Source organism: Polypterus senegalus, chromosome 2 (assembly GCF_016835505.1).
Source record: "Polypterus senegalus isolate Bchr_013 chromosome 2, ASM1683550v1, whole genome shotgun sequence".
In the NCBI taxonomy this organism is placed as follows: Eukaryota; Metazoa; Chordata; class Cladistia; order Polypteriformes; family Polypteridae; genus Polypterus; species Polypterus senegalus.
In genome coordinates, this window is record NC_053155.1 from 196,893,606 (window position 1) to 197,181,963 (window position 288,358).

Here is a 288,358-nt window from a genome sequence, read left to right on the forward strand (position 1 = left end):
ATGACCAGCTCCCCTGTGCCCATTACACAATATCTGAAATTAAAGAGAGGTGATGGCCTTGTTAAGGTTGATGGTCTTGTTAAGGTTGATCTCTCAGGTCACCAAAACATTTTGACTGTGCTCTTAGAGAGAACAGAAAAACAACAGTTTTCGAAATGTGTGCTGAGGCAGAATAAGAGTATCAACAAGCCATGGAATTAAATAACGGGTTTAATTAACAGCAAGAACTGGCTTCTCATTAAGAAAGTGATTGGAGTGAAATTGGTTGAAGTTTGAAGCCCCAGTTTAGCTGGTCATCTGTTAGCTCTTTTCACATCTCATTTCTGCTTGGCTGTCATTTAATAAAGAAAAGAATCAATTCAGAGGGCTGCACTCTTCTAACAAGGCTATTAAAGTGATGGGGAAATAGTTAATTAGCAGTGAAACTGGTCACTGATTAGGAAAAGGGGGGCCTCATGCATAACGCCGTGTGTAGAAATCGCACTATAACATGATGTAAGCACAAAAGTGGAAATGTACTTAACGCACAAAAAAATACAGATGCATAAATATTTGTGTTTGCCAACTTCCACGTTCTTCCACTACATAAATCAGCAAGTGCACGCGCCTGCTGTCCCGCCCCATCTTCTCCCAGAATTACGCCTCTTTAAATATGTAAATCAATATAAATAGCCCTTAAGCTCAGTGATCTGTGAAAAGACAATGGCAAAACCACAAGGAAAAATAGAACAATTTCAGCGAATACCAATTGGAGGCAAGGAAAAACGTGGTATAAACAACAAAGGGAAGTTAATCGTGTGACATAGCGTGTCGGAGAAACTCGAAAGCTCAAGTTCACAAAGTTGCACAGTGCCCAAAATAAAAAAAAGAAGTTGTTAGATATCAAATTCGTCATGAAAAGCCGATTCATAGCCATCTGAGTTTCATATGAAAGCTTATTAGGGTGCAGAGAAAAAAAAATAGGCACACAGTGGGAAAAAGCACGAAATGTCAACTTTAATCTTGAAATTTCCACTTTAATCACATAGTTTATTTTGTCATTTAAGTAGAAAATCATAAACTTCATCTTAAAATTGTTTAATTTGCTAATTTCTCAAATCCCATCGTAACTAAAGTAGCATGTTAAAAGCTTTGTTTTGTATTTGATCTTCTATGTGCTCTATGTGTGTGAATCACTACATGCTTTCCTCAGACAGGACACAGAATCCATTCCATCCTTATATATAATTCACTAAGGCAAGACACCCATGGAAAGGCAAGAACCCATGGAAAACACGCCGGAAGGGGCGTGGATTCACTAAGCTGCTGACAAGTAAGACACCTTTGGCGCACGCAGGGAGGAGCCACGCCCACCAACTCCAAGACCATTGGATGCGACGACAACTCGCAGAACCACACCCACGAATTCGGACGTGACGACACAGAAAGAACAGTGTCATTTATATTCGTCTGTCATGGAGGCCTCATGTACTTCCGAGCCACCTTGACTGTTCATAGAGGCATGTTTCTCGCGGAGGTGAGTCGCCATATGCAGCGTGTGAAACGGTTTGCGAAGGGTATCCCATGGAATCCTTAAAACAATCCTTTACAACTGAGGTTAAAACACAACGAAGTAAGCAGTCTTTAATAACCGACTTTTCGGTTACGACGCACGACCTTGTGCACCATAGCAAACTGTTTTACACGCTACATAGAGCAATTCGCATCCGCGACAAACATGCGTCTTCTTCACTCACGTACAATTATATGTTGCTCTCTCCAGAGTTCCATTTTTTCATTCACTTTCTGTTGTATCCTCAAACCCTCCCTTTTTAGACAACTGTGTCTTTCCAGAAGTGTTCAACCATCAATAAATAATTATGCAGCATTTGTTATGCCGCGGGTTCACTATTGTGTTGTGTTTTGCTCTCTCCAGAGTTCCTTTTTTTCATTCACTTACTGTTGTATTCTCACACCAACCCGTTTTAGACAACTTTCCAGAAGTGTTTAGCATTCAATAAATAATTATGCATGAGAGTGAGTGTGTGTCTAGGCGTGGGTAAGCCGTTGAACCCCATTCGGGTTGCAAACAGTGGAATTCCCACTAAGTGCGACTCATACGCTCCCACTTTTTTTCGTCCCAACCCTTTGTACACACCCCCCTCCCACCTCGCTACTACCGTGGTCGGGTGTCTTGGTGGATTATATATAGAAAAGCAGCCAAAACCGCACAGAGCAATGAAATGTCTACGTGAGTCACAGGTGCTTCTGGACTGTGCAAAGACGACAATGACTCAAGTGACGAGTTGGAGGTGGGCACATGACTGGGCAGTGCATACTGAACGAGAAATCAGCAGACTAGCATGACGGAGGGAGCTGAATGGACGTCCTTCTCTTCTCCCGTTCCACACTCCGTGACGGAGTGCCGTGCACCCCCATCCCTCCGTCTGGCAGGAGAAGGCGTGAAGGCGGTCCGCCAGTTTTCAGTCACGGACGATTGTGTGTTGGTTCGTTCCGTGCATTGTTACAATGTTGCTTTTCTTGATGATTTATTACATTACCGATTTTTCAAATGTTAATTTTCTCCCTGTGCTTAAAAATCATTAAAAAACCGTCCTGATTATGCGCCGTATGGTACGCCGCGGGTTGGCTAGTTCCTAATATTACAGCTCTCTGAATAATTAAAATACTGAAATGTATACTTGATTTCATTTTTATGACAATAGGAGTTAAAGCATGTTATTAAACATGGGAACATGATAGCAAGTGATTGTGTGCAACCTTCAATGAAATAATTTATCACAGCAGTACTGTCTCTTTCAAACGTACAAACCCCCAATTCCTGTCCTTCCTTTTTTTTCTCCAAGAAACCATTCGCCACACAATCATATCTGTAATAGACGTTAAGCCATCTATAAGCTTGTAACGCTGATTCTTCAAAACTTTTAAGGAACATTGAAATATCTTCGTACTACATGTTTAATTATTCTATCCTTCACGCCAGTCCCAGTGAAGCATACAGTGCGAGGCAGGAACAATCTGTAAACGGAGTGCCAGATCCTTGCTAGCGTAGCTACACCGTGTCCTTTAATTATTAACAATACAGATTGTTTAAATGAAGTTAAAGTTTTATCTGTATAATATAATAAACATATTTTGCTGCATTTCACATTAAAAATGATATCGTCACCATAAGTAAATACGTGCTTCATAAAGTGTCTCAGGTTGTGCAATATTATAACTGTAGTGCAAGTTTACAGTGAGGTGATTGTGCTCATAAGTACAAACAGTTCTACAAGGAGCAGTTGATGGACTGATTGAGTGTATAATAATTATTATTATTATTACAATTACACAGTGCCATGGTTTGGTTTGATTGCTAGCCTGGTCAGTATTTGCTTGGAGTTTGCATGTTCTCCCCATGTGTATGTGGACAGAGTGTGTGTAACTTCATGTATTGTTTTAATAGATGATTATTAGAAATGGCCATTAAGCTCTCTCATTTGTCAAAATGTGCTTGTTGCTACATGTGTTGTTAAATTGCATCCTTTCATCAATTTAGACTCGCAGGGAGCCCCCCACATTTTACATTTTACTTTTTAAGTAAATGATCTGAGATACTGCTATAACAAATGTTTACTATTTAATGTAAATGATAATCTTGTTGAAATGCAGTACTGTATATACATAGAAAAACTTTAATCTCTGTTTCTGCTATTATTGTTATTAACACAATTCAAATAGTGACAAGTATTTCAAAAAATAAGCAAGCTAAGAAAATAAAGTTTTGAAATGAGCACATGACAAATTATCAGCATCAGGAGATATTAGAAAAAATAAGAGTATATGTGTGTGGTATTCTTACCGCTTGCAAAGGGAACCTCAAAAATATGCAGGTTAATGTAACAAATGACATTGGAGCACTCTTGTTATTTGATTTTTGTGTTTGTTGATTGTATTGGATGCCTTGAACTGTCAAAATATAAGAAAATTGAGTTCTGTCACAGACAGTAAAATTGCATATATTACGTTATAATAGATATAGATACAATATAAATTATATACAATTTAACACCTATAAGGAAACCTATGTTCATATGGGCATTTTTGGTGTGAGTAAAACTAAATGTGAATTATTAAAAGAACTAAAACTAAACACAAAAACTTTAATCTAGAAAGATACTGGTTCACACATAAGTAAGACACAATACGTACCAGAGAATTTCATTTTTGTTTTACATGGGCTGACAATGTCTTCTGGCTGTAATTATCAGCCTCTGTTCTTTAAACTACATGCTTTAACCTCTCTCCGTCAAAAGTACCAATTCTCTACCAAAATCTTTAAGTAGATCTCTGTGAGTAAATGGTAAAAGTCTCATAGTATTATAGAGCCAAAAATATAGCCCCAAAACTACGATTTGCCATTGCATGTTATGCAGGCTCCTTCGTTAGCTGTCTTTAAATCTTATTTAAAATCACATTTTTACTCTCTGGCTTTTAACCCAGTATGATATGTTGGCTACCTGTATACTTTTTGTTAAGAATCTCTTCAGTTCTTATGTGTTTCTGTTTCATTTACCCTTTGGTTTTGTGTGTCTGATATGTTGGGTTTTTATTGTACAGCACTTTGGTCAGCCTTGATTTAGTTTTTAAAGGGCTTTATAAATAAGTAGATAGTGGTACTGATGAATGAATGTTAACATTGTCTGGCATTTTAAGCTATGCTACCTTTTTCAATGTTTGCATACAATGTAAAAATGGTGTTTCTAATCCATGCCCTATTGACATAGATACAGAATGAAGCCTCACATTTTATACACAACACTACAGATCCAAAGGAAAAAATCTATGCACTATGGCAATAGACTGAGGTATGGTAGCAGATTTGGGAAAAAAAAATATGTTGTTCACTTTCAAAGGTTAAGAGAACCTTGTTTAAGTAAGTGTGCAAACCAGCATTATTTTGGTTGTTGTAATCTTGATTTTAGCAGCATGGAGCGCTATGATTCTACTTGCTAAATTCTTTGAAAACTGATTTTTTTTTGTTGTCTTAATGTCTTGTTAAGCAAGAGACAATGCAATGTAAAATTATTATAAAGCCTTCATTAGTCATCTGTTTGTCAACCTTTTAACTCCTTTACCTGTAGTACTAGGTTGTTGTACCGTGTTAGCCATTATGAATGTAGAGAAAAGCCAAGCAAAATGACACCTTTTATTGGCTAACTAAAAAGATTACAATATGCAAGCTTTGATTACATCTCGCCTGAAGAATGGGCCTGAGTTGCCTCAAAAGCTTGCATATTGTAATCTTTTTAGTTAGCTAATAAAAGGTGTCATTTTGCTTGGCTTTTCTCTAAACTCCTTTACCTGCAATTACTCCATCTTGGGTATGACATTAATCTTCACCCAGCCCTACAAGTAGGCCCACCAACTTGCAGGGAAAAATCTGGAGGTTGGTATCAGAATTGGCACGCCAACCACCATTAAAAAAAGCTCACACTGTTCTATTTCATATGAACTAGTGTGGTGCTGAGGTGTCATCTGTCTCATGGCTGCGCTCGGGTCCTAATCTGGCATCTTGAGGTGGTTTGTTATGTGGTGCACCCACCAACCTCCTAACCTTTCTCTCCCTGTCTTTTTCATCTAAATTGTACTTTATGTCTATAAGACCAGAAATCGTCTGAGTGGCTTTGAAAATCTTTTTCCTCCTTTTTGATTTGAATCTTGAAGATTAATATTAAAACATTGTGGTCACTAATTCCATATGGTTTGGTGACTTCTGTGCTATTTATTCTTTTCCAGGTCTTTGTAAATGTTATGACTGAGTATTTTAGAGGGTGCAATAATGAAATGAATAGCAAAACCAGTATGGACCTGCTACACCAGCTCATTTCTTTTTAGGTCTCCTTTGGTTTTGGTCAGGTTCTTGTTGCCCCTATCCCACAATTGAGGTTCATTTGTTTTCCTACTGTATATTGCATTTATTCTCTCCCTTATGAGTCTTAAAATCGTACAACATTTTAACCTAAATATATTGCCCACCATCATTTCTGGCCAGTAATGTTCTCATTGAATTTGTTTCTGTCTTTTGCTGACAGTCTTGTCTCTGTCACTGCAATTGCCTCATCATTCTCAAGTGATGTAAGTGCTGCAAGTCAGCCGTTTTCTTGTTATTAGTCCTTGCATTCAAATGCAGAGGCTTTATTAAAACACTTCATTCATTATGCAGATTGACATCTCTGTTTTGCTTGAAATCTGTTTTTGGCTCTGACTGTTTTACTGACCTCACACACTTTTTATCTAAAGACTCATGCATTTTTTTTTTTTTTTGATTTGACATAAGGGCTTCCACAGTTGCCTATTCAGGGTTGATGTACACAGTTTGTGATGAAGTGCATCATTGGTAGGTTTCCATTTCTATGTAAATATTAAAAAGACAATAAATAGGGCTTCATGTGGCAAACCCAGATGTTCTCACACTTCTACGCACATTATTTTGATCACAATGGATTTGTCACAAACCTTACTTTTGTTCAAATGTCTGTATCACTGTTTAAACCTTTGCACCTCCCAATGCAACTTTTTTTGTTTTGCACTATAAAACTCCACTGTAGCATAAGGTATAAGCAATAGTAACTGAATGAATATCTGATAGGAATCAATTGTAAACTCCACAGTATGAGCAAAAAGGACACTTCTACTAGTCTACAAAGTAGCTTACTGATATCCGGCCAGTCAAACAACAACATCCACATCTTATGCAAAACTTATGTGGATGTACAATGCAAAATATCCATCCATCCATTATCCAACCCTCTATATCCTAACTACAGGGTTACGGGGGTCTGCTGGAGCCAATCCCAGCCAACACAGGGCGCAAGGCAGGAAACAAACCCCGGGCAGGGCGCCAGCCCACCGCAGACAATGCAAAATATGTGGTCCTAATTTTAAACACTTTTTTTCTGGCTTTCTATGAGTGCTTAGTCTTTTCTGTTGCACTGTAGACCTCAATTGATTTCAATCCAAAGCTCTCCTTGACAATTGAGTACTTCCCACTGACATTAGGGAGTAATCAGAAATGAATTGGAATCAAAAATTACCACTGGACTTTTGTACTGTCAAGCACATAACAGCAATCTTTACACCCTTCTTCAGTGCGTGTAAGCAAAGCTTTCCCTATTAATTTGGAGTTTAAGTAGTTCAGTACACTGACTGATATGGAAGCACAGGCTGTATAGATGCTGCACTCTCCCCCTACATCCCTACAGATGTTTTGTTCTCTCACCACCTGTACTTTGCTGCTTTGCAGATGTCACATTTTGCTGAATCTTGACAAAAAGCAAGGATGTACAAGCATCTACCACATGGGCAAAGTTAGGATTAGGTCCGGCTCAAGTTCTGTACTGATTATTGTAATGTGAGCTCCTCTCCACATGTGTTTGAAACTAGGCTTCCTTTTAAAATGAAATATGAACCCATGAAATAATTGAGATCATTTGCTTTATTCTACCTGTGATCTCATCTTATTTAATATGGGATGTTAACACCATTTCCTAATCTTTCAACATACCATCTATCATTGTGGTTGCTGCTTACTAAATAATTTAAAATTTCTATTCATTTCAGTGATCTGATGAACTGTCTTGGTGTTTGCAAATAGTCATAGTAAGCAAGGTGCTAAGCTGACCACTTTTACATGCTCAATTATAAATTGTTCATTTTCATATACAGTTATGCCCTTTGTTGAAGTAACTTATTTTTTTCCCTTTTTTCAGACCTTCCCCTTCCCCTTTCCTTTTTTTTTATTTATCCTCAAATCTCATTTTCCTTTTCTTTGCTTTGGTTAACTGGTTAAAGTAAAGAGTGATGTTGGGTGGCTGTGGGCGAGTACAATCAAGGGATTAGACTGGTACTCTGGGGTTGTAGTATGGACCACTCACATCATGCCTCTGTCTCTGGCTCGCTTGTGTGCTCATTTCTCATTTTATCTCACAGTTTGTTGCCTGATAGAGTGGTAACAGTACTCTGGGAATAGTCCTGTTTGTCCCAATGGTCAGTCCGTCCCTACAGTTAATGTAAGGGATGTCCACAAAACTATATTCACATTGGAGAGCAATGACTGTAGTTTCCTTTTCCTCAGAAGTTGTAAAGCTATCAATACAGAAATTAACCCAATGCTTTTATTTATTTATTTTCCTAAACAGGGTGCTGTTGTTAGCAATGAAAACCCCCATTTGATAGCCATCACAAGAATAAGATGGATAGTTAAAAGCACAGAGAGGTGTCTGTATGCAGTGCTGGACCAAAACTGGCAATGACTTCCAGTCTTAGGTAGAGTTTCCCTGGAAGGGAAGCAGTAAAGTTTCTTCTTGTTTTGGGTTATACTTTGCCTGTCTGTGGGCAAAAATGGAACAGGCAGGAGACTGCACAGCTCTTTAATCCTTAAAATGCTTCTTTATGAACGAGACATGTGATCCATATTTATGTCACTTTATAATGACTGAATTTTAAATACATTTATGTCGCTTTTTTCTTCCTTCAGAGGATCTGCTACATCCTGAATATGTACCCTCTTGGAAACTCACTTGTTATAGCATAGGGAGTTCAGAACTTTTCTCACATTATTGCAGCATTCATCTTTCCATATACAGTATATGTCTTCTGTTTGGCATGCATGCTTGATTGTAAGAAATGTCCAGGGCTTTTTTTTTTCCAGGCAGTTGCGTTATTGAATTAACTTGGGTGAAGTCCAGTCCTGCTTGGCATAAGTTGCTGTTTGCCTCTGAATAAGCAAATATGTTCATCTAACAAGTTGTAAATGTTGTAAAAGAACTGTAACTATTTGTGATGATAAAACCTACTCACCCATCCAGGACGTTTTCATATTTTATAGTGTTATTAGCCAACAACAACAACAACAACATTTATTTATATAGCTCATTTCTCGTACAACTGCGGTGGGTTTGGCGCCCTGCCCGGGATTGGTTCCTGCCTTGTGCCCCGTGTTGGATGGGATTGGCTCCAGCAGACCCCCCGTGACCCTGTGTTCGGATTCAGCAGGTTGGAAAATGGATGGATGGATTTTCATACAAATAATGTAGCTCAAAGTGCTTTACATTATGAAGAAAAGAGAAATAAAAGACAAAGTAAGAATAAAAATAAGACAGCACTAATTAACATAGAATAAGAGTAAAGTCCAATGGCCAGGGAGGACAGAAAAAACAAGAAAAACTCCAGACGGCTGAAGAGAAAAAAATAAAATCTGCAGGGGTCCCAGGCCACGGGACCACCCAGTCCCCTCTGGGCATTCTACCTCACATAAATGAAAACAGTCCTCTTTGGATTTAGGGTTTTCACGGAAGGACTTAATGATGATGGTCATGTAGACTTCTGGCTTTTAATCTGTCAACGTAGGAACATCATGATGCTTTGATTAGGTGGTGGTGGTGCAGTTACCAAGTTACTTGTTGAAGAAATGTAATATAATAAATTAAAAATATCTGATATCTCTTGCCATATGTGTACCTTTCCTCAACGGCCTCGTATGTCAGAGCCTCTGTTGACTAGCACGGTCAAGTGCGTTCCCCTAAAGCTGCTTCTCAGACACTGTCATTTTGAGGTGCCTTGCTTGCCTCCTTTTATATTTCCCATCTTTGAAGGCAACGCATGGTGTGCCTCGTATGTCTTTTCTTCTCCTCTTGTGTCTCACACATGTATTTCTCTTTTGATTGCATCACCAAAGCCAAACTGACCAATCAGATTGCTCCAAGTCCCCGGATACAAACTTTAGCACTTTATTACATAATAGATGAGAAGAAACCTTAATACATTTTTTTAGCAAAATGTTGGCACTGATTATCACTTTATTATTAAATGGAAACTTAACTGAAAAATAAAAAAAAATGCTGTTTCCATAAATATTCACCCAGTTTGTCTGGGCTAATTAGGCTCCCATGTAGCCAGTTGTCTTTTGATCTCGTGAAATTATCTGATTGAAGTCCACCTACACCTACAATTCAGGTGTTTCATAAAAATTTACCATAAATACACATATCTTATGATAAAATAAAACTGATGCGGACAAGATTTCTGTGTATAATGTAATGAAATGTATGTAAAAATTTAGATTAAATTGTGGCTTCATCCAACACTGTGGAAAAAAATGAAATGTTTAGCAGTTCCTAAAAAATAAAATTCTGCAAGTGGAAAATGAAACTGGCTGAGCATAAAAAGAACAACATTTGAGACAACCTAGTGATGCCATTCCATGATATTTGATGGTATATTCAAAACATCTAAGATCTGCTCACATCATCTGTAAGGGTTTTCAAATTCATCGTAATATTTGGATATGTGTGTTTTTCATTAAGGAACTGCAACCAGTGACTAGAAAGGTACATTGTTCTGTCTCTTCAATAACTTTAAAAGCAGTTTGTTATAATAAAATATTTTAATTGAATAGCTAACAGAGTTTAATAGAATATTTCAAGTATAAGTTTACTAATCAGACACCATTGAAGTAACACATTAAAACTTATATAATGAGGCTAAACGTTAATAACTATAATATCATTTTTTGAACTTAATTAGTTTGGTATTTTAGTCAATGTGATAATATCACAGACAGCAACTAATTCAGACGATGTGACTGAAATTTGACCTGAACATAATTGTAAATTCCACTGGGTGCACAGGATTTCCAGTCACATCTCCATGCACAAACTGCTTAGTTTAACTGGTGATTGCAAAATGGCTCAATGCAAGTGTCAGGATGGCTGTGAACATGAGTGGTCCTGTGATCGACTGGCACCCTGCTTTGCCCTCCACTACCCTGAACTGGAATAATCAGGATTGAGGCAATCCTTCTTAAATCTTTGAGCTACAGCTATAAGTTAGGAGGAGTTCACTGATAAAATCTGAAATATTAGTCTTTTTTTAAATTAGAAACTATGTAATACTACTTCTGGTAAAATAAATATCAGCCTACTGCAATCGATCAATCCCTTCTTTACATAGCAACCGTCATGGAAAGAACAGTGATAAGTACAGTTTAAATTATCATCTATTTATATGTACTGAAAAAGTCACATGCTATCAATTTCAAATACATATTTACACTTGTATTCATTTTCCTAACCCACTCATCCAGGACATGATTACAGGGAAGATGGAGCCTACTCTGGAAAGAATCCCTGGATTATGTGCCAGCCATCACAGGGTGAAAACACATTGTGAGACTTGCCTGGAAGCCACCAGTCGGAAACCACATCTTTATAAAGTTCACACGTTTATTATTCATTAATAAACACAGTACCAGGGTGGCACGGTGGCGCAGTGGTAGCACTGCTGCCTCGCAGTTAGGGGACCCGGGTTCGCTTCCCGGGTACTCCCTGCATGGAGTTTGCATGTTCTCCCCGTGTCTCTATGGGTTTCCTCCAGGCGCTCCGGTTTCCTCCCACAATCCAAAGACATGCAGGTTAGGTGGATTGGCAATTCTGAATTGGCCCTAGTGTGTGATTGGTGTGTGGATGTGTTTGTGTGTGTCCTGCAGTGGGTTGGCACCCTGCCCAGGATTGGTTCCTGCCTTGTGCCCTGTGTTGGCTGGGATTGGCTCCAGCAGACCCCCGTGACCCTATTCAGATTCAGCGGGTTAGAAAATGGATGGATGGAAACACAGTACCAAAACATCATACAATGCACAAAGCAATAATCACCCCAATTCAGTCCTTTCTCAGTCCTTAGCCACCTCTACTCTCCTCCTGTAAGCTTTGTCCAATTCCCTCTCCCGACTCTGGCTCTCAGATTGCTGGAAGGCGGCGCCTTTTATTCCTGCCTGTGCTCCAGGTGTCTAATGACATCCTTCCGGCAGCACTTCCTGGTGTGGCGGAAGTGCTGCCCTTTGCCCCAGAAGCACTCCAGATGTCCCTGGCAGGTTCCTCTGCCATCTTCTCGAGTGTGGTGGAAGTAACTATTTTCGAGTCCTATGAGGTTTGAGGCGCCCCTTGGCGGTGGCCACGGCTCCCAACAGTCCTTTGCCTTCACATACATTTCTATCTCATATACTAGTACAGTACATGGACCTCACTCCACTAGCACTTTACCAACTTACATAAAATTACACTACAGTCATGTAGCTTAAACAACAAGAAAATCATAAATGAGAGAAAACTGAAAAGAAGGTATTAAACATTAAATTTTTTTCTTTCTATCATTTGCTATTCATTTGATGGTAAACACATTTGTTTTGCACTAGAAAAGATTATATGCAATCCCTGAAACTGAATTTGCCAGCATTCACTTTTTGACAGTATTTTCATAAAGTTCTAACCATTTGTTGCCATCACCAAGTCCTGCATCATGTTACTCCAATAGGAAACCTCAAAAATAAGGACCATAAAGCAATTAAGAAATTAGAAGCGATGTGTGAATACCCCCTGCATAAAGAGTCAAAGTGTAATTTTACAAATAGGTGTCAAATCTGTAGCTCATTCCAGTCATATATTTGGAAAGACAAAAAATGGCTCCAGGTACCATCAAACAAACACTGTACTGGTATCTGCAGTTGATAAGATGCTCTATATATAGCATTTTAGACTGAGTTGTTTTAATGGGAATTAACAAGTAAATATGTACATATTTTCACTCACATCATTATTTTGCTAACTGAATTAACTTGATGTGTCACGGACCGGTTCCTCTCTCTCTCTAGTGCTGCTAATATAGGCTGCCTTGCAACCTTCAAATGCATTACGCTTGAGAAAATTATGCTAATTTAGGAATATGGAATTTTAGTATAATAAATAAAAAAATCAACTACAAAAAATGATTTATCATCCATTTGGTGGCATTTGTCGTAAACTGACAGTTAACTCCAGGAGACTGTGGTCAATTCCTGGTCACCATCTGTAAACAGATGGCATACTACAGTATATTTTTCACATATCCATTAATGAGCTCTTTCTCTGTCAGGTCATTCTACAGAACCATTCCTTTTGGCGGCAAACTACTCCTGCATTGTTATCAAACCAATTACTGAATATGCCATTCTGCAAAGATTCAGAATTTAAGAGATGTACATCGTGAAGATCACCCTTCAAGTTCAAATGATACCATAATAACATGCAAGTTATTTACCGTATATACTCGTGGATAAGTTCTCCCGCAGATAAGTCAGGACTTGCTTTTACAGTATAATTTCTGCTATTTTATAATGTCGGTCATATAAGTCGAATGCGGAAAACTCTCTATTGGTACAAGGGATAATGACATGCTAACGCCCACCTTATGGAGTAGCCACAGAGCACACTGCCTTTTTTTTCTATGTGAGTGCGGCAATGCGCTTTTTCAGCTTGTGCTCCTAACCTCTCCCTCTCTCTTTCTCTCTATGCGACCACACAGTAATACCTGAACTACTCCGAAGCAACGTTTGTACTGATTTTTGTTTTTTGTATCTCACACCCTCGTACACCTTTATCGTAAGAGCATCCCTTATTTACAATGGAGCGTTCGATCAGAAGAATATATGAAGCCGGTTTTAAATTAAACATTGCTGAAGTAGTGAAAGAAATTGGTAACTGCGCTGCTGCAACAAAATTTGATGCATCTGAGAAACTGATGCGAGATTGGAGGAGGCAAGAAGATGAAAAAAAAAAATTAAGTGTCGAATTTTTGAACGGGTGTATAAGTCAGGGTCTGATTTTATGATCGATTTTTCAGGTTTCAAGACCCGACTTATACGTGAGTATATACGATAGTTCACAGGATCCTTTGCAGTCATGCTGTCCTGAAATTTACCAATCAGGTTACAGTCACTAGGCTAGATGGCCTGTTGCACAATGATGCTAAAGACTTGGCGCTGTTTGATCCAGAAGTCTTTGCCTTTCTCAACTATAAAGGTTTAAATCAGACATTGGCATGCAGAGCAAAAAGTTCCTTTTTGGTCACTGGGTGGGATAGGTGGTCTACTTTTTGACAGTAAATGGTTTGCTTCACAGTACAGTGGATCACCAAGTATTTAGACCCCTTTACTTTCTGCTCATTTTATTCAATTTTAAATTGATAAATTAGCTGTTTTGTCATCAATCTACACTCAATAACCCATAATGACAAAGGAACATGGATTTCCAGAAAAGTCTGCTGATTTCTTAAAAATCAAAAACTGAAAGCTTTCATTCAAGCCCTTACTTAAGTACTTTGCAGAATTCCCTTTGGCAGCCATTACAGCTTTGAGTTCACTTGGGTAAGTATATACAAGCTTTCCACACCTGGATTTTATCCCGTTCTTCCTTGCAGATCCTCTCAATCACCATTAGATTGAATGGGAAGTGCCTGTAAACTGTCATCTTCAGGTCTCTCCACAGATGTTCTACAGGGTTTAAGCCTGAGCTTTGGTTGGGTGACTCAAGGACACTCAGAGACTTGTACTGAAGCCACTACCAGCATTGTTTTGGCTAATATGCTTCTGAGTTCTGTACAAAGAGTTAAATTTGTGTCGCCTCATCAGACCAGAGAATCTTTTTGTTCGTGCTCTCAGAGACCAAGTATGTTGTCATATGCCTTTAACTCAAGTGTGGCTTCCGTCTAGACACTCTACCATAAATGCCTTATTGAGGGAGTGCTGCTGATATGGTTGTCCTTCTGACAGGTTCTCCCATCTCAGCAGAAGACTTTTGAAGCTCTGTTGGAGTGACTATCGGTTTCTTAGCCACCAACTGACCAAGGCGCTTCTTTCCTTGTAATTCAGTTTGACTGAATGGCAAACTCTTGAAAGTGTCCTGGTGGTCCCTAACATCTTCCATTTCACAATATTTGAAGCCATTGTGTTCCAGGGATCACTCAAAGTTGTGGAAATAGTTTTACTGTATATCCTCGCCCTAATCTATGCCTCTCCACAATTTTATTGCAGAGGTCTACAGAAAGTTCCTTGGACTTCCTGGCTTGAGTTTTGTCCTGACATGCAGTGTGCATCGTGGGACCTTGTATATACATGTGAGTACCTTTCTAAATGGTGTCCAATTAAATAAATCAAGTCGTAGACACATCTCAAACAGGATGCACCTGGCTATAATTTGGAGGTCCACAGCAAAGGGTCTGAAAACTTATTTAAATGAGAGATTTCAGTTTTCAATTTTTAATAGACTTACAAACATTTTTTAAAAACATGTTTTCACTTTGTCATTATCGGTTATTGTGCGTACATTGGTGCACTAAAATGGCACATTTATCCAGAAATAAATTCAATCTACAACACAATAAATAGTGCAAATTGTGAATGGGTCTGAATGCTTTCTGATGGCACTCTATTTGTCAGCTCATCTGTTTAAAACCAACACCCAGCTTTTTAGGATTGTTTTTTGGAAGAAATAAAAAGACATTTAATTTAGACACCCAATTAATTCAAAATCACTGAGTGGGAAAAAAAGGAAGAAAGAGAAATAAGATGTTATGTGGGAATTGAAAGCCCTGAGTTTCCTGCCCTGCAACCATACACAAATTTATATAATCTGAAAATGGATGGGTACCTTATTGATTAAGTTAGCTATGTAGATCTGTAAGGCTTGGTATTTGAAATGATATTCATATACAGACCGCATGTTTTATTTCCTGTATTTTGAAAACCTTTTTATCTCTTGAACTTTTGACACTTTGTTCTGCTGGTCTGGTCTGGTAGCAAACTAATGACAATGAAATCTTGGCCCAGCCATTTGAACATTAAACCATAAGGTGTTCCACTCTGTTTCAGTAAGCATTTCCTCTATAGTCAAGCTATAACATTTTTCACAATGTAGCCTTACACACCATTTTAATTAATTTTAAATAACTATTGGAAGCTATTTCATCTTAAAAGATAAAAAAAAATGATACTGTGACTCATAATTCTGAAAGTGTAAAATAAATTACAGGATGGTTAAAGTACAGTACATTAAGTTCTTCTAAAGCTGTAAATTTTGATTTAAGCAATTCCTATAAAAAACTAACATTATTGTAAAAATTACTTTTCAGAACTGGCAAGTGATGATGTTAAACTTTACTTTTGTTTTAACAAATAATGATGGTCACTCTAAAAAATGCAGGGTGATGGGTTCTTCCCTGAAGACTCCAGATTTCGTGCCATTTCTCCAAGATGTGGGAGTTAGGTTAATTGGACATTTTAAACTAAAACTGTGTGAGTAGGCCTTGGAGTGGACTGACAAACCATTCAGGACTGTTTCCTGCCTTGTATTCAGTGCTGCAGAGGTAGGCTTTGACACCCCTATGGCCACGAATATGATTAAAGTGTTTGAGACTGTTTTGTTAGGAAATGTTATTGAATGAAAAACCTTTTAGGTATCAAACTGTTAAATCTGACTAAAAGTCATTATAGAATACCCATGAGGTTTGAGAGCAGGGTGGTGATGGACCATGAACTTGTACTCTTCTCAATGAAATCCCAAGCAAGCACCTTCTTGACTTTATTTTCTAGCACTGAACTAAATTCTCACGCTTTACTTCATGGACAACAGTGCTGTATCACAGGAGCTGTGGTTGGTGATCATCACCAGAACCTCTGCTCTAAATATGGCAGCACGCTGCAGGTTCGGCATCCCTCAGTTGATTTTTCTGAACAATTTTAAAAGATCATATTGGTTTAGTATCCTTCAGGTAGGTCCTAGTGTTACGTGTGTTATTTTTCTATTTACAAGTTTGTGCGGCCCTTTGGTTTTGTTGTCAGGGTTCCGATGGTCTTTCTGGCTTTTACCCTGGTTCATCCTTGGCAACATCTTGTAGCACCCATGTCATCTCCTAGTTTCATTTCCAGATCACATCTAGTGTCTATAATAGTAAAGTTTGGTGCAGAAATCTTATTATGGAGGCTAGAGCCACACCTAAATAATGCCTCCACAGATCATATTCTTGTGTTCACAGCTTCTAGAGCATTAGTGCTTAGATCACTAGCCTTCCTTGAAGTTGTCCCAATACTTAATTTTAGTTTTCTCAAACTCATTGTAGTGCATTCTTTCAATATGAACTCATCCTAAGTATGAGTGTCCTCTCCATTGAAAAGGTTATGGTTTCAAGAAGTGGTCCTAGGTGCTGCCTCTCAGCTTTAATACTTTTTTCATATATACAGTAGTTCTTTCATTGCAGGTTTCATGAAAAGCCTGCAGATTTGGTCGGTAAATGATATAAGCTCATAGGGAACCCCTGACCAGAGGCCTCATGTATAACGCTGTGCGTAGAACTCGCACTATAACATGGCGTAAGCACAAAAGCCGAAATGTGTTTACGCACAGAAAAATCCAGATGCAGGAATCTGTGCGTACTCCAACTGCCACGTTCTTCTGCTACATAAATCCCGATCAGCGTGAAAGCTAACGCTCGTGTACGCGCTTTATGTAACGCCCCAACTCCTCCCAGAATTACGCCTCTTTGAATATGCAAATGAATATAAATCGTCCTTAAGCTCAGTCTTCTGTAAAAAGACAATGGGAAAAGCACGGGGGAAAATATAAGAATTTCTGCAAATACCAAGTGGAGGCAAAGGAAAAACATACTATTTGTTCAAATAAACCGTGGTATAATCAACAAAAGGAAGTTGCTCGAGTGAATTAGCGTGTTGGAGAAACTTGAAAGCTCACGTTCACAAAATCGCACAGTGCCGGAAATAAAAAAGAAGTCACATATCAAAGTCGCCGTGAAAAGGCGAGTTGTAGCCCACTGTCTGAGTGTCATATGAAAGCTTATTAGGGTACAGAGAAAAAAAGGCACACAGTGGGGAAAAAGCACAAAATGTCAACTTCAGTCTCGACATTTCCACTTTAATCACGTAGTTTATTTTGTCATTAAAATAGAACATAATAAACTTCATCTTAAAATCGTTTTACCAGTTTCTCAAATCACATCGCAATTAAAGTAGCACATTAAATGCTTTGTTTTGTATTTGATCTTCTATGTGCTCTATGTGTGTGAATTACTACGTGCTTCTTAAACCGGCTCTCTTCCTCTGACAGGACACAGAATCCATTACATTCATGATATTACAGCTCTCTGAATAACTAAAATACTGAGATGTATACGTGATATCATTTTCATGATGATAGTTAAAGCATGTTATTGATTGTGTGCGACCTTCGAAATGATTTATTGCAGCAGTACTCATGGGCGGCTCTGTCCAATAGAGAAAGTCCAATGTCAATATGGTATCTCATGCACGGTGGATGGCCACATCCGTTGCAGACACTGCATAGCCGCCTCGTGCTCATGACACAAGGGTTTAACTTTTGTCGAAATTTGCCGCTGTGTTTTTAGCTGTGTCGTTATTTTCTCTTTCTGTTTTATATTCAATATATATTGGCGTAGCCGCCCCTGCAGTCTTTGCTTTTCTTTCTCCAAGTAACCGATCCCCACACAATCAGCTCTGCAATAGACATTAAGCCATCTGTAAGCTTAGAGCGCTGATTCTTCAAAACATACAGTTTGAAGATACAGTGATATAAATACTCCGAGTGGTGCAGTGAGAGTAATATGGAAAAAGATGATCCGCTTTGGCAACTCCTAACGGGGCAAGCTGAAAGAAGAAGGTGCAGTTAGAGTAACAACGCTAAAGCAGTTATGGTATTTGAAATACTATGGCTATTCCCTGGACCATTATATTGTTACAGGTTAATTACAATCAGATGCATTACACTAATAAACAATATGCGGTTAGTTTCAGTGTATTTATAAAGCCGTGTCAGGAAAATAATGAGTAACCACACAGGAACAGTAGCACTGCTTTGACGCTGGGTGCCGCCAGTCTGCAAAACCGAGCGGAGAACTTGCGTACGACAAGGTATGAGGTACCGTGGAAAAGGTTTTATACATCGCGATTTGAACATAGAAAAGTTCTTACGCAACATTTCTGTGCGTACGCACCGTTTATACATGAGGCCCCAGTCCAGTTATAGCTGATTATTGTTATAATTACTGTTGAAGTCAAGAAAAATACAGATATAGACAGATAGTATGTTGTTTGTCACAAGGGACAAATTTAGCTTTTACAGAAGCTCAAAAAATGTAGAAATATTATAACAATCTACAACAACAACCCTCTTGAACAGAAAAGGTGACAGGATTGCTCCTTAGGATACTCCAGTGTCACTCAATCCACATCAGAAACAAAGTCCTTGAGCCTCACAAATTGCGGTCTGCTTAAAAGAGAGCCCATTATCCAAGACACAAATGGGCTCATCCACCTGCATATGTCAGAGTTCAAGGCACTAGAAAATCAGAAAACATAATCCTCACAGTGCTGTCAGCTTTGCTCTGGTGGAGGTAAGTCTTGTGGTGCAGATAGATAATTGCATCATCCACTCCAGTCTTTGCCTGACAAGCAAACTTTGCTGGGTTCAGGTGGTCTTTAACAAGAGAACTCAAGTTAGTCTACGACCAGCTTGTCAAAGGTCTTCATGATGTGTCACATACGTGCCACTGGTCTGTAGCCATTAAGTGAAGTGAAGAAACATAAATAAAGTATTATTGTCAGTGGGGAGGTTTCCTCAAACAGGTAAAAAAAAAAATCAGAAAAAGAAAAAAATGAAGAGAAAAATAATACTTGATAAAAAATTTGTTTGATCAATAGCACAAAATCTTAACAAGACTGAACTGGCATATTTTTAATAGCATTTAGTATATTCTTACTTTTTATTCCAATAATCCCTTCTTGTTTATTAATGTTTATGTCATTGCACCTGAAGATAATGTTTGAGTTCAAACCAAAAACCCATAATTTTTTAGACTAGACCAGCAGTCAAACACCATTTAAACTGAATTCAAAAGGTTATCTAGGTTATTATTATTATTATTATTATTATTATTATTATTATTATTATTATTATTATAATTGGCAGAAAGACAAGAGCACCTTTCTACACATCAATTGTTAAATTTTATAGAAAGCAAAATCAGTAAATTGAATTGTTAGTCTGAAATAAAATAACATGACTGCAGAAGCAATGTGGCTAATAAATAAAAAAATCTGCCTACAGAAAAAGATAAACATCAGGAAAAATCTCTCAAATTAATAAAATGCTTAATGTTCTCAGGTAATTCATTCAGCTCTCTTTGCACCTGTAAACGAGTCATAGGTCATAAAAAATGGCCAAGAGTTTTTATATTAAGTATGGCTTAGAATAAACTGTAAGCTTTCATAGGTGTTGTGGTCTCAAAATCAGTCCTAAAATGAATACTCCACTTTAGGGCTGGGCGATAAATTGAATTAATCTGATTAAACTGTTTTTTGTTTTAAATCGATTTGAAAAATGCTTAATTTGAAAAATTGGGTCTAATCTAATGCTTCCTTTGTCACAAGTCCTTCTACACAAGTTTTGCACCTGTAAGCCTCTTAGCTGCCATAACTGGACGATGACATTGTTTCCCAGAGACCTCCAGGTCAGACAAACTCCTAATAATTAGCATACATATATGGCTGAAGAAGACACAATAATACCAAAACAAGGGCATGTTAATTCAGTCATATGGACATAGTTTGGTTTTGCAAGGTCAGATGTGGAACAGACCATTGTGTGGTGCATTGTTTGAAAAAAAAAAGCTGTTAAAACAAAAAATAGCAGCACTACAAACCTGTTGAAGCATCTAAAACAAAGGAATCTATCTGAATGGGAGCAATGTCTTTTCTGCCAAAATTCCGATGCTAGCTGCAATCACATTCCCAGAACTAATGTTAGAACACAGCCAACTTTAGCTGCCTTGTTTACCAGTGTCACACCGTATGACAAGACAGAGCAGAGGAGGACCCATTACAGATGTGTTGGCATTTTTATATCAGTAAAGACATGGTGCCCGTTTATACAATAGAAAAGCCTGGGTTTGTTAGAATGCTAAAAGTAAAAGACCCCAAGTATAGAATACCGAGCCGCAAATATTTTGTGGAGGCATTACCCTGTTTGTACAATGAAATACGGGGGGAAATCGGTGTGCAGCTGGAAAAAAGCAGTTTTACTCCACAACAACAGATCTCTGGATGAGCGGAACCACGCAGCCTTACATGAGCCTGACAGTTCATTTTATTGACGAGGACTGGGCACTGAAAAGCATCTGCCTCCAGACGTCCTACTTCCCCAGTGACCGTACGGGGGAAACTCGCCTTTAGTGCTTTGGACACAGGCTGCACAACGCCATAGGTAAGTGGGTTATATAGCCTACTGGGCCATTGCAAATCTTAATTAACACTAGACCCACTGGTGTTCAGAACACCAGGACCACCTTTAACTGCCTGCAGTACGTATCACATGTTTCGTTTTTGTTAAAGGGCCTTTGCATTAGCATACCGCTCATTCACCCATTAAGAAAACACTGAGACAGTCCGTAATCCTCACAGCAGCAGAGTTGCTGTCAGCCCAAAAATGCTGTAAAACACATAATACAGTCGAGTTTGTCACATGTTTTAGTGCTCATTTATTTAAGTTTTGGTTTCGATAATACCACACTGGTAATGAAATAAAAGCCTCTCTTTAACGTAAATACCAAAAGAACTGATCACTTTAATCGCTATTACAGTTGGGTGTGGGCAGTCTTATTATTTCAAAAAGATATAAAACGTGTAATGTAATGTTTTCCTGATGTTCATTTTATATTTCTCGGAGTAACAATGCAAATGGAATGACAAGCTGCTTCAGTTGAAAATGGTGCATTTTACAGTTTATTTCAAATAAAACGCAGACTTGCAACTTTGGTCAGCTGTCTGGGTTGAGAAGTCTGCACACACATTTGCATGTATGTAACACAGTTTTACTACGTTGTAAATAGTTTGTAGATTTTTCAAAATAAATCAATGCTTTTGATATACAGTGTATCCAGAAGCTATTCACAGTGCATCACTTTTTCCACATTTTGTTATGTTACAGCCTTATTCCAAAATGGATTAAATTCATTTTTTTCCTCAGAATTCTACACACACACCCCATAATGACAACGTGAAAAAAGTTTACATGAGGTTTTTGCAAATTTATTAAAAATAAAAAAAACTGATAAAGCACATGTACATAAGTATTCACAGCTTTTGCCATGAAGCTCAAAATTGAGCTCAGGTGCATCCTGTTTCCCCTGATCATCCTTGAGATGTTTCTGCAGCTTAATTGGAGTCCACCTATGGTAAATTCAGTTGATTGGACATGATTTGGAAAGGCACACACCTGTCTATATAAGGTCCCAAAGTTGACAGTTCATGTCAGAGCACAAACCAAGCATGAAGTCAAAGGAATTGTCTGTAGACCTCCAAGACAGGATTGTCTCGAGGCACAAATCTGGGGAAGGTTACAGAAAAATTTCTGCTGCTTTTGAAGGTCCCAATGAGCACAGTGGCCTCCATCATCCGAAAGTGGAAGAAGTTCGAAACCACCAGGACTCTTTCCTAGAGCTTGCCGCCATCTAAACTGAGCGATCGGGGGAGAAGAGCCTTAGTCAGGGAGATGACCAAGAACCCGATTGTCACTCTGTCAGAGCTCCAGAGGTCCTCTATGGAGAAAGGAGAACCTTCCAGAAGGACAACCATCTCTGCAGCAATCCACCAATTAGGCCTGTATGGTAGAGTGGCCAGACGGAAGCCACTCCTTAGTAAAAGGCACATGGAGGCCTGGAGTTTGCCAAAAGGCACCTGAAGGACTCTTAGACCATGAGAAACAAAATTCTCTGGTCTGATGAGACAAAGATTGAACTCTTTGGTGTGAATGCCAGGCATCACATTTGGAGGAAACCAGGCACCGCTCATCACCAGGCCAATACCATCCCTACAGTGAAGCATGGTGGTGGCAGCATCATGCTGTGGGGATGTTTTTCAGCGGCAGGAACTGGGAGACTAGTCAGGATAAAGGAAAAGATGGCTGCAGCAATGTTCAGAGACATCCTGGATGAAAACCTGCTCCAGAGCGCTCTTGACCTCAGACTGGGAGGCGACGGTTCATCTTTCAGCAGGACAACGACCCTAAGCACACAGCCAAGATGTCAAAGGAGTGGCTTCAGGACAACTCTGTGAATGTCCTTGAGTGGCACAGCCAGAGCCCAGACTTGAATCCGATTGAACATCTCTGGAGAGATCTTAAAATGGCTGTGCACTGACGGTTCCCATCCAACCTAATGGAGCTTGAGAGGTGCTGCAAAGAGGAATGGGCGAAACTGGCCAAGGATAGGTGTGCCAAGCTTGTGGCATCATATTCAAAAAGACTTGAGGCTGTAATTGCTGCCAAAGGTACATCGACAAAGTATTGAGCAAAGGCTGCGAATACTTATGTACATGTGATTTCTCAGTTTTTTTATTTTTAATAAATTTGCAAAAACCTCATGTAAACTTTTTTGACGTTGTCATTATGGTGTGTTGTGTGTAGAATTCTGAGGAAAAAATGAATTTAATCCATTTTGGAATAAGGCTGCAACATAACAAAATGTGGAAAAAGTGATGCGCTGTGAATACTTTTCAGATGCACTGTAGCTAATACAGTAATCCCTCCTAGATGAAAATCTGCGAAGTAGAAACCATTTGTTTGTATGGTTATTTTTATATATTTTAAGCCCTTATAAACTCTCCCACACTGTTAACATTATTAGAGCCCTCTAGACATGAAATAACACCCTTTAGTCAAAAGTTTAAACTGTGCTCCATGACAAGACAGAGATGACAGTTCTTTCTCACAATTAAAAGAATGCAAACATATCTTCCTCTTCAAAGAATGCATGTCAGGAGCAGAGAATGTCAGCGAGAGAGTCTAAAAGCCATAGTGTCAAGTCAGATGTGTGAGAGCTGGCAACCCTGAAAACGTATGTTTGTTGTTTTACTTGAGTTGATTTGTATAAAAATACTAGCAAAATACCCATGCTTCTCAGTGGAGAAGCAGTGTGTTAAGGAAGTTATGAAAAAGAAAAGGAAACATTTTAAAAATAATGTGTAATGATTGTCAATGTAATTATTGTGGGCTTATTTTAGTAATGAGAGTGAATTTGATGATTTTAAAGAGTTTAATTTATGATTGTAAATGTGGTGTATGAGAAATGCACATTTTTAGGATGTAAGGAACTCTTTGTAAACGACATTTGCAGTAAAATGACCAAGCTGTCAGCTGAGCTTACTCTTGACCATGCAACGTACAGTTGGCCATGTGAGAAGCAATCTTGTGTCAAGTCAATGTCGACCTTTTTTAGAGTCTGGCCTTGTGACTTATTTATTGTCCTAGCGAAGCAGACTCTTACTGGAAATTGGAGGCGTTTGAATTTGAATTGGAGGTCAGAGGGTATGAGAGGGATGCGAGGAATAAATACAGTCTTCTCTGAGCCTGTTTTAGTGAAAACAGTTGCCTCAATGAGATTCTTGTGCAGAGATTTCATCTGAAGCCTGGTGCCGTTAAAAAGTTTTGGATGTTGTAAGTTTCGTAGTAACATAATTGGTGTGCCGACCTCCAAAAATAGAGTATGCGAAGGCATGCCCAGAGGAGTAAGAGTGTGAAGAAACTAAATGAAAAGACAGGAGTCACCAGCAGGAAGACGTGAAGCAAGGAGAACAATAACAGGCTTGAAGCGGTGGAGTAAAGAAGAAGGTAGCAGTGAGCATGACGAACAGCTGAGGAAAGTAAGGAAGTGAGTGAGGAGACACATGAGCGCGGGGATGTCGTTAATGTAGGCAGGAAGCCAACCACGTGGTAGGTGTGCGGACAGCATTAGTGCGGAAAAAGGAAGGGTGACCGGGGGCAGCCATTGTGCATCGCTGCCATGAAATAAATCGTCTGTTAACTGAAATAAGGAATGAAATCACCAAAAAAAGAGGTCAATTCCGAAAGTTCCTTATGGCATAATGGTGAGAACCGCCAAAAAGAAGATGTTATTTTCGAAAGTTAATTACGGGGCACAGCACGAAATAAAACATACCTAATTTCTGTAAGTACACATGTAAGGAATGTGCATGCAAAATTTTAGCTTCCCACCTACACTCACCTAAAGGATTATTAGGAACACCATACTAATACGGTGTTTGACCCCCTTTCGCCTTCAGAACTGCCTTAATTCTACGTGGCATTGATTCAACAAGGTGCTGAAAGCATTCTTTACAAATGTTGGCCCATATTGATAGGATAGCATCTTGCAGTTGATGGAGATTTGTGGGATGCACATCCAGGGCACGAAGCTCTGCTCCACCACATCCCAAAGATGCTCTATTGGGTTGAGATCTGGTGACTGTGGGGGCCATTTTAGTACAGTGAACTCATTGTCATGTTCAAGAAACCAATTTGAAATGATTCGAGCTTTGTGACATGCTGCATTATCCTGCTGGAAGTAGCCATCAGAGGATGGGTACATGGTGGTCATGAAGGGATGGACATGGTCAGAAACAATGCTCAGGTAGCCCGTGGCATTTAAACGATGCCCAATTGGCACTAAGGGGCCTAAAGTGTGCCAAGAAAACATCCCCCACACCATTACACCACCACCACCAGCCTGCACAGTGGTAACAAGGCATGATGGATCCATGTTCTCATTCTGTTTACGCCAAATTCTGACTCTACTATTTGAATGTCTCAACAGAAATCGAGACTCATCAGACCAGGCAACATTTTTCCAGTCTTCAACTGTCCAATTTTGGTGAGCTTGTGCAAATTGTAGCCTCTTTTTCCTGTTTGTAGTTGAGATGAGTGGTACCCGGTGGGGTCTTCTGCTGTTGTAGCCCATCCGCCTCAAGGTTGTGTGTGTTGTGGCTTCACAAATGCTTTGCTGCATACCTCTGTTGTAACGAGTGGTTATTTCAGTCAAAGTTGCTCTTCTATCAGCTTGAATCAGTCGGCCCATTCTCCTCTGACCTCTAGCATCAACAAGGCATTTTCACCACAGGACTGCCGCATACTGGATGTTTTTCCCTTTTCACACCATTCTTTGTAAACCCTAGAAATGGTTACGCGTGAAAATCCCAGTAATTGAGCAGATTGTGAAATACTCAGACCGGCCCGTCTGGCACCAACAACCATGCCACACTCAAAATTGCTTAAATCACCTTTCTTTCCCATTCTGACATTCAGTTTGGAGTTCAGGAGATTGTCTTGACCAGGACCACACCCCTAAATGCATTGAAGCAACTGCCATGTGATTGGTTGATTAGATAATTGCATTAATGAGAAATTGAACAGGTGTTCCTAATAATCCTTTAGGTGAGTGTATATATTATTTAATGTTTATTTTATATTTAATTTTTATAACACCCCTAAAGTGTAGCTTTTTTGTTATTGTTTCCATAAAGTTTTAAAATAAACGGAACTGTTTTTGAGGTCTGTTTTGTCTTGAGTTCAAAAATAAAAATTGATTAAAATTGAAAATTGTCCATAACACTGAAAAAAGTCAAGATTTTATTTTTTGCCCATATCGCCCAGCCCTACTCCACTGAGGAATAATATTTTTTATCTGTTATTTATGGAGAGCAGAGTAACTGAGAAATGTAACATAGTTCCTGACAGAACTGGTTTCAGCTGAATGCTGAGGAAACAGCAAATAATATCAAAACATTCATGACAAAATCTCAGTTTACTTATGTTGCATAATCCATATTTCAGATATCTAGTAGCATGAGCACAGCATCCCAAACACATGTACATTAGCGAAAATATTATTATATTAAACACTTCTGGAAAGTTTTTTTGTGGAATGGCTGGGGAACACACTCAACCATTTGAATTGAAGATCTGCCTCTTCCTTCATTCAGTGCTCAGGAGTCCTGCTCAGTACAAGCTCTTTCATTGACTACGATTGCATTTCCCATCAATTCTGCACTGGAGAAAGGTGAACAATTAGGAAAGAAAAGTGAGTGAAAGCATTAATGGATGGAAACTACACTTCATATTTGTGCATATCCAAGGCACTTCAACAAACAGAAGTTCAATGTAACAGTGCAGTTTCACAAACTACCATTGAATAATCTATGGCCAATGACCATGTAAATTTTATGTAATGAACATGATTGAAAGTACACCAATAACTCCAAAGAGTAAGAACAAAATAAGCCTTTAAGTCTGAGCACTAGTGTTCACGTTGTGCTTATAAAACAAAAGAAATTACTGAGTGTGCAGCACATGAACCATTGGTGATAGACAAGAATGCCATATACCAAAAAGAAGAGTGGCTTAAAAAAACACACACTATTGTACTCTGAATCTCTGGAACAAAATGTATAAACATTTTCACCTTAAAAAAGTTTTCTCCAATATTAATATATTGTATCATTTTATTTTGAATAGTAAATATGATGTTTAATAAAATTATATATATACTTGTATATATGAGCACATTTATAATGTGCATACTAAAGTTTGGGCATAAAACATAGGGAGGTGGTGATATTCTTAGTAGTCCAAGGATAACAGTTCTGTATGTTTAGGCTCAGCCTAAAGCGAGATTGAGCTCCCCTATTTCTACAGTAGTTTTTAAGATTGCGTGCAGCTTTCTATCTGATAAATTGCAGTTCTGTATGTATTGGCATGTCCATACAGAAAAGGTCTTTCTCATTATACAATGGTGTATTTCACAGCACAGCCAAGTTTTGTGTGTTTTTTTAGGTGTACCACAGCTTTCCACAACATGCTCAAGCCCTAGCAGACAGCGAGTACTTTGCCAATAGTTTTTTTAATATGTGTGGAATGAGCAACTTTAAACTGTGCAAATACTTTATATTTTTGAGTCCTTTATCATGATGATAAATTAAAAATAGGTAACTTTCTCCATACAAAGTTCACTTCTCTAGACTAATACCATCTGGGATTTGGCCTCTAGCTACTTTTTATATTCAGCTAAAATATTGTAAATAAACTTTTTTACTGGTATTTTGCTTTTATTCAGATACTGTAGCATGATAAAAGTCAAAACAGAACACTAGATAACCTTTCAATTTTCTAAGTTAGTTTATATAATTTAACCAACACATGAACTGAGAAATAAACAAGTTATTAGTAATTTAAGCTTGATGTACTTTGTAAGTGAAAACATTTCAAACTGGAATTTAGTAGGTGTTTCATTTATAGCGGTGGCACAGTGGTAGTGCTGCTGCCTCGCAGTTAGGAGACCTGGGTTCGCTTCCTGGGTCCTCCCTGCGTGGAGTTTGCATGTTCTCCCCGTGGGTTTCCTCCAAAGACCTGCAAGTTAGGTGCATTGCCGATCCTAAATTGTCCCTAGTGTGTGCTTGTGTTGTGTGTGTGTGTGTGCCCTGTGGTGGGATCTTGTGACCCTGTAGTTAGGATATAGCAGGTTGGATGGGTTTCATTTATAAATATGATTTGCTTAAAGTGGATGTCCATTGCCACAATGCAGCTGCATTTTGAAGAATACACTTTAACATGATTTTGTATGTATGAAGAAATTAACTCTTATTCATTACATGTCACCTTCCTCCAGCTCCACAATCACTGTGAGCAATGGCATCACAGGTCACTTTCATGTTCACACCTGCCAGTGTACTGTTAACTGCTGGTGGCACTCTCAGTGATGTGAGACAATGTGACATACAGTAGGGTACTCATCTCAGTTAACTTAACATTTTTATTATAAATATTGCTCAGTTGATTTTCTCTAACCTTGAACTTAATGTGTCAATCGGTCTTAATATTTCAGTGTTTTTCATATTGAGCATTACCATAGATCACATTAGAAACTTTAATAATTATATCCATTGTCAGTTATGGCAGGATGCAGATTGCACAATTCCATTACCCAGAGCCAAAAGCAAAGGTTCTGCAGTTGGGACTTACAAGAAAGTACACCTTGCATACATTTTAAAACTTGTTTAAAAAATAAAAAAGTGCATATTTTGCTACAATTACAATAAGTAGTGCCACGCAGTTAGGAGACCTGGGTTCGCTCGTGGAGTTTGCATGTTCTCCCCGTGTCTGCGTGGGTTTCCTCCCACAGTCCAAAGACATGCAGGTTAGGTGCATTGGCGATCCTAAATTGTCCCTAGTGTGTGCTTGGTGTGTGTGTGTGTGTGCGCCCTGTGGTGGGCTGGCACCCTGCCCGGGGTTTGTTTCCTGCCTTGCGCCCTTTGTTGGCTGGGATTAGCTCCAGCAGACCCCCGTGACCCTATAGTTGGGATATAGCGGGTTGGATAATGGATGAATGGATGGATACAATAAGTAGTGTGTCCAGTAGGGCGTGTGGCAGCATGCCAAGCCTCAGACACAGCCACCATGACACATGAATTTATTGATCCAGAGGACTAGGTTGTTGTACCGTGTTAGCCATTATGAATGTAGAGAAAAGCCAAGCAAAATGACACCTTTTATTGGCTAACTAAGAAGATTACAATATGCAAGCTTTCGAGGCAACTCAGGCCCCTTCTTCATCTTGCCTGAAGAAGGGGCCTGAGTTGCCTCGAAAGCTTGCATATTGTAATCTTCTTAGTTAGCCAATAAAAGGTGTCATTTTGCTTGGCTTTTCTCTTGATCCAGAGGGAAATTGAAGTACCAGTAGCCAAATATTACATCAAGTTAGATACAAACATTTAACTATACACTATACAAATACAGTAACATTAAGTAAGTACACTGGTGTTGTAATCTTACAGTCCAATACAGGTAATGTAGAGAGTACATACAGGAAGGTCCAGATCTAATTATGCAGATCCAGATCGTCTGGATGACTTTGATTTATCTGGGGACGATTCGAGTCCAGCGTGAAGACGATTCTTCATGTCATCAGTTTGCACCCTTCTCGATGGTCCGGGATTTTTTGGTTGATTTTCTATGTAATAAACTTAATAAGTTATAGCGTAATGGAAATTGCTTAATTAGAACTGGACCACCCTATACAAAAATGCCAATGCAATTGGAATTGCAATTGTAAATATTATTACTACCAAAGTGACAGATGCTAAAGTAATATACTGTAATATTAAAGTAAAAATGACTTTAGGAGAGCCTGGAGCATTTAAAAAGAAAATAATACCTGGGGATGAAGGCATTAAATGTATCGAGTAGGATGTTAGGAATTATTCCTTTTGTAAATTGTGCAGTGAAGAAGGGGCCTGAGTTGCCTTGAAAACTTGCATATTGTAATCTTTTTAGTTAGCCAATGAAAGGTGTCATTTTGCTTGACTTCTCACTACATTCATAAAGGCTAACACAGTACAACACCCTAGTACTACAGACATACAAGACATTGATCTGTTAGTAGATAGATAGATAGATAGATAGATAGATAGATAGATAGATAGATAGATAGATAGATAGATAGATAGATAGATAGATAGATAGATAGATAGATACTTTATTAATCCCAAGGGGAAATTCACATACTCCAGCAGCAGCATACTGATACAAAAAATCCATATTAAATTAAAGAATAATAAAAATGCATGTACAAACAAACAATAACTCTGAATAATGTTAGCGTTTACCCCCCCAGGTGGAATTGAAGAGTCGCATAGTGTGGGGGTGGAACGATCTGCTCAGTCTGTCAGTGGAGCAGGACAGTGACAAAAGTCCGTCACTGAAGCTACTCCTCTGCCTGGAGATGATCCTGTTCAGTGGATGCAGTGGATTCTCCATGATTGACAAGAGTTTGCTTAGCTCCCATCGCTCTGCCACGGATGTCAAACTGTCCAGCTTCATTCCTACAATAGAGCCTGCCTTCCTAACAAGTTTGTCCAGGCGTGAGGCGTCTTTCATCTTTATGCTGCCTCCCCAGTACACCACCGCGTAGAAGAGGGCACTCGCCACAACCGTCTGGTAGAACATCTGCAGCATCTTATTGCAGATGTTGAAGGATGCCAACCTTCTAAGGAAGTATAGTATAGAAGTTAGTATAATGTTATGTAGCCTAGTGTACATTAAAGATTTCTGTTTTGTCCACATAGTAGGAACCTTTTCTTAAAGAGCCTGAAGGAACAATTTTCTATGCACAGAACCTTTCCCAGAATGAAATGTTTCGTTGTCAAGCAAGCAATTGTTGTATGAGGAACTGTATAGCCCAGTACAGTTCTATTTTAGAACCTTTATTTTTAAGAGAGTAAGAGTAACAGAGCTTCAGATGGCATCATGGAAGTAGCATAGATCAATTACCTGTGTTGATCATGTAATACATGTAAAATAACATCTTAATAAAGAAACTAGGGCAACTGTGTGTAATTTGTTCGCAATTAACTAACACTTAATTCAGTGTTTACTGAATGTATTTATTTCAGTATTTCTTGGACTGCCTTGCACATTCTTAGCAAATGTTCACATTTGTTATCTTGTTTGGTTCTTGGGTACGTCATTAACCAGTTGTGTGTATGGTTGTCATGTAACCAGTTGTGGTTTGTAATGCGGGGTGCTGCATTATATTCAGTATATTTTAAAAACTGTACTGAAAGTAATTAGGAAATAATGAAGAATTAAATTTGTTTATTTGTACAACGTGCCTGGTGCCGGCACATGTCAACTTGTATTTGTTTCATTTTTGTGTGACTACCTATATTTCCTAAGTGAAGGATGTCGGCCAAAAGAGAGTGTATGTAACTCATTGATCTTTTGACAAGCAGGTGACCTGAAGCTGCCTTTTAATTAGTTGCTTTCAGACTTTTCCAGCGATGCAGCTGTCTGCACACCAGAAAATCCCACATTTATTGGAAACAAATTAGTATTGTTTTAGTTTTTTTTTTTTAATCTAATGTGATTGGAGAATCATTCAAGCACTATTTCATGTTCATGTCAATGGTTCACAGTTCACATCCGCCATTCGTGTAACTACAGATGAGCGAACATGACTTTAGGGATATGGCAACTTCAAGTGTAACTTCACAAATCAAGTAAAATTTGGTTATTTCTTTAATAAAACATCCCTTCATAAATCATTCTCTTGAAGAATAGAAGCAGATAAAGGAGCTTGGACTGGATTGACCTGACTCAAGAATTCAACAGCAGGCAAGTGATCGAGGACAGGCTTACACACTGACTTTTTCCAGCTCTTGCTATGACAAATGGATTTGTCTAAGTGGAAGTGGTGTAACTAGTGTCGTGTTTTGCTTTCCCTGTTTGCTATTTGAAAGTGTTGGTATCAACGCATTGTGGACAACGGCAGGGGTACAAGACCTAAAACATCTTTCTAGAAAATGCAGGCTGCATGAAAGTAGCCGCGGTCATCTGGAGCAGTTTTTCAATCAGTGTTCTGTGGCACAGGGGTGTGCAATGAAAGCTGCACCGGTGTGCCATGGAAATAATAGAGTAATGAACCAGAGAGGGACAACCTCCTTGAGTGGCCGAGCCGTGTCTGAAGAGGACAGGACTACCTTGAGAAGCTGGCATAAAAGCAGCTACATGATCCATCTGCCTGGGTGTGTGGTCACCAGCGAGTCTCTCAGGACCAGTGGTTAGTGGGCATATGAGTTGCCTCTGGGGAAGGTCAGCTGAGAGATGCTAGCAAAGTACTTGGTAAGTGCTGTGTCTGTGAACGCTGATGTCTGAGCTGCTTTTTCACTGGCTTCTCTGGTAGTCCCACCTCTTTGGACAGATGAGCACATTTATCAGATATAAAGTGTTTGTGGTTATTAAGATATTGGTGTGTCTGGATGTTTTTGGCTATAAAAAGTGTGCACCCAATGAAAAAAGGCTGGGAAACACTGATCTAGACAATAGCATGAGGCTAAATATTTTTGGCAGGCTTAGTGAAAGGACTCAGTTTAAGCAGAAAGTAACTGAGAAATGTTCAGGCCTGCAGGAAAGGAGGGCAATATTTACAGTATGTTCAAAGAAATGCAGGTATCCTGATCATAATGGCAGAACAAGATTTAGGTTGAGCTTGTCCTGTGGGTGTAGGACAAGACAGGTAAGGAACAAGTTATGTTCAAAGATATGGGGGTCCGTGGATATTACAAGGTGAATTTCTGCCCAGGTGAGGTAAGCCTGTCAGACTTGCATAGGACTGGGCAGACTGGCAGCAAGTGTAGAATAAAATTAAGGTGGGAATGGCTCTGTGGGTGTAGTAAATGATAAACTGGGATGCAAAACTTGAGAAAAATCTGAGGACTAGTGATTGTATGATGTGGATTTATGGAACACTGGAAATGGCCAAAGACTGGACACTCTTAGCAGAAGCAGAATAAGATTTGGATTGGACTTATGCTATTGATGTGTTTTATGACAGACTGAAGTACATGTTATTGGAAAATTACAGAGATGGGAGTGCGCATATCATGGTGTGGGTTTTAGCAGAATGGAGAACTGGGCAAGTTGGCAGAGGACTGAGCAATTTAGAGACAGGTGTAGTATAAGATTTGGGTGGCAGGTGCACCTATTCCCTTCCATCTCTATAAGGCAAGATGGGAAGAGTAAGGTGGCTGTGGATGTCACAGACTGAAGTTTTGGACCACAGTGGAAATCTGAACGCTGAGATCAGAATGTGCAGCAAGGTGGAAAGAGTATAATACATTTTAGTGTGGATTTGTCCTATGGGTCTGGTACTGGACGGGCCAAGATGTGCATTGACACTATGATGAGCAGGCCCGCCGCCAGAAATATTTGGGCCCCAGACAACTGGGTACGTGTGGGCCCCTCTGCCTTCCCCCGGGTCCCCACATGCCAAAACCTTCAAATACGTCTACAAAATGATCGAAATGTAGTTTATCCGACAGCGACAATGCTGCATTTATGAATACCATACTTGATGAGTTAAGCCTTCTCGCACATCAAAGTTTGACTGCGAGAAGGAAAGCCAGTGCTAACGGAAGCTCGTAGCGGAATTGAAACAATACATTAATGAGATAGGCCTATGTATTATCTAACATGTAACGGTACAATTATAGCAATGCAATGAATAGGAGTAACATCTGAACATTTTAATATACACTAACGGTTAGGGTTATCTACATGGTGTACAATCAGTATGGTAACTTGCTGTATCAAACTGCAAAGTTTTCAAAAAATCTGGGTGATCCAAAATCTTTAGTGATACACACAAAACCAATGCACACTCGTCACTGCTTTAAAAGCAACAATAAACACCCAAGTGAATGAATTATCAAACTACAGAGAAGGACTTCTGCTACCCATGCACGTCAACATCCACGATAGTGCACAACAATATCGCTGTTGTCTGAGACAGAACAGCGCCTGTGTGTGTGAAACGGAAGTATTCAGTTACAGCGGCGAAGTCAATCCATTATCCACATACCCTGTACAACAAACATACTACTCAACGTCAAGCTCAAGGACGTCGGCGTCGGCTCTCCTTTGTCTTTGAGAAGCGTGCTTTACACGACACGAGCACAATATCTACTTGGGTAGAGCGTGCGGCTATTAAAACACTCACTTGTATTATTGTAAGCTAAATGATTTAACTTTTCTATTACATGTAACTTGAATAATTGTTCAAATATATATCTACGCGCACAACATCAGCATAAAAAAAATCAAGCGTGAAGGGGCCCCGGACCAGAGTCCTGTTTGTCACCCCCTTGTGGCGGGCCTGTGATGAGGACAACAAGAGCATGTGGAATGCCTTGTTAAACAGATGTGAAAGGTACTATATAATAGATAACTGCAACTTCAGTTTGACCCCTACAAACTTGCGCCCATGCCCAAATTGTTTTCACCAGCTGCCACTGCATGTAACTATACTTGGAGACTCATCAAAAAGCAGGAGTCAAATTCCTTGTATTCTTGTATTCACTTTCCCAATAAATGTGACTTTGATTCTGATTTTCATTCTAAATAAACACCAAACAGATGGCCACCAGCTGATGGAGAGAGAGAGAGTTAAAAATTTTCATGACACAGAGTGGATGAGCACAAAGAGCATAAAAAGTGGACTTTTTATAAATGATTTTTTTTTTTAAGTGGACATCTATGGGTTTTTGTTCTGAGCCCAATTTACCCAACACTCATGGACACACTCACATTCACTCCCAGGCATTCAAAACCCATTCATGCAACTTGTACATTTTTAGGATGTGAGAGGAAGTATCAGAAGAACACACAAGAAAACAAAGAACGTGGAAACTCCAAATATAGAGTGACTAAGCCAGGAATTAAATCCATGTTTCTGGAACTGTAGACCAACATCCATCCATCCATCGATTATCCAACCTGCTATATCCTAACTACAGGGTCACGGGGGTCTGCTGGAGCCAACACAGGGCACAAGGCAGGAAACAAACTCTGGGCAGGGTGCCAGCCCACCGCATGTAAACCAACAAGTAACTCCGAAATATGTAGTGCCATTTCAAAACGTATTTAAATTTATATTTCAGAGATTTGACATGAATTACAGATGTTACAGGTGTCTCACAGCAGGAAGGAAATGACAATAAGTATCAGTTAACAGACATTTATAACTCTTTTAATCCAGTTAAGAGTCACAGGCCTGACACTACCCCAGTAGCATTGTGGTGTAGAAACTTTTTATGACAAATGAACCTGGCATTAAGAGATAAATTGTAATTAAATATGAATATCTAAATCTAGCTCAGTTTTATGATAATGGAAATATATTTCATGGTATCTTTAATTTACTTCTTTGGAAAGGTTTTATTTTTGCAACAAAAAAACAAACCGGAAGGTAGTTATCATGAAATATATAAAAATCACAAAATAGTACATCAATACTTTTTGAAAATGCAGCTCCAAAAGTGTATTTTTAATAACACAAAACTGACATTGGATTTATTTCAGTATATTTTAAAATATCTGTGTAATAAACTGTGTCAATTTAGAGACCTTGTAAAACAGAAAGAAAATTACTTTGAAAATACCAGACATTTTCACAGGGGGTTATGGAGATATTAGAAACAACTGGACAGCAGTGTGCATGTGGTGGGTGGTGCTGTTGCATCACAGTGTTAAAATTGTGAATGTGATTCCCAGGGATTTCTTCAGAGCACTTCAGTTTCCTTACACATTACAAAGACCTTTAAATGAGGCAACTGCAAATTACTGGAGCCCTGTGTGAATGAGTGTCCTGCAGTTAAATGACACCCTTTTCTTGGTTACTCCTTGTTTACACAAAATACTTTCATATTTGCCTCTTGCTCCCTACATTCCCATGTTCAAAAAAGTAGGTTTCAAGTAAGGATGGTGCTGGTAGGATACTCTGACAACCACAGTCTTAAAAATAAAGGTGCAACAATGGTTCTTCAGAATGATGTCACTTTTGGTTCCAAAAGGCCCATCCACTTAAAGAAAGAAACTTTATTTATTAAAATCCGTAACAGGCTCTTGACAGGCAATAGTCATGATTAGATGGTAACAGTTTTGTGAAATAACAGTGTATTGTGATCTTAAATACACTCTTGCTGCATACAATAACACAGGCTCAGTTCTGTTAGTGTCCTACTAGATACCCTACCACATATTTTTTTTTTTTACACTTATTAGGGAGTTAGTTCCCAGAATGAAATGGTGCTTTGTCAAGCAATAGTTCAATGAGGAACCAAACAGCCCAGTTACGTACCATTACGTGCCAGTAAAGAACAATAATTTTTAAAGTAAGTAAGGAAGTCATGCATCACACCATAGTCATTCTATATTTTAAATTAGCAAAAATGTTTCATTCGCAGAGTTCAGGTACTCAAAGACTGTCAAGTTACCAGGATATCCCAGTCCTTCTAAGTATCTCCACGTAGGCTCCAGAATATGCAATAATAGACCCTAACAGGGTGGACCTCTCTCTCTCTCTCTCTCTCTCTTTCTCTCTCTCTCTCTATCTCTCTGTCTCTCTCTCTCTCTCTCTCTCTCTCTCTCTCTCTCTCTCTCTCTCTCTCTATCTCTCTCTCTCTCTCTCTCTTTCTCTCTCTCTCTCTCTCTCTCTCTCTCTCCAAAAACAAACTGAATACTAAGCCTCTGCTCATCCTCTTTAATTTACTTTTTTTGTATCATGTGACCAGAGAAGGCTGTGCTGTTTGCCAATCTTTTTGCCCTCACTGAGTGGCACTTTGCCTTTAAATCTTGTTTCCCCTCATAGGAATGTTCTGCTGTCGTTGGGCTTCCATCATAATCTGGGATCAAAAGAAAACCTGCTCTGAGGAATCAGGAGTTCTTTGTATATTCTGTGAAGTTATCCCTGCACTCCCAGTCTGGACATCATAAGTAGGAGGAGGAAAAGGAAAAAGAGTAAAACCTGGCAATGGATAGAATGGCAAACACAAATCTGATATTACTTAGTTACGTCAAGATATCCTTATGATAATATCAATTTCAGATATCCAGAAAAGTAGAATGTACTATATGAAGTGTATTTTAAAATATCTGATAAGTTTTGAATAGTCCTTAAAATTCATTTAGGCTTCTCATACATTTTTACAGAAACACACTTTAAAGCATTCTAAAATCCATTTCAAATATGTGCATCATATGGTATTACAAAATATAAGAAATTTAGTTTAGGTGTTTCAAAACATATGTCAGCATTGGCCATGAAAATACTGCATCCATGCATAAAGTATTATGCCACCCTAATTGTCTAGTACAGGTTACCTAGACTTAAAAACTAAATATTTAAAGAACTTTGTACAAAGACCTTTACATAATGAGTTCACTGTATTGTTTCTTCAGTCATATTCTAATATTATAACTATTTATTCAGTCTTCCCAAGGAAAAGTCACGAAAAAGTTTTATTATGCTACCCAAATGTATTGCATGCCACAGCTGAAAAACTGTCAAATACTTTAACTCCTGTTAAAGAGCATTTTCATACCCCAGACATCTGCACTTTGCTGCAAAGCCTGGTGACAGGGTTGAACACCTGCAGAGCCTTAAAAGTTCTTACTTAGCATGAGAATGTCCAAAGCACACTATTAGCAAGGCACATACATAGGCTAAGCAGCCAAATACATAATACGACAAAAAAATGTAACAGTGATTAAAAGCCTTTAAAAAAATATGGCTAGGATAACACATAAATGCAGCACAAGTCCACCAGGTGAAACATGGCTTAGGTTTCATTGGTGATAATAAACAAATATGAAAGCCACAGAAATATCTCAAACATCTAATCAAAACCCCGAAAGAACACATTGTAACAGTTTAAAAGCACCTGGAAAGTAGCCGACAAAAACCACTCACAGGCACAACTCTTCACATTGCACAGAAATCAGTGTGTTCAGTGTAAAACAAAGTCAAAAAATATTATATTTTATTTCCCAGATGTACAGGGCAGAAAATGGGCACCAGTAAAGAAACTTGCCATCCAACACTCTTGGAAGAACATATGCACAGAACAGTGAAGCCCACACAAGAGCAATTTCTTTTTTAAAAGATTTATAATACTTGACTAATTTTTTCTGTAAATTGCAGTTGCCAGGTCCCTCACCCTTAAAAAAATCACAAAACCATAAAAGTGGCCAAATGAACTAAAAGTAAAAGTACCCAGCCAAATATCTGCACAGTCTCTCTTCAACAATCCATTCATTTATCCATTTGCAAAACAGCTTAGTGCAGTTTAGGGCCGCTCCACCTTTCTCTTTCGCTCTTATAAGATAGATATGTATTATTATGAACATTGCATATTTATATATATATATATATATATATATATACTGTATATATATATATATATATAATGTATGTATATATATATATATATATATAGTGAAGGACAGCCGGGTCCCATGCCCGGCATTGACGCCCCTGCTGCTTATGTTCCGGGGGAGCCACCATGGGCAGTTTAATATCTCCCCCGGGATGCTTGGTGGCAGCCTCCTTGGCCTGCGATTCCCCAACCACCCGCAGGGCTTCATGGGAGATGGAGTCCTCCACAGCTTGGTTGGGACCCGGGTTGGCTGCTAGGGGGGGCTGTCTGCTTCCAACAGCCCAGCTTGACGAGTCTTCAGCCCCACCCGGAAGTGCAATAAGGACCAGGTGGTTAATCACCTGGAACGCTTCCGGGTGGGCTATAAAAGGGCTCAGCCACCACCACTCGAGGAGCCAGGGTCGGGAGGAGGAAGACTACGCTTGTGGAGGAGTGGTGGTAGTGGAAGAAAAGTGTGTTGTTTGTGCTTTGGGACTGTGTATTGCCTGTGGGCCACGGGTGTCTTTCTGTGTCGGGTTAGGCGCCTATATAGCGCCTTTGTTACAATATAAATATTGTCAAACACGTGCTCTTGGGAGACAGTTTATGGGCTCAAATAAGGTGTAGTTACCCGCCGAACAGGGGATTGGCGCTGCCCTGTAACACTTCTTTTCCTTTCCTGGCAGAAGTGAAGAAGCCACCCAGTAACAACACTTTCTCTTCCAAGCCTACAGATCACGCCTCTTCCTACAAGTCACTTCCTTCAAACCCACCTATCTATAGCACCCTCATTTTTTGTTCTATGGTTCTTTTTTTTTTTAACTCAGTCTATAAAGACGTTGGTTTTTCATGTGTCTTATAGTTAATGGGGAAGATCCCCAACTCTTTGACAGTGTCCCTGTTTTTATTTTACAATATATACTGTATATCTATACTAATAAAAGGCAAAGCCCTCACTGACTGACTGACTGATTGACTCACTGAATCATCACCAATTCTCCAACTTCCCGTGTAGGTAGAAGGCTGAAATTTGGCAGGCTCATTCCTTACAGCTTACTTACAAAAGTTGGGCAGGTTTCATTTCGAAATTCTACGCGTAATGGTCATAACTGGAACCTATTTTTTCGTCCATATACTTATAATAGACTTCTGCTCGATGCCCGTGGGGGGCAGAGTTACGCCTCCCACGTAATTTAGTGCCTGCCCATATAAGGCCGTCCATCAGCGGCAATCCAATAGAAACACTGCCGCTAAATATTCACGGGTGAAGGACTGTGCTTATGCAGACGAAGATGAGGTGGACAGGGTGGTGTTTGGCACCAAACTGCGAGAGAAACTTTTAAGTGCCGGGTCTTAGCTAACATTAAATACAGCCGTGGACATCACACGAGATGGCACAAGCACAGCTGGGAACCTTTGATGCAAGAACACCAAGCGGCTCACGTGAACTGACGCAGTGCACAGACAAAAAGCAACAGTTCCAAAGAGTGCTGAACAAAAACCAAATTACACAACTGCGGAAACAAAGCACGGTGTGAACAGTAAGTTTAAATTAAGTTTATAGACACACTCCCGCTGCCGTTTGTCATGCCTATGACACCGGCGGGGCTGATGTTCGGGAGAGAGCTCCGCACGCCAGTGGATTTGGTGTTTGGCTCGCCCCCCGAGCCTGAGATTGTTGATGGGCCCGAACTGGACTACTTTAGGTGGTTGAAGGTGCATCTGAACACCGTCCATCAACTGGCCAGGGAGGCCTTAGAGGAAGCTGGAGCCCGCCAGAAGTGGGCATACGACACCCGGGCACACGGGTTGACCCTGGGACAAGGGGACAAAGTGTGGGTGTTTTGCCCCCAAAGGAAACGGGGATTGTCTCCCAAATTGACCCATCACTGGCAGGGATCTGGGGAGATTTTGGACCAAATTTCGGAGGTGGTTTTCAGGGTCCGAATGCCTGGACGGGGCAGACGGGTGGTGCTTCATAAGGACCGGTTAGCACCATATCACCCATTGACCTCAGAACAAGAGGAACCAGAGAACCAGAGTAGCTCTCCACCATCCACCCCCGGTGCCGAGACGGACAATGACGGACTCAGGACTGAGCCTGGCACGGGTGATAGAACATCAGGAAGGCCGAAGCGTGTTCGTCACCGGCCAGGACATTTGCTGGATTTTGTTGTGGGAGATTAGGGTTGTGGGGACACTAACCCTCTTGGGCTATGTAATGACCCGGCAGTCAGCGCTAACAGCCTGGTGCATTATGGGTATTTCTTTAGAGTTTACTTTTTATGTTAATTAAGCAAGGCAGTCGATTTCTTTTGTATTAGAGATGTTATGTGTTTATGTCAAGTTAGTTTGGGTGGGTTTGGTTCATTTGCAGCCCAGTTATATAAAAGTGTAACAGTTACCATCATGGAGAAAGATGTCTTTATGAATGACCTTGGCAATGGCCTTGAAATGTGTTAAGCTTTGTTTTTGACTCTCTGCTTTATTAAAGAGGTTATAAAGGACAGAGCTGTGTCTTGCTAGATATTCCATCTATGCAATTATTTACAGAGACACTTGGGGTCGTTCGGTGTATGGAACACGAGTGTTCGCCTGCTTAATGAGCTAGGTACAGCTGCATGTATGGCGCTGGCATTCCGCTAGCCGATAGCTTGGGGGAAGTGCGCAGCAAAGTTCAGCTCCAAGAACTTCAATACTCAACTACCAGTTGTTACATAATGAGAAGATACGAGGTATAAATGAGACTTTGGATTTCTTTGTTGCGGAGTTAAAATTGCTGTAGCAAGAAATTTTGAAGTGCCGGGTCTTAGCTAACATTAAATAAAGTCGTGGACATCGCGAGATCGCACGAGCACAGCTGAGAAGCTTCAATGCATGTACTCCGAGTGGCTCGCGTCAACTGACTTTGCAGGACTGGAAAACATTAAATTAAGTTCATACACACGCTACCGCTAAATATTCACAGGTAATTTCCACAACTTACTACCTGGAATGCCTGTTGAACATCTTACATTCACGAGTTCCGATTTGGGTGGTGAACACTTCGATGAATGAAACCTGTTATTTTTACAATGGTTGACAAACACGGAATATAACTTGAACACAATGCATCCTCCAAATACAAACCTGATTGAAAGAAATAATGCTAATCAAATCCTTGATGACAGCAACACTCATAACGGTCACAAGACTATTACATTGACAATCATGTTACGTTATTTTTAAAATGTTTCCTTTTCTTAGCACAAGCACAGCTGAGAAGCTTCGATGCATGTACTCCATAACGCGTTAAAAAAATAACGCATTTAATCACACTTTGCATTCCAAGCAAAGGTGAACTATTGTCAATGCATGATTTCCTGGTACATTGATTACACTGATGCACACATCGCAGCTACAAAAATGTTAGAGTCGTAAGAAAGTGCGTTGCTAGCATTGATCGGAGGCAAATTTCATCTCAAAAGACTACCCAACGAAAGCCTTGATAAAAGTGTGGTTTGGTGCAAACTGTGCAAAAATGAGTTTGCATACCACCAAGGCACTTCAACCTTACGGTTCCATCTAAATGTAAGGCATGTTACAGCGAGCACAGAAACTGTGTATGCTGTTAGCACTAGCAGTACGGGTTCGAGTACCAACAAAAGGTGTCGGCAGCCCAAACCTCATTAAAAGACTGGCTTCAGGACCAAAATTAGTTAGTCAACATAGGTCAAACTTACAAATTCTCTCGCAAAATACATTGCTTTGGACTGTAGACCACTAACAGTGGTGGAACATAGGGGGTTAGAAAATGTGCTACAGTTAGCGTATTTCAAGTAAAATTCAACAGCTTTATGACATTGAAAAGCAAGCAAAATTAGATGCATTACAGAAAGCGGACTTTGTGGCTCTTACTGGGGATCATTGGACTTCCGTGACCGTTAGTAATTCTAATTACATCTAATTACAAAATGTTCAATGATCACACTGTTTTAGCCTAATGTACAAAATAATGTTGGCTAAGGTTACTCAGAGTTTAAAGGTGAAGCTGGTCAAATTACCTTTTATGTTTCTGCCTTATTTTTTTAAGAAGAAAAACTGCACTTTAATGTTGACATTTTTTTATTATTATTTAAAGACAATACCATTCTGAAAATGTACTTAAAGTACTTAAAATACCAGTTTTTTTTTTTAAGTCTGCCCAATTTTAGCCAGGGATCATATTTTTTTTTCTGTTTTGAAACAAAATGCAGTTTTAATTTTTTTTTCAGAAATTAAAACAGTTTGAGTTTACAATATTCATGTCCATGTCTATTATTTGATTCTGTCGCCCAGTAAAACCCTTTTAAATTAAAAAAAACATTTGCGATTCGGGGGAAATTTTCATGTGTGCTTACATTCGATTAATGAAGATTAATTAATTACACAGCCTCTAATTAATTAGATAAATTTTTTTAATCGAGTCCCACCCCTAATATATTTATATTTATATATATATATATATATATATATATATATATATATATGTGTGTGTATATATATATATATATGTGTGTATATATATGGATATGTATATGCATATATATGTATATATATATGTGTGTGTGTCTGTGTGTATATATATATGTATTGTGAAGGATGGCCGGCCATTTATCCCGGCCAATACCCCCAAGCCGCCAGGTGGAGCCCTCCTTGCAGCATGGAGGTCCCCAGAAGACCAGCAGGGCATCATGGACAATGGAGTTTTTATGCAAAGCCCTGCTGGATGCCGTGGGGGCCACAGGAGGGAGCTGCAGGGAGGAGCGAGGGCATCTTCATGCCCTGTGACCCGGAGGTTCGTCATAGGAAGAGCAACGGACTTCCGGGTTGAAGAAAAGGACTATTTACCCTGACCCGGAAGGAATAAGGACTTGTGGACTGTTGGGCAGAAACACCTCCGGGTCAGGGAGTATAAAAGGACTATGGGAACTCCCAGACAATGAGCTGAGCTGGGCGGAAGGGTGGCAACGCGTCTGGGAGCTGGAGGATTGGTTATTTGTTATTATTGTGAATTTTATGAGTATTGTGGTGGAGAGTGTGCTTTGTGCACTGTGGAAGAAAAATAAAGTCAACATTTGGACTTTTACCTGGTGTCTGGAGTCGTGGACAGGGGTTCAAGGGAGCGAGAGCGCCCCCTATCGTTCACAGTATATATGTATGTGTGTATATATATGTGTATATATGTATATATGTATATATGTACTGTATCTATATACAGTATATGTGTATGTATGTATCTATACTAATAAAAGGCAAAGCCCTCACTCACTCACTCACTCACTGACTCATCACTAATTCTCCAACTTCCCGTGTAGGTAGAAGGCTGAAATTTGGCAGGCTCATTCCTTACAGCTTACTTACAAAAGTTGGGCAGGTTTCATTTCGAAATTATACGCCTAATGGTCATAACTGGAAGGTATTTTTCCATTAACTGTAATGGAGTTGAGCTGGAATGACATGGGGGCGGAGTTTCGTGTGACACGCCTCCCACGTAATCACGTGAACTGATTGTCAACGCAGTGCGTAGAAAACCAGGAAGACCTCCAAAAAGCGCTTAAGAAAACATGCATTATATAATTGAGAAGGCAGCGAAACAATAAGAAGTGAGCGAGTGACATATACTACCATATTCATGAGTGCTGCTCCTCGGAAAGAAAGCAAGGTGTAAACCTAAACTTTAAATTAAGTTCATAGACAGGCTACCGCTGGCGTTTCACATGCCCACAGGTAATGCAGAATACAAGTTTAATGAGAGGACACAGGATATAAACGAGAGTTTTGATCACTTTGTAACTAAGTTAAAATTGTAGGTGAAGGGGTGTGCTTATGCAAATTCAGAGAGACTGTGTTTGTGGGGGATTGACAGTTAAGGCGGGTGGGGGAGTCACGTCATCATCTCCCCTCCCATTCATCTCATTTCACTCTGAGCTGAGCTCCGCCGTCTTTCGAAGCAACTTCGTCACACTGCCACCAAATACTCACACTTTGCATTACAAGCAAAGGGGAGCTTTTGTTAATGCATGATTTCCTGGTACACCGATTACATTGATCAGCGCATCCCGATTCATTTTACCCTCGCACCACCTTAGTTTGAGAAGAAGTATGAAAAAATATGAGGTTAACACAGAAAAACAGATCACCAATTCAAGCTTTATGAATAATCGATTCGCCATCAATAATTGTTTTGGTAAAGCCATCCTCCTTCCATTTTATAATTTTTCCGCCATTAGCCATGATTAAATGAATGGTAAATAAAGTAAGAGCAAAGCGAGGGTGACTTATTTAGGCAGGCATATATATGACAGCAACACTCATGACAATGTCAATCATGTTACGTTATTATTAAAATGTTTCCTTTTCTTTTTCATTACTTCTTTAACACACTACTTCTCTGCTGCGTAGCGGGTATTTTGCTATATATATATATATATATATATATATATGAATGACCTCCAAAGAGCGCTGAGACTTTTGATATCGTGAACGTGTCTGCAAAAACTGGGGTCTCCTGGCCAGCAAAAGTCGAGCAGCCGGCGCGCGCGCATAGCTGTGCCAGGATTTGAGACGCTGACTGCGCTTCTGCCTTAATTCAAAGTAAGCACTTTTAATTTTTTTCATCCTCCCCCTGCGCTATAGCCCAGACAAGTGCAAACACGGGACCCCTTTTCTACACCACGGCAAAATAATATTAAGGCGATTCACACTTTCTTTTGCACGTATACGATTATCGGGTCCTCAGCTCGGATTATGAAGACACGCACAGTAGTGGAGGACTGACAGTGCCATCACAGCCGATTAATGGCGGGGATGTCTCACCAGTCTACACAAGACCCACCGCGACTGTCCCCAAAGGCGATCATAACGTCAGCGAACACATCTCTCTATACTATATAAAAGAAAAAGGCAACTTTCCTTTCTTTACACCTTTTTTCCTTTTATCCCAAACCAAAGCCTTTCTCTCTTAACACTGCAGAGGACACAAAACTAATTTTCTTTAAATGCCGGTAAGACACATTACCAGAGGCACACATTTGAACGTTCACATAGAAAATGTAATTTCTATACCACAGCCGTCGTGTAGCGCCTTTCAAAAGGGATCCACTACCGAGAGATGATCCATATATATTTTAGCTACTTACCTGTTGTGTTACACAGTCTTTAAAATATAGTTTACCCAACCACTCCAGTAGTGATCAGTGTCCCTGTACTTCTTGAAACGTTAATGTTTTACTGTTTAAAAACTTATAGACTATATTTTATTATTTTTCCCTTGCACTCATTAACCAAACCTATACACACACATATAGACACATACAAACACACACAAGTATATGTATGTGTATATACAGTATATGTATGTATGTGTATATATATACACACACACACACACCCCTATCTACATTATATATATATATATATACACACACACCCCTATCTACATTATATAAATATATATATATATACAGTATATATATATATATATATATACTGTAAAGGACCGAGGAGACAGTAGCAAGGGTTGGGGTTTTCCGGCCCCGTATATTGTAAATCACAACAAAAACTGGTCAAAAATTATAAACAAACAGTTCATATCGCGACGCCGACTCCTGGCGCCGCGCCATTTTATTGGGGAGGAGCCGGAAGTGGAGGGATGCGGGAAGGACCGCAAGGGAGGATGGGAAGGATGACGTCAGGGCAAGATGGCGGAGGAAGGGCGGAAGTATCGCACTGCGGTCAATCCAGGCCTATGGTGCAGGAAGGTCTTTCTTTCTATGAGGAAGCAGAGGGAGAAAGTTAATACCCCACCATTCCCTGGCGGCGAATGGTTTCCCAGGTGCTATCGAATCAATCCGCTGCCTCCTACTCGCGCGCGTGACACGATCCCCCTTAGCCCAGGACCGCCAGGTCGGGCGGACCTAACCGAGAGGTCGTGAATACGAGAGAGGGCATCGGCATTGGCCTGAAGGGTGCCCGCCGATAAGTGACAGTGAACTTATACGGCTGTAAGTCCAGGAACCACCTGGTGACCCGCGGATTCGACTCTTTGTGTAGGGACATCCACTGAAGTGCAGCGTGATCAGTCACCAGAGCGAATTCGACCCAGCAGGTAGTAACGGAGGTGGGTCACTGCCCACTTAATGGCCAAGGCCTCCCTCTCCACTGCCGCGCACGGGTCTCCCGTCCATCAGTTTCCGCTAAGGTACATCACAGGGTGCTCGACACCATCGACGCTTTGGCTCAGCACGGCACCCAGGCCTGTGTCCGGCGTCGGTCTGGAGAATAAACGGAGCCCAAAATCGGGCGTCCGTAACACAGGTGCCGACGTTAGGGCCTTCTTTAGGTCACTGAACGCTGTTCTGCTTTGTCGGTCCACACCACGTATAGGGGCGCCCTTTTGTCAGGTCAGTCAAGGGTGCTGCTCTTCGAGAAACGAGAACAAACCGGCGGTAGTAACCCGCAAGCCCCAAGAAAGCCTGCACCTGTTTCTTGGTACTGGACGGGCCATTCTAAGATGTCTTTAACTTTGGAGCTCTGTGGCCGCACCTGTCCTTGTCCCACGAGGTAGCCTAAATATTTGGCCTCCTTTAATCCAAAAACACTTCCGGGGTTTATGCGGAGGCCGGCTTTAGCCAGTGTTCGGAGGACAGCTGCGACCTGCAGTAGATGCTCCTCCCAGGTGCCGGAATAGATGACAACGCCATCCAGGTAGGCGGCGCTATAGGACTGGTGGGGCTTCAGCACTCTATCTACCAGACGCTGGAAGGTCGCCGGGCCCGTGCAGCCCAAATGGGAGGACCTTGTACTGCCAGTGCCCGCTAGGGGTGCTAAAGGCCGCTTTCTCCTTTGCGGATGCCGTTAAAGGAATTTGCCAATACCCTTTGTCATGTCAAGGGTAGTCAGATACGAGCCGCACTCCAGCCGCCAAGGAGGTCGCCAATGCGGGCATGGGGTAGGCATCGAACTTGGAGATCTGATTCAGACGCCTAAAGTCATTACAGAACCTCCAGGAGCCGCCTGGCTTGGAGACGAGGACAATAGGGCTGGACCAGGGACTATGGCTCTTCAATTATGTCCATGTCCAACATACGCTTCACCTCCAGTTCGACCTCTGCGCGCTTTGCCTCCGGAGTCGGTAGGGCCTCTCGGACGATTACCCCGGCTCCGGACTATATCGCGGCTCAATCAGCGGTCCGCCGGGTGACTCGCCACTACCTCGGGATGGCTCGGAGTGTTTGGGCTAACTCCTGCCGCTGCTTGGGGTCAGCTCTTCGCCGAGGTTAAGGGCAGTTGTGCTTGCGAAAGGGAGAGTGACCTACGGAGCTGGGAGCTCCTCTCTATCTCTCAGGGCTTTAACAGGTTGACATGATAGATCCTCACACTTTCGACGCATTGGGCTGTTTCACCAAATATAGTCGAGTCCTTTCTCTCCTTAACCTCGTAAGGCCCTTGCCAGTGAGCGAGCAGCTTCGAGTGGGAGGTCGGGGCGAGCACCATAACTCGGTCCCCGGGCGAACTCCCTGAGGACGGAGTTGCGGTTGTAACACCGGCCTGCGCTGCTTGCGCACGAGTCACGTGCTCTTTTAGGAGGGGCCTGATCTTTGTGAGTCGGTCGCGCAGTTGCGCCACGCATCTCCAAAATGTTAGAGGAGGGAAGAGCCTCGCCTCCCAGCCTTCTTTTAGGATGTCGAGGATTCCCGGGTTGTCGCCCGTATAGTAATTCAAATGGGGAGAAGCCTGTAGAGGCCTGGGGTACCTCCCGTAGGCAAAAGCACGAGCGGGAGGAGCTGGTCCCAGTTCCTGCCGTCCCGCTGACTACCTTGCGGAGCATCTGCTTAAGCGCCTGATTAAATCGCTCACCAACCCGCCAGTTTGCGGGTGATAGACTGACGCTTTCAGGTGCTTTATCTGCAGTAATTTGGCTACCTCCTTGAACGTATCCGAAGTGAAGGGCGTACCCTGGTCCGTGAGGACCTCCTTGGGTATGCCCACGCGTGAAAACAAATTAACCAGTTCCCGTATGATGCTTTTAGTATTAGCGAGCGCAGGGGAACCGCCTCTGGGTACCGGGTGGCATAGTCCACCATGACTAGGATATACTTGTGGCCACGGGTTGAGGGCTCCAGGGTCCCACCAAATCGACCCCTATCCTTTCAAAGGGGATGTCCACGAGGGGAATAGGGACTAGAGGAGCACGGTCCCTCCTAGGAATCTGGCGGGTCTGGCACTCGACAGGATTGACAGAACCGCCGGACCTCCTCATTGATCCCAGGCCAGTAAAAGCGGAGCTTAATCCTCTCCAGTGTTTTTCGCCCCAGGTGGGCCTAGGAGGTGAGCATGTGCCAACTCGCATATCTCCGCCGGAAGGTACGCTGAATTAGCAACAACTTCCGCACCTCGCCTCATGGGTAGCCACTCGGTACAACAGATCATTCTCAAGGACAAAGAAGGGTTCCCGCGTGTGGATCCGTCCGCTGTTGAGCTGTTAGGCAGAACGACGCATTCCGGCAAAGCGCAGGGAGTCATCATTCCACTGCTCCCTCTTAAAGGAGGCGGCGTGGACCGAAATTGATGGTCCAGGCCGCGAGAGGGTCTTGGGGCCTGGGCCGGGAAGAGTTCCTGGCTAGTCCCTTCTCCGCGGAATCTTCCGGTCAAGGTCCGTAGCCACGAAAGGTCCCCGAGACACCAGCCCCATAGGGCCTGCCCTTGTGCACGGCGTGGAGGCCGCGGGGGGTGCCTTTTCCCCTCATAACAAGATCCAACGAGGCCCCGAGCGCGAATGGCTTACCGCTGATTCTTTTAGACCAGTCTTGTCCCAAATCACTGGGAAGGGGGTCAGGTAACACAGCGACCGCCATTTGATTGGTTCCCCTTCCAGGTGACATAGCAGTGAGCGAACGATATGACCTAGTCCCCCATGCACACAGGTGACCAACAAATGCTGTTTTAACCACTGTTGCGGTAAGACAAAGCGGCGAGCAACAATGGTAATGTTGCTGCCGGAATCAAACAAAGCCACCACGGCGCGCCCATTTAGCAACACCACTCCCGTGTTCGACTCGCCAAGGGATGCGGCGGGTACAATACCTCTCCGATGACCCAGCTGCAGTCCATAGGCTCCGGGCGATGTGATGGGGCAGTTTGGCAGCAGGTGACCGGTCTCGCCACACTTGAAACAGCGCGGCGGACCCGCCTCTCTCTGGCTCTGGCTGGCGCTTCTGCAGCGCGCCGAGGGCTCGGGGTGGCCGCCCGTCCCTGCCGGTTCCCGCGAGCAGGCTTTTCTGACCCCCAAGTCGGAGGACCGCCAACTGACGCTCCAGGACGCCGAGGAGGCCCGACATGTTCTGATAGGCGTGTCCCCGACCTGCTGGGCGAGGGAACTGGGCATCGCATTGACCAGGCCTTCACAGGCCACCCGCCGACCACTTTCCGCCTGCCGGGCTCTCTGGCCGTAGCCAGCGCCCATCTTGCCCCAGAACTCAACGCCTGGGCGCGAAGGGCTTTTCGGGTCAAAGACCCAGTTCCGCCATTCGCCGCTTCTGCTGGCCCGGCTAATGCCGTAGCGGGCCAGTATTTCGGGCTTGAGGAGGTCGTAATTAGCGCCTCCTCCTCAGGGAGGTCATAATAGGCCCGCAGCGCTGGTCCTTCAGGTATGGCGCCAGATGGACGCCCACTGACCGCTGCCACTCGCTCCGGTGGCCGCCCTCTCAAACATGCCCAGGTAGGCATCGACGCCCTCGAAGGGCCCATCGGACCATAGGATGAGGCGGCTGCCTGGGCGGGTCTGGTCTCGCCCGTTGGGCTTCCACTAACCTGGCCTTCGTGGCCTCCAGCTCCCGGTGGTGGCGGCTTGCGCAACTGCAGCCCTGGAGCTGGTCATTCATGGCCTGCAGCACGTGTTGAGGTCCTGTCCCTCCGTCATTCCGGGATCTCTATCCTGCCGACTACGCCACTTGTAAAGGACCGAGGAGACAGTAGCAAGGGTTGGGGTTTTCCGGCCCCGTATATTGTAAATCACAACAAAAACTGGTCAAAATTATAAACAAACAGTTCATAATGCGCGACGCCGACTCCTGGCGTCGCGGCCATTTTATTGGGGAGGAGCCGGAAGTGGAGGGATGCGGGAAGGACCGCAAGGGAGGATGGGAAGGATGACGCCAGGGCAAGATGGCGGAGGAAGGGCGGAAGTATCGCACTGCGGTCAATCCAGGCCTATGGTGCAGGAAGGTCTTTCTTTCTATGAGGAAGCAGAGGGAGAAAGTTAATACCCGCCATTCCCTGGCGCTAATGGTTTCCCAGGTGCTATCGAATCAATCCATGCCTCCTACTACGTGCGTGCGTGAATACATATACATATATATATATATATATATATATATATACACACACACACACACACACACACACACACACACACACACACACACACACACACACACACACACACACATACATACATACACACATATATATAATTTGTGTGTGTGTATGTATGTATGTGTGTGTATATATGATGTAGATAGGTATGTATATATATATATATGTAGATATGAAGATATGTATGTGTATATATATGTACTGTATATATATATATGTATGTGTGTGTGTGTGTGTGTGTGTGTGTGTGTATATATGACAGCAGCAATCAAGCTGTGAGAAAACAGTAAAAAGGAGGCGTGTCAGACGCCGTGGTACATTTTCTGATGCAGCTAGACTAAAAACTTTGTGACGCTGCCGCCAAATACACAAAACAATTACTTTGACAATCATGTTACATTATTTTTAAAATGTTTCCTTTTCTTTTTCATAACTTCTTTAACACATGACATCACTGCGGCTGTATTTTGCTATATATATATATATATCACAGCTTACACTCATAACAGTGACAAAACAATTACATTGACAATCATGTTACGTTATTTTCAAAATGTTTCCTTTTCTTTCTCTTGTCTTCTTTAACACACTACTCTCTGCCAAGCGGGTATATATATATATATATATATATATATATATATATATATATATATATATATATATAGATAGATAGAGATATATATATATATAGATAGATATGAGAACAATAGATAGATAGATAGATAGATAGATAGATAGATAGATAGATAGATAGATAGATAGATAGATAGATAGAGATATACGTTATTTTTAAAATTTTTCCTTTTCTTTTTCGTACCTTCTTTAACACACTACTTCTCCGCTGCGAAGCGCGGGTATTCTGCTAGTATATATATATGTTTATATGTGTGTGTGTGTATATATATCTATACTAATAAAAGGCAAAGCCCTCACTGACTGACTTGACTGACTCATCACTAATTCTCCAACTTCCCGTGTAGGTAGAAGGCTGAAGTTTGGCAGGCTCATTCCTTACAGCTTACTTACAAAAGTTAAGCAGGTTTAATTTTGAAATTCTACACGTAACGGTCTTAATGGTCGACAACGTCAACCATGTTGAACTTTCTTATTTATGGCCCCATTTTCACAAAATGTGGTTGGTGGTTTCCCTGCACTAACTGAAACCGATGTACGTACTTATTTCGGTGGTATGATGCCACTGTCGGCCGCCATATTGAACTTTCCAATGGTCTTTGTTACTTATGGGCCCATCTTCAAGAAATTTGAAGAATTTCTGAATGCTACTTACATATATACATCCATAGCCTGCAGCTCGGTCACCGTGTGAGGTGCCTTTTGGTCCCCCATCCCAGCGCCTCCCACGTTGTTGGCTGCCTGCTTATATAAGGTTTCTCTTCATTCTCTTCCTTGCTTTGCCACAGGATTCACGTGTCCTTGTTGGTAACTGCAGCCTTTTTATTTAATCCATGGCTTCTCTGCTGTTTTATTGTTCGTTTATTACGATTATAGTTATTGTGTAGGTATTTTTGATTTACTTTACATTGTTCAGGTACCCATTTCCTTTATCGTTCCAACCGTACTGCCATTAACATGTCTATCGAGGTGATCACCATCGATCAAAGAACTGTCACAGAGTTATTTCCATGCCCGGAGATGGCACCTGCCTTTTCCATTCTCTTTGTTACATATTGCACGGCCATATCAGGCTCACTCTTGATATCTGGAGGAACATTGTGTCTTATGTATTGAATGACTGGGTCAGGTACAAGGTATGGACTGATGACGGTACAGGAGATAATTATACTACACAGGAGCACTATAAGAGTGAAATGCTTAAGCCCTTCACCTATGGTTCTGCATGTGAGTTGATGGCTGCAGATGAATTGTTCGGTTGTCGCTTTCTAGTGTACCGAAATGGCCAAATATTTTACACCTTTCGACAACCGCCAATGGCTCTTAAACATCTTAGATTTACAGGTGACAATTTGAGTAGTGGACACTTTGATGTTTACGAATGCTTAAACTCTCAAAAGCTGGATGTGATTTTATCGATGAAACCGGTTGTATGCTTACAACGCTTGACAGATGCCGAATGTCACTTCAACAAAAGTCCTGCAAATACTGTCGTAATTGAAACAAACCATGAAACTCAAACCGATTATGACAGCAGCAATCCAAGCTGTGAGATTTGAGGCAAGATTGCTTTTCACATGGCCAACTGTGCATTGCATGCTCAAGAGTAAGTTCAGCACACAGCTTGGTCATATTACAACCGGACGGCTGAACTGACAACATGGTATAAAAAAAGATCCTTAACAAATAATTATTGGTATATTTTCCCTCAGTTTAAAAAGGTTTACTTTTCTTTTTAATAAAAATTTTAAGGCAGTCTTATTTATATATATATTGTGGACTTGACCCGGACACCGACAGGCGGACATGTTGTTCTTCAACCACCACACGTTTATTATACAAATATTTACAATATTTTGGTCACTCAGACCCAGTTCAAATAAGTCCGCACACCCCAATACTCAGTCCTGGCCTCACAATGCCTTTCTTCGGGCTGCCTCCACACCTCTCTCATGCCTTGTCCTGCTTCCACCCGACTCCAGCGAACCTTGGATGAAGGGAGACGGCCCCTTTTATATACTCCCAGCAGCTCTCCAGGTGTCCTCCTAAATCTTCCCCCCAGCACTTCCTGGTGTGGCGGAAGTGCTGAGGTCACAAGTCCCCAAGGCATCTCTCTCTCTCTCTCTCTCTCTCTCTCTCTCTCTCTCTCTCTCTCTCCCTCTAGAGGGCAATCATCTCCTATTCTCCGTCTGCATGTCTGCGATATTTTTGGATACACTTATACAGCGAACTGCTACAGCGAAACAATGAAATCACAAGCACACAAACGCGTAGATCCTCACGCTAAGGAAGAAAAAGGAACACTGAGTGAGGTGACGGGCTGGCAGCGTCAGCTTGGGTGAATCCCCGAATCGAAGCGGATCTGGAAACGCGTCACGCATAACCACAGCCTGGCTCGGTGGCTCGTTACGGGAGCCAATGCTCGTATTTAGATCCAAATTTTTCGCTCATATTTTCCTCTTATCTTGAATTTCTCGTATACAGAGGTGATCGTATCTAGAGTTTCCACTGTATGTGTATATATATATATATGTGTGTGTGTCATATATAAACGTCTATGCGTGGAAGTGTGTGTGTCTGTCTGCCCCGGAACTGAGAGGAGTCGGGGTAAGGGCTCCGCCACCGAGGAAACAGAAAACCTGCTTAGCTGCTAATAACACAAGTGAGGTGAGCACATCAGCGAAACAAAACCTCAGAAGAAAGACAAAGTTGCTTAGTTGCTAACATCAGCAAAACGGTATCCCTTATACTTTTCCTCCTGCCACTGATACACAAGCGAGGCGGGCACGTCGGCAAAACAAAACCTCCTAGGAGAGAGATGCCCAGAGTAGTTCCTTTCAATTAACTGACATCTCTACATTTCAGTTTTTTTTATGATGATGATGATACTAGATGGCACTATAACAACACTTAACCCAACACACAGACACTGACAACACGAGTTAAAAGCACCAAGAACTTTAATTATTTTCTCCTTGTACAGTGTTCCTCAAGCACCACTGCCACCAATAAACAGGCAAATAGCTACAATAGTAATCACAATTCTCCTCCACACCTCCCAGAAAGATCTGTCCTCTACCTACCAACTCCAGCTCGCTTGCTGGGTTCCCATCAGTCCTTTGAATAGGACTTGACCTGGAAGTGCTTCTGTCCTTCTGACCACGTAACTGACTGGCACTTCTGGGTCTAATGAAGAACTGACATTTTCTTAAGCCCGGGCTAAATGGAAAGTATGAGTCCCCAAGTTCTTCGACAGCTCCCCCTGCCGGCACCCACGACACCCAACAGGGCTGAGAAACTGAACTCCAAGTCCCAGGATGCCCTGCCGGAATCTGGGGCACCACGACACCACAGGGGAGCTGCCATCTATCGTTTTGGAGGAAGCAGTGTCAGCAAGTAGGTCCCTTCCCCATCCTTCCATTCCAGGGGCATACTGCAAGATTGTCTCCACTTACTCCACTCCTAGTACCTATGGACCTTCAAAATCATTATTTAGATTCCTAGCATTTTTTTCTATCACTTGTAAAGAAACTTCAAAGGAATAATGACTCATTTGAAGTAGTTAAAAATAGATCATTATTTGCTTGTTTATGTAGACATTTTATAAGAAAGAGAACAGAAAGAGATTGCCAAAACAACCAGACAATAAAACTGCTTTTAAAAATTTAAATGAGCTAACCAAAAAGAAATAAACAAATGGATCCAATCAAGTGCAGAGGGGGGTATTTGAAATACCCTGATTTTTCAAGAACAAAATGCATATATTAACTAAATTTTTTATTTTTAAACATCTTTATATTATTAGATACATGGTTAGTGTCAAAAAACACAGTTTTAAAGGCAAAGCTCTGAATCATTATAGAAAATCAACAAATGACAATATATATAAGTATGCAGAAAATGCAGCTCCAGAAGGCAAAACACAACAACAAGGGTAAAAATGCACATTTTACAAAATGTAAACAAAATGAAGGTAGGTTTCAAAATGGAAATAATTTTAAGAGTAAGGCCATGTTGGAAAAGTGCTCTTAAATGTACTGGTGTACTATTCAAGGACGTTTCCTGCCTAATAACTAGGCCTGAATAAATTGGTTGCAGCCTTCCCAAAACCCTACATTAAAATGAATAGGTTTAGAAAATGGAAAGATGCATAGTTGAACTAAACAATTGCCTAGAACAGAACTTCAGCAAGGGTTAAGGTTAATGTTAATGTACGATTTGTGGCCTGGGGGCACACAGGCCCCCCAGCACCTGAAACTGACAGACACAGGCACAAGTTCAGCAACATACAGGCTTTTTATTGTTTTGTGGGAAAGTCTTCCTGAAGTGTTTTCCAACCTTCAGCCATAGTTACAAAGCACTCTTTCTCTTTGCCTTCTTTCTCTCTTTGTCATTCTCTTTGTGTCTCCACCTCCACTTCTCCTCCAGCAAGCTTTGTCACCTTCCTCCCAACTCTGACTCCTGGAGCAGTGGCAGCTGGCTCCTTTTATGCTCTACCCAGGAGTAATTCCAGTGGCCCAATAGTGTGGTCTGGAAGCACTTCTGGGTGAGGAGAGCATGATGAAGTAGGGCTCATGAATCCCTGCAGCATACCCTGGTGGCACCCACTGAACCTAATAGTGGCGAGCTACCAAACTCCAATTCCCAGTGTACCGTATGGGAATCCATGGTGCTGTAGTAACCCAGGGGACTTCCACCTAGCAATAATGCCACACACTTTAAACTATTATATAATCAATTAAGAATTTAATGATAGAGCACATCAGCCCACCAGGCTCTCTCTAACATTGCTGAATGGCTGAAGAATGTGTTAGTCCCATCTAAGTGACCAGAACTGTTTGACTGTGAATATAAAAAGAGGAGACAGTTGAAAGGGTGGGCAGTCCAAAAACACAAAGGCTTATTGTTAAAATAGCATTAAGAGTGCTCCTCACCCTGCCGTATTGCTGGCTGCAGTTTTTCAAAGCCAAAACTGATGGCATAAAAAAAAAAAAAATTGTCTCTGGTGAAATGAACATTCTGTAAAGCAGGCGTAATAAGTAGAGATTTTTTTAAGCTGTTAAAGTATGCAGTCAAATAGGCTTTGTGATGAAATCAGTTTTAGTGATGAATGTGAATGGTCATTAAATCTTCAGAAATCTTGTAGGGCTCAGGCTTATTCTGTATGTGTGTATACACTGATCAGTCACAACAGTAAAACCACTGACAGGTGAAGTGAATAACTTTGATCATCTCCTTACAGTGGTACCTGTCAAGGGGTGGGGTATATTAGGCAGCAAGTGTATTGTCAGTTCTTGAAGATGATGTTTTGGAAGCAGGAAAAATAGGCAAGTGTAAGGATCTGAGCGACTTTGACAAAGGCCAATCTTTGCACGGCTTGACAACTGGGTCAGAGCATTTCCAAAATGGCAGATCTTATGGGGGGTTTCTGGTATGCAGTGTTTAGTACCTACCAAAACTAGTTTAAGGAAGGACAACTGGTGAATTGGTAACAAGGGTCATGGGCACTCAAGGCTCTGTGATGAATGTGGGGAGTGAAGGCTAGCCCATTTGATCTGATCCAACAGAAGAGTGACCTACTGTGACATACATTGCTGAAGAAACCTAATGCTGGCCATAAGAGAAATGTGTCAGAGAACACATTGCATTGCTGCTTGATGTGTATGGAGCTGTAGACCAGTCAGATGAGAGTCATGTCCTCTAGAACCATAGGAAACAAAGTGGCTCTGGCACAAGTGTTTAGCTGCTGAACATTCTTCTTGAAGGAAGTATAACTGGCACAGAGTTTAAGCTTGGAACCTGGAATCCAGAGACAGCAATTCCTCCTCAAGTTACTAGGAGAGATTTCAGAGCCTCTAACTTCAGGAGCTCTACAAAGAGTATCTTTCAAGACAAGGGTCTTGCTGCGTGATGAATGATTTTGCTCCAAGTTCTAAGAGAGACGGATAAACTAATTTCAATGCAAGATGTAGTCTCTTCTGATTGGATGAGGGTTTCTTCTAGTCACAGACTCAGAAACTGCTTAGAAGTGCATTATTTTGTCTATCAGCATGAAAATGTTTCAGCTTACTGTTAAGTTTTAAAATGAATTTTTATTTTAGTTGTATTTTTGTCTGAAAAGACAAATGTCATTTCACCTTTAATTAACGTCTCCTATTATCTAATGAAACTCAAAAAGGAAGATGACCTGGTATGCAGGTAAGCGAAATGTTAATTCTGTTCTTTTCACAGAGGACTTGTATTCCACTGAAAGACTAACAGAATGGAGTAAGTCCAATATTCCAGTTCCCTGAAATGCAGAAACGTCCTGTGTTTAAACATTATTATTTTGAAAAAGAATTTTGAAAAACATTGCTCATTAATGTCTACTATACTTTATGTCATTTATATCTGCACACTTTAGCAAACCGGTAACACTTTATAACTTTTTTTTAGCAAATCTTTAACAAACATTACCAGATTATTAGTTCATGTACTGCATATTCAAACAGTTATACATGTGATTAAATGATATTGCATGTACTGGTTACACTTCATAATAACTTTCAACAGCAGCATTGATTTGTATAGCACGTTTTCATATATCAAAGCAGCTGTCACACACGTGCGATTAGGAGGCAGTCAAAAAGCCTAAAGGTGAGTGAAGCATCGCAAGATAAGGGGTTGTCACGTGGTACTTACCTGAATCTCTTCTCTCTACAGAAAAACCGAGGAAAAATAATTACCTCTACTTCAACGTTCCAAAATGGCCGCCATGACGTCACTTCCGACAACGAGGTGAAGTCACATCCGGCCCTCTCAACTGACATCACTTCCGGTCCCATCTGGATGACACTGTTTCCATCTCCTGCATTCAGTATCACTTTCTGCCAACCATTTCCTGTCTCATAATACAATACTGTATATAAACACCATTTTGTTCCATAAACTGTATCAACTGTAACCTTTCAGGACTCTTGATCATTTATTTTACAACTTTTGCTTTCTTTTGTCTTCAGAACAATATACGAGGATGGTCACCAAAACTTTATTTTTGTGGAGTTTCTTCTTTTACTTTGGATAATTTCCACCCAGAATAAAGTGCTTTACAATAATAGAACATAAGACATTTGACTAATGAGAGGAGACCATTCAGTCCTTCAAGCTCATTTGTTTAGGTAACAGCTAAGCTGTCCCAATATCACATCCAGGCACTTCTTTAACTACATGTCCTGGTAGTGTGTCCCAGACTCCCACAATTCTTTAAGTAAAGACGTACTTCCTGGGTTCAATAAAAAAAAAAAAAAGTGCAATAATTGTTAACAGAATGACAAAAGAAAATATAAATTAAGGAACAGATGTAGAGAGAATCAAATGTCCAGCTACGAACAATAATTATGGTCAGATACCCAGGGAGGACAGGAAAGTAAAAACTCCAGTTGACGGGGTGTTGGAGAGAATAAACCTGTGGGGTTCCATGGCCAAACGGCCACTAAGCCTCTTGGCGTTCTACAGTCCATGAATGTGTCCCAAATTACAGGATAATCTTTAGTAGCTCTTTTCAACTTATAAGCATCTCAGGTGGATGAGTATACTTAGTCCAAGGGCAGTGGCTAAAAAATACCGTAAAAAAGAAAACACACAAAAGCAGCGATCGGTTTATGAAACAACAAATAGAACTGCATTTTTATTAAAGGAACCAATTTCCTCCTCCCCTCACTATAAATGAATACTAGTGGTGCTATTAATTTCTTAAGTGATCAAGAAAACATCAGATTAAAGAAGTGTGGTTTTAGCAGATTTTTAAAGTGTTCAGTTGGACTGGCATCTCTAATGGCAAAATATTTCATATTTATGTTTGTTTAAACTGAAAGTCCTTTTATGCTTTATTCTTGGAATACTCAGCAAGCTGATTTTAGAAGATCTACGATTACAGTAAGGAATGAAAGGGGCATGACAGTGGAACTTTCTATTTCTTGCTGGCTCTTTAATAAAGCTTTATTTTCTTTGAATATTTTGTTTGGTTCTCTGCGTCTAATACACCACTGATCCATTTGGTTATGTTACAGGCACCCAGAACCCAAGTGTTTACAGAGATGCCAGGGCATGGGTTGTCACATTTTGGTGGCAGCGATGGGATGAGTCGCAGCGATGAGGAACGAAGAACGGAAGTGGATTAGGTGCCTGACTATTTTAAAAGAACCCATGGACATTTTAGAATTTTGAGCTTTTTAATGTATTATTTATTGCTGCTTTTATTGTAATTTGAAGTTCTTATTCTTACCTCCTGATTTGTAAATGGGGGCTTAAGTTTTGTTTTATGGATAGGTTGTTTTTAGTGCATTTATTATTTATTATTAAATGCCATCAGTTGCACTGGGATGAGAGAAGCGTGGAGCCTTCCTGTGCAGCTGGGGCCTTGTGGTGGGAAGTGTGAAGAGACGGTCAGGCAGTTTTAAATAAATAATGTTGTACGGTGTTTCAGTTGGGTGCAGGTGAGGGGCAGGCATGATTCGCTCCATGGCTAATTGGGGTACTGGGCCAATTGCTCCTCACCAAAATGTATCGCACAGGCGGATTGGTCGGGTGTCTCAAATGTGCCTCGGAGGAAGTGGCTTGTCACACCTGCACCCAATTAGAAGGGATAGTTGAAAAGGAGCCTGCACAGAACTAGAGGGGGTAAGAAAATAGACTGGCCAGTGAGAGAGAAAGATGAGGGGTAGATGGGGATTAAATGAAAAGTAGTAGCGAGAGACTGAGACCAGGAGAGTGAGAGCACCCGTGCAGGAAGGAGCGAGAGACAGGTGGTCAGGAGTAAGCTTCAGAGATGCTGGAGCCTAAGGCAGAGGAAAGGGCGCTGCCTCCTACTGAGTAATTACCTGGCAGTGGGAGAGGCCCCGCATGCGTTGTCTCCCACAGACGCCAAGGCCCAGGCAGCAGGAGACATATGCAGCTTGGCATGGTGCCCCAGGATAGATGGCCTAGTAAAGGGAACCCAAGCCAGGATGTGATGGTGGACTGCACTTGTTGGTGGGCATCTCCTCCTTCTACGAGGTCCAAACAGGATATGGGGTGGAGGCTCTAGGTTTAAAGGGGTTCATAGTTTTTGTGGACTGTCTCAAGATTTTAACCTTGTTGTTTTTATGGAATATGTTTATCAATGGCTTTTTGAGCTCCACATGGACACAGACAGTTTTTATGGGTTATTTACTGCCCATGTCTGAATTCTGCCCAGGTCCACTTGTAATGATTTTGCAGACTGAAGATTATTTGCCAGTCCTTATAGTTTAGTGGCATCTGTAAGTTTAACACCCTTTGCTGGTTAGTTTGATTTTTTTTTTGATATTTCATTCTATTATAAAAAAAACCATGGAAGAAGATGAGACGTGATTGTCTCAGAGACACTTTCACGTCCCGCGAGACGAGTCTTTGTGCCAAGTGATGTAACCACACCCAGGGCCAGAAGCCCCGCTAGATAAGAGTTTATGCAAAGAGATGTGGAAAAGTCCTGCGTGGTTATATCAGACTGTAGAGAAAAAGAAACGATATTGACTTATGGGCAGTTATACTGTACGCTGCGTTGTCACAATGTAATTCAGAACACGGAATCAAAATTTAAAGCGATATTGATGAAAAGGTAAAAGTGAAAAGAGATCGAATATATGGACATAGGTGATATGACAGAAGAGCGCCATGCAAGATGCAGCAAGCCAGCAGCTGATCGAGCAAAGAGGAGGTAAAAAAACTACGTGTTTCCCATTGTATTACCGTTTAAGAAGGGGTGTTGGAGGAGCGATCGCATCTCCTTGGGGTGCATTCAGCCCCGCTCTTAACAACACGAGTGCCACAAAGTGGTTGGTGCGTAGTGCAGGCAAGCGAAGCGAGCAGGGGATGAAACCCCTAGTTTTATAAATTTTAAAAAGTTTATAAGTGCCAGTAGTGATCTCTGTGGAGCCACACTTACAACAGTACCAAATTCATAACACGTTTCCAGCACTTTCTGTGTTTAAGCCAGTTTTGTACCCATGTGCCTCTGTGTCTGTGTATCCTTTCAAAATCTTTGTGAATCTTTAGCACTTCATTAATATTTCCTGTAATTTCTTGGAAATTTTCAACCTTTTTACAAGTGAAAAATGTAGAAAAAAACTCTAAGAACTGAGAGCATTTGCTATTTCATTTTATCCATATTTTATTTTTTCCCCTTTCCATCACATGCACAAAATACACTTCCTTTACTCCTTAATTGTTCTGCTGCTCCTGAAAGAATCTTACTGAACTGACATTTTGGCTATATTTAGCCTTACCTGCTTTTGACGTTTCTATTGCTCTCATGGGCTTATAAGGCCTAAGGTTAGCTGTAGAGTTCATTGACTCATATGCATTTTAAAGCCATTTTTTCCTTTTGTAATGTCTTTCTCGACCCCTTACTCATCCACTGGGGGTTTCTTTTAAAGTTAAATTGTCAAAAGAATTGTTACATTTAAATTGTCAAAACAAGTTGAAGAGTTCACAAGATGCTTTTTTATACTTACTGGTTAATAAAATATGCGCTGATCAGCAGTTTAAACATTTAATTCATTTCTTAGTGTAATGAAAATAGTAGTAAATTAATTAGACATGGGTCATCTATTTGGGAGCTGTTTAATTCTGATGACCTGATATTAGGTGGAGGCACGTTGAAAAGATATATAAGAAGGATTTTTGAGTTCATTTTAAAATGACAAATTAGGGGACTTGGGATGAGAGGTCATGTTAGGAAGTTTAAATAGTGCACCAGAGAGTAATATAAGGGATTGTTTGGCTATCACCAGGTGTTTCCATGGGCATAAATAAAACACCAAGAATGTCTTGGATGGGTGATAAACCAAGCAGGGACCATAAATAAAGATGAAAATCCATATCAGCAAGTAGAAAGTATAGGACTGGAGCTTTGCTGATGTACAGAGTATGTACTGTGTTCTGACATCTTTCTTGTTGGTGGACTGTAATGAGAGTTGAATGCTGTGTGCTGCTTGTGTATAATCCTTGATTAATATTTAGTGTTTGCTCTTAAAAGATAGCTTCGGCCTACCGCTAAGCAGTTGGGTATTATTTTATACAGCCTTTTTTCCATTTATTATTTTTGTTTTTTCGTTGTTGTTGCTTTACCTGCCCTGGAGTAAGGAAATATTGTAAGTGATGGCTATGTGAATCTCAGTAGTGCATGTGGGTAAAGTTGTAGCAGCACCTTTCTTTTGAAGTCTTTTGACCAGGCCAAACCATTTTGCAGCAGTGAATTTGTGGGAGGCTTTGGGGAGGAGATGAGTCTTGATCCAGACTTTCTCCCTAACCGAGAATTGCACAGGCTTATGTCTCTGGTTGTACAATTGAGATTATCTGGACTGGGATATCATCACCCTCCCCTTCACCCGTTGTGAAGTATGATGTAAGGTCTGGAGTTGATTATGAACAGATGTGTCCGGTTTTGGTGGATTATGACTGAGTACCCTTTCAGGCAGACCAGTTAGCTGCTTGCCTAGAGCTAACAATACAGGAGTTTCACCTGTGACCTAGTACACCACCGAATTCAACATGAACCAGAGCTTGGCCAGGCAATTAGTTAATTCCTGATGGTGGTAACTGAAGAAGGATGCGATCATTGTCTTCAGGTTCCGGTTCACCCACTCTGTGCGATTTGATTTGGGGTGGTATGCCGTTCCATCTCTAACACTCTCTCTTTCATCCTGTTCCTAGGGCATGAAGTGGAAGCAAGCAATGACCAATGGGGAGATCAACCGCGTTGTCAAAGAACTCTAGGCTCTCAACATCCAGATCCAGAAACTCCTGTCCAGACGGAGGCACCTGAGGGATTTGAAGGCTCGTCTACTGGAAAAATCCTCCCCGACATCAGAAATCATCACAGCAAATTGCGGTTCGGTAACATCGACTCCACGCTGTGCCGCTCACTTTCAAGGCCAAGTGAGCTTCACCCCCACACCTCATCGTCAGAGCGATGACGCCAACGATGAAGAATTTGGCCTGTTTCAGCTATGCAGGCAGGGGTTTAAGGCTAGAACACCTCCATCGGCACAGGCAAGCATCTCCACCCAGAACCGCTTCGACTCTCTCTGCACCCCCAGTTTGCCTTCAACCCCGGGAGATGTATTTGTAATTGGTGACTCACTCGTACGAAACCTAAACATCGCATGCCCTAATCAGAAATCTTTTGTCTCTTGTTTTCCCGGTGCTCGTGTCCGAGGTGTTATGAGACGTGCGCCGACAGTCTTTGACAGGAACAAGAACAGGGCAATGGGATCCATTGTGATACACGCCAGGGTTAACGACGTGAGACACCGACAGCCGGAGATTCTCAAGGCGGACTTCGCAGCACTAATTAAAGCCACGAAGGAGAGGACCCCGGCTGCAAAATTTTATCTCGGGTCCCTTACCTCTTGTTAGAAGATCGAACGAGTATTACAGTCTTCTGCTGGCGTTAAACATCTGGCTGAAAGGCTTCTGCAAGAGTCGACACATCGGGTTCATAGACAATTGGGACCTCTTCTGGGAGAGGCCGCGTTTCTTTAAGCTGGCTGGTCTGCATCCAAATAGATTCGGCGCCCAGGTCCTCTCCAAAAACATCACTATTTTAATTTATCTCTCTCTTAACTCTTTAGCACTTTTCCACGGTACCTCATACCTTGTTGTACGCAAGTTCTCCGCTCGGTTTTGAAGACTGGTGGCACCCAGCGTCAAAGCAGTGCTACTGTTCCTGTGTGGTTACATCTTATTTTCCTGACGCAGCTTTATAAATACACTGAAACTAACCGCATATTTTTTATTAGTGTAACGCATCTGATTGTAATTAACTTGTAACAATATAATGGTCCAGGGAATAGCCATAGTATTCCAAATACCATAACTGCTTTAACGTTGTTACTCTCACTGCACCTTCTTCTTCTTCTTCTTTCAGCTGCTCCCGTTAGGAGTTGCCACAGCGGATCATCTTTTTCCATATTACTCTCACTGCACCACTCGGAGTATTTATATCACTGTATCTGAGTGTAAATCACAGCAGCAGCTGATCGGAAAGAGAATTATCGGTATACAGCTTCAATGACACGCTGTCTCAGCCACAGCAAAACGTTGCAAGGCCTTTCCTGTACTAACCTCGCGGTTCAGAAACAATTTCATCCCAAGAACTTTAAATGCACTCAATCAAGTGCTCCTAGTAGAACTGTTTGTACTTATAAGTACAATCACCCCACTGTAAACTTGCACTACAGTTATAATATCGCACAACCTGAGCCACTTTATAAAGCGCGTATTTACATATGATGACAATATCATTTTTAAGGTGAAATGCAGCAAAATATGTTTATTATATTATACAGATAAAACTTTAACTTCATTTAAATAATCTATATTCTTCACTGTGAGTGTCGTGAAGGATTGAATAATTAAACTTGTACTACGAAGATATTTCAATGTTCCTTAAATGTTTTGAAGAATCGGCGCTCTAAGCTTACAGATGGCTTACCTTCTATTACAGAGCTGATTGTGTGGTGATTGGGTATTTGGGGAAAGAAAAGTAAGAACTGCAGTGGGGGCTACGTCAATATATATTGAATATAAAACAGAAAGAGAAAATAACAACACAGCTAAAAACGCAGCGACAAATTTCGGCAAAAGTTAAATGCTTGTGTCATGAGCACAAGGCGGCTATGCAGTGTCCGTAACGGGCGTGGCTATCCACCATGCATAAGATACCATATTGACATTGGCGGGCGAAAGAGCCACTGATTCTTCCTCTGCCCAGTGCCACCACAAGCCTAGAGCCGCCCATGAGTACTGCTGCAATAAATTATTTCATTGAAGGTCGCACACAATCACTGCGCCGTGAAACTCATGTTTAATAACGTGCTTTAACTCCTATCATCATGAAAATGATATCACGTATATATCTCAGTGTTTGAGTTATTCAGAGAGCTGTAATATCACGAATGTAATGGATTCTGTGTCCAGTTGGAGGAAGAGAGCCGGTTTAAAAAGCAAGTAGTGATTCACACACAGAGCACATAGAAGATCAAATACAAAACAAAGCATTTAACGTGCTACTTTAATTACAATGTGATTTGAGAAAGTGGTTAATTAAACGATTCTAAGATGAAGTTTATGATGTTCTACTTTAATGACAAAATAAACTACATGATTAAAGTGGAAATGTCGAGATTGAAGTTGACATTTCGTGCTTTTTCTCCACCGTGTGCCTTTTTTCTCTGTACCCTAATAAGCTTTCATATGACACTCAGACAGTGGGCTACAACTCGCCTTTTGACGGTGACTTTGATATGTGACTTCTTTTTTATTTCCGGCACTGTGCGATTTTGTGAACGTGAGCTTTCAAGTTTCTCCAACACGCTATGTCACTCGATCAACTTCCCTTTGTTGATTATACCACGGTTTATTTGAACAAATAGTATGTTTTTCCTTTGCCTCCTCTTGGTATTCGCAGAAATTCTTATATTTTCCCCCGTGCTTTTCCCAGAAGGCTGAGCTTAAGGGCAATTTATATTCATTTGCATATTTAAAGAGGCGTAATTCTGGGAGGAGTTGGGGCGTTACATAAAGCGCGTGCACGAGCGTTACTTTTCACGCCGATCAGGATTTATGTAGCGGAAGAACGTGGAAGATGGAGTACGCACAGATTCCTGCATCTGGATTTTTCTGTGCATAAGTGCTTACGCCTTGTTATAGTGCGAGTTCTACGCACACCGTAATACATGAGGCCCCTGGACTCTTCTGATTTGAGCCAGCACATTAGTCAGCCTGCACACAAAGCAGGGCATACATTATATTTAGTAATTACTAAAGGACTGAAAGTTGATGTGAAGCAGATAATTGATACGGGTCTATCAGACCATTTTCTGTTACTATTTAATGCAGAAATAATGATAGAAAATATTCACGAGAAGCATATTGTTAAAAAAAGCTTCTTTGATTTATCAGCAGCTTCAAAATTTACAAACATTCTAAGTAACCAGTCCCTTTGTAGTGCTTACTACAATAGTGAGAAGGTGGAAAATTTTAATATTAAGGTGAGAGCTGCTGCTGACATAGTTGCACCTGAAAAGATAATTAAAAAAATCTTCTAGTACTGGTATACTGTCTAAGACCCAAAGAGTGTCTGATCTTAAGAGAACATGCAAGAGAGCTGAGCCTAAATGGGGAAAAACTAAACTGACTGTCCATTTTGAAATATTGAAGGTTAAAATAACAGAAGACAACAACATAGTCGATCTTGAGAGGTGCTGTTATTTCTCTAGAATTATAAATAACAATGCTAGTAATTCCAGTCTTATTCTATACGATTGATTGTCTGCTAAATCCAGGTGACTCAATGGAATGCCTCCAGAATACTTCCAGTGAAACTTGTGAGGCTTTTGCTGTATTTTTTAATAAAAAAATAATTATATTAGAAATAGTACATCTCCCCAATACTGAACCACTTAAACCCCAGTACTCCATTTTAAACAAATTAAATTCTTTCACCAGGATAAATTTACCTGATTTATATAAAATAATTTCTCAACTGAGACCCTCCACCTGCATCCTCGACCCAATACCAACAAGTTTTTTCAAAGAAGTATCTGGCGTGCTAATTGATAATATTCTTGACATAGTAAAGTCGTCATTAGATATGGGGGTCTTCCCAGACTATCTTAAGAATGCTGTAGTTAAACCCCTGCTCAAGAAAAATAATCTTGACTCCTCTGTTTTTGAAAATTTTAGACCCATCTCTAACCTGCCTTTCTTAAGTAAAATTCTAGAGAAGGCAGTCATTATGCAGCTTAATGACCACCTCAATAAACATGCTATTCTTGAAGTTTCAGTCGGGTTTCTGAACAAATCACAGTACAGAAACTGCACTCGTTAAAGTAGTAAATGACTTGGGGGTAAATGCAGATAGAGGCCATTTATCTGTTCTCATCCTCTTAGATTTTAGTGCTGCATTTGATACCATTGATCACAATATTCTTAGAAATCACCTTAGTCAATGAGCAGGCCTCTCTGGCAATGTCTTAAATTGGTTTGAATCCTACCTGGCAGGTAGAAAATTCTTTGTAAGTTGTGGTAATTATACTTCAAAGACCCATGATATTATATATGGTGTTCCACAAGGCACTATCCGGGGTCCGCTGCTCTTTTCGATTTACATGCTTCCATTAGGTCAGATTATCTCGGGGCAGAACGTGAGTTACCATAGCTATGCTGATACAATACAATACAATACAATACAATTTATTTTTGTATAGCCTAAAATCACACAGGAAGTGCCGCAATGGGCTTTAACAGGCCCTGCCTCTTGACAGCCCCCCAGCCTTGACTCTCTGAGAAGACAAGGAAAAACTCCCTAAAAAACCTTGTAGGGAAAAATGGAAGAAACCTTGGTAAAGGCAGTTCAAAGAGAGACCCCTTTCCAGGTAGGTTGGGCATGCAGTGGGTGTCAAAAAGAACGGGGTCAATACAATACAAATGTTTTTTTACAACATTTTTCCACTTAAGAAATATAGAAAAAGTTAGACCTCTTATATCATTGAAAGATGCTGAGAAATTAATCCACGCTTTTGTTTTCAGTCGACTAGATTACTGTAACGCTCTCCTCTCAGGACTACCCAAAAAAGACATAAATCGATTGCAATCGTGCAGAATGCAGCTGCTAGAATCTTAACTAGGAAAAGAAACTCCAAGCACATCTCTCCAGTTTTGATGTCACTACACTACCATTAGTGTATGACATTACCTGTGTCATTCAGAATTGACTTTAAAATCCTGCTTATGGTTTACAAAGCCTTAAATAATCTCGTTCCATCTTATATTTCAGACTGTCTTACACCTTACACTCCAAATCGTAACCTCAGATCTTCAAATGAGTGTCTGCTTAGAATTCCAAGAGATAAACTTAAAAGAAGTGGTGAGGCGGCCTTCTGCTGTAATGCACCTAAAATCTGGAATAGCCTGCCAATAGAAATTCACCAGGCTGATACAGTAGAGCATTTAAAAACACTGCTGAAAACACATTACTTTAACATGGCTTTCTCATAGCATCATCTTAGTTTAATCCTGATGCTCTGTATATTCAATTAATTATCATTGTTATTCATGGTATTCATATTCAAAATCTGTACTAACCCCTACTTTCTCTTCTGTTCTTTTACCGGTTTTCTGGGGTGGCGACCTGCACCACCATCACCTGATCAAAGCACCGTGATGTCCCTACATTGATGGATTTAAGGCCAGAAGTCCACATGACCGTCATCAGCAAGTTCTTCCATGAGAACCCTGAATACAATGAGGACTGATTGAGGTCATGTATGTTAGGCAGAATGCCTAGAGGGGCTAGGCTGTCTCGTGGCCTGAAACCCCTGCAGATTTTATTTTTTTCTCCAGCCCTATGGAGTTTTTTTTGTTTTTTCTGACCTCCCTGGTCATTGGACCGTACTTTTATTCTATGTTAATTAGTGTTCTCTGATTTTAATTCTTACTTTGTCTTTCTTCTCTTTGTTCATCATGTAAAGCACTTTGAGCTACATTGTTTGTATGAAAATGTGTTATAGAAATAAATGTTGCTGTTGTTGTTGTTGTCTTCAGGTGGACCACCTATTGCTTCCACAATTCCGTAGCCTCTTAGCCAGTAAACTGTGGACCCCTATCAGTCATGATGTTCCTAGACACACCCATTCATGTGAATATCTTGTCTTTCAGGCTGGAGCATATCTTCTTCACTGTTGCTTTGGCCATGAGGAACTGCTCCACCCACCACGTGAAATAATCCACAACCACCATCAGGTGTGTCTTTTGATCTTTGCTGGTTGGAAAGGGTCACATTAAATCCACACCTAGGCACTCCCCGTGTGCAGTGACGTTCACAGGTTGCATCAGTCCGGAGGGGGGAGTCAAGGTGGGGTCTTGTATTGCTGATAGATATCACATGTCTGAACATGGGACCTGATGTCTTTGCGAGCCGTCAGGCCAACATGCTACCTCCAAGATCTTAAACAATGTCTTTCTGCGTCTAAGGTGTCCACCAACCGGGCTGTCATGATAGTACTGTAGGAACTGTTCCTAGTTAGCCGTCTTTTTCTATGTTTCTTCTAAGATTTTTGGTGTGTTGTGTTTTTACTTTGGCATCTCGATTTCTCTTTTTGTGTTTTTGACTAATCTTTCATCTTCTGATCACTATTAAACATGACTTCTTCCTCTTTTCTGAGTAGCTTAACACTTATACCAGCTCTCCTTTTATTTTTATGCTTGTACTTTTTCCCCAGCCATTTGCCTTCAGTTATGTCTTTTTTGTCTGCCCTATTGAATGAGGGCTTTCTGGTACAGTAATCAGTTGGGCTACTGTTATATGAAGAGTCCTAATACATATAAAACACCCGTTGTCTTAGCCACAGTGCAGTGGCATTCATTTTACTCTTTGGCTCCCTTTTGTGAGTTGCCAGCCTGTTTAGTTTTTACAATTTGACAATAAGCTGCTTTAAAATTAAATAAGTTAATTTTATTGCAATATATGTACAAACACTTTAGATTTATCTTTTTAGTGGCATTGTGTGAATTTCAAATGTTGTTTGATAGGTAACATGGTACCTTTACAATAGTCTTAGCTACACTTCCATGCGGGGAATGAGCGGTGAAGTGGTAGGAGGAAGGATAGAAAACAGGAAAAATGTTAGTGAACAAGAACGTGTTTAAGAGAGAGACAGAGTGTGGGTATCAAGTGCAGTGGCTTTAATGACAGGTATGTTTCACCAAGGAGTGATACAGGCTTATGAGAGAGATAGCCCCAAATGAGACAGAGAGAACTAGCGGAGTAAGCGGCATATTCTATTTTGAAGTAAAGCTGGGAAATTTATCTTAGACCAGTACAATGGTGTTGTAGTCAGCTAAAACACCAGCACAGCAAGCTGCAGTATCCCCCATTGCCAGCACGGTGAGGCAGTTTGTTCACGTTCATATCATTATTTCTCCTAACCTATTCTTCATTGCACCACTCCTCTTTTTCTCTGGCTTTGAAATTTTCATCTTAATAAACTGTTCTTTTTGTTGACTATATTTGTAGACTTCGGTGTCCTCCTTTCTTCTACCCACAAAGAGTTCACTACAACAGTGTATCTTATTTATATTACAAATAAAATAACAGAAGCAATTTTAACAATCAAAATATAGCAGCTGTACACTACTGGTAGGTTAAGGGATGGTCTGCATTGTTTTAGATGTTGAGTACTGAGCTGTTTTATTAATTAGCTAAATAAAAGCTGTAATAGATAGTACATCTATTAGGTTATCCAAACCTAATTATGTCATATCATCTACTGTTAAACCGTACTTCTAAAATTTTTATTATTATGCTGTCTTAAGGAATTGTTCTGTTCTGTATATTGTATTGTATTGACCCCCTACTTTTGACACCCACTGCACGCCCAACCTACCTAGAAAGGGGTCTCTCTTTGAACTGCCTTTCCCGAGGTTTCTTCCATTTTTCCCTACAAGGTTTTTATTGGGAGTTTTTCCTTGTCTTCTCAGAGAGTCAAGGCTGGGGGGCTGTCAAAAGGCAGGGCCTGTGTGATTTTGGGCTATACAAAAATAAACTGTATTGTATTGTATTGTACATTGTCAAAGTTGATTTTAGAAAAAACATTGTATTGTATTGATTGTAGTCTGTGTCTATACATGTTCTTACTGTGACTGAGTCTAAATTCCGGCTGTCATGTCAGTCAGCAAAGCTTGAGTATGAATAAGGGTGAGCCTAGAATAACGCATGCATAATTATTTCATGAAATAACACTTCAAATAGTAGACAATTTATCAAGCAGTGATTGGTAACAGATGTTCCTATGAAGTCGCACCTCTGCCTCTCACAAAACTCTTTAAGTCTGTCTTACTTTTAACAAGGCCGCTTTCGAAAGTGAACTTTCTTTGAAAAAGCCTCAATAAATGTTTTTAGGGCTGCTGGTGCAATTCATGAGGACGATTACGATCTTCATGTAAATATCATTACATAACCCATGTGTCAAAAGTGTTAGGCATTTAATACAATTTCAAGGTATAATTATATTTATGTGATTCTCTCCAACATGTCTGTGTTAAAAACAACTTAAGGAAGGAAATAAACAGATCATCTTCAAGCTGCTGCTGCTGCTCCTACCCCAGGAACAATTCCCTTAACTATGTACTATGATTTTAAAAATTTTAATTTCCATCTGTTTGATCTTCACAATGCAGTTACAGATGGTGGCTGTTAAAGTACAAGGGATGCCTAGAAGGAGAAATGTTTGTTTTCGTCTCTTAATTTCACAAAAAAAACATTGAGCTTGTGATTCTGGTCCAATACACTGCAAAAACAAATCCAGCTTACCTTCCCTGCATTTACATTTCAGGCGCCATCTCAGTCTTTCAAGCAGCTGTACATGGGTCGTTGTTGATGCCAAATGGTGGCAATTCATCATGATCTAGCTATCTTCGTTTGTCTTACGAAGAGGTTCACCACTGGCCAATGTGTCCCATGAGCCTTTTCCAGATGCTCACTAGTGGTTATCAGGTTGATTTGTGATTTGGCACTTAATCTGGCCTTTTGTTTCCACAGTTAAACATCACAAATATGTTCACAGGCCTTAAAGTGCATAAACATAGGGGGAGGGCAAGGAATAAACCTGTCAGCCTTCTAGATTCTGTCCTCAGCACAAAAATAATTTTCAGATCAGCACAAATAGATGAGGGTGGTAAGCAGTAATTGAAAAGTTTAGAAGGGATTTCTGGAGTTTCGGGTAAATATAATTAGCACACCCTGTAAGTGACTGGCACCCTAATTACCTTGGCCTACCGCTGCTGTTATCATGAGCATCTGCTCCTCTTTTGTTTTTGAAGGTCCCTAAAATAGTCTCAGCCACTAATTGTGATAACTTATTCCATGTTTATCTAAAGTTTCCTGTGTGAAGAAAAAAATTCTAGCAGTTTTGCAAAACTTACCATTAACAACTTTCGTACTGTCTCCATGTTCTTATAGAACGCATTTTACGACAACAGGTTGTATCCACTGTATTAATTTTCCTTCAAAATTTTAAACATGTCAATTGTGTCGCCTCTTAATCTCCATTTGTTTAAACTGAAGAGTTCAGCTTCTTTCATTTTTCCACATAGCTAATACCTCTCGGTCCTGGAACTGGCCTTTTCACTCTCTTCCGGACTTTCTCTAGTGCTGCTATGTCTTTTTTTATAATCTGGAGTCCAAAACTATGCGTTTTAACTACTTAAAACCGTATGACTACTGCATTATATAACTTAAGCATAACTTTGCATGACGTGTATTCCACACACCCTGATGTATAACTTAGCATCCCAATAGCTTTTTAAATGTCTTTAATACACTGTCTGGATGCGGGCAGTGATGAGCCCATTACAACTTTTAGGTCCTTCCCATTAGGAATACTTTTCAAGTTTCAAATTTCCCATTGTATATTCAGGAAGGCTTTTAGCTGTACCTGACTTTATTACCCTTCTTTCAGTTTAACTCTCTGTCAAGAATCTCATGTAACCCGTAAGTATGTGTGCTGGACCATCAATTATGTTGCCTGTTAGGCTTTTTCTCTGAATTAACAGTCTTACTCTTCTTTATTTAGTTATCTGGTTTGTACAATTCTATATACTATACTATATAAAAAAAGTTTACTTGAGGTTTTTTGCTAATTTATTAAAAATAAAAAAATAAAAAACTGAGAAATCATATGTACATAAGTATTCACAGCCTTTGCCATGAAGCTCAAAATTGAGCTCAGGTGCATCCTGTTTCCCCTGATCATCCTCGAGATGTTTCTGCAGCTTAATTGGAGTCCACCTGTGGTAAATTCAGTTGATTGGACATGATTTGGAAAGGCAAACACCTGTCTATGTAAGGTCCCAAAGTTGACAGTTCATGTTAGAGCACAAACCAAGCATGAAGTCAAAGGAATTGTCTGCAGACCTCTGAGACAGGATTGTCTCGAGGCACAACTCTGGGGAAGGTTACAGAAAAATTTCTGCTGCTTTGAAGGTCCCAATGAGCACAGTGGCCTCCATCATCCGTAAGTGGAAGAAGTTTGAAACCACCAGGACTCTTCCTAGAGCTGGCCGGCCATCTAAACTGAGCGATTGGGGGAGAAGGGCCTTAGTCAGGGAGGTGACCAAGAACCCGATGGTCCTCTGTGGAGAGAGGAGAACCTTCCAGAAGGACAACCATCTCTGCAGCAATCCACCAGTCAGGCCTGTATGGTAGAGTGGCCAGACGGAAGCCACTCCTTAGTAAAAGGCACATGGCAGCCCACCTGGAGTTTGCCAAAAGGCACCTGAAGGACTCTCAGACCATGAGAAACAAAATTCTCTGGTCTGATGAGACAAAGATTGAACTCTTTGGTGTGAATGCCAGGCGTCACGTTTGGAGGAAACCAGGCACCGCTCATCACTAGGCCAATACCATCCCTACAGTGAAGCATGGTGGTGGGAGCATCATACTGTGGGGATATTTTTCAGTGGCAGGAACTGGGAGACTAGTTAGGATAAAGGGAAAGATGACTGCAGCAATGTACAGAGACATCCTGGATGAAAACCTGCTCTAAAGTGCTCTTGACCACAGACTGGGGCTACGGTTCATCTTTCAGCAGGACAACAACCCTAAGCACACAGCCAAGATATCAAAGGAGTGGCTTCAGGACAACTCTGTGAATGTCCTTGAGTGGCCCAGCCAGAGCCCAGACTTGAATCCGATTGAACATCTCTGGAGAGATCTTAAAATGGCTGTGCACTGACGCTTCCCATCCAACCTGATGGAGCTTGAGAGGTGCTGCAAAGAGGAATGGGCGAAGCTGGCCAAGGATAGGTGTGCCAAGCTTGTGGCATCATATTCAAAAAGGCTTGAGGCTGTAATTGCTGCCAAAGGTGCATCGACAAAGTATTGAGCAAAGGCTGTGAATACTTATGTACATGTGCTTTCTCAGTTTTTTTATTTTTAATAAATTTGCAAAAACCTCAAGTAAACTTCTTTCACATTGTCATTATGGGGTGTTGTATGTAGAATTCTGAGGAAAAAATGAATTTAATCCATTTTGGGATAAGGCTGTAACATAACAAAATGTGGAAGAAGTGATGCGCTCTGAATACTTTTCGGATGCACTGTACATTCAATAATGATCATGTTATGAACCTGGTGTTCAAAGCACTGAGGATTTCCAGAAATACTTCCAAAAATCAAAGTCTACTGTGGGGATTTATCATCAAACCCCAGCTCTATACAAGGGCAAACACAGGATCTTTATAAAATAGAAGATATATTTCACAGAAATGTTCTGTTACATTGTGAAGCTCCGAAGTACACAACAGGCAAATGCAATACAAAAAAGCAACCAAGTCTCATTAAAGAAATCAATTGGCAAAGTCATAAAAAAAAGAGTAAAATGGTCAAAAATCTAGAAAATGCAATAAGCACAAGGCACAGCAAAATTTCAATAAACACTCACCACTCCCTAGCTGCTTTACGGGGCAGAAGGCAGTCCCTGGCAGTCCCGTGCCTCTTGGGGAACCACCCAGAAAATACATGGTAAATAACAAAGGCTTAGGGAAAAAACAAGCAACAATGAAAATAATGAATAAAATTAACATTAACAGAAATAAATAACTTAAAAATAAACTAAAAAGAGATGAAGAAATGATTTGAACCCCAGCCAGGGAAGAAACCCTGGCTGAAGCTTAGCAGTTCAGTTATGATAATACATTATATATAATGTTTTTTATACCATAATAAGCTGTACCACCCACCTAGTTTAGTATCATCTATGGACTTCACCTTATATTCTTGTCAAGATCAATGTTATATATACTAGGGGGCTGTGCACCCTACTCGCATAGCTTGCCCACCCCACAACCACCACTTCTGGGGGCACACATCACGCTAGCCACTTCGCGTCTCTGCCACTCGTGTTGTGAAGGGGGGGCTGAACGCACACTAAGGAGAGGAGGACGGATCAGCTGCCGGCTGTCTGATGGCTGCTACCGAGCTGCATGATCTGCATGTCGTGCTACGCATCGATCATTTAAAAGCCTGTACAGCAGTGCTCCTTTTGTCTCATGGGATGTTAAAGTGTCTCCCTGAGATGACCACGTTTCAACCCAAAATTCTTTTATATGATATATATATCTATACTAATAAAAGGCAAAGCCCTCACTCACTCATTCACTCACTCACTCACTCACTCACTCATCACTAATTCTCCAACTTCCCGTGTGGGTGGAAGGCTGAAATTTGGCAGGTTCATTCCTTACAGCTTCCTTACAAAAGTTGGGCAGGTTTTATATCGAAATTCTACGCGTAATGGTCATAACTGGAAGCAGTTTTTCTCCATTTACTGTAATGGAGATGAGCTTCAACGCCGTGGGGGCGGAGTTTCGTGTGACATCATCACGCCTCCCACGTAATCACGCAGTACATAGAAAACCAGGAAGACCTCAAAAAGCGCTGAAGAAAACATGCATTATATAATTGAGAAGGCAGCAAAACAATAAGAAGCGGCGAAAGTGACATATACAACCATATTCATGAGTTCTGCTACTTGAAACAAAGCACGATGTAAACCTACACTTTAAATTAAGTTCATAGACAGGCTGCAGCTGGCGTTTGTAATTTAGTGCCTGCCCATATAAGGCCGTCCGTCAGCGGCAATCCAATAGCAAACTCCACTAAATATTCACGGGTGAAGGACTGTGCTTATGGAGAGGAAGATGAGATGGTCAGGGTGGTGTTTGACACAAACTCAGCGAAACTGCAAGAGAAAGTTTTAAGTGCCAGGACTAAGGTAACATTAAATACAGCCATGGACATAGCACGAGATGGCACCAGCACAGCTGGGAACCTTGATGCATGTACACCAAGTGGCTCACGTGAACTGGCGCAGTGCACAGATAAAAGCAACAGTTCCAAAGAGCTGAACAAAACCGAATTACACAATTGAAAAGGCAGCAAAAATATGAAGCGTCTGATACAGCATATTCATAAATCCAGCTACTGCGGAAACAAAGCACACGTTGGAAAAAGTCAATGTCCCGCTAAAGGAAGACAGTGTAAAAAACCCGTGCATGCAGTGTGTCAGGTCTCAGATAAAGAAGAAGACGAGCTGTTTATTGATGCAGTAAGAAACGAATCGATGAATGAAACCTGTCATCTTTACAGCGATTGACAAACACGGAATGTAACTTGAACACAACACATCCTACAAATACGAACCTGATTGAAAGAAATAATGATAATCAAATCCTTGATGACAGCAACACTCAGTAACACTCACAAAACAAATACTGTATATTGACAGTCATGTTACGTTATTTTTAAAATGTTCCCTTTTCTTTTCTAGCTTTTTAACACACTACTTCTCCTGCGATGACACGCGGGTATATATATATGTATATATATATAACCCGATCTACATACTCGAATAATGGATACTTTATTAGCCATCAATGATTGTTTTGGTAAAGCCATACTCAGTGTATTCATTAGATGAGCGGTAAAAAGTAAGAGCGAGGGAGGATGACTTATTGAGGCATGCAGGCTGTAGTGTGCGTCAACTCTATCTGAATTGCGATCACATTTGAAAAATATATCTTTTCAAGTTCTATTTAGTCCATATGTGTCAAACTCAAGGGCGCGGGCCACATCCGCCCAGCGTAATTATATCCGCCCCGAGATCATTTTATATACTGTATTATTGTTATTAAAGCCCGGGTATATGAAGCGCTGGTAACACAATAAACTACAGATCCCATAATGCAGCGCTTCAGCTGCCTTGCCGAACACTTACCGCGTTAATCAAGTCTAGCTTATGATGCTGCAAGTTATTCGAAGCTAGCTCACACGATGCTGAAGAGAAAAGTTGATTCTGAAAATAGAGCCTTTAAAACCGATGGGAGGCTGAGTATATGTTTACTGAACCCGTGTGTCTCATTTGTGGAGCTAATGTGGCTGTAATTACAGAATTTAATCTAAGACGGCACTATGAAACAAAACATCAGGGTAACCTGAAAGACCTGAATGCAATGCAGAAGATACAGAAAGCAGAAGAATTAAATAAGAATCTGACACTTCAGCGGACGTTTTTACCCGTGCACAATCACAAAGTGATTTCAAGTGAAGCTGCTTTTATGGGAGACACAAATGCACCAGTGCAACCCTGTTGCCAAGTAATGTTAAACCAAGTCGTCACTACGGTGTTCCCAAATCGCACTTTGCTGATAAACTGAGCGCACTGAGTTTGCACGGCGCTTTGGTGACTTTGAAGAACAAAAAGTCCGTCTACATGCGGCTCGAACCTTGTGCATGTTTGGTAGCACATATCTGTGTGAGAAGCTCTTCTCAGTGATAAAGACTAACAAAACAGCACACAGGAGTCGCCTCACTGATGAGCACCTGCAATCCATCCTGAGAATCTCCACAACACAGAACCTCACACCAAACAGAAACGAACCTGTGGCCAAAAAGATGCCAGGCGTCCAGCTCTAAAATGACATATGAGCAAAGACAACTGAATGATTTGATTTGTTATTGCTGAAAGGAACACATTTTATTTATATTTCTAGGTTTTGTTATGCAGCATGTTCATATTTGAATTTGTATAATTTTGACAGGATATATTTTTATGGAGAGCAAAATCTTTTGGGATATTTAAAATCTAAGTTTATTTTTTATATAAAATTACATAAGAGTAAAAAATTTGAATGTTTGTTCTTTTAACGTTTACTTTATTTCTAACTTGTATAATTTAGACAGGATATATTTTTATGGAGAGCAAAATATTATAAGTTGTTTAAGGTTTGAGTTGATTTATTCAGGAATAATATTCCTGTCTGTTTTACCATTCCTACCAAAGATATTTCTGTCGACTAAATAAAAATTCCTTCTATTTAAAATTTAAATAGAACTTGAACAAATACGATAGTTCATAATATCCACGCAGACTTGCGTAAGAGCGGAGTTATCCGTTTTAACAAGCAGCGTATTGCACTGATACTGAAATAGCTGTGTGTGTATATATGTAGATATGTATGTATATGTATATATATGTTTATATATGTGTGTGTGTATGTATGTATGTGTGTATGTATATGTATGTGTATATGTATAGATATGTATATATATATGTTTGTGTGTGTGTGTATATATATATATATATATTTATATTTATATATATATATATATATATTTATATATATATATATATATATATATATATATATATATATATATATATATATATATATATATATATATATATATATGACAACAACACTCATCACTCACAACAGTGACAAAACAATTACATTGACAATCATGTTACGTTATTTTCAAAATGTTTCCTTTTCTTTTTCATTGCTTCTTTAACACACTACTTCTCCGCTGCGAAGCGCGGGTATTTTGCTAGTTATATATATTTTAAAACAGAAGAGGGAAAACACACACACAGACAAATGGCATTGCTTCACTTTTATTGGGGTCAGTCTTTGGCTGAGATAAGCATTAAGCTTTGTTAACTATAAGTAGCTTAGTCAGTCAGACAGGACATATTGTAAGTGGTTTATCATGATAGAGGAGCAGTGCCTGGTTGAATGTTAGTTATCACCGTAAAGAATTAAGCACCTCTCTAGTATAGTTAGTGAAATGTTAAAGGAATAAAACTGTCTGCTGCAAACAACACACATGTCCACTTTGGGTGACTGCAGGAAATTGCGTGTGCAAACTGTGCCATAACCATTTCAGTCTGAAATGACAACCATTCCATGTGTGACTAATGTTGTAGGCATGTATACTTCATGTATGCTGAAATATGTGAGCCACAGGCCTGATTCTATATGTTTCTAAAACATCAAGCATCTACTCATGACAAGCTTATGTATTTAGAGAAACAAAACATTAGGTGATTGTTTGATTTGAATGAAGTGAATATGCTTAAATAACGTTGTGCAGGATGCACTTGAAAGGTACATATCAATCATTTTTTAATTTTATAATAACTGTATTAGTTATAATTTAAAAAATTATGTAGGAGGAGCCAAAGTCACACATCAATCAATCAATGGTTCAATGGCTATTAGAAGGGGTGAGGGATTTCATCCTGAGCAAGTTTAAAGTACTGCATCCAGCTTCTCACCTAACTGTGTCAACTGTAGATATTGTGAACGAGTTCACATATTTAAAAAATATGTGCTTTTTCAGTTTTTTATTTTTAATAAATTTGCAAAAACCTCAAGTAAACTTGTTTCATGTTGTCATTATGGGGTATTGTGTGTAGAATTCTGAGGAAAAAAATTAATTTAATCCATTTTGGAATAAGGCTGTAACATAACAAAATGTGGACAAAGTGATGCGCTGTGAATACTTTCCAGATGCACTGTATATAACAACAAAGAGGCACAGCTGGATGTTCATTGCCAGGTGCTGAACAATACATGCTGCTGTTCTGGTACAGCCAGGGTTGTTGCCCTTGCTCAGTTTATTTCTTGTTTAATTAGTATTTTTGTTTGTTTTTTAAATATAAGTTTTTATGTGGAATTATTGATTTTGTTTGTGTATTTGTTCTTTCCATGTTTTTTTTTTTTTATTCATTATTAAGCCATCCATCCATTATCCAACCCGCTATATCCTAACACAGGGTCACAGGGGTCTGCTGGAGCCAATCCCACCCAACAAAGGGCACAAGGCATGAACAAATCCTGGGCAGGGCGCCAGCCCACCGCAGTCATTATTAATTATTCTGCCATTTAGTATTGTTTTATCATTTATTAGTTTGTACTGTTTTTACCAATGGTTTTGTGTCCTATGTAGAGCCCAAGGGAGTGGGGTCACCCGATAATACAGCATTATAAATTGTTCTCACAGGCAGCGTCACCATTGCCAGTTTTGATTCTTGATTTTTTTGTTTTGGTTCTTTTGATATTTGGAATTTTTTCAGTTTTGTTATTGCCTTGTTATTATATTGTTCTGTTTTTGAATATTTTTGAATAAATCTTTAAATATAAGAAAGCTTAATTTAGCCCTGGGCCACAGGTTTACTGGTTTTCACCTGCTAATTGTTTTGGGACAATTCATTGCTTTAATTATCTAAGAGGTTTAGCCCCATTTTGAACATGTGCAGGACCAGAAAGCCTGTGTTTGGAGTTTGGAACCAGTCAACATGAGAGTATGAGAGTGAGGCCTAATTTGTGTTTTTTAATGGTGCTAAAGGTTTTTAGGATCTTTACAATGTTTTTTTAGTAACCATATAGAAATGCAGCTTATTATTAAAGAGGTAACTCCCATCTCTGGGTTACTTGCATCACATCATTTTGTGTGTTGAAGCCTATGCTTTTTTCTGGTTGCATTGCACTGTATATGAAGCAATGCAGCACACACTTAATATGTTTTGTTGCTTTGTATTTTCATAATAAAACAGCTTTTCTATAATTCATTTATTTCATATGAACTGAGCAACAAATCAACAGTGACTGCAACATGTCAACCATATGTTCTTAGGGTACAGAATGATTTAAGAAGGTGAGAAGTCACGAGTGGCAAACAAAATGACAGAGTGCTAGTAGGTCAGTGCTAGCTCTCTGCCTCCATCTGCTGCCAGAAAGATATTTTGCAATTTTATTTATTTATTTAAGTTAACAAAACAAGAAGCTAAAGAAGGTGTGGGACAATCTGATGGCTGTTGTCTTTGTAGCCTTGTTTTAGTACTAGGGTGTTGTACTGTGTTAGCCATTATGAATGTAGAGAAAAGTTAAGCAAAATGACACCGTTTATTGGCTAACTAAAAAGATTACAATATGCAAGCTTTCGAGGCAACTCAGGCCCCTTCTTCAGATTACATCTTGCCTGAAGAAGGGGCTCGAGCTGCCTTCAAAGCTTGCATATTGTAATCTTTTTAGTTAGCCAATAAACGGTGTCATTTTGCTTGGCTTTTCTCTAACCTTTTTTTGAGCATTAAGTTATTATTATTTTTTTCCAGTTCCGTGATTTGGTCCTATCCTGATTCATGCAAGGTATAATGCAATAGACATGCCCAAATATAGCAAGTTCTGATATCCAGGCAAGTAGCCTCAACAGACAGCATCTCATAAGTGTTACAGATAAAGACTTCATGTAAACAATTGCTACTTCAACTCAAATAAAAGGAAAGTGGACATCTTGAGATCAGGCAACCCTGTGCTGTCATAACAAGTCTTTCATGGCACAATAAAGGCCCAGTAAAAAGTAAAACCCATTCAGCAAACACAAGGGGACTCATGTATAACACTGTGCGTTGAATTCACACTAAAACATAGCGTATGGACAAAACTAGAAAACTGGAAATGTGCGTACACACAAAAAAATCCAGATGCATAAAATTGTGCGGACACCAAGTTCCACTCACTTCTCTTTTATAAATCCCAATGAATGTGAAATTTAACACACGTGCACGTGCCTAGAGCCCCACCCTGACTCCTCTCCCAAATATTTGAATATTTGAATGCGCAAATCAATATACAGTTGTGCTTGACAGTTTGTGAACCCTTTAGAATTTTCTATATTTCTGCATAAATATGACCTAAAACATCATCAGATTTTCACTCAAGTCCTAAAAGTAGATAAAGAGAAACCAGTTAAACAAATGAGACAAAAATATTATACTTGGTCACTTTTTATTAAGTAAAATGATCGAATATTACATATTTGTGAGTGGCAAAAGTATGTGAACCTCTAGGATTAGCAGTTAGTTTGAAGGTGAAATTCGAGTCAGGTGTTTTCAATCAATGAGATGATAATCAGATGTGAGTGGGCACCCTGTGTTATTTAAAGAACAGAGATCTATCAAAGTCTGCTCTTCACAACACATGTTTGTGGAAGTGTATCATGGCACTAACAAAGGAGATTTCGGAGGCTTATATGTCAAAGCTGAACTGATTTTTTTGAAGCTTTACCTTCTCCATCGTACAGTCTTCCATTTTTAAAATCCCGCCTGTTAAAAGCAATAATTGATTTGCCTGCTTTTTAAAAGGGTTGTAATTGCAGAATAAATAAGCCCAGAGTAAGAAATCGCCAAAATTCTGCAGGGTTTGTATCCTAACAGAGTGGACTGTAAACAGGTTTCTCAGTATGTATTATGAGTGACATAGAAGGATGAAAATAATTTTTATCATTAAGCAAACTCAAACATTCAAGCAAAAAAATAAGATTCAGCCAAATGACAAAAAACTAAAACACATTTGAATTCTACACAGTGATTGCTTTTATTTATATTGTTAATTCCTTGTGACACCATGCAAATATGTGCTCAACAACAGCTAGACTAGAGGAAGGTTGCCACATGTAAATTATGACAATGCATGGAGCACAAACCATAAAAAAATACAAATGACATAAGTAAACATCCAACACCCCAAAGTATAAAAAAAGACCCAATGATAAAAAGTATATTTGAAATATCATTAGAACCTGACATCTTTGAATTATTCAGAATAAATGATTTCTGTTACTATTTGCTGGCTGATAATTCTACTGAGTTCCACATTCTGACTGCTAATATTCAGAAACTAACTGTCCTAACAAGCTTTCCGAGAAAGTAAAAAATAACCTGTTCTGTTACAGTTCCTTTGTATTCGCTAATCAGTTCAAGTTGAGCAGTCAGATGTAAGAGACACAAAAAGAGAGGCTCAGGCAGGAGCTTTTCCCATTAACCTCTCTACCAGATCCCCTTTAGCACAGCATGCAGAAGACTGATACAATGGTTGCATGATTGTCAAAATTCTCAGGATCATTTGCACAGGTTCTGCCTGGAGGATCTGCATTTATTGCAGTGCAAACTGTCAAACCTGTGAGGTACCCTGAGCTGCAAAAAAAACGTCAAGAGGTGTATATATTGAGTGTAAGTCAAATTTTAGTCCAGCGATACTGTCAATGGAACAAGCCGCTCTTCAGAGATAAGCTTAGTTTTTGAATTATTTTGATAGTGACAATTTTATTTTTGTAAGGATCTTATCAATTGTTGTGCGACAGAAGAGTCTGTCACTGCAAGCTGAAATATCATTTTTGGGTATCATTTTTGGTTATTTTTTCTGTAGTGCTCATAATGATCATAAGATCCTCATTGTTGGGGACCCAAGTGGCTGGACCAGGCCAAAGGGGTCACCCACGTAACACCTGGCTGCAGCAGATGGTGGGCCATTTCCGGAGGGTAGGACTGGACTGCGTGTCTGCCTGGGGGGTTCCCAACTGGGATTCCAAGTTGTTTTGCCGTGTAGTGGGTGCGGCAACGCACTGTACCAGTGCATGCTCCCCAACCTGACTTGACTTGAATGCTCATTAGGTGAAAACATGGGGTTTTCTATTTTAATGATTATTTATAGAAATGATTTATCTTGTGTTTTGTCATGAATCACACTACAATCCAGGGGCCTCATGTATAACGCCGAGCGTAGAACTTGCACTATAACATGGCGTAAGCACAAAAGCCGAAATGTGTTTACGCACAGAAAAATCCAGATGCAGGAGTCTGTGCATACTCCAACTTCCACGTTCTTCCGCTACATAAATCCTGATCAGCGTGAAAAGTAACGCTCGTGCACGCGCTTTATGTAACGCCCCAACTCCTCCCAGAATTACGCCTCTTTAAATATGCAAATCAATATAAATCGCCCTTAAGCGCAGCCTTCTGTGAAAAGACAATGGGAAAAGCACGGGGGAAAATATGAGAATTTCAGCGAATACCAAGTGGAGGCAAAGGAAAAACATACTATTTGTTCAAATAAACCGTGGTATAATCAACAAAAGGAAGAGTGACATAGCGTGTTGGAGAAACTTGAAAGCTCACGTTCACAAAATCGCATAGTGCCGGAAATAAAAAAGAAGTCACATATCAAAGTCGCTGTGAAAAGGCGAGTTGTAGCCCACTGTCTGAGTGTCATATGAAAGTTTATTAGGGTACAGAGAAAAAAGGCACACAGTGGGGAAAAAGCACGAAATGTCAACTTCAATCTCGACATTTCCACTTTAATCACATACTTTATTTTGTCATTAAAGTAGAACATCATAAACGTCATCTTAAAATCATTTAAGTTTCTCAAATCACATCGTAATTAAAGTAGCACATTAAATGCTTTGTTTTGTATTTGATTTTCTATGTGCTCTATGTGTGTGCATCACTACTTGCTTCTTAAACCGGCTCTCTGCCTCCAACTGGACACAGAGTCCATTACATTCGTGATATTACAGCTCTCTGAATAACTAAAATACTGAGATGTATACGTGATATCATTTTCATGATGATAGGAGTTAAAGCACGTTATTAAACATGTGTTTCACTTCGATGAAATAATTTATTGCAGCAGTACTCGGGGGCGGCTCTAGGCTTGTGGTGGCACTGGGTAGAGGAAGAATCGGTGGCTCCTTCGCCCACCAATGTCAGTAAGGTAGCTTATGCACGGTGGATGGCCACGTGCGTTGCAGACACTGCATAGCCGACTCGTGCTCATGACACAAGCATTTAACTTTTGTCGACATTTGTCGCTGCGTTTTTAGCTGTGTTGTTATTTTCTCTTTCTGTTTTATATTCAATATATATTGGCGTAGCCGTCACTGCAGTCAGTGCTTTTCTTTCCCCAAGTAACCGATCGCCACACAATCAGCTCTGTAATAGACGTTAAGCCATCTGTAAGCTTAGCGCCGATTCTTCAAAACGTTTAAAGAACATTGAAATATCTTTGTAGTACATGTTTAATTATTCTATCCTTAACGACACTCCCAGTGAAGAATATAGATTATTTAAATGAAGTTAAAGTTTTATCTGTATAATTTAATAAACATATTTTGCTGCATTTCACCTTAAAAATGATATCATCATCATATGTAAATACGCGCTTTATAAAGTGGCTCAGGTTGTGAGATATTATAACTGTAGTGCAAGTTTACAGTGGGGTGATTGTACTTATAAGTACAAACAGTTCTACAAGGAGCACTTGATTGAGTGCATTTAAAGTTCTTGGGATGAAACTGGTTCTGAACCGCGAGGTCTGTACAGGAAAGGCTTTAAAACATTTTGCAGTGGCTGAGATAGCGTGTCCTTAAAGCTGTCTACCGATAATTCTCTTTCTGATCAGCTGCTGCTGTGACTCATACTCAGATACAGTGATATAAATACTCTGAGTGGTGCAGTGAGAGTGATATGGAAACAGATGATCCGCTGTGGCAACTCCTAACGGGAGGAACTGAAAGAAGAAGAAGAAGAAGAAGTGAGAGTAACAACACTAAAACAGTTATGGTATTTGGAATGCTATGGCTGTTCCCTGGACCATTATATTGTTACAAGTTAATTACAATCAGATGCATTACACTAATAAACAATATGCGGTTAGTTTCTGTGTATTTATAAAGCCGCGTCATGAAAATAATGAGTAATCACACAGGAACAGTAGCACTGCTTTGATGCTGGGTGCCGCCAGTCTGCAAAACCGAGCGGAGAACTTGCGTACGACAAGGTATGAGGTACCGTGGAAAAGTGCGTGGCTTTACGCCAAGTGTAGGTTTTATACATTGTGATTTGAACGTGGAAAAGTTCTTACGCATTTCTGTGCGTACGCCCCGTTTATACATGAGGCCCCAGGTATTTGCATTGCGGTAACTGCCAGTGACCAGCTGCTGGTTGTCAGCTACAAATACGTAGCGTCCTTCAGAATCAGCTCCTTCGATCCGTAAGCAATAGGAGTTCTCCCACACTTGTGCAGTCAGGGACTGCATCCAATGCCGGATTAAGGTGGGTGCTATTGATGCTGCAGCATTAGGCCCATTCCTGAAATAGGCCCAGATGAAAACAGACGAGAATTTTACGGAAGCTGAACAGTTTACCTTTGCTATATTAACCTCAAAATAATTCTTAGAATGAAATTTGGAGTCCGACTTTCGGACGCCTAGACACAGCATTACTTATTATACAGTTACTATTGTTCTTTGCGCTGTGATGTAACTATAACGTCGTGTTTATTGTTAACCAAAGATTTCAAGTTAATGCTATCAATTTTATGTTAAACAGTTTACTTAGTAATTTAGCTGCGTTTTTTGCAATATCTTGGGGATTCTTGCCACTTTATTATTGTTCGGTAAGTGCCACATAGTAAATTTTTCACCTTGAAAGTTAGTTGTACAGTAAAAATCGATGGCTACTTAAATGGTTATCTGTAAAGGTAAAACTAAAAGCTGGCCAGTGGACCTCGCATAGATGTTTAGAATTTTTTAAATCCTCAACAGGATTCTGGTCTATTATGAAATTTAAATCATGGACAATTTTTTACCCTCAAGAGCCTGAACTGAGTCACTTTGACCCAATGTCTCTGCAAATTAATTTTTTCTTACTCTGTTTCGTAAGAGAATTGTGAAATTTTGTTTATTTCATTGTTAGGTTTTCTGCATTAAGTGCACTTTTCAGACAATTGCTATAGAATGTTGATGTTACATAGTTTGATGTTAATCTCGAGTTGTTACGATACTACGTCATTATTATTATTCATGTTCAATAAAGGCTGGCTGGTTGCATCGCAAGCAATTAAGGCTCCTTGGTCAGTCTGAGTGTGCATGTACGGTGAGTGTCGATTGTACATGCACCAATACCGAGAAAAAATAGGCCTTTTTTTGCACTGCAGCATCAGGCCCAATTTCATCTTAATCCAGCCCTGACTGCATCTAAGTATTGCAATAAGTTGGCTTGCTAGTAATGTCAGCTGAGCGGTCTTTCTCTCAGGCCCCACTTGTTCTTCACATTACCACCACTACTCTTCGCCTGTCCACAGTGCAAATCCTGCTAACTATGCCAAGTGTTTTTTGATGAAATCACATCACAATCAGTCCGAATCCAGACATTTGCACTGTGCTAACTTCTGGTTGCCATCTGCAAGCCCAAAATGTTTTGACTCCAAAGGTCCTCAGAAGCAGCCATGAGCAATAAGAGTTCTCAAATGATCTCGCATGCAGGGACTGCCTCTCTAAGCACTGCAAGTGGAGAGCTTCCTTGTAACATCAGATAAGCTTTCTCTCACTCAGCCCTCACCTTTTTAGTGGCGCCCTATCACTTCAACTTGCACACTTCTTATGCTTCATTGATTCGCCATTGTAAGCGTACATCTTTGTATTTTGTGAAATTATTTTGTTTGTGTCGGGAGTTGTTTTCATGGTGTGGTTCTAGGAATGTTGTCACTCACTAACTACCATACTTCTTTTTTTCTTTTTCTTTGTAATTATGGCAGCCCGCATCTAAATGAAAGATGCCTTACCACCACCAAATAAATGTACTGGAGTCTGAGTTAGACATGGCAAATTCAGATACTCCCACCCAAACTTGTTTGGACTAAACCTTCAATTAACTTAACTTACTTTTAAGTTAACCTACTTTTTACTCCTGAAATATCACTCATTCCAAATCCTTTTGTACTTCCCATTGTTTTCATAAACACTCTTTCTCATTCCAAATTGTATTTGGGACAAACCATTCCAGAGTAATATCATGAAGAGCTGTGAGATGAGATGAATGTGCAGCAGATTCTGGTCTTGTTTAAAGTAAATGTTGACTTGTGGGGACTTTATGTGGAGTAGGGTGAATGTGTAATATTAATTCAAATGTATGGTTTATTGGGGAGTAACTATTACAGAATAGTGTTATTTTTTTATTTCATAAGTGTTATAAGTGTGATAAATTAAGATATATGTGATTTATTTATTTTAATGTTCTTCCCTTTTTAATATTCAGTCATTTTCTAAACCACTTTGTCTTGAACATGGCTTGCAGGGGGTGCTGGAGCCTATCCCAGCGTGCATAGGGCACAAGGCAGGAACAAACCCTGGACTGGGTCCACAGGGCAAACATACACACATACACACACCCCAACCACACACTAGGGCCAATTTAGCATTGTCAATCCACCTGCCTTGCATGACTTTGGATTGTGAGCGGAAACCGATCCACCTGCAGGAAACCCACGCAGAGGCAGGAAGAACATGCAAACTCCATGCAGGGAGGACCCAGGTATCCTAACTACGAGGCAGCAGTGTTACCACTGTGTCATTGTGCTGCCCCCTTTTTTGAATATCAATTGTAAATTCTTGGATGAAGTTGGAGTTTATGGGTTCAATGTCAGAGTCAGAAGAGAGCAGTTGAACAGTAGTGAGTAGTATTGAGGAGAATATAACACTCTAAATAGATGGTTAATGAACTTTGGATATTGGGTAGACCACGGAAATTGAACCTGTGACAAATGTTTGTCTTATACGGTGCCACGAGCAGCATTTACCATCACAATTCACTTTTAAGGGATATCAAGGTTATGATACGTTATCAAATATAAACTTTCAGCAGTACATCATCAAAGATGTGGGTATGGGTCATTGATACGCATACTTTAACTGCCACTACGGAGCATCAAAAACCGATCTTCAAGTCTTGGCGGACACACACTGGGTCAATGTAAGGAAAGGTGGTGCAAGCCAAATGCATAATTAGCCACGTAGAGCAGCACCGATCAAAACAAACCCACCAAGGGCCCACCCAGAGTCAGAACACATGGGACCCCGTGAAATAATAATAATGATGAAAGATGAATAACTATTTCAAAAAATGGAAGGAACACTGGTGTGGAAATATGGCCTGGCTGAGCGGACTCCCAATTGGTATCAGGGAGAAGGAATAGAATAACCAATGGAAGTAGTGTTTTATGGGCAAATTATTCCCTGGCATGAGAGGTGGCAGTGGTCCTCTGGCTGGCTCCCAGTTCGGATACATGTAGGGGTCCTTGGGTGTTGCCAGAGTTTACCAAGGAAAAGGAACTTGTGTGTGTGATGCAGCTTCCGTCTGACCCGGGAGCACTTCTGATTTCAGAGTAGGGAGGAAGTTAGATGACACTTGAGAAGGAGGATGAAAAGGGGTCAGACAATATCTGTGTGCTGTTTGATGTTTGTTTGGTAGACTAAAGAATGAAAATGGTACTATTGTTAATTACTGTTTAAGATGGAACAGTCTGTGGTCGAGCTGTGTCTGGTACAAGGGCACTATGGTGCCCCCTGGTGGTCAAAAGTTATTCATAGTTTTTTTGCTGCTAGGAAGAAGTTGGGCATATTCCTTTTTATTTTAAGATGTTCATGTTTTATTTTTAGTGTTTTTGGTGACAACATTACAATGCTATGTGCCATCTGTTGGGATGACATTTGCATTACAAAATACATTCCAGTAGATGGTACATCACAAAAGTTAATGGTGAGGACTATGTTGATTACTTAGATTTCAGTCAGTATTAGACAGGTAGCACAGCTAGCATTAAAATAATACCCTGGCTTATCAAAGGAGTCATGAACAAATTTAACTGTTGTCACTGTAGCAGTTAATGTGTTAGAAATATCTTTATTATACCCAATATTTGCAAAGTAACATTTACTCACAAAACAAGAAGACAATCAGTTTCAAGGTTAGCTCAGAAATGATGATTCCAGAAAGCTATTTCAAATTAACCCACTACATCTCTTGCCAACGTTTCTCATAGTTTTGTGGGAAATGGCACAGGTTCTAATGGTGCAGCAGATGGATTGGCTTGCCTGTTATTATTTCATCCATACCTGGGCACAAATATAGCTCACGAAGACACAAAATGCCTTGGTCACCTTCATGAGCAAGTACAACCAAGGTATGACATGGGTTAGACAGGAACAATGAGACAAGCACCATGGGACACATGCTCTTCTTGTACACTGAATTCATCGCACAGTCAGAAATACGGATGTATAACTGTGTCAACAGCAGTAAAAAAAGACGGTCAGCCATGAGAACTCTTAAGGGAAGACAATTCACTGCAACATGCAGAGGCAGAAGCAAACCCACCTGGCAACGGGGTAGTTAAAGCAGGAGACAATATGACCAAAAACTCAGTTTCAGTGTCAGAACTGTCTTTAGCAGCAGCAGGCTAGCAGGACAGGCAGTCAGTAGTGTGATTTTGTGACTTAGAATGATAAGTAGCAAAATATGTAAAGTCTAGCAATCACATTGCTCAGCATACAAGCCACATACCTGACCGATCAGACCCTTTGGAAGACAGCAGAGTAGTCAACGCCTGACGAACTGTGTATAATGTAAACTGACGACCCGATATGCAAGTCCTCTTTCTGTCAGCAGCCCACACACACTTCCATGCGCCACTTTTTCAACTGTACAACACTTCATTCAGTTCAGTAGCAGTAAGAGTCCCAAATGCCAAGGCAACCATATGACCACAATCAGCAAGGGCAGCTCCCAGACAATAAAAATAAGCATCTGTTCAAACCACAATCAGGTAGTCAGAATCAAGCAAAACCAGTGCTGGATTGTCAACAGCAAATGTTTCGTAGTTATAAACGTGTACTGAGACATTTTTTATGTGTTAAAAAATGCTTAGAGTAAGAGATTATTGTCAGCTTGTGTTTGGCTCCAAGAAATGTGATCATCCAAATAATCTGCGACATTTGGCAACCCCTGTTGAACTGTTGCAAGCATCTTTTGAAAGGCAAACAGAGCTGCTGCTTGGGGCCTGGCGGAGCCTAAATAGCCTTAAAGGCAATCAGATTATGGCTGTCTTCATATGGCTGAACGTATGTAGTTTCTAAATCTATTGTGGAGATTACAGTTACTCCTATCAGCAATGCCAGCATTTCATGAAATTGAGGAAGACAATAGCTCTCTGTAATGATAAGTTTATTAGGTTCTCACAGACCAATGCACAAGTGAATACCACCAGGCTTCTTTTGGACCTCAACAGTAATGGAAACGCATCAACCCTTGCAATACTCCCTGCTTGAAGAACTTGAGTTACAGCAGCTCTGCACTGACATCATGTCGAAAAGACAGAGATAAATGAAGCAGTTTTTTCATATTCAAATGGCGGATTCTAATATTTCAACTTTGTATATTAAACCATTCATACATCTCAAGATAACAGGAAGTGTTGGAGTTGTGGAGAGACACATCACTGTAATGGAATTTATGGTAACAGCCAGTAAGACAGTACTGCCATTAAAGCACAAACATTGATGCTTTATTAAATCCGTGCCCAGCAAAGCAATACCATATTCCAGTATGAAGACTGATGAAGAGCAAGTGAATGAAATACCTGGACATACCTTGATTTGGAAGCATGCGTGTGGTCCTCTGTTCCCAGACAATAAGGAGAAGTGCATTTTTACACATTTCCAGCCATTCATCTCCCGATGCAGCAGCAACCAGCATGTAATTGTGAGACATGATCCAGACACATTAAAAATAGAGGACTAGTCACATCATTTATTGTAATCAGGTATCAAAGGCAAGTAACTTGTCACCAGTTTGTTAAATCCTCAGTTTGTAGATTAAATAGACTTTATGTAACTAGTTGTTAACACAAACAACTTTGCATTTCTTCCCAGTCCCCACTAAGTATGAATCACAGCACTCTTCCACCCACACTTTGAACGTTTGTAACTACCTGACCTAACAATTGATGAGCAGTGATTCTAGTTGGTGAACGAAGACGCTCGGCTGTGTGTGTTTCGAGTCTTTTGTGTGTGTGAGCTTGAATTTGAATGAATACAGCAAAAATCATGCATTTTTCTGCCTGTGTATATTTGGAAAAGAAAGCTTCACAGTTTTAGAACTACATCAGTTTACCTCTTTCCAAATAGCAAATAACTTGAAACATTAAAAGGACTTCCACCCTGAACTTAAATTTTTTTGTTTAGTGCTTTCCACAATGCCACATTCACCCTGTAGCGGCATCCTGTTGGCCACAGGTAGACCAAAACTTGTATTCTGTTCACAACAGAGGTATGCACTGCTTAATGTCCACGATACATACATGATATATTCTTAGAAACAGAATGTTCTGCAAACACCATATTATATATAGTACTTAGCAAAGTTATATGGAATACTGTAGCAAACCTATTTTGACTAAATACAGAGGCATAATGCTACAACTCTCCAGAGGATGCGATACCCAAGACTGGGTGCTGGCACCCTAGAGAGTCAAAGCATACACTGTTATTGGGTAATAATTTTATTCATAAGTAAGGAAAGTTTACATTAAAATAACAACAGAAAATACAGTACAGTACTGGCAGCACAATTGTATGAAAGAGACATGAGATACACATATTGCGCATGCGAAGCTGTTGCCGTTTAAAATTTGTTACGTCGGCTACGTTCTGTTCTCCAATCAGGATTTCTGAACTCTATTATAATCGTATTGGACTTTGGATGTATATACACTCAGACATTGCCCAAACAGATATTATGCGGTGCGTAGCTGTACATTAAACCATACTGGAGGGAAACAGATCATACATGCAGTCATTGAAGGTTACTTATCTGTCTGTCTGTCTATCTATAATAAACACCCCTTTAATTCACATGTCCATATTTAACTGTGTTCTTTCTGCAGTTGCATAACAAAGGTAATCACCTGCCTACCAGTAAAATCAATTCCATTTATGTCTCTTGTTCCTATTACCATAAAGGAGTGTGGTCTGATTTTTAAAAATGTAACATGCTACCCGTTCTCCACAGCAAAATTAAGAATGCAGAAAGCTGCTTGTCCCCGACCAGGCTGACTGTGACCTAACAAATGCCCTTTTTCTGGATTCCTGCAGATGCGCTTGATGATATGCAAGTATGCAAACTCCATGCACAATGGAGATTCAAATTTGTTTTCTTTCTTCAATGCATCTTGAGCACTGTGATTAGCAAGATTTTACCATTCGAGCAACCACAACACACGGCTGAAGGCTCAACAAAATGTCTACACGTGATAGAAAACTGATTCAACGATTTAGCTTTTTCATTAGAGATCTTTTAGTTACTAAATGACAGACAGGCACATACGTAATTAATGTAAATAGACAGAACTAAACAACTTTCTTCTTATGTCATGAATTTCTCTGGAAGCGAAACGTAGTTTGTTTTGCAAATGTATTTTTTTTTTTTCAAATTGTAATATTGAATCACTATTAGTCTGGTATACATTCGGGGTTTTTTTTCTTTTCAATTTTTATGCACCAACTGAATTAACAACAAAAACTTTTTATACACAGATTGTACTACAATGACAAATAAATAGAAAAAAATATAATTAGAACATTTATATTGGCATGGATATCTTTAGATTATGTATTTTATATTATTCAATCTACTATTCTTTTGTAATTCTTTGAAAAGACAACACATACACCATACAATTGTGTTCTGAATTTACATGAAGAATTTGGAGGCCAGAGGAGGCCAGTGTATTCGTAGAACAGGGGGAGTCAATCTGGCAGGGTTACATGCTCCCCCGACACGCTAGGTGGCAGCATCCCTAGGCAAGGTTACCTCTACGGACACCCGCAAGGCATACTGGGAACTGTAGTTCTATAGGGTAGCTTTGCCAGGTTCTGTGAGTGCCAACAGAGGGTGTTGCAGGGATCTATGATCCCTAGTTTGTGGGTCTTCCATTTGATTCCCATGTCTAAGATTTAAAAAAAACAAACACTCAACCTCATCCAGGTGCATTGGAATCAGGTGGAAGATGGACAAAGTTCACCAGCAGAAGAGGAAGGAGAAGGAAAAGAGAGTTGTGCTTATGTTTACTAGCTGTGTCTGGAGTTTAGGGAACTGCAATGCCCCGTACAGGTCACTATATATATATATATATATATATATATATATATATTGTGGAGGACTGCCGGCTTCCCATGCCGGTCCTCACCCCCAGGCCGCCAGGAGGAGCTCTCCCGAAAGCAGGGTCGTGCCCCAAGGTCCAGCAGGGCCTTATGGACTTTGTAGTGTTTATGCACAGCCCTGCTGGATACCTTGGGGACCACCAGGAGTCGCTGTAGGGGGGCTTATGGGCTCTGTGATGCCGTATGACCCGGGAGTACACCACGGTCACGTGACGGAAAGAAATGTCGTGCTCCCGGGTTGAAATAAAGAACTGATTGCCCTGACCCGGAAGGAATAAGGAACTGTGGACTGTTGGGACAGGAACACCTCCGGGTCAGGGGCTATAAAAGGACGATGCCTCAGTCCAGACGCTGAGCTGTGTTGGGTGGGAAAGGAGCAAAGTGTCTGGGCAAGGAGGAGTGGTTAGTGTTTGATTATTGTTTATGAGTAGTGTGGAAGGTGCTTGGTGCACTCTAAAGAATAATAATAATAAAAAGTCTTGGACTTTTACCTGGTGTTTGGAGTCATCCCTGAGGGTTCAAGGGGGCACTAGCGCCCCTACTGCCACAATATATATATATATATATATATATATGTGTGTGTGTGTGTGTTTTAAAAAAAGCATTTTACATAACACATGTAGTATTCTCTCTTTTCAGTATGGATATATTAGCTGTTTCCACTAAAAAACGTGAGATTTCAAAAACAGTGAAAGCCCTGAGAAAAGCCTGACCTTGCTTATAAATCCCCCAAGGGAAACTAACCATTTAAAAATGTCAGTCACAGCATCCTTTGTACTTTTAGAAGTCATATAAGGCTGCTTATACTCCTGGGCACATAGGCGCCAGTGTTGGGACAAAGTTACTGTGACATGGGTGACCAACATTTTAGTAAGTGTGAAAGCTAAGAATGAAAACTTGATAATGCCCAAGTGATGTAACGTGCTGTTTCGGTCCCAGTAAGGGATTCAGGGTTGATTACAGGAGTCTAGTTACACCATTCTGAACCTGCAGATGATGCCTGCTTTTTTTAAACTACATTACAAACTCTTGACGTCCATGTATGTACTCTTGGTATTGGTCACAATTGCTGTTTTCTCATTGGACTATGGCTTGAAACCTTAGGGTTAAAGACAGCTTTTCAGATATGTTGACTTGCAGCACGGCTCTTCTGGCTGGAAACATGGAGCTGTGAGATTGGTGTCTAAATGCAGGACACTAGCATTCCAGCTTATTAAAAGCTTCTGTCCTCAATTTGAACCCTATTCTCAGAAGCTTTTTTTTTGTTATTTACAGTAATGGCACCAATGCTAATAGCATTAATTCAATCACTGTCTCGTTTCTAAAAAGACACTGGTAAAAAGAAAAGTGACAGAGATCTCCTACAGGCACTTTTTTTTATTAAAAAAGAGTCCTAAAAGAATTTGCTTTACAGTTTGGTTCTCAATTAATTTCCTTGCTCCATTGGTGTGCTGCACCCAGTAACCAAATAATACAGATGATCAAACATTTACAGGTCAGGGGGGCCACCCACTTGACATGGAATGTTATTTAATCTTTACAATGTAATGCAAGAAAGAAGGAAGGTAATTTCTTTAGAAGGGTTGTGCCTATCAAGGTGGAGTGTTCTCAATAAGAGAAATTAAAGTTTAATCAAAGTGTCAAAGAGTCAAGTTTATTTAAATAAATAAATATATTCCTCATAGGGCAGAGTGGTTACAAAGTGCATAGGTTTAATGACCTGGAAACTGCATGTGTGCAGAGACAACACATTTTACTTGTGCCTGCGTGGGTTTTTATCCAGAGAGTCCAGATTTCTTTTACCTAAAGACATGGTGACTCTAAACTGGCCCTGGGTCGGCTGGTCAGCATGTGTGTCTTGTGACAGATAATCTGTATCTCCATCCAAGGTTGCTTCCTGCCCTGAGCCCTGAACCTCCATTGAACATGAATCAGGTATCATGAAAGAATAAATTAACGGATCAGCCACTGATAACAAAACACGGTACTAATCCCGACCTTTATTCTTTATTTAGTTTAGCATAATAAATCTTTTCAAAAATGTTGTTCAGTGGGAAAGTCATACCAAACAACTTAAAAAATAACAAATTAATAAAACAGAAAAATATCACAAAGAAAGCACTAAATTAATTTACTCTGCTTGCTTTCTTGAAGATTTCTACTAATGGAACATGGTCTTTACCCAACAGGTCTAGATTGCCGTGTCCACAACAAGTCAATAAGCTAATAACCTTGTTTGCATTCAGACTGTAAACAATACATCTTGATAAGTGTAGATGTAAAAACTGTACGGAAGGTGTTCTTGAAACGACACAAAGATTGAGGATATTTGCCCTCATTGCTCTGAGACCAAATGGCTCAATCTGAACAGATAGCTGAAATAGTCCACTTTAACTACAGGCTATAAAAACCCAGGGCAACACTGTAGTGAGACTGGAGGTGGGCAACATGTCTGCTGGAACAGCAGGGGATATTCACGTCTGAGTGGTAAGAAGCTTAACCTGACCATTTTAATTTTGGCAAGCTATCTGAAACGCTGCAGGTGCCACCTGGATACATATTATATATTGTATAATAAAAAGAGAGAGAGAAAAAGATATAGAGATATATACACACAGCAGTAAACCATTTCAGGTCAAAATATAGTTTTATTAAATGGAAAATAGCCTAGTAAAAGCAGCCAGGTAATAATCACACCGTTAAAGGTTTTGTGATGCCATTACACAGAAAAACTCTGCAAAAAGATTATTAACAGCTCAGTCTTGTTTCCCAAAGACATCCTCTATTAGAATCTTGTAGCTGATACTTATCACTGCATGAGGGCTGGATTCTCCATTCCAGTCGGGAACAAACTGAAAAGATTAAAACAGCAGGAAGTACGTTAGTGCATTAATGCATCAGAAAAAGTGCTATGTGGTATTTTCTTCTTATAAGAAAAATTCTAATTATGCAAATGCATGAACCAGAAGACCCCTGTGGATTTACATTTACCATTCATTTGTATAAAATGTCTTAATGTCTTTTGTTTATTTTGTTTTTAAGAGATGCTCCTATTGTTCTGGACTTCATATTAAAATATAAAAAATAACATCACTTAAGTATTATCTACCTGTGCGTGTAATTGGACCAAAACTGAAATATCTCTGTCTTTCTTGGTATTCTCCATAAAAACATTTTGTTGAGATATTATTAGACATGATTTGAACATAAAAGAGATGATTCAGTCCATATAATTTAACTGCTTAGCAAATAGCAACTTTTTCAAAGTAAAGAAACAAATGATGAGAGGTCTGGGGTCCACTGGGAAGTCTTGAAGTGAGAAATGGCTTTACTGATGTTTAGAAATGTTGGGACACACACACAAAGACAATACTGTATTTTGGTTGGTGGTAAGGCAGGTAGCAGTGTGGCATAATGGGTAAGGCTTTGGACTTCAAACCCTGAGGTTGCGGGTTCAAATCCTCCTACTCACACTGTGTGGCAGTCACACAGTCACATCACCTACTTGTGCTCCGAATCATAAAACAAAAAAAATATAACTAATTTTATCTCAAATATTGTAAGCCACCTTGGTTAATAGAGGTGTACAAGTGTTCTCGTCTATGGTGTTATAATTAGAAATTAAAAGGCAGTCAATCTCTGCCTCACAATAAGGTCATCTTGCTTTTGATTTTATTTCACCATAGATTTCTGAAGATAGAGTGAAAGCGGCAAGAAGTAAATTACAAAAAAAAAACTACCTATTTGCAATAAACAACATAAATTTATGATATATTTATAAATTATCCATGTAATTTTATCAATATAGGCTTGCTTCAATTGGACTGACAAAGAAACGCTCTATTTGTGAAGCACGCAGTCTACCCACTAAGTTTCTGTAATTCTACTTCCACTTCTTTCCAACTATTTGCATAAACATTAAAGTGGCAGTGCTAACTATTCAAAATAACAAAGCTATCATGCAAGGTGGAACAATAGTCATGTCTCTTCAATCTACATTCCGCAAATTGAGAGGCATTACCGGAGGCTTTGCTTAATCTGCTTGAGGTTACCTATGCCTATCACTACTTCTGAAAAGATTTTACTTTGGCTTTTTTACATAAAAAGGGAAAACACAATTGAAAAATATCTGGGTATCCTGCTATATTTTTTATTTAAAATAAGGAGACTATATATATACTTGAATATCAAGGCTGTGTTACAATAGAAAGTGACCAGAAGGAACGCCGCAAAGTGTAATGTAAAGAGGTAAATGTAAAGATAATCTAAAAAGATAGTAATTGGTTATATCATTAATTAAACTTTAACAAAATACTTCTTAGTTTCAGAGTCACCTAAACTACTTGTTATCATTAAAATCAAAACTACAACATGCAAGATATTTATGAGCAGATGTAGAAAAGGGTAAAATGAAAATTATCAAAAATATATGTATAAAATACCTGGAGTGGAGAAGAACATTACAAGGGTTTTTAAGCCAGAATCTCATACCAGAAACCGTAAAAAAGTGAGTTCATAGTCCATTTAAGCCACAAAATTTGTACATATCTTCACAGTTGTTATTTTCAGATGTTTTCCTCTCCAAACTCTGTGCCTACACAGAAACAGCAGTAGCATCTCCACCTCCTTCAGTATCTACCATTCAACATTTCTCGCCACATTCTACAGGGGCACTATCAAGAGTGTTCTGACCAGAACTGCAGTTTCTCTAATCTTATACAGACAGTGTACACAACAGAAACGATCATTGGCACCTCTCTGCCCTTCATTACAGACATCTTTATAAAGTGTTGCATTCAAAAACTCCCCCAAACCCCCACCCTGGTCTCTTTGTTCCACATCCTTCTGGCAGAAGAAACTGTAGCAACTAAACCAGTTCTGACAAGTTATGTAACAGCTTTTACCCCTTCACTGGCTGACCTCTGGGCTGCTGTCACATCTGCTTCTAGCAGCTTATTGATAGGTAGTATATATATTATACTTGTTGCAACTGTTGTTTTTTTATTAGTTGTTATTTATTTATTATTACAGTCAGGTCCATAAGTATTTGGACAATGACACAATTTCATTATTTTGGCTCTGTACGCCACTACAATGGATTTGAAACAAAGCAATCAATATGTGATTGAAGTTTAGATTTTTAGCTTTAATTCAAGGGGTTTAACAAAAATATTGTATGAGCTGCTTCGAAAAGACAGACATGGCCCTCCTATTTTCACGGGGTCAAGAGTATTTGGACAAACTACCATAATCATATATATAATGATCAATACTTTCAATATTTGTTTCAAAATTCTTTACAGTCAATGACTGCCTGAAGTTTGGAACCCATGACCATCTCCAAGTGCTGAATATGTATTGCACTGCGGTCCTGGGGAACATCAGTTTGTGTTAGTATATGCAGCAATACTGTGTGTGAGTGGTTTGACAATAAAGCTACCTGACTTGACCTGATCAACTTCACCTTATCCACAATTCCACTTGAAGAATCATCAAGTAGAGAAATCTTCATCACTAAAGCGCTAGTTAAATGTCCTCTAACAGTCATTTCTCTCTGAATGTCACCTAAGTCTACTCTTTGTGTTAACATATTGATTAACTGGATATGCCCTGCATTTTAGTACATAAACTTAAGAATGATGGGACACTACTTGTATAATTATTCTAATGATCACACTTTTGCAGAAGGACTTGCTTTCAGTTAAATTTGAATTCTTCAAGTTATGAAATCTTCCCTTAATTTGTCAGTTACTCTGCACCTTTATAGGTTATTTTTAACAAACATGTTCAGTTCAATTTAATTTATTTGTAAAAGGTTGCATTCCAATTAGACACTCCTGGCACACTTGAAATATTGCAGGTATAATAGCTGTAGAAAACACAAAACACCAAGTAATAAACACTGTACATTCAAATACCCAAATAATAATAAATAATTTGGTTAAAATCTCAAGGACATTTGTTCTTACTGAACATTCTACAGATAAAAAAACTACTTATATATACAGGTCAACATCTTTAACAGGTTGGTTTAAAGTTCGCAAGATGGCCAAAGTATTTAAAACATTAATTGTTCGGCATTGTCCAAGCACAGCAGTAAGACACTGAGAAGGGTGTATGTGTTATGACAAACCCCAAATAGAGAAGGTCAGAGCCATCAAAACACTTCACTCAACACCAAACTTTTAATGTATGATAAATAAGTTAAATAAACAGACTGAAAATGTGAAATGTGTGAAAAAAAAAATCAAAATGTATAAAAATAAATTATATTAATATATAATATTATTAATATTAATATTAAATATAAATAACCCAGTAAAGGGTAAATAACCTCTGTACAATAATTAAATTAACATATCAGATTTTGCTAATCAATGAGATATCGGGGTTAAATTTACTGGTGAAAAATACAGTGTACATTCATTTGACATATTCTTTCTTTCATTCTTTTTTCACCCAGCAGATGATCATGTGGAGGCTGAGCATATCTCTGTAGCTTGGGGAATTAGACAGGACTGACAAAACATTGGTCCTGGTTTGTCTGTATTCATCCAGATACCTATGTTTCTTATACAAGATGATTCTGGAGTCACAGATTAACATTCTTTGAGATGAGAGCAAAAACAGAGTAATCACCAAAAAAAAAAGGTTTAGAATGATTTATTAATCCAGACATTGATTGCGCAAGAAGTTCACCCAGGTTTGCGAACATATAAGGTGAGCTTTAACATATGCATCCATGTTTTGCACTTATATATTTATCTAATTCATTAGGAATGATAGCTGCTGTGAAAACACAATGTTGCTGAAAAGAATAAATAGCATAAAAAACACAGTTAAGAATACTGACTGATGATCCACAAAGAATGCCACAACTGTCTTACCTTAACTGGTGTTTCCGATTGATAGAAAGGTAAAGGATTGTCCCTCCAATTTATTTCTGACAAAAACACATTGTAATCTAGTTGATTGTCTTCACTTTCAAATCTAATTTTAAAAATAAAATAAAAACAAGAACCAATTAAATAATATAATTTTTGTTGTATTAATAATTTAGTCATGTTCTGTGTTATGCTGCAAACATTTGTTTACAAATACCACTACTAATGTTGTCGGTTTGCCATATTCTTACATGTAAAAACTAGATGTGTAACAGATGAGCCAAGAGCCAAGTAAAAATATTAAAACAGTATTTTTATTTTTAACATAAACACACAATTAGATTTTCACAAGGAGAAAGAACAAATGTAAAATAAATAAATAAAGGACATGACAAAGAAAGAAGATCTGCTGTCCACTTGGGTCTTCCAATGTAGGTCATTGCTGTGAACATCTGGTGAGGTGGCTTCCTTACACTGCCACCTTCCTAATACCAAAAAGTACCTAACCCTCTCAACTCTCATCTTCTCCTTTCTTAATATTTCTGGCTACCAGATACATAGGTTTCTTTAATTTTTCAGAGACTCCAAACTGTTGATTGTTCTGTGCACAATTTCTAATTGTATTCATTTTGCTTGTTCTTATTTTATTGGTGTTTCTCTAATCTGTTTGTTAACTTTCATCTACTTCTAAAACATAAAATGTAAGAGTAATGGCTGAATCTAATGCTAACCTTTCAGAACCACGTTGTCCCTAAAGGGAAATTTGGCAATTTATGCTATGTGTATAAATGGAAATCGAAACCAATGACAGGCATCTGGCACACAACTGCCCCAGTGCTTGTGGTCCAGAAAGGAGGACTGGCTTGGGGCACAAAACTGTTATTATTGTACAAAATTATCTTGTTGTAGCTTAAAACCCAATTTGTTTGAGAATACAGCAAAAGTAACAATTTTGACTTAACTCTCCCAGTCCATTTAGGTGGTATTGGATAGTTGCTTTGTGTAACGGCATCTGCTAAGTAGAAATTTAAATAATACATTGTATATTGTATACTTATTAATGAATTTTCTTTTGAAAACAAATACTGGTCTTATTTGTTTCTGTAGTAAAATGCTTCTGAATTAGCTGATCCATATCTATAACAAATTAATTCATAATAATGAAACAATTGAAATGACTTCTTTATACTGTCACAGAAATAAATATTTTCAAATATTTCTTGCAAACACAAGTTTTAATTTTATACTAACTATAAAGGACAGTTGCCTCTTAATTACCCAAATTAACTAAAATTAAATCAAACTCATAAGCCATGGGCAAACACCAGGACAGAGCAAAACACCAAATATATTATTATATATTTAAAAAAGACAATTTGTAATATACGAGTTTTGTGAGATGTTGTTCAATGAATCCATGCATAACCAGTTGAAATCAGCATCCAGGATGCAGTTTACTTAGTCAATTTTTAATAAGTAATATATCTTGTTAACTCAAAAAGATGGGTTCTTACTCAAAAAAACTATAGAGATCCATCCATCCATCCAATAGCTAACCCGCTATATCCTAACTACAGGGTCATGGGGGTCTGCTGGAGCCAATCCCTGCCAATACAGGGCGCAAGGCAGAAAACAAACACCGGGCAGGGAGCCAGCCCACCACAGAAAACTATAGAGATACAACCTTGAAATTACATTTCCATAAAAGATAAGAAGTGGGAAGAAGTCATGAGGCTTTGACTTACTTTGCCAGAATGGCTCTCAGAAGATCATCAGCTACAGGTAGCTTGAAGGCTTTGCAAATTGTCCTGCATTCCTCAGTTGGAAGCATGCCTTTCCTGTGAAAACATTTGACATAGTCAGCATCAAGAAAATGTTTACATTCATAATAGACATTATTCTAAGTTTGGTATCTGGTGGGATTACAGAATTACAGGCATCAGTGTACTTTTTACCTATTATTTATGATAGATTTTGGCAGAAAATCTCTGAAATGCAGACTAAAAACTAAGAAATTCAATACCAGCTTTGGAAGACAAACATGGAAAGCTTTATGGCACCAATGTCACAGACTAATTGCAAAGTAGTGTGGAAGGCAGCAATTACAGCTCAGGCATGTACATTGGACTCATTAGAGCAAGCAAGTGTCAGCAGCTCTGCATGCTCCATTAACTGGTCCTCTTGTCCCTCCTCTAAGGGGATGTTGAATTATTATCTCAAGATTCTAAACAAGATAATGCCATGTTGTCTGCTAAATCAACAAGCATATCTGGCTTTCATGTTTGTTTACATAACCTTGTGTACAATGCACAGCTTAGGTTTGTCAAATGTTTTCCTAACAGGCATCCAGTAAGGTCTGATTTTAAGGAATTTTGAGCTAAGGCACTCTGAGGTACATCTAGGCAAGGACAGAATCATCAAACTTAGGTTCTGGAAGGCTCTAGTAAGGAATTCCTTATAAATCAATTTTAATAAGACTGAAAACAAATTAAAGTGCATTCATTTCAGTAATTTCATGCATTAATTCAGGCCATCAATGGTAAGAATTCTCTTCAAACAGCTCACTGCTGACTTTATTATTGAATATATTTAAGATGGTTCAGGTCTTTAAGTGCTGAAGATGCAAGTGTGACCTATAACATTTTCTGGATAGGGGATTCCTCTTTATTTTATATCTAATAAAGAGCTGAACATTGGTTTCAGAAATGATAGAATAGGAGTTATATATATATATATACTATCAAAATACCCACGCTTCGCAGCGGAAAAGTAGTGTGTTAAAAAAGTAATGAAAAAGAAAAGGAAACATTTTAAAAATAATGTAACATGATTGTCAATGTAATTGTTTTGTCACTGTTATGAGTGTTGCTGTCATATATATATATATACACATATATATATACACACACACACACACAATTAAACATATATACATATACACATATACATATATACATACATATCTACATATATACATATACACACATACAGTATATATATATACACATACATCCACATATATAAACATATCTACATATATACACACATACATATACATACATATACACACATATACACATGTGTGTATGTGTGTGTGTATATATATATATATATATATATAGAGAGAGAGAGAGAGAGAGAGAGAGATAGCAAAATACCAAGGCCGCAGCAGAGAAGTCGTGTGTTAAAGAAGTTATGAAAAGAAAAGGAAACATTTTAAAAATAATGTAACATGATTGTCAATGTAATTGTTTTGTCACTGTTATGAGTGTTGCTGTCATATATATATATATATATATATACACATATATATATATACACACACACACACAATTAAACATATATACATATACACATATACATATATACATACATATCTACATATTGTAATTGTTTTGTCACTGTTATGAGTGTTGCTGCTATTTCACAATCTGCTCAGTTACTGGGATTTTCACACACAACCATTTCTAGGGTTTACAAAGAATGGTGTGAAAAGGGAAAAACATCCAGTATGCGGCAGTCCTGTGGGCGAAAATGCCTTGTTGATGCTAGAGGTCAGAGGAGAATGGGCCGACTAATTCAAGCTGATAGAAGAGCAACTTTGACTGAAATAACCACTCGTTACAACCGAGGTATGCAGCAAAGCATTTGTGAAGCCACAACACGCACAACCTTGAGGCGGATGGGCTACAACAGCAGAAGACCTCACCGGGTACCACTCATCTCCACTACAAATAGGAAAAAGAGGCTACAATTTGCACGAGCTCACCAAAATTGGACAGTTGAAGACTGGAAAAATGTTGCCTGGTCTGATGAGTCTCGATTTCTGTTGAGACATTCAAATGGTAGAGTCAGAATTTGGCGTAAACAGAATGTGAACATGGATCCATCATGCCTTGTTACCACTGTGCAGGCTGGTGGTGGTGGTGTAATGGTGTGGGGGATGTTTTCTTGGCACACTTTAGGCCCCTTAGTGCCAATTGGGCATCGTTTAAATGCCACGGGCTACCTGAGCATTGTTTCTGACCATGTCCATCCCTTCATGACCACCATGTACCCATCCTCTGATGGCTACGTCCAGCAGGATAATGCACCATGTCACAAAGCTCGAATCATTTCAAATTGGTTTCTTGAACATGACAATGAGTTCACTGTACTAAAATGGCCCCCACAGTCACCAGATCTCAGCCCAATAGAGCATCTTTGGGATGTGGTGGAACGGGAGCTTCGTGTCCTGTATGTGCATCCCACAAATCTCCATCAACTGCAAGATGCTATCCTATCAATATGGGCCAACATTTCTAAAGAATGCTTTCAGCACCTTGTTGAATCAATGCCACGTAAAATTAAGGCAGTTCTGGGCGAAAGGGGGTCAAACACCATATTAGTATGGTGTTCCTAATAATCCTTTAGGTGAGTGTATATACATAGGTATATATGTGTATATATATGTATGTGCCTAAATGTGTGTGTGTGTATACCTGTATGACAGGTAAGTAGTACTAACAGCAGCTAAAATGTATATGGATCATCTCTCGGTAGTAGATCCCTTCTGAAAGGTGCTACATGACGGTTGTGGTATAGAAATTACATTTTCTATGTGAACGTCCAAATTTCTGCCTGTGGTAATAAAAAGGTGTATCGCTGACGATATGAGCGCATTTTGGGGACCGTCGCGGTGGGTCTCGTGTAGAATGGTAAGACGTCCCTGCCATTAACCGGCCGGGATGGCACTGTCGGTCCTCCACTCCTGTGCGTGTCTTCCGCGACCTCATAATCATATACGTGCAAAAGAAAGTGAGAAGCGCCTTAATATTAGTTTGCCACGGTCTAGAAAAGGGGTCCCGTGTTTGCAGTTGTCTGGGCTATAGCTCAGGGGAAGGAGGAAAAAAAATTAAAAGTGCTCACTTTGACTTAAGGCAGAAGCGCAGTCAGCGTCTCAAAGGCCGCCACAGCTATGAGCGCGCGCCGGTTGCTTGACTTTTGCAGGGCAGGAGATGCCACTTTTTGCAGACACGTTCACGTGATCAAAAGTCTCTGCGCTCTTTGGAGGTCATTCATATATATATAACTGATCACCCATTGGCCTCGCTCAATGAGTGCAAGGGAAAAAATAAAATGTAGTCTATAAGTTATTAAACAGTAAAACATTAACGTTTTAAGAAGTAAAGATACATTGAGCACTACTGGAGTGGTTTCGCGTAAGCTACATTTTAAAGATGGTATAACACAACAGGTAAGTAGTACTAACAGCAGCTAAAATGTATATAGATCATCTCTCGGTAGTAGATCCCTTTTGAAAGGCGCTACACGACGGCTGTGGTATAGAAATTACATTTTGTATGTGAACGTCCAAATTTATGCCTGTGGTAATGTGCTCGTGTAGACTGGAGAGACGGCCCTGCTATTAACTGGCCGGGATGGCACTGTCAGTCCTCCACTCCTGTGCGTGTCTTCATAATCGGACCTGACAACCTCATAATCGTATACGTGCAAAAGAAAGTGCGAAGCGCCTTAATATTAGTTTGCCGCAGTCTAGAAATGGGATCCCGTGTTTGCAGTTGTTTAGGCTATAGCACAGGGAAAGGAGAAAAAAAATTAAGTGTTTACTTTACCTTATATGGGCAGGCACTCAATTACGTGGGAGGCGTGATGACATGAGACGCAACTCCGCCTCCCACAGCCATCGAGCTGCAGTCTATTACAGTATAAGGAGAAAAAATAGGTTCCAGTTATGACTGTTACGCATAGAATTTCAAAATGAAACCTGCCTAACTTTTGTAAGTAAGCTGTAAGGAATGAGCCCGCCAAATTTCAGCCTTCCACCTACACGGGAAGTTGGAGAATTAGTGATGAGTGAGTGAGTGAGTGAGTCAGTCAGTCAGTGAGGGCTTTGCCTTTTATTAGTATAGATATATATACGTGTGTGTATGTATACATGTGTGTGTATGTATATATAAAAACCATCTTTAGCAAATGCTGATGAGCTATGTACAGTTACTTTGACAGTAAATAATAAATGTTAAAAGAAATATTCTGCTTCAAGGCAGTGAAAGACAATGACAGTGTCGTTTTTTCCAAGAAAGTGAAATCAAGACACGTAGAGAGAAATACATTGAGGGGAGAAGACTCATTAATATATAATACAAACACACATAGCTAAAAGATTTTGTGTAGGTGTTTATTTAAATGTATTGATATTAGTAGTTACAATACCAGCTTATAGTACTCAGACATTTATTAAAAATTTGTTCTATAATCATTTTGGTATAAATTTTGTTCCACCATTTACTATTTTTTGGTTAGATGTGTGATAGATGGCCAGCCGTTCATCCTGGCCAAAACCCCCACGCCGCCAGGTAGAGCCCTCCCTGCAGCATGGAGGGGCCCCGATTGCCAGCAGGGAATTATGGACGTTGGAATTTTCCTTTACAGCCATGCTGGATACCATGGGGGCCGATACAAGGCACTGCAGGGAGGAGCAGTGACTATTTTCCTTACGCCCCGGAAGTACGTCCGAGTCACATGGACAAGGGGAATGATGTGCTTCCGGGATGAAGAAAAGGACTTTTTATCTGACCCGGAAGTGATAGGAGATCACATGGACTGGGGATTGGAACACTTCCCGGTCAGGGAATATAAAAGGACTGTGGGAGCTCCCAGACCGCGAGCTGAGCTGGGTGGAAGGGTGGCAACGCGTCTGGGAGTGGAGGATTGTTTATTGTTATTGTGATTGATTATTTAATGAGTATTGTGGAGAGGAGGGTGCTTTTTGCACTGTGCTGTATGAATAAAGTCTACTTTTGGACTTTTATCTGGTGTCTGGCATCTTGGACAAGGGTTCAAGGGACCGATAGCACCCTATCTGTCACAAGGTGGTTTAATTATTTTCATCAACTAAAATTTACCACATAAAAATATATGGTTGTCAAGGTGAACATATTCAAATGTTTATCTACAAGGCTTAATCATAGTGACTGCAAAGGTAAGAATGACTGAAAATGCTATTTATTTCAATATGGTATACAGTAATCCCTCGCTATATCGCGCTTCGACTTTCGCGGCTTCACTCTATCGGATTTTAAATGTAAGCACATCTAAATATATATCACGGATTTTTCGCTGGTTCGCCGCTTTCTGCGGACAATGTGTCTTTTAATTTATGCTACATGCTTCCTCAGTTTGTTAGCCCAGTTGATTTCATACAAGAGACGCTATTGGCGGATGGCTTAGAAGCTACCCAATCAGAGCATGTATTACATATTAACTAAAACTCCTCAATGCTATAAGATATGCTTCCCGCGTGGCGCTTGTTTTGTTTGCTTCTCTCTGTCTCTCTCACTCTCTCTGCCTGACGGAGGGGGTGTGAGCAGAGGGGGCTGTTTACACAGTGGCTGTTTGCCTAGAAGATAGGACGCTCCTCTACAAAATGCCGCTTTATCCCGGTGCTTCTGTATACTTAAAAGTACGTATTGATTTTTTGATTGTGCTCCTTTGAAGATAAGATATGTTTGCATTCTTTTAATTGTGAGAAAGAACTGCCATCTCTGTCTTGTAATGAAGCACAGTTTAAACGTTTGACTAAAGGGTGTTATTTCATGTCTAGAGGGCTCTAATAATGTTAACAGTGTGGGAGAGTTTATAAGGGCTTAAAATATATAAAAATAAACATACAAACATATGGTTTCTACTTCGCGGAAATTCATTTATCGCGGCAGAGTCTGGAACGGATTAACCACGATAAACGAGGGTTGACTGTAGCAACACAAAAATGAAAGCAAAAATGAGTGCAGGTGGCAATGTGTGATGGTGTTGCATACAAACAAACCGAGATGAGCTTTTAAATACTATACTAAACTATACTATTAATACTGTAATAACATTTCATTTGGGTTGGACGCAACAGATAATTTGATAGTTTAACAAAATCAAAAAACTGCCTAAATACAAATCAATGACTAATTGAAAAAAACTACAGTAAAGGCAAAGTGAAAATAACATTAACTTAGCTAGGAATAGTCACTTATTATAACATCAACAGAAAGAGAGACAGACTTTTCAACAATCCAGAATTAACCCTGGACAGAACAGCAGTCCACTGCAGAAGGCAGGAATAACTGATGCTTGTTAAATGAGACATTGTCAAACATTCAATGTCTAGCCTGGATAGGAATGTGGAGAGGGAAAAAATAACGGATAACTTGAAAACTGGGGTAATGCACCTTGAGGAAACTTCAATGACTTACTGTAAATGCAGTACAGATGATAAAATTAGGTGTGTAATGTGTAAATTTGTAATTGTAAAACAACGCTTTCAAACTCACAAAATTGACTGTTGTTGGGGGATGAAGCAACATTGAGCACAAGGCAGGAATCAACTCTACAGTGGTTCTAGAACATTGCATGGCCAACTCTCTTTAACAAGGGGGCAGGTAGGATCACCAAATAATAAAACGCATGTTTTAGGGATGTGAAAGGAAAACCTGAGTATCTAGAGAAAAGGCCATGGAAGTCTTGAGAAAAATGTGTAAACTCTACACAAACAGTGACAGGACATCAGGAAACAAAATAGGGACACTAGGTTCATGAGGCCTTGCAATATCAGCACTGGTTATTTTAAATATATTGGTACTGATAGTATAGTACATGCAAATACATCATTCATACGTTTTCCACCCACTGTATTCCTGTTGGACATTTCATTAATCATTCACAAAGCACTTTTCGTTACCTGGCTTTATCTTTGTGTATGAAGTAGTTCAACAGTCGGGGGAAGTCCTCAAAACCTTTTCTCCTCAGCTGCTCCTGAGCCATAGCAAGCAGGAATTTAATATCTATTTCACGCTGCTCCCGACTACTATAGTGGCGCCCAACAGTCATGATCTCATGTTCACTAAGTTGACCCTCTGCCACCTCTGCAAGGAGATTCCTGTTGACCAATTATTCCATTTAGATAGGAAAATAAATGTTAGCAATATTTTACAAGACGTAATAAGTGAACTGACTGCAAGCCTTCTTGTCACAATATCTATAAAAGCTGTGTTTTCTTGGCTGATAGATGCACATGTAAAACTTAAGGTTAACAAACACTGGCAGATACAGTATAGCAAAAATGTGAAAACCCTGCATTCACATATAGCCAGTTATGCATCCATAAAATAGCATTTTCATACAGCATCAAATTTCAATAATAAAATGGCTTGCACAAGCAAAACTGAACTATAAAGCAGTAGTTTAAAAATATTAAAATATGAAAAAGAACATAAAGAAGGCAGGGAACCAGCACTGGACAAAGTGCTAGTCTATCACAAAACTAGTGATGATGATAAATTAAAATAACATTTTCATCAATTATCCTTAATTGTGGTTCAAATATTGCTAGATAGCTCAGACTCATCATACCTGAAAGGACCATATAAAATAGTTCCTGTGTTGGATGGATCGTTCTTTACAAATGACATTCGGATATCCTTCAGTTTTGGTTCAGCAATGTTTTTTAGCTTGCTTAATATGGTAGCTATATCAGCTTTGGGAAACTGTAAAAGGAAAAAAAGTAATACATATAAATAAGTAATTCAGAAATGATTAATTTATTGCTTGCGTTTATTGCTTAGACAGTGTACAGACACAGTAGGTACAACTGCTGCCTCCAAGCTCCAGAATTGTAGATTAGAATCGTGGCCTGGTCTCTGTTTGCACACATTTACAGATCCTGTCTGTGTTTTCATCTGGGTACTCTGGTTTTCCTCAAATACTCTAAAATCTTCCATGTTAATTGAAGGTTAATTGAAAACTTTAAGCTGGTCCAGTCATATTTAGCATGTAAATGTGTATCAGCCTCTTCAGCTGAAGTTCTAAGCAGTCTAGAAAATACTCATGATTTTTCAGTTCTACATGACAAAAGTAAATTGACAGTTTTTTCAGTTCAGTAAATCAGTCATTATTGGAGAGAAAAATATGCATAATGCTCATCTTTCTGAAAATGTAAAAAAATCACATTTTGTTTTAAACAGCATCTTCCAAGATGCTTAATACTGCGTTGTCAACTACTTACTATAAAATGAAATGCTTTGATATATTGTGTAGTTTACTTATGAAACTGTTAGTTTGCCTTATTTATTAATTGAGAAGGCAATTTGATAAGCATGGGTTATAGAAAAGCTTTTCTTTCATTTTGCTAAGTCTTTTCTTTCACTTTGCTATTTGCCCTTTGAATCAGATAACTGATGACAGGCTATTAGGATTTTCCCCTATATCTAGTAACTGGAGATGCTAAGTCTTAACCAGGATTAAAATCAAATCTAATAACATGTCATCACTTATCCTGTTTATAACAGTCCTAATTTATCTCCACCATTTATTGTTTTATATTACATTGAAAATATGTTGGGCTAGCAACCATGTTTAACAAAACAAGTGAGTCATCTCAGTTTGTTTTTTTTTTCGCATTTGCTCCAGGCAGCATGTTAGAAAGGTTTGAGGGAAAGGAATACTGAATGGGAAGGCATTACAAAATAGATCAGTAGGAAGTCTTCATGATGATCCAATCTCAGGTATAACTTCACATAATGTACATTTACATCAGAACAACTGAAGTTTGGGCATTGCTTGGTTACTAAAATAAAAGAGAACTGCGGGTCACCATAATTCACTTAGGTTATCTATTACATGTGAGGGTCAAGAAAAGGAATCAAAAATATTGATAAAACATATAGTGCTGTATTGAAATATATTTTTAAAAAGTATTATCTCATTTATTTTAAATATTGGTACTCTATTTTGTTTATGTACATTGTATGAAATGGTCTCAAAGTAGCTTATGCTGCTGCCTAACATCTTTCAGCGATGAAGTGCAGAACCTGTGTTTGGTAACTGGGTATGTGGAGTTTTTATGTTCTCCCTATGTTTGCATGGGTTTTATTCTGGGTATTAAATTTTTACTGCTAAATGCCATTGAAATGGGAAAGTTAGACTAACTGCTGAATTTACACTGACTCTAAAAGTGAGAGTGTTTGTACATGAATGTGCCCCCTGACTAACTGATGTCTTGTTCTATGTCTTTCCCTGCCAGAACAGATGCCAGATTCTGCAACTCTATACTGAAATCAGGGTGTTGGAAACAATAAATAAATTAATGGCTGTTACTTCTCCCTATAACCACCTACCGTTTACCATTTTTATTGCAGGAGGCAATATTTCATTTTTTCCCTATAATTATATGCATACATTTTAAAAGAGATATGGCTAAAAATTTCCATGTGTCATTCAAAGCATCTATGAAAATGCAGTAATACTGCACATTGATTTTCATTTTAGCAGAATAACTTTATAGTATTAACTAAACGCTCTTGCTCAAACTAGAACTTCTGAAATTTTACAAATGTTCTCAGAACATTTAGTTCATCCATTAAGCTTGGTTAGTTAAAGACTTATTGTCCTATTATCTCTTCCGGAACATTTGTTTAAGAGTCCCCATGGTATCTGCACAGCTTGGTATTTGACTCAGGAAATCAGTTACACTTTATGCAAAGAAGTGCTTCCTGGTTGCAATTGCGAATGACCTTGCATTTCCTAAATTCTTAAGCAATGTATATAATTAACAATTTAATAGACAAAATTATTCATCTCTTAGTCTTGTCTTCAAGAAACTGCAACTTTCATCTGTTTAAGACTAAACTAGGATGTGTTCTTTAATCTTAAAATGTATCTGGTTGCTCTTCTCGTCATAGCTTCTAGAGTTGTCATGTCTGCTTTGTATGACAGTGAAAATAATTGAACATTGTAATACTGTGGAATATGTTTTTCTTTTCACACTGACCCTAGCTTTAGGCTTTTTGCTACGTGAGAACATATACTCCAAACTGTATTAATATATACTGTAGCAGCTTCACCTGGAATCTAGAATTGTCAGTTATACAGTAGTATACCCATGAGGCAGCTGGGGCTACAGCCAGTAAGGTAATCCCTTGCTCATATAATGTTGTTTCATTCAAGACTACACTATACACAGATCCCATTGAGAATGTCTTCCCTTACATTTGCTGACCTGGAATTAATAAACAGTTCCAAATTCCTAGGAGAAGAACCACGGGAAAAATAGCAGTGAAGGCAGAGTGTTTTTCTATTCAATATAATTGAAGTCTTATACCATAAGCACTACATAAAGAATATAACCTGGACTCTTCCAACTGTAGGAGTTTTAAGATGACCTTCATTCTCTGTCCTGGTGACACATTTATTAGTTACAAAACCTTATGACATTCTCAGGTGGAAAAGAAGATCCTCTCTATGGATTATTATCTCCTATCTATTACACATGCCCATCCTGTGAATGCTGAATTATGTCTTCTAGTTATCCCTATTCTAAATAAAACTTTGAAAATCACTCAATAAATAAAAACAAGCACACCCCTGGTCGTCCCTTACCACCTCCCCCGTACCCAGGACCACCCCTCCCTTCTTATTTTAATGAACCACCATTTTCTCTTCCCCCAATTATTGACCTCGAGTATTAGGAATATGTTGCTTTGAGCCCAGCTATTAATGTGTTGTATGGCCAATCTCTTTCAATATAGGTTTTGGCTCAAAGCCAAAAAAGAATGGAATGTGGAGTCTAGTCAAAAGATTCTGGGACTGCTTGGGAATTTCTGGAACACCCTGAGGGCCTGCTTGTAAATCTTTCTGTGTTTCTGTAAATCTTAATCCAAGATGTAATATGAGGACATTCATTAGGTAGCTTATTCAGCTTGATTTTCTTTGGGGACAGTGCACCTCACATTTAATTTGGTAATGCTTAATATAATTAGACTTTAACTTATGTCTGCTTATGAGTGACTATGGTCCTTACAGGTATACTCTGAGATAGTGTTTTGTGGTTTGTTGAGGACATGTTTTCTTCATTCCGAGAACAAAGTTTATTTTTGTCACCATTAATAAGACACATATTAACTAAAGTATAAATTGTTAAAGGTCATGCAAAATGTACATAAAAGCTTCCTTGTTCTTATGCCACACACACACACACATGAACATTGCAGCTACGGTCACTGTGTGTGTGTATGTGTGTGTGAAATAAAATCCTTGCTCTGGACAACTGACAATTATAGAGTCTATGATTTATTCTTATTTAGGTGAATTCTTACTGAGCACCTTCAGGTATTAATGAAAAAGCTCATTTGCCAATGGGCACAAGGCTATTAATGTATGTATCTGATCTATAATGACTCTTTTGTTGTCTGAGCATATAACACTGTCACTTTGACTATATATATTACCATTCAATTACCTAACTTTCTAATCCTACCTTTTTCAGTTTCATAACATTAAGTAGAAAATTGCAGCCTGTCCTGCCAGCATCGCATTTAAGGAATATGCCACCAGCATCGCATTTAAGGAATATGCCACATCTGGTCACGACAACATTCCATGACAGAGCACACTTACTTACTTAAGCATGCCAACACACACTCTCTCTCCACAAGGACATAGGGTAAACTGGTGCAATCCATACAAACAGGGACCAGGACCAGGAATTGAAGTAACGGCTCTAACCACTCCACCACCAGAAAACCCATGGTTTACAGGCCAATTCATCCATGTAAACAATGTTCCTAAATGTTTTTACTTCTATGCCGTTTTATACTATATATATATATCTATACTAATAAAAGGCAAAGCCCTCACTGACACTTACAAAAGTTAAGCAGGTTTCATTTCGAAATTCTACACGTAACGGTCATAACGGTCGATAACGGTCAACAACATCCGCCATGTTGAACTTTCTTATTTATGGCCCCATCTTCACGAAATTTGGTAGGTGGCTTCCATGCGCTAACCAAAACCGATGTACGTACTTATTTCGGTGGTATGATACCACTGTCAGCCGCCATATTGAATTTTCAAAACGTCACTAATTCTCCAACTTCCCGTGTAGGTAGAAGGCTAAAATTTGCGAGGCCCATTCATTACAGCTTACTTACAAAAGTTAAGCAGGTTTCATTTCGAAATTCTACGCATAACGGTCAACAACGTCCGCCATATTAAACTTTCTTATTCATGGCCCCATCTTCACGAAATTTGGTAGGCGGCTACCATGCGCTAACCGTAACCAATGTACATACTTATTTCGGTGGTATGACGCCACTGTCAGCTGCCATATTGAACTTTCCAACATCACTAATTCTCCAACTTCCCGTGTAGGTAGAAGGCTGAAATTTGGTACTTATTTCGGTGGTATGATGCCACTGTCGGCCGCCATATTGAACTTTTAATGGAAACCGATGTACGTACTTATTTCGTTGGTATCACACCTCTGTCGGCCGCCATATTGAACTTTCCAACATCACTAATTCTCCAACTTCCCGTGTAGGTAGAAGGCTGAAATTTGGCAGGCTCATTACTTACTTACAAAAGTTTAGCAGGTTTCATTTCGAAATTCTACGCGTAACGGTCATAACAGTCAACAACGTCTGCCATGTTGAACTTTCTTATTTAAGGCCCCATCTTCACGAAATTTGGTAGGTGGCTTCCCTGAGCTAACCGAAACCAATGTACGTACTTATTTCGGTGGTATGACGCCACTGTCAGCCACCATATTGAACTTTCCAACGTCACTAATTCTCCAACTTCCCATGTAGGTAGAAGGCTGAAATTTGGCAGGCTCATTCCTTACAGCTTACTTACAAAAGTTAAGCAGGTTTCATTTTGAAATTCTACGCGTAATGGTCATAACGGTCAACAACGTCCACCATGTTGAACTTTCTTATTTATGGCCCCATCTTCTCGAAATTTGGTAGGCTTCCCTGCACTAACGAAACTAATGTACATACTTTTTTGGTGGTATGATGCCACTGTCAGCCGCCATATTGAACTTTTCAACAGTCTTTGTTACTTATGGGCCCATCTTCAAGAAATTTGGTACACGGGTTCCCAACGCTAACTGAATCCTACTTACGTACATATATACGTCCATAGCCTGCAGCTCAGTCACCGTGTGAGGTGGTGTTGGGTCCCCCATCCCAATGCCTCCCACGTTGTTGGCTACCTGCCTATATAAGACCATCCGTCGCTCCGGTCTCTACATTCCCTTCCTTGCTTCGCCACAAGATTTACGTCTCCCTACTGATAACTACAGCCTTTTTGTTTAATCCACGGCTTCTCCACTGTTTTATTGTTTGTTTATTACAATTATAGTTATTGTATAGGTATTTTAGACTTACTTTACATTGTTCTGGTACACATTTCCTTTATCATTCCAACCCCCATTACCATGTCTATTGAGGTGATCACTATTGATCAAAGAACTGTCACTTACCGAGTGGTTTCCATGCCCGGAGATGGCACCTACCTTTTCCATTCTCTTTGTTACATATTGCACGGCCATATCAGGCTCACTCTTGATATCCGGAGGAACATTGTGTCTTATGTGTTGAATGACTGGGACAGGTTCAAGGTGTGGACTGATGACGGTACAGGAGATAATTATACTACACAGGAGCACTATAAGAGTGAAATGCTTAAGCCCTTCACCTATGGTTCTGCATGTGAGTTGATGGCTGCCGCTGAATTGTTCGGTTGTCGCTTTCAAGTGTACCGAAATAGCCAAACACTTTACAACTTTCGACAACTGCCAATGCCTCTTAAACATTTTAGATTCACAGGTGACGATTTCAGTATTGGACACTTTGATATTTATGAATGTTTAAACTCTCAAAAGCTGGATGTGATTTTATCGATGAAACCGGTTGTGTGCTTACAACGCTTGACAGATGCCGAATGTCACTTCAACACAACAAGTCCTGCAAATACTGTCGTAATTGAAACAAACCATAAAACTCAAACCGATTATGACAGCAGCAATCCAAGCTGTCAGATTTGAGACAAGATTACTGTTCACATGGCCAACTGTAAGTTGCATGCTCAAGAGTAACCTCAGCGCACAGCCGTCATATTATATATATATATATATATATATATATAAGGTGCATGAGGATGTGAAATCTATACTAATAAAAGGCAAAGCCCTCACTCACTCACTCACTCACTGACTCACTGACTCATCACTAATTCTCCAATTTCCCGTGTAGGTAGAAGGCTGAAATTTGGCAGGCTTATTCCTTACAGCTTACTTACAAAAGTTGGGCAGGTTTCATTTCGAAATTCTACGCATAAGGGTCATAACTGGAAGCTATTTTTCCCCATATAATGTAATGGAGTCTTGAGTTGGAGATGGCGTGGGGGAGTTTAGTGTGACATCATCACGCCTCCTACGTAAGTGCGTAGAGAACAAGGAAGAACTCCAAACAGCGATGAGCACAAAGCGCCATTTCACAATTGAGAAGGCAGAAAAACATTATGAAGCAAATGATGCATACAAGCATATTCATAAGTACAGCTACTGCGGAAACAAAGCACGGCGTGAACCGTAAGTTTATATTAAATTAAGTTCATAGACAGGCTGCCACTAGCGTTTGTAATTTAGTGCCTGCCCATATAAGGCCGTCCATCAGCGGCAATCCAATACAAACACTGCGGTAAATGTTCACGGGTGAAGGACTGTGCTTATGCAGAGGAAGATGAGATGGTCAGGGTGGTGTTTGGCACAAACTCATTGAAACTGCGAGAGAAACTTTTAAGTGCGGGTCTTAGCTGACATTACGAGATGGCACCAGTACAGCTGGGAACCTTGATGCAAGAACACCAAGCGGCTCCGTGAACTGGCGCAATGCACAGACAAAAGCAACAGTTCCAAAGAGTGCTGAACAAAACCGAATTACACAATTGAGAAGGCAGCAAAAAATATGAAGCGTCTTATACATACAATCATATTCATAAGTGCAGCTACTGCGGAAACAAAGCACCGCGGTGGAAAAAGTGAATGTCCTGCTAAAGGAAGACAGTGTAAAAAAACCCGTGCATGCAGTTTGTCACATCACAGATAAAAGGAAGGCGAGCTGTTTATTGATGCAGTAAGGAACTAATCGATGAATGAAACCTCTTATCTTTACAGCGATTGACAAACACGGAATGTAACTTGAACACATCCTACAAATACGAGCCTGATTGAAAGAAATAATGATAATCAAATCCTTGATGACAGCAACATTCAATAACACTCACAAAACAATTACTGTATATTGACAATCATGTTACGTTATTTTTAAAATGTTCCCTTTTCTTTTCATAACTTCTACTTCTCCACTGCGATACGGGTATATATATATAAATGTATATATATACCCGATCTACAATACATACTTTAGCATAGACAAGCCACGCTGTGGCTAATTGTAGAGTCTTAAGCCTCTAACGCCGACATTGAGGTTGATTCGAGAGGGTGTACTGACTATGTCGCGCTACCGATTCATTTTACCTTAGCATCTCCTTGGTTTGGGGCGTATGAAAAATATTAGGTTAGCAGAATCATGTTACGTTATTTTTAAAATTTTCCCTTTCTTAGCACAAGCACAGCTGAGAAGCTTCGATGCATGTACTCCATAGCAGCGTTAAAAATAGCGCATTTAATCACACTTTCAATTCCAAGCAAGCGGGAACTTTTGTCAATGCATGATTTCCTGGTACATCCATTACACTGATGCACACATCACAGCTACAAAAATGTTAGAGTCGGAATAAAGCGCGTTCCTCGACTGATCATTTCGACTACCGGCGAAGCCTTGATAAAAGCATGGTTTTGTGCACACTGAAAAGCAAGCAAAATTAGATGCATTACAGAAGCGGACTTTGTGGCTCTTACTGGGGATCATTGGACTTCCGTGACCGTTAGTAATTCTAAATACATCTAATTACAAAATGTTCAATGATCACACTGTTTTAGCCTAATGTACAAAATAATTTTGGCTAATGTTACTCAGAGTTTAAAGAGTAAGCTGGTCAAATTACCTTTTATGTTTCTGACTTATTTTTTAAGAAGAAAAACTGCACTTTATGTTGAAATTTTGGTTATTATTATTTAAAGACAATACTATTCTGAAAATGTACTTAAAGTACTTAAACTACCACTTTATTTTTAAGTCTGCCCAATTTTAACCAGGGATGATATTTTTGTTTCTGTTTTGAATTCAAATGCAGTTTAAAGCTTTTTTCAGAAATTAAAACAGCTTCAGTTTACAATATTCATGTCCATGTCTATTATTTGATTCTGTAAGCCCACTAAAACCGTTTTAAATTAAAAAAAAACATTTGCGATTTGGGGCAAATTCGTGTCGATTACATACGATTAATCAAGATTAATTCTTACACAGCCTCTAATTAATTGGATTAATTTTTTAATCGAGTCCCACCTAATATATATATATGTAGATATATATATGTAGATTTGTATATATATGTGTATATACAGTATATATGTAGATATGTATATGTTGTATATACAGTATGTATATATGTGTGTGTATATATACAGTATATATATATATATATATATATATATATATATATACCAGCAACACTCATGACAATGACAAAACAATTACATTGTCAATCATGTTACGTTATTATTAAAATGTTTCCTTTTCTTTTTACTTCTCAGCTGCCAATCGCAGGGTATTTTGCTATATATATATATATATATATATAATATATATAGATATATATATATATATATAATATAAATAGATAGATATGACAACAACACTCATATCAATGACAAAACAATTACATTAACCATCATCTTACGTTATTTTTAAAATGTTTGCTTTTCTTTTTCATAACTTCTTTAACACACTACTTCTCCGCTGCGAAGCGCGGGTATTCTGCTAGTGTTAAATAAAATCAACACAGATTTTGCAGAACAGAAATTAATTCACGTAAAAATAGCCCAAGATTAGAGTTTTGTTTTTTTATTTCGATAAGTTTAGTCTAAATAGAATTAAAAAAAAAGGTTAAATGTTAATCTAATAAAATGTAAAAGGCTTCCACTAACATAACTAACAACTACTATGATTTGCATTTACTCCCATTAATTTACTCTAGCTATAAACCCTTACCTTAATTACCACTTTCCCAACTATAAAAAATAGTTATTTTAAGTTATTTCCATAATCTATACTAATAAAAGGCAAAGCCCTCACTCACTCACTCATTGACTCACTCACTCATCACTAATTCTCCAACTTCCCGTGTAGGTAGAAGGCTGAAATTTGGCAGGCTCATTCCTTACAGCTTACTTACAAAAGTTGGGCAGGTTTCATTTCGAAATTCTACACGTAATGGTCATAACTGGAACCTATTTTTTCGTCCATCTACTATAATAGACTTCTGCTCGATGCCTGTGGGAGGCGGAGTTACGCCTCCCACGTAATTTAGTGCCTGCCCATATAAGGCCGTCTGTCAGCGGCAATACAATAGAAACACTGCCGCTAAATATTCACGGGTGAAGGACTGTGCTTATGCAGACGAAGATGAGATGGTCAGGGTGGTGTTTGGCAGAAACTCGGCGAAACTGTGAGAAAAACTTTTAAGTGCCGGGTCTTAGCTAACATTACATACTGCCGTGGACATCGCACGAGATGGCACCAGCACAGCTGGAAACCTTCGATGCATGTACACCGAGCGGCTTACGTGAAATGACGCAGTGCACAGACAAAAAGCAACAGTTCCAAAGAGTGCTGAACAAAAACCGAATTACACAATTGAGAAGGCAGCAAAAAAATATAAAGCGTGTGATACATACAAGCATATTCATAAGTGCAGCTACTGCGGAAACAAAGCACACGGTGGAAAAAGTCAATGTCCCGCTAAAGGAACACAGTGTAAAAAAAAACCTGTGCATACAATGTGTCACATCTCAGATAAAGAGGAAGACGAGCTGTTTATTGATGCAGTAAGAAACAAATTGATGAATGAAACCTGTTATCTTTACAACGATTGACAAACACGGAATGTTACTTGTACACATCCTACAAATACGAACCTGATTGAAAGAAATAATGATAATCAAATCCTTGATGACAGCAACAGTCCTAACACTCACAAAACAATTAATGTATATTGACACTCATGTTACGTTATTTTTAAAATGTTCCCTTTTCTTTTTCATAACTTCTTTAACACACTACTTCTCCGCTGCGAAGCCCAGGTATATATATATATACCCCGATCTACATCCGCTCAAATATATAAACCACACACCGACGACAAGGTTCGATTCCCGAGAGGGGGTGCACTGAGTATGTACGCGCGCTTCCCGATTCATTTTACCTTCGTATAAAAAAATATGCGGTTAACGGATTGCCAATTGAAGCTTTATGAATAATGCATACTTTATTCGCCATCAATGACTGTTTTGGTAAAGCCATAATCAGTGTATTCATTAGATGAACGGTAAAAAAGTAAGAGCGAGGGGAGGGTGACTTATTGAGGCACTCAGGCAAAACCACAATGGCACGCGGGCTCGATGTACTGTACTGTAGTGCGCGTCAACTCGATCTGAATTGCGCGATCACATTCGAAAAAATATATCTTTTCAAGTTCTATTTACTCCATATGTGCCAAACATATGTGTAATTATATCCGGCCTGCGAGATCATTTTATATACTGTATTATTGTTATTAATGGCCCAGGGATATGAAGCGCTGGTAACATAATAAACTACAGATCCCATAATGCAGCGCTTCAGCTGCCTTGCCGAACACTTACCGTGTTAATCAAGTCTAGCTTATGATGCTGCAAGTTATTGCGAAGCTAGCCCACGCGATGCCGAAGAGAAAAGTTGATTCTGAAAATAGAGCCTTTAAAAACCGATGGGAGGCTGAGTATATGTTTATTGACATTGCCGGTAAACCCGTGTGTCTCATTTGTGGAGCTAATGTGGCTGTAATTACTGAATTTAATCTAAGACGGCACTATGAGACAAAACATCAGGATAACCTGAAAGACCTGAATGCAATTCAGAAGATACAGAAAACAGAAGAATTAAATAAGAATCTGACACTTCAGCGGACGTTTTTACCCGTGCACAATCACAAAGTGGTTTCAAGTGAAGCTGCTTTTATGGGAGACACAAATGCACCAGTGCAACTTGCCCCACTTTCTCTGTTGCCAAGTAATGTTGAACCAAGTCGGCACAACGGTGTTCCCAAATACGCACTTTGCTGATAAACTGAGTGCACTGCACACCGAGTTCGCACGCCGCTTTGGTGACTTTAAAGAACAAAAAAAATATTCTGAGTTCTTTCGCAACCCATTTGCCGTCGATGTGGAAACTGCACCTGTGCAGATTCAGATGGAGGTGATTGAGCTGCAGTGTAATGGCACACTGAAGGCAAAGTACGATACTGCAGGGCCCGCAGTTTATTCACTCCATTCCCGCAGAAATGCTCCAGCTCCGTCTACATGCGGCTCGAACCTTGTGCATGTTTGGTAGCACATATCTGTGTGAGAAGCTCTTCTCAGTGATGAAGACTAACAAAACAGCACACAGGAGTCGCCTCACTGATGAGCACCTGCAGTCCATCCTGAGAATCTCCACAACACAGAACCTCACACCAAACAGAAACGAACTTGTTGCCAAAAAAAGATGCCAGGCGTCCAGCTCTGATAAAATGACATATGAGCAAAGACAACTTAATGATTTGATTTGTTATTGCTGAAAAGAACACATTTTATTTATATTTCCAGGTTTTGTTATGCACCATGTTCATATTTGAATTTATATAATTTTGACAGGATATATTTTTATGGAGAGCAAAATCTTTTAGGATATTTAAAATTTAAGTTTATTTTTTATATAAAATTACATAAGAGTAAAGAAATTTGAATGTTTGTTCTTTTAACGTTTACTTTATTTCTAACTTGTATAATTTAGACAGGATATATTTTTATGGAGAGCAAAATATTAAGTTAAGTTATTTAAGGTTTGAGTTGATTTATTCCGGAATAATATTCCTGTCTGTTTTTATTCATATTTATGTTCAAAAAAGTTAAGTTTTAAAAGTTTAGTTTTATTGTGTTCAATAAATGTTTATCCTGTTCGGCCCTCGACCTAAAGTGTGTTTTGGATTTTGGCCCCCTGTGCAATTGAGTTTGACACCCCTGATTTAGTCGACACAAATATCTTTGGTTGGAATGTAAGGCGAATTTACTCTTTACATTTGTATGGTGAAGAAAAATGTATGCAATGATGCCTACATTTAACTTACATTCCTACCAAAGATATTTCTGTCGACTAAATAAAAATTCCTTCTATTTAAAATTTAAATAGAACTTGAACAGATACTGATAGTTCATAATATCCACGCAGACTTGCACGTAAGAGCGGAGTCATCGTTTTAACAAACAGCGTATTGCACTGATACGAAATAGCCTGCCCATTTAATTATTTAGGAATGGATAAATAAATTAAGATTTTGTACAAATGATGTTTTTCATTTTTCTTCCTTGATGGATTCTGCCACCCCCAGCAACAGTTGCTTGCACCCCAAAGAGTGTATGTATGTGTGTGTGTATATATATATATATACATATATATACAGTATGTTTGTGTGTATATGTATATATGTAGATATGTATATATGTAGATATATATATATGTATATATATGTGAGTGTGTATATGTCTATATGTATATATGTATGGATATGTATATATATGTTTATATGTGTGTGTGTGTGTGTACAGTATATATATATATATATATATATATATATATATATATATATATATATATATATATATATATATATATATGACAGCAACACTCATCACTCACAACAGTGACAAAACAATTACATTGAAAATCATGTTACGTCATTTTCAAAATGTTTCCTTTTCTTTTTCATTACTTCTTTAACACACTATTTCTCCGCTGCGAAGTGCGGGTATTTTGCTAGTAAAACATAAAAGAGAATCAGTGGCACCCACTTTTCACAGTTGTTTAACCTATAACTTATTAAACATAACATTGCCATGTAGAGCTCATCATAAAAAATAGGATCACTTAAGTGTAAGCCATTTAGAAATATCTGATTACACAGAAATAACAAAGCACCAACATAATCATTCTACGCATGTATTCACCCCAATGGCATTAGAGGCAATCGTCTACTGTACCTATCATTTTACTTTTGGTCTTAAATTAAACATACTATACTAAAAATGGATGATTTTGTTTTAAAGAGCTATACTAAATTAGTGTAAATGAATACAGTAGGTGACAATTATAACATAACCATACAGCTAAATTCTTAATCCTGATACCAAATTCCAAACTGTAATGAAGTACCAAATAATTTGCGGAAATATCAGCTTTGTGAAGTGATGAAAAATTAACAGTATAAAAATTAGTCTAGCTATAAGTGTGATCTAAGTATCATATTATGAACATTATATTGACAAGAAATAAGATGAAAAGGGATGTGATTATTTCACTTGCCTCATCTGGGTGTCTTTCCATGTAGTTAAAGGTATACTCATCAGCATTCATCAGCTGGAAGTTTTGTCCATAAAAGCATACTCTAGCCCCCACATATAGATCCTCTGCCTTAAAGTATTCTGAGAGCTCACTCTTGAAAAGTTCTTGATCTGGCTTCTTGATCCGATTTCTTTCCAAAAACTTTCCTCCAATTACACCTGATAATAAAACCAAAGAAAAAAATGAAGGTAGCTGGTAAATGTGTTATTTTGAGACATGACTTATGAGTCTACCTGTTGATAAAAAAGTATAGCTATAATATGGTTGAGTCCATTGTGGGGGGCATTGAAACTGCAATGTTCCTAACTTACCAGCTGGTTTACGTCCATTCAATTAAACTCAAACAACTGATCATATCAAATAATATAGCGGGATGTTGCACCTTAATGAATCAATCTGTTAGTCTTTAGTCTGGAAATAACTTTTACTTTACCTCCAGCCAGGCTCTAAATAGTTTTAAATAAAGACTCAGATCTACCAAAGTGCTGGTTAGTGATTAAGGGCCTAAACTTGACAAGAGACGTGACAAAGAAGGAAAATATTTCCCAAGGATAGGGAGATATGAGAGAGTGTGGTCAAAAAGCCAGAAAGGCAAAAATCCCAATTGCCAAAGCCCAATATGTACACCATAAACCAAAGTCCAAAATAAACATATCAAAAATTCTGACTCCCTAAAATGATTTGAAACAACTAAAGCACAATGTTTCTTTTTTAGAATATTCAGAAAGTTGGACACTGAAAGCAGTGCACTGCCATTTTATATATGGTGGAAAGTAATGGCTTAATACATCACATGACACCCCACATCATGTGACCAGTAGTGTTTCAAGTGATATTCGCTGAAGTGTTTTTTGCAGCAAATAGGCTGTATTCACCAAATATTTTCCTGAAAATTTGCCATACGGACAGCTTAGACAAGCTTTTTTTCCCTGAGCCCCATGATGCTTTATGAGGCCATCTTGGCATCAAGAGCTATAGCAGCCATGCACAGAACTTTGAAGCACATGTGTACTGTAAAGTCACTGCCCATTCTACTTTGTGCACCCCACATGCAATTAAAACAAAAAAAAAAGTACAGTAATCCCTCGCTATATCGCACTTCGACTTTCGCGGCTTCACTCTATCGCGGATTTTATATGTAAGCATAACTAAATATATAACGCAGATTTTTCGCTGCTTCGCAGGTTCTGCGGACAATGTATTTTAACTTCCTGTACATGCTTCCTCAGTTGGTTTGCCCAGTTGATTTCATACAAGGGACGCTATTGACGGATGACTGAGAAGCTAACCAATTAGAGCACACAGTTAAGTTCTCCTGACTGAGAAGCTAACCAATCAGAGCACGCAGTTAAGTTCCTGTGTGCTGAATGCAGTGTTAACCAGGAAGTCTCGTCTCGCTCATTCAGCATCAACGTGTTTCGCAGTGTAAAGAGTTAACTTTTGTGCTCTTTTGTGCTTATCTTTGTGCATAGTCAAGCCCTTCATTATGGCTCCAAAACAATCTGCTACTGCTTCAGGGGCCGTGCCCAAGCGCCAACGGAAGATGTTAATGATTGCAGAAAAGGTAAACGTTTTGCATTTGTTGAAGGAAGGGAAAAGCTACACTGCTGTAGGACGCCATTACAGCATCAATGAGGCTACGAATCTTTTTATTTAAAAAGTAGGAAATGAATATAAGATCTATGGCCGCAGTGTCCTTTTAACCAGGGTGCAAAACGAGTTGTAAGTGGATGTAATAAGGTAGTAGTCTGGATGGAATCTGCTTTAGGGATTTGGATTGAAGACTGCCAGAAGAAGAACAACAGCGGTGCTACACAATCGCCTGAAGTGGCTCCTTTAAAAGAGCTGTAACGCTCTCCTTTGTTGTGCAGTAAAATTAAACTAATTGTTATCGGACAAGTCATCGTGTTATTGTTGGTGAGTAACCATAATTAATTTTCTACTTACAGTACTTAGTACATGTACGTACATTTAGTGTCATTGTACACACATTTACTGTATGCTATTTTTCTTGCATTATACGTATTTATTGCTGGTGGCCTGTCTATCGTAATGGCTGAAACATATGTGATATCGGAGACACTCGATCTTTAAAATAATATTTAGGTTTTACTGTATATAAACAGTGTGTATATGCATACTTTCAATGAATCTTACCTAATATCTAAGAGAATACAAAGGGATTATGCTGTATAACTCTGCAGGGAATATTTATAAACAGTGTGGGAGAGTCTATAAGGGCTTAAAATATATAAAAATAACCATACAAACATATGGTTTCTACTTCGCAGATTTTCACCTATCGCGGGGGGGTCTGGAACGCAACCCCCGCGATCGAGGAGGGATTACTGTATTTTCATTTGAGAGGTACATTAGCTGACCATAATGAGAATATTATGAGTACTGCCATTGGATATATTACATGGATCCTTGGGCATACTCTCACTTCCTTGCTCACTCTCCGATGCACAGCGCCACATGGCTAATTTTATATGCTGGCTGAATGCATGCATAATTAGCCACAGGCTGCAAATACAAGTCAAAATAAGCCTAAAAGGAACCCTCCATTGCCACCTCCTTAATCAGAAAACACATGAGACCCTGCAAAATAATGAAAGATTTATCATCATTTGCAAGGAGTTTCTGTCTTCTTGTTGGAAGAAGATAGATCAGAAGCAGAAAATGAGACATTCCAGCTGCTCCCAGAATCAGTCATATGCTGCTGCTTTGTGGCACTGCCAATGTGTGCCTGATAACTAGATCTGTGGATAGGTGATGGTAGGCAGTGCGGCGGCAGCTTGCAGTGTCCTCTCTGGACCAAAATAATGTTTTAGTGTAGCATTTGTTACTTTGTTTTTTTTCCCGCTTTTCAGTAGTACATAGACATCAGAACAACTAGTGTCCATGTATATGAGACGCTTGTCTGCTACTGATATTCATATAAAAACATAAAGAGTGATCTGCGGGACAATCTGTGCGACCTCGGTCTGCTCCAAGAACCGGACCTTCAGCCCCCAGCATGGCTGAGGGAGAGGCACAAGGAAGCGGTGCACGAGTAAGCTGAGACGTGGGAAGCAAGCGGGAGTCCGTGCTAGGCTAAAAGCTAACCCTAGCTGGCCGGCGCTTCCATCCATATTACTTTCTAATGTCTGCTCCCTGGGCAAAAAAATTGGACTGCATCCGACTCCAGCAAACTACCCAGTGAGAGTTTAGAGACTGTTGTGTCTTTGTTTTTACGGTTCAGCGACAGAGTTCCGGATGCTGCCATTCAGCTAAATGGGCTAGCTGCGTTTCGAGCCAACAGAAATGCTACTCTGTGCGGTAAGACTTGCGACGGTGGTCTGTGTGTTTATATCAACATGGAATGGTGCAGTAACTCTGTGCTTGTTTCTAGCTACTGCTCACCGCTAGTGGAGCTCGCGATTGTTAAATGTAGAACCTTTTATTTGCCTCTGGAATTCACCACCATCCATATAATCGGAGTTTACATACCCCCCAGTGCTAATGCTAAGGAAGCGCTCTAGGAACTGTACTGCGCCATCCCAAACATACATACAGGACACACACCCGGATGGACTGGTTATTGTTACTGGAGATTTCAATCATGCAAATCTCAAGTCAGTGCTCCCTAAATTCCATCAGTTTGTGGACTTTGCAACGAGAAGGACGAACATGCTGGATCTTATTTATACAAACATCCCTGCCGCGTACCGGGCGGAGCCCCTCACCCACTTCGGAAACTCAGATCACATCTCTGTCTTGTTAATTCCAGCATACAGACCGCTCATCAGACACACCAAACCGGTTCTGAAGCAGGTGAGAACCTGGCCAGCAGAAGCCATTTCTGCTCTTCAAGACTGTTTTAAGTGCACTGACTGGGACATGTTTAAAGAGGCTGCAACCAACAGCGACTGTATCACCTTGGAGGAGTACACGTCATCAGTGACCAGCTACATCAAGAAGTGCATTGATGATGTCACTGCATGCCCCAACCAGAAACCGTGGATTACAGAGGAACTGTGTGTGCTACTGAGGACCCAGTACTCTGCCTTCAGGGAAGGTGATGAAATCGCCCTGAGAACAGCGAGGGCCAAACTATCCCGCACCATCAGAGCAGCAAAGCACACACACACCCAGAGAATCCATGGACTCTTCCTACATGACATAGACGCACAGAGCATGTGGAAAGGCATCCAGGCTATCACTAATTACAGGACAACACCATCCTCCTGTGACAGTGACGCCTCCCTTCCAGATGTGCTGAATAACTTCTATGCACAGTTTGAAGCAAAGAACAACGTGGTGATGAGGAAGCCCACATCTCCTCCTAGCGACCAGGCATTAAATCTGACTGTGGCCAATGTGAGAAATACTTTACGAAGAGTCAACCCACGGAAGGCTGCAGGACAAGACAATATTCCTGGCAGGGTACTAAGGGAATGTGCAGACCAGCTGGCAGACATTTTTACTGACATCTTCAACATCTCCCTGAGCACCGCCATCGTCCCAACCTGCTTCAAAACCACCACCTTAGTTCCCTTGCCAAAAAAGTCACAAGTGTCCAACCTCAATGACTACCGTCCCATTGCACTCGCACCCATCATTATGGAGTGCTTCGAGAAGCTTGTCAAGAGGCACATCAAAACCCTGCAGTCCCCCTGACTGGACCCCCTGAAGTTTGCTTACCGCCGGAACCATTCAACAGATGATGCAATAGCCACCACTCTCCATCTGGCTCTCGCTCATCTGGATAATAAAGACACATACGTTCGAATGCTGTTTATCGACTTCAGCTCAGCATTCAACACAATCATTCCTCAGCAGCTAACGGAAAAGCTGAGCCTTCTGGAACTGAACACCTACCTCCGTAACTGGATTCTGGACTTCCTGACTGAGAGACCACAGTCAGCCAGGATTGGAAAAAACATCTCCAGAACCATCACACTGAGCACTGGAGCCCCTCAAGGCTGTGTGCTCAGTCCATTACTGTTCACATGGCTGACTCATGACTGTGCAGCAACGCACAGCTCTAATCACATCATAAAATTCGCCAATGTAACGACTGTGGTGGGTCTCATCAGCAACAACGAGTCAGCATACAGAGAGGAGGTGCAACGGTTAATGGACTGGTGTAAAGCCAATAACCTGTCTCTGAATGTAGACAAAACAAAGGAGATGATTGTTGACTTTAGGAAGACTAAGAGTGACCATCTGCCACTGAACATTGACTGCTCCACTGTGGAGGTCATCAATAGCATCAAATACCTGGATGTCCACCTCGAAAGAACCTCACCTTGTCCCACAACACCCGCTATTTAGCCAAGAAAGCCCAGCAGTGGCTCCACTTCCTGCGAAGGCTGAGGAAAGCCCATCTTCCACCAGCTATTCTAATAACATTGTACAGAAGAACCATAGAGCGCATCCTGAGCAACTGCATCACTGCAAAGCCCTACAACAGATAGTGAAGACAGCTGAGAAGATCATCGGTGTCTCTCTTCCCTCCATTATGGACATTTACACTATATGCTGCACCTGCAAAGCCACCAGCATTTTGAATGATCCAATACACCCTTTGCATTCACTGTTTACACTCCTGCCATTGAGAAAAAGGTACTGAAGCATTCTGGCCCTCACCATCAGAATGTATAACAGTTTCTTCCCCCAAGCACTCAGACTCCTGAACACTCATGGACCAGACTGATATCTGATACATGTGTTCTGTTCTGCAGTGTTGCACATGTTTGCATATTTGACTCACATGCACCTTGTTATATATTATGTTTCTTTATGTTATGTGTCATGGATTCTTCGTTATCCTGTGTTTTATGTAGCACCATAGTCCTGGAGGAACATTGTTTCGTTTCACTGTATGCTGTACTAATGTATATGGATGAAATGACAATAAATACTCTTGAATATTGAATCTCTGTGAGCGTAAAATATATACTACAGTATATATATATATATATATATATATATATATATATATATATATATAAATATATATATATATATATATATATATATATATATATATATATATATATTTACTTATTGGGAGGGTTGGCATCAGGAAAGGCATTTAGCTGTAAAAACAAATCACACCAAAACCTTTATTGGAGAATTGTAGGCAAAAAATAGCTACCTCATGTAAAAATGAGAATAATTACAGAAGAAGAAGATTGCTAGCTAGTAGGCATTTGTTGTATTGTGTTTGTTGTTATTACTCCATCTGCATCTCACAGCCCAAGTCGCAATAATCGGTCCAGCATAGTTGCCAGACACTCTCTTAGCCCTCAGTTACACTTAAAAAATCACAACACAATTATAATCCACTCATCAATTAGTTCAGTTCTTCCTTCCCTATTCCAGTGTGAGTTGTGAAGCAGTAAGCAACACCCTGCTTCCAGAAAGAGGGAAGAATTGTATAATTAGGAGTATTCATTGCATATTGTGGCTAATTGTTGGATCATTGGAAGGTGCTTCGGAAGAATATTTATTTTTTATTCCAAAAACATCTGGGGCCTAATGTATAACAACATGCGTAGAATTCACACTAAAACATGCGTACAGACAAAACTGGAAATGTGTGTACGCAAAAAAAAAAAAGACAGTTGCATAAAACTGTGCATAAGCAAAGTTCCACGTGCTTCCCCTTTAAAAATCCCAATGAACATGAAATTTAATGTACATGCACGTGCCTACAGCTCCACCCTGACTCCTCTCAGAATTTTGCATATTTGAATATGCAAATCAATATAAATAGCCTCTTCCATTCAGTGTTTTGTTAAAAGACAATGGCAAAGCACATGAAAAAAAGAATTTCCGCAAATGCTAAGTGAAGGCAAGGAAAAATATTGTTGGTTTAAGCAGTGGTATAAGCAATAAATGGAAACTGATGGAGTGATACAGAGTGGAGGAGTCACTCAAAAGTTCCAGTTCAGAAAATCATTCACTGCTCAAAATAAAAAAGAAGTGGTTAGATGTCAAAGTTGACGTGAAAAGGTGAGTCGCAGCCCAATGTCTGTTTATTCTGTTTTAGATAATATAAAAAAACACTGACTACCGTGCCGAGGATGTGACTCCAGGTGGTGAAGGTGCTGCTGTGCCCTGCACATCAGTGTAAGGAAATCTTATATATCTGGATGACAAGTAGATAATACCATCCTATACAGCTGGCATGGCGCGACTCAGTGATATTTGTGAAATACCAATCAGTCAGCAATAATAATAAATAATTACTCAAAGTCTACCTTTGTAAAACTGGTGCCAGTTTAGCACACAGCTCCAAGAAGATAGCTCTTGGAAATCGAAATTTACTTAGAAGCCACTCATCATCATCTATAAATATGCGCGCTCTTCTAATTTTTGCATTTGTGATGTCTTCTAACAACGCTAAAGCAGCTATGGTAGTTGGAACAGTTTGGCCATTCCATGCACTATTATGTTGTTACAGAATGATTACAATAAAGTGTGGCGGAAGTACCTGCTGCGCACCCAGAAGCACTCCGGGTGTCCCTGGTCTTCTTCCCCCCAGCACTTCCGGGTGTGGCGGAAGTGCTGAGGGCTAGGGCTCCTCAGGCAGTGGGTGCCTCCTGACGGTGATCACGGGCCCCTATAGGGTTGAGCTTCCAAGCTCAGCTCCCGTGGTCCCCAACCCCACCAGGGCGGTCGCCCCCATGTGGTCTGGGGGAGGTGTAAACCCTCCTCCGGTCCTCCTGGGAATCCCGGCTGGGTACCAGCCACCTGTGACAATATATATATATATATATTTTTGTGTCTTAAGTTCCAGGGTTTGTGGTCACAACAGATAATACTTAATTACATTACAGGTAAAATTCCATTACAACGAACTCCCAGGGACCTAAAAAATATTTTGTTACAATGAAAATTTCGTTGTAATGAGATTTTGTATTTGTTACTATAGTGCCCTATTTAACTTGTGCCCAAGCATTTCCAATCATTTCAATAGCTTCTTTTGTGTTAATTTTTATCTCCTCCTGCCTACAAGGTATGCTGACGAGAATTTTTCTCAGCATTTCCTTGCGATAATACACTTTCCTGAAGCGCGATTGCAGCGTCTTCGGAAGATTGGTTGTCTGTTGCCGGGACAGGGCAAAAACAGGCTCATAGTACTGCAGTGACACAGAAGCAAATCATAAAAGATCGGGGTCGCGCTGTAAGTCCCTGTCTTGCACCCCAAAACACGAGGCTGAGCCTCAGTACTTTAGGAAAACCAACTTTATTCAGCTTGAAACAGGAACGGCAGACTTATTTATTGTAGCATGATCTGCCACTCTGCTATACACAGACACAGCAGTCAGGCTGCATCACCCATCGATATCTTTTCTGTTTGCTCTGGCGGAGAGACACAGCATAGCTGAGAGACACAGAATATCTTTGAGCTGGCTGTTGCCCCGGCAGCAGATAAACAGTCTTCCATAGACGCGGAGATCGGACTTCGTGACGCTCTTCAAAGTGTCGTCCAGTTAGGGGAGGTCCCAAGAGAGTTTACAAACCTCACATTTTCTTGAATGAGTGCCGCATTAATAGGAATGTTTCTTGAACGAGCATCTCTGAACCACATAAAAACTGCTTTTTCGACGTCTTCAAATACAGCAGTTCACATACGTTTGCAACCTGAGATTTTCTTTCCTTTTTTTGCTTGGTCTTTCAAGAAAGCAGACAACAATTCGTGTCTGCCGTTTCTATAGAAGGGTGACAATGAGTTAAATTCCAATGGATGCTTTTTAAATGTTGATGAGAAATAATCAAAAGGTATCACTGAAAACCAAACGATACAAAAAGGACAAAAAAAAAAAACAGTACAAGGAAAGTTCGAAGAAAGAAAAAAAATGACAATGTTTCTGTTTGGGGACCATTGTGCACAACTGAGCTGCTCTGCAGATGATTCATTCAGGCATTTCAAGGTCTTTGGGGCACTTCGTTATAATGAAAGTATCTGCTGAATGTACTTCGTAGTAACCAGATTTCTATAGACTCACGTCATAATGGGAAACTGTCGGGACCATAAAAATACTTTGTTGTAATGAAAATTTCGTTGTAAAGATATTCGTTATAAGGAATTTTACCTGTATTACATTTATGTTTCTTCCATTCTTTTTGTATATTTTATTGCAAAGCAAAATCTTTTGGCCTTGAAAGCCCTTAAGGTATTTCTTATCCAGCATCTTTGTTGGGTGGGGGATGGATGTTGTTTTCCTATCCACTCTGGCCAATTGACCATAGATTTATGATCAAATTGAACACTAATTTTAACCATTAGTGACCTACATGTATACTACACATACAGTATGTGTAAAAGTGTGCTATATCAATAACTATTGTTATATAACCATTCTGTGTGTAATGCTAAATTGTATCAAACTCCAGGTGAGGGACCCATGATGGCCCAGTGGTTAATTTAGTGCCACTCACTCACAACACCAGTTGCCTGAGTTTAAATACCCCCTGTCAATATCTGCTTGGAGTTTACACTTTTGTCTATAAGGCAGGACTTTACTTCTGTTTTCAGAGGGAACTGTAGATGTATGCCATGCTTTCTAGGAGTTCTGTGGGTTAAACTTGAAGAGTAGAATGGGTACTCAGCACAGCAAGCAGGCTTTATACTGAAAGTTGCTTTGAACAGAAAAAAATAAACCTATATGCTGTGTGGAAGGAACACATACCTTTTTAACACTAGAATCCCTGAAGCCTACGAAAAAACTCATAATCCCTGCCCACCTTAAATCCCTTCTCACTTCTCCATTCAGCGTCTTTTGTTTTGTAAATGTGTTGATCAGCACAAGCAGTCTGCTATCCCATCCCCACCGCCGCCGCAGAAAGGGCAAAAAGCTCTTCAACCTCAATCCTTGTTTATCTGGGAGTGAGGCACCTGGAGCTGTGTAGGGTAAATAATATATCATTATTTGGAACACATGCATTTCATGAGTGTTCTGTGTCTACAAAGATCTATGTATGTGTAGGATCATAGAAAATGCAAGAAATGTTGAACACATACCTAAAAGACAAACTTCTTTCATGTTTTAGTACTAACAACAAAATTTTCACATGAATTATAAAATGTGTGAAGACTGAAGTCCAAATATCAAATAAACACTTTCACAAAAGGTACAAGTATAACAAAACAAGTGCGCTTTTATTCCCGAATATAACCGAAGAAAAATAAATCAAGTTAATTCGTTAGCATGACTGCTTTGGTAGTACAGCGTTAAGAACTGCTGACTCATAATCAACAGGTCGTGGGTTCAATCCTGGCCGCTTCCCAGAATTAACATTTGAAGAGTGAGCTGCTCATATTGTCACTATTATACAATAAAAACATACATTTGATTTGAGTCTGTAATGTAACCGGTGCAAATGTATGGTACTTGTAAAGGTTAGCATTTTTTTTATTCAGTTTTATTCTCTCAGTCGCATTCACGCTCCCCCCCGATCCAACACTACTGTTTTCAAATAAAGACGTGCTATAACAGAGGTGAACTCAGATAAGGATGAGGGTTCTACGTCGGAGAAAGAGAACCGAAGTCCTCCCCGCAAGAAAAGTCCACTCATACTGTATATAAGAACAATGCAGCTGCACCAGGCATAAAGGCGAAAGATGGCACCATCTTCCTCTGTTTGATCCACACTGGCATGCTCACAAATTACATGTGTACTGAAGTGACTTTAGCTGCAGGTGGAAGCTCCTGTCGCACCCTGCACAACTGTGTTTGATCTTATTCAGGGAAACATCCCAGTCACCCCACGGGAGAAAGACTTTTCAAGACTAAGGTCATAAAGCTTATGAAACCGTTTCTGGACAAAAGCAGAACCGTAACAACAGTTACGTGGACCATACACCTGCAGCTACCAAAGCAGTCGTATCAATGATGTACACTAACCCGATTTCTTTTTCTTCGGTTATATTTGTGACTAAAAGCGTACTTTTTGTTATATGTGTACCTTTTGTGAAAGTGTTTATTTGATATTTGGACTTCACACATTATACACTCCATGTCAAAATTTTGTTGTTAGTATTATAACATGAAAAAAGTTTCTACTTTAGGTATGTTCAACATTTCTTGCGTTTCTTGCATTTCCTACACTTTCCCAGATCGTTGTAAACACGGAATACACATAAAATGCATGTGTTCCAAGTAACGATATATTATTTACCCTATGCAACACAAGGACATCACACGTTGATAAAGAAGCCTTGAGCTGGGAGAACTTTTTGCCCAAGATGAGCTCTGGCGATGGGGGGATGGGATAGCAGGCTGCTCTCTGCTTGTGCTGATTGACACATTTATAAAACAAAAGACGCTGAATGGAGAGGTACGAAGGAATTTAAGGTGGGCCAGGATTATGAGTTTTTTCATAGGTTTCAGGAATTCTAGTGTTAATATGAATTTAAATTTGTTGTCTAAAATTAAAGAAAATGCTCAAAGTAGTTCTCCCTATTATTTTTGTGTGGATTTGTATATTGTAATGAGTACAGAGATGTAAAATGATGACACCCCCAAAATCGATATTTTCGCCACTCAGTTATTCAGGAATATTTTTTGTTTAAAATTAGACTGTTCCTCAAACAGAGCGAAAAGCCTCAAAAACAAAAATGTGAGCATTCCATCCCTGATATTGTTCTAACTCTGTCACTGTCTCTCTGTTTCTCACACTCTCTCTCTATGAATTTTATTTTATACTATTTAAATGCATTAAAATGAAAGGATTTGTAAACCAAGACAAAATTCTCAAACCTGTTTAATATAATTCAGAGTTACAGGAAGCCAGAACCTGTTCATGCAACATCAGGTTCAAAAGAAGATACCATGCTTAGACAGTGCGAATGTTATTCAAAGGTCTGTCACACACATAGCAACACACTTGTACAGCGCCAATTTATTATTTCTAATTCACCCAACAGTGCATAGACAATGGATGCTGGAGTCAAACCCAGGATAATGGATCTAAGACACAGCAGTAGTGCCTTACAGATAAAGGAAAAAATGCATATATTTCTCTAGATTTACTCTTACCTGTCACCTATATTGTACTCCACCATTAGAACTTTGTATACTATTGATGTTCATCAATAGTATACCACAGATCATAAATTAGTCCTATGCTCTGGTTTTGGTATTTTTTTTTTATAATAATAGGTCACCTATTGTGTTTGCTGATTTACACAGATACTGGGTCACTACTTCTGGACAGTGCATTTTTGTCAAAAGTAAATGTTTTTTGCATGCTTACTGCTTAATATGCCATTGAATAAATATGTACACATTTATGTATATAAAAAATCAAACACAATTTTGTAGTTGAACTTAACCACACAAATCTTCAGATGCCATGAAAAACTGGTAATATTTCTACAGTTACAGAAAACATAATATATATGGCAAATGACACAAATATAAAAATATGTACAAATAAAATGTTTTACCTGAGTTTGTCTGTGGAGGTTCAAACACAGAAATGGTATCATCAGCAAGAAAATAAGATATAATAAATATTCGCTCTACATCAATTGGAGAATCAGTCACAAGTCTGCCAACATATCGTAAGACATTGCTCTCCAGTCCTTGTCTGCAATGAGAGAGTAATAAGACAACCTAGAGTAGGATGATAATAATCTCTAAAATATATTAATATTATCCAATCTAAAATGCTAATCTGTAAATTTGTTACAAGGTATCAAGTGGGTACGCAGTGGGTAGCGCTGCTGCCTCGCAGTTAGGAGACCCGGGTTCGCTTCCCGGGACCTCCCTGCGTGGAGTTTGCATGTTCTCCCTGTCTCTGCATGGGTTTCCTCCCACAGTCCAAAAACATGCAGGTTAGGTGTATTGACGATTCTAAATTGTGCTTGGTGTGTGTGTGCGCACCCTGCCCATGGTTTGTTTCCTGCCTTGCGCCCTGTGTTGGCTGGGATTGGCTCCAACAGACCCCCGTGACCGTGTAGTTAGGATATAGCGGGTTGGATAATGTATGGATGGATGGTTTAAATTAACGCAATATGAATAACTGTAGGTATTTTTCCAAGTATAATTTACAGTGGACTGGCATACTAGTTCAGGAATGATTTCTGTCTCGATCCTAATGCTGTTGGACTACACTTCACCTCCACAAGACCTTAAATTGAATAAAATCACTTTAGTTAATAAATGAATGGGTGGACCAATTAATTTATCTTTTATAATGCAGTATCATGAGAAAGTACAATATGTGCCATTTTAAGCATACTTCCCATAACCTGCTTTGTTTGTAATGCATCATTTTGAATTTTGTGTGCAGTCTCCTGTGTTTAATCACCACGCACTGGACCTTATCACAGATAATTGTACACATTCTGAACTGCCATTCAATGTTTCCTTTCATTGTGAGTAAATATTAAATTGAGATAAGCTTGAGTGTTTTGTGTTATTTTTACTTTTATAGCTGGTTCAGATAAAAGCCCTACATTTGTTTCTTTGCACTGAGTTCAGTTAAACAGAGAACAAGGCTATTGCTAATGTCTATTAATAGTCGTCTCACCTTGCAGGCTGAAAAATATTGCATCTCTTTGTCATGAGAATTAACAAGAGCTGAGTGTTATCTGGTGTATTTTATGTCTCAGCAAGAAGTATGTTGATACTGGCACAGTAATCAATGAGCACATAAAACAATCAGCTTTGTTTCTTCCATTCTACTTGTATATTATATACAGTATTCTTGTTTTATTCATAATTGTCCCATTTCTTTATTCCTATGCAAAGCATGTAATGAACACATTGATTAATCTGTGGAACAACAAACAGCATTATACACACACACACATATATATATATATGAGTATAAAATGTAAAGTTGACTCACTTACTGACTCACTCACTCATCAACAAAAACACTATTTCCTGTTTAATTAAAATGCTGAAGTTTGCCAGGGTGGTATATATAAGCCAGTAGGTAGCTGCTAACAATGGAAATTTCAATGTATCAGTACTATATATCAATATTTAGGGTTGAAAACCCCCATCCAATAGAAAAACTAAATACTCCAAAATATCAAAAATATCTTGACAGATATGATTGAAATTTGGTGATGATATTGAAAAATGAAAATTAGCAGGCAAGTGGTTAGAAATGCAATTGTATTTTGCAATGACCATTAACAAAAGCCAAGTCACTAGGAGAAGCAAGAATTGATCTACAGGAGCATTTTATTTGTAGGCAATAGTATGCAGCTCTCACAATAAGGAGAGTAAGTATTTGTGTCCTGAGTCCTGCAAGAAGGGAATTTGCATGTTCTCCCAATGTCTGCATGGTTTCCTGCCTGTTGCTCCAGTTTCCTCCCACAATCAAAAGACGTGCACGTTGGGTGGATTGGTGATGCTAAATTGGCCATGATGTGCGCATGTGTGTAGTCACTCTGCGATGGACTGGTGCCCTGTCCTGTGATTGCTCCTGCCTTGCTCCTTGTGCTGGCTGGTTAGGGCCAAGCTCCCCAGTGACCCTGATCAGGATTAAATGAGTTTACAGAATGGTATGGCATGTTCAGGAGTATGGAGCTCCAATGAACTAATAATATTATCCCCAGGGTGGGAAAAAAACAAAACATACAGTTACTTACTTACTTACTTACAGAATAGTACTCAGTTACTTATGTAGTACATCTAATATATCTAATTAACTCTTGGCACTATAACCAAGGTCCATTGTCTTTGGAAACACAGCTAGTTTATTTAAATAGTTCATTTTTATACAAGTGTTGCTCATTACACTGTACCTGGTTAGATTAAATTGCTTCTTGTCTCCAACACTTTGATGAAAAGGCTAGGGGTAGCCTGTATTTGCCTGGATGCTCCTATGACTAGCAACATTTACCTCCTTAGCATTATGTTTACACCCATTAAAACAAGCGAAAAAAGGCTGATTTTTTTTCAACAAGGTAAAATGTTAATAAGTGTAATAAAAACATGTAAATACTAAAACATCAACAAAAATACAATAGGAAAGGTATGTTTAGTGTCTACTGCTATACTAATGCAAATTTAGTACATATCCAATGTTTGATAACCAGTTCATATTGTTATCACTTGATTCAGCTAATGGTCTAGTTTCAGTTTGTTCTAAAACTGGCTTTACAGCTTCTTATTTACATGGCATTGTGTGTTTTGGTTGAAGGTTTTGCCCTATTTAGGAATATTGATGAGTTAACACAGAGTGGCAAAACATGTAGAAATAATCGTGATTTTTTGCAGTATGATGTGATTTAAGCCACTACGTGGTAGCAGAATATTGTCCCACGAGCCCGAGGTTAAGCTAAAGGACTTAAAAATGTTATTAAGCAGTAGTTAATGTATAATGACATAAAAACAGTCAAGTCAAACAATTAGAAATATTCAGTCAGTCAGTCATTCTCCAACCCCCTATATCCTAACACAGGGTCACTGGGGTCTGCTGGAGCCAATCCCAGACAACACAGGGCGTAAGACAGGAACAAATCCCTGGGCAGGGTGCCAGTCCACTGCAGATTAGAAATATTGATAAAATGAATTAGGTTTAGCACTTTTTCAGCGGTCCTGTCAGATGTACATTTAGGTCTATAATGCAAGAAAAATTGCAGTAATAATCCATATTTAACATGGAGTACACATGTGAGCAGAGTCTACAAAAATTCTGTTTTAAAGTATTTCAGAATCACGATAATAAAATTGAACTGCAACTTAAAACACTAGGCACTGGGTGACACATTTCAGCAAGGCTACCTTACAGATTCTGTGTTTAAAGGTTACCATATCCAGCCACTTTCTGGGTGAATTTTGCATACTCTTCCCCTGTCTGGGTAGTTCTTCCTCTGGGTTGTCTGTTTTTTCCCCACATCCACAAAGGGTTGTTTGTTGGGTTGAATGGTGATTTAAACTGCCTATATGGCTGTGTGTATGAGTAGACCCAGCAATGGACTGGCATACTGCGCTGCGTTGTTTACTGCCTTGCTCCTGATGCTGCCAGGATAGACTCTTCAAGTGGATTAAATTGATGGGAGAATGTTATGTTATGAACAATAACAGTATTTATATACTACATTTTCATACATTAAAGCAGCTCAAAATACTTTACAATAACATTAGCTAAAGACAGTTACAAAAAAAGTGAAAAACTAATTGTAAGAGCCAATCTTAGTAATGTTGATGCTAAATTCACATCTATTTCAATACAATATCAGTTTCTCAAAGTTACTTAGAATATTCTGTAGTCTTTTAACCCCTGTTAACATGAAATAGAAATTTCTTTGCATTATCTATAAAACTGAGGGCTAATTAAGCCAGTAAGGAGATAGTCTTACTGCTAGCATGGACAGTTAGATAAGTTTGCAAATAGCAGATTGGCATACAGTTTTTGGACCATTTTGAAAAGCATATTTGAAAATACAACTTTATGTCCAAACATAGGGTAACATAAAATGAGATACAGTAAGCTTTAAACAGAACTTTTTTTAAACAACTACAGTAAAACCTTATCTGTCAGGGGTCAGGACGGAGGCCGCAAGAAATAAGAGAAAAGATGGATAACAGAACAGCTACTTTAAAAACAATAATGTCCTGCCAGTTTTAACACTAGAATTATCAGAGCCTACGAAAAAACTCGTAATTCCGTCCCACCTTACACTGCTTCTTAAATCCCTTCACACCTCTCTGCCAGCGCCCTTTGTCTTCTAAATGTGCTGATAAAGAGAAGCTCGGAGCAGTCGGCTATTCCATCCCCCCACCAATTTAGAACGTGCACGAACTTCTCTCAGCTCACGCCTTGATTGAGTATCTGGGAGTGAAGTGGAGTTTTAGAGTGGAAATAATAGATCGCTGTTTGGAACACACGCATTTCATGTCTGTTCCGTTTCTACAGTAATCTGTGTCAACACATTGTTAAAACAGAAACGTTTTTTATATTCTAGTAGTAGATGACAAAATGTAGGCATAAACTATATAATGTATGAAGCCTGAAGTCCAAATAGCAAAGAAACATTTTCACAAGAATAACACAATTGCGCTTTTATTCAAAAATATAACTGCAGAAACAAAAGCCGCCTTAACATGTGACATTGACACCACTTTATTGTAACTGCCTCCGTGGTTCAATAGACTCAGCCCCCGCTTGGGAATCAAAAGGTCACGAGTTCGATCCTGCGCCCCTCCGTTTTGAGAAGTAAACTGCTCTTAGTCTTACTGTTTTAGAATAAAAGCATACATTTGATTTCAGTCTGTAACAGCCGGTGCAATTTATGATCCTTGTAAAGGTTAGCTTTTTTTTTTTTTTTTAATTCACTTTTCATTCTCTCAGTCGCGTTCAGAATCAATCCATACAACCCCATCTGACACGGCTGTTTTCACTAAAGACGCGCTATAGCTCTGCAGTGTACCACGATGCATACTAACGCCAAACCCCGTCAACCTAAAGTCCCGGTTCTGACACACAAACGCTGGCGAAGCTGCCTTCTTCGTATCTCACCGTCACTTGCTTTTCTTTTTATTCAGTTTTATTGAGTGTTCCTGCCAGTCCCCGCATGTTGCTGTATGCTGTTTCTTTTGTACTCCAGGACATGCAGAGGAAAGAATGGTAAAGACCAGTAACTTCGGCGCTATATGCAATCATCAGACACTCCCCATCTGCCCGTGTCGTTCAAACACAGGAACATATATTGGTGTAAAAGTATAACAAAAGTGCACTTTTATTCAAGTGCACTTTTTCCATCGCCTTTTCCTGTAAGAAGCAATGTACACACTTCTCTCTATGCTGTGGTTTCTATTACACACCTGAAAGAAAGAGACAATATATGTGAAAATATAATCGCACTAATGCAATATTATTTGAAAACGAACAGCGTCAGATCGGGTGTGAATTTATGCAGGAACTGGAAATTCTCTGTAATGGGGGACCTTCCCCCAGGGAAGAAAGTACAGTGTCAGGTGCTCATTCAGTGTAATAGAAACCATAGCACAGAGAGGTGTGTACACGGCAACAAGTACACGTGTCGTAAATGTAGGAAGGACGGTCCTTGGGTGTGTGGGAACTGTTAATATTTGAATGTGATGATTTTATATAGCACGGAATGAAAATCTGCACTTCTTAGCATTGCACCATGCAAGCTGTCGATCAATCGCCTACTGTAACTTGCTTTCTTTTTCTTCGGTTATACAGGTAGTTTTGAATAAAAGTGCACTTGTTTTGTTTGCGAAATGAAGTGTCTGCGTGCACTTTTCGTGGCATTACACGTGTATTTTTGAGCATGCCCGCTTGAGCAGTATAAAAGTATTGAAAAGTATAACAAAACAACGGGCAGATGGGGAGTGTCTGATGATTGCATATAGCGCCGAACTTACTGCTCTTTACTATTCTCTCCTCTGCGTGCCCTGGAGTACAAAAGAAACAGAATACAGACGCTATAGCTCTGCGTTGTACCACGATGCATACTAACGCCCCCAACCGGTTCTGACACACAGACGCTGGCGAAGCTGCCTTCTTCTTCTTATCTCACCGTCACTTGATTTTCTTTTTATTCAGTTTTATTGAGTGTTCCTGCCAGTCCCGCATGTTGCTGTATGCTGGATATTTTCACATGTATTGTCTCTTTCTTTCAGGTGTGTAATAGAAACCACAGCATAGAGAGAAGTGTGTACATTGCTTCTTACAGGAAAAGGCGATGGAAAAAGTGCACTTGAATAAAAGTGCACTTTTGTTATACTTTTACACCAATATATGTTCCTGTGTTTGAACGACACGGGCAGATGGGGAGTGTCTGATGATTGCATATAGCGCCGGTTACTGGTCTTTACCATTCTTTCCTCTGCATGTCCTGGAGTACAAAAGAAACAGCATACAGCAACATGCGGGACTGGCAGGAACACTCAATAAAACTGAATAAAAAGAAAAGCAAGTGACGGTGAGATACGAAAGAAGGCAGCTTCGCCAGCGTTTGTGTGTCAGAACCCGGGGACTTTAGGTTGAGGCTGTTTGGCGTTAGTATGCATCGTGGTACACTGCAGAGCTATAGCGCGTCTTTAGTGAAAACAGCCGTGTCAGATGGGGTTGTATGGATTGATTCTGAACGCGACTGAGAGAATGAAAAGTGAATTAAAAAAAAAAAAAGCTAACCTTTACAAGGATCATAAATTGCACCGGCTGTTACAGACTGAAATCAAATGTATGCTTTTATTTTAAAACAGTAAGACTAAGAGCAGTTTACTTCTCAAAACGGATGGGCGCAGGATCGAACTCGTGACCTTTTGATTCCCAAGCGGGGGCTGAGTCTATTGAGCCACGGAGGCAGTTATAATAAAGTGGTGTCAATGTCACATGTTTAGGCGGCTTTTTGTTTCTGCAGTTATATTTTTGAATAAAAGCGCAATTGTGTTATTCTTGTGAAAATGTTTCTTTGCTATTTGGACTTCAGGCTTCATACATTATATAGTTTATGCCTACATTTTGTCATCTACTACTAGAATATAAAAACGTTTCTGTTTTAACAATGTGTTGACACAGATTACTGTAGAAACGGAACAGACATGAAATGCGTGTGTTCCAAACAACGATCTATTATTTCCACTCTAAAACTCCACTTCACTCCCAGATACTCAATCAAGGCATGAGCTGAGAGAAGTTCGTGCACGTTCTAAATTGGTGGGGGGATGGAATAGCCGACTGCTCCGAGCTTCTCTTTATCAGCACATTTAGAAGACAAAGGGCGCTGGCGGAGAGGTGTGAAGGGATTTAAGAAGCAGTTTAAGGTGGGACGGAATTACGAGTTTTTTCGTAGGCTCTGGTAATTCTAGTGTTAACTAATCCAGAATGAGAAACCAGTCCTTCACAGGGTACATTCAAAAACACAAACTCAAACCAATCCAGTTTAGGGATGCCAGTGGCCCAGGATTACTAGTTTTTTGTAGGCTTTAGGGATTCTAGTGTTAAAGAAAATTATTTGTCTGACATTTTTTAGATACAACAAATGAAGCTCAGGTCCATATTGGTGTAATGATAATTCATATTGTCTCTGACTATACCTGTCTTTCTCCATCATCTTCTTGAAATCTTTCTGTGGAGGTTTAGGTAGAAGACCTTGACATGAACAAAGAGAATCTTCTTCTGATCCAAAGCCATTGTAAGGTGGTATCTCTCTCTCTACTTTACGAGTAACAGATTGCTTGAAGGTGAATGGAGTAAAGTTATCTACAAAAAAAGTCACAAATGACAATTCACATTTTATTACTCCAATTTGCTTTATCATTAATAATCCATGTTACAACTATTTAAAAAAAAACTTAATAAAATGAATGTAAATAAGGCCTATTATACAATTAGTCAAGTAATTAAGTTTTGAACAAATTAAATTATATTGAACACCACTCTAAAGCATATTAATAGCTCAACATGATTCTAAGTTGAGAGAGCACTGCTTTCCTTTTTAATATCCAAGGATGATTAAACAGTTTATTTGAGATCACGCTACCAGAACATTAACAGAATCTACGAAACAACCAAGATACCAAATTATTAGGTCATCTGCCTTTATGAAAATCACTTAAATGGTAAATATTGACTTACAATTTCAACAAGACAATATATCAGTCTACTTTTTAAAACCACTTTTGCAGTCCAGGGTCATAATTTGCCAGTGTATACCACAGTAGCATTGGTCACAAGGCAGAAACTCAAAGGGGAACACTGGTCAATCACATGCCGGATTCATGTGCACTAACCAGTTACTCAAATGGATTATTTAGAACCACATATTGATCTGACATGCATATCTTTGAAGTGCCCATTACGTTTCTATGATCAAAGCATCAGTAAGTAATGACATTATAATCTCCTAGCCAAATTACCTGTCAAAGACCACTTTCACTAACCAGTGAGAGGTAAACTTTGCTGATTTAAAAAAAAAATATTTACTGTTGGGACCACAGACTCAAAAATAGCATTAAGTGGCTTGAAAGTGAAATTTATTCTGAGGCTCTTCCAAGTGGTCCTCAGCTGTAAAAGGGTTATCCACGCCTTAGAATTTACAGATCAGAGGATATGAGCAAATTTGTCTTTGCCTCGCTCTTCTCAAATTTCATGGCCACCTCAAGAGCTCGACAAACTATGAGAAGATATGTAATTCTCACTAATCCTCCTAATCCTCTCAGCTTCTCCTCTGACATTTTCATTTGTTTATCTAGATTTGCCTGTAATTGTCTGGCTCATCTTAAGCCATTCGTCTTATGTGGTAAGGGCTTCCCTTGTTCTCACAAATTTGCCTCCTGACTCTTGATGCTTTTAAGAGTCATTTCTATATCTACTCTATTCCTAGTGCAAATCTCACATGGCTACCTATTTCCTGGTCACAATTCAATCAAATAGCATCACCTATTGTGAAAAGCACTGGACGACAAAGTTGCAGGAATTTTTTTAAATAATGGGACCTAGTGATTTATAAGATGCTTTGTATAAAAGCAACACTTAAAAAATAAAATATATAAAAAATAAGTGATAGATGTCATATTGACATATCAAGCAAGATGCCATATTGACATATCAAGCAGTTTCTTTTATAGATAAGCTTTCGCATGTGATCATATTCTGAACTTATTTCATTCAAAAGAGTTTTCATATTAGAAGCTTTTACTTTTGAATATGTTGTGATTCATGTTAATTAAGGTAATTTCTACCTGTAAAGACACCTACTGGCCACACCCTAAGACCTACCAGTTGATATCATTATTATTGCAGTATGTACCGCTGCAATCAGTTAATTCTGAGGTAAGTTGTATTATGTTTAACAGTAATATATGTCAATAATCTACTCATTTCCATTTAAGAAATGAAAATGGTTTGGTGAATATAATTGGTTTTGGGTGTATATTAGCAAGGTTGTTAATTTTAAAAGTAAATGTTATTTGAAAATACTGCTGCTTTGCTGCCCTCATGTGATCCAAATAAGGGTTCTCAGCTCCTGTAGTACATCACTGTACTACTGTACAATTAATTTGGATGAGTAGATATCTACCAATATTTCAAGAATATTTATACCAATACTTTTGTATTAGTTATTAGTGCATTTATTTAATAAATGACACAAGTATTAAATATTTCCTAAGGACTAAAAGAATTTTAAAAATGCAGTTTACAAATAATTTAAATTCATATGGTTGGGGATATTCTCTATAAAGTAGTATAAAGACTGAAAGTAATATTATTACACAGGTTTATTCTAAAAATAAAACAACTAGAGGAAAGGCTTCTCCCTTTGTAATTATCTGTTTTTTCAATGCTGCAATGTAATGGTTACATTAGTTCTCTCATGCTAATTGGAATAACATACACTACCATTCAAAAGTTTTAGAACACCTCGGTTTTTCAGTTTATTGAAATGCATGCAGTTTAATGTTTAATGAAATCAAGGCATAGAACAAATAAACAATGGCAAATAAAAATAAGTCAAGGAATCAATAAGAGTACAAAATTATTCTCAAATTTTGATTAATAGTCACCTTTTACTAATATAACAACCAAACTGTGGTAATTTCATTCAGAATGCCAGTCATTCAGTGCAAGTGACCAACTCTGCCTCCAGCAAAAGAACCCCAGACCATCACACTTCCTCCTCCATGTTTGACAGTTGGTGGCACACACTGATAAACTATCCTTTCACAAAGTTGACAGTGTATAAACGCCCTGCGTGATGAACCGAAGATTTCAAATTTTGATTCATCAGTCCATTAAGACTTTCTTCCAGTATGCAGTAATCCACACACAGTATTTCAAGGCCTTCTTTTATCCTTTAATAAATGGCTTTCTTACTGCCACTCGCCTTGTCAAACCTGCAGCTTAAAGTCTCCTATTCACAGTAGAAATTGAGACTTGCTTTTTATTCGATCACTGTTAAGCTATGCTTAAAGCTGTTGTGCAGTGAGGTGCCTTTCACACACGCTGGTGGCCATCAGAAACCTGCTTTCTGATTGGATTGGGACTTTAGGTATGCCAGATTTCCTAGTTTCTTCGAGTTTCTAATTGCGTTTGGATTGTGTGGAACATCGTACTCACTGACACTTTGATTTTTTTTTTGTTGCAATTTCTCTAAATGAAAGGCATATACTTCTAAGGGTAATAATTCTCTGTCTCATTTGTTAATTGCCTTTTTCTTGCCATTATCACTGGAATTTACAACTTTCTACAGTGTAAATTTGTCCAAGCAGTACTGTACTTCAGAGGGTGTAGTAACACAGTGTGTTCCAACTCTGCTTTATGATAGACAGAGGATTTTAAGTAATCAGCATAATTTGGCACACTTATGCAAATTGCTTGCTTCAATGTGTAAGGCTTAATTTACTCTAATTGCTGCAGAACATAGGTTGTAACCTATTACTTGTTCCATGAAGAAGGTCCATTTGTAATATTCAGATTTTTTTTTCTTTTCAGTTTTTGCTAACCTAAACTTTAAATTTTAACCTCTGGCCATTTACCACTTAGCTTTTTGCCATTTTAGGTCATTCATTGTATTTCAAGTGGTTAAATTTGAAGAAAAACTGAAAAAAACTGAGGCGTTCTAAATCTTTTGACCTAAAACTTTTTATATTAATGAAAGAAAAAGTATTTTCCGACCCTCAACTTACTATTGTATGAACACATTTATGTCAACTTATGATTTGCAGTGCACCTATCTAAGAGGCATTGGGTGCAGGGAAGGAAGTGGTTTAAGATTAGATGAGCTTTTCAGTGTGACCATGGAGAAAACATAATAACAAAGACATGCACACACACACACACACTGTATTAATATGTGGTGGACATAGTAAGCATATCTAGGGGTCTAGCGTTGCAAATTAAAAACATTGCTTCTTGCTTCTAGGGTGTGGCCAAGATGGAATACCATCAATATATGGTGACATGTTAAGACCAAAACACTAAAGAACTGGGCCAGGATGTCTAACCAATCCACTGGTTTTGTGCCAATATAAAAGTTGTAGGAGAGACAAGCCACCCACTATTGGGTTGACACAAGTCTTTCTGCAGGTTTCAGCAGAGCCAACATTTCGATAAGCACATAAATGAAAGAGCAGGCACATATAAACACATAACATATTAATTTAACACTGGTGACTTTACTGTGTAGGCGACACTATGACACTATCATGCAAAAAATTATACTATATAGAAAGGTTTATTAATGATGTGTTAATATAATAATTACCAAGGCTATGAGTAATCCCTTACATTCAAAAAAGTTAATGTGTGTAAGTAGGTCAACCCCATAGTTATTGTAAATATGTAAATATACTGCAGTAAAACGAGAAGTATTCTAAATAATGCTGATATAAACCAGTGCTGGAACAGCAAAGTGCCTTCATTTTAAATATATGCCATGCCACTAAACACTTAAATCTAAAATCAAATGCACTGGGGCAATGGAGATTGAATTGTTTAAGCAACATAATAATTTATCAGAAAAGTCCAACTATTTATCTGTTATCAAGTAAGTTGTGAAGGACAGCCGGGTCCCATGCCCAGCAGGGACGCCTCTGCTGCTTATGTTCCGGGGAGCCGCCATGGGAAGTCCAATACCTCCCCCGGGACGCTTGGTGGCAGCCTCCCTGGCCGACAGTGACTCCCCAACCGCCCGCAGGGCTCCATGGGAGATGGAGTCCTCCACAGCTTGGTTGGGGCCCGGGGTGGCTGCTAGGGGGAGCTGCCTGCTTCCCACAGCCCGGCTGGACGAGCTTTCAGCCCCACCCGGAAGTGTAATTAGGACCAGGTGGTTAATCACCTGGAACGCTTCCGGGTGGGCTATAAAAGGGCCCAGCCACCACCACTCGAGGAGCCAGAGTTGGGAGGAAGGAGACAAAGCTTGCCTGGGAGGAGTGGTGGAGAATTGTGGTTTGTGTTGTGTTTTGTTTGGTGCTTTGGGACTGTGTTTGGGCTGTGTGGCACGGGGAAGACGTGTCACACAGCTGAAGAAAAATAAAAGCCTGTGTGTTTTGTACACGTTGCCTCTGCGTGGTCTGTGCCGGGTCGGGTGCTATATAGCGCCTTTTACAAAGTGTAAATACTCAGAAACAAGCACCTGGTTCTGACAAGTAAATTTGCAAATTAAACTAAAACTGGATAAAGCAGGTTGAGATTGTTAAGTAATGTGTGGCATTAAAAAAAAACTGCATGATGCAGACAATATGATGTAGTGGTAAAGTCTGTTGTCTTTCAACCAGGATATTCTTGCTTCACTGTTTCTGCTTTAAGAGTGTGACTCTGAGCTTATCCAATATGTGCTCCGATCACAAAACAATTGCTGTAACGTATCCTATTTTTCTATGCTGTCTTGGACAAAGGTGTCACCTTTGTCAGCTTCTTTTAAGCAGTTGATATGTTTGAGAGGCCTGTCTACTGTAATTTGGTCACCTAATTTTGTGCTGCAGGCTTCTGTCACAAAAGAAGAGTGTTTGTGTTTGGGGATAGGGGAACAGGAGCGGACTCGTTTTTATTAGGGAAAGGTAAGGAAAGTTAGGTTTGGATATGGTATTCTCTTGTTAAAATGTGATTGTTTTTTGTTTTTTAAGACTGCTGTTTTGGTGGTAATTACAACTTAAATTGTATAAACTGTTGTGGGTGTATATCTTTGTATTTATGTTTACCTGCATAGCTAAGTTAGTGTTGCCCTCCTACCTTGCATCTGTTTTTTGTGATTGTCTTCATTTTCTACTGAGTAATTCTGAAAAATTAAAATGAAGTTTCTCCTTTAAAATACAGTTTAGTTTGTGTTTCTATGGTTCCCTCTCTTTCTCTGTCAATTGCATGCCGCCTACTTATGTACTCCAGACCTTTAGTAAATTAGACTGGTATACAACATACCCTGAGGCTGGTAACTTTTTCTACAAGTTGGCTTTGTTTTTTATGTAAATAATATAAACAAGATTTGCATATCCACCTTAATTTTTCAATTGCCAGTTTAGCAATTGTAGCTCTGCTTATATAACAGTTTATACAATTAATGACTGCACCACTTTCACATACGCTCAATGAAGCCTAAATCTAAAAGTAATTGATGAAAAATTCTGGGGAAAAAGAGAAAACCAGAAAGCAGGGAAATGGAGGAAAATTATTACAATCAAACGCTTAATAACCACATGGTGTCAGCATTGCTCCATAGTAGAATTTCAAAACTTCGAAGTGTTAAATAGACTAGAAAGAAAATATTGAAAACAGAAACATGAGTGTTTCTGTCTCACCTTGAGTTTAGAATTAAATATTTTCCACATTTGAGCAGTGGATCTGGTCCAGAAATAGTACGGTTTCAATGCTTTCATTCAATTGTAATTATTACTGAAAAAAGTGAGAGGAAGTAACCAACCTGGTGCCACCTGGAAGCCCCAAGTGAGATGTTAACAGCTGAAAAAGGACGTAGTGCTCAACCATACTCCATGGGCTACAGTCTTTAATGGATACGGTCAGACAGGTAACTAGTTTTTCAGTTTGAGTTTATTTTATATGGCCTTTTTCACAGCATGCACTCTCACAATGTACTTCAGAAAGCACATTTTAGTTAGCTGTTTGATAGGCCACATGGAAAATGAAAAAAGTTAAAGGTTCATAAAGCTCCCCTCCTTTTGGTTACTTGTATATGCTGCTTTGTTTTAGTAGGCAACATTATCCTAATCACTGTCTGTGGGTAAACTGTATATTCTCTTCACATGTGTGTTTTTTTCCAGGTATTCTAGTTTTCCTTCTGAATCCCAAACACATACAAGTTAGGTTAATTAGCAACTGTAGATTGGAATAAGCAGGTCAGAAAATGGATGGATTGTGCTACTATAATTTGTATTTTCTAAAACATTTTGAAGAACTGGTAAATATATTATTTGTAATTGATCAAATAAAGCAGAAAAGAATATTAATTATATGTGTTTCATATCTTTATCTTTTGGTATACAAAAAGAAACAAAACAAAGTTTTTAAATCAGGCTAATAATAACATATGTTAAAATTCACAAGTACTCCATCATTAAAACTCACCAATTCCAAACTTTGTCCGGTAGTGTTCCTGAGTGAATGCATCACAGTCATAGATGATAATGTTCCTTCCCCACACATTTATCGTAGCACCAATTATAAAATCAGAGTCCTTGTAAAATTCCTCATGAACAGCTCCAGTCTTTGACAAGAATACAAGAAAATGTTATTACTGACTGAGCACAAAGTATTACATAAAGTTCCAGCAGGAGCAGAATGGGAGCAGACATATAAAATACATTATATGGCATGATTTGTTAGCTGCAGGGTCAAAGTCTGTCTTTTTCATTTTCAACATCCATTAGATTTTCAGCCTTTTCTTGCTACCGTTTAATATTTTAAGTAAGGGAATAAGCTCCGAACACTACTGGCATACCTTCAGACTATCCAGAATGTGGCGTCCCCCTTGTCCCATAGGGCCAAACACATTCAGGACTGTGCGAGCTGTCTTTTCACCAGGCTTTAGCATCCTCATTGATGAAGGCTTAAAATGTCACAAAAAAGAAAGAATAGGGAAAAATACAGGTTAATGGTAACTTAAGGGATTTGGAACATTCCATGATGTACAGGTGTTTGAAACCATTTTAGAAAAATAAGAATGTATGAATTCCTTGACACTGTAATTTCTGTTGCATTTTTGACTAAATTGTCTTTCATGCTAGCAGTTGTTTTCCTTTCTGAAGCAACAGAAGTGCTAGATTGCCCAGTGGGGGCTGGGTGGTCTTGTGGCCTTGGAATCCCTGCAGATTTTGTTTTTTTTTTCTTCAGCCCTCTAGATTTTTTTTTTTTGTTTTGATTTTTCTGTCCTCCCAGCCATCAGACTTTACTTTATTCTTTATTACTTAGTATTGCCTAATCTTATTTTTTTATTTTTATTTTTTTCTTTCTTCACCTTGTAAAGTACTTTGAGCTACATCATTTGTATGAAAATGTGATATATAAATAAATGTTGTTATTGTTGTTGTAATAGATGTAATGGCTGCATATGTCAGGATCTGCCTATACAAACACACACAGGGCCAATTAAGAGTCCTCGATTAGCCTACAGTTCATGTCTTTATGATAAAAGGGATCAAACTATAAAAACTTGGGTTTTTTTTTTTTTAAGTAAATTGAATTCATTAAAGAAGTGCTTTAATTTTAATAATTTTGCTTGTAGTGATGCAAAATTTCAATTTTTTTTTCATTTTAGCAAACAAAAATTACACTGTAAAGATAATGAATGGGTGGTTAAGTACTTGGTTTAAAATGTATGGTTTACAGTACAGCTAATAACGCTGATTTTTTTTTATCTAATGTGTGGCTAAAGTACCTGGCCAATGATTTGAACCTGTTTGTTCACTCAAGTAACTGATAGCACAGTAAATCAAAACATTAAACAATATCTTGTGCTAAACTTCTTAGAATACATACCTTGGGTAACTTACTCCTAAGCAGGAATACAGGTCCGGAGTCTCTTCCAGAATTGGGTTTGATCACCTCTCGAACCTCAACAGTATCATCCGCAAGAAAGTAATGAAGAATAAGCTCCCGAGAGTCCCCAAACATCTCATCTGTGTCATCCCAGTGGCAGAAGAACCGAAGGACTTCCCGGTCATGTTCCAAAAACTGCTTTAGGGTATCAATGCGCTCAAGAGGCCTTAAAGGCTTCATACTGTCCTTCATCTGTATTAAAACAAAAAGTAAGGTTTCTCTACAAGACTTCATGAATCAAATAATACTGTTTTCGTGTAGCAGATGTTTAACATAAAAAGCTAAAATCTTTATAATTTGAGCAGAAAAATAATTTATATAATTCTTTTACTACTGTATATTTAAGGGTCCTTCAATCAAAAGGATTAAGTTGGTTTGAAAAGTGATGTACAGACAAAAGATCTATAACTTAGGATTGCTACCTCTTTCTTATAAAACAAACTGATAGTTTAATAGTTGTTATTTTATATCCCACACTGTTTCACCTGATACTAAAATCAACTCATTTTCTGAATCATCTAAAGCATAACAAAATCACTGAAAGCTTGAGTCTATCCAAGTAATACTTAATGCCAGGGCAAAAACACTCAGATGGTACACAGTTCTAAAGCAACCAGGAGAAAATTGGACAGAGAAGAAAAAGAAAGCTCAACGCCTGATAGGAAAAGAAACATCAGAATAGTTCATCATTGTCTTCTCATTCTCTTAGTTTAAATTATCCATTCCTCTTTATTAACAATGGATTTATTTTCTGACAGATTCATTTAAATAGTTTTAAGAACAGTTTTATGAGAGCAGAGTTATAGATGAAGCCGGTTGTGTTTCTTATGCCCCCTTTATTAGAGAGATGATGGTGATGTGAGACACAGCTGTTGTTAATCAAATGCCGTTGAAGGATAATCAAAACTTGCATTAAATATTAAGTTTTTAACACAATGGCTAGTCAGTAACACAGCATTTTTTATGTTCTGGGGTACAGGTAAACAAGTATTACAGATAAAGAGATGCAATTTAATATCTCCTTGGTGAATTTCAAACCATTTCAGTTACTTTTCATAATTGTTTTTTTTTTTTCTTGTGGGCCACGGTTATTTTCTATTTTTTGTAATTGCTTTAGCACTCAAGTGCCATCTTTCAGTGTCATTTTCAGGACCAACACTGATATGCAAAAATGTGTTGCTGATTTGTCAAGATTTAGCTTCAGAGACAGACAAAAATGAAACAAATCATGGTTTTCCTGACAGATCCTACCACTGGCCTAAAATACTGTAAAATTAATTGTGAAAGTCTTACAGGTGAACCTGCAAGGGTTTAACTCACTTACATCAACTGAGATTAGTGCCAAACTAACATTAACTAGAACAAAAAGTCCCAAACACAATGTGTTCCCAAAAGATATAATATAAAAATAAGTGCTTTAAATTCTGGACTACAGAAGGCCAAAAAAGATCAAATGAGTTGGTGTCCTTATTGTACTATTTTGTATTGTGCTTTTACAGGGAAATTCACTTGAAAGAGGCCTCTGTAATAACTCTCTCTAGGACAAAGCAATCTGGATGGAACAACGTGCAATATGCTCTTCAGTATATGAAACTTGGAACAAGCTGGGATACCCCTGCGTCGGAGCAATAAGGTAGGCACCGGACACCCGTTGTGATGTTTAACCTCCATCTGCAACTTCTGGGTGCATAACGCCCGCACCCCTTTACTCAGTCACTCGACCTCTCATCAGGATGCTGGTGTACAGTATTGGGCAGCGCATCTTCATGGTGCAAACCTATTGGATCACCACTTCGTTTAAGCGATGTCAGAATCAACTGGATGATCGTGAGTTAGCAGAAGGTTATTCCAGCAAGATGGAGCAATGTGTCACACATTAGCAAGGAGCATGGCTGAAACTGAGTTCTTCTTCGGCATCAGGGTAATTTCAAAGAGGCTTTGGCCACTACGATCACCGGATCTGACACCACCTGACTTCTTCCTTTGGGGTATGCTCAAAGGAAAAGTCTATCTGGACAAGCTTTGCATGCAATGCAGTAGATTACACATACAGTACATCAAGGTATATAGTGTATTTTTTTGGTTCAGATTGCTTCATCCTAACAGGAGTTACAACAGAATATTTAGGGCCTCTTTCAAGTGAATCTCCCTGTATGAGGGGAGAAAATGTCTACCATGAAACCACCCATTGACTCACATTACTATTTTTTTGATTAAAAATGCGGATATTAATCTCTTTTTTGGCCTTTCTCATATACTACCCCTGGCATTTTTAACCCCAACAACAGAGACTTCTGAAAACACTCTCCAGAGCTGTACACTTATGAAAATGCTGGATTGGCCTTGTAATGTGGACAGGTGATAACGCAGACTTTTTCAACACAGACTCTAATCATACTTTGATTTTCCCATAAATGTTTGTAATGTTTTGCTATAGCTTTAAATGTTTCCTTTGCCATTTTCACTTTTCTGTTAACTAAGAAATGTTAATTATGAGCTGACAAATGAATATGACACTGAACTAATTGTTTCCCTGTAACATTCAATGTTGTCAGAATTTGAATATAATTAAGGGAGTAAACTATGGAAAATGGAAAAGTATGAAGATGACAGAGGAAACATTAAAGATTTCTTAAAAATACAACTATTTTAGAATATCAAAGAATAAGAAAATAGAAAGGCACAGTGCACTAAACAATGAGATTAATTAAAAATAAGAATGATGAACTGAAATTGGTTTAAATAAATGTTTGTACCAATGAAATAGAATAGTGAAATGGTTAGCTAGAATTACCTGGTTTTACTAATTATTTTTTAAAAACAAGTTAATAAAATGGAGGATTCTATAGCCAGACTATTATGCTGAGGTGCAATACATAGCTAATCTTTAAGAACTTATTCATTTTTGATGTAGAAATGGGCCAGGAAATGACAACCTATCTTTATGGGCAAATGAAAGAGTATTCATTACTCAAGAAGCGCTTAAAGTGGCAAATTTCAAAAGCAATAGTCAAAAATTGATGTTGAATTAATAACAAATTAAAGATCCTCTTTCTTCTTCTTCTTCTTCATCTTTCAGCTGCTCCCGTCCTCTGCATTTTGCTCTGTTACACCTAATACCTTCATGTCCTCTCTCACCACATCCATAAACTTTCTATTAGGCCTTCCTCTTTTCCAATTACTTGGCAGCTCCATCCTTAACATCTTTCCCACAATATTCCCAGCCTCTCTCCTCCACACAATCACGCTTCTCTGGCTTTGTCTCCCAACCATCCAACCTGAGCTTACCGTCTAACACAGTCATTACTAATTTTGTCCATCCCGTCACACCCAAAGCAAATGTTAACATCTTTATCTGCCACCTCCAGCTCTATGTCCTGCATTTTGGTCAGTGCCACCTTCTCTAACCCATATAAGTCTTACTACTGTCTTGTAGACATTCCCTTTCACTCTTGCTGGTGCACATCTATCTAAAATCCTATCTCCTGACACTCTTCTCCACCCATTCCACCCTGACTGCACTATCTTGTTTACCTCTCTTCCATACCCCCCTGTTAGTCTGTACTGTTAATCCCAACTCTGCTCCCTGCATCCTCACCATTCCCCTGACCTCCCGCTCATTCACATACATGTATTCTGTCTTGTTCCTTCTGACCTCCATTCCACTCCTTTCTAGAGCATGTCTCCACCTCACCAGGTTCTACTCGACCTGCTCCCTACTCTCGCTACAGATCACAATGTGATCTGCAAACATCATAGTCCAAGGAGATTCCTGTCTAATCTCATCTTTCAACTTGTCCATCACCATTACAAATAAGAAAGGACTCAGAGATGATCCTTGATGTAATCGCACCTATACCTTGAATGCATCCGTCACTCCTACTGCAGACCTCACCACTATCACACTTCTCTCGTACATATCCTGTACCACTCTTAAAATACTTCTCTGCCACTCCTGACTTCCTTATACAGTATCTCCACTACTCTCTAGGCACCCTGTTATATGCTTTCTCTATGACCTCACAGACACAATGCAACTCATTCTGGCCTTCTCTAAACTTCTTCAACATTCTCAGAGCAAACATTGCATCTGTAGTGCTCTTTCCCAGCATGAAACCATACTGCTGCTCACTAATCATCACCTCCCTTTTTAACTTAGCTTCCACTACTATTTCCCATAACTTCATGCTGTGGTTCATCAATTTTATCTCTCTGCAATTACTACAGTTATGCACATCTCCCTTATTCTTACAAAAATCTGTACCAGTGCACATCTTCTCCACTTCTCAGGCATCCTTAAACTTTTCAAGATTGCATTAAGCAACCTGGTTAAAATTCCACTGTCATCTCTCCTAAACACCTCCATGCTTCCATAGGTATGTCATCTTGACCAACTGCCTTTCCATTCTTCATCCTCTTCATAGTTATCCTTACTTCCTCCTTGCTAATCCATTGCATTTCCTGATTCACTATCTCCCCATCATCCACTTTTCTCTTTCATTCTATTCATTCATCAGCCTCACAAAGTACTCTTCCCATCTGCTCAACAAACTCTCCACGCTTGTATGTTTCAATCTTCTTCCTTTATCACCCTAACCTGCAGCAAATCTTTCCCAGTTCAGCCCCTCTGTCTAGCCTTTTCTCCTTCCTTAGTGTCCAACCTCTCATACAACTCATCATACATCTTTTCTTTAGCCTTCGCCTCCTCTCTCTTCACCTTATGCTTTATCTACTTTTATTCCAATCTGCTTTCTGTATCCTTCTGAGATACCACTTCTTCTTCGACAAACTCTTCCTCTGTATACTCTGCTGTACTTCCCCATTCCACCACCAGGTTTCCTTATCGTCCTTCCTCTGTCCAGATGCCATACCAAGCACCCTTCTTGCTGTCACCCTTACTACTTCTGCTGTAGTTGCCCAGCTATCTGGTAACTCTTCACTGCCACCCAGTACCTGCCTTACTACCTCCATTAACTCAACCTTACAATCTTCCTTTTTCAGCTTCCATCATCTGGTCCTTGGCTCTATCCTCACTCTCTTCCACTTTTTGATATCTAACATCATCCTACAGACCACCATCCTATACTGCCTAGCTACACTTTCCCCTGCCACCACTTTGCAGTCTCCAATCTCCTTCAGACTGACCCTCTGGCATAAGATATAATCTACCTCTGTGCATCTTCCTCCAGTCTTGTATGTCATCCTGTGTTCCTCTCTCTATTTAAAATACATATTCACCACAAAAATGTCCATCTTTTTCATAAAATATACTACCATCTGACCTTTTGCATTCTTCTCCTTGACACACCATGCCTCCTCATCTCCTCTGTTCCCTTCACCAATATGTCCACTCCAATCAACACTCTCACTCCCTTGAGTAGACTCTCCACCACTTCAATCAACTCACTCCATAAATCTTCCTTTTCATCCATCGCATACACAACTTGCGGGATATTTGCACTAGCAACTTTCATCGTCACACCTTCAATTTACAATTTTATAATCATCACTCCTTCTGACTCTGTTCACCTCCAAAACACTCTTAGCATACTGTTCCATCAGGAAAACCCCTCCCCATTTATCCTCCCATCCACACCATGGTAGAACAACTTGAACCCGACTCCAATATGCCTGGCTTTACTCCCCTTCCATCTGGTCTTGTGAACGCACAATATATCAACCTTCCTTCTCTCCATCATGTCAGTGAACTTTCTTCCCTTGTCAGTCATACTGCCAACATTCAAAGTTCCTATTCTCACTTCCACTTTCTTTACCTTCCTCTTCTCCCTCTGCCTTCAGACACACCTTCCTTCTCTTCTTCTCCTTCTTCGGCCAATAGCAGCCCAATTTCCACCAGCACCCTGTTGGTGGCCTTTGTTAACCTGGACCTCAACTGATCGGGTATGGAAATCTGTATTGTTGTCCACACATTGATCTTGCAAAATTTTACACCAGGTGGCCTTGACGTAAGCCCCATTTATCTGGGCTTGGGACTGGCATTAAGAAACACACTGATTTGTGCATCCCCTGTGGCTGGGTTAAATTAAAGATCCTAATTCTGACTAATACTCATTTCCCCAATCAGTGACAATGACATTTTTTTCCTTCACCTATGTGACTGGAAATGGATGTTGAAAAACACCAACAGCATGATGCTAAAAATAAATAAAAATTAAATTAATAAATATAATAAAGCAATAATAAATTCACACTAATTAGGAGGTCCTTTAATAGATATCATAGTTAAACATCTCTGATCCTAGTATGATATAAATCTAAACTGTTAACACTGAAAGATTGTATATAAATTTAAGCAGCTGTCCTTGTTAATTGACTGAAATGTGCACGTGTACTGCTTTAAACTCACTTGTTGCCGTATGGAATTGTAAGAATCCCCAGGAGGTAAAACTGGAGAATTCAAGCGCACCCCAAGCTTTCGCAAAAAGTTACTGGTAAATTGGTCACAGTTGATTATGTTGAAGGTTCTGGAGTAAAATACAACTTTAATGTTTAGGTTGAAACACTCCACTGTATAAAACTGGTCATCGTTGGGTGGTGGAAGAGGGATACGATGCCGCCGAATTAACGTCCCTGAAATACAAATGAACAGATTAATGTGATATAAATATTCAGAGAAACTGCTTTTTTTATTTATAGCCAGTTTCAAATAAGAACATTTGTCTATGATCCCCAGAATATGTAATCAATTAATTAATTAATTATAAAAATAATGATACCTTCATCTTTTTCTTCATAATCTGAAACCTCAATAAAGACAACTCAGTGGTTCATTCTACCTACATAAATTTATAATTGCTCAAAAACCCTGTCAATTTACTCATGTGTATTTCCACTGAAACCCATAATACAAATACACACATTTAGGCAGTTTGCTAAGAAACACATGCATTTGGTAATTAACATTGTAACCCTGTAATAGAAAAATACAAAAGAATGGCAACATTTTGGATCACTGAGATTCTCTGTGTTTATTTTTTTTTTCCTGTGGTTTTCAAGTTCAGTCCTGGGGAGTCTCATGCCTGTAGGTTTTTATTCCAACCAATTTCACAGTCACTCCATTACTCTTACATTTTTATCCTTTTTCTCCAGAATTTGCTTCCCGAATTTTGTTCACATTTTGCTGAAGTGCAAACAAAGGTTCAAAAAGCACTGAATGGTAAAGGAGAGCAGTCACTTCATTGCCATTTTCAATTGTCAAGTCATTAAAAAAACATCTGTTACAAATGAGCAGACAAATGAATGTGGTACTATAATTTCTCTCTTTTAACATTAAATATTGTCAACATTTGTTACAAATGAGGGTGCAAAAAATCTAAAAATGTGTAAACTAAAAGAAAAATTAGTAAGAAAACTTTAGCATTTCAGGTTTTGAGAAAAATTCAAATATTTCACAATTTTTCTAATTTGTTAGAAAAAGAGTAAAAAAATGTTAGAATAAAATCAACAGTCATATGGGTCCCCCAGAACTGATATTCGAAACCGTAGTTCTATAAAGACTACACATATTATATACATTGTCCGCATCATTACTAGAACCCCCTCTATTCATCACATCACTCCTGTCTTGCAGCAGTTTCACTGGCTTCTAGTTAAGTTCCGCATTTAATTCAAAATTCTTCTGTTAAATTTTAAGGCTATCCACGACCCTGCACCTCCATATTGCCATTCCCTCCCGCACCCTTAGATCCTCTTCCTCCATTCACTTGACTGTTCACTTCGTCCGTCTTACCGCCATGGGGAGTAGAGCATTCCGTTGCTCTGCTCCCCAGCCCTGGAACTCACTACTATCTGAGTGTAGAAATATTGAATCATTCTCACTTTTCAAATCCAAACTTAAAACTCATCTGTTTAAGACTGCCTTTTCTCTTTGACTACAACTACTCTGTCTGATTTTAAATTTTGTATTTTAGTTTTGTTTATAATGTGTGTTTCATCTATTGTTCGGTGTCCTTGAGTGTTTAGAAAGGCGCCTAGGAATAAATAAAATGTATTGTTATTATTATTAATGATATACATATACTAGCTGCTCTACCTGGCGTCACTCAGAAGAGTGATAAAATGCATGTTACATGGGTAAAATACATATGACACTTACGACCTCCTCTTTGCAGTAGAAAGACTTGTATTATTTGTGTTTTTAGCATCTGAGTGCTTTTGAGCTCATTAAGCCCTTACAAATTTTACTGTGAAGTTAGGTATAAGATTTAGAGAAACAGGAGTCATTTTGCAGCAAAGAACAATCCATAGAACAGTATTAATTCTCTCAAGAGTGTGTAGAATGCACCAGAATCGTAATATACAACTTAATCACAGAAAGATAAATGAGGCTTGACAAGTGCTCCTTACAAATCCCCATGAATTATCCACTCCTTCTCACTCTCGCCGTCACAACAGACTTTTGTTATTTCAGCTCAAGCACAGATCTTATGACAAATGGTTTGCTTATTTGTTCGCCCAGGCAAAAATGAAATGGGATAATTTTTGTTCATCATAAAATGAGCATTCCAGAAAGAAAGAATGGATTTTTGATACTATCAACCATTAAAGAGTTATTGATTGGAAAACATAAAATTTATATTTACCGTACTTATTTGGCTAACACTTTTGTCTGATGCAACTCACATCATTTATGATACAACTGGATACATTTCTTTAGATTTTCCAGTTGAAGCACAGGAGGGTCAAGTGACTTGCTCATGGTCACACAGCATCAGTAGCAGGGTTTGAACCCACAACTTTCAAGTCCAAAACCTTAACCATTACGCTACACTGCCTGTTCTATATAAATACACCTAAATTTATAAAAATTCTCAATAGTTATTGTCGTCATCATAAACAACAAAAATTCACGTTGTTTTGCTATGCAATCATTTCTAATTCTTTTGAAGTAAAAATGACACTAATATAATACTGTGTTCTGGAGATGTTGAGGTTAAAATGTACAAAATATTTAGCAAATATGGCAAATTCTAAGATTTTTTTAGACTACATTCAAAGTTAGACTATACCAGTAGTCTTGGAAAACCCAGTGAAATAAGAATTTCTATATATATATATAGTTTTAATATTTTTCTAGAAGAACTAAATTTTTATTAGCCTTTATTTTAAGATAGATATGGTATATGACTGCAAAGCTTTCAAGAAACAGGCGGTTTTTGAATAATGTTCTAACAAATAGACAGGCTGAAATGTAACTTTAAATACAAAATGATACAGTATATTCATACTTGTATATACTTTGTGTTGCATTCTGTTTGTGTGGGTCTTTTGTTGGTATTGTATTATTATCACTATCTTAAGGAGAGATGCAAATAAGAATTTAATAGTACTATATACACATAAAAATAAACTTTTATAAATTAATCAATCAATTTTGATGAACATTGATTTAAATAGAAAATATACTGCATAAGTGATCCACTCGCTTTCCTGTACCACTGCCTTTTCATTGTAAATATTAGCAAATAAGGAACATATTTTGCAGTAAATGTCATAATGGCATTGAATGTGTCTTGAACTATCACAATGTAAAACTTATGAACATCTTTGAGCTTAGATCAGAACTATTAAAACAAGTAAACAAGTAATATCCTACTGAAGTAGCTCGCGTTTACACATAAAAAGCATACCATTCAACAATCTGTCTCCTTCGAATAACTAGTATCTCAATGAACCACTTTGCTATAAAAATATAATAGAGTAACCACTTCAACAACATAACTGTATGTTTTGTTCTAGCTTTCTAGTTCCGATTTAATGAAATACTTATTTTTTTAACTCTTTAAATGCATTACTTATACTATTCACCTGTGTATTTAAACATTTGTTTCATTCTTTAGATAGACAAAAACAACTTTAAAAATTCAGAGAATTCAGAAGGGGCAGTGGAAGAGATGAAATAAGAATTTCTGCTCAATATAAGACATCTGCACAGAATGGACCCAAACTAATTAGCTTTCCAAAGGAGAACACAGAGCATCTTGCAGTTAAGGTTTGCATGAGATCCAGACCATTACTGTTAACAAAACACACTGCCTAATGAGGGCATCCTCACACATCCTAGTCATTAATAAGTTAAAAGGCCTGAAGATGTATATATTAAGCAACACTAAATATGCAACCAACGAATATACAGTACATTGCATAATCTAACAATAAACTTTCTTGCAACCGTTATTCTACTGATTACATCCATATTTTCTCCCTCAGTCCATTTGTGTTTATTTATATTCAGCAGTAAGGACGTGAACATCCCATCTAATGATGGGATTTGATGCCAGGAGATGAGAGTTATAATATCCTGACTGAGTGTTGGGCAGGGTCGTGGGCTCAGCGGCTGTTGGTGAAGAAAGATTCACTGATCCTGACTTTGCTGACAATGCTGTGATCTTTGTTGAGTCAATGGAGGCTCTGATTGGGGCTCTCGAGAGACTGACTGAGAAGTGTAAGTGTCTGGGTTTGCAAGTGTCCTGGATAAAAACCAAGATCCAAGCCTTTAGTGACCTCTTGCACACAGCCATCAACTGTGTGGCTGTCTGCAGAGAGAGTGCCGACCTTGTGGAGAGGTCTACTTAACTAGTCGGCGACATTCATGTCTCTGGTGACACTTCCTATTAAGTCAGTACATGGATTAAGAGAGCATGGGAGAGTCGTGAGGTCACTGAAAAGGAGTGTGTGGTGCTCCCAATATCTATGCAAAAGGACGAATGTCCTAGTCTTTAGAGTCCTGGTGTTTCCTGTTTTGATATATGGCTGTAAGACATGGATGCTACCCAGTGACCTGAGACAAAGACTGGACTCCTTCGGTACTGTGTATCTTCGGAGGATCCTTGGGTACCATTGGTTTGGCTTTGTGTTGAATGAGTGGCTGCTCACGGAGCTGTACAAGTCCATGTTTCCCAAGCTGACCTCACCTGACTGGCAAAACACTGATCTCAGTTTAAAGAGAAGAGGAGCAGACTGAGGGTAGCTATCAGCGGTGTTGTGAAAGAGGGACTTCATAGGCCTAAGCCCTTGATATATTGTGTCATGCTCATATTTTATTTATTCACCAACCCCCTGCTTTTCACAACAGTACATGTTTATCAGTGAGCTGTAAAAACCCAAGGGGGAAAAACTTTCTAACCAAAATCCCCACCCTCTCTTTCTGATATTATATATGTACAGTATATCAACACACTCTACACTCAGAGGGGCTAAATTAAAAATGCATCGCAAGGAGGACCAAGCCACTGATAAAACAGAGTATTGGCAGAAGTGTAGCTCCAATTTAAGCATGGATTACAATATAAGCTCGGAGAAGGACTCCCTCAGACATCCATAATGGGGGCTAAGACACCATTACCATCAAATCCTAGAAACACACCTGGTAGGTAAATTGCAACAAACATGATGAAAACATATCGAATATACTGTATTGTAAAAAATAATATGCTCATTAGAGCCTGCAAATTGATTAAGTTTGAGGCCTGGTCATTTTGAGTTTTTTTATAGTATTTGAGTCTTGTGCCCCCTCTACACTGTTATGTGTTTCTTTAAAAGCGCAGATATTAGCCTCAGTTTTCGTCTTTCATCTACACTACCCTGACATTTTCAACCACCAAAAACTGTAACTACTGAAAAAACACTGCAGAGCTGTATACTTCTGAAAATGTCAGATCGATATTTCCTTGTGGACAGGTGAAAATGCAGCAAACTAGGAAGAATTCAATATAATGCTATACTAAGCACAATTTAATACAAATATGGATTGTAATGTGAACCTGAAAATACTGTGATTTCACAGACCAAGGCCAACAACCATAATTCACTGGCAGGCAATACCTGCCACCAAGATGAAAGAAGAAATACGTTAATCAACAACTGCATCTTGACAAAAAGGAAAAACCCTAATTGCCTTTACTACATTATTGACACGTACACTTATCTTGCTCAATTGGAAGAATCCTAACCCACCTATTCAGTGGCCAACTGATAATATATACTATTTGAATTCTGGAAAAAATCAGATTCTCACTTAGAGAATCTGTACAAAACTTTTTCAAAACCTGGCAGGATCTAATCAATAACATTTTAGAATAAGCATTTAAATTGAGGAAGCAGGTTCTCTCCCCTCTTTTACTCCATTTATCTCTATTCATTTATTATTTTATCTATTCATTTGTCTTTACTAGTGTAAGTTTTACACTGCTGGCCTAGCTCTCTTTCTCAGGGCTGGGGTATGATTTGTTTCAAACCATTTTCTTTTTTCTTTTTGTAAAACTCAAGTTATGTGTATGGAGATGTTATTTGATTTAAAAAAATTCAATAAAATTAAAATAAAAAAAAGAAAAAATGTTTTTGTTACAAAGAGAACCAGGAATGCTTAACACTTATTGTTAATAACTCATAACTAATGACATTCTTTGTTTCTCACTCAAAATACTAACATGATCATATACAGTACGTACACTACAGCAGTGTTTGCATATTTTTTCCCCTTGTGTTACCTTGTGGTATCCCGCTGTTTTGAATCTCTGGCTCAACAACTTGAATACTGTCATCCTCCAAGTAAAAATATATTCTGCAGTACCTGACTCTGGAGAGCTCTTCTCTACTTTCAGGCACAGGCTCTGTAAAGTAGGCATCAAAGCAGAGTACCTGTTGAAATGGCAAAAGGTGTGGATTACTATTTTGATCCTTTTTTCCATGGGCAAGAAAGACAATGTTATATTATATAAAATAGGCTATAATATACTTGCATGTATACTGTATGGCCTCAGAATGACAGATAAATGTCTAAATAATGACACTGAAATTAAAACACAATTTTAAAACAGTTATTCTGTGCAGTGCATAGCAAAAAATATCGTATATAGTGTATAATCCATACATTTGTGGATTAATGGGGGCACAGTGGCATACTGATTAGTGCTGGATTTGAGGATCCTGGTCTGCACACTGTCTTTGTATAGTGTGCACATTCTCCCTGTGTTAATGTGTCTTTCTCCTGAATATTCCACTTTTCCTCACACATTCGAAAGATTAGCATTGGGTTAAGTGGTAACTCTAAATTTGTCATGTATGAGCGTTCATAATTGCTGGGTGTTCTCTGCAATTGACTAGTACCCCGTCCTGGACACTTTCTTGCCTTGTACTTGTTGCAATGGAAATATTTCTTGCACCATTGACCAAGAATTAAAGTAAGTGGATTTGATGATAGATGGGAGACATAGACAAAATGTACTCTTCCAAGGATATACTATTCCATATCTTTCTAGTAATCTCACATAGCTAATTTTTAAGCACTCTCTGATGTTCTGATGTTTTAAGCAATCTTTTTCTGAGACTTAAATAGCAGTCTGGCTGATATTTATAAAATTCCTAAAATTGTTCAGGATCTTGTCTTTATCATTACTTTAACTGTGTAAATAAACAGCAGACCTACAGATTTTGTCCAATCCAAGTGTGTCACATGTATTTTTCTGAACCTACAATCAGTGTAACTCATGTGCAGTATTAGGTTTAGGGCAAAATGGTGGCTCTGAGGCTAAGGATCTGCGCCGGTATCTGGGAAGGTTGCCAGTTCAAATCCCCATTACTGCCAAAAGGGACCCTACTTTGCTTGGCCCTTCCGCAAGGTTTTTAACCTGCAATTGCTCCAGGGATGCTGTACAATGGCTGACCCTGCGCTCTGACCCCAAGGACTATGCAAAAACTAACAAATTCCCAATGTAAGAAATTGTATAAGGTGACATAAATAAAAACAAAAAAAAAAAGTTTGTTTAAGGAAAAGCACACATAAGCAGTTTGTTTCAGATGACAGTTTGGAGTTTCTTTGGATAGTCAGGTTAGTATTCAACATGAACTTAGAAGTACAAAAGATGCCCAAAAATGAGTGCATCTACAAACAGGGAAAATAAATAAATAACACTGTTTTCGATCAGGATGTGGCAAGTAGGAAGCCAAATGTATAGTGAGTAGAGATGCCTTGTGCAACTTAAAGCTTCTCTTCATTCTGAAAAGCACAAACCTGCTGTTAAGGTAGAGAGCACATCAACAGGAGTGACAGACTATTTGTTGAGGCAAGTCTCATTATATTCCAAAGTGTACCATTAAAGAACCAATGAGGACTTCTCCTAGGCTGTAATGCATGTAGCTGTCTAGATGTCTGCTGTGCCAAAAAGAACACTGAATATTAAAAGACACTGTGTGGTAAAGTGAGGTCCACGGTTGATCAGCAATCACCACACTCGTGACTTTAAGGAAGGGGGCGTGATAGCATGGCAGGAGCAGTTCCCATTGTCGCCGGAGAACCGGTGAAGGGCTTATGCCTCCCCCAGACCATGTGGGGGTGACCGCCCTGTTGCCTATGGGGACCACGGGTACAGAGCTTTGAAGCTCAACCCTGTAGGGGCCCATGGTCACTGCCAGGGGGCGCCCCAATGCCTTTGGACCCTTGAACCTCAGCACTTCCAGCACACCTGGAAGTGCTGGGGGGAAGAGGAGCAGGGACACCTGGAGTGCTCCCGGGGATGCAGCCGGCAATTACACCACACTGGGGAGTGCCGGTGGAAGATTGCCGGGAAGCACCTGGAGCACATCCAGGTGTGTATATGTTGTTGGACTGTTTTAATAAAAGCACTTAACTCTCTTCCACCAACCGATTGGCTAAAGTGTTTTGTTCCCATTTGCCATGCACATCCGGTTATGTCATCGACGGTGTTGGGTTCAAGAGGCTCCCAAAACTGGAAGAGGGAGCATGGAGCAGGACCCGCACCGTCACAGTATGTTTCAGATTTCTTCCTTTTTTTGCTGTTATGGAAAAGAAACAGCAACCCTAAAAGTCCTTAAAATGTAACATAATAAGTAGTTAAAGGGTAGAGTGGTGGCTCGGAGGCTAGGCATCTGCCCTGGCAATCAGAAGGTTGCCAGTTCAAATTCTGTAAATGCCAGAAGTGACTCACTCCATTGTGCCCTTGAACAAGGCCATTAACCAGCAATTGCTTTGTCCTGGGTATGACGTTAAGCTGCTTCCAACCCTACAAACAAGTCCTCCAACTTGCAGGAAATACTCAGGGGTTGCTGGCAAGATTGAAACCCCAGCCACCGTAAAAAACCTCATGCTGTTCCACTGTGGTGCTGAGGTGTCACCCACTGCGCTCAGGTCCCAATCGAGGTGCTTCGTCGTGTGGTAGGTGCGGCAACATGCTATCAGCACATGCTCCAAATCTCTCTCTCTCTCTTTCTCTAAGTAGTTGAATATAAACCAAGTCTTGGATTAAATGGTTTGTTATTATTAAAGAACCAGTGTATATGAAGGTAGGTGGTATGGTTGGTAGTTAGGCTGCCTATGAAGCAAAACGTCGTGTTAAGTTTAAAAAACATGAGGCATGCATTGTATATTACTGTATGCACAAATTACAATTCCTAGCAATATATGGAACAAAAAATAACACAAACTGTTCATGTAGGAATAACATTTACATCTCTTTTCTGTGAAAACATATACTGACTTTTTGATTCCTAATAAATGATGAAACCTACTTCAGTCTACAGCAAAAGAAACAGCCAAAGCATTGAAAGAATCAGTTGTCACCCATTTCACACACATAAAATTCAAGCCTCCAGCTTTTTTCTGGAAACTGTTACAAACTATGGGTCAAGTATGTTATACCACAGGACGACTATGCCTAGAAGATCTGTGATGTATCTATCATTTGCTTCAGATGTAAACTCTCTATTTGAAATTCTGCCCTCAGGTATCGCTCTGTTGTATTCATTTCAAATGCAACATTCCTGAGTTTTCTCTATTCTGCATCATAATTTCATTTTCAGCCTGGAAGAATACAAATGATTTTGCTGAAAACAAATTACAATGCAAAACTTTGATACTCTGAGAAAAAAAAAATCATACACAAAGGCAGTAATCTAATATGCATTATACCGTAGAAGAAATATCAAAATGGGTCAGATATGCACATGATTAGGTTTGCATGCCTGATATGTTCCTGGCTGCTATTAGGGTGTTGAACTTTAAGCTAATCATAAAAAGGCAACTACCAGAAAAAGTTTTGTTGATCTGTATCAGTAGACTATTCAAACAAAACTCTACTAAGCTATTTACAGCAATGACACACACACACACACTGAGGAAAGGTGGTAACTTTTGAAATTTAACATTCAGACATTTGTGCTATGATTACATGACTTATGCTAAAGGAAGCCTAAATGACCTGCTTATTAGGCGTATAAACAAACTACACTAGTCTTACAATATTCCTGGATTATCAAATGAGAACTGCCTTGAACCATTATTGACAAAGTTTGGACTCTTTTGAACTTGTCTTGGAATGTCATACATTCATAATCAATAAATCTGAAAAGATGCTAGAAAAAGAGCAGCACATTTTAGCTGACATATTATGACAGGTATTGGGCCCATCTTATGTATTACCCAGACAGATGTCTCCAATAACTTGAGTTATATATCAGATATTAGGGATTAGATGATAAGTCTGATATCATGTAAGACTGAGCAGTCTATTAAGTGCTTGAGTAACTTTTTCAAATTTAATAGAAGTCACTGTGTTGTTTTAGAGAGTATACATCCTACAGATATAACAGTGTAAATCTATTTTAAAAAATAATTTCCCCTGCTTTGTATTGATCTTAGCAGGGTAGCTATTAAGAACACATTTCTACATCCAAAGATAGCAAGAGCACAGGGAGCTATGTGTTTGTAGTTCTTGGGTCACAGATTTGCACAAACACAGGAGGTCGTAGAAACAAGAAGGATTTTTATTCGAACACTGCAAACACATGAGCTTAAACGTGCTCCATGACAAGTCAGAGATGACAGTTCCGCTAGGAGCAGAGAGAGAGAGATAAAAGCAAACAATCAATTCCAAAACCGACAGGCGCTGCACAAGGCTTTTAAGTTAGCGAAGTATCGCGTGAGGCTTGTATTATGCGTTATAGCGCAAGTGAGAAGGTAAGGAGCAATGTGAGGGTAGTCTGTGTTTTAGGGGTATTCCTAGGGGCGTCTTTGTCCTCTTGTGGTGCGATCACTCCTCCAGCTTACAATATATAATACAAAGAGTATATGACACGTGTTTCACTCTATTTGAGGCTCATCAGGTGTACACACTTTTGCTTCCCCTTGCAGGGATCGAACCTCAGATTTCAGGACCTGAGATGAAGTCTCTGACATTGTGCCATGATGGCTGGTTCACTTTTTTGACATGGTCTAGATCGGAGTATTACATACATAGGTTTGATCACAATCTAATATTTGGGTGGTTAACTACCAGGTAACGCGTGTTGTTTATATATACAGGTTACGTACGAGATAGGGACTGTAGGTTTGTACTTAAGTTGAATTTGTATGAAAGTCGGAACAGGTACATTATTTTAATAAATGCTATTATGGACCGACTGTAACCAAGTGCTCTGCCATTGAATGATGGAGTTTTACCTCTTTCTGACCTTTTTATTATTTCTACTTTATTTTCAATGGTGATGGTTTTTCTCTTTTTAACTGTATCACCAGCACTTGCATCAGATTTGTGTTTCAGAGACATTCTTGAAGGGTGAAGACAAAAGGTTAATATGAGCTCTTCTGCACAGCACTGTACGGCAATCACAGCAGGAAGGCAACAGTTATTAACATGTCTGATGTATAGGGTGGTCCAAATCTAATTATGCAATTTTCATCACACTATAACTTATTAAGTTTATTACATTGAAAATCACCCGAAAAATCCCGGACCATCGAGAAGTGTGCGAACTGACAACATGAAGAATCGTCTTCGTGCCGAACTGGAATCATTTCTGCATAAATCAAAGTCATCCAGACGATCGAGATCTGCATAATTAGACCCGGACCACCCTGTACTGACAAGAGACAACTACCTGCTATGTACATAATAGTACAAGCAGGTTGGCAATTGAGAATGAATGGGGGCATCGAGGGGCAGTTCACCAGCCCACCTCACAGTCACCTCCACTACAGTATGCTGCCTGCAGCGTCTGCCTTAGCACCACTCCCATTCAACAAGCAGCCATCCAAGGCACACTACAATGCTACCCCCCGCCGCCCCGTTCACCCTCAATGGCCTCCATTCAGCCACAACTGGGTTACCGCTTGCATCATTACCAGCCGCCCACCGAGAATGAACGGGCAGCTGTGTGTGTTGGGTGGGCAGTGAAACCGCTTGCTGTCGGGAGCCGCCTGAGGGACAATACACTGCGCGAGCAGCGAAATCGCCCCCCTCCAGCGACCACTTGCAGTGTCCCCAGGCAGGAGATGACGGAGCGGCAGTTACTGAGGTGCATGCGTCGCAGCTGCGGCCTCGTTCATATGTCGCAGGTCGGATGTCCATAACCTGGGGACTACCTGTATATGTATGTATGTATATATATATATATATATTGTCACGCACACGCGAGTGGGAGACCGCGGAAGGATCTTAACACACCTGGGAAGACATTCGCCAGCAAGGAATGGCAGGGTACTAACTTTCTCCCTCTGCTTTCTCCATCTTTTCCTGACGTCATCGATCCCATCCTCCCTTACGGTTCCTTCCCAGCATTCCTCCACTTACGGCTCCTCCTTCATAAAATGGCCGCCGACGCCATGATTCAGCGTCGCGCTTATGAACTGTTTTGTCTACTGTATAATTTTGACCAGTTTTTTTCATTTATTATTGTGGATCGTCTACAATATACGGGGCCGGAAAACCCCTAACCCCAAACCTTTTTACAGTGGCGTAGTCGGCAGGATAGAAGATCCTTAGAGATGACCGAGGGACAGGACCTGAATACCGTGCTGCAGGGGATGAATGCCCAACTCCAAGCCCTGCAGCAAGCGCAAGCCGCTACCACTCGGGAGTTGGAGGCTATGAAGGCCAGGCTGGCAGAGGCCCAAAGAGCAAGACCAGACCCGACCAGACCCGCCCAGACCGACGCCTCCGCTACTGGTACCTATGACCGACGCGGATGATGTTGAGTCTTATTTGGGCATATTTGAACGGACGGCCACCCGGAACGAGTGGCAGCGGTCCGAGTGGGCGTCCATTCTGGCACCTTACCTGAAGGGACCGCGCAGCGGGCCTATTATGACCTCCCCGAGGAGGAGGGCGCGAACTCGACCTCCTCAAACCGGAGATCCTGGCCCGCTACGGCATCACGCCGGGCCAGCAGGCGGCAGAGTGGCGGAACTGGCAGTTCGACCCAGAAAAACCTGCCCGTGCCCAGGCCTTCGAGTTCTGGGGCAAGATGGGGCTGGCTACGGCCAGAGGGACCCCAGGCCCGGAGAGTAGTAGAGCAGGTGGCCTGTGAGGGCCTCGTGAACGCCATGCCCAGTTCCCTCGCCCAGCAGGTCCGGCGGCATCCATATAAGGACATGCTGGGTCTGAGCTGAGCCCTCTCGACGCACTGCGGTAGCGCCGCCAAGGCCTAAAGAAAAACCGGCCTCTCCGCGCTGTTACAAGTGTGGCGAGACCGGCCATCTGCTGCCAACCTTCCCCCTGAACATCACCTCGGAACCAATGGACTGCACCTGGGCATCAACGAAGAGGTACTGTACCCCGTCGCATCCCTTGGCGAGTCCAAACAAGGGAGTGGTGTTATTAAATGGGCACGCGGTGGTGGCTTTGTTTGATTTCGGCAGCAACATAACCATGCCCTCTCTCGTATCCACGACCTCTCGGTTAGGTCCGCCCGACCTGACGGTCTTGGGCTAAGGGGGGGATCGTGTCACGCACGCGCGAGTGGGAGACTGCGGAAGGATCTTAACACACCTGGGAAGACATTCGCCGGCAGGGAATGGCGGGGTACTAACTTTCTCCCTCTGCTTTCTCACAGGAAAAAAGACGCTCCGCCACCATAAGCCGGGTTTGCCCGCACTGCGTTACTTCCGCCCTTCCTCCTCCATCTTTTCCTGACGTCATCGATCCCATCCTCCCTTACGGTTCCTTCCCGGCAATCCTCCGCCATGATTCGGCGTCGCGCTTATGAACTGTTTTGTTTATAATTTTGACCAGTTTTTTTCATTTATTAATGTGGATCGTCTACAATATACGGGTCCGGAAAACCCCAAACCTTTTTGCTGTCTCCTCCTCAGTCTTTTACAGTATATATATATATATATATATATATATATATATATATATATATATATATATATATATATATATATATACATACTAGCAAAATCCCTGTGCTTCGCCACGGAGAATTAGTGTGTTAAAGAAGTTATGAAAAAGAAAAGGAAACATTTTAAAAATAACATAACATGATTGTCAATGTAATTGTTTTGTGACTGTTTTGAGTGTTGCTGTCATCAAGGATTTGATTATCATTATTTTTTTCAATCAGGTTCGTATTTGGAGGACGTGTTGTGTTCAAGTCACATTCCGTTAAATGTAAAGATAACAGGTTTCATTCATCGAAGTGTTCACTACCCAAATCGCTACAGGCAAGGAGGCACGTATTTTAAACGAAAAGGGAGAAGACAGCGAAGGAGCTGAAAAGTTAGAAGGTAAACTGTTTAAATAAAGAGCTGGGAAGGTGAATGGAAAGAAGCAGCCAGCGATAAAGCAAGGAAGACTCTGTAATAAGGACGGTTGGGTGTATGTAGAAGGTGTAACAATAGGATTGTTAAGCCTTATGATCATGTTCCCGCACGGAGGGTTTAGAGAGACACACCGGGAGAAGTAAAGAATAGGGAACCCTGTGTGACTGTTCTGCTGTTGTCCTTCGACAGTTCTGTGGCTATGCATATTTGTATGCACCTCTCTAAACTTGCACCACTGGTTCCGCAAACAATTCGGTCACGTATAAGGGAACTTTTAATCTCCCCGAAATTGCATGTGCTTGCTAACACTCTCAGATCTGTGACGTAGTTGTCTATATTTTCTCCCCTTGCCTGATTTCTTGAAAAAAATCTGTACCTTTCTACAGTTTCGTTTATTTTCGGGTTGTAATGTTCATCAAATTTACGTATCATTAAGTTCATGGTTAACTCATCAGGTCTTACATCACCGGTCAGCGCCTAACACAATTCTCTGCCGCTCTCTCCAATAAGATAACGGAATAATCTGACCTTAGTGTTTTCCTCTGCTTCCGGCATTGCAAATTCTGTGAATAATCTGAACTCGTCCTTCCATGTTTTCCATGACTTCACCAGGTCTTTAGCATCGAGGCTTAATGTCAGTGGTGGCCTCAGACCCTCCATTTTCCTTTCATGTTAAATCTCCGCGTCCTGAACTTTTAACAGAAAACTGGCGTGACTTTCGACACAGTTCTATCACCTACGGTGCCACCATGTTTCTCCCTCGAGATTATTAAAAGGCACTGACTCACGCTTCCAGTTTATGTCTGTTTATTTCACAGTAGTTAAAGCCAGAACAAAATCAGTTCACAGTTCAGCTTTACAGCCTGATTTCCTATTCGTTTGCATAAGCACAGTCCTTCACCAGCAATTTTAACTCAGTTACAGCAATTTTAACTCTGCCTAAAAGTGATCAAAAGTCTCGTTTATAGGCTGCATCTTCTCATTAAACTTGTACATCGCGAATATCGTATTCGTTGTGGGAATGTCAAACGCCAGCGGCAAACTGTCTGTGAACTTAATTTAAACTTAAGGTTTACACTGTGCTTTGTTTCCACAGTAGCTGCACTTTTGAATATGCTTGTATGCGTCACTCGCTTCATATTCTTTTGCTGCCTTCTTAATTGTGTTATGCGTTTTTTGAACAGGTTGCATTCATCGAAGTGTTCACTACCCAAATTGGTACTCGTGAAGCTTTACACCTTGCTTTCCTATTGATATGTGTGCAAAAGGCTTGTTCAGCGTCAGAGGGTTGTTACATCACACACTGCATGCATGGGTTTATCTTTCCCAGTCCTGCAAAGTCAGTTCACATGAGCCACTCGGAGTACATGCATCGAAGGTTCTCAGCTGTGCTTGTGCTATGTCGTGCGATCTTGCGATGTCTGCGGCTTTATTTAACGTTAGCTAAGACCCGGCACTTAAACGTTTCTCTCGCACTTTCGCTGAGTTTGTGCTTGACCATCTCATCTTCATTTGCATTAGCACAGTCCTTCACCCGCGAATATTTCACGGCAGCGTGTCTATTGGATAGCTGCTGACAGACGGCCTTATATGGGCAGGCACTCAATTCCGTGGGAGGCGTGATGATGCGGGACGCAACTTCGCCTCACACGGCGACCAAGCTGTAGGCTACAGCCGTATATATGGACAAAAGTAGGTTCCAGTTATGACCGTTATGCGTAGAATTTCGAAATGAAACCTGCCTAACTTTTGTAAGTAAGCTGTAAGGAATGAGCCTGCCAAATTTCAGCCTTCTACCTACACGGGAAGTTGGAGAATTAGTGATGAGTCAGTCAATCAGTGAGTCAGTCAGTGAGGGCTTTGCCTTTTATTAGTATAGATATATATATACAGTCATATGAAAAAGTTTGGGAATAGATTTTTAGTAAAGCAATATTTAGTTGTAAGAAATTAAATCAAATGTGAAAAACTGGCTGTGTAAAAATTTGGGTACCCTTGTAATTTTGCTGATTTGAATGCCTGTAACTGCTCAATACTGATTACTTGTAACTTGCAACACCAAATTGGTTGGATTAGCTCATTAAGCCTTGAACTTCATAGATAGGTGTGTCCAATCATGAGAAAAGGTATTTAAGGTGGTCAATTGCAAGTTGTGCTTCCCTTAGACTCTCCTCTGAAGAGTGACAGGATGGGATCCTCAAAGCAACTCTCAAAAGATCTGAAAACAGATTGCTTAGTATCATGGTTTAGGGGAAGGCTACAAAAAGCTATCTCAGAGGTTTAAACTGTCAGTTTCAACTGTAAGGAATGTAATCAGGAAATGGAAGGCCACAGGCACAGTTGCTGTTAAACCCAGGTCTTGGAGGCCAAGAAAAATACAAAAGCGGCATATGCGCAGGGTTGTGAGAATGGTTACAGACAACCCACAGATCACCTCCAAAGAACTGCAAGAACATCTTGCTGCAGATGGTGTATCTGTACATTGTTCTACAATTCAGTGCAATTTGCACAAAGAGCATCTGTATGGCAGGGTGATGAGAAAGAAGCCCTTTCTGCACTCACGCCACAAACAGAGTCGCTTGTTGTATGCAAATGCTCATTTAGACAAGCCAGATTAATTTTGGAACAAAGTGCTTTGGACTGATGAGACTGATAAGACAAATTCAGTTATTTGGTCATAATAAAATACGCTTTGCATGGCGGAAGAAGAACACCGCATTCCAAGAAAAACACCTGATACCTACTGTCAAATTTGGTGGAGGTTCCATCATGTTGTGGGGCTGTGTAGGTAGTTAAGGGATTGGGGCCCTTGTTAAAGTCAAGGGTCAGGTGAAATCAACCCAATAGCAACAAATTCTTCAGGATAATGTTCAAGCATCTGTCACAAAGTTGAAGTTACGTAGGGGATGGATATTCCAACAAGACAATAACCCAAAACGCAGTTCGAAATCTACAGGCATTCATGCAGAGGGAGACGTACAATGTTCTGGAATGGCGTCACAGTCCCCTGACTTGAATATCATTGAAAATCTATGGGATGATTTGAAGCAGGCTGTCCTTGCTCGGCAGCCATCAAATTTAACTGAACTGGAGAGATTTTGTATGGAAGAATGGTCAAAAATTCCTCCATCCAAAATCCAGACACTCATCAAAGGCTATAGGAGGCATCTAGAAGCTGTTATATTTGCAAAAGGAGGCTCAGCTAAGTATTGATGTAATATTTCTGTTGGGCTGCCCAAATTTATGCACCTGTCTAATTTTGTTATGATGCATATTGCATATTTTCTGTTAATCCAATAAACTCAATGTCACTGCTGAAATACTATTGTTTCTAAAAGGCATGTCATATATTAAAAGGAAGTTGCTACTTTGACAGCTCAGCCAATGATAAACAAAAATCCAAAGAATTAAGAGGGGTTCCCAAACTTTTTCATATGACTGCATATAAACATTTTGATTTTTAAAGGACTTTGGTCTGTAGGAAGTGCATTCTAAAAGGTTTTTGTTTTTAGTGGAAAAAACAAATTGAAACTTGGTGTATTTTAGGAAAGTGGTTGTCTTCTCTAGCTTCCATCAAATCAGCTCTCTTTCACTGACCTAATTTAACTGATAGTTTTTAATAAAATTCTGCTGGATAATCACCTAGGCCTGCAGATTCCCCTTTTGTAGAAATTTAACCGCACCCAAGATTTCACTGAGCAATGAGTCTATCCAGTTCATCTATACAAGATGCCTGGATCTGTGGCAATTGTATTAAATTTAAAAAGTAAGTAGTTAAAGCTTTATTTTAATTACATGTAGATAAGTAAAACTTTTACAGTATTCCTTATTTCTCTGTATTCAGTAATGTTGGTTTAAATAGCTTTCTTTTGTTTCTGCATTGGCATTTTGAACTTTGGTCTTATTTATTTGATAGGCCAGTGTTATATTAGCCTTTTCTCTGAGTTCATAATAAGAATAACATAATTACAATTGTAGTTTCTCCGTTTCTTTTGTAATATTTAAATTAAATTCATTTTCCAAGGTCAGTTCTTTTATATAGAGCTCAGTGTTGGGTGATTGCATATTCATAATTGATTTTTGACTTGTAACTAATTACATCTATTACTTTTCTAGTTTGCAAATGTAAGAAATAATTTGTTACACAGCAGCATAGTGGAAAGCACTGCTATGGATCCAGCATCCTAGGTTTGAAACTCACACCCTGTTGCTGAATATGTGGAGTCTGCATGTTCTCCCCATGTCTGTATGGCTTTCTTCTCTGTATATTCTTGGTTTTATCCCACAAAACAAAACATATGCATGTTAGAGTTATTGATGACTTTCAACTGGCAACAGTGCCGGGTATAAGTGGGTGCAGAAGTGGGTCCTGTGATGGACTTGTGTCCTGTCTAAGGCTATTTCTTTCCTTGTACCCAGTACTGCTGGGTTAGGCTCTGGCATCTCAACCACCTGAGGCCATGAATTGGATTTTCATATTACATATTGTTTCTTTTCCCAACTCAATCTCTCTTCAACTTTTGTTAACTTTTAATATTCAATTAATTATCCTGTATGAATGCTAAAATAGTGGCCTGGATGTTATGAATTAAGAGCTGATCTTTTTTTTTTTCTTTTTAGTTCTTGATGGAGACTGTTGACATTCCCATTTACAAAGTCTAACACCTGATTAAAAGTTATCCATGTTTTGTGTTTACCAGTGATATCTGAAAGTAAATTTATGAGTGATCATAACAAATTGATAATTGATTAGCCTTTATAAATTTAACAGTTCATGTTCTGAAGTCATGTATAGAAGAAACCAAGACATACAAACATTTCTTACTGTTAAACTGTGATTTCAGTTTGCTGAAACAGTTTCTGATCAGCTTAAATCATACACAGATTTACATTGGTAGTACTTAAAATTTCCACTTCTGTAAGAAGATGTCAATATCTAACATTAACTGGTTTAATTCATCACAAAATTCAAATATAATTTTCTACATTAGGTCTCTTTTATATATGTAATGTCCAAAATGCTATTCCTTCATTGTTTTCCATTAATTAACAACATTGTCAAGGCAATTTACATAATCTCCCCCACAGATTTCTTTTCTCAGTTGTTCAGTTAAAACACAGAGAGCCCAAAAAGAAATTATTTAAACAATGAAGTTACAGTATACCAATATGAAGTCATACTCTACCTGTTTATCAAAAGCAACCCAGGATGGAAGAGCACTGCCATCCCCCTTGGGGTAGACTGAGAATTTGGGTCGAATCGTTTGCCCAGGCAGCAACTCGCCACCGATGCCCGGCTTCTCCTCACCTACCATCATCGGAGTTCCATTAGAAATATCAAAGTGCTGTGACTTGTGGAACTTCTCTTTCCCCAGCTATAACAAAGAGATACATTATACATTTATTTTACTGAATAATAAAATAAAATACCTGCATTTAATATAGTTTGCACTTATTATAACTATCTGTAGTGGTAGCTACTGATTAAATTGCTATTAATAGTAGCATTATTACAAATATTAATTATGGTATTATTATTTCTGTATATTTGGCAGAGTCCTTAATCAAAATTGACTGAGATCAGTATAGATTGTAGCTGTTTACATATATTTATTTACTTAATACCTGTCCTACAGTGCATCCGGAAAGTACTCACAGCGCATCACTTTTTCCACATTTTGTTATGTTACAGCCTTATTCCAAAATGGATTAAATTCATTTTTTCCTCAGAATTCTACACACAACACCCCATAATGACAATGTGAAAAAAGTTTACTTGAGGTTTTTGCAAATTTATTAAAAATAAAAAAATATAAAGAAATCACATGTACATAAGTATTCATAGCCTTTGCTCAATACTTTGTTGATGCACCTTTGGCAGCAATTACAGCCTCAAGTCTTTTTGAATATGATGCCACAAGCTTGGCACACCTATCCTTGGCCATTTTCGCCCATTCCTCTTTGCAGCACCTCTCAAGCTCCATCAGGTTGGATGGGAAGCGTCGGTGCACAGCCATTTTAAGATCTCTCCAGAGATGTTTAATCGGATTCAAGTCTGAGCTCTGGCTGGGCCACTCAAGGACATTCACAGAGTTGTCCTGAAGTCACTCCTTTCATATCTTGGCTGTGTGCTTAGGGTCGTTGTCCTGCTGAAAGATGAACTGTCACCCCAGTCTGTGGTCAAGAACGCTCTGGAGCAGGTTTTCATTCAGGATGTCTCTGTACATTGCTGCAGTCATCTTTCCCTTTATCCTGACTAATCTCCCAGTTCCTGCCGCTGAAAAACATCCCCACAGAATGATGCTGCCACCACCATGCTTCACTGTAGGGATGGTATTGGCCTGGTGATGAGCGTTGCCTGGTTTCCTCCAAACGTGACGCCTGGCATTCACACTAAAGAGTTCAATCTTTGTCTCATCAGACCAGAGAATTTTGTTTCTCATGGTCTGAGAGTCCTTCAGGTGCCTTTTGGCAAACTACATGCAGGCTGCGATGTGCCTTTTACTAAGGAGTGGCTTCAATCAGGCGTAGAATTCTGTATGGATGTGTAGAATTCTGAGGAAAAAATGAATTTAATCCAACAAAATATGGAAAAAGAGATGCGCTGTGAATAATTTACAGATGCACTGTACCTATCTAAGATGGGTTAAAATCTAAGTAATCAATGTAGACCTCATTGCTAATGTTTGCAGTGCAGCATCTATTAGGATGTATTTTGTAATGCATATAGTAATAAAATGCATTGCATTTGTCATTCCAACAGATGTCGCATTATAAACATCTGTAGTAATAAAATGCATTATTACCAATGTTTGAGATGCACAGTATGTTGGAATGACAAGTGGAACCCATTATATTATTACAAATCTGTTGGAAAGACAGAGACATATGGATGGATACACAGACACATACTCATTTTCAAGGTGGATTTTACCATCTTGTGCACGGGCAGGTTAAGCAACATGCAGAGACCATGCAGAGAGTAACCATCATCAGGTCTTTTATAGTGCAATGTCTTATCCACTACATGTACACTTACATACAAATACAGAGATATATATCATTCTAGCCTCCTCTGGTGCTCACAGGTAATTCTGTACTTCTAAGCCCCAGCTAAAACAACAAGCTACTTACAGAATACCTCAGATGCTACCCTCTAATGGCCAAACGATATCTAACATGTTTCTCCATGGACTGGAACCCAATTCTACTGACCAGAAGTAATGAAATCCAAGGCTCATGTGACCCTTCCTTCTGGCAGCCTTCTAAATGACACAATAGTGAACTTGTTGTTTTACTATTAGTACCCTGTAATGTCACGTAAGTGTCTGGTAGTTGTCATAAGGGTCAGTACTTGTCCTATGTTCACACTACATATTGTTTCCTGCCTAGCACCTGATTAGTAGCAGCAGCAAGATTGGGCCTAAATTTGTCACAAGAGGGCCTAATGTTACTGTTAATGTATTACTGTTTAAATATACATCCAATAAAGAAAACATTTTAGAAGTTCAGTCATTGCATTGAAAACTTCATCATCTGCTTTTTTATTTCTAGTTGAATGTGTAGTCTGAATGATTTTTGATAATATGAAGATAAATCCACTTACAAATGGTGAAGATTAACTGACTGCCTATTTTTTGTCAATATGTAACACATACCAGCCTATAGCAAGACACACACGTCCAAATAATACCTGTTCAAATTTTGACCTCTGACCAATAGCATTATATAAAAGCAAACAGTCTGATTACTGTTTTGCCATTTCTTATAATTTCTGTATACATGCCTGATGTGTGCGCTTCAACTCTCTGAACACACACGTGAATCAGCCCTAAATTATATTATTACAAAAATGCCAGAGTTGAATCTTTTGATATCCTGTTTTCCAGGCACTTTCTGTTACCTGTTGTACCAAAGAGCAGCAAAGCTGCGCACATTTGAGTCTGTGGCCCTTTAATGTCAGATAATTCAGTGACCTGGGGGATCCCTCAACATTTGCCCGCTGGGTTGGTGTAGATAATCAAGCACGTGCAATAGTAATGCTAATGGCAAAATCTCCACTGAAGTGAATAAGGCTAGTGGTAATGTCTTTACATGCCACTGGGGTATCACCAAAATTCACGGTCGTCTTAACTTATGGGCACTGGCCAGAGGCTTCAGGACCATAGGGGCCCACAATGTCTCTATGATGCTGTTAAGAGGGCCCTGCCAAAGTTCAGACTGTCATGTTATGCTCTTATGTTTATTTCCTTTAGCTAATTAAACCCTAAAAGAGTTGTTTAACATTGTTCGTGTATCCTCCACTAAGACCTACCCCAACTAGTAACTTCAGTATATAATCTCACACAAGAGCATTGAAAACATATCCTTACCACAAGAAAAATAGTACCTGGAATATGTAATAAAATGGTTATTTCCAGAACCCATTTGTTGCCACAAACATGCATTGGAAATATAGAAGGTGAAACAACTGAACAACTGTCTTAGCTTGAAAAAATTGACATATTAAGCTTTTCCTCCATGCCTCCATACCATTTTTTTATTTATAAAAAGTGCTTAACTATAGGACACAGTCTCACATGGCAAATGCATGTACACTATGTTTGTGAAGAAATGACTTTGACTTGAAAAATAAACTTATCCTTTAAATATAAATGTAGAAACAATGTGAACAGACTTCATCACTATTAAAAACAACAGTACTGCTCACAAAAATAATCATTGGGTTATGTAGCCATTACTGTACCTAACTTACCTTAGGAGGATTTAATTTATAAAGTACTGTATATGTATTTAAACATGCCTTTAGAACATCTGTGATTAAACAGTGACTTTAAGTTGATTCAAATGAAAATATTCATGCTCCTATTATGCTTTACATATGTTTGTAATCCAATTGATATAATTTTGCTGAATTTCATAATAACTCAGTTCATTTAAGTTAGGCAAACACATCTGAGGAGCACAGAATCATATTAGAACGTCACACAACAATTTCACTCTTTAATTAATACTGTTTTTATCAGTATGCTGCTGCTGGAGTATGTGAATTTCCCCTTGGGGATTAATAAAGTATCTATCCATCTATTTATCTATCAATGCAGTTCCCCCTTCCCAGCTCCTCTCTTATGACCTCACTGTCCGGCAATTACAGAGCCGCATTTATCCACACATGGCTAGCTGGCGGTTTGTAACAGCGGTTCGGTTTCACAAATAAAAAAATATATATTTATATATATATATATATTCACGCAGAGGTAAAGCTTTATCATTCGCACGTTGTTAGGTTTGTTAAGGGCATCAAATTATCCCAAGACACCGCCAGAGCTTGAGCGCTCAAAAAACAACAGAGCATGGAGCGAAAGACATCTAATTAAAAAATCCTCTCTGGCCTGCACGAAAATATAGAGTACGACAGCACTTACATTCGTGTTAAAAGAATAACCGGGTAGAAGCGGTAAAGCCATGTCGACAAACTGCGCTTTTTCCAAGGAGACTCCAGAGCCCGCTGAACTGGTGCACTCTGCCTCCAAGTTAACTTTCTCGTTGTCATGGGAATGCGTCGTTTGTGTAAATGCTGCTTGGCTACAGCGGCGAAGACGCATAGAGAAGCGCATGCTCAGTGCGACCTGTCTGCTTTCTGCGCAGCTGCTGACTGCTGATCTGCGTGGAGAAAAGCGAGAAGTGGGCGGAATGGGTTGTTATTCAGGTCTGGTCGTGTTATGTATGAGTTATAATCACACTAAGACAGGGCGACAAACGATGCACATGTGTTAAATTACCTTCGTAAAGTTACTAGACCTTTTACCATTATATCCTGCGTGGGGAATGTTCTGAGCTACACATTAATGAAAAAATAATACTGCAAACTGAAATCGAAATTCAAGCTGCAAGAGGCTCACACGGCAAAATGTAACATTACATTTTCAGGTACATCCAATTCAGTGAGCCAGGGAGTCTATTCCGGCAATGGGGTTCGTCCTCAGCCGTCGTGTCACTCTTAAACAAGTCTGAAAATGTGGTTCGGCAGCAAGCTAATCGTGGTCATGTGGATCAGACATCAAAACAAAAGAGTGCAACGCTTTTGGAAGCTTCAGACTACTGGGAAAAGGGACCCGTTAAACTATTTTCACAATTTATATCTGATGATGTGATCGACAGAAACTGAAAAGTTGAATCTACAATAGCCCTACAGTGATTGAGAATGGAAATCCCGATTCTATATCTTGTTATATTGTACTTCATAACGGTTTGCGTTTGGTGCCACTTTTATAAACTCAGTAATAACTCAGGTAGAAGTGTACTAAGATGTGGCAATTAAAACAAGCCAAATGTGTAATAGTGATAGATTCTGTGCACAGTACTTTGAAACCCTTGTGCGTGCAGTATTAGTTTTCCAATTATTTCGGATTGGAATACTTTGTTTAGTGGATAGAGTTTCTGTCATTAATAAGTAATCAAATTGTTACCCTTTGTTTTGTTACTAAGGGCATCGCCATACACATAATAGGGTCTTTGTGATTTAAAATATAAAATTGTGTACCATAAAAAAACTCCATAACTGTGCACAAGTCTATCTAGTGCATCTTTGGATTTCTGTTTACTTTAAAACTGAACTATGCATGTTCTTATCAGCAGAATCACTAACTTCTGTACCAATTAAGTTGCATTTTTTGTTGATTGTTTTTGGGATAAATTTTTGCAATACCAGTTCCCTCTCAAGAACTTACTTCATTCACTCATAAAAACAAAGGTGCCAAAGTGGCCCTACAGGATGATGCCATAGGGCAGGGATGTTGAACTCCTGGCCTGGAGAGCCGGTGGCTGCAGATTTTCATTCCAACCCTTTTCCTAATCAGTAACCAGTTTTCACTGATATTTAAATAATTTTTCCTTCATGTTTTTAAGGATTCAATCCTCTGAATTCACCCTTTTCTTCATCAAATGACAACCAAACAGAATTGAGACGCGAAACGAGCCAACAGCTGAACAGTGTGTACGCCAAGTTCCATGCATTTCCACTTTATAACTCCCAACGAATGTGAACTTTAACACACATGCATGCACCTACAGCCCCAACACAATTCCTTCCAGAATTTTGCATTTGGTTAAAAAACAATGGAAAAGGCGTGTGAAAAAAGAGGATTTCAGTGAATGTAAAGTGCTGGCAAGGAAAAACATACTATTTGTCGGCTTAAGCACTTTGTTAGCTTACTATTTGTTGGTACAAGCAGCAAAAGCGTGGTAGAGAAACTTGAAAGTTCAAGTTCAGAAAGTCGCACAGTGCCCGAAAGAAAAAAGAAGTGGTCAGATGTCACAGTTGACATGAAAAGGTGCGTCGCAGCCCACTGTCTGTTTATTCAGTTTCAAACAATATTACAAAAGCTGACTCCCGTGCAATGGTCAGGCAGTGATGATGCTGTTGTGATGAACGTCTTCGAATGCTGGCTCCACACGAACCTCTGCCTCGGAAATGCTGGGAGACCATCTGACTGCTGATTGACTGTTCAGGAGGTAAAAAAATGCAATAATGGATGTTGTAAGAGATGTGGCCAGTGAACTAAGGAATATAAGGGCTGTACTATTTGATATTGATCACAAATTAAATGAAGTGGTTACAAAATAAATGCTGCATCTGTTTACCTATTTTTACATTCTGCTAATTACATTCAAACAAAATTGTAATGCTGTCCGATCTAGTTGATCATTTGGTGGGTCAGTTTCATCATACCACATCTCTTCAGGTATGGGCAAGCCACAATTGTGTGTCACATTATGCGGCACACTACATGCTTGCAAACTGTGACACACTTTCTGTGCACTATAGAGTAGCACATTAATAAAGTGGAAATGCTTTCTATTTACATAAGCAAATCTATTCTCCGCAGGAGCCTTAATAGCATAGCGTTGGCACCGAGCACCACAAAAGACCACTTCTCTGCTCTTTACTTTGAGGTGACTCACTGTTGTTAAAGGGCTTCTTTCCTTTTGGCACACTAGTTGGAAAAAGCACCTGTGACTGTGCTGAGTTGCTGTTTTTATAGGTTCTCCAGCTATATATGATGTAATGCCAGCTCATTCTGTTGGTGATTCATTCCTGGCTGATGTAACTTGTCCAGTGCCATTGCAATGGCAATGTGCGTACAGCTGACTGCTCTGATTACATTTGAAAACCGGACGTTGCTGCGAATTGTGCTTTTATATTTGCCAGTTCAACCAGGTTGTAAGGAAATCTTATATATCTGAATGACAAGCAGATAATACCATCCTATACAGCTGGCATGGAGTGACTCAGTGATGATTGTGAAACACTTGATCGGTCAGCAAGTCCTGTGACTAAAAACCTGAGACTGGACAGAACTTGCAAAGGAGCAGGTAGAGCACAATTTCTCAAAGTCTGCCTTTGTAAAGCAGGAGCCAATTCAGCACACAGCAACAAGAGGATATCTCTTGGAAATCGTAATCAATTTAGAAGCCAGTCATCATCATCTATAAATACGTGCTCTCTTCTAATTCTTCTATTTGCGATGTCTTCTAACAACGTTAAAGCAGCTATGGTAGTTGAAATAGCTTGGTCATTCTGTGCACCATTATATTGTTACAGAATGATTACATTCAAGTGAATTAAATTTGTATACAATATGCAATTAATTTTGGTGTATTTGATAACTTCCACATCATTGATGCAATTATGAAAAAGAAAGGTAAATGAGACAGAAACAGTAGCACTGCTTTGATGCTGGGTGCCGCCAGTTTGCAAAACTGTGCAGAAACGTTTGTAAACAAAGTAGGGGACTACCGCAAAAATGTGCGTGGCTTTACGCCAAGTTTAGTTTTTATACATCTCACAGTGTGCGAGGAAATGGTATACACAACGTTTTTGTGTGTATGCACCGTTTATATATGAGGCCCCAGTCCTGTCCTGCTCCATTCCACTTCCTTAAACAGAGTGGCTGGCCACAAACTTGGGACCACTGAATCTGTAAGCTGTTTCTTATATACTGTAAGTGAGTGAAAGATGAACTCCTTTAGTAAAGTGGCAATAAAGGATTCTTTGTAATCCCAAGGCCCTGAAGTCAAGTCCTGTTTCTGTATTAGGGAAGCTGAGTAACGAAAATTGAGGGGAAATTGTTTTTGCCCCGTGCAGATTCCTCAGTTGGGATGCTACCGCATACTTTAAACTTTTTGTTTCTTTTTACACTTAATAGGACTTTCCTCATAATACACAGAGGTGAGCATAGGCCTTGCAAAAAGAATGAATGCTTATAGAGTGATAGCATCTGATATGTTCCCATTATTGAAGACAGAAATAAAATGTTAAAAGTGATTTTTAGCCTAACTAGTGACCCTAAGATGGCCCACCATAAAAGAGCTTGACTGTGCAGTTTGATGAACTGACACCACATCATGCAGATTAAAAGGCTTTAGTGGATGGATGGATGAAACCTTTAAAAGTTAATAAACAGTTTTAAAAGTGAACATTTTGGTATTGCCAAATATTTTAATATTTATTATTACTATCATAGTAAATAATTTAACTTTTTACTTAAAACAGTATTATGTACTGTATATTCTGTGATGAAAGTATGAGGGTATTTCGAACATACACTCAAAAGTTTATTCAAAGGCTTGTACATTTACAAGCACAACATGAAGTCTTAAAGTACTTTTCACATAATCTCCAAACCTTTCTAGACATTTCTTCTGCTTACACTAAGGCATCCATTCCCACCCAGGAGGTATCGATGTCAAGGAGCTGCAGCCACATAGTCAGTGTTTCAAAAATACCTATGAGTTGTACATTACTTACCAGCCCTTTGCTTTCTCTAAGAACCACGGAGACAGATGGAAGACATTTAGTGTGTGGTCCAGGCTCTGAGGTGGTTGGTCTAGCATCTCCTGTATAAAGCACCAAAACAGCTTAAGAGTGGGCCTACACGGTGCAGTCTGCCATCACCATATGGCACACGTTTCTAGCTGTTGACGGTGTATTTCAGCTGGGTTTGTGATCCTTGGAAAGCCAAGATCCAATCCCATTACACACACTTCTGTTAGGCCTTGTTTTGAGGCATCCTGCCATCTTCAATGTGACGTTCGCAGCAGTAGTTCAGTTGCATTCCCTGATGGCCTGAAATAATCCCACAGTTTGTTAACAAGTAGTTAATCATGTCACTCAGTGTTTAAAGTCAGAGGATCAGTTATTTTCATTTCTGGAGTACCTACATAATTTTTCATTTGCTTTTGCATATTTTGGTAATTAGAAAAAATGTATTTATTTTTATTTAACTGAACAATTCTCTTTATTTTGTGTCATTCCTTTAGTCACCTTTTTAATTATTATAAAATATATTTGTTTGAGCTCTTCATTTTTTGTTTTTTCTGGATATTGACATTTGAGATTCTCAGTTATCATATGTGTACGTGGCAATTGTAATCACATCAATACTAGCAACATTTGTTTTGTTGACTTTTTTGAGAGTTTTGTTACACTGTGACCAAGGAGGGTGTGTCAGAAAAGCTGGGACAGATACTCAAACATACATGTGTCCATCCCAAAGCACAGGGGTGTCTTTATCTGGGTTCAGTAGGGTATTTTAAGTCTAGTTAGCAAAGTGGATCTCCTTTGTGTAACACCAAACCTCCATCAAAGTTACTTTACATCTCGGGCTCGTTTCTGTAATTCACTCAATAGGGTACTTTGGCCTATTTTTCAGGGGTATTAACCATCTTGTTCTGCTTGGATCCTTGTTTATCTTGGATGGCAAAATTCACTCAGGAGTTCTGGCTGGAAATTAACTTCCCAATTTAACCAGTCCCAGGACCATCTAAGCAGATTTTACAGGCCATCTGTTGTATAGTTTGTGGATCGTGGACCTTCTTGGGCAGAGTCTCTCTTCTCTTACTTCTATTCTGCCTCTGAAAAAAAGAGAACATGCTGAGATATAAACAGTTCTTGATTGTCACCTCAGGTTTGAACCTCACAAACAGGCAAAGTGAGCCATGACAACACATTGTTTAAAACCCATATTTTCTACCATCTGTTCTCATGGTGTTGACTCAAAGATAATTTAATGAGCATCTCCCATAATTGTTATGCCTCGATGATTAGTCCTAGTGATAAATGTTATTTTGATGTTTGGAAACTATTATGGTTACAGTATATAATTTAGCTCTCTAGATGATAACAACCATGCTATTTTCTTTTAAAATATTGAATAAAACAAAATCTACATCTGTAATCTTTCAGTTTTAAATTTGCATTATCCGCTTATAATACAATCATTCTTTGCCATGATATGTATGTTTTAGTTCTGATCAGATCTTTTCAGTGTTGTCATAAATTCATATTGGCTACTGTGATCATTTAAATAGCTCTTTATCTACACATCCTGTGTGTTATTATCTGCAGCTAACCGTGTTTCAGTTAAGCAAATAATGTCCACATATTGAAATCTGTTATCAGCTTCACAGGGTGAATAACTGTTGAAAACTTTGTTTTTAAGAGCTTTTCAGAGCAAGATATGGTTGTGTTTTGGTAAACAGTATAATTTAATGATCTTTTCTACTTTTAAACATTCAACGTAATGAGTAGAGAAACCATATAATGATTTCTAAGGAAAATATGATCACCCTATTTCATTATTTGTTTCTTATACCTCTTTGTGACCATGACTACTTAGTTATCATTTCCTGTCTAGGGTTGGTGCCTTCTTAGCAGCCAGTGCTACTGGGTTGTCACCAGCTCCCAAAACTCTGAACTGGGTGTGACGGCTAAAGAAAATCCATAGATGGACCTCTTGTTATTTAATTTTGTTTGTTCTATGTTTCTTTTTTCTTTCTACATTTCAGTGATCAAATAAAATGTACGTGATAAATGGGAAGATTTGATCTAATTCTTTTTGTTTCGCTTTATGTCATTGTTTTATTTTTTAATATACTTACGTCTAAACAGACCTGCAAAGGACTGGATCCCCATGTTGGAGTTGGTTCCTGCCTTTCATATGCTGCCAGGAATAGCTTCAGAGCCACCTGCCCTTGAATTGAATTAAGATGATTTGAGAATCTTTTGTTTTTTTTTCATACCTCTCTACCTCTCCTTGTGTTAAATGCTGCATCTGGGGACACCACAATAAAGGGAGATGAGTGGTTCAGATACTTCAGGGCCTGTCCTTATCTCTTAAGCAGCCAAGGCAACTGAATTTGCCTAACAATGCTGAACTAATGCTGACATATTATACTTTGATTGGTTAAAAGACATAAGTATTTTAGCATAGAGCAGAACCAGCCTAAAATAAGTCTTTCTCTCCATTGTATAATTGTTTTTCAATATCTTTTGATTTCAGCTCTTATTCTGTTATGAAAATTGTATATATGCCAAATAGCCAGTTTCTTGAACCATCCTGCTGGAACATTGTGCTTTTTAACTTGACCATTTCAGCAGTGTCTTCACGACATTAGAAATACAAATGCTTATAGATTTCACTTTCCACTGCAAACCAAAATATTTGAATACTTTTACCTTAATATGGCAAGTATCCTAAATGACTATGTGACCTCTATATAGTCTAATATTTCTTCCACATTGACCCCTTTGGGACTTCTAGAAATCTTACTAAAACTGAAAGGTTTAGTTTCCTAATTTAATTCTATTTCTCAAATATGCTCCCCACCTTTGGGGCTAAAAAGTAAAAGAACCCTGGCCTGTCAAATTTGGGGAAGAATAGAACTCAGTGTAAATCATTAATACCTAAGATGATCAAATAAATCAATAAAATCAAAGTCAAACAATAACATGTATCAAAGTCCTTTTTTCATATTGGCATTACATACCTCCTCTATAAATCTCAGATATGTGTCCCAAAACCTTGTAACTTTTAAGTATGATCAAAAAACATTGTAATCAACCACTTAAATAAATGGCACAGTTTCCCTTTTCCTAAAGTAACTATTTGATTTCGCCATTATCCATTAAACATAAGCTGTGTCAGTTCACAATAATGTATCTAGCCCTATATACTTGTATGTGATCAGACTGTCCAATAGTACCATTGGTAGCGACACAGACAACACAAGTACTTACTTTAAAACTTCAAAAGTTACCAGTTTATGTTTCCAATGATGTGTACATCAATGATCAAAGATAGAATCCTTCTACAAACAACCAAGCTCGCATCATCATGCTCACATCCACAGAGTCACTCCATTCTACATCCAGCTGTGTTCTATATTAGGCCGTTCCATTAAAAGTAACCAGTCATCTAATTGAAAGTAGGTGTCATGTCCTCTCTGTGGAAGGTCTCAGCACTACTCTCATTAATGCAAGCCACTGGCTCATGTAATTAAAATGCAATGGTTTTACCCATGCTTCTTATTGACATTAACATCTTCTGCCACAAGCTGGGTCCTTCTGTTTTATCTAGATTTTCAAATTTCACAAACTGCACACTCACCACTCCATGCATAAGACACTCCATCTCTGTTGTGCCCAATTATTACTTTGTTCAGCTATTTTTCTATTACTTAGGCCAAAGAAGTCATAATATTATTTCTCCTGCATTGCCACCAACTATTTTTCGTCTATATGACCCTAAATACCTCAGTTCCTAAAAGCAAAACTATATTAAGTGCTATCCCTCAAGCTTTATTACCCTTATACTTTGTTCCACTAATTTTAAAAGGTGTGTATTCTATGCTGCAAAAAATTGTATCAAATTTAGCTTGTTCAATTTTAACACCCAATATCAAACAATTTGTGTCCTAATGTTGCGTCTAACCCTGATGCAAAGTTCCCAATACATTAATATTGAAATTTGTTCCATCCTTCTGTATCAGTTACTGCTACAAAAATACAATTTACATCCATCATGGAAAATAACAGTTATCAAACAAATGGTACATTTTGTTTGTGTCAAGAGTCTTTAGTTTAAACATATTTTCAACTTATACTAATGGATGTTAGACATTTTTGTCCTGAGTGCCCCTTTTCCCAAAATACCTGTCATTTATTTATATATATCATCCCATAAGTTTACTTTTGTTCCTCTCAATTAACAGATTTTCCCTTAATTTTAAGCTTTAAACTATTCATTCTATTATTACAATCAATAACTAATAATGCTTAAATTGGACTGACTTTAACTGGCAATGTTTGTTTATGCTAATGTGATGATAATCACTAATGTAATACTAAATATAATAATCATATGTTAGATTCTGCACGGTGGCACAGTGGGTAGCGAGCGCTGCTGCCTCGCAGTTAGGAGACCTGGGTTCGCTCCCTGCATGGAGTTTGCATATTCTCCCCGTGTCTGCGGGGGTTTCCTCCTACAGTCCAAAGACATGCAGGTTAGGTGCATTGGCGATCCTAAATTGTCCCTAGTGTGTGCTTGATGTGTGGGTGTGTGTGTCCTGCAGTGGGCTGGTGCCCTGCCAGGGATCTGTTCCTGCCTTGTGCCCTGTGTTGGCTGGGATTGACTCCAGCAGACCCCGGTGACCCTGTGTTAGGATATAGCGGGCTGGATAATGGATAGATGGATGTTAGATTCTGGTTAACAGTCTAAATTACATAAAAAAATGAATCCCTAAAGGTAACTTGCCTTTCCTCATCAAGTATTAATACACTTATTAAAAACATCTGTCCAAAAATAATTACTCTTACACATTACCTTTACACTAAGCGCTGACAATATTATGCTAATCACATTTTCTAAACTATTCAGTTATATTATCCCAATTGCTGTACAGGTTAAACCCTAAACAATTTAAATTAATAATAATCGTGCAGTAGTTCTGTTAATAAAACAATAGTTACAAATATTCAATAAATTTTACTCATGAAAAGAGTTCACTTGCTTTGTTGTGTCTGCAGGTAACTAGCTTTTCCTCCCATATCTTCCATAACTCAATGGTTCAAATTTTCCTTGAAAGATGTCGCTGGAGAAAAGACAAGGGAGGATTCAACTACATGGTCAAGAATTGTCAAACAAGTGGATGAACTGTAAGGTAAATCGGGGATAATTAAAGTGGAAAAGAGCATAGAACTTGCGGTGGGCTGGCGCCCAGCCCGGGGTTTGTTTCCTGCCTTGCGCCCTGTGTTGGCTGGGATTGACTCCAGCAGACCCCCGTGACCCTGTAGTTAGGATATAGCGGGTTGGATAATGGATGGATGGAAGAACATAGAACCCTCCAGCGTGTGCAAAAAATTGTGACAAAATTTGTCCTCTGGTGAAGATTGAAGGCCTTGGGGTCCAGTACTACAAAGCAAAAGAGACAGTATATAGAACTCTTGATGAGAGGCACACCGATATCTACAATTCGGAACCCACAATTATCTTTTGCACCTTAAGCTCTAGAAACCCATGATCCCTTTAACTTGAAGTTGAGAATGTTATCCATTAGTCAATAGTCTGTTCCACGGCTTGATCCCCTCCCTGGTATGGCTTGGCATGGCATTTTTACTTTTGAAAGAAACTGTCTCCCTTGTATTTTATTATTATTAAAAGAGCATTTATCCTTAAAACATGATCAGAGTTTGAAGGAAAGATGGTTTGCATATTTACAAACCTTTTACGCAAAACTGGAAATGTTTTTAATTCCAAATTTGTTTATTTGACCAAATATTACACATACCCAAAAACCCTGAAAATTTATATCAGACATTTTGAAAATTGTGTTCACAATATATTTTCAGTCATTGCTAGAATATTCAGTTCAATACAGGTACATTTCAGACGACTCCACATTGGGAGGACCGGGGCAGCAAACATGACCAGAGCGCGCTAGATGGCAGCCCCCCTGAGTTGAAGCAGTGCCTAGGACTCCCACAGGGCTCCATGGGAGCTGGAGTTTGGTACAGCCCTGTTGGGGTCCGTGGGCACCACCAGGGGGTGCTGCAGCAACTGCTGAGCCCTCATGGGCAGTTCTACCGCCACCAGGAAGTGCTGCCGGAAGTACAGTAGGTCATCAAACACCTGGAGTACTTCTGGGTGCCTTGTATAAGGGGCCAGCAGACACTACTTGGTGTGCCAGAGTCGGGAGGAGTGGAGGAGAAAAAGAAAAAGTAGAAGAAAGGAAAAGAATTGAGTTGTTTATTGTGCTTGTGATTTGGACTGTGTTGTTGTGCTTGTCGGAGACGGGAAGACATTTCCCGCAAGGGAAAAGAAAAATGAAAATCCCTGTGTGCTTTGGAGTTGTGCCTCTACGTCTGTCTGTGCTGGGTTGGGGCGACAGTGCTCACCATAGAGGTCCCCAATATATATATATACATATATATATATATATATATATATATATATATATATATATATATACAGTGGTGTGAAAAACTATTTGCCCCCTTCCTGATTTCTTATTCTTTTGCATGTTTGTCACACAAAATGTTTCTGATCATCAAACACATTTAACCATTAGTCATATATGACACAAGTAAACACAAAATGCAGTTTTTAAATGATGGTTTTTATTATTTAGGGAGAAAAAATCCAAACCTACATGGCCCTGTGTGAAAAAGTAATTGCCCCTTGTTAAAAATAACCTAATTGTGGTGTATCACACCTGAGTTCAATTTCCGTAGCCACCCCAGGCCTGATTACTGCCACACCTGTTTCAATCAAGAAATCACTTAAATAGGATCTGCCTGACACAGAGAAGTAGACCAAAAGCACCTCAAAAGCTAGACATCATGCCAAGATCCAAAGAAATTCAGGAACAAATGAGAACAGAAGTAATTGAGATCTATCAGTCTGGTAAAGATTATAAAGCCATTTCTAAAGCTTGGCAAAAACATGGAACAGTGGTGAACCTTCCCAGGAGTGGCCGGCCGACCAAAATTACCCCAAGAGCGCAGAGACGACTCATCCGAGAGGTCACAAAAGACCCCAGGACAACGTCTAAAGAACTGCAGGCCTCACTTGCCTCAATTAAGGTCAGTGTTCACGACTCCACCATAAGAAAGAGACTGGGCAAAACGGCCTGCATGGCAGATTTCCAAGACGCAAACCACTGTTAAACAAAAAGAACATTAGGGCTCGTCTCAATTTTGCTAAGAAACATCTCAATGATTGCCAAGACTTTTGGGAAAATACCTTGTGGACTGATGAGACAAAAGTTGAACTTTTTGGAAGGCAAATGTCCTGTTACATCTGGTGTAAAAGGAACACAGCATTTCAGAAAAAGAACATCATACCAACAGTAAAATATGGTGGTGGTAGTGTGATGGTCTGGGGTTGTTTTGCTGCTTCAGGACCTGGAAGGCTTGCTGTGATAGATGGAACCATGAATTCTACTGTCTACCAAAAATCCTGAAGGAGAATGTCCGCCATCTGTTCGTCAACTCAAGCTCAAGCGATCTTGGGTGCTGCAACAGGACAATGACCCAAAACACACCAGCAAATCCACCTCTGAATGGCTGAAGAAAAACAAAATGAAGACTTTGGAGTGGCTTAGTCAAAGTCCTGACCTGAATCCAATTGAGATGCTATGACATGACCTTAAAAAAGCAGTTCATACTAGAAAACCCTCAAATAAAACTGAATTACAACAATTCTGCAAAGATGAGTGGGCCAAAATTCCTCCAGGGCGCTGTAAAAGACTCATTGCAAGTTATCGCAAACACTTGATTGCAGTTATTGCTGCTAAGGGTGGCCCAACCAGTTATTAGGTTCAGGGGGCAATTACTTTTTCACACAGGGCCATGTAGGTTTGGATTTTTTTCTCCCTAAATAATAAAAACCATCATTTAAAACTGCATTTTGTGTTTACTTGTGTTATATTTGACTAATGGTTAAATGTGTTTGATGATCAGAAACATTTTGTGTGACAAACATGCAAAAGAATAAGAAATCAGGAAGGGGCAAATAGTTTTTCACACCACTGTATATACAGTATATATATATATATATATATACAGTATGTATACAGTACTGTATAACTGTGTGGAGAATATTTATAAACAGTGTGGAAGAGTTTCTAAGGGCTTAAAATATATAAAAATAACCATACAAATATATGGTTTCTACTTCGCGGATTTTCACTTATCGCGGGGGGTTCTGGAACGCAACCCTCGCGATCAAGAAGGATTACTGTATATATATATATATATATATATTTATATATATATATATATATATATACAGTATATCTATACTAATAAAAGGCAAAGCCCTCACCGACTCATCACTAATTCTCCAGCTTCCAGTGTAGGTAGTAGGCTGAAATTTGGCAGGCTCATTCCTTACAGCTTACAGTCAACCCTCGTTTATCGCGGTTAATCCGTTCCAGACACTGCCGCGATAAATGAATTACCGCGAAGTAGAAACCATATGTTTGTATGGTTATTTTTATATATTTTAAGCCCTTATAAACTCTCCCACACTGTTACCATTATTAGAGCCCTCTAGACATGAAATAACACCCTTTAGTCAAACGTTTAAACTGTGCTTCATTACAAGACGGCAACAGATGGCAGTTCTTTCACACAATTTAAAAGAATGCAAACATATCTTATCTTCAAAGGAGCACAATCAAAAAATCAATACGTACTTTTAAGTATACAGAAGCACCGCGATAAAGCGGCATTTTGTAGAGGAGCGTCCTATCTTCTAGGCAAACAGCCACTGTGTAAACAGCCCCCTCTGCTCACACCCCCTCCGTCAGGCAGAGAGAGTGAGAGAGACAGAGAGAAGCAAACAAAACAAGCGCCACGCGGGAAGCATATCTTTTAGCATTGAGGAGTTTTATTTAATATGTAATACATGCTCTGATTGGGTAGCTTCTAAGCCATCCGCCAATAGCGTCCCTTGTATGAAATCAACAGGGCAAACAAACCGAGGAAGCGTGTAGCATAAATTAAAAGACCCATTGTCCAGAAAGCGCTAACCAGCTTAAAAATCCGTGATATATATTTAGATGTGCTTACATTTAAAATCCGCGATAGAGTGAAGCCGCGAAAGTCGAAGCGATATAGCGAGGGATTACTGTACTTACAAAAGTTGGGCAGGTTTCATTTCGAAATTCTACGCGTAATGATCATAACTGGAACCTATTTTTTCGTCCATATACTATAATAGACTTCTGCTCGATGCCCGTGGGAGGCGGAGTTATGCCTCCCATGTAATTTACTGCCTGCCCATATAAGGCCGTCCGTCAGCGGCAATCCAATAGAAACACTGCCGCTAAATATTCACGGGTGAAGGACTGTGCTTATGCAGACGAAGATGAGATGGTCAGGGTGGTGTTTGGCACAAACTCAGCGAAACTGTGAGAGAAACTTTTAAGTGCCGAGTCTTAGCTAACATTAAATACAGCCATGGACATCGCACAAGATGGCACCAGCACAGCTGGGAAACTTCGATGCATGTACACCGAGCGGCTCACGTGAACTGACGCAGTGCACAGACAAAAGCAACAGTTCCAAAGAGCGCTGAACAAAAACCGAATTACAAAATTGAGAAGGCAGCAAAAAATATGAAGGCCTGATACATACAAGCATATTCATAAGTGCAGCTACTGCGAAACAAAGCACACGGTGGAAAAGTCAATGTCCCGCTAAAGGAAGACAGTGTAAAAAAAACCCATGCATGCAGTGTGTCACGTCTCAGATAAAGAGGAAGACGAGCTGTTTATTGATGCAGTAAGAAACGAATCGATGAATGAAACCTGTTATCTTTACAACGATTGACAAACACGGAATGTAACTTGAACACAACACATCCTACAAATACGAACCTGATTGAAAGAAATAATGATAATCAAATCCTTGATGACAGCAACACTCACAAAACAATCACTGTATATTGACAATCATGTTACGTTATTTTTAAAATGTTCCCTTTTCTTTTTCATAACTTCTTTAACACACTACTTCTCCGCTGCGAAACTCGGGTATATATATATATATATATATGTATATATATACCACAATCTACATACTCTCAAATAGACAAGCCACACGCCGTGGCGCAATGCCTCTAGTGCCAACATCCGAGGTTCAATTCCCGAGAGGAGATGCACTAAGTATGTACACTCGCTTCCCGATTCATTTTACCTTCACATCCCTTTGGTTTGAGACGTATGAAAAAATATGCGGTTAACGCAGAATCATGTTACGTTATTTTTAAAATGTTTCCTTTTCTTAGCACAAGCACAGATGAGAAGCTTCGATGCATGTACTCCATAATGCGTTAAAAAAATAACGCATTTAATCACACTTTCAATTCCAAGCAAAGGGGAACTTTTGTCAATGCATGATTTCCTGGTACATCGATGACATTGATGCACACATCAGAGCCACAAAAATGTTAGAGTCGGAATAAAGCACGTTCCTAAGACTGATCGGAGGCAAATTTCATTTCAAAAGACTACCCGACGGAGGCCTTGATAAAAGCATGGTTTTGTGCACACTGAAAAGCAAGCAAAATTAGATGCATTACAGAAAGCGGACATTGTGGCTCTTACTGGGGATCATTGGACTTCCGTTACTGTTAGTAATTCTAATTACATCTAGTTACAAAATGTTCAATGATCACACTGTTTTAGCCTAATGTACAAAATAATTTTGGCTAAGGTTACTCAGAGTTTAAAGATGAAGCTGATCAAATTACCTTTTATGTTTCTGACTTATTTTTTTAAGAAGAAAAACCCGTGCATGCAGTGTGTCACGTCTCAGATAAAGAGGAAGACGAGCTGTTTATTGATGCAGTAAGAAACGAATCGATGAATGAAACTGGTTATCTTCACAACGATTGACAAACACGGAATGTAACTTGAACACAATACATCCTACAAATACGAACCTGATTGAAAGAAATAATGATAATCAAATCCTTGATGACAGCAACACTCACAAAACAATCACTGTATATTGACAATCATGTTACGTTACTATTAAAATGTTTCCTTTTCTTTTTTACTTCTTTAACACACTACTTCTCCACTGCGAAGCGCAGGTATTTTGCTAGTATATATATAAAAGAAAGAAATCTTGTCTTTAAATTAGATCCCCTTACTATAAGGAACCAGGCGGGAGGAAATTGTTCTATGCATCTTTAATATCACTACACTCACTTTTTTCTCAATTGCAGCAGTCACAATGCTCAAACTCAATCTAAACAACAGAAATCCTGATGCCTCTGATGATGCAACCCTAGATTGCAGCTGCAAGCTCAGTGAAGGCCACAGCCACAGATTCTACTCTGCCACAGAAAGAACACACAGTTTCTAACTTTATTTTTCCATGGGATTCGCCCTTCCACTGGTTGCAAACTTTGAGCACTTAGATAGTCTGACCACATTGGTATTTTAAGCACTTAGCTATTTTACCAGACAGGGATTTCATCCACCAAGGTATTTTACCACACAGGTATTTTAAGCCACACAGGCTATTTGAGATCCCTTTAATCTTTGCAGTGTCACAAAGAACACCTCCTATTTTCCCTAAGAAAACCTACACGGCCACCTTTACCAACGTTACTTTCAACAAGACCTTTTGCCAGATCCAGAGTTTGATCTGGGTGACTCCCCCAGATAATAGTGGGTAACTTCATATGGATGGCAACCCAAAATAATCTGCCACCGGTGAGAACTCCAAATCGGGACAATTTCATACCCACCGGCAGTTTCCGATGCTCTCTCTGGCAGGCAAGAGGTCTCACAGAAATTTCTCTCCCCTCTCTTTCTTTGGCCTTACCTATTGTAACACTGCTGGCAAACTAATTGTGCCACGGTCTGCAATCCCTAACCTAGCTACACTAAAACTAACACTAACTCTAGACACAAAATGTAGGCAAGTGTATCCTGCAATAGGCTGCCATCCCATCTGTGGTCAATTTGTTGTATTAGTGGTGGTATTTATATGTGTACATAGTACAGTAAATTCTTATTCATATATTGAATCAACATGTATCACATTGTCACTCACAGACACCATGGTATACAAGAATGTATTAAATACACTACTTAATATTATTCAGCACCTATGAAATCAAAGCAAAAGCTAATGGAGCTACTTTACGTTGGTTGCTTTGTGCACACACTCAATTTGGTATCGCTTGCTGGCATGAAAATTCCAACAACTGCCCGCTTGCTAAGCTAGGTGAGCCACATTGCAAACTTTTCACTATGGCAGTACAGCTAGGTTGTTTAGTGACATCTACTGGATCGGACACCAAAAACAAAGATAAGCAAAAATCTTCATATAGTAATAAAGGAGGAAAGAGATTTACATGATCGATGTTGAGATTTTAAGAATCAACATCAAATTGGTTAAACAAAAAATAACGGTTAGTGAGAAAATCAATATTTTTACATTCTATAGGTAAAGTGTGTACATTCCCCCTGAGCCTGCATGAGCTTTCTCTGGTTACTACATTCTCTTCATAAGTGGTCATGTTAAGTTAATCATGGACTTTATATTGTGTCCATGTAACTGATTGTGCTTGTGTGTATGTGATGAAATGGAGGCCCTGTAGGACACGCTGGCGTTATCCATTTTGTTATGCCTGGAACACATGTCCTAGCTTAACAAAAGCTGCTGCCAGACACTTAACTTCAGGTTCTTCTTGACTGGGCCTCTCTTTGGAATGCAGCCTCTACACCTTATCTGATAAAATGATCAGATGACAGGTGACAACCCAGAGAAGTTTTCTTAAGGTACAAATTAAGCATTCAGCTCAAACCAAGAGCGATAACTCAACAACTTGCAACCCTGATTGACAAAACTTTGCTCCAGTAGTTAACCAATAAGGATGGGCTTATGTGCACTCAAGAAACCAATGGCAAGACACATACTCCTTCCTTTAAAAACCCTTGCACATCCCAAATCTTTGCTCTCTTCATCAACCTCACTGCTCTCAACCTGGCTATAAGCTCTGTTGTCTAAAGCAAATACCCCATAGCCTCTAGTCATGGCTATGACAAAGGTTGGAGCAATTATTTTTACTCACAATCTAGTGAAGGACTTAAAGGGTGAGAATTTGTCTGTGCTGGATTTGGACACTTAAAAGCCACATGTTCATCTTGCTAACAACGGAAGCTGACTGATCACCAGCTGACCCAGCAGGTGTGACTTTGCTAGCAACCAAGGCTGATGTGTGTAAAACCTCAAAGAGAAAACTGCTGTACCACCTGTAACCTGAAGGTGCCATAAAGGTGACGAAAGAAAAGAGGTCCTGAACAAAGAAAGAAAAGCACACAGAAAGCTTTCCATTTACCAGAGAAAGCCAACCAGGAAAGTAACAAAGCATCACTTACACTGATCCATAAGTACATCTACTTTGTTTCCGGGAACAGATTATTGTTTAGGATAATGCCAGCTAATACATTATAGTATTGGTAGAACTGCAACTGAAAAGTAACATCATCTGTGATGGATTTGTCTTTAGCTGTTATAAACTACTTCCTAAATCCAGTAGGAGAGTTCAGGGCAGCAGCTCACACACACAGAGAAACTGTGTGTAACGTGGGAGGGGGATTCAGCTAGTGCAGACTAGCTGCCAGTAAATCAACATCACCTTCACAGTGCAGGCACTAGAAATTTTGTGACTAGTTATAGAACTTATCCATCTTGACCACATGAATTGAAGATCAGGATTCATACGTTATGTGCCTTTTTCCTCACAAGAGGAAAAGATTGATTTAAGCCAAGAGATACAATTCATAAGTTATGTGCCTTTTTCTAAAGGAGAGAAAAGGTTCAGTGAAGCTGTCATAATTTAATGTTTTGTGTTGTTTGTTATGGTCCTTTGTCTATATATAAGACAATATATATAGTATATACAATATATACTTGCTTATATACAACTTCTGTTATCCTCATGTTATTATTTTTTTTTATTGCAGCAAGCGTGATAGGATTATTTAAAAAAAAAAAGTATTGTCACATTTGAACTACAGTAAAAAAAGGGAAATTATTTAATGGAGACTTTAGTCTGTTTATGAATTTTGTTCATAAAATATATAGATATCTTCATAAGTCTGAGTCCTAGCTAGAAGGTGACACAGAGATCCTTGGGTGGACAGAAGTTAAAATCCTCATATCTCCTACATTAATTTGGTGCCCCAGGGTGGGCATTTTACTAATTTTTAAAAATTAATTACTGGTATTGCCAAAGTCAACAATGAAATTAACTGATCAAGTAACATCAATCAATCGGTTCTCACACCTTACAACCCCCCAGGGTCGTTTCTTGCCTTCTTCCCGATGCTGCCAAAGAGGGTTCAGGCTTTTGAAAATTTTAGACCCATCTCTAACCTGCCCTTCTTAAGTAAAATTCTAGAGAAGGCAGTCATTTTGCAATTAAATGACCACCTCAATAAACATGCTATTCTTGATAAATTTCAGTCAGGTTTCAGAACAAATCACAGCACAGAAACTGCACTCGTTAAAGTAGTAAATGACTTGCGGGTAAATGCAGACAGAGGCCATTTATCTGTTCTCATCCTCTTAGATCTGAGTGCCGCATTTGACACCATTGATCACAATATTCTTAGAAATCGCCTTAGTCAATGGGTGGGCCTCTCTGGCACAGTCTTAAATTGGTTTGAATCCTACCTGGCAGGGAGAAAATTCTTTGTTAGTTGTGGTAATCACAACTCAAAGACACATGATATTCGATATGGTGTTCCACAAGGCTCTATCCTGGGTCCGCTGCTCTTCTCAATCTACATGCTTCCGTTAGGTCAGATTATCTCAGGGCACAACGTGAGCTACCACAGCTATGCTGATGACACACAGCTATACTTATCAATAGCTCCTGATGACACTGACTCTCTCGATTCACTAACACAATGTCTTACTGGTATTTCTGAATGGATGAATAGTAATTTTCTCAAACTAAATAAAGAGAAAACTGAAATTTTAGTTATTGGCAATAATGGATTCAATTAGGTTATCAGAAATAAACTTGATGCACTAGGATTAAAAGTTAAGACAGAAGTCAAAAAGTTAGGGGTAATTGTTGACTGTAACCTGAATTTTAAATCGCATATTCATCAGACCACTAGGATAGCATTTTTTCACTTAAGAAACATAGCAAAAGTTAGACCTCTTATATCATTGAAAGATGCTGAGAGATTAATTCATGCTTTTGTTTTCAGTCGACTAGATTACTGTAACGCACTCCTCTCAGGACTACCCAAAAGACACATAAATCATTTGCAATCAGTGCAGAATGCAGCTGCTAGAATCCTAACTAGGAAAAGAAAATCCGAACAGTTTTGATGTCACTACACTGGTTGCCTGTGTCATTCAGGATTGACTTTAAAATTCTGCTTATGGTTTATAAAGCCTTAAATAATCTCGCTCCATCTTATATTTCGGAATGTCTTACACCTTACACTCCAAATCGTAACCTTAGATCCTCAAATGAGTGTCTCCTTACAATTCCAAAAGCTAAACTTAAAAGAAGTGGTGAGACAGCCTTCTGCTGTTATGCACCTAAAATCTGGAATAGCCTGCCAATAGGAATTCGCCAGGCAAATACAGTAGAGCACTTTAAAACACTGCTGAAAACACATTACTTTAACATGGCCTTTTTATAACTTCAATTTAACTTAATCCAGACACTCTGTATGATCAATTCATCATAATAACTATTCATAGTGGCTCTAAAATCCATACTGACCCCTGCTCTCTCTTCTATTTCTTTTTCCGGTTTCTTTGTGGTGGCAGCCTGCGCCACCACCACCTACTCAAAGCATCATGATGCTCCAACATTGATTGACTGAAAGCCAGAAGTCTATGTGACCATCATTATCAAATCCTTCCGTGAGAACCCTAAATACAAAGAGGACTGTTTCACTTATGTTAGGTAGATTGCCCAGAGGGGACTGGGCGGTCTCGTGGTCTGGAACCCCTACAGATTTTATTTTTTTTCTCCAGCAGTCTGGAGTTTTTTTTTTGTTTTTTCTGTCCACCCTGGCCATCGGACCTTACTTATATTCTGTGTTAATTAATGTTGACTTATTTTCTTTTCTTACTGTGTCTTTTATTTTTCTATTCTTCATTTTGTAAAGCACTTTGAGCTACATTTTTTTGTATGAAAATGTGCTATATAAATAAATGTTGTTGTTGTTGTTGTATCCCTGTAGCTGCTCACAACATTTGTATGGGAGGGATAAAAATGCATTTGTGTACATTTTGATAAAATAACAGCAAAGACCTGCTTTTTACTCTTAATATATCTTCTGATGGGTGCATTCATTCAGAAGTGAGAGAAAGGGGGTAAGTTTGCACTTCATACAATTTTTACTGTTTGGCAACATCTGAAAAACACACAACTGTACTTGACATTAAATATCAGTTTAAAAATACTTTCTTTATGAAACTACACTTAGAAAAAACAGCTAATGTCTGAATGTGACTTGTAAGTGATACTTGAAAAACACTGGCCCTAATCTAATCATCAAAAATGTGCTAATTAACATCTTTGTTCAGTCGTCTTAGTTTTTTTCCTGCTTCACAAAACATACTTATGATTTTTATGAACTGTCATATCAGAGTCAAGCAGTTCCTTTGACTTCAAGATATCTTAAAAGAACTGTTAATAACAAGCCACTTCATTGATTCATTCACTCAATACTTAATTCCCTACTTCTGCCTCCCTAATTATCCAATTCAATTAATTTTCTTTTGTTCCTCGTCTTTCCTTTACAACTTACAAGTGCAGGCAGTTCAGTGACATCTGCTATCTGTTGGAATGAAATGCTGTTTTTTTAATAAACTTTTTTTATATACTTTGTTAATCCCCAAGGGGAAACTGTCTTTTTGTATGACCACTGGGGGTCACAGAGCAGTGTCAGCCATTGAACAGCACCCATTTTGCCAGCTAAACTAATGTTCAGTTTATGAAAGTGTGTTTAATTCCTTGACAACAGTTACATCATGAACACTGACTTTGATACCTTTAGATTCTTTGATTTTAATGCTTTTGTATTGCCTGACCATCTTCTGGTAATTATGCAGGCTGAATCTCTAGAGCCAGTTTGGATAAATTCAGCTTTGCTGTAGAATAATCAACTTTAAATTCCTGCCTTGTAATCCTCTACTATACATAAAGGCATTGATGGTGTTACTGCCAAAAGCTCCCAGAATCTCTCTTGGTCTATTGATGTGATAACCCATTAAGAGCAGATTGGACTGTGTTTCTCATATGTACGTAAAGTAGGGACCCTCAGTCTACTCTAATGACTTGAGTAAGCACCATCACACTACATGACTTTTTCAGTCATAGGCTTCATTTTCTTAATCTTAGTGAGTTATAGACAGTTGTGGCATGCAGACTTGAACATCCCCAAGGACCCAGTCACAGAGCTCCGAGTAAAGGAGTTACAGCCTTATGAAATGAAGGAAAATGAGCGTTCTGGACTGTACAAACAGTGGAGTGTCTAGTTAATGTCTCCACATTAACTAGACACATTCTCCACATTGATCGGCTTCCAAAATTTGTCAACCTTGCAAACTTCCTATCGTTTTTCTAAAGTGTTACATCTGTGCTGAGAAGGTTGTGTAAAGGGATGTCCCAAAGCCAACAAGATCCAGTTAAGTGCATATATTTTTTTTAATATATTCACATGTATGTATGTATGTATGTATATATATTAGGGGTGTTCAATAAGTTTTCTACCAGAGTATGAAAGAAAGTAGCAAGCATGTTGAAACATGTCTCAATGTTACTCATGCACAGTTGGTGCTCAGTGCAAGTCTAACATTCCAAATGAGAGGATGTCAGGAGACTTGTTGTGTGAATCAAGTAAAAAAAATGCTAGATTTGGAGCAACGTTCAGTGATAAAATTTCCCACAAAAGATGGGAAAAAGCCAAATGAGATCCATGAATGCATGACTGCAGTTTATGGTGAGTCTGCCCCATCATCCTGCAAAGTAAAATATTGGAACAAGCAGTTTAAGTGGGGTAGAGAGTCCACTGAAGATAACCCTCACACTGGTCAGAAATGTGCAAGAAAGTCTGACAGACAAATTAAGGCTTCCTGAATAGCTGAAGAAATGGGTATCTCAGCAGGTACAGTTTGGAAAATAATTCATGAAAAGTTGGGCATGTCAAAGGTCAGTGCAAGATGGGATCCAAGAATGCTAATGCCATGTCAGATGGTCCCAAAGCTCCAGTACTGTCAGGAGAACCTGGAGATGCTCCATTAAGACAAAATTAATTTTTTTCATTGTTTGGTAACTGGAGACGAGACTTGGGTCTATCCCAGAAATCCTGAGTCCAAAATGGAGTCAATGCAGTGGAAGCACAAATCATCCCTCACGCCAAAACAGATCAAGACAGAAAAATCTGCAAGCAAAGTCATGGCAATGGTCTTCTGGGATACTGAAGAACGTTTGCTTCTGGAATTCATACCATACAAGATAACCATAACCGGGTAGAGTTATGCCAACATAATGATCAGTTTGTGGAAGTCAATCAAGAAGAAAAGGCAAGGAAAACTCACAGCAGGCGAACTTCATCTTCACGACAATGCGCCAGTTCACCTGTCACGTCAATCACAAGCTGCCATCTGAGAATGTGGGTTCTAGCTGCTGAAACATCCACCCTACAGACCTGACCTGGCTCCCTCGGATTATTTCCTGTTCTGAGTGTTGTATTATTATGCTATTCTTTTTCTAGTGCATGAATCAATTCTCCTAAAAATAAAGAGATTTATGGCTTATTAATCCTTTCTTTAAAAAAAAAAAAAAGAAAAACAGGATTTTATAATGAAACATAGCATTTAAAGCAAAGCAAATCCTGCATACATAGCCTGGATAGAATACTGTACATTAATATTTATAGTACATCTCTGCAAGGGTATATTCTTGCATTGCAGCCAGTTCTGACAGAAAAGCACTGAACTAAGACAGATCATAAAATAGAAGAATTATATTAAAATGTTGTTGAATAAGTATCAAAAAAGCTATTAAGATATAATAACAGTGAAAATTTGTTACGGTCTCTATGACACACTGTATGGAGAAAAACAGTATGTAGAAAGCCACCAGAAGCTGGCTAGTAGATAAATCGGAAATAGGCCAGCAAAAAAATTGGAAAAATGCTGCATTCACACACAAGGAAAATTTTTGGAGTTACCATTTGTGACACCACACCTTCCCACTCTTTTGCATTTTGGGAAAAACACAAGTTTGTTGTTGATTTTGCTATTGGCTAAGCACAAAGAGCCAATTAAATTTTAGCAGTTTTTTTTCCCAAAATAAATGTAATTTCTGGATGACCTGGTATTTGCTGTTTTAATTTATATAACGAAATGAGGTAAGAGGTCAGCATCACATTACAACAAAGTTGGCAGGTTGCTGAAATATGAAAACAAGAAGTTTATATTTTCAGTATTTCTCACAAACAGCAAAATTATTGAAAAAATGCTGTAATGTGAAAACAAACTGTAGTAGGACACTGGAGTTCCAAAAAATTCCTGATATTGATTGACAACAATCATTAAAGTTGAATTAGATACCTTATAGGATGATGTGGAAGGTTTAAGAAAAATTAAGTATGAACAGAAGCCATAGTCTATCCCAGATACTCCTACTTGGTGAATCTGCTGCCCATGTAGAATTTTCTGTTTAGAACTCCAAACGATGGCTTGCTTTAGAATATCTGGCAATCAATTAAAATCTAAGATTATGTAATGTGTGGCAAGTAAACACGTATTGTCCACCCAGAGGTTTACAAAAAAGTGTCAAGATGGTTCAGTGCGATGATGGGTGATAGCTAATTTTAACCAAGAATCCAAAGCAAACAGGGGAAAGCACAATGTATACAACATATAACGTAATATTTTGTAACCTGCTCTGTCAAGACTGGGCGCGAGAGCTTATAATGCCTTACACTTAGTACTGCTGCAAAACAGCCCTGAGCAGGGCACACACACACACGGGCAATCCGGAAATAATGATCACACTAGTAAGCTCGCCTTTAGGAATGTACAAGGAAAACTCCACTTGGACAACAACCAGGAGCAGGATTCAAACCCTGGGTGCTGGATACATGAGGTGGCAGCACTACCCACTGTGCCTATAAAAAGAATTCATCCCTTAGAGGTTTTCACCTTTTATTGGGATACATCATCAAGTCACAGTGGATTTATTTGTTAACACTTTAGTTTAGGTACTGCAAAAATCCATCTATTACACATTTACTCTTATGGAACAAGACCTTACTTAACAAACCCTTCTTTTGGTGCCAATACATTTACAAAGCAGCAGCAAAGTGACTATTCATCTATGCAATGTGGCCTACTAAAATAACTTCACTTTGGAACAGTCAGAAGTGTCTTATGAGGGACTTGTGTCTCTTAATATTACATACTTCATTATAAGACTTGTGAATCCTTAATATTCATAAATAATTTTACCAGCATATAAAATACCAGACTGCACACAGATGTATAGCCACTTTACTGATGCTTTGTACGTTTTATGAATACCAAAAGATGCCTTTGTTGAGGTCTTGTTACTTAAGAGTAAATGAGTAATATATGCATTTGAGCTGTACCACAAGTGTTACCATTTGTTTTAATTCTTTTTGACCTTGTTCAACAGAAAAAAAGTCTTTTTTTAATGTCAAAGCAGTCTAATTTAATAGAAAAAAAAATCAATAAGTAATTGATCACAAGTATTCATCCCCTTTAATTTGACACATATAAATCCTCATTGGTGGAGCAAATTATTTATAAAAGTCATACATTAGATAGAGATCACTTGTCTGATGTCAAACAGGTTAATTGACAGTAATATTCTGTAATCCCTCGCTATATTGCGCTTCGACTTTCACGGCTTCACTCTATCGCAGATTTTAAATGTAAGCATATCTAAATATATATCACAGATTTTTTGCTGGTTCACGGATTTCTGCGGACAATTTAAAGTAAATGCTTCCTCAGTTTGTTTTCCCAGTAGTTGATTTCATACAAGGGACGCTATTGGCGGATGGCTTAGGAGCTACCCAATCAGAGCATGTATTACATATTAACTAAAACTCCTCAATGATATAAGATAAGCTTCCCACGCGGTGCTTGATTGTTTGCTTTTCTCTCTCTCTCACCCTCTCTGACATTCTCTGCGCCTGACGGAGGGGGTGTGAGCAGAGGGGCTGTTTGCATGGAGGCTGTTTGCTTAGAAGATACGGACGCTCCTCTAAAAAATGCTGCTTCATCGAGGTGCTTCGGCATACTTAAAAGCCCAAAAGCACGTATTGATTTTTTGATTGTTTGCTTTTCTCTCGCGCTCTCTCTCTCTGAAATTCTCTGCTCCTGAAGAGAAGAAGATATATTTGCATTCTTTTAATTGTGAGAAAGAACTGTCATCTCTGTCTTGTCATGGAGCACAGTTTAAACTTTTGACTAAAGGGTGTTATTTCACAGTGTGGGAGAGTGTATAAGGGCCTAAAATATATAAAAAATAACCATACAAACATATGGATTCTACTTCACGGATTTTCATCTATCGCAGGGGGTTCTGGAACGCAACCCCGCGATTGTGGAGGGATTTCTGTAGATGCACCTTATCTGGAAGGTTTGAGTTGTTGTAAGTCAGTATCATAACCTAACAAACACAATGAAGACAAAAGAACACCCTAAGCAAATCAGTGAAAATGTAACTGAAAAGTGAAAGTCAGGGGATGGAGGCAAGAAAATATCCTAATCACTGAATATCCCTTGAAATCCAGTTAAATCAATTATTAAGGAATGGAAAGAGTAAATTTGCCAAGAGCAGGTCGTCCACATAAAACCAAGTGATTGTGCAAGAAGAAGATTAGTGAAGGAGGCCACAGAGACAGATGAAAACTCTGAAGGAGGCACAAGCTACAGTGGATAACACTTGAGAGACTGTGCAAGCAACAAACAATGCACATCCTATCTCAACTAAAGCTTTTCAGAAGGCACACAGGAGAATCTGAAGTCAGCTGGAAGAAGGTTCTATGGTCTGATGAGACTAAAACTGAGCATCTCGCCAAACTGATAAGTGCAATGTTCGTCATAAGAAATACTGCACAAAATCATGAATGTAGCATAATACAGGGGAATCCTGGTGGATATTTCTAATGCAGTCTGAAAGAACTTGCACCTTAGAAGATGCTTTGTTTTTCAGCAAGACAACAACCCCAAGCATAAATAACATAGAAATAGCTTATAACAACAATGTTAAAGTCCCTGGGTGGCCAAGTCATAGTCCAGATCTCAGTCCAATCAAGAATTTGTAGCTACACTTGATAAAGGCTGCTCACTCCCAATTCCTCTATCCTACACCAGTTTTGCCAAGGACAGTGGGGAAAAACTGCAGTATCCAGATGTGTAAAGTTGATAAGAGGGATACCTGAGTATGCAGACTCAAGGCTAGAACTGCTGTTAAAGGCGCACCTACTAAATATAGATTTGTACGGATGCATACTTACAACATCAGGTACTTTGTGTTTTATATTTGTAATAAATTTAGACCTCTTTGGAGATGCATGTTTTAACATTGAAATGAGAGAGACTTTTTTCAGCCTTATCAACATAAAAAATGCCAAATCAAATCCACCGAGATTCAATGTTGCATAACAATAATATCTGAAAACTATCAAGGGGTAAATACTTTTTTTTAAGCACTGTATACATTGTGACTGCATTGACATTCAACTAACAAGTGCACAAATTTTTAATAAAGTTTCCATTCAAAAGCAAAGGAAATGCATTTAATAGTAAAAGTAAAGGAAATTCTCAATCATACACACCACAACATTCTCAAACCCACTTAAAACCATTTTAGGGTGGTGGGATGCTGAAGCTTTTACGGACAGCCCCAGAGCAGGTGGTGCTACAGCATAAGGACCAATCGCACAGATACCTGAAACTCACACCCAAACAGGGCCAGTCTAGAAGAGACATTGACAATGAACATAACCTGCAGATATTTGGGGATGTGAGAGGAAAACAGGAGTACATGCATAAAAGCCAAAAAGACTTACAGAGAAAGTGCAGATTCAACATGGACAACAGCTGGATGCAAGGTTTTTAATCCAAGATGCTAGATTTGTGAGGCTGAAGCTCCACCACTGTACCATCATGCCACACAACTAGCAAACAGGTTAGTCAAAACTGGCAAAGGTACAGGGGGTACAGAAGCTTATCTAGTCACAGAATTGTTTTTTTTTTGGTGTTTTCAAGTTTTGCTTTATTACACTAATTACTGCTATAACTTACACTCGCTATGCTTGATGCTTAAATTATAACATAAGGTAATCGTGCCCACTAATTTTATAGCTCAAGGTATTTGTTATTGACAAATTATTGTGTCTGACCCATATTTCAAGGGGTAATGGTAGGCATTAACACTTGAGAATATTTCAACTTTTACACTTGCACCTTTTAATTATTATCCTGGAGCTAGAAAATATATAATTTGTTTTCATTCTTTAAACGCTTGCTGGTTATTGTTCTCTTAATGCCAAGGACAAGATTTGCTGTCTGTGTGACCATGAGGAACATCTGTTGTTATGAAATATACTTCTTATCCCAATACATAGTTTGGTCCTCTTTGTTAGCACATTTTGTTTTCTGAAAACATAAAAATATCCTTTTTTTGAGGATTTTAAAACAGGTGTTTGAGAGTTGAAATTAATCTCTGCCTTTAAGCAAGTGAGGTCACCAAAACACTGTCTCAATATTAATCATTAAAAATGGATGCTCTCCCTTTTTACCATCACCACCAGTTAGACAAGTAGTTATTAGCTGTAATTAGCAGCTTGCTTCTCACTGATCTGCTTTAGTATATGGTACTTCAAAAATACATCTTTAAATTAAGGACAATACTTTTAATGCTTTTAAAATGTGACACAGAGCTTCTGATACAGGAAGGAGAAGAGGTAAGAAGAAAAACAAACAAAAAGAAAATCGGTGGTACAATATTGAAAGTTTACATCAATTGTTAATATACTTCCTAAAATCTCGAAAATTAAAAAATATTTTCTAGGGCTTTTTTTCCAGTTTAAACAAATTAAGAACCAACAGTTGTTTCCTTTTCCTTCGCCAAAAAATACACAATAAATATAAACATATTTAAAAGTTGGTTGACCTCAATTCCTATGTGTTTGCAAGGTTACAATTTCCCTAAACTTAAAAGTAAAGAGTGGCATTATCGACTAGAAATGCCAAGGAGTATGAACAGTTTTCCCACCACAGATTACCTGTAAAATGCTAGTAATAAAATGATGGCTAGAGAGAGAGAAATGAAAATGAAGGGCACTGAACCACAGCTGCCTGAGGAAGGCTATGAAAGGAAAGCCACTCTGTCTGCTATGGCTCATCTTTTAGATGAAAAGCATGGCTGTTTTGTACTACAAGAAGAAGAAGAAAAAAAAAAAAAAAAAAAGACAGTACATTTCTGGATTATGAAAATATTTACTCTGCTCTGATCAAATGAACCATACTGTATTTGACTGACCAGCCAAGATCAAAGTGTTAACTATCCTGATGCCTACAGGGTGAAAATAGCATGAGATCCAGTCTGGATAAGCTTATGGATATGAAGTGCATTTGTCTTTCAAAACAATATACTTTCACTGTTCTCTCTCACGTTTTATAGAGGTTTATTCTGGATGGATAAAAACACATAACACTGACTAGAGAATTGCCGAGATGCTGTAATACATATATTATGCCAACTGAAAAAAATACTTTTAAAATTTAATATACTTGAATTTTCGAAAACTTGTGAACAATTCTGAGCCCTGTTGACAACCATAAAAAAACACAATTATTTTGACTACATTGGTTATTATACCAATATAGACTTTCCAATTGGTTTCCCCAAGCAATGCAGTAAACAAACCCAAACCAAAAAAAATAAAGTGCACATAATATATCTTAAACAACAGATAGAACAATTACAATACAGAAAGCAAAGTCTAAACATAAGATGAAATTCACACCATGCATCTCCCAACAAATAACAATACACTAAAATCTGTTAGCTCATGGTTGATTAAAAAAAAAAAAAAAATTAATTTTATAGAACTTTATAGGAACTAACGTTTACTTAATGTGATATCTTATAATATTAAAGTTTCAAAACTGAACTACTGTATATACAGCGGGCATATGGTATAGTAATATCTTTACAAAATGTATTAAGGAAATAATCTTTGCAACATTAACCATGCATATCAGTTCTAAACAGATATGTATTATGTTGGGAAAAACCTTCAAATAAAAAATACACTACATGAAACCAACCTCAGTATTATCTACATACAAAATTAAATTTATAAGGCAAAACAGCATATAACTCAAAGAAAATAATACATAAATAAAATCTCTGTACAGCACAGTTTTATTTTGAATTTGGAATTCCAGGTCCTCTGGCTTGTTCAACAGGCACAAGTAAAGTAGCAGTTGGGCACTTGTTTCTGTCCCATTTCCAGTAGTAATGTTCTTCTGTTTTGCTGCTCAGTTTGAACAGGAAAGTAAGGAAGGAAAAAAAAAAAAAACTCACAGATGTCAAGTATAATTTCTTCAACTTCAGTAGGCACAAATATAAGGAGAAAAGTTTTATGATGCAAGTCCCAGCAGGAAGCCTCCCACAAATCCACCAGACAGCACAATATTCTTCTTTACAAACTCTGTTGACTGAAAGAAAACATTTTATTAAAGCACTGTCCAAAATAAACACATTAACAATGATTAGACATTACTTGTCTAATGAAAATTACAGATGGAAAACATGTATATAAACTAACTTCAGGAAGTAAGTGTTTTAGCGCTACTGGCAGCATTCATTGCTATAGTAAGACATGGCTGTCTGTTGTGTATGTATCTTGACAGCACAAGGGAAGAAGGGAGTAATTTTTTGAAGTTCTTCAGAACAGTTTCTATAATAAATTTTCAATAGACATCATGCTAACTTGTAACTGCCTGCTACTAAATCAGCAAAAATGCTATAGAGAAGCAGGAAACAGAGTTTTGAACAGTGCGTCTTATTCATGAAGAATTAATTTGATTAAAAATGAAAGCTCTGCTTGCAGGATTTCAACCAATATGCAATTCATGCGCATAGAAGGTACAACCATATCCATATAAGACAGTTACTTAATACAGTTCCTATTAAAATCAGTTTATGAGGATAAAAGATATACTCAAAGCACTTTCTGGACACATTTATTGAAAAAAAATTAAATAGTACCCCTGCGATGGTGCCCTGTCCGGGGGATTGTTCCTGTCTTGTGCACAGTGTTTCCAGGAATAGGGTCCAGTTCCCCACAGCCCTTTTCAGGTTTAAGTCTTATTAGAAAATATTAGGCATTAAAATATCTCTAATGCGCATTTTAAAAAATGCATGATATGTTATATGTGCTATATTCTAAGGTATAATTAGCCAATATGAGGTAAATTGGATGATTTAATTGTGTGATGAGGGCAAACAGACTAATTTGGACCTCAACAGAAAGTCACATGTGTACTGTGGGAATTCCAGTGATTACCACAAAACAAAATAACTAATTGGGTAGGTTTTTGAAAATAATTACAGTAATTAGTAAATAAAAATATTTAAAATAATTTGTGTAATGTGGTTTCTGCACATTTTTTTACCTTAAAAATATTACAGAATATTACACCTTTTTAATAAAGTCCAAGTGGCAAGACATGCATACTGTTTATATATTATAAACTATTATCACTAGGTATTAAACATGCATGATTTACAGTATCCATCATTAGAAATATTAATGACAATAAAGAGAAACATGCACCCTTTCTCAGAGCTATATAGATAAATAGATTTTCTTTGTTGATATTAATTTATGCGTTTGTCTTAAAGGTGCCTAATACTTTACATACAGTCCTTACCTCTTCAATAAAGCTGTTGATCTCTGGAGCTGCTTTGTTCGCCTTCTTTTTAAGGTGTTTTTTTGCCTTATTGACATCTTTTTCTACTTTCTTCCAATCAACCTGCACATACCCACTGTGATTTGCAATCTGCAATGATAGCACAAAATTACTGGAGGGTGAAAATGAAACATGACATACTGTATCAATTAACCAAATAACACACATTTAGTAAAAAGATGCAACTATTAACTATCCATCCATCCATTTTCTAACCCGCTGAATCCGAATAGGGTCACGGGGGTCTGCTGGAGCCAATCCCAGCCAACACAGGGCACAAGGCAGGAACCAATCCTGGGCAGGGTGCCAACCCACCACAGGACACACACAAACACACCCACACACCAAGCACACACTAGGGCCAATTCAGAATCGCCAATCCACCTAACCTGCATGTCTTTGGATTGTGGGAGGAAACCGGAGCGCCCGGCGGAAACCCACGCAGACACGGGGAGAACATGCAAACTCCACGCAGGGAGGACCCGGGAAGTGAACCCGGGTCTCCTAACTGCGAGGCAGCAGCGCTACCACTGCGCCACCGTGCCGCCCAACTATTAACTAAGTTTAATAAATTTAGCAAAGTATTGCTGATATAGCCACAGTGCACATAGTACTGTACAAACGGATTAACTATAGAACTTGTTTGCTTGATGCATTACAGACTGCATGCTTCCAGTCAGTTTATTTACCACTGTCTTGCTTCAGTGTTTTTATATACTAAAATGGTATGACCAGTATAATTTTGGTGTATAAATACAGAGAATACTGTGCTTCATCCTTCCAACTTTGATGATTATTGGTAGAAAACTATATATTACAGGTAGTGGCCAATCCTGGCCTTGCAGAGCTAGAGTAGACTTTTGCTTCTGCTATTTTTTTTATGTGAAACAAATTATTGCCATAATTTCTGTGTAGGCCTGGGTAAAAATATTTGTTATTTTTCATTTTAACAATTCAGTACTGATTCTTAAAGTCTCAAGATCGATTTTGTGAATCTCTATCCTGCTCAGTTACTAAATGTATATTTTTGCTTACCTTCGTTTTTGGTGTCTGATCCAGTAGATGGCGTTAATGCGCCTGTTAAGGCTTTCAATGTAAAAAGCACTTTACTGCTTGGCATAACATGATGTGTACTCCTCTTACACACTTAATTCAGATGTGTGGATTCCAACAGTGCATTGGTAAAGAACAATTGGATAAAAGCAAAGCCATATGTAAGCTGTGCAACTCAGACGTTAATCATTGTTGTAACGCAAGAAATTTGAGAAATAATTTATCCCAATTGCCACCATAAATGTAATCTCAGTCGACATCCAAACAAGTAAGAGTTTAAATAATCTGCACTACAGACGATGGGTAGCTCCACACTTCCATTTATTTCGCTCTGTGCCCAAATAAATAACAAATTACATTATCTGTAAAGGCAAGATACCCTACAACGTGCCTCACCCAGCCAAGCAAATGGGCAGTTGTTGGAATTTTCAGCATAGCCTTCGATGCAAAGGTGAGCATGTGCTCAAAGCAGCCAACTTGAAGTAGCTCCATAATAACAGCGTTATCAGTCACGATGGTCGGTTCTATTTCTATTATGTTCCATTCATTTAATGTATCTGTCAACAAGTATCAGCTCTAGATCCTCGTTTTAAAATGCTTCCTTTTTGTCTGAAGACTGACAGGACACTTTCGAGACTGATTAACATGACTGCTACACATGAGCAACTTAAGATATGTGTAACTTGTACAATTATAGAAAGACAAGAGTCTTCCCACTTTAATTTTGATTAATTCAAGGTTATTTTAAATGTCCAATAAGGAAATCAATTTAGCAGCTGATTTTTGTCTACATGAAGAATAGGTTATTGAATAACATTTATTATTTAAGGAGTAATATTTGATTATTTTATAATAATGTTATTCACAGGATGATACAGATGTTCTATAAAGTAGATGCCATTGCATTATATTAAAATAAGAAGCCCCCATAATATGTGTGGACTCTCATGTGGGAGATTAAGGGTGATACGGATTTAATGATAGTATTGGTCATTTTGTATCAATAGATATTTTTTAATTGCTAATATTTATCTAGTCCTGGGTATGATATTAAACTGCATCCAGCTCCAGCAAGGGTCTACATAAGTGTCCAGTTTGTGAATTCTGACCACAGAGTTCTTTCTCCTACTAGGAGAAAGAGGCTGGACCTGGCCAGACTTCAAGATCAGGATGTTTCTAATAAATCTGCATGAAGTTTGTGTGAGGAACTTGCAGACTCTGAAGGTTGCTGAGGGTTATGTTGGTGTTGCCGGTGCTCCCAGAAGGAGGTGTTGCACCTCACAAGAGCATCCTGGATATTACTGAGAGGAGTCGCAGCGCATGGTTTGATGGCAATTCTGTGCTGTACCGGGAACTGAGAATGATGGCCGTAGGGCCTTTGAAGTCAGATAAGGAGGCATTTGTTAGGAGAATCTGTGAGCAAATAACACACCATCTATGGTCTAGTGACCTACACTCTGCTTACAGAGAAATCTAAGCATTACACACATCCAGATCTGATCCCCTGAGAGTCTCAGTCAGAGCAGGTGATGGAATTGTTCTTATGGATGTTGCTGCAGTTGTGACCCACTGGGCTGGCTACTTTGAACAGCTGTTTAAGGATGATCCTCCGGCTAGGACGTTGGACTTCTCTAGATCTATGGTTCTTCAGGTTAATCTCACTGAGATTATGCAGGTGGTGAACCAGCTGAGGGTGGAGAAGGCTGTGGTATCCGGGGTGAACTTCTCCAGGCTGGTGGGAAGGCTGCCCTCCTGGCATTGCAAGCGATCTTTGTTTCCATTTGGGAGACAGGCATCATCCCAACTGACTGGAAAATGGGACTTGTCGCCCCTATCTGGAAAGGAAAGAGTGATCACTTCGATTTCAACAACTAAAGGGGGATAACGCTGCTCTCATTACCAGATAAGGTCCTCCCTAGGTTCGCCCTCAATACGATCTGTGATCACTTGCTTACCTACCAGTGACCATAGCAGTCTGATTTAAGGCCTAAGAAGTCTACCATTGACTGCATCCTAGCACTGAGGGCTCTCATCAAGTACAAATCCAAATATTGGTAAGGTTTCCTTGCAGACTTAGTTGATTCTCATAAATCATTTAACTCAGTTGATCGAGCTGTCCTGAGGGACATCCTCTGTGGGATCCCGACTAAGTTGCAGGATATCATGGCCAATCTGTACACTGATACTGCGAGTGGTATGCAAAGTGGGGTCAGAACCTCTGCATTTTTCCCAGTTCATTCTGGGTTTCGTCTGGAGTTTGTTCTTGCTTGTACCTTCTTCAATGCTTGCATGGACTGGGTGAGCCATCTGTTGGTGAAGAAAGATCATCATTGACCTTGACTTTGCTAACAATGCTGTGGTCTTTGCGGAATGAATGGGAGGCTCCGATTGGGGCTCATGAGAGACTGAGTGAGGAGTCCGAGCGTCTGGGATTGCGAGTATCCTGGATAAAAACCAAGATCAATGCATGACATCTTCGACACAGCCATCAGCAGTGTGTTTGTCTGCAGAAACATAGACAACCTCTTCCAAAGTTTTACTTACCTCAGCAGTGACATTCATGTCTCTGGTGACACTTCCTATGAAGTCAGTAGACAAATTGGGAGAGTATAGAGGGGTCATGAGGTCGCTGGAAAGGGGTGTGTGGCATTCCCAATATCTGTGCAAAAGGGCAAAGGTCCAAGTCTTTAGTCCTGGTGCTTCCTATTTTTGGTATATGGTTGTGAGACATGGACACTAGCCAGTGACCTGAGATGAAGACTGGACTCCTTCCGTACTGTGTCTCTTTGGAGAATCCTTGGGTACTGATGGTTTGACCAAGTGTTGAACGAATGGCTGCTAAGGGAGTTCTGAATGAGGCACATTACCTGCATTGTGAGGGAGCATCAGTTACAACACTATGGACATGTGCACCATTCCCTTAGGGTGATCCGGCTCACAGGGTCCTCATTGTTGAGGACCCAAACAACTGGACCAGGCAAAAGGGACGCCCATGTAACACCTGGCTGTGGCAGATAGATGGTCATTTCATTGATGGGTGTGGCAACGTCCTGTAATAGCGCATGCTCCCCAACCTGACCTGACCTAATATCTGGATACTACTACTCTTATCATTTTATTAGAAAAGCACAGATGCTGCATTCCAGACAAAGCCCAGTCATGACGAAGCTGATATTAAGAGTGTCTAGCAGCGTCTTTTTAAGCCAAGGAGTTGTGTTCCATGCCTGACAAAATGGGTAATGTCAGTCTGTCTTACACTTTCCTAAATAGCTATACATGTTCAATTGCCACTGTGGTGCATTATCTACCATGTATGGGGTTACTGGAAATTAATTTGCATCAAACCCTTATGTCTTATGTTTCTAGAACATCTACTTAATATTCCAGATTACTGTTAATATAATGTACATATGCAGTTCTAAAAATAATTATTCAACATAAACTGAATTAGGGCTGGGCGATATATCAAAAATTTATCGTTACCGAAATTTATGACTCTCATCGACGTCATTTTGCCCATGTCGGTAAATTCGGTATTTTAAAAAAAAAAGAAAAGGCATGTGCAGGTTGGCGATGTTCATGTCCCTTTAAGACGCTGTGCTACGTTACAGACTTGACGGGGTGGAGTCACATGACTCTACTACCTGTAACAAGACGAGACAGGGGTGAACAAATGGAGGACGATTTAAATGTTGAAGCAGCAGCGACGAAGGTAGAGCTGGTGGAGGAGGAAGAGGAGACGCTTGTTAACAAAAAAAATGCATCATCAATCGTTTGGCAACATTTTGGATTCAACAAGGATGATATTGATCAAAAAATTGTTAAATGTAAACTCTGCAAAAAGACTGTTGCGTCAAGTCAAGGTAACACAACCAACCTCTTCCACCACCTGCAGCACAACCATGTGATTCAATTCGAAGACATAAAAAAAGCTCAAAGCGAGAAGAGATTAGGAGGACCAGCAAAACGTCTTCCTCCACCAGGCAGCGGTCAATAACCGAAGCATTTGCTAGTACTCAACTATATGAGCGAACTTCAAAAAGATGGCAAGAAATCACAAATGCTATAGGCTACCACATAGCAAAAGACATGGCTCCTATTGCTACAGTGGAACGCAACGGGTTCAGACACTTCATGAAAATAATTGACAAGAGATACGAACTCCCATCACGAAAATATTTTTCAAAACTATCATTCCCAGCATGTACAGCACAGAGAGGAAAAAGGTTGCTGCTGAATTGAGATATGTTAAGCACGTTGCAGCCACATCCGATCTCTGGTCCAGCCGCACAATGGAGCCGTATATTAGTCTCACAGTTCATTACATCGACAACAAATGGGAGCTGCGTACCAGAGTGCTCGAGACGGCCTATTTTCCATCTGATCACACGGGGGAGATGGTTGGACAGGGGTTGAGAGCGATGCTGTCTGCATGGGACATCAGTGAAGAGGACCTTGTTGCTATAACAACTGACAACGGCCCAAATATTGTGAAAGCTGTCAAGCTCAATAAATGGACACGGATGCAATGTTTTGGGCACAGGCTGCACCTGGCAGTCGGTAAGTGTGTACATCTTAATATATTTGGGTGGTGACATCTGGTGTGTTTTAAAGTGACTTTAATTCTGTGTGTCATATTCAAAATTGAAAGTATTAATGTTTGAATAATGTTTATATAGGCATAAAATACTTAAGACTGCTGAGCAGCAGTGTATCCAGAAAGTTTTACAGAAGACTTATTGTGAGCCAGTGTTGATCATGTTGTGCTGTGAAATGTAGCAAAATACATGATTTTTAAAATGTTTTATTACTGTGCCAACCCTTTTTAATTTTGTAAATATGGTCTGAGAGGTCTTATTTAATTCTTACTTTATTTTGCTTGCTTTATTTGAGAATTAGACCATGAATTGGGGTGATGTTGGGTGTGAAGATTTGGATAGATATGCTACCTCAAGGCCTTAGCAGAGATAGGCCTTTGTCCATGATGGCATTACATTTGCACAATCATTGTTTACTTTGTGAATAGCCAATGTGAAACATATTTATTATTAAACTATTTTGTTTACAAGGGATACACATTTTTTAGAGAGCATGGTTACATATTGTATCCTACACTTTTTATTTTGTTCAGTTAATAAATCTTAACCACTAAAAGTACTTACTACTATTGTCTTCATTTATTTTCAGTGACATTTTACAGTCCTTTAAAGTGGTAATAATATAATTGCAATGAATAGGTCTAGGGGGAATAATATTATCAAAATAACTGGAGGAACTATGCTGCCTGCCACAGCCCCATCAAATGAAAAAAAAAAAAGTTTGTTTTTTTGGCACTTGGGGTGGTTATCGTCCATTTATCGTTATCGAGGTTAACTGCTCAATTTATCGTGATATTGATTTTAGGCCATATCGCCCATGTTTAAACTGAATCAAACAAAAAGTATAGAAACTGTGAAAAATGTTTAGTTTTTAACTATGAGTTCTTCCTAAAAATTGACATAAATGTGTTTTACTTAAATCTGTCTAATAGCTTAAAATCTTCCGATATTAATCCAGTATCTGCAGCATATGCTTAAATGAAATGTTTGGGTCAGATACCTCGTGAAGCATATCATTTGAATACAAGGCATTCAAATTTTAATACCCAAAACCCACAATCTATTACATAAACAGCAGCAAAAAAATGACAGCCTTGCCTTGTGTTATCACTCAGAAGAAAAAAAAAAGCAAGTGTATATCATTTGTATCAGCCAAGATTTCACAAATGGAGTTTAGCAGTTTTTTTTTCCAGGATATGGTTTCCTAAATAAATGCTTTGTCATAAATAAACAAACAATCTAACAATGCTATCAAATGTTTTTTTTTTTTTGCAACCAGTTGTTTTAATACAGTTTGACTCAAAAACATGAAAAACATGTAGGCACTGACATATACTGTAGATGTCTGCACCTCTTCACCCAACATCACACATCCCATGATAAAGGAAGCACAGAGCTAGCTTTGACTTATTTTGCATTCTGCGCATGGAAATGACAATAATCTTTGCAGAGTTTACTGAACGTCAATAGGTAATGAAACCTCATGCCCTTTCTGAATTAAATCTAGGGGTATTTTATAAATAATTTGGGTAATTAACCTTTTACCACATCAGACTAGTGAACAGTGACTTACTCTCATCAGCAGCAGAAGAAAAATACAAATTATGTACTGTATACATTCAATTTCCATTCTTTAAAAAAAAAAAAAAAAAATTGTTCATTTATGTTTGGATGAAACAAGTACACATATGCATATTAGATGGTTTTATTAAATTTTACATAGAAAAAAGAAAATGACCATACTTTTACCTATTACCTATTCATAAACCAGTACTAAAGTTACTAACCATCATTTGCTACTATTATTGTCAGCACTGTTGATTAATACCATAATGCAATGCACTTTGCTCTTTTAGGTTTTCAGTGCCCTTAATACAATCACCAGTGACACTCTTGCCTATTTCTGGCTTTCTGCTGCCACTGTAAGGGAAATCTCTGTTATCTTTGCTATACAGTTGAGGTCAGTCAATCATTATCCAACCCGCTATATCCTAACACAGGGTCACGGGGATCTGCTGGAGCCAATCCCAGCCCACCGAAGGGCACACACACTAGGGACAATTTAGGATCGCCAATGCACCTAACCCACATGTCTTTGGACTGTGGGAGGAAACTGGAGCACCTGGAGGAAACCCACACAGACATGGGGAGAACATGCAAACTCCACGCAGGGAGGACCCGGGAAGCAAACCTCTTTACTGCAAGGCAGCAGCGCTATCAATGCACCATTGTGCCGCCCCTACAGTTGAGATATGTATTTCTATTTAGAGCCAACCTAACTTTCTTTTTTTCTTGGTTGGTAGACTGATCCATTTAATTGTTATGGGCTATTATGTTGTTGGTGGTGTGTCATCTTTGTTGTTTGCAGAAGGTTTCATAGTAGCTGATCATTCAACAAAGCAGTTCATTTTATAATTGAAAATATTTACAGTACACTGTCAGTAAGAGCAGGCACACAATGAGAAAAACTAGTAAAACAAACGCGACAAGATAAATTTAAAGCATTAAAGCTGTGTATTAGTAAGAATTTGATGGTCATCCATATTAAATTGTTACTATTATCATGTAATTTTAATGTACACTTAGCAAAAAATTACAGCAATTCAAAATTGACAGAATTAATTTTTAATTAATCCTCTTATTTTTGGCAAATTTTGCGGAGCTGGAAGATTACATGGACCACAATGTGCCCTTTAGAATGTCTACTAGCATGACAGAAAGGGTTAACGATTTATTCCAAGTTTTATGCTGATGTACTTGATGGCTGGTACTGAGACAATGGAATGTCAGGTTTCAGATGTGTGGCATGTTTGCACTGTGATGCATTTCTTTTTTCCCCCCTATTTCTTGCCCGCTTGCTGTGTGCTCTCACATGCTCTCTCTTGCGATGCCACCCTATGGTACAGCAGACACAAAATGGGTTATAACATAGCTGGCTCTTGCTCATTTCTGTTTCTTTCTTTAACCATTTCAATTCAACATGTGAAAAAGGGAATAAAGTAAATGTGGACTTTAAATTGTGCACAAGGTGAACTTTATTGAACATGACAAAATCAATTTACATAATGCAGACTACAATAGTTATTAGTTAACTCACATGTGCACTCAACTCCCATACAATAAATGCCAAGAAGTAACTGAACTGTAAAAGGAAGGACTACACTTACAAATATTGATCATTACTTTGTTGAGGAATTCTGCATACTCTGAAATCAAAGGACACTTCTGCATACCACTACAACACATTTAAAACTGCCGTAACTGTGTCAAGTTAAGTTATGAGATGAGGAAGTGTGCATTCAAATTACTTAACAGAAGAAAGAAAGAAAAAAAAACTAAAGTACTATAACAACATGAAAAGCACTCATGGGCTCCAAGGACACTTACAGTACATTCAGAAAGCTGCTCTCCAGTAGTAACTAAGTTAAAGAAAACATTAAGAGCACAAACCCTTTGGCTTTAAACTCAATGTTTTAAAAATGAAAAGGTTTTGCTTTATGAAAACTAAAATATTGATCAATAAACCACTCAACATACTTATAAGCATAAAAAGCAGCCCAACTGCAACTAACACCATTAGTGCTTATAATGATTAAAGAAGAAAGTGCTTACTGACATCAATAACTCTTAGAAATGACGATAAACAAGCTTATTGTGCTCACCATATTATGTCCCGAGTCTGAGAAAGTTCTGACACTTCTTTCCTTACTTTGCCCATTCTACACACTAAAGTATACTTTATTTCTACTTAATTTTCTCACTTCCTGATTATAATCAAACTGTCTCTTCCATATATATGTTATAAAAGGTGCAACAGCCAGTGTGTAAGAACACTCACTTTATTTATAAGTTCTGATCATGTGTATCACTAAAGTGCTCAAAATTATAAGGACCAGTTTCAGAAGGGTTCCAAAACCCATTTTAACTGAAAAGGTGGGTGGTTGCTTACTTGCTTTTTTATACTTTATTTGATTCAGTTGTGCAAATATGATTTATAGTGAGACTATTTTTTTGTCAGTTGTCTGGGCATTCCAGGTGACACATCATTTTCAGACTTGAATAGAGTGTCTCATCTTTAGACAGAACATGCCCCTGTTTGGTGGGCCAAGAACATAAATTATTAAGTATTCATATCATTTGGGAAATACAATCACCTAATGTTCTAAACTGCTAGGTTTAAGGTCCACTGCAAAATTTATAGGATTTTACATTTCTGAATAGATTGCCAATGCTAAGATTCAGAAATGTGACACATTTGCTTTATTTCAGCTATCTAAAAACAGTCAGAATCCTTTATGAATATAAACAATATCTACCACTCACTTTATATTGAAGTAGTTCCAGTTCTACCTTGTCCAGCTTCAGTTCACTTGTAGCACTCATCACCTCTAATTGGGCGATGGCTGCCTACCAACACGGTATTTAAAATATCCTACTTATTTAAAAACAAGTTAAACCAATCTACTGATGAATAAAGTATCAATTATGAAAACAAGAAAATAATACACAGTGCCTCACTAACAATTCCCAATTACAAACAAAAAACAAACATATTTAAATTACAAATCCTACATACATGCACAGCATAGGGAAAATTAATGGACAGGTTAATGTTAGATAAATTGTTGGATTGTTTCTGGCAAAGCCAGTAATTTATTTTGGTTGTGTCCCTGTTATACTTTCCTCATCATTCTCTGTATAAAAGGGAATCATAACCAATAGATATAGAAAGTAAATGAACTGGGTCGCCCTGCGGTGGGCTGGCACCCTGCCCGGGGATTTGTTCCTGCCTTGCGCCCTGTGTTGACTGGGATTGGCTCCAGCAGATCCCCGTGACCCTGTGTTAGGATATAGCGGGTTGGATAATGACTGACTGACTAAACTGGGTCCATTTTAAGAAACAGAATATTACGATTTATTGACAGCATTAAGGATTACAGAAATATGCTAATGATTTATATATAGACATAAAAGAAACACAGGATGTTCTTTGTTTGGAGATATTCTGGATTTTCTAGATTTTATAAGCTTTTTTTTTTATTCAATGTTGCGTTTGTGGCATTTTAGCATGAATTTAGAGTCAGCTTACCTTTGTTCCAGGTGAGCAAGAACTAAATTGTTGGGATGCTGCAACTTCAGGCTCACTGTCTACAGTTAGTTAAAGCATGTAAAATTTACTAGTTTACTTGATATAGTTAATTATGGGTTTGTTAAATAGTAGCAATTAAAAATGAGAAAAAATGTCTTTAGATGGCTCTTTACTAGTTATTGGGAAGAGTTCAAATTTATTGTCACAATTAAAAGCAGTTTTCCAATACTAAGCTTTTAATGATGACAATCAATGTTGTGTGGAATTGCATGTTGTGACTCTAGGTTCAAGTAATAGTGTCTTTGGAACATTACAGCTGAAACGAAATCCATAATGCTACTTCCGTTACAAGTCACCTCTATATAAACCAAGTCTTGTCTTCACAATGGTTAAATCTTTAATTGGCCAATAATGCAGTTTGAGTGCAGTTAGAAATACACCACTAGTTATGCAACCTAAGACCTACTTGCAGTTGAATTAATTCTCCCAATAACACTTCACCTTGGCATTTGGGGGGGAAGGTTCCCTTATCTGTTTGATTTAATATTAATTATAATTGATCATTTCTTGTGTTTTTTTGGATTTAATACAGTTTTACACCAATAATATATATAATTTACAGGTAGCCAGCACATAGATTTCGCTTATTATAAAGCAAAATTAAATTAATCTTGGTTACGTTTATATTTTATACCTTCAGCAATACTATTTTTTCCTCAATAGAGTACTGTGTATCTAGAGAATTTCTAAATGTTCTTGCCTGGGGTTTTCAATGACCATTAGTATCTAATCAACGGAAATTCTATTACATTCTTAGGTCCTTTTCACACCTTGGAAATGCACCAAATGTTGGTGCTTTCTGTTCTTCCCCATACTTCAGTGTTTTAAGGAGATTATGTAATAAAATTTAATTGCCAATATTACCCTACTTTACCAAGTGGTTTTGGCATAATTGTTATCTTTATTTTTCTAACCCAAAATTCTGCATTGTGGCACTACAGGAATCTACAAGACCATCTGTGACACATTCTATTTTTAAAACAGGCACCAATTACTGCTGCATCCATGCCAGATGTCTTACTCATACATGGCACTGTACCTCAGCTTATAGTGAATACAATACTCCTTTCCTTATTTCTTGGTTCACTGCTCTATTTAGGTTTACAGCTAAGGAAAAAAAAAAATCACCCATCCATTTAATAAAGAGTGTTACATTTTTAACTACCAATATTCAATGCGACTTTCAGTTTAAAATTATTTCACAATTTTTAATAAAATTTCTATCTTGTACACTGAGACACTTCAGAACAGATTTTTTAAAATAATGTTTTGCTCACAATAATGTGTAACCACTTGTAATACAAACACACACACACACACACAAAAACACACAAGTCTGCACAAATCTAATTTTGACTTGATGCAATCTGTCTTAGCATAGCTAATTTTGCACTATTTAGAATATCTAATGTGATTTGTAATGTATTCCAGTGTTGCACTGTAAAAAGACACTTAACAGACCTATAAATTGATGATCGCATTTATTCTTAGCAAGACTCAAAATGCGGGTTATGTTCCTTAGTTTATTACTAGTGTGAAAATTGTATGTCTTTGCTACTTTGAATTTGTGCTATTGAGAACGTTTTCTGAAGTCTGTCAAGTTTACTTTACAATACATTAAAAAGAGTCTTCTACTCTGTAGTGCTCATTTTTAAAGACAAGTTTAGTTACTCTCAACAACACTGTACAGTAATGTGATGTTTCCACTAATAAGGGTAAACACTATCACACAATGTCAAAACAGGAAAAAGTAATATACTATCATCTTCAGTAAAAAGAACCAATGTGTGTGTTTAAATCATACAAGTATTTTTAATATTTGTGTTATGCAGGTAATTGCTTCTTTGTAAGAAAGCAATACACACTTAGTTTTTTTTTTTACAATGAAAGTCAATTGGTTTGTAAAAAATAATTTTTCTTGCTCAAACGCAAACAGAAACTAAATGTATGCTTTGTGTTGGCAGTATTTAAAACAAGACTGAATTGTACAGTAGTGACTCCACAATAGAGTCACTGCAGGTAAGGGGAGACAGGGTAAGGTTTTTTTGATTGACTTTCTTTGATAGGTTAGGTATTTACTGGACTGGACTGCAAATTTAGCTTTTGAATGAATGTACAGTTATCAATGTATACTGTAATGGCTGACTGATAGAGGGCATGCATTGTAAGTGTGAGCAAATATGTTTAAGTTTGTCACTTATTCAAATGACTGTTTTCACATCTTAATGAAAGGCAGATTGTTATTCAGTCAGATTTCTGAAATACCCAGCCTTTTAAAAAACTCTCACATGTTATTCTAGCCTGAGTAAGTCACGTGTTATAACAGTAAGTTACAGACTCATTTGAGCGACAGTAAAAATGTCTCAATTGGCAGTGGAGGTTTGTTTTGCGTTGCTCTTGATAACTTCGTTTTATGATTGCTTTAAGCTTTGTAATGCATTTATCCTTACTTCCATAAGTTGAAGCAGTTGCTTGATAGGTCATTTTCTTCTGTCAAAAAATGCATGTCAAGCCGTGCAATTTGGAATACTTCCTTAGCTGCCTGCCTGCCTGTTTCTTTGTGAATGTTAAATGACATTTAACATACACACTGTAGTTCCAAAACAAAATTTCTGTTCTTTTACACACAGTTGTAATGAAAAAATATTTTACAGGGTCTTTACTTTTGCTACATATCCAAAATCATCTTATGTATTTTATGGCTATTTCAGACACTCTGTACAACTCTGTGAGAAAAGCTGGCAAACCGGTTGGATGACTCATCTGCCAGTACATCTTAGGGTTAGTAAAGGTTAAACAGGCACACAACTGTAAAAACAGCTGACTGCTGATTTACAGGTATGTGCTCAGGCCTATTTTTAGTCAGAAAATTCAGAAAATAATACTTTTGTTCAAAACTCTTTTTATACTTTCATCAAGCGGATTTGACATAAACATCTACACAAAACATGTACTTAGAAGGACTAATTCACACTGGAGATGTTCGGCAAAGTACATCTTCTCATTGTTTTCCAGTCAATTGTATCAGGCTATTCAGGATAGCTCCTTGCATTCTGCTCCAGTATAACTGGATCACCCAGACCACAGACTCTCACAAGCAAGTTAACTCACAGGTCACAACAGTATTTATAAATGTTAACGCACAATAAATACATAGAATATCCACAACTATTGTGAAAGAAGGTTTAAGTCACAAAAAAAAATGCAATATGCAGTAAGTATTGAAGCATGAAAGTTGAAAAAGTACCACAAAAAACAGGTTTCAGAATTATATATCCTGCCATTTTTATTCTTTCCAGTAGAGTTAAAATACAAAAGGAATTGGTACATAATGGACAGATGTGACTGTATACTGCACTGAATTCACACAGTGGAAGTGTTCCAAGTAAATGAAAGTTCTCCTGTGGCACCAGAGAAAACTTGTATATGGGCTGTTAATTGATGATCCTGAAACTAGAATAAATTAAGGCTGAACACTCTTTGCTCTATAGATCCAAAGGCAAGATCAGTATGTTGCACACAAACTCTTTCCTCCAGTGCACCAAACTGAATGCAAATTATGCCACACGAAAATGAAGTTGTTAAATGACACTTTGCATGGAGTGTAGAATCTAAAAGATCAAGATATAGTGTAGGGTAAGCACCTTCTTTTTCTTCAGTGCCAAAGTGATAACAAGATGTAGTACTGATGATGCAAATGTAAGCAGGGTACCTCTATTCAGCCATCAGTAATAATACTATTACATGACAGGCACTGAACTACTTGTTCCTACAAGTGGCATTACTGCAGAAGGACTGTTTAGCACATATCATTGGGAGATCCATGAAGAAATCGTTCACTATCATACAAAACACAAAATGTGAAATGAATATACAAGCACACTACTGCCAATTTTGTGTCACAGTCAAATTTACTTGGCAGTTTCACAAACAAATTGACCTTGACATTGATTTTTACCATATATAGAATAATAATCAAGATAACAGGAGACAGACTAACCTGTATTTTGTTGTAATTGACTTCCTGCCAATGTAAGTTTTTTCTTAGTTTTTTTTGTTTAACTTCTCTACAATTTTAACACTACAAGTAAATTTCAGATTTTTGGTAGATCTGTCTTGTCACTTTTCAAGAATTGCTTAAGCCTGCTCGTAGAAAGTTACATAAATCTGCTTTAGAATATGAGACATGTCCTACCTGAAGCAAAAGAAATCCACCTCCTATTGCCGTTGCAGCAATCTTTCCAACTCTCTGAAACAGGTATCCTGCACACCTTTAAAACAAAAAGTCGTACTGAGATATTGTTTAATAATTACATGTCCCCACTATCTCTGACATTTGACCATGAGGTACTTTACAGGACAAGCTTAGCTACAATACTGCAGCTAAAAAGTTAATGCAAAGCTTTCTTTATGCTGTGATGCATGTAATTGTGGCTATTCAAACAGACAACATATCTAGCTGTGCTGCACAATCAGGCTGCTTGTGGTTGTGTTTGTGTGTCCATGTAGACAGTGCTTGTGCTCTTAGTTTTGAAGACAAATGTTTTTTCAACATGGGCTGTTGTAACATGGCATTCATGCCACTGGGAGTTACTCAATAATCACAATTACTTCAACCTTTTGGTCTTTATTAAAAAAATAAATTAACTGCTTTTACGTGTAACAATCTTCATCCAGCCCAGTTTTTATTTTTTATTATAGTTCAAATGCATATGTCACTCTGTTCCTTAAAATACTACAACACACTTTGGACTGTCAAGGAAAAACAATGACAGTACAAATAATACAGGGTATCCGAAGAACTCCAAACAACAGACTCACATACTGTAAACGGACAAATATACAAGAGGTTCACAGAAAAGGAATGGATACCTCTTTGGCTTGTAAATAACACATTAATCTGTCAGGCATTTGCTGTAATTAGAATTTATTCTTGATTGAAAAATTGACAATCAGTCCCCACATTTCAAACATTTAATTCAATTTCGTTTAAAAACAGTCTTAAGAAGTACAATGTTTTTGTAAAAATTTACAACTGCAAAATCACGAATGGCTTTGAGAATTCTCATCAGTCTCCAAATACACCATCAGCTGTCTGAATACGCCACAACATATACATTGTCATCAGTTTCTAGAAGGCTATGTTTTATCCCACTAAGTTCATTAACTGTTTAGAATTAAACTGTATGCCAACAGACCACTATATATTAAACATTTGGGCTCTGAATATATTACTGCATAACCTAGACCTGCTTAAACTGCGTAATGGGACAAGACAACAGCATGTGTGAAAAACCCCAAGCCAAATGTTATACTACTGATAATATTAACACGCTGTGCCAGATGAGAAGATGTGCTTATTCCACATATTGCATTTGGATTTTCAATCCAATATATGCTGTGTGAGTTGCACTTGCTTTGACTTTAAATAAAGTTTATGGATCAGACACTTAAAGTACACTTAAAGTAAACAGGCACTAACTTACAAAATAAATGTTTTCCACAAACACAACTAAATGTTGCTTGTAACAGAGCTCCAAGAGATGTGTCAATATTCACAACTGACACAAACTTAAAAACACTTTATCAAAAAGCATTGTTAAAACAACCAGTTTGCAATAATATAAGAAAAAAGTAAATCAATGTCATTTTAATTCACATAAGTTAAAAATTCACTGTTTCCCTTTGAAACGGTGACTTCTTTAAAACATTATTTAATACTTTTTAATAATAAAAATATTATTAATATTAATCTCATTCACATCCAACATTGAAAAATGCAATTATTAATACATAATTCATGAAGTAAACATAGACTGAATCACATAATAATATAGAATCAACACAAAGAATTTTTTTTTTTTTAAATAAAAATTTAATGGCATAGTTGACCTGAAACTTGACCTTTTTACAAAATACTACTTAAGCAAGTACAACTTGAGTTTGAATGCCTTCCTAAAAGGCAGATTGAAAAGAAGGCAATAAGAGAATGAGGCCAACGTATTAATTCTCAAAATGGTATGGCATATGAGAAACGGACGTGTCAAAGTAAAATTAAATGATCGAAACAACTATAGACTTTGAATGCACGGATAAAGACTAACTTAAATGAAATAAGCAGCTTTTAAATGAGCATACACTTATGAGCAAATGCCAACCTCAACTGTTCATCACCATCAACAACTTGATAATTACACTCTACGCAAGTGATTTACAACTTGTGCTCAATGAGCGCTACCCAGGTGTGCCGTACAGGACTGCCTGTATGAGCAGACAAAGGGAGGAAGCAGCTGGGAAAATATGTCCAAAGTGCTCATCAAGTGCTGTGTCTACGAACGACAACATTCACGCTACTTTTTTTTTGCCAGTGTCTCTGATAGTTCCACCCCTTCGGACAGTTTAGCACATGTATAGATTTAATGCTTTTGTGGCTGGTAGAATCGTGGTGTGCCTTGAGATTTTTTGGGTTTCAAAAAGTACCACCACACAAAAATGGATGGAAAGCCGAGCTCTACCTACACCTTTGCTCCTGGCACGGTAAAAAGTTCCCTGTAGCAGCAATCTCGCTTAAAAACTGACACTGTGCATTACTTGGGTGGTTATGTTGCGTACTTTGTGTAAATTAGCAAAGGTACTGCAAACTGGAATAATGGGAAATTTTATTTCTCTAAATTTTTAAAGGCAGTATATAAATATGTTACAAAATATGTATGTAATTCTTTAGGTTCACAATTAACTTTTTTGTATTATGGTTGTGTAATGTTAAAAAAAAATAATAATAATAATAACATAAAAATGCTGCCCTGACCCAAGCACTGCCTGAGGTGTTTGCCTTGTTGCCGGCCCTGGTTGCGACAATATTTTTCAATGCATTAGACAGGCCACATTAATTGCAAATATTAACGCATTAACTTTCCCAGGCTTAAAAAATATAAAATGTAATTTTAAATGAAGTAGATGCTATCATGTGTACAGAACACAAAAGGTATGCTTCCCTAAGATTCTGGGACAAACATCAGTCAAATATAAACCTGTAATGAAAAAAGTAAAACAAAAAAATGGACGAATGGTTTATAATATGATATGCATTTACAGATGTATTGTAATAGGTACTGCAATGTGTTGTCAAGGTGTACTGTCTCTATCAAGATATGTAATTATGTTTACAAGTATGTTCTTTAAGTACAATCTTTCCAATCACTTAATATGCCTATAAAAGCAAGGAAGACAATCACAGCTGGAAGGAATGATTACAAAGACCTTGGCTTGGATTTCTGCATGGGGTTGTGGGAATGACAGCTGTTAGTAAAAAAAGAATGCACAGTTTAACAATTAAGAGGGAAAATCCCCCTTCTCTTTCAATTTAGTTAAAAAGGCTGTCATTGTTGACAACTGTATCCAATTTTGGTGCAATTTAATAAATAAACACACACTATTTGTGCATGCTTTGACAGTGTGATGTTATGGCCAGTCACCTTTGATATCCAACTGTTTTAACTTGTGGTGTTTTGTAGACAAATTAGGACATTAGACATGATAGTGAGATGACTTGCTTTATAAATAATTGTATGTGTATGTATTAGAAATGGCTAGAGTTGTCCATTAATAAGTTTTTTTACTTGTGTGGTGTATGGCCGGCCGTTTATCCCGGCCAATACCCCCAAACCGCCAGGTGGAGCCCTCCCTGCAGTATGGAGGTCCCCCAAAGACCAGCAGGGCATCGTGGACATTGCACTTTTTATACGCAGCCCTGCTGGATGCCATGGGGGCCACTAGGGAATGCTGCAGGGAGGCACAACGGTTATTTACCCTATGCCCCGGAAGTACGTCCAAGTCACATGGACAAGGGGAATGATATGCTCTCGGGGTGAAGAAAAGGACTTTTTACCTGACCCGGAAGTGATACAAGATCACATGGACTGGGGATTGGGAACACTTCCAGGTCAGGGAATATAAAAGGACTATGAGAGCTCCCAGACGGAGAGCTGAGCTGGGTGGTAGGAGGGCAATGCGTCTGGGAATGGAGGATTGTATTATTGTACTTATTATTGTGCTTGTTTAGGAGTATAGTGGAGGAGAGGGTGCTTTGTGCACTTAGCAATTTAATAAAGTCAACGTTTGGACTTTTACCTGGTGTCTGTAGTCGTAGACAGGGGTTCAAGGGAGCGATAGTGCCCCTTATCTGTCACACTTGGTATGTCCAGTTCAGGGTAACAAGGAGATGTTACCTTTGCAATCATTGAGTGCGAGAAAAGTACAATCTCGGACACATGTACTTGTAAAGGACTAGTTTAACAGTACTCAGATAACCAAACCCGAATCTCTTTGGAATGTGGAAGAACAACAGGTGAATATGGATAAAAAGAAGAAGTTTTGTGATTGGGCACAGATCAGATTTAGCTTTCTACTATTTGTTGTTTTAAATATCAAAGCAACAGGCATTACTCTCCAATCAAATAACTCATATCCAACCACAGCCCAGATGAATGCAGTATGAAAGTATGGAGCCTTATGTGTAATTGGTAGACTGAGATGCCACCTATATTTCCAAGGACTTCACACATTTTGATTCTGCCAACGTGTTCAAGTAGGAACTACACACAATTCTGAAACAGCATAATCTGTTTTTTTTTATGCTACAAATAAATTGCCTGTGTAGCTTGAGGACCTAAAATCATTCAAAGAAAATCACAAAAACATGTGCTGTTATGATGCATTGCTAATCTAATGCTAAATTGAAATGAATAATGATGTATTTATGCTTAAATTAATATGTCACTTCAAATATACTTGATAAAAGCTTTAGCTTTCCATTATTCTGTATGTACTGTATATTTAGCAAAAAGTGTTAATATAACCTATTTATTAAAATTTAAATCTCAGTAGATTACTAATAATTATCTTCACTTTTGTGGTTAGGGTCTGTGTCTATGTGTATATCTATGTGTGTGTATTAATCTTAACATGAGAGTGTAGACCAATCTGGTAATGAACTTGAGTAAATTGAGGGAAATACCACAATAATATAAGTGTATAGCAAAAAAGTATCCGGAGTCAGCAGATATGCACAGCCATAGCTCACCCTGTGGCATCAGTTGAGTCTTGGGACAAACTATGAGGTTGTCTGCATAGCAGTTGTTCTGTAATGATACGCTAATTTAGTTTAACAGTGTAAGCAAGGTATAGCCTTTTGTTTTAAGGTAAAATGCCCCCAAACCATTAACACCTTTGACTCTTTCGCTGGGACTATCATCCATACATTGTTTGCATTACACTATTTCCCAATTTTAAATCTAGTTACTTGAGTAAATGGTTTAACCATTTCAACTCATCAATCTTCTCAAAAACTTTTCCTAGTGAGAGCTGCAACGTTGATTATTCAGGACACCCCTAATCCTGACTTAAAGTAGGAAGTACTTACGTTTATGCTACTAAACTGAAATTGCTGATGAATAAATTTGAGCATGTCTGAGCGTGTTTCATACAGCAATTCACGGAAGTGGTTTATTTATCAATATTTTATAAAAATACATGTGTTTGGGAGATGGTGAGTGTACAATTAAATGACTTAACATATGAAATGTTCTCTTGCATTGGTGTCTATAGAACCCCCTTACACCAGAAACTTTATTTGAATTTTGCATGAATACATGAGATTCAATTTTTTGCTCGACCAGCACAGCACACTACATAGAATAACTAACATATTAAAAAAAATATATAACTTTTTAGTGGAGTATTCCTTTAGGTCCCAAGGGATTCCTTAACTGCAAGCAAAGCAAACTGCTTTTGCTCTAGTCCACTAATGCTTTTTAATTAAACTTCTACCTTAATTAACCATGATTTTTGTTCACAGATTTTACCTTTTTTGATTTAATCAAGAAATTACAGACTGCATTTTTTAAATATAGAAATGGAGTAAGTATTTGTTTGTTAAGAAATTATAAATTAGTATCTGTTTATCTTGATTTATGATTTCTGTTTTCACATGCTGCACTTTTTTTAAAATGTTCTGATTACGTAAGTCATTGCTAATTAATGAACATAAATTGACATTGAAATAGCTTTTCCACTTTAGTCTTTAATTACATATTCAGTTATACCTATGCCAATATTTGCCTATATGCCTATAACTGTCACCATCTGAACAAAATTTAAGTGATAAAACTCCGGAGACAAAGTGAGTTAAAAAGGACAAAAAAAAATGTAAGCTCGTAATACTATGGCAAATTAACTTTATCTTTCTCTTATAAATGAAAATCTCACATAGATGCTCATTTTTAAAAACACAGAATAAGAACAGAAAAAGATCAGCTAACTAAAAGCCACATTAAACAACATTTCCAGTTATCTTCAGTCATACTCTCATTTACATAATCTAGCAAGTCAGAGGCAGTCCCGTAATGTAAAATGCCCAGCTACTCAGTCCAACTAGTACCAGCTCACTCCAACAAAATCAAATAATTTTGACTTGTCTTAATTTGTAGGTGCAAGCGCTGGGTACCTAAGCGCTAACAACCAATGAATGGTCATATGAAAGTGCAACTCAAATAATGCAGTAATTAGGAATAAGGAATACAGGTATTTTGGAACGCAAACTGAATTAAAGCTCATCTGTCTGATGTCTTGTGTTTTATGTACCACAACAGAATAGAAAAGAGAAAAGGAAAAGGGCAAAGATTATGACTTAACATTCAGTACCTGTTAACACTTCGTACAGCACAAACTCTAACAGGCAGCAAGTTATTGTTGGTCACATAAAGGAGCAAGCATTACTGTGCTAGAAGGTTGCCACATAGTTGCTAAATATGACCGGACCAGCAATTTACAGTATAAACTGACATGGTCCAACAACAGGATCAGCAATAGCAGGTGGTAAGTCTTATATACTAACAACCACAAGTAATGTGACATCAGCTTAAACAATGATACTGTATTGTTTAAAACTAAGAAGGACTAATTGTCAAACTAGTTGGAGCAAAGCCCCAGGACTTAACTTGAGAATTTCAGGTTTGAATAATCAATCATCAATAAAGTGATCTGTGCTGTCTATCCTCTAGAAATCTGCATATCACTCTTAGCATGGTTTGTAGAGAACATCATGTAAAAATTGATTCAGACTTCATTATTTTGAGCAGCTTAAGTGATATACATACCAGCCAGTTACTCCACCCATCATTATCTGTGTTGTAACCGAGTACTTCTCTGCTATAGGTCCAGAGTTGTTCCCAAAAACACGGCTCCACCACTGATGCCTTCTTGCATAATCAGTGATATCTACAACTTCATAAGAGTCTTCATCACTATCCTGTTCTTTATGTTGGGGGAAAAAAAGACAATTTTTAACTTATTAGAAAACTACTAGAAGAAAAACATATTGAAAATTCAGTAATTGAATCATTATAAATAAACAAAATTTAAAAAAAGAGAATCTTTTGTTGATTAGCAATTTTAAACTAGCCCTGTATCAGTGAACATGGGTGTGCTTGTGGGAAACATCCCTGCAGTAGTGCTGAATCCTCTGACACCCAATGACCTGAAAACTTACTTTATGTTGTTTCTAGAAAATGCATGGATGCTAGTTTAGAAATATTCATAATAAGAGTACACTTAAAAAAAAAGTTGATTCATAACTACTAAACAAGGAAATAGAAAATACAAAAAAGGGCTATATCAATATAACATCTCAAAAAAAATGTGCTTACTTACTCATCCTTTCATGTTTTACTTAACATTGGCTTTAATCATTGCTAAAATAAAGCTCCTTTATTTAATATGTATGTAGCTAACTGAAAGTTAAACAGTGTGGGGTACAGCCCAGACACAGACATGAAGACATGATGGTTTCACCACACACACGTTTATTTACAATAATATTATTTACATATAAGTGCATCAACCCAGGGCCACAGCACCAATCACCCCTTAAGTCCAGGCCTTCTCACTATGCCTGCCTGCCTGCCTGCCTGCCTGCCTGCCTGCTGCCTCTCCTCTCCTCTCCTCTCCTCTCCTCTCCTCCCCGACTCCAGCCATCAAATGAAGTGAGGCGGCCCCTTTTATATCCACCTGGATGTGCTCCAGGTGTCTTCCAGTGACCTTCCGCCGACACGCCCTTGTGTGGCGGAAGCACCAGCTGTGTACCCGGAAGCAGTCCGGGTGTCCCTATTCCTCTTCCCCCCAGCACTTCCGGGTGTGGTGGAAGTACTGAGGTCCAGGGTTTCGAAGGCAGCGGAGTGCCCCCTGGCACCTGCAGGGTTGAGCTTCCAAGCTCCCTACCCGTGGTCCCCAAAGCAACCAGGGCGGTTGCCCCCACATGGTCTGGGGAAGGCACAAGCCCTCCTCCGGTCCTCCTGGGCGTCCCAGCCGAGTCGCCTCCCCAGCCGTCTCTGACAATAGCTAATTCTTGTTTCACACTACATAAAGCTTAAGCAAGGATAGAGGGTTGATCAGAGTTTTTTAGCAGGGAGAATCAAATCTAAAGATATCTCGGTGACTTGAGAAGTATAGAATGAACAAAAACACTTCTACCAAATATGTTATAGAGAAGCTCAATAAATAAATGACATTTTTATACTGTGACAAACAACTAACCCCTCTCAAATATACATAAGAATGAGTAATAAGAAAGAAAAATAACAGAGAAAGAAACTGAACAGGAAAGAAAAACTTCTAATTGGGCAGTCATATTCGTATTGTAGTTGGTATAATGGAGCCCCAATAGAATCTCTTCATAGATTTCTGCTGAACAAGTTGTTGGCTGAAAGTTCTCAGTGTTAGTGTGTCAGGGTAAAGATGTGCAGAATTGTGCATAATGGCACTCAGTTTTGCATTCATTCTATCTCTTGCCACTAGCTTCAGGGTGTCCAGCGTGCATCCCATAACTGAGCCTGCCCATTTAATTACCTTGCTGATTCGGTGGGCCCCTCTTGATGTGATGTTGCCAGCTCAGCATATTACAGCATTGAAAAATCACACTGGCCATCATGGAGATGTAGAATATGTGAAGGATGTCACTACCCACATTGAAGGAGTGCAGTTTCACAAGAAAATTCAAGCCTGCTCTACCCTTTCATATATTGTTCCTTTCTTTTAAAAAGTCAATCAAGCCTTTCATTGATGTGGTGGACCCCCAAGTACTTTCACTCCCTAAATAGTAAGTAGTAGCCAGGCAAAGAGGCTGTTTGGTGCAGTGAAAGTCAACAACCAGGTCCTTGGTTTTCTTGATGTTATGTTCCTGGCAATTCTTTCTGCACCAACAGGCAAAGTTCTGTAGTCATTCGGGGAAGTTGCACCGGTCTTCTTCGGAATTGGCACAATGCAGGTTGTCTTCCACAGCTCGGCACTTTTTGCACCCTTATATTGCTACCCTGATTATAGACTGCACAAGTTAAAGCGCTCATATTTTATTACATGTGAACTCCCAGGCAAGAATAAAAAGCGTCAATACTTGTATCAATTCGCAACTTGACAATGCAAATTTGGAAATGGATTCAGCACTGTCCATTACTAGTGCAGCGTGTTTATTTCTGTCAAGTATGCAGCTTTTATTGACAGCATAAATGCTTGATGTCATCTGATCGATCAAAACGCTTTCGTAGCTGTCTTTAACGATGACAGGGCAAACAGAGGACAAATCATATATTTGTTTGTAATCTATTACCTTCTCTACGTTCACAGTCTGGGATACTGTGCATTTGCTATTAGACTGCACGTTTAATATACTGGTTTACATAGCTGCAAGTCCCTCTGCGGTCATGAAACAAGACAAAAATCAATGTTGACACAAATACATATTGTAGCTATAATGTACGCGATGGTAATTTGCTAACAACAGTTAATAATTGTTTATTGTGCAACGTTATTAAAAAAAGTAATCCAAGTGACGTAGAAATTGTTTTCATGTAATATGTACTTGGGCCGGAAGGAAAAAATAAAAAAATGTAACCAGTAAAAAAGTAAACACTTTTATGTTAACTAACCAGTCAGCGAATTTGCTTTTGCAGGATGCATAGTATTAACCGCCGGACGACTGTCATTCCACACGTAAATAAAACAGAAATCACATCCTACCTCCTCTGTGCGCCGCCATTTTCCCATCAATTGAGTGCCGGTGACAATAAGCGACGGTTTTAAAGCTTGTATCCCTGCAGGTGACAGGCGAGTAGCGCGGGCATACACGGATGTGACGTCACAACAAACACATAGGGGCGGTCCGCGTTGGCTGATGAATTTCATAACGCGCAGAATACGAGAGTGGCTGTCAGAAGGAGGTGTTATCAGAATGGCGCATGGTAGATCGACCGCTATTGTAGGTTACGAAGAGCCATCGTCATACATTTACATGTGATAGAAACCAATTGGAAAAATGATAGCGTCACGAGAGAGGAGAAAAACACGAGTGAGGGCGCTGGACGGTCCCCTGTAATTAAATCGTCCGAAGCCTTGCAGGAACGACAACACAGAGGCAATGAAAAACAGATTACATACAAATCACTACATTCTCAGGCATTTTTGACAGATAGAACTTTGCTGAGTTGTATTTTAATCATCTCTATTTCACACACACATTCATACGGTGAAAAAAATAAAGAAGATTCATAGACTGCATATACAGTATGTATGTAGAACCGAAAGAGAGTGCCATCGAGATATCGGGACAATGAAGTCACAATTGCTATTCCAACTGTATAAGATTTATAAGAGAATAAAGCATTATATATATATATATATATATATATATATATATATATATATATATATGTGTGTGTGTGTGTGTGTGTGTGTGTGTGTGTGTGTGTGTGTGTGTTTGTATGCTTTACATTGTAGGCTTGCATCTGTTTTTGATAGTTGCTTTTCAGTTCATTCGTGATTGTTCACTTGTTTCCTATTGTACTGATTCTGTACATAGATAAAGGAGCTTGGAACTTCAGTTTTTTTGTTTGGCCTTTGCCAAAAGCAGTAGACTAGAGTGAAGACTAGAGTACTGTCAGTAGTAAAAAAGCAAACATGGAGAATTCAGAACCATCATCGCAATAAAATCAATAAGTTCTCTTGCCATGATAAAGATGAGAACTGCTTAGACAAAAATCAGGTAGTTATCAGTTTATGATGGAAAAAATATAACAAAGTAACCAAAAAAAATAAAATTCTGAAATAACAGTTGCTGCAGTCACAGATGTTTTAGTAATATGTACTGTATCATGAAGAAATCATAATGCACATTTCACAAAAGAAATTCACAGCATAGTTATAAAAGTACAAACATTAAAAGCAAAAACAAATGGGACACAGTAGTGTTCTGGAAATAAGTGTGATAAACAGGTGAAATAAACTGCTACCCAAGTAATGCCGTTCTCAATGCACACCACTTCATCCGAAAAGCATGGTGGCAGTGATATCATGGCATCCTGTGGACCTAGCTCATTCATCCTTTTTAATAATAATTCTTTGCATTTATATAGCTCTTTTCTCACAGTTCTCAGCAATTGCAGGTTAACGGCCTTGCTCAAGGGCCCAACAGAGCAGAGTCCTTATTGGCATTCACGGGATTTGAACCGGCAACCTTCCGATTAAAAGTGCAGATCCCTAGCCTCAGAGCCACCACTCCACCTTTGGTGATTTAACTACAGTTATGAAGGCAGCAGCAGAATGATTTATGAAGAGTACAAAAACATGTGGTCAGCCTTTGATGAAGAATACACCTCCAGACGTATTGGGCAGCACTTCATTATACAACAAGAAAATAAGGCAAAACACACTGCATCTCACACAGGGAGTACATTGGAGAAAAAGTGCCAAGTACCACATTAGTCTAGTCAATACCTTGATTGTAATCCTATTAAACATGAAATGAAGACGGAAGTGATAAAGCACAACGACATGTACCAAAATAAAATAGCTAAAAAAAATGGTATTCCAAACCATCTTAGAAGAACAAACTCTAAGGTTTAGTGATATCATTCAGTCACATGTTTGAGTTTGTCCAATTATTGCATGCCCAAGATTTCTGTCCAAATGCTAACTTTTACTTAATATTAATTGAATTAATTTTATTTGTCTCATTTTAAATGAGTGATGGAACGCAAAATGTGTTGTTGTAATATGTTAAAGCGTACATCTTTTTCTCAAATTCCAATTGATTGTACTTAAAACAGAAACAACAGTGATTTAATTGTTCCCTAACTAAACTAAAAAGTGAAGGTGTGGCAAATGTGACAAATTAATCTTCAGATCATCAAATTCTACATCATGGCAAGAGCGAGAACAGAAGCATAGCAACAAGGTACAATGTGGTCACCCTGTGTTCTCCCAAGCAGACTGGAGAAGCACAAGGAAACAGGCAAGGTTGAGGGATTGAAACACAATAACTGTCATGTCTAAGCCAGAGTTCCTTCCCTGTCTGGGGTTCAAATTCATATTTTATGTCTCTTCATTCATTTTTGATTCTTGATTTATGTTGATTATGTTACTATTACGTTTTGTGATTATGTGAATTATTCTTTGTTTATAATGTTGTTTATGTATGCAAGTTGCCTGTGTTATATTCCATGTGTTTTGTGGGTGGTCCAAGAGGCACGGCAACCTGTTAGTCACCACCAGGAATTGCTCTCTTACCAAACAATTAGGAGGGTCTTCCACAATTCTCGTGATTCATTTTGAACGTGCTTTGGAGTGCTATGTTTTTTTGTGAATTCTGTTAATTATTGGATTCTAACATTTCTACTTTCTGAATTTTTTTATCTTGATTTTGGAATCTGTTTCAATACTTGTTTGATTTTTATGTCCTTCACCTTTCAGACAATTCCGTTTTGCCTTTGTGCTCCATGGAGCTCCAAGAAGAATGAAGCTTTTCTTTTAATGAAGATTCAGTGCTTACCATTATTATGCCATTAGCCGGGGTTTTATGGTGATAATCCCCCTCTAGTGGACATCACTGGAAGTGCTTTATAACACTTTAATGTCTCTTAGTCCATGATAGACTGGCAATGAAATCTGATCACAGCAGATGAGAAATATATCAAACTGAAGTCCCTTTGAAGTCAGAAGACTTCCAGTTACTGCTATTAGCTCCAACTCACGGAACCCACTGGTGTACTGCTTTAACACTGGGAGTACTTTAATGAGTAAAGACCAGAAGATAAAATGAGCAGTCAGAAGTCGAGCCAAGGTTCGTTAACAAAAAGGCAATCTAATCTTTCACCAAGGCAAACAAAACAAAACCCAAAAATATGAGTTGAAAATTGTGTAGCCTTAAGTCTTTTTTTGGCAGAGAACACTAAACAAATATGCTCACAAACTTTTTAGATTCTGTTTGTAATATTGGATGACCTGCAAGTGTTCTATACCTTTAAACCACTGACCTTTATGATAACACTCACCTCGAACCATCAGAACATAGCAACAATGTGGTGCCAAGACAACATTGTGGTACCCATATAAATAAAAACATAACATAAAACAAAATAAAAATGGTGTTGTGGGAAGATGTAAAAACATTTTAACTTCTTTACATACAGTGCATTTTTTGCAAAAATGATTGTCATAATTAAACACTACACAGTTCAGAATACTACAATGCTAAAGAAAATGCCCAGAAAACACAAGAGAGACTGAGAAAAGATTCAAAAACAAAAAAGCATCATAACAACTGGGCCCCAAGTATGTAGTCTTGTATAGTCCAGAGAAGTCTTGTTAGAAATGGTCTTCACAAAAGAGTTGCTGTCCACAATGAATTTCTCCAAAGTGGAAACAATGCCTAGAGACTCACTTCCACAAAAAATGCAAAGACAGGGGTACAGACTTGTGGCTAGAGATGGGCTGATGAGTCAAAAAGGAAGCAGTTTGTCAGCAGAAAAGCTTGGGAGCACTAAATGGATGCATTTTTGCAGCCAATAGTGAAGCACAGCAAAGGTTGTCTGCAGGTTTGGGGCTCATCAAAGCAAAAATGTACAAGGAGATTCAAATGTATCATGCAATACCATCAAGGAGGTGTCTGATTGCTCCCTGTTTCTGTCTTCAGCTGAACAATGACCCCAAACTCAAGGCCAAGGACATAAATAACTATGTTGAGCAAAAAGAACAACAATTAGTTCTGCAGTTGATGGCCTCCACAGAGCCCTGGTTTCAATATCATCAAAGCTGTCAGGTTATTATTGTTGCTTTGACAAAGTTTAATGAAAGTCTTTCTTGCATGTGTGCTAGTCAACATACAACATGTCACTTCTCTGTAGCTCAACTATTAGTGAGTAAGATTACCTTACTGGCAATCCTCTGTCTTTCTTAACTTAAATAGCTAACTTACTACCAAACATCTGTCTTCCATACAAATTTGACTAAGGTGGGTTGAGACAGATTTCAGGAAAGAGGAACCAAAAGTTGAGACAGGCAAAATACAGGGCTGAGTTTGTCACCACATGACAATAAGTCTAAGCTAATTCATAATTAAAACATTTAAAGAATGGAAAAGAAACCAGGAATGCCAAACTAAACAGCGCACTACAAAAGTTTTTTTTTTTTTCAGAATTTATCCACAATCTCACAGAACCAGGAAATTCACTGTGCCAATTTTTGTACCGTTTTGGTAATGATCTCACACTGTGCACTCCCAGGTGTCATAGCATGGCAACACTGAAGCAAGAAAGCAACAAACATGGCACCAGGAAAAAACACAAAAATAATTCAACAACTTTAGTTTTGTGAGTCAAAACTAAATTTAAATTAACAGCATTCAAAATCCTAAATCAGTGGAAACAAAAATGCAAAAAAATACAAAAACGAGTCAGGAAATATTACAAATCCATATCACTTAGCTGAACATCTCGGAACACATTTGTCATATAATTGTCATTGTTATTTGTTAAATTACTTGTAGTGTGGTAGGTAGGAGTCTGATGATTAATTAGGGATACTGAAACCAGCAAAACAGTTTAAGTTTGCAGAGGAACTTTGGCACGTTCTCCAAGATGTTTGGAGACAATGGTGGATCTAAGAGGACTGATGCAGTTTTAAAGGCAAATTGTGGTGTTAGGCATGTGAGATTAGTATGTGTCTAACGGGAACAAATTGCTCAAATATTACATTGAATAATTTCCGTTTGCCCTAGTGTAGAGAAGGTCTATCCAAAGGACCACTGATGCCATTTTTGCCAGGTGCCACAATCAACCCACCTCTTCCACTTCTGCTCTGCTATTTACATACGCCACTTATTTTCTTTGCAAAATCATATCTTCAACGGGACATTAAACGGTGATGCCAGTGGCTCCCCAAACCTTTATCTTGTCTTGTTGTTTCCTTTTACAGTGGTTGCACCGGATATTGAGTTGATTTAGTTTTGAACTGAAATTTTTCATTTAAAAAAAAAACAAAAAACATCTTCACAGATTTTTTACATGTTGCCTAGGACTTTTGCTCAGTACTATATATGTTCTTTTTTCTTTTTCCCCAGTCAGATGAATGCAAAAGCGTATTTCTACACATATGTAGCCTCTGCTACCTGTTTCGTAAAAGTTATTTGAATTTGTTTGCATTTGCTTCTCTGTCATAAAGAAGATGCTTTGAGTTTTGTCTGAATGGTCTCTTTTATTTGTTTTGTAAACCAGAGTTTATCATTAGAATAAGATTTAATTATCTTCGTCTCTACTGACATTTCTTCACAAAAACGAATATAGTCTGTAACAGCTGTTTTAGATTCATCCATTGAGTGGTTGTTATTAAATAACTGCCTATCAGTTGAAGATAACCCATATCTCAACCATTCTATAACCTCATCTGACCAAACCCATACTTGTTTTTCTTGTACTTTTTCTCGTTTCTGTTTCAATTTGTAAGTAGGAAGCAAATTCACGGGCTGGTGGTCAGATGTATAAACAGGGGCCTTCAGTTTCGATTGAGAAGCTCCTTTAACATTTCCACAGCACAAATCCAGCATTCTGTCTCCTCTTGTCTTATACATTACATATTGTTCATATATAGATAACACAGATGAATTCTGGGAGCATCAGGGGAGTCATTTTCTAGTTCCTCTAGTTTGTAATTTTTTTTTGCATTTTTTGAGAATTGACTAATGGCTAATGACTGATTTAAATTTCCAAATATGATTTTTTTGGAATTTATTTATTCACCTCCATATCTGTCAGAAGAAATTAATTGAACAGGTCAGTCATTGTAATTTATATGTCCTCCAACTGTAAAAAGATACCTTTTATTTTTTTAACATTTCTTGATCTTGTAAGGTAAGATAAAGTATCAGCCAAATGTACAATAATAAATGATTATTATATTAGATGATTATCCCATATTATGCAGTATGCTTATAAGCCTTCTTTACTCTTACATTCTGTGCATTTTACATGCATGTTATAAGTGAGCAAAGCAGATACATTTGAAGAGTCTGAATAGACAGTACAACAAAAAAAGGGCAAAGCCTGCACTTGAATGTTGGAGTGAGAACTGCCTTAGTCAGAAGCCTTGTTTCTGTTACACTATACACAAAAATAAAGTAGATTATAAAACAGATTAGATTCATACCTAGTGGCATGGATTGTGGACTATCTTACAGACAGACCTCAATATGTGCATCTTGGGAACTGCAGGTCTGACATTGTGGTCAGCAACATAAGATCACTGCAGGCGACTGTACTTTCTCTGGTCCTGTTCAGCCTATATACATTGGACTTCTAATACAACTCGGAGTCCAACCACGTACAAAAGTTCGCTGACGACACTGCTATCATGGACTACATCAGGATTGGGCAGGAGGAGGAGTATAGGAACCTAATCAAGGAATTTGTTAAATGGTGCAACTCAAATCACCTACACTTGAACACCAGCAAAACCAAGGAGCTGGTGGTGGATTTTAGGAGGCCCAGGCCCCTCATGGACCCCGTGATTATCAAAGGTGACTGTGTGCAGAGGATGCAGACCTATAAATACCTGGGAGTGCAGCTGGATGATTAACTGGACTGGACTGCCAATACTGATGCTCTGTGCAAGAAAGGACAGAGCCGACTATACTTCCTTAGAAGGCTGGCATCCTTCAACATCTGCAATAAGATGCTGCAGATGTTCTACCAGACGGTTGTGGCAAGCACCATCTTCTACGCGGTGGTGTGCGGGGGAGGCAGCATAAAGAATAAGGACGCCTCACGTCTGGAAAAACTGGTGAGGATGGCAGGCTCTATTGTAGACACGGAGCTGGACAGGTTGACATCCGTGGCAGAGCGATGGGCGCTGAGCAGGCTCCTGTCAATCATGAAGAATCCACTGCATCCACTGAACAGTGTCATTTCCAGGCAGAGGAGGAGCTTCAGTGACAGACTGAGGAGATTGTTCCTCCCCCACACTATGCGACTCTTCAATTCCACCCGAGAGGAGGGGGGTTAATCGTTAACATTATTGTTATTGTCTGCTATACCTGCATTGTTATCACTCTTTAATTTATTGTTTTTTATCAGTATGCTGCTGCTGGAGTATGTGAATTTCCCCTTGGGATTAATAAAGTATCTATCTATCTATCTATCTATCTATCTATCTATCTATCTATCTATCTATCTTTCTAAATGTTTCAGTGATGCTACAGAGACTATCAACAATTATTACTTTTTTATTTAGTAAAGGTAAACTGCAATGGGTAAGGTATTCACAGAGAAGAAAATCAAGATTCAAACAGGTGGTTTTTCTGAAGTTTTGATTTTTTTTTATGCATGCATAAATAAAATCTTTTGAAAGCAATTTGGGCTTGCATGTTTCCCCAGGTACGTCTGTATGGAACTGAGATTGTGACTACTGCTTTAGTAAATGATTCATAAGCTATTAACGTTCCTACAAGATGACATTGTAGTATTCAGTACATTCCCAAGGAGTCTTAAGTTCTAATTCATGTTTCCGCCATGCTTCATTTTAGTTACAGTACCAGTGTGATTCTTCATTATAGTAGTACAGTGATCCATTGCTATATCGCGCTTCGACTTTCGCGGCTTCACTCCATCGCGGATTTTAAATGTAAGCATATCTAAATATACTGCTCAAAAGAATTAAAGGAACACTTTTTAATCAGAGTATAGCATAAAGTCAATGAAACTTATGGGATATTAATCTGGTCAGTTAAGTAGCAGAGGGGGTTGTTAATCAGTTTCAGCTGCTGTGGTGTTAATGAAATTAACAACAGATGCACTAGAGGGGCAACAATGAGATGACTCCCAAAACAGGAATGGTTTAACAGGTGGAGGCCACTGACATTTTTCCCTCCTCATCTTTTCTGACTGTTTCTTCACTAGTTTTGCATTTGGCTACAGTCAGTGTCACTACTGGTAGGATGAGGCGATACCTGGACCCTACAGAGGTTGCACAGGTAGTCCAACTTCTCCAGGATGGCACATCAATACGTGTCATTGCCAGAAGGTTTGCTGTGTCTCCCTGCACAGTCTCAAGGGCATGAAGGAGATTCTAGGAGACAAGCAGTTACTCTAGGAGAGCTGGAGAGGGCCATAGAAGGTCCATAACCCATCAGCAGGATCAGTATCTGCTCCTTTGGGCAAGGAGGAACAGGATGAGCACTGCCAGAGCCCTACAAAATGACCTCCAGCAGGCCACTGGTGTGAATGTCTCTGACCAAACAACCAGAAAGACTTCATGAGGGTGACCCAAGGGCCCCATGTCCTCTAATGGGCCCTGAGCTCACTGCCCAGCAGCATGCAGCTCGATTGGCATTCGCCATAGAATACCAGAATTGGCAGATGCACCACTGGTGCCCTGTGCTTTACAGATGAGAGCAGGTTCACCCTGAGCACGTGACAGAAGTGAAAGGGTCTGGAGAAGCCATGGAGAACATTATGCTGCCTGTAACCTCATTCAGCATGAGCAGTTTGGTGGTGGGTTAATGATTGTCTGGGGAGGCATATCCATGGAGGATCACACAGACCGCTACAGGCTTGACAAAGGCACCTTGGCTGCCATTAGGTATCAGGGTATCAGGATGAAATCCTTGAACCCATTGTCAGACCCTATGCTGGTACAGTGGCTCCTGGTGCACGACAATTCCTGGCCTCATGTGGTGAGAGTATGCAGGCAGTTCCTGGAGGATGAAGGAATTGATACCATTGACTGGCCACCTCACTTTCCTGACCTAAATCCAATAGAACACCTCTGGGACATTATGTTTTGGTCCATCCAATGCCACCAGGTTGCACCTCAGACTGTCCAGGAGCTCAGTGATGCCCTGGTCCAGATTTGGAAGGAGATCCCCCACAACACCATCTGTCATCTCATTAGAAGCATGCACCGATGTTGTCAGGCATGTATACAAGAACACAGGGCCATACAAAGTGCTGCGTACAATTTTGAGTTGCTGCAATAAAATTTTGGCAAAATGGACTAGCCTGCCACATAATTTTTTCACTCTGATTTTTGGGCCGTCTTTGAATTCAGGGCTCTGTAGGTTGATCATTTTCATTTCCATCAAACGATGTGGCATCCTTTCGTTCCTAACACATTACCCAGTCTATATCAGTATAGATATCCAGGAGGATTTCTTTTTCCCATTGAGATCTGATGTGTTTTCAAAGTGTTCCTTTAATTTTTTTGAGCAGTTTATATATCACGGATTTTTCGCTGGTTCGTGGATTTCTGCGGACAATGTGCCTTTTAATTTATGGTACATGCTTCCTCAGTTTGTTTGCCCAGTTGATTTCATACAAGGGACGCTATTGGCGGATGGCTTAGAAGCTACCCAATCAGAGCATGTATTACATATTAACTAAAACTCCTCAATGATATACGATGTGCTTCCCGCGCGGTGCTTGATTGTTTGCTTTTCTCTGTCTCTCTCACTCTCTCTGCCTGACGGAGGGGGTGTGAGCAGAGAGGCTGTTTGCACAGAGGCTGTTTGCCTAGACTGGATACGGACGCTCCTCTACAAAATGCCGCTTTATCGCGGTGCTTCGGCATACTTAAAAGCCCAAAAGCACGTATTGATTTTTTGATTATTTGCTTTTCTCTCGTGCTCTCTCTCTCTAACATTCTCTGCCCCTGACGTTTATTTCACTGAAGAGGAAGATATGTTTGCATTCTTTTAATTGTGAGAAAGAGCTGTCATCTCTGTCTTGTAATGGAGCACAGTTTAAACGTTTGACTAAAGGGTGTTATTTCATGTCTAGAGGGCTCTAATAATGTTAACAGTGTTGCACAACAGAGTTTATAAGGGCTTAAAATATATAAAAATAACCATACAAACAAATGGTTTCTACTTCGCGGATTTTAATATATTGCGGGGGGTTCTGGAACGCAACCCCCGTGATCGAGGAGGGATTACTGTATTAGTAAAACGGCCATTTTCAAAGTTTAGTAAGGTTAGTCAGTTGGGTCCAAATGTTTTTCCTTCACATCCTTCAGTCCTTTGAATCCTTTGGGGTAAGACACATTTATTTCATTTTCTCCACTGTGTATGGACATAAAATAAAGGGTTATTTCCTAAAGTTTTTAATTTTGTGAGCAATCACTTCATTTAAACTGTCTTCCATTCCAGGGATGTTTTTCTGCCTTGTTTCCTGGAGAGTCCCCTAAGACCCCGAATCAATACTTGTGGTTGTGGATAGTAGTTCTTCAGAGTCTATCAGGGCTTCCTCACAAGTACTGAGTGCTTTTCACAGTACCTTGTAGTCACGACCTGTATCACCTCACTAATATTTTCTCTAAGTATATTACACCAATTAGCTATTTGAGATCATTTGAGCTCACTATAGAAAGTATTATATTCACTGAACATTGATTGACTAATACAATGTGTGTCACTAAATACAGCAATCTATTTCTGTTGTTATTCTCCTCACTTTTTGATCACTGCTGCTTGTTCTTCAAACTTGCCGCAATAAGATGGCATACATTCTGAAAATTAAATCTGTCTGCCAACCTGACTCTAGGACTCACTGATTCAACAAGGCATCTCTTCAGTTTTGCATGTGCTGGTCTCTTAAGTAGCAATCAATCTGATACATCAGGATATATTTTCTCATTTATCAGAGGAAATTGTTAAAAGTGTAAATGTAAATTAGGGGTGAAAATAAGTAATGATGAGTTAAATCTGTCAGGCATGCATCTCTCTGAGCTGTACAGTTTAATGTGCAACTTTCAAATGATTTGTTATTAAAGATATACAGTACAGAATTATTTAAGGGAGAAACAAATAGTTGGGAAGCGCACAGCCAGTTTAAGTTTGGAAAGACTTAAAAAGGAAAAAACAATGTCCAGGAATGGCCCCTTCAGAGGCCAGACCTAATCCTTGCACAAAGAGAGCTCTGCCCATGAGAGCACTTCATAATTTGACTGAGCTTGAACCCTTCTGAAAAGAAAAAATGGGATAAGGTTGAAAACTCCATTCACCAGAGGTCTGCTGCAATTAAAACTTTGCTTAGTTAAAGGGTGTGCACACTTAACAACAACAAGGCATTGGAAGTTTTTTGTTATTTTTTAATGATTATTCCTGAAAATGAGCCATGTGTTTTTTTAGTTAGATATTGTTGGTTAGAAGGTCTTTTTAAAGGTGAAAAAGGTCAGACGTGATTTGTCGTGATTTTAAATACAAGCTGAAATTTCAATAAGAGTGTGCAGACGTTTGATATTCACAGTATAAAGTACTGAACATGGGCTGTCCATTTGAACAACTGAAATGCTGTATTTTTGTGTGCTGCTTTTGTAATCTGTTGTATGCTCATTTTTTATGATTCTGATATTATTTTATATTTGACCTATATTTGAATGCTTGATTGGCAGCACAATGGTCCAGTGGTTGGCACAGCTCTCAAAGACTGCATTCAAACCCTAACCCTGATTTTGTAGAGTTTACACATTTACCAAAAGTCTCTGTATTTTTTGTTTTTTTTTTCCCCAGTTTTCCACCTACATTTCGAAAACAGTAGGTTAGGTTAAGTAGCAACTGAGTCCAAACTAGAAGGAGTGTGGTTGTGTGCACGAGTGTGCTCTGTGATTAACTGGAGTCTTGCTTCTTTTTGTCTTTCTGGTGTATACTTTGGCTTACTGCAATGCAAAAACTGGGTTAAGCAGGCCAAGAAAATGAGCATATAGATGATGTGTGGCTTAGTGGCAAATGCATTAAAGGAATACTCCTCAGAAAAACATGACATTTTTTTTTACTCTGTTACTTTTGCAGTTTTTCTTATAGAAAATGCGAGAACAAATTTTAATTGTTTGTTTTTATGGAGAATGGACATAACAAGGTTCCTGACATAACAGATTTCTATAGGGAAGAGCATCCATCCATTACCCAACCCGATATATCCTAACTACAGGGTCACGGGGAGTCAATCCCAGCCAACACAGGGCGCAAGGCAGGAAACAAACCCCAGGTGGGGCACCAGCCCACCGCAGGGCATGCACACACACACACCAAGCACACACTAGGGACAATTTAGGATCGCCAATGCACCTAACCTGCATGTCGCTGGGAGGAAACTGGAGCACCCGGAGGAAACCCACGCAGAGAACATGGAAACTCCACGCAGGGTGGACCCGGGAAGTGAACTTGGGTCTCCTAACTGTGAGGCAGCAGAGCTACCCACTGCACCACCGTGTCACCTTAGGGAAGAACACTAAACAAATTTTCTCATGAAAAAAATGACAGTTTAATCAGGGTGTTTGATTCATATGCCAAATATCTAGTCACAAACACATGTATTTTGGCTAAGTATTGTTATATAATCCATTTCTAAAGACCTGATTCCACCCTTTTTCATTGGTCAGGTAATGCACAGTAATGGCTCATTCACTGGCTATAATGCTGGTTCGCCACATCAGCATTGCAGAGAGGTGAATAACTAGCAAAGAAAGAGAGGGAAAACATTGTAATGTGGAAAGTATGCCTTATATGTGTGCATATCTGAGATGTTTCAACAAGGAGAAGGCCAATTCAACTGAGCAATTTTACAAAATGCTGGGAAAAAAATCCAGAAATATTGCATTGCAGCATAATGAGCAACAAATGAGGGTACAGGCAGGCAGGTCTTCAATTTAAAAGTGCAATCCTGGTTGAACGTGCTCCCCAGCCATTCATGACAGGACTTTCATTAAGTGGTTTATTTTAACAAACATTTGTGCTTTTGTGTCTAGCTTTTGGATTGTGTGAAACAAGGGCACTGAGATTTCTTTTTAAAGGACAATTTGCTTTTGTGTATTGTTTGTGCAGTGCTGGTCTCCATTGAAGCCTGTTGTGTCAAAAACTTTGTTATTCCCATTCTTCATAAATGCATGATATTAAGAAAAACATAAAAACACATGATTACAATTTTATTCTCAGCCATTACTAGAAACAACACAAGTCAAGTAACAGATTAAAAAAATTATAATTTTTGGGTGGAGTAATCCTTTAAGCGTTAAAGTACATAATTATTCAAAAAAAATTGAACACTTTCAAAAAAATACTGTTTATTAACTTTTTATTACATAAATATTTAGTATGCACAAATTTTTTTTCCAAATTTTGGAGCTTGAGGAAATGAAGAAACACATCATGGCTGCTATATCAACCATCAACAGTGATAGGCTACAAAGGGTCTGGGATGAATTAAACTACGGGATTGACAGTAGTTAAGTAGTTAAACCCCTTCTTAAGAAACATAATCTTGACCCCTCGGCTCTTGAAAATTTAGACCCATCTCTAACCTGCCTTTCTTAAGTAAAGTTCTGGAGAAGGCAGCCATTATGCAGTTAAATGACCACCTCAATAAACATGCTATTCTTGATAAATTTCAGTCGGGTTTTAGAGCAAATCACAGCACAGAAACTGCACTCGTTAAAGTAGTAAATGACTTGCGAGTGAATGCAGACAGAGGCCATTTATCTGTTCTCATCCTCTTAGATCTGAGTGCTGCATTTGACACCATTGATCATAATATTCTTAGAAATCGCCTTAGTCAATGGGTGGGCCTCTCTGGCAGTGTCTTAAATTGGTTTGAATCCTACCTGACAGGGAGAAAATTCTTTGTTAGTTGTGGGAATTTCAACTCGAAGACACATGTTATCCAATATGGTGTTCCACTAGGCTCTATCCTGGGTCCGCTGTTATTCTCAATCTACATGCTTCCGTTAGGTCAGATTATCTCAGGGCACAACGTGAGCTACCACAGCTATGCTGATGACACACAGCTGTACTTATCAATAGCACCTGATGACCTCGATTCTCTTGATTCATTAACAGAATGTCTGACTTGTATCTCAGAATGGATGAATAGTAACTTTCTCAAGTTAAATAAAGAGAAAACTGAAATCTTAGTGATTAGCAATAATGGATACAATGAGGCTATTAGAAATAAACTGGATACATTAGGATTAAAAGTCAAGACGGAGGTAAAAAGCTTAGGGGTAATTGTTGACTGTAATCTGAATTTTAAATCGCATATTAATCAGATCACTAGGACAGCATTTTTTCACTTAAGAAACATAGCTAAAGTTAGACCTCTTATATCACTGAAAGATGCTGAGAAATTAGTTCATGTGTTTGTTTTCAGTCGACTAGATTACTGTAATGCACTCCTCTCAGGACTACCCAAAAAAGATATAAATCGTGCAGAATGCAGCTGCTAGAATCCTAACTAGGAAAAGAAAATCCGAACACATTTCTCCAGTTTTAATGTCACTACACTGGTTGCCTGTGTCATTCAGGATTGACTTTAAAATTCTGCTTATGGTTTATAAAGCCTTAAATAATCTCGCCCCATCTTATATATCGGAATGTCTGACACCTTATATTCCAAATCGTAACCTCAGATCCTCAAATGAGTGTCTCCTTAGAATTCCAAGAACAAAACTTAAAAGAAGTGGTGAAGCGGCCTTCTGCTGCTATGCACCTAAAATCTGGAATAGCCTGCCAATAGGAATTCGCCAGGCTGATACAGTAGAGCACTTTAAAACACTGCTGAAAACACATTACTTTAACATGGCCTTTTTATAACTTCAATTTAACTTAATCCTGATACTCTGTATGTTCATTTCTTCATAATAACTATTCATGGTGGCTCTAAAATTCGTACTGACCCCTACTCTTTTTTTCTGTTTCTTTTTCCGGTTTCTTTGTGGTGGCGGCCTGCGCCTCCTCCACCTACTCAAAGCTTCATGATGCTCCAACAATGATGGATGGATTAAAAGGCAGAAGTCTACATGACCATCATCATCAAGCCCTTCCGTGAAAACCATAAATACAAAGAGGACTGTTTCATTTATGTTAGGTAGAATGCCCAGAGGGGACTGGGCGGTCTCATGGTCTGGAATCCCTACAGATTTTTCTCCAGCCGTCTGGAGTTTTTTTTTTTTTGTTTTTTCTGTCCCCCCTGGCCATTGGACCTTACTTTTATTCTGTGTTAATTAATGTTGACTTATTTTGTTTTCTTATTGTGTCTTTTATTTTTCTATTCTTTATTATGTAAAGCACTTTGAGTTACTGTTTGTATGAAAGTGTGCTATATAAATAAATGTTGTTGTTGTTGTTGACATGTGACAGGAGAGGCACAAATTTATGAAGGAAAGTTTTTGACAAAATTAAATAAACAAATATGCAAATAAATAGATGCATTGTGAAATATGAAAATAAATAAAATTGATCCACTAATCTAGCCAACACTAACCAGAGCCCACCGTCTTTAAGAGGTAAAAATAATAATTTTTATTTCAGGCATATTTCAAGTTGCACACAATGTCAATCAAATGAAAAAATAAATAAAACATTGATGGTAAATCAGTACAGCAAAAAGACAACACAAAAAGAATTGTTGCTCGATTTGGACATGCTATTTAAAGTTCTGAATTAAAAGTAAAAGAAAGAAGTTAAATATGGAAATCTTAGTCATCAATGTTCACTTAAGTTATTAACTAGCAAAAAGTTATGCTTTAGAGTCAGAGCTGCCGAAGTAGATCTTGGAAAGAACAGCAGCTTCCAGTTGAGGAGTGATTAAGTATTCGAGTGACTGGAAGTGGTGGGGTTTGTGGTAATTATACCAGAAGTGAGGTCATTCATCTTCTGACTGCTTGTTTTCCAATCTAGCAGAAATAGAAATCATGTCAGTGATGAAGCTTCACTCTCTGCCTCTTCACCCCATGATTGCCCGTACCTGTCGTAACTCAGGAGTCCCAAAAGGAAAGAAGTCCCAAAATAATTTCAAAAATTGTTCTCTTAATTACTGTCTAAACCCTAACTGGATAAAAAGCAGCCTAGAAGAATCTTTATAAAACAAAGATTATTTTAACACAAGGCTCTATAGCCCAAGAAGCTCCTAAGCGCACAAAAAGAATTGCCAGAGAAGGCAAGGCAACAAACAGGAAACACAGTCCCAATACAGAATCCCAAGGCAAAATCAAAATAATAGAACATAGGTTAAAAAATGCAGGAAATCACAAAAGCAATATGACACAGCAAAATACTCCACTCGCTAATACATTCGAAATAAGCTGCCAGGAACTATGGAAGGTCCACCAATATATAGGGTGGAAAGCACTTCCTGACAGTGTCTGGCAGGTGGCCCTGCCTCTTGGGGAACTACCCACAAAACACATAAGGCATTTGGTTTTGAGCAGTTTGCTCTTTGTCTCTCGAACACTGTCTTGTCTCTTTGGTTTTAGTTGTTTGAATGCTGGAATATACAAAGTGGAATTATTTTCCTGCAGGGCTCATAGAAAAGAAACAAACCCTGAGTTTATATGTTTGTTTTATTTTTTCTGTTATAATTTTGGTGGCATTTATGGTTTCATCTTCAGCCTTCAGCAATGGAACATGAGGAAATAGCTTGGTCTCAGTAAAGCAAGGGATTCAGGCAGTGACTCGACTGCACCCTGCTCCTGGGGACTCAGGCAACAACTGCTGGGCATCTCGTAGAAGGGGATAACATAGCTAAAACATATAAACTAAAAGGTGACTTTTTAACATTTATACCCGCCTCTATTGTCTGTAAAGTTCTTGACCATAACCTAAGTGTGGTGCCCCCTCTTCAGGCCACTGCAGAAAGGTGTTACACTGCCTCTTAGGTTCCACTTCAGGCAGCAACATGAGTGCTACCCCTCCTCTGTCCACTGCAGACAACTGGACATCTCCCAGCATTGAATGCACAACTGGAACACAAATGCTGCGAGAAGAGTGTTTATGAGTTCTACTCACCTCTAATGCTTCTGACGTTTTAGACTGTAATGAAGTGGCAGTCTCATCCTTACCATACTCTGGAAGCAACACCAAACCTTCAACATCACTTTTGTGTGGCTTGCATGAAACAGCATCCTCTTTTTCACTCACAGCCACTCATTCCATGTTTCCATTTTCTCTCAGAGGAGTCCACTCTATATTTTCATTTCCTCTTGGAGCAGTTCACAACATGTCTCCATCACTTCACTCTGCTTGGTGCTCTTCAAAAATTAAACTTCTTCAAAAACTTTTGGAGGGGACTCATCTGTTTTTGGATGCCCATGTGCACTCTGGACTGATTTCGATGTCATGCTAAAACCTTCCACTAATTTAGGTGTGCTTGCAGGATCATTGGGAAGGGTATTCTTGACATCGTTCAGAGGTCCTTTTACATTTTCAACAGCATTTTCCGGCCCTGTCATAATCATAACTTTGGGGAGCTTTGGTTCTTTACTCCTAACCCCATGAAACATAACAAAAGACTGGATCAAAGTTTCTGCATAACTTGGGGTGGATGGCTGGAAGCAAAAACTGCTAGAGGGGATAAGGATGATAGAGTTGCAAGCACTGAAGCTTATACTAAAGTGAGAGGTTCACCTGACATAGCCATAGACAGATGAGGCTCAGTCGTAGCTGTAGCGTGCCTTGACTTTAGCGATTCAAAAAACTCTGCAGCAAAAACAGGAATGGCAGACTCAAAACATTCTACAGCAAAGACAGGGGATGTAACTAGAGGGGCAGGATTACTTGACTTTGCCCTAGACAAAACCTCAGGTGGTTTGATTGTAAAAATGATATGTTGTGACTTAGGTGATTCAATATACACTCACCTAAAGGATTATTAGGAACACCTGTTCAATTTCTCATTAATGCAATTATCTAATCAACCAATCATATGGCAGTTGCTTCACTGCATTTAGGGGTGTGGTCCTGGTCAAGACAATCTCCTGAACTCCAAACTGAATGTCAGAATGGGAAAGAAAGGTGATTTAAGCAATTTTGAGCGTGGCATGGTTGTTGGTGCCAGACGGGCCGGTCTGAGTATTTCACAATCTGCTCAATTACTGGGATTTTCACGCACAACCATTTCTAGGGTTTACAAAGAATGGTGTGAAAAGGGAAAAACATCCAGTATGTGGCAGTCCTGTGGGCGAAAATGCCTTGTTGATGCTAGAGGTCAGAGGAGAATGGGCCGACTGATTCAAGCTGATAGAAGAGCAACTTTGACTGAAATAACCACTCGTTACAACCGAGGTATGCAGCAAAGCATTTGTGAAGCCACAACACGCACAACCTTGAGGCGGATGGGCTACAACAGCAGAAGACCCCACCGGGTACCACTCATCTCCACTACAAATAGAAAAAAGAGGCTACAATTTGCACGAGCTCACCAAAATTGGACAGTTGAAGACTGGAAAAATGTTGCCTGGTCTGATGAGTCTCGATTTCTGTTGAGACATTCAAATGGTAGAGTCAGAATTTGGCGTAAACAGAATTAGAACATGGATCCATCATGCCTTGTTACCACTGTGCAGGCTGGTGGTGGTGGTGTAATGGTGTGGGGGATGTTTTCTTGGCACACTATAGGCCCCTTAGTGCCAATTGGGCATTGTTTAAATGTCATGGGCTACCTGAGCATTGTTTCTGACCATGTCCATCCCTTCATGACCAACAAGTACCCATCCTCTGATGGCTACTTCCAGCAGGATAATGCACCATGTCACAAAGCTCGAATCATTTCAAATTGGTTTCTTGAACATGACAATGAGTTCACTGTACTAAAATGGCCCCCACAGTCACCAGATCTCAACCCAATAGAGCATCTTTGGGATGTGGTGGAACGGGAGCTTTGTGCCCTGGATGTGCATCCCACAAATCTCCATCAACTGCAAGATGCTATCCTATCAATATGGGCCAACATTTCTAAAGAATGCTTTCAGCACCTTGTTGAATCAATGCCACGTAGAATTAAGGCAGTTCTGAAGGCGAAAAGGGGTGAAACACCATATTAGTATGGTGTTCCCAATAATCCTTTAGGTGAGTGTAATTCTACAAAAATACCATGAATAGACGATTGAAACCATTCAGGAGCAAAAACGGGGCCTTGTCTTTTGCTTTTAACTGTGGCATTTGTACTTCATTGACCATAGGCTTGACTGGAGCTGCCGATTTACACACCATTGCAGTTTTAATGCCAGCTGGCTTATCTCTTGCGATGGCTGCATTTCTATGGCAATTCACAGCATGGATAGCATACCACTCCCAAAAGTCTATAACTTTAGCCTCAGACTCAAGTACTTGATTGTCAGTCCCTAGGTACAGTAGATGTAGTCATCATCCAGATCATGTATATGGGAAAGGAAAGTGGAAGCTTCATAGAGTTTATCCTGGATTTTCTTTAAATGATTAAACATGCAAAGCCGCACATGTGGAGCCATACCAGTGCACAAGATTTTACTGTATTTGCAAATACAGCTGAAGACCATTGTCAAAGATTATTTCAAAAATCATAATTCTGGCTGTACTTTACTACAAAAAAGTTTTATTTGTTTAAGGCTGTTCATTCTGTTGTGACTTGGGAGTCCCAAAATACTTTCAATAATTGCTCTCTGGGGATGGAGATTACTGTCCAAACTCTGATTAGATACAAAGGGGTTTAGAAGAAGGCAAAACAACACACAGCAAAAACAGTCCCAATACAAAATCCCAATGCAAAGTCAACAAACAGAGCTCAGGATCAAAAATCTAGGAAAACACAATAAGCAAACAGGCACAGCATAACACAAGTAAACACTCTACTCTAGTGCGTTCAAAATTAAACATGAGGAAGGCCAGGGTGGAGGGCAGTTATTAGCAGTGATTGGCAGGTGGCTCAGCCAATTTGGGGACCTACCACAAAACACATGGGACATAATCAGCATTTTCCAGTTACAAACAAACACAAAGAATAATGCAAATAATAAATAAAAGAATCATTAATTAAAATAAAAGGCACAAAATTGGACAAGACAGACAAGAAACACAACTTTAAAAATGAGCCAGGGGAGAAAATCTGGCTGAAAGATACCAGTGCCTGTGAGACACTCCCTAGGCTTACATTTATTATTAGATTTCACGTTTTTTTTTTTTGCATATTTATTTATCTGTTTATTAAATTTTATTCACAATTTCCATCCATACATTTTGAGCCTTTGTAAGACTTGTACAACTGTGAGAGGTCCTTTACAATGTGATGAAGACTACATGTGCATATAATACTTAGTTTTTGTGTTCAAAGTATTCAGTTGTTTTTTAATATCCCTATACAATACTGCTGCTTCATTTATTTTTTATAACTAATGTATAATGTACCTCTGATGTAGTTATCATGCAACTGGAGATTTGATAAACATTAAAAGAAGCACTTGTGACCGGATGAAATTAGGCCAAGAGCACCAACTAAAGGTTGGAGTGCCAACCGGGCAACCTCATATGAAAAAGAAAAACAAAGGCTAGTGTCCTAGGCACTCAGAGTGAACTGGCTGCTACAGCGCAGAGTATACTGTCACTGTCTCTGGGTGAGGTCGAGATCCATAAAGACACCTCTTTCTGCAGACCACCTGTTTTTATGGTGTTGCAAATGGAAGGGGTGGATCCTTCTCGGGTACTGTGGGTGGAGCTAGTCAATGATCTCTGACCCCTTCCTGTAACTGCGGTGGAAAGTAAAGAAGTAGTTAGCATCAGTGCCCCCTCTTGTCCTACGGTGGTAATGCTTACCTTATCTCAGAGCCAGTAAGCTGTTCCCTAGGTGTGCATGATTGACACACTGTTTAAAATGAACATTTACTAGTTACATATGACACTTTTTAGGCATTTTAATTTTTTCATCCTCTCCTAGAATAATCTGCCATTCTAGACCATTCACTAACGGTACTTTGAATAAACTATTATTCAATGCTGATATCCGTCCCAAGGTCTTGATGCTTTCAATGCAATATTAAAGAAAAAAATAAGGGATACGTTTTTAAGCTTAGGTATCCATAAGAAGCTGCTATTAAATGATAAGTTTGGTATTTTTCAAGTGGAAGTTAGTTCTTCACAGTCATGGTGTACAGTATATTGTAGCGACCCGTGGTGGAGTCTTTAAAGATTTTAGAGCCGAACTCTGCCGTGCACCTCTCCCAAGCTGTCGGCTAGCGGATTGCCAGCGTTATGCACGCAGCTGCACCCAGCTCTTTAGATAACGAGCACTCGTGTCCCATACACCGCACAACTCCGAGTGTCTCGGCAATAATTGCTTAGATAGAATCTTAGCAATGATACAGCTCTGTCCTGTTGTATCTTTTTATTAACAGATAGCCAGTAAAACAAAGCTTAAAACTCATTGTATAGCCATTGTCAAGGTCATTTACAGAGCCATCTTTCTCATTGATGGTGACTATTTACAATAACAACAACCCCGGACGGCGATAACCCAACCCACCCCACTGATTGAGCACAAACACATACAACACTTACAACAAGAAAGACAATTAGGTTACTAAGTTAATTTCGACACAACAATAAGCTTTACATAAATTACGCATAAATTCCCCACAAACTATTTACATAAATTACCCATACAGCGTCACTCCGCCAGCGCTTGCTGCCGGGTCGTTACAATATTAATTTCCCATATAAAATTGTACTCTGAAGTGAAGTGTTTTTTATACATTTTAAAGTTTGTGCAGCTTACAATGGGATTAGTGGACTAATGGATACACAGGTCAATAGGTGAAAGAAAAAGCTTTAAAACTTACCAAATACGTCCATTTCTCAAGCCAAAAATGTTATCGAGTATTGATCTGCGTCTTGAGATTGCACACATATTGCAAAACAGCTTCTCTATGTTGTTTTAATTAAGTAAAGAAGCAAAAAGCAAAACCATTGTTGTGAGATTCAACCATTTTATAAGATGACTGTGTACTTTGCTCCACTGCTTGTTTTTTTTTTTTCAGTGCCTTTTTTCAGGACCAAGGAAATGGATTTAACTCAGAAAGTCATACCCAAATGCTCTTATTAACACTGAATGTTCATGCCCTGATATGAGCTGCTCTCTGTGTTCTGTACATAACTAGTCAATAATAACTGAAAAAGACACACAATCGCTTCTATTCTTTCTCTATACGTAAGCTTTTTTCATTAATTCAGTGGCTACTTCTACCATGCGGCGACCAGCGTTCCCACCTCACTTCATTAACCCAGGCTTATTCCTTTCTTTCTTTCACCCAGCTTCTGATTGGCTGCTATGCATCAAGAGCCCAATCTCAGTCTGCATTTTTTTTTTATCAAATTGTAGTAGTAATCTGTCGTGTGAGGGACAGCTAATAAAGCGCCCAAAACAAAGTGACAGCTTTCATGCTCAGCTAGTGATGTGTCTGCAATCTATGCCTATGCCCCCCAACCCTTAGCAATGCCACTGCTGCTGCCACCGCCTCCACCGCTTACAGAGCTCCTCTTTAATGCCTGGTTCTGCAGGTGGCACAGAGCTTACATTCCTGCCTCACAGCACCAAGGACTGAAGGAGTTTTGGATAGTCTCTGCATGTACTAATGATTTATTGTTAATTGTATGATGAAACTCTTAGGTGCTCTTTCTACTATGCTGCCACTCAGTGTGAATCTCGTTCTGTAGGCTTTGTAAAATAACACAATGTAATGGGGGAAAAGTGAACGCCATTTAGGAAAAAATAATCAAAGTCTGTTAGCATGTATGTGTCTGTTATTGCATGTCATGGCAGACTATACATGTTGAAGAAATAGAATTGCAGAAGCAAAAGTAGGATAATAAGCAGAATGCAGCTTGGCGCTTTGGGCTTGTCAGGTCATCATAGCTCTACCCAAGACAGCGGTTACCTCAAGAATAAAAGTTCCAAAAATCTGTGATAAAATAATTATGTTTCGTTTCCTTTCATTATCATAAGGATGCCTGATAAACATGAAAAGCATAATGTCTTAAATAGAAACCTTTGCTGCATTCAAGTGGACATATCTGGTAAGTTTTAAGGATTTCATTTTCCTGTTTGAACTCCTTCTCAATGGCTTCCATTTTAATGTGCAAGAACAGGCTGCAATTTTTTTTTTAATTTATATAAAATGCTTCACTTTTGAACACAGTTTCATGGGGCATATAATATATACAATTATTTTAAAGAAGGGACTTTAACTTGGGCAAAAACTTATCCTTTCACAATCTGCATGTAATAATACATATTATAAATCTGATGTAAAACAGTGAAAAATGACTGCGAGATATTTCAACAGGCTTATTATTTAAATGTTAACTTAGAATTCTTAATAGTTTTATTAAGAAAATGTTTATAGACTTAACAACTACTTTATAATGGATGCCTAAACTATAGTGTGACCAAATTTGGACTGTTGAACTTCATTTGAACCCCTATGTGGTCTTGGTTTAAGCTCAGAGTACGGCCTACTTTTGAATTATATTACACAGTTCAAACTTACATGCTTTCCTGCTGTTTGCCATCTAAAAATAAGCCACGTTCCAGAGAAACAAGAGGTACATGTGCATTCGATACACCTTTATCACACAGGAGTGTATCGAGTGCCATACTCGCCAGCAAGGCCACTGCAGGCAGTGCTTGTTTTTTTTACCTAACAGATCAAACTCAAGGTTCTTCTACATACAATACCTCAGAGAAAGCTGTCACTGACATTTCATTTTTTAATAACTTCACTTATATATGAAATAATTTGTCCATTCTCAATAAAAAGCATTATTTCATCATTTCAAGGACACATTTTAAACCACTGGGTCCGTACCAAAGTAATTAAATACAATGAGAGGAGCTGGCATTGTGAGTGTCTGCCTTTCACTGTCATTAGTTCTGCCGACTATCATTCTCTGGTAAACTCTCTTTAATTTTATTTAATGTGTTTATTTGTACAGTCACATTTGCAATAAAGTATTAATCATAGGTTGAAGGCATTTAATATATTAGGAAAAATTTGAATTATATAGCAATTCTTCATATGTTACTTTGTTGGGATTTGTCCTTCGGGAAATTTTTAATTTATCTTAAAGCAGTTTAGACTATCAGGGATATTTTTTTTAAAAATGCATCAGATGTAGAGTTCCTTTTGGTGAAGATCTGTATAAATGTGTCCCCTATCAGGCTCAAACATTTGTAAAAGTATACCAGGAGTACAAGTAGAGTACCAAAAGGACAAGAGACATATTTTGCTATATTTTTCAAGACTGTAACATTTTCATTTCTCTTACATTTTGAGGCTAAGTTGGTCATTTCTTTTATATCTCTACTCTACCTACAGTAACTGTTCAAACAAGCTTTATTTTATACTATTAATAAATTTTATTTTGTTTTTGTGAAATAACATAGTTATCATCATAGTATTTATTGGAACAGATAAAATTATACAGTAGGATACTAATAGCATATTTATGAACAAGAGTGAGAATTCAAAATTCCCAGCTATATAATTGTGCAGGGGCACAAGTGAACTAATAAAGAATAATGTAGGATAGACAGAGACAATGCAGAATACAGAAGCAGGAATGGAAAATTAAAAGAAAATCAAAAGATGTTCTTATGCTTCCATACAAACTATATCTATATATTGTGGAAAATACTCAAACAAAAAAAGAGAATCCACAAAGATAAAATTTTGGGGACTGTCCCTGTATATTGTCCTGTGGACAAAAGGATGCAAAAATGGATCAAAAGCAATGGAAATACAGTAACAGATGACAAATTGGTTGTGACAAGATAGCGTTTATATAGAGGATGTATTATGGGAACAGAAACTGGTTGGCAGGAGGTGACGTTGAGATCGGAAGTCAGAAACAGCGTCATTGTGGAGGAAGCGGAAGTGATGTCCATGATGACAGGCGGAAGTGATGAAGAATGGAGTCGCCGGAAGTGATGTCATGGCGGCCATTTTGAAACCCGGAAATAGCGGCTAATATTTTTCTTCGGTTTTCCTGTTTGGAGAAAAGGTTCACGTAAGTACCACGTGACAATCTTTCATCTCGTGCTATTTCACTCACCTTTGGGCTTTCTGACTGCCTCCTAATCGCACGTGTGTGACAATATATTAAATAGCATGGCTGCTTGTCTGCATGTTCTTTATACAATCCTACAAAAAAGTTGATCTCTAGGGCTTTACGGACAAAATAGACTACTTTAGAATGCAAACGTTTACTATTTGTTGGGTGAGGCTTGCTTGACAGTGGAAGTGCAATGCAATAAAAAAAGAGAATCAAAGAGTCGTTGTTTAATTCCTGTTTTGCCATCTTTTCTTCATAATTTAAGCACTACGATGTCTCCACCTTGAACTAAACAAATGAGTCAGATATGACAGTGCTCTTGGTTACAACCAAGCAAAGAATTCCCACAATTTTAGAATCCAATCAGACCCAAAAAGAACAAATGCAGAGACATTGATAGAGATGCAGTGTGGATGACGGATGGGACAGCTAGCAATAACAATTTGGTAACCAGTCAACAAAGACTTTTAAACCTTTGGTTTCTTTCATTAACCAACAGTCAAATTCACACAGACTGTGTGTTGTGAATACCTTAAATTTTAGAACAATGTCTGACACTAAACTGGCATCAAATTGGACCCTCACCCATACTGGAGGGGTCTTACATTTCTCAGCTAGCTTGGGAACACTTGGTAATTACCCAAGAAGAGCTAGAATTGGTAGCTGAAGTTAGGGAGGCCTGGAATGGCTTGCCAGCCTACTGCCAACATGACTCTCACCAGGAAAAGCAGTTTGAGAAGATGAGATGAAATAATTAGTTTTTGATTTTTGATATCTCTTATGTTGTACTAAAAGGGCAGATAGACAAAAATAATTTAGAGGAATGATCAGGAGAAAAAATGTAGTCAAAGGAAAAGAAAAGGACAAGACAGGAAGAAAAAATGAGATAGACATCAAAGCCAAATTGCAAACCAATAATCAAAGTCAAAAAGCAGAGCTTGCTTCCAGAACTAGCAATCAAAGAAATCAAAAGAATTTCAAGTCACCATTTTTTTTCTAATCTCAAATACAAAATGGCCACCTACTGTAGATGACTTTTTGAACTGTTCAGCAATTGACTCCAGAGTGTTCTGACCCGACAAGCCACACCCCCAGCAACCAGGAACAGCATCACGATGACAAAATGCCCATCATCAGAATGAAATGGTTTTCAAAAACACATTAACTAAAAGTCAGCTTCTAAATGACGGGTCCAATGAAGAAAATAACCACAGAAATGAATGCCCTGTGTATTAAAACCCCATAACCAGCAAGATGATTTTTATAGCTTAAAAAGCCCAGAAAAAATTTAAAAGAAACGTCATTCATAACTTATATACAGGTCCAGATCTAATTATGCAATTTTCATTTACGCTATAACTTATTAAGTTTATTACTCCGAGCCTGTATCCAACTGAATGGAGGACGAGTGGGACATTACATGGAAAATCAGTGAATTAATTAAATGTAAGTCCATTTTAATTTATTACAAGATATTTCAAACAATTCTTTTGTCTTGTATTGTTTTCCTGCATTGCATTAAAAGTTGCATAATTAGATCTGGACCACCCTATAGTATTGATAATCAGTTTTCTGGATTTATTTTGCAAATGAAACAATACTAAAAACAATTCACTCCTCCGTAATTTCCGCTGTATTTTCCATGTACTGTACATTCAGAAATGGCTGTTGCTTACGGTATGTCTCTTTAGAGTTGCTGTATGCAGCGTATGATGTTAGTGGAAAGGTACTTTTAGTTTAATAACAAATCTTTGGGTAACAGCCAGGCACGGTCCCATTACTGGGACCCAGTAAGCCTATGCCCACCCACTTTGTTCATTGGCCCTCCCTGCTTTGTATCTCAGCTTTTTAATTTTTTTTCCAAATAAAATTGACCTGTATTACATATGTGCATTTTAATACACACTTTCTCTTAGTAAAATATCAGTTAGTTATAAACCTATACAATGAAAATGTCTGTTAAATGAACTCTTATAGTGATAAGGCAGCTATAAATGTGGAAAACATGTATTGCATATATGAATTATCTTCTTCCTCTTTTGGCTGTTCCCGTTGGGGGTCGTCACAGCAGACCATCTGTTTCCATATCTTCCTGTCCTCTACATCTTGTTCTGTCATACACATCACCTGCATGTCCTCTGTCACCACATCCATAAACATTCTCTTAGACCTTCCTCTTTTCTTCTTGCCTAGCAGCCCCATCCCTAGCATCCTTCTCCCAATATACTCAGCATCTCTCCTCTGCACATATCCAAACCAGCATAATCCTGCCTCTCTTGCTTTGACTTCAGACTGTCCAACCTAAGTTGATCCTCTAATGTACTAATTTCTAACCCTGTCCATCCTCGTCACACCCAATGCAAATCTTAACATCCTTAACTCTGCCACCTCAAGCTCTGTCTCCTGTCTTTTTATTGGTGCCACAGTCTCCAACCCAAATAACATAGCTGGTCTCACTAATGTCTTGTAGACAACCTTCCCTTTCACTCTTGCTAGTACCCATCTGTCTTCAAATCCACCCACTCCAACCTGCCTGCTCTTCTTCAACTCTCTTCCACTCTCCTCGTTGCTGTGTACTTCCCAAGTATTTAAATTCATCCACCTTCACCAGTTTTACTCCCTGCATCCTCACCATTCCTCTGACCTCCCTCTCATTAGCACACATATTCTGTCTTGGTCCTACTGACCTTCATTCCTCTCCTCTTTAGAGCATATCTCCACCTCTACAGGGTCTACTCAACCTGCTCCATACTCTTGCTACAGATCACACACCACTCTGACATTCTTCACTGCCACTTCCAACTTATTCATACAACACCACAATTCTACTCTCGACACCCTGCCGTATGCTTTCTCCAGGTCCACAAAAACATAACGCAACTCCTTTTGGACTTCTCTATACTTCTCCATCAACACCCTCAAAGCAAACATTACATCTGTATTACTCTTTCCTGGCATGAAACAATATGGCTGATTATTAATCATTACCTCCCTTCTTAACCTAGCTTCCACTACTCTCTCCCATAACTTCATACTGTGGCTTATCAATTTTATCCCTTTGTAGTTACCAGAGTTCTGCACATCACCCTTATTCTTAGAAATCAATATCAGTACACTCCTCTCCTCAGGCATCCTCTCACTTTCCAAGATTGTATTAAACTGGTTAGAAACTCCATTGCCATCTCTCCTAAACACCTCCATGCTTCCACAAGTATGCCATCTGGAGCAACAGCCTTCCCATTCTTCACCTGTTCATAGCTGTCATTACTTCCTCCTTGCTAATCCGTTGCACTTCCTGATAGACTATCTCCACATCATCTAAAAGTCTCTCTCTATGTCTCTCATTCTCTTCATTAATCAACCTCTCAAAGTACTCTTTCCATCTGCTCAACACACTCTCCTTGCTTGTGAGTATGATTCCATCATTATCCTTTATTATACCTTTATTTAACCTGGTGTACAGCTGTCTCTCTCTCTAGCCAATTGTCACAGGTCCTGTTCTCCCTCCTTCCTTAGTGTCCAGCCTCTTATGCAACATATTATATGCCTTACCTTTAGCCTTCTCCACCTGTCTCTTCACCTTATACTTTATCTCCTTGTACTCCTGTCTACTTTTCTCTTCTCTCTGATTATCCCACTTCTTCTTTGCCAACTTCCTCCTCAATACACTCTCCTGTACTTCCCCATTCCACCACCAGGTTTCCTTTTCCTCCTTCCTCTGTCCGGATGTCAGACCAAGCACCCTTCTAGATGTCTCCCATGCCACTTCTGCTGTAGTTGCTCAGCTATCTGGTAACCCTTCACTGCCACCTAGTGCCATTCTCACCTCCTCCCTGAACTCCACCTTATAGTCTTACTAATTCAATTTACACCATTTGATCCTTGGCTCTGCCCTCTTCCTCCTCCTCTTCTTGATCTCCAATGTCATCCTACAGACCACCATACTATGCTGCCTAACAACACTTTCCCCTGCCACCACTTTGAAGTCTTTAATCTCCTTCAGATTGACTCTTCTTCATTGGATATAATCTACCTGTGTGCATATTCCTCCATTCTTGTACGTCACCTTATGTTACTCCCTCTTCTTAAAAAACATATTCACCACAGCATGTCCATCTTTTGGCAAAATCCACTACCACCTGACTTTCTTTATTCCTCTCCTTGACACCATACCTACCCATCACCTACTCATTCTTTCTGTTCATTTCACCAACATGTCCACTGAATTCCTCTCCAGTCACTAATCTCACCACCACTTCATCCTACTCACTCCAGAAATCTTCTTTCTCATCCATCGCACACCCAACTTGCAGGGCATATGGACTAATAACATTCATCATCACACCTTCAATTTCCAGCTTCATAATCAACACTTTGTCCGACACTCTTTTCACCTCCTAAACACTCCTGGCAAACTCTTCCTTTAGGATAACTGCTACCTCATTTCTCTTTCCATCCACACCATGGTAGACCAATTTGATTCTGCCTCCGAAAAACATGACCTTACTTCACTTCCATCTGGTCTCTTGCATGCACAATATTATCAACCTTCCTTCTCACCATCATATCAGCCAACTCTCACCCTTTACCAGTCATGCTGCCAACATTCAAAGTTCCTACTATCACTTCAACTGTCCTTGTCTTCATCTTCTTTTCCTGCCTCCTGAAACACCTTCCCCCTCCTCCTCTCCATCAGCCAACACCAGCCCAATTTCCCCCAGTGCCGTGTTGGCTAACAGTACTGGTGGTAGCCGTTGTTATCCCGGGCCTCAACCAACCCGGAAGGGAAATCTGTACTGGTGTCCGCATATTGTTCTGGCACAGTTTTACACCAGATGCCCTACCTGACGTAACCCTCCCCATTTGCCCAGGCTTGGAACAGGCACAAAGAAATACACCGATTTGTGTGTCCACCATGACTGGGTTATAAATGAATGGTGATTTTAAATCTACATAACAAGTTTTTGAAACTAAGATAGACATTGTAGTTTATAATATAAAATCACAGAAAACATTAAGAGGAGATCATCAACTTGTGACGGTTGCATAAACTATGTCTCCACAAACACTTTAGGTTTTATTAGCAATAAAGAAACTAACGGAAGTGCAAAACTCCCTAGAGTGTGATGTCAGCTCATAGGGTTTCAGGGATGCATTGATGACAAATGTCGCTAACACTGTTAACTTTAATGATAAGCTCACCACCTACACTACTACAACAACAGCAACAACAACATTTATTTATATAGCACATTTTCATACAAAAAATGTAGCTCAAAGTGCTTTACAAAATGAAGAATACAAAAATAAAAGACATAGTAATAAATAAAATAAGTCAACATTAATTAACATAGAATAAGTAAGGTGCGATGGCCAGGGTGGACAGAAAAAAAAAACTCCAGACAGCTGGAGAAAAAAAAAAATCTGCAGGGATTCCAGACCATGAGACTGCCCAGTACCCTCTGGGCATACTACCGTGAGATTGTGCTGGAAAAACTAAACCCACTTCACCACCAAATGTCGAAAGATCAGCCAAGTTCACAGATTTAGCCGATATTCACAAACCACCTATTTAATTTGTTTCCAACTTCTGTTATACCTTTGTGACTCAATATTAACACACACAGGGTCAAAACATGTTTGGAATACAACATATGAAAAGGTGTCATTTGTTTTCAGAAATGTGAAGGCATTTTAGTGATAATCTAATTGAGGACAAATTCATAGATTGGAATCACACATTAGGTATGATCAGAACAGGAAGTAAGTAAAATTCACAGGGAAGCATTATACACATTAGCAGGAATGACATTACTGTTCCTTAAGCAATCTGTCTGTTTGCTGTTACATAATGTTACTGGTCAAAACTATAACACGTCATTGGGCTGTTTTTAAAAATAATATATCTATACTAATAAAAGGCAAAGCCCTCACTCACTCACTGACTCATCACTAATTCTCCAACTTCCCGTGTAGGTAGAAGGCTGAAATTTGGCAGGCTCATTCCTTACAGCTTACTTACAAAAGTTAAGCAGGTTTCATTTCGAAATTCTACGCCTAATGGTCATAACTGGAACCTGTTTTTCTACATATACTGTAATGGAGTTGAGCTCAAAAGCCGTGGGGGGCGGAGTTTCATGTGATATCATCACGCCTCCCACGTAATCACGTGAACTGACTGTCAACGCAGTACGTAGAAAACCAGGGAGAGCTCCAAAAAGCGCTGAAGAAAACATGCATTATATAATTGAGAAGGCAGCGAAACAATAAGAAGCGACCGAGTCACACATACAACCATATTCATGAGTGCTGCTACTTCGGAAACAAAGCAAGGTGTAAACCTAAACTTTAAATTAAGTTCATAGACAGGCTGCCGCTGGCGTTTGTCATGCCCACGGCTAATGCGGGATACAAGTTTAATGAGAGGACGCAGGATATAACAGCGAGTTTTGATCACTTTGTAACTAAGTTAAAATTGCAGGTGAAGGGGTGTGCTTATGCAAATTCTGAGAGACTATGTTTGTGGGGGATTGACAGTTAAGGCGGGTGGGGGAGTCACGTCATCATATCCCCTCCCATTCATCTCATTTCGCTCTGAGCTGAGCTCCGCAGCTAATGTAGTCTTACAGAAGTGACTTTGTGACGCTGCTACCAAATACTCACAGAAAAATCCACAAGTTAATACACACGCTGTCTCTAGAGTTTCTCCACACTGAATCCTCCAGGCACTACTTACAAAAGGTTACATTGACAATCATGTTATTTTTAAAATGTTTCCTTTTCTTACCATTTAATCACAAGCAAAGGGGAACTTCTCTCAATGTATGATTTCCTGGTACACGGATTACATTGATCAGCGCTTCCCGATTCATTTTACCCTCGCACCACCTTAGTTTGAGAAGAAGTATGAAAAAATATGAGGTTAACACAGAAAAACAGATCACCAATTCAAGCTTTATGAATAATCGATTCGCCATCAATAATTGTTTTGGTAAAGCCATACTCAGTGTAATCCTCCTTTCATTTTATAATTTTTCCGCCACTAGCCATGATTAAATGAACGGTAAAAAAGTAAGAGCAAAGCGAGGGTGACTTATTCAGGCAGGCAGGCAACAGCTCAATAGCTCAAATTTGGGTATAAGTAGCTTCTATTTAGTCCCCAGAAATATCTTTGGTAGGAATGGAAGTTGAATTTAGTCTTTAAATTTCTATGGTAAAGAAAAAGTTATGCAATGATGACTACATTTAACTCTATAAAGTCAAAACTTGTAATATATAAAGTCATTCGAATAAATAAAGTCAAAACTTTAATATATAAAGTCACTGTCGGAATAAATAAAGTCAAAACTTTAATATATAAAGTCAATGCTTGTTTCTGAATATATAAAGTCAAAACTTGAATATATAGCCTAAAGTCATTCCCAAATATATAAAGTCAAAACCTGAGTATATAAAGACAGTGTTGGAATATTTCGGAATCTATAAAGTAAGCGCTGGAATATATAAAGTCAAATCTTGAATATATAAAGTCAGCGTCGGAATACAGGCTATAAAGTAAGTGCTGCAATATATAAAGTCAAAACTTGAATATACAAAGTCAGCGCTGGAATATACAAAGTCAGCGCTGGAATATCCATCCGTTTCCCAACCCGTTGAATCCGACCACAGGGTCACGGGGGTCTGCTGGAGCCAATCCCAGCCAACATTGGGCGCAAGGCAGGAACCAATCCTGGGCAGGGCACATGCATCATTTTTAAAACATTAACCAAACAGTGTTTTTTAAATTTATTTTTCTGAATACGTTTTTGTTAACTCATATCAAAGACAAAACAATTACATTGACAATCATGTTACGTTATTTTTAAAATTTTTGCTTTTCTTTTTCATAACTTCTTTAACACACTACTTCTCCGCTGCGAAGCGCGGGTATTCTGCTAGTTTAATAATAAATAAGAAAAAGACACAATCATGTGACAAATGTAGGTCCATCCTTTAATGAAATTGTGCCACCTCTACTGGTGACAGTGCTCAGATTCTTTATTTAACAACTACTTTTAGAGTCCGCTTGCATCCTGCAGTAGCTGTCTGCCAGGACCCTGCTGTTGAATTCCCTTAAAATTTTGTCCAGATGGCATGAAGATAACTAAAACTGCCTTCACAAATGCAGACTACACAGGGTTGAATGCATATGGGAGCAAAGCCAAGTCAAGTATACCAAACAAAGAAAGTCAAGAATTCCTAGGAATGTACAAAGCCAGACAAATTTCTGGGTGAAGAGCACAGGGTAAATTAGGCTATGGGGAGATAGGGAGTTTAGGACAGGTCAGGTTTAGAACTGTACGTGGAGGAATAAACTATAGTGTAAAACTAAAAATGCACAGCAATATAAATTGTAACCCAATTTTTAAAGGAAAAAGTAATATTTTAAAAAACAGCTTGTCTTAATGCTAGAATTATCAACAATAAAACAAGTGAGCGGGAGTTCTATGTAGTGAAACATAATTATGATATTATAGAAAAGTGAAACCTGGCTAAATAGCAAAGATGGGGATGAGTGTAACATGGAGGGATACACATTTTTTAGGAAGGATAGACAGAACAGAAAAGGAGGCGAGGTTGCTGTTTAACAGAACAGAATTTAAATGTAAGTCCTCTTAAATTGGATGATGAGCCCCATCTTAGTGAGGACATGTGGCTTCTCCTAGAAAGCATTAGGGAAAGAAATCATATTTTAGAAGTGTGTTATGAAGACAGTAATTTCAATGTACATCTTTTTGGTAGGATTAATTAGGCAAGTTTACAAGGGGCTATTATAGTCGTGCGGGACTTTAGCTACCCGCATATTAACTGGGACAACCTTGCAAATAGTGGAGCACAACAGCAGGAGTTTTTAGAAGTGAACATTGAATGTTTTTTTAACACAGTATGTTAAAACACCAACATGGAGTGAAGGTCTGGATTTAGTACTTAGTAATAATCAGGATAGAATTGAGAGTGTAGAGGTGATTGAATCATTAGGCTTAAGCGACCATAGTAAAATATAGTTCTCAGTGTTTTGAATACAAAGACTGAAACTATTAAGTTTAACTTTAGTAGGGCCTGTTTTGAGCAGATTCAGCAAAGTCTGAGGAAGATAGACTGGGATAAGCACTTAAGTATGGAGACAGTCGAGGAGCAGTGGTAGGATTCTGGCCTTCTCCCAAGCTGTTTTAGGAAGCCTCACATCTATTTTGTCATAGAGGAAACAACAAATCATAACAATGTGTATATATGTTGTGGCAGAAGGGGGCGCTAGTGCTCCCTTGAACCCTAAGGTAGAATTCCCGACACCAGATAAAAGTCCAATCCTTTTTTATTTCTTCACACAATGTGCACAAAGCTCCCACCACACTACTCATATAAAACTACTAAACTCTAAATACACACAATACTATAATTAACACTCCTCCTCGCCCAGACACTTTGCTCCTCTCCCACCCTGCACAGCTCAGTGTCTGGACTGAGGCACCGTCCTTTTATAGCCCCTGACCCGGAGGTGTTCCTGTCCCAGCAATCCACAGTTCCTTATTCCTTCCGGGTCAGGGCAATCAGTCTTTTATTTCACCCCGGGAGCACGCCATTCCTTCCCGTCATGTGACCGTGACGTACTCCCGGGTCATAAGGCACAACAGAGCCCATAAGTCCCCCCACAGCGACTCCTGGTGGTCCCCAAGGTATCCAGCAGGGCTGTGTATAAACACTACAGAGTCCATAAGGCCCTGCTGGACCTCGGGGCACGATCCTGCTGTCGGGAGAGCTCCTCCTGGCGGCCTGGGGGTACAGATCGGCCTGGGAAGCCGGCAGTCCTCCACAGTGTGTAAAGTGTTTTAATATGTTTAATAAGAACTTTGGCAGGGTGTCCTCAACACCTGAACATATTTTCAACTATGTAATGTATTTTGGAGTATCTTTTGGTGTTAATGTGGCTTGTCATACTGCAGAGGTGAACATCACCAAGGGGACTTGATTTGAGGCCGACACCTGATTATTGCCTGTGCCCTCCATGTTTGTGTGTTTTTTCTCTTGGTACTCCAGTTTTCTTCACGGATTACAAACACATGTGTCTTACATTAACTCTGATTTCCTCTAACCATAAACTAACTGGGCATGAGTGAGTGCAGGCATGTTATTGGCTATGTTTTTGAGTGTGTTCTGCGACTGTTCCTGCATTGCACCTGATGCTGACAGGGCAAGGTAGCAATTTGTTTTGCCAAATATTTAACTTGGCAGGCCACAAGTGCAAAAGTAGATAAATGACTGGCAGATGAAATTGTTATCTTAAAACAAGCAGGGCTAAAAGCCAGGAATGAAACTATTGTGAAAGAAAGCCACAATACACAAACCAAAATCAGAGTCGTAGAGAAACTAATCAAGAATTTGTCACACCAGAAAGGAGCAAAGAACACGTGCTCGCAATATGTTTTAGGAATTAACTGCAGACTTTGAAACTGATTCATACGCAGTTCTGTCTTAATTTGCTTTGTGCTGATGACATCATGTCATGTGACCTCTGAGGAAAAGTCCTTAGCAATGGACACTGATGCCATAGCAAAAGGAACACAAAGCAGTGGCTACTATTGAAAAAACAAGATGGTGTTGCGCTAAAATACAAATTAAAAATAAAGGAAAAAATTAAAGTGAAACTAAGTTCTATAGGTTTGAAAACCCCAGAAAAAAAAACATAAGTTCCATAAGTTTATGTTATTATTATTATGATTTTCAGTTATGAATAAAAATGTTTTTGTCTTTTTTTTGCCATTTTGTTTTTTATAGCTGCCATTACAACGTGTCAGTTGGTATGGCGCACATCTCCAGAATTAACATACCGGTAATTAAACATTATAAAAACCGGTGCATCAGATACATCGATATCTGATTCCTCAATGAAAACAACCTTTCATGTAGGTGTTTGTGTATTCCAAGTGCATTAGTGCTCCCAGTTCCTGAGTGTTCATTTTTCTTTCCTTACAACAAATCTGATTATTGTTATGGTAGTCATAATCAATGAGACAGAGCTCTGATTTCAATGTGTGGATACTGGACAGGATTTTGTTTGTTTTTAGGTTTTTCTTGCAAATACATTTTCTGTGCATTGTTTGTTAGAGGGCCAGATTTTGTATGGCTTTTCAGTCTTTCTCTTTACTCATTTTTTGTTGAGGTAAAGGAGGGTGTCATGGTGGTGCAGTGGTTAGCGCTGCTGCCTTGCAGTAAGGAGACCTGTGTTCGCTTCCTGGGTCCTCCCTGCGTGGAGTTTGCATGTTCTCCCTGTGTTCTCCCTCCAGGTGCCCAAAGACATGCGGGTTAGGCGGATTGGTGATCCTAAATTGTCCCTGGTGCGTGGGCTGGCACCCTGCCCGGGGTTTGTTTCCTGTGTTGGCTCGTGACCCTGTAGTTAGGATATAGTGGGTTGGATTATGGATAAAGAAATATGATACTTGACTTTCCCCTTTTTATGTCTACACAGGCCACTGCCTACTTAAAATTTGGAGTAAAACCCATTTTGAACACTAGGCCTCAGAAAGCCTGGGTGTAGATTTTTGGGGGGCTAGCCCTCATTTTGGTACTGGTTGGTGGGAAGTCCCAACAATTTTATTGTAGATATTTTTTTTGACCATGTTACTATTTTGAATGACAAACACAATATATAAAAATGAGGTTCATTGAGTGCAGTCAATAAATTGTAAAAATCTGAAATATTACTTTAAGAGGATGGAAGTGAGCAGAGAATATCCACTGTAAAGTATGAATAATTGTTACTTCTTGTTCACAGTTCTCCTCATACTCTACACAAGTCCCACTACCCATACAATCCATTCCAAAAGAACCATCACATCCTAAACTTTGCAGATATACAATTATGTCTGACTCTTTAATTTTTGCAGATGATGTGCATTAAGCCATTTACAAAGATGAGATCACATATTTCATTTTTTTCTTTTGACCAAGGAAAAGAAGACCATTGTTCTGATACCTTTTTTTTATTCTAAATTTTAGATTGTTATACCTTAAATTAAAATTGCTATAAGGTAAGATATAGTCTAATTTTCTAGTGATAGGGTTTTCAATTTTATTTAATTACTAGCTGATTATCCAGTGGCTTCGCTCACTGAGTGCAAGGGAAAAAAAATAAAATGCAGTATTTATAAAATATTTTATTTTTAACAAATAAAGAGCATTTACAATAACATAGAAATCAATATAAACAACATTAACATCATTATCATATGAGAATATGAAGTAATATATAAGAAGCACATTGCATATAAATATAAATTATTAAACAGTAAAATATTTTGATTAAAGAATTTGAACAACATATAAGAAGCATATAAATTATTAAACAGTAAAACATTAACATTTAAGAAGTAAAGATACATTGAGTACTACTGTAGTTTTGGGTAAATTACATTTTTTGTTTGCCGATTAAGTGCATGTATAAATGTATAAATTTTTTCGTGTACCCACCCGAGAACACGCTACGTATGTTGCAAATTGGGTTTTCATCGTGAGCGAAGTTTAATGGTAATTGCAATGCCGAATGTGCTGTACGGCCTCCATCTAATAGTGTAGAAGCGATTCCTGACGACGCTACAGCCAGAGCTATGTCACTATTCACTCGTATCTCGGCAAGAATCAGGTTTATTAAGAACGTTTTTCCTGTTCCTCCAGGAGCATCAAGGAAACAAACACCATCGTTTCCTTTTTTAATCATACCCATTACTTAATGTATTATAATATGTTCTGTGCTCATACATAATTTCCGTTTCAAACGCGAAAAGAATTTTATATATTTAAGATTTTAATAATTGGTCATCCATGTGTAGAATAAATGCAACACCTAAAATGATTTGATTATTGTTTATACATTGAATGGCTTTTTTCTTTCAGATACATCTTAATCCTAAAATTAGTGCGTTTCACTTTATCAGGCTTTCTCTACAATATTACCAAAAAAAAGCTTCTGCTGCATCTGTATGTGTTGCAGAAATTCACAACGACCTAAAGTCCTGGACAAAGTTCATATTTGGTAAAAGAGTTACCAGTCGAATGATGAAGACAATATGGCTTCCCTATCCAACCATTCAAGTACAACCCCAATTTCCTATCTGCCTTGTTTTTATCATAAGGATGCAGAAATCACATTTTTTTCTGAGAAATGCAGACTTGACATAACAAGGCTGCATCATCAAGCCCTATTATTCAGTTCTAACACAATTCAACAAGTCACCCTGCACAGCCATTGTGGGAACTTCTGCCCATATAGGATTTGGTCGAATTTCCTTATTTTTAACACAATTTCCAAAGTCTCACACTCAGTCTGTGCATAATTTTGTTCTGCCTTGCTGAGTGTCCATGAAGAAAATATTACTGGCTTTTCTTCCTCATTAGGTAGCATATGGGAACTGACTGCATGGATGCCATATGGCGCTGCAACCCATGCCAGTCAGGCACTGAGCTAAGGATCATAGTGAGTCAGTGCTGTGTGACACAAGCTGCTCTTTTGACTTTTTCAATGCACACTCACATTTCTCCTTTTTTAAGAGAACAAACACAAATAGTAAAGCGCAGATCAGACAATACAATCAAACTTGAAAACAATTTAGACTTTGTGCTTCGTAAAATGTCATCACACAGAACCTTGTTCCCCTATCTATATTTGAGAGCTACAGTATACGACAAGGCCTCATAGTCTAACATACCACCTTATATTTATTAAGGCAGCAGAAGAGGTTTAGCAGAGACCCAGCATACTTATTGTAGAATGCAAATAGGATTTTGGCTAAATTAAAAAAAAATGTTCCTCACAAAGACAATTATTTTGGGTTCTTCAAGTTAAGCAAAGTGAGTCTACTGTATATAACAAGCAATGAAGTGTAGGATAACACAATACATTTTTGATTGCAGAATGTTATCATATTTGGTGTTACTCCAAATATTCATATTTTAGATCTAAGGGTATCTGAGAGATGTGTGACTCTTTTAACTCAAAATGTCCAAAGTGTAGAGCATATTGCTTAGCAAGGCAGGCCATTTATAACACCATTCATAACCAGGGATCTTGTCCTGGATGAGTTTTAAACAATTTGAAATGGGATGTATGTGAATAATGTCCAAATTGTAGATGGATAATGGCATGGTTTGCACTTACACTTGTGGAATTCCATTACCCATATGACATTCTAACTAAGAGATTTCTAGTAAGTTGTTCTCTAAGGTTATTTTGTAAATTCTTTAAAATGTGTTGGTAGAGTCTGCAAATGTTAATTTTACCTTTAACAAAAAGGGCTAATATCACTTTAATGGTAGATATTGATGGATGAGGAAGGACTTTCAGCAGGTTGTTTTTGATAATGTTTCTATTTGAAAATAGAAAAAAAATAGTGAACTACATTTAAGGCATGGTAGTTCAAAGGACACCCACATATTATCTGATGTAAGAAGAAGGCGCTATATAAGTGCCTGACCTGACACAGATGGACACGGAGGCACGTATAAAATGAAAGACTTTTTATTTTTCTTCAGCTGGAGGGCATGTCTTCCCCGTAATCCCTCCAGCCACAACACAGTCCCAAGCACTGAAACCACACCACAAAACACTCTCTTCTTCCACCACCACCACTCCTCCACAGCTTTGTCCTCCTTCTACTTGGCCACTGAGTGGTAGTTGCTGGCCCCCTTTTATCAGGCACCCAAAGTGCTCCAGCTGGTGGATTGCTGACATCCGGCTGCACTTCCGTGTAAGGCGAAAACCAATGCCCAAAAGGGGCCAACTGCTCCTGTTGCAACACCCCCTGGCGGCGCCTGCAGAACACCACAAAGCTGCACAGAACTCCAACCCCCATGAAGCCCTGGGGGAGTCCGAGGCACCACTGCAACTCAGGGATACTGCCATCTAGCGCCCAGGGGGAGATACTGGGCTTCCCACCATTGTCCCCCTGGCAGATGTGGTAAAGGGGCATCCTGGCCAGGCATGGACCCCAGCCATCTGTCACACTGAACAGAGATCCAGGTGTCATCTCTGAGTGTTTTCAGAGATAGCCAGCTAGGGATTCAATGGCGATAATGGACAACAATGTCTTGTTCAATTTTCTAATTTGAAACTAAGACTTCTGGACCTGAGCAAAGTATATTAATACATACAATTGTATTGGGACCAGACACTAATACGCACAATGAAGTAAGCAGTTATCTCCATTTACATATATCAAGTGCTTGTTCTACATCCAAAAATAACAGAACCTCAGAATACTCAGATACTGTACAGGAATATATTACATTAAACAATTGTTGAACATTAGATACTAGATTTGTCTTGGCCTTGGGATATTATAGAAGGGAGTACTTTCTCAGTTTTTTTATTCCAAACTTTTGCCAGGATCTTAAAATCATTATACAGAAAAAATGGGCCTGTAAGATGCACAGTCATGCATATTCTTATTTTTCTTTGCAACTCAGTAATTAATGCCCGGTATAGTGTCCTTTGCAGAATGCTGTGTTCTCTACCTTCTGCATGTGTTATCAGCATTAATAGAATTTGTTTAAGAGATTTGTATTGAGTTATAGCATTTTGATTTTCAGAATAATCCTCTACACAGACTGTAACCAGCTGAGGAATTTATATTTTATCAAACTAGCTAGCTGTGTTGCCTGGTGTCACCCACAAAATTTTGTTTGACAACGGGCCTCAGTTGTAGTACCATTGGAATGGTGACATCACACCTGTGTCGATGAAAGAGTAGCATGTGACTACCTTAAACAACATATCTGTGTCCATAAGAAAAGAAAATAAATGGCATTATGGCATAAAAAATAATTATTTCAGAAAAACAATAATAAAAACATGTTTATATAATAAGATTCATGCTCCTGGCCATTTATTTTTCCCAAGGCATTCTTAGACTGCTGTAATAAGAACGACCCAGAGACATTGGGAAGGTTTGGGGCAGCCACCCATATGATATTTCCCGGCTGCAAAATTGATTAAACAGAACAGACATGTTCACACGACTGAGTCCAAAACAGAACTGATCATTGTCTTTAAGATGGCAGCTTTTAAATGTTCGCAGAGGATGTGATGTCATCATGTCCGGAACCGGAAGTGACATCATTGGTTGCCCCTGAGCCAGGTGAGATTTCCCGAGAATGGTCTGCAAGGAATTGAGAGATAGAGAATTAGTACTCTTTACCATTACCTGGTCTGGTGTGGAATTACATTTATTGAGGCCCTTTAGTTGTCCCCTAAACACGTGTGTGTGACACTGCTGAAATCACAACATCTGCAGTACTGGCATAACTTTTCTTGCCTGGCTTTTCAGGCACAGTTAAGCTACAGACAATCTGTATCCTAAAACACTGAGAAGCACCAATCTGTTCTACTCGTCTCTAACATTGTTAGCTGTTAAAGAGCTTAAATCGTTCCTGCGCAGGTTGTCCACAGCTCCATATTTTCATCAAAAGCCTCAAAGATACCTATGGCACTTGCCACACTTTCTCTTTTAACTCTCCCAACTGCTTTTTTCTAGCATGGCTCTCACTCTGATAAGTTCATACAGAATTCAAGCACTTTGTTGCCAGTTATGTTATGTCCCGGGCAGCATAACATTTAAACAAACAATTATAGTATGTACATTCATTAACACTGGTGACTACAGGGGATGCAAAAGAGATCCTTCTTCTTTATTAGATTACCTCAAATATGCACTACCAATTTAACCAGGACACATACAGTATATCTTTTTACAACATCCCAGTAGGACACATGATGTCAAAGCCAGAAAGCATTGCAAACAAATTGTTGCCTCATATAACACTTTACAAAAATGGAATGCTGTTACTTCTTAAATACTGATTTTAGAATATTGCAGGAAGGTAAAAATGTGGCTTTTCTGTTAACTAGTGCATTTACTATAAGATAATATTCTCAAAACCACTTAATTAAATTCAGTGCAATGAAAGGCCTGGCACAATCAGACACAAAAAAGGAATCAACCCTGGAAAAACTGTCAGGTCAGGCTGGGGAGCATGCACTGGTCCAGCGCATTGAAGTCCCCACTACAACACAAAACAGCTCGGGACACCAGTTTGCAACCCTCTGGAAATGACCATCTGTCTGCCTCAGCTAAGGTGATACATGGGTGTCTGCTTGGCCTAGTCCAGTTTCTTGGGTCCTCAGCAAAGAGGGTCCTGCAAGCCAGATCATCCTCAGGGAATGATACCACATGGCTGTAGTGCGTAACTGATGCTCCCTCACAATGCAGGTAATGTGCCTCATTCGGGACTCCATTAGCAACCGCTCATTCGACAGAAAGTCAAACTAGTGGAACACAAGGATTCTCCAAAGATGAACAGTACCGAAGGAGTTCAGTCCTCGTCTTAGTCACTGGATAGCATCCATGTCTCCTAACCATATAGCAAGACAGGATGCACCAGGACTCTAAAGACTTGGACCTTCTTCCTTTTGTATAGATATCAGGAGCACCACACACCCCTTTCCAGCGACCTCATGACACCCCAAGCTCTCCCAATCCATCTACTGACTTCACAAGAAGAGTCACCGGAGACATGAATGTCACTGCCAAGGTAAGTAAACCTCTCAACAGAGGCAACAGGCTGTTCCTAAGAGGTCATTAAAGGCCTGGATCTTGGTTTTTATCCAGGACACTCACAAGCCCAGACACTCAGACTCTTCAGTCTCTCGAGAGTCCCAATTAGAGCCTTCATTAACTCTGCAAAGATCACAGCATAGTCGTCAAAGTCAGGATAAGTGAATCTTTCTTCACCAACAGATGGCCCACAAAAACAGGACCCAACGATCCTGCCCAACACCCAGTCCATGCAAGCACTGAACAGGGTTGGAGCAAAAACAAACCCCTACAGTGCATTTAATGTAAGTCGGTCTAGTCTCTCAAGTCTCTTTAACTCTTTCATAATATCCTTGACCCTGAACAGAATAGGTTGCTTACAAAAATGAAAAGATCAATAATCTCTAATGGTCTCTTAGTGGTGGTGTTTGTGCTACTGGTGCTCAAGTTACTGTTTCACCTTCTAGATGTATGTAATTCATAAAGTTCTTTTCAGCAATTGATTTTGGGCTCAGATTTGTTTTCTCTTTAATAAGTGAACTCATGTAAATAGGTTAACTTTCCTAAGCTTCCTTCAATGTTTAAACCACACTTTCTAGTAGCAATGAAGACAAAGTAATTATTTCCAAAATTTACCAGATTATTCAAAAATATATATGTCAGGGATACTCATTTACAATCCTGGACTTCCACAGTGGCTGCAAGTTTTCATTCCAACCAGACAGGCCTAAAAGATAATCAAACTTGGTATTTAATTACACTATATAACTTATTTGTGCTTTTATTCTTCTTAGACAAAAATTATATCATTTTTAATAATTATTCTCATATGTTGTGTGGTCCTCCCCTTCTCTCTTTTTCATTTCAAAACATTGTTTTGAAACAGATATTTTATGATTCACGTACACAGGTTTAAATAGAAGCACATTAGCAAGACAGCTAGTGGATCATCATTAGTTACATTTGTCATTTGCACATTATTATTAACTGATGGCTGGTTAAAAAAACCAGCATCAATTAAAGTTTTAGTGCAGCTGTTTAAAACAAAATAGTCAGTTATGGGCTCTGAACTGTAACAAACAAATTAACTAAAACTCTACCGCAATAAAGATTGCTTTATTAGTAACTAAAGTAATTCTAATTAAGAAACTGGTAAAAGTGACAAGCTGCAGCCACTGTGGACCTCCATCAAGAACTGTAATTGAATACCCCAAGCTAGATAATCATAATCAATCAAAATTTCATGCAATGAATTGCTACACCAATTGGCCAAAAGTATGGACACCCCTCTAAATTATTAACTTCATGTGTTTCACCCACGCTCACTGTTAACAGGTACAGAACATCAAACACATTGTCATGAAATCTCCTTGACAAACATTAGTAGTAGCATGAGTTGTAAGGAAGAGCTCTGTGTTTTTAAAAGTGGCTCTGACATAGGAGGCCACTTTTGCCACAGGTCAGTACATGAAGTTTCTGCTCTGCTATATCTGTAAATGCTATTATTGTGACATGGAAGTGGCCCGGAACAACAGCTCAGCCACAAATTGGTAGACTACACAAACTCACAGAGTTGGACTGCCAAGTCCTGAAGTGCATAAAGTGTAAAAATTGCCTATCATCTGTTGCCTTATTCACACCAGAGTTAAAACTTCCTCAGAAAGCAACATCAGCACAAGATCAGTGCATCAGGAGCTCCATGAAATGGGATTCAAATGTCAAGCCGCAGCACACAAGTTTAAGGTAGCTATTATTCACAATACCAAGTGTCATCAGCTGGAGTGATATAAAACACACTACTGTTGGATTCTGAAGCTTTGAAAATGTGTTCTGTGGAGTGATAATCCATACTTTGGTATCTGGCAGTCTGATGTACAATTTGGCAGATGTTAGGAGAACATTACCTTCTGCACTGTGCCTACTGTAAAGTTCAGAGATGCAGGGATAATGGTCGGTGGCAGTTTTTCAGGGTTTGCGTCAGGTCCCTTGGCACTATGAATGCAACAGCATGAAAGGATATTTGAGGCAATTGTGCATTATCAACTTTGTGACAACAGTTTGGGGAAAGCCTTTTTTTGTTCCAGTATCACTAGGCTCCTGTGCACAAAGCCAGGCTCATAAAGATATACTGTAGTTCGGTGGGGAGGAACTTTTTTGGTCTGCACTGAGCCCTGACCTCAACCCTATTGAATGTGTTTGGGATGAACTGGAATGCAGATTAGAGCCAGGTCTTCTTGTCCAACATCAGTATCTGATCTTACAAATGCTCTTTTGGGTGCATGACCACATATTCTTACAGAAATATTCCAAAATCTTTGGAAAGCCTTGCCAGAAAGTTGTTATAACTTTATAGTTGTTACAACTACCCTTGGGTGCATTGGACAACCACTGATGACTGTGGCTTTGGAACAGACTGTCCAACAACCTTATACAGTATACCCTAAGTGTGATGGTTAGGTGTCCGCAGACTTTTGGCCATATAGTGTAGTTTCCAATAAACTACAATCATCATCTTGCACAATGTATGGTGTAAATCAACTTAATTTAAATTGCACACATTTTTCTCAGCACAGATTCAAATACCAGTAACAGCGTACTACACGATACCGTGCAGTGACTACACTTGACTTGAGCATTTATACTTTTCATACTCTTTCTCTTTACGTTTAGCATTCGTTTGATCAGAGGATGATGCGCTTGCTGCTTCCTGAGCAGCTCTTCTTTTCTCCACCCTAGCAGCCCGCTGCTTCTCTTCTTTCGTTGGCATCTTTTCGTGTTAAAACTGATTGTTAGTTTTTGTGTTGCAATTACTTAGTACGTTTTCTTTAATTTTTCACTTAAGCTGGCACTTACGTCTTCAATCTGCCTCAAGAATGATTAGCGAAGGTGGTAGGGAATGAGAATGGTGCCCATACGTATGTGCCGCACGGCCACCCTGCTGCATGCTGCCGAGAGTTGATTCTACAATAAAATAAAATAAAAATAAAGAAAGTAATAAAAATCATCACCCCGAAAGCGGATAGTAGACGTCACATAGATTACCCGCTATATCCTAACTACAGGGTCAAACAGGTCTGCTGGAGCCAATCCCAGCCAACACAGGGCGCAAGGCCGGAACAAATCCCTGGGCAGGGCGCCAGCCCACCGCAGGGCATACACACCCACATCCACACACCAAGCACACACTAGGGATAATTCAGGACCACCAATGCACCTAACCTGCACGTCTTTGGACCGTGGGAGGAAACTGGAGTCACAAAGTATATGTGTACTAAATTTCAGGTCAATAGTTCAAACGGTTTGCGAGCTACAGGGGATTTAAAATCCTGGACAGACAGACAAACAAACAGCCACAGTAGCGTATTATATATAAAGATACCTTGGTCAGGAGGAACACCTGCTTTGGGTCAGATATTTCAGGCATGTCTCACACTTAGAACTTATTAGGAAAAAAAAATTGTTTATTTGTCACACAGTTTTGAAATAGCTACAGTAACTCTTTAACACTTCTGTTCAACATAAACAGTTTATCATTGCAGCATATCACCTTATTTAACTCAGCAGAAATAATCTTATCCTCTAGTGATTCTATAGTTTTATATGTTTACTTTTGTAACTTCATTTTCCTACTACCTTGTATACCTTTCTGTTATAGTATGTGTAGAATTTGTTTTTAACATTTACTTTTTCCCTTGTTCCATTTAATGTCATTCAATGTATTTAAAAGTCTTGTTTATTTTTTGACAGGATGCCATTTTGCTCCCAATCACATCTTGCGGCATTCTATAATGTCTGGTCTTCCACTACAAATATAGCAGAACATGACAACGTTGCTATCCCTTAGAAGATAATCTGCAAGAAAAAAGTCTTCTTAAGGTTAGTTTCTGTTTTACGTAGGCCTAGTATTGAGATCCTCCTTCTCCTGTTTTTAGCCCCTGTTTCTTTCTTTGACTTCTACTTTTTTTTGTCCTTTGGTTTCTGAGGCTAGGGATCTGCACTGGCAATCGGAAGGTTGCCGGTTCGAATCCTGTAAATGCCAACAAGGACTCTGCTCTGTTGGGCCCTTAAGCAAGGCCCTTAATCTGCAATTGCTGATTGGAGTAGTGAGAAAAGCGCTATACGAGGTGTGGCAGAAAAGTAATGAGACTGATTTTTTATTTACCAAAGTTTTTATTTTTTTCAAACATCAATGTTATCCCCTTAAAAGTAGTTCCCTTGGGCAGCTACACACCGAAGGAGACATTGTTCCCACTGTTGGTAGCAGCGCTGGAAGTCTTCAACCGGTATGGTCTTCAGCATGTCCGTTACACTCTTTTGGATGTTTTCTAAAGTCCCGAAATGACGTCCTTTGAGGACATTTTTCAGTTTAGGAAAAAGGAAAAAGTCACACGGACTGAGGTCAGGTGAATAAGGGGGCTGGAGAACCACAGGAATGCCTTTTGAGGTCAAAAATTCTGTTATGGAGAGGGCAGTGTGACATGGGGCGTTGTCATGATGGAGCATCCATTTGTCTGCAATGTCTGGTCTCACGCGAATGACCCTTTTTCTGAGCCTTTCAAGGACGTCTTTATAAAAAACTTGGTTGACAGTTTGTCCTGGAGGAACAAATTCTGTGTGGACGATTCCCCTTTTGTCAAAAAAACAAATCAGCATTGATTTGATCTTCGATTTGCTCATTCGAGCTTTCTTTGGTCGAGGAGAGTTTGCAGTGTGCCACTCCTGATTTTGCCTCTTGGTCTCAGGATCGTATTCAAAAATCCATGATTCATCACCTGTGATCACACGACTAAAGAATTCTTGCTCATTAGCGATTCTGTCAAGAAGAACAAGACACTTGTTTTTTCGATTGTCCTTCTGCTCAATTGTGAGGTTTTTCGGCACCATTTTGGCACAGACCTTTCACATGTGCAAATGTTTAGTCAAAATTTGATGAACGGTAAATCTGTTCAAATTTAATTATTCACTCAACATTCTTAATGTTAAACGACGGTCTGATCTCACAAGAGTGTTCACACGTTCGATGTTTTCATTGGTTTTCGAAGTTGAAATCCTCCCTGAACGGTGTTCATCTTCAACGTGTTTTCTGCCTTCCAAAAATGATTTGTGCCAGCGGAAAACTTGAGCTCGGGATAAAGAATGTTCCCCATAGGCCTGTGTTAACATTTCAAACGTCACACTTGCCGATTCTCCAAGCTTAACACAAAATTTAATGGCACAACGTTGCTCCAAATTCCGCTGTTCCATTTTGCGTGACGCACAACCAAAAACACAACTTTGCTAATAGCAGTCACAAAAATTACGTAGTTAATGGAAGGAGTTGAAACTCGAACTGAGCTATGGGAGGGGACTGATACACATGCTCTATCAAGGACAACAGCGCAGCGTTGCCAGATCGCTTGCAGTGTTGCCAGTCTCATTACTTTTCTGCCACACCTCGTATAAATGCAAAGAATTAGTATTATATTATTATTTTGGTTTTGTTTTTCCATTCATTCTGCTTTTACAGTTTGCACCTTGGCATGTTCTTCAGCCTCTCAATTTATCACCTGGTTATTTACCTCACAGTAATTTTGGGCACTCCACTGTGCTCACAAAACCACCTACAATAGCACAATAGGAAAATGATGGCAAACTGTTGTGAAAAAATGCAACATTGCTATTTTTTTATTTGGTACATACCCTGTGTTGTTCATATCATTGGCCAAGAAAAATTCTTTATCTCATGTTTTGATGGAGAAAAACAATAACAAGCTTTCTTATCCAATGTAATAAGTACACAAAGTGGAGCGCGTTCAGGCACATTCAAGCTTTTAAATTGAAGACCCACCTCCACCCTCATTCATTGGTCAAGAGTCCTGTCTTCAGTTCAGAAGCCTGAATTCACACGAGCGCACTTCACTTTTGTGCACTACTGTCATTTTCTAAAAGTGTTTATTTAATGGTATTTTATATTATTTTTGGACGTAACAATTTTTTTTTTCAGGAATGTTTTAATATTGTTTACAGGTATTCAGCATTGGCCCCTTCTGGCCCCTATTAAAGCCCATTGTATATGAAAGTTTATTTTCTCTGTTGTCCGTGAAATATGAGATTAATTTTTTTCTCAGCCATCACTACAAACAAATTATGGTATGTAAGTATTTAAAAATTACCATTTTTGGCTGGAGTAAAAAAAATGAAAAATTTTAAAAAAATCTCACTTTCTGAGGAACAGTATATAGTTCTTTACATTTATATTT

At 38.9% G+C, this 288,358-nt stretch overlaps 2 protein-coding genes across 5 annotated transcripts; both read right to left on the reverse strand.

The window, feature by feature from the left end:
• Positions 1 to 96,858: 96,858 nt before the first annotated feature.
• efhc2 (EF-hand domain (C-terminal) containing 2) lies at positions 96,859 to 211,326 on the reverse strand. Of its 3 annotated transcripts, none has more exons than XM_039745147.1 (15): positions 210,563 to 211,326; positions 178,792 to 178,980; positions 165,537 to 165,687; positions 159,395 to 159,618; positions 152,968 to 153,219; positions 151,931 to 152,038; positions 151,558 to 151,696; positions 144,576 to 144,741; positions 136,988 to 137,130; positions 124,501 to 124,697; positions 110,510 to 110,643; positions 109,839 to 110,036; positions 102,853 to 102,945; positions 101,111 to 101,213; positions 96,859 to 97,075 (listed from the first exon to the last, which is right to left on the reverse strand). In XM_039745147.1, the coding sequence occupies exons 2-15, from the start codon at positions 178,921 to 178,923 to the stop codon at positions 96,980 to 96,982; spliced, it is 2,136 nt and encodes a 711-aa protein (XP_039601081.1). In that variant the 5' UTR covers positions 178,924 to 178,980; positions 210,563 to 211,326; the 3' UTR covers positions 96,859 to 96,979. The 3 variants fall into 3 exon arrangements, with proteins under 3 accessions (XP_039601081.1, XP_039601082.1, XP_039601080.1); XM_039745148.1 differs by lacking the exon at positions 210,563 to 211,326 and adding an exon at positions 187,416 to 187,629; XM_039745146.1 differs by lacking the exon at positions 210,563 to 211,326 and adding an exon at positions 183,031 to 183,151.
• An 839-nt stretch (positions 211,327 to 212,165) lies between these two features.
• Positions 212,166 to 239,623, reverse strand: fundc1 (FUN14 domain containing 1). 2 transcript variants are annotated; one of them, XM_039745149.1, is made up of 5 exons: positions 239,349 to 239,623; positions 236,435 to 236,586; positions 229,474 to 229,549; positions 214,440 to 214,568; positions 212,166 to 213,221 (listed from the first exon to the last, which is right to left on the reverse strand). In XM_039745149.1, the coding sequence occupies exons 1-5, from the start codon at positions 239,511 to 239,513 to the stop codon at positions 213,144 to 213,146; spliced, it is 600 nt and encodes a 199-aa protein (XP_039601083.1). In that variant the 5' UTR covers positions 239,514 to 239,623; the 3' UTR covers positions 212,166 to 213,143. The 2 variants fall into 2 exon arrangements, with proteins under 2 accessions (XP_039601083.1, XP_039601084.1); XM_039745150.1 differs by having other exon boundaries at positions 236,435 to 236,591; positions 239,349 to 239,458.
• Positions 239,624 to 288,358: the final 48,735 nt, after the last annotated feature.

What these genes read in the sequence shown, in the direction of transcription:
- efhc2 (XM_039745146.1), bottom strand. Translation starts at nt 183,072, where the DNA reads ATGGCTTTACCGCTTCTACCCGGTTATTCTTTTAACACGAAT. An exon ending in ACATTCTGGATAGTCTGAAG is followed by an intron (nt 151,697 to 151,930) that starts GTATGCCAGTAG and finishes TTCTTGTCAAAG; the next exon opens with ACTGGAGCTGTTCATGAGGA. An exon ending in ACCTCCACAGACAAACTCAG is followed by an intron (nt 124,698 to 136,987) that starts GTAAAACATTTT and finishes TTTTATTATCAG; the next exon opens with GTGTAATTGGAGGAAAGTTT.
- fundc1 (XM_039745149.1), bottom strand. Translation starts at nt 239,513, where the DNA reads ATGAAATTCATCAGCCAACGCGGACCGCCCCTATGTGTTTGTTGTGAC. An exon ending in AATGGCGGCGCACAGAGGAG is followed by an intron (nt 236,587 to 239,348) that starts GTAGGATGTGAT and finishes CATAAAGAACAG; the next exon opens with GATAGTGATGAAGACTCTTA. An exon ending in ATGGGTGGAGTAACTGGCTG is followed by an intron (nt 229,550 to 236,434) that starts GTATGTATATCA and finishes TTTGTTTTAAAG; the next exon opens with GTGTGCAGGATACCTGTTTC.